This window comes from Haemorhous mexicanus, chromosome 6 (assembly GCF_027477595.1).
Source record: "Haemorhous mexicanus isolate bHaeMex1 chromosome 6, bHaeMex1.pri, whole genome shotgun sequence".
NCBI lineage: Eukaryota > Metazoa > Chordata > Aves > Passeriformes > Fringillidae > Haemorhous > Haemorhous mexicanus.
The window spans coordinates 10,639,656-10,885,449 of NC_082346.1; the positions used below are offsets into that span (position 1 = coordinate 10,639,656).

Genomic DNA, 245,794 nt, shown 5'->3' on the forward strand with positions numbered 1-245,794 from the left:
GGGCTGCCGAGGCGTCCTCACGTTATTATTATTCCCTTACTAACGCTGTCTCTGTGCGCAGGCAGGTGGGAGACGTGAGAATGATCCCGAGAGCTGGAAAAAAATAAGCGCCTGGTTCCGGATTGTGCCACCTTCTCAGCTGCACAGAGAGCGGCACTCACCATCCCTCTCCTCGCCCTCTCCCTCTCTGACACGAACATGCACATGCCCACACGCACCCATGGGTTTGTGCGGCACTTGGAGAGCCACAGGTAAAGATCCCGAACATTATTTGTCCGCCCAGAGTTCAAACCGGTCAGCTCAGTTGTGTCTCATTTATAGCCCCGAGCGAACATTTGCTTCCAGACCCCCCGGATTCTTGGCAAGCTGTGTAACAAATTTACACCCTGGCACCGCGTGATGCTAATGAGCTATAAAAGCCGGCGAGTATCAAGTATCGATCTGTAATTAATCCAAGAGATGCCAGAGACGGGGAAAGTCTTGCCTGAATATGTCTGTTTTCCTTCCCACCCTTCCTCCTCTCCATCACCACAGCACATCCCGGAAAGGACTGATTTACAGCCCCGGAGTGAAAACTATTGCAGCAATCCGAGCCTTTGCCAGGCTCTGTGGCATCAGACGCTGGCCCTTGCTGGAGGCTGAGTTCTGGATGGGATGAACAGCTTGCCCTGTTAATTCCTTCAAAAACAGTAAAGAAATATTTGTAATAAAGACCCAGAGAGTAGTAGTAGCAGCAATATTTCGCTTCTATATTAATTCCCAGAAGAGAAATGTATTTGATGTATATTTTTATGACTACATTCTCCTTTTTTTTCAGCTTTTTGGCAGCTGGGGATATAATATCTGCAATACATTAATGAGCCCGATCCAAAGATTAGTAATGTCAGCAGAAGGACTGTTATTCCTTTCAAGGGGCTTTGAACCAAGCTCTTGAAATACTTTAGAGCTATCACTGGTCATTAGAACACATCTTTCTTATTCTTTAAACACATTATCTCCAATGTATTTTAAGCTATCACAGCAGAACAGTCAGTCTCATTTCTGTTGAAGGAAAAGGCTCTTTTGTTAGGTTTTCACAGACAGGACTGAATTATATGATGACTATTTAATTTCTGGCATGTTTACCCTGTGATCAGCAAAGTAAAATAAATGTAAATCTTGCCAGAAGACTGAATAACTAAGCTATTGCAAGACTCCATGGGAAAAAAAAATCTGCCAGGAACTTCACTTGGTTAAAAAAGAATCAGAAATTTAATTAAAGATGGCTCAAAAACATTCAGAAGGACATCAAACATGTTTAAAAAAACCCAAGACATTTCTATGAGCTTGGTTCCTCTAGTGTCTTAAGGTTTAAAAAAATATGAACTCTTAAAATATAGAAGGCAAAATTTCCCTGATGATTGGGGTACTTATATTCTGATAAACTCCTGACAGAATAATGTGAGTGATTCCATTATGTCAGTAAATGTTCTGGTCTCAGAAGTTGTGCACACACTGCAGACATGCTGGCCTGCTGCCCCTCTTCTATTTATTTTCCTAAAATTCACAGGAAATTAATATACTTAAGACCTCTGTGCCTTTGTGCATCCAAAAGAGTTCAAAAGTTTTGGTGAGGGACAAAAGTTTCAACATTGGCACATAAGGAATTACTTAATTCCTTAGGAAAACAACATCAAAATGAGGACTTACAATACACAGTGGCCAGCGATTATTGGGAAAAACCAATTTTTAAGGTTTTGCAATTCCTTGCTTTGCTCAGACCACCTCAGGTCTGGCAGATAATGAGATATTTCTCATATTCACAGTTGAGCACAAGCACTGATGGACAGACCAGGAAGCTGAAGAGGACAATTTGTATGTGTTTCACTTTTTCAGTCAGATCAAGAACAAACTTTCCTAGATGAAGTCAGATCTTTAAGCACAGAACTCGTGATAGTGCTGGGATCACTCCATGGGCCTGCAACTACCATCTCTCTCCTCATCTAAAGTAATTTTAATTAAAACTGTGAGATTATTTCTTGTTTTCTCTCGATCCTATGAAGGAGAGATGCCAGGCAAAGCCGTGAGCAAAGAAAAGTGGAAAAAAAAGTTGGATTTGCAACTAAAAGCTCATCAAGAAGGTCCTCAGAAGGCTGACCAAGAGCTGCATCTTCAAACACCTCTGAGGAACAAAGCCATACACCTTTTTGGAACAATTCCATTTTCATTTATTTGGTTTACATATAATAAACTCTTGCTCTGGACAGTGAAATTTGGCCTTTCCAGCTGAGTATTTTCTGTCCCAGCAGAACAGATGACCAGTAATCAAGAAGGACTTCTTTTTCTTCACCTTGAGCAAGTCCCTTAATACCACTTTGCCTCAATTTTCCCATCTGCAAATGTTTACTTTCCTCAGCAGAACTGGCTGTTGATTTACTTTTGCCTCCTGCTGAATAACGTTCCCAAAGACAAAGTGTTATTCAGCGCTGGAATTGGTGGTGCCGACATTTCCTGCCTGGGCACAAAAAGACCAGCACTATTTTTAGTGAGGGCTTTTCTTTCCATTGTTTCTTTCTCTGTGAAGCTGGATTTTCCAGTGCTCTTTAGTGTGGTATTTTGTGTGTGCGTGTGTGTTCATTGATTGAAAATCCCGAGGGATGAGTTTTGGTTTCAATTAACTTTTATTAATAAAGATCACGCTACAGACTAATTATTGGAGCATGGCTGGGGTCAAATCTGCTGTTAGAGACTACATTTAGCATTTGGGGCTTGGAATAATGTTCCATGAATAAGTCAGCTGGACTTTTCTGGGTATTTCTCAATAAGAATTTAATGTAAAGCTGCATCATTTCTGTGAGTGGTGTAATCTAAGGAAATAGCTCAATGTGTCTGTTTCCAAAGAAACATTCTGTCTTGCACTCAGGGAATATTTCCAGCTTGGTTTTGGAAGGCCAAAATATCATCATCACCACTCAGCCTCAGGTTGTTCCTACCTTTATTCCCTTGGTATATCCCAGCTTTATCCCCCCTATAGCTTATGGATACTATTGAGCTATTTCAGGTCACCCTCATTTAGAGAAGTCTGTGTTCAGTAAGATTAACTTTGCTGCCCTCAATAGCCAGTAATGCTGGTTGTCTAAAAATGCAGTTTATGAAGATTGAAGTCTCTGCATAGATGGAAGAATTAAATCTCGGTGACTGTGGCCTAGATTTTCTGTTAATGCTTTCTGTGGGAGGAAAGAGTCAGGAGCATGACTAAAGGTGAACAATTAACACGAGAGGTGGCATAAAGGAATCAGGATTTCTGTAATTTGGGCTGTCTTCTGCTGCTGAGCCACCATTTGGTGATAGAATCACTGTTCCACTCCAATCCACCTATTTGCAAGAATCCTCCTCTTTCCCATCACACACTGGACTGAAAACTTGACCTGCCAGCCCCTGAGAGGAGGCTCTGAAGTAATGGAAATTTTGGGTTGGTTTGGCTTTTTTCAACCCAAATTTCACACCACAGAAGAAGAACCTTGGTCTCTATTAAAGAACGCAGAATATTTGAGGGGGAATTTGGACGCTGGAACTGGGGGATTTCTTCCAAGCCAAACCATTCTGTGATTCCATGATTCTGTATAAACCAGCTGCTGCCAAAGAGGTGCCACTGGAGAACCAATGCTATCAATATATAATGAGTTTAATGAGTATCAGTAGTTACTCATATCACCACAGTGTCATATTAATGGAATGAAGAGCACCACATAATTCAAAGCCAAAAAATAAAAAGTATTTTTTCCCTTTTCATGAACCCGAAAATTTTGTTTCAGCCAGTAAGTTCTTTTCTGGTCTGTGTGCTCTCTACAAATGCTGTTTTGATTTTGTTGGGTGTTTTTTTGTCATATCAAACCCTCCTCATCATTCTCCTAATTAGCACATTTTCTAACCTCCCTGAGGACAGAGGTGGATAGAGAGGATAAGGAGTTGTCACTGAGTGATAACCACATCCACTGACTTGAACACACTTTGGAGGCTTTTGGTGAAGTGTGACTCAGAGAACTTACAGACTTCTGACCAAGGACACACTTCTCTTTTTGGGGCTCAACCCTTCCTTTGAACTGGAAGAAAACAAACCAGAACAATAAAAACCACACTCAGGGTGAGGTTTGCCCTGGGACTGTGAGGTCCAGACGTTAGATAAGGATCCTGGTGCACAGAGAGGTCTGGGCAGTTACAAAGTTTTGTTTTGGTTTGGTTATTTTTGCCTTATTTTCTCCCACAAGCAGCAAAGATGAGAGAAATAAAACCACCCAGCCTAGCAACTGCGGTTATAGCCCAGAGAAATCTTCAACTACAGATCACATCAGGGATGATGAAAAGTTAGTTACAGGCAGTCAGATGAAGGGATATTTCACTGCAAAAACGTGAAAGGTCCCCCTCCCCATTTCCTCCCTCTTCTTTTATTGATTTCTCTTGCTGCCTTGCACGCAAGCCAGATCCAATTACTCTGTGATGGTTTTCATAAGGCTACTGCTCTACAGTACAGTTCTTTCAAGTAATTCCCTCTTTTTCCATGGTAAATACTCTCTCCTATGGTGATGCATGGGAATGACCCAGTAGGGCACTGGGGGGAGTTTTGACTTTGGCATTAAAATCTCATCCCAACCCATTCATGTCAAGGAAGACACCCACAAATACTTCCAGTTTAGAAAATAAATGGTGACTTGGGAACACAATTCCCTCAGGGAAAATTTCAGAGGGAGTCACAGACAACCAGAGACTGTAGCTCAGGCTCTCCTATGTATATATTCAGACACAGATATGTATATATATTTATATATTCATGGAGTTGGGGTTTTTGTACACATTTCTAGGTAGCATGTATATAATTATGCATTTGTGAACACAGAGACACTTGCAGACTTGCAGGTCTTCATCTTGTGCTCCTTTCCAAGCTGTTTCCCAACTAAAGGAGTTTTTCCAGATTACAGGCTCTAGTCAACACACTCCTTCATGTTACCACCAGGTAGATTCAATAACCTTGGCACTAACCAGCAATATTGCCAGGAAATCTGACATCATTCCAGGAACCTATCAGTCTTCTCATTCCCCCATGGATCGTTGTTATTGCTGCTCTTAATTCCTTCTAGGGTCCAACATGCAATGAAGCAATATTTCCTAATTAAATGTATTAGGAGGTGGATTTAATGAGGAAGTCTGGTGTCACCTAGTTCACATGAGCCAGGGAAACAGCAAGAACTCCAGCTGAGTGGCTGCCCCATCCCATTGCAAAGGCAAATCCCTAAGAATACCTGGCCTGGGGACAGTGGAATCATAGAATCATGGAGTGGTTTGGCTTGGAAGGGACTTCGAAGGATCATCTCGTTCCAACCCCCTGTCGTGCACAATGAGGTGCTGACACTTCATGTGCAAGCACCATGGACCTTTGGAGAAAAAACAGCCAGAAGAAAAACAAACAGCTAGATTCACTATTGTTCCAGCAGCTCCAATTAAAGCTGCAGCTCAGAGGAGCCACGCTCACCTCAGCTTGCAATATCAGCGCTCGCTTCCCGCGTTCCCTGTGGAAATTCATCCAACACGTCTCATGCCCTGAGTCTGCCCAAGTTTCATCCACAGACCTGTGTGCTGGAGCACTTCACATCCCCTAATTCCCTTCCTTCACTGGCCTACCTTCTGATGACAAAATTTCATCACTTGGGAATGCCTGATGCATCCTTTAAATTCCTTCTAATTTTTTTCCTACCTAACAAGGCTCTGTCCCAAGCATACCAGCCACCTAATTACTAACCTTGACCTTGGGGAAAAAAAAAAAAAAAGCAGAGTACATTTAATAACAACCCCAGTGAGCTGAGACGGCTTTACAATTATGTTGCATAATGTAGTCATGAGGAGAGGGTTACCAGGGAGATAATGGTAAACACCAGCCTTAATTCTGTCTTAAAAATAATTGGAGTGGTCTCCTTTTGTGGCTGGGGGAGAGGAGAAAATTGGATGAGTACATTTCCAGTTACTGCAGATGTTAGTGGAACATGCTGCACTCCACCACTGAGGGAATTATTAGCTGCCTCTGGATGCCTCTGGATGGGTATGAGTTGTCTGGCTCCCTCCCCACACACACAAGTCTGTGGAGAAGTGTCATTTCAGGGAGAAAAGATCACTGGTTCCAGCACAACTGGGGTCTCTCCATGCTGTTACTGCATCTCTTCACGGTGACCCTATCAAAATCATGTTTGTTGGAGTATTCATCAGTCCTGACACATTTTTAAATAGACAGTCTCTGTGAAGTCCTCCTGCTGTAATCCCCACGCCTCTTCTCTCTGCACCAGGCACCTCAGGAGCCCTGGGCTCACCTCTGGAGCCCCTGCACAGCTGTCAGCAGTGCCATGTCCTGCTCTGGCAGGACATGGGGAGGGCAGGGGTGTGCCAAAGCAAGAAAGCAGGGATGCTGAGCAGTTTGCTGGCACAGCATCCTCTCCTGTCCCACCCCAGCTGGTCACCACCCTCCACCCACTGATGAGCTTTCTTCTCTCATGTATGGACCAGGTGTCACTTGGCCACTCTCAGGTGAGAATAATCCCAGAAGAAGGAAAAGATAAACTTTAGAGGGCACCCTTCCCTGGAGCTCTCCTTTCTGCTTTCTAAGCCCCTTTGGGGACCTTTTCACTGATGTCACCACCCAGAAGTTTCAGCTTCTCTTCCTGGTCATCAGGAACAACAAAGAAGCCTTGGACATGCTTCCCTGCATTTTCTGCCCCAGCCACAGCCTGCAGCTGAGGCCAGGTGCCTCTCACCCTGCCTGTGCTACAGCTCTCTCCCAGATATTTTAGGCAGCGAGTCCATCAGCCTTTATTTATATTTAGAGCAGGCATTTAATTCCAGAACCACAGGGGCTGAGCACTCTCAGATTAACTTGTGGTTTCAATTCCCCTTTGACTGAGCTGTAGTCACCTAAGCACAGTGACAGGTAGGTGCAGCAGCTCCTATCACACACTCCCTATCAGCCAGCCTTCCAGCGACGGCTAAAGGTAGAATTATTCAGCATCCCCTATTAATATTTAAGTGAAGGCAGTGTTACACAGCTGCCTGTGTTTTTCAGCTTCTGTCAGCTCTGGTGCTGCTTTGCAGTGGATTTGGAGGAGCAGGGGCTGGCACAGGAGGTCCTGGCTGCTGGATCCCAGCAGTGCTGTGGGCAGCACTGGGACCTCTGGGGTATGGAGCAAGAGAATCAGGACCAGTGGGCAAACCCATGGTGGGCAAAGGGTTTCCAGTGCTCGTGACTGTCACACCTCCCATCTTCTGTGGTGTGTCAGGGGGCAGAACGAGATGGTCTTTAATGTCCCTCCCAACCCGAACCATTCTATGATTCTCTGGAGCTCAAAAACACGGACAGCTCATTTTGGCAGAGCAGCCAGGCCAACCTTTCCTGATTGCACTCGAGCCATGTGTTCCCTGCTGAAGCTTTCCAGCAGCGCAGCCAAGCTCGGCTCTGCTGGCTGCGAGACCCCAGCCCTGCCGGGCTCCGAGTGCATCCAGCACTGCCGCGCTCCCCCCTTGGCTCCTCGGCACATCTCTCTTGATGTCAAGCCACACTTGTTGGCACAAACACATCCTTTAGAGCTGCTTTCTACTACCCAATTAGAAGGCTGTCAGCAGCACAGCCATCACTCCTCCTGCAGCTTCTGACAAGCCTGGACACCGCTATGCTGCTGCTGAAGATTAAAGGAGTCTGTCCTTTGTGTTACCCAGCGGCTGTGTGCTGGCCAGAAACTAAATCCCCTTGCCAATGAATGTGCATGTGGAACAGTTAATGGGCTCTGCAAGCCTGTCTCCCTTCCTTGTGAAGATGAACACATGCACTAAAGAACTGAGTTGTTTAAAACCTGAGAGTGGGGGACTCGTGGGGGTGGAGGTGCTCTCAGTAGTTACAACCGTTCAGGAATTCTCAATTCTTTTTAACGATTCATTTAGCGGCTCCACACATCCTCTGAGACTGAGGCATGGGTGGGTGATGCTTTCACCTCCAGACTGCTGGCTCAGAGCTGCTCTGGGCTCTTTGGTGTGAAATGGGTTGAGTGACAATCCCATACATTAACTTTACCGCCCAACATAAAGATTACTGGGTAGTACAAAAGAAATGTTGCTTTAATCTCCTGCAGCAGCACAGAGGAGATCAGGATTTGTCAGGTCCTGGCGGCAGGAGTGATGGTTTGGTGGGGAACCTGGCCTCAACAGCATCCCAGGCTGCATCTGAGGCTGCACTTGGCCCATTAACTTTCAAATTCTGGCTGCATTATGATGGAATATGTAGAGCTGAAACTAAACTAAAATAACTGATCACCCTTACATCCCTCAAACTCCCCAAGAATTGGAAAAAGCATATACAGAGAACCCAAAGCCCATAAATTCATTTAGCATCAGGTAAAGTCCACCTACTTCCACTGGTGTAAATCTGGAGTAATTCCACTAAAGTATAATAAGGTCAGTGGAGTTGACTAGCATTTAACTGGCATCGTTGAAAATAATTTTTTAGCTATAAAGAATGAAAGATAAATGTTCTTTGAATTCCTGACCCCACTGTGAAAATGAAATACAAGATGTGGGAACTCTTTGAAACTGATAGAAATGTCTCTGTCTCAGATCTCCCTCCGTTAATCAAAACAAGGCACTGTAATCAGCCCTGATTCTGGGTCTATCTCTAAGGAACAAAGTGAGCTCAGAGAATTAAATCATTTAACACATAATTTCCTTCCTCATTTCAGCGCCGATTGAGCTTCTTGCACAATTTCTGCCTCTCCTGCTGCTGCAGGGCAGGACAGTCCCCAGCATCCCTGCTGACTGGGGGGATTTCTGCTTTGGGAACTTCTTCTTCAGGCTCGGAGATGTCTTCTTAGCCTTCCTGAGGTCTGATTTCCTATTTCCTTTACTACCTGCTGAGTAGGACACTTAGGAAAGACCTAAATGGGAATATTTGCCCATGATGTTATACTACCCCAGCAAAATCCTGACTGTGCAGCCACAGCTTAGATCTGGGAATAATTTAGGCTGGAAAAACCCTCTAAGACTGTTCTCCCAGCACTGCCAAGGCCACCACTAAACCATGTCCCCAAGTGCCACATCCACACAGCTTCTAAATCCCTCCAGGGACAGGAACTCCAGCCCTGCCCTGGGCAGCCTGTTCTCCAGCATCTTCTCGAGGAGTTTCTTGCTGCCTTCCCCAGGTGAAACAAAATCCAGTGGTGCTCCCCAGAGCAGAGAATGGCAGAAATGACAGGCTTTAAGCTTACTCTAAGCTCATGTTTGAGGAAAGGCTGAATTATGATCTTTTTTTTTTTAAAGACAGCACAAATGGAATCACCAGACTCTTAGAATAACATTCTCTACACTGAATTGATAAATCTTGCTTAGGGTTTTTTTAGATATTAGATTTATTTTATAGATTTGCAGTTTCAGTCAAAGAAGATTTTTATCAATTGTTCAGAGAATATTCTAAAGATATTTTTGTTGTTTTACATAATAGAAGATGTAATAATTGCATAACCAGTGGGCTGGGCTGAGGAAAAGTATTTTCCAGGTGGGATCAGTGCCCTAATATTGCACTGGCAATATGAACAATAGGATGGTTTGCAATCTCAGCAACATTTTCTGTGTTTTCTTCCCATCACCCTGTGGCTCCTTTAGAATGAAAGACCATTCCTGTAGAATTAATGGCTATTTGAGTCATTATATATCCATGGAAAATATATATCTTTACTTAGAAAGGTGGGATTGGCTTTGCTTCCAGAGGGGAGTGTCCACTGAGGTCCTACAGGTACATTCTGCACTATTGCTTTTCTTTGACGAATTGAAAGTTTTAATCAGGCTTTGTCCACTAATTGATTTTTTTCCCCTGTTTCACAACTTTCTTTTTTTTGAGAATGCACCAAAGCAATGAGCTTGAATTTCTGGCCAGACAAAAATCACCCTTCTCAGGTAAACTTGGGTGGTTGGACTTGATGATCCTAAAGGTCTTTTCCAACCTAGCTGATTCTGTCATTTTTTTATGATTCTAAAAGCACCCACTGTAGTTTTCTAACTATTTCTATTTCCAATAGATGCCCTGTTAGCTGTGCCTACAGGAAAGAAGTGCCCAGTAAAAAGGCACTGGCTCTTAACTAAAGCACTTTGCATTCCACGGCTGGGAACGAGCCATGATGCTCAATTGACAACTCACTTCCTCCCCGCTGTCGTTTGGGGAAAGTGTCAAGGAGAAAAACTGTCAGGGAGGGAAATAAGAATAAAAGCTGGGTGCTGGGCTGGCGGGGTTTCCTGCAGAGCTGCCTGTGCACAGATGGCTTCCTGCGATAGCTCCTCCTGGCCACCACGGTCCCCCGGCAGCTCGGGAGGCTTCATGGCTCAGCCTGGAGAAGAGAAGGCTCTGGGGACACCTTAGAGCCTTCCAGTGCCTAAAGGGGCTCCAGGGGTGCTGGACATTGGACAACGGCCTGGAGGGACAGGACAAGGGGGAATGGCTTCACACTGACAGAGGGCAGGGTTAGGTGGCACATTGGGCAGAAATCCTTCCCTGTCAGGGTGGAGAGGCCCTGGCACAGGTTGCCCTGGGATGCTGTGGATGCCAAGTGGGTGGTCACAGAAACAAAAATCCTGGATGCTTAGATGGCTCATTAGTAAGTCCATATCTTGCAAGCAGGATTCATGGGCTTACAGATTTACAGCAATATTGGAGATAAAGGAGAACATCTGACCAAAATCAGCAGCAGCAGCTTATCATGTGATGTCCATAGAATCCGGGAATGGTTTGGGCTGGAAAGGACCTTCAAGTCCATCTCATCCCAACCCTCTGCCATGGACAGGGACACCTTCCATAGCCTAGGTTGCTCAGGTTGCTGGTGAACATCTCACCACTATTTACCAATACTATTTCAGCTTTAATAAGTTTAGGGCGTTATGAAATTACTTCCTAGGCCAGTGTGGGCAAAATTTAGTGCCCAGCCTGGAAAAGATTAGTTGTTCTCTCAGTTACTTCTCTGGTAACTCAGCCATAGAATTTATCTTGATATTCCTTCAGCAAGTGCATGTTCTATTAACTTGAAGACAAACATGGTGGTGTGTAATGAAAAGCTCAAAAACTAATCTAAACCCAGGAAATCGACCTTGATTTTCATGGCGGGGGTGGGGGGAAGAAGCCACAGTCTTACTGGGTATGGCTCCAGCAAGGAATCCTGCATTCTTTCTGAAAGCCTGATTTTAATTCATTCCAAAGGTTTATTTTGTATGAGTATGAATGATTGCGTGGTTGATTGAGAGATGGAAGGACAGACTCACATCTACCACGGACAACCTCTCCACTCTTCCTTGGCCAATGTTTCCCTCAATCACCTTTTGCCTGTACTGGCTCAAATCTCACCCAGCTTACCAAAAACTTGGGGCAGATGGAATTTCCAGCAGATATCACTAAGCACACACTTATAATAAATCATAACACTCATTCTTTCACCTCCTTTCTCTGAAATTTTTAGTTTTCTAACAAGCTGCCTGTTTCCCTTTAATTACATAGACAAACCCCTCTTCCAACATCCACACTGGACTCTTTTACAACCACAATATTTATTGCTAACTGACCCATGGAACTTATTCAGCATATAACCCTCTTTTTTTTCCTTTTTGACCACAATCCATTTCCCCCATGTGCATGTTCTCTGGCTCCCTGTAGCTCATCCCATCCCATTAGCTCTCGGTGCTGAATAGCCTGTTCCAGGACATCAAACTTTAATTTAAACAGAAGATGATCAATAAGCTTAGCAAATTGCCTATGGCAACATCAGCAGTTTTAATCAAAGGGTTTTCTAGGTAATTTAAAGGGCATCCTCGCTCACCCCCACCATGTGGTAGGTACCTATTGCTTGCTTTGCCAAGAACAGCTCAGTTGGCTGAACACAAGGAAGAAGAGCTTCTCCACAGCTGAGCTGGGAAATGGCACAGAGCATCCATTCTGGATGCTTTTGAAAGTGTGTTTTGAAACCACAAAAGACAGGGCATCTCAGGATGGGAAATAAAAGCCTAACTCACAAGGCTTGTTAAAAAACCCTGACAAATCAGAGCCTAGAATTAATATCAGCACTAAAGAAACAGAGATGTAAAAGGAAAACACCCATACTTATCAGTCCAACCCTCCTCTGTGGTGCTGGGGCTTGGGACCACCATATTTTCACCTGAGGGAGGAGAAACAATCATTTAATCTTTCCCTAAAATCTCTGCAGTTTGATTTCCAGACATGTGGGTGGCCCTTGGCCTGACACCTAGAATCACAGAATAACAGAATGGCTTAGCTTTGAAGGGACCTTAAAGAACATGTCCTTAAAGATCACCTCATTCCAACCTCCCTGCCATGGGACACCTTCTACTACCCCAGGTTGCTCCAAGCCCAGTCCAACCTGGCCTTGAGCACTTTCTAGGATGGAGAAACCACAGCTCCTCTGGGCACGCTGTGCCAGGGCCTCACCACCCTCACAGGGAAGAATTTCTTCCTCATATTTAAACTCACCCTCTCTCATTTTAAAACCGTTCACCATTCTCCCATCACTCCATGACCTTGGGAAAAAAAAAGATCTTCTTCAGAATCCTTGAAATCTTGTGGTAGGAAGGGGAATTCTTTGGGCAGTGGGTAGCAGCAGCAAATGTGTCTGGCCTGTTTCAGACACACAAACATTATTTGGGAGCACGAGGGGCCCAAAAGGCCCTTGTGAGAGGGGATATATGGCTCTAAAGGCACTTAGCTCCTAGCTGGCTCCGGGTCGGAAATTACACAATGGATGTTGAAATGTTGGCTTGTTGAAAAGTTGTCATTCGAGTAATGGATGCTTTATTTCCTGTTTTTGCTGAAAGCTAAAGCGAAACATAATTAGCAAGCGAGAAAGCAACCTTGGCAACCAAACAAAAAAAGCACATTTTGGGTGCCTGAGCCAATTAAAATTGTTTATGTAGCTCACGAACAATATTTTCCTCCAAATCATTAAAACAGAGAATTCATCATAACACAGCCAGGCCTGGTGCTCCCAGCCCTGCTCCTGTGCCAGGCTGTCAGCTCCAAGGATGGACTGAGGGCACATTGTGATGTCCAGGATGCTTTCAGGGATCAGAGAGTGACTGGAAGGGGAATGCTCAGCTTCCATTTCATTTGGGTTTGAGATAATCCTGCACAGAGGAGAACTTTAATTTGCCTTGGAGATTGGAATGCCTATTAACTATAAATTCAAAATCTCTTTTTTCAGTCCTTTTCCTCTCTAAAATCAGAGTTGAAGAACCCCCCACTATTCTTTTTAGTACTTGAATCCACGCCCTGCTTGATTCTCACGTGGATGCCCAGAGATTGTTTCTGATGATGTAAGATCTGGATTCTCTTCTCACTGCATGAGAAAATAATCCTTTAGGAAAGAAACAGTGGATGGACAAATATTCCTGCTCTTCAGGATGATGCCCATCTGCTCCCCTTGCAACAAATCATTGTGCTTTCCATGTGAATTCTCAGCTTTCATCCTGGAGGTGAGGTCATATTATGTGAAATATTTTAGTGTGTTTTTATGAACTGGCCCATTTTAATGTTTTGCTTGCTTCTGAAGCAAAATTAAATCTGGTTGTGAAAAACCCCCTTCAATAAAAATTATACATGTCTTGAAATAAAAAGCAAAAGGGAATGGGTTGATACAGAGGAGGAACAATTTCTCTCACCAAGCAGTAAAGATTAAATGCATACACTCACCAAACTAGTGCTGTGCCAAGACATGCCTAAAGTTGTGTTTTTCTGTAAATTTGTTTTGCTTGTGACTTTTGTTTTTGCTTGCTGCCTATTTCTGGCTGTGTTTGGTGCGTGTGTGTTTATGTTACCGAGCGTCGCCCACTTTGTTCCGAGACCTTCCGAAGGAAAAAAGGGTTGGGCGTGACGTGCCCTGGGAATGTTCTCCAAACAAAGCTCTGGGTGGGTGTTCAGGCTGTTTGGACTTGCCCTTGGTGCAAAGTTGAGAGCACTTAGTGAGTGGACTCACGGATGGAAGCTGCTGGGAGCAGAAATCCTGGGCTCAGGCTCTGATCCCCACGGGGCCAGAGGGATAAAAAAGCTCTGTGTTGTTTACAGAACAGAAGTTCTGGTGCTTAAACACAGGTCATGGATCCGAAATCCTGGAATGGTTTGGGTTGGAAAGAACCTTAAAGCTCCTCTTGTCCAACCCCTTGCAATGAGCAGGGACATCTTCAACTAGACCAGGCTATTGAGAGTCCCATCCAACCTTGAGTGCTCCCAGGGATTGGGCATCTGCCACCTCTCTGGGCGACCTGTGCCAGTGCCTCACCTCCCCTCACAGGGGAAAGTCCATAAATACACAAACTTGGGTGAGGGGAGGAATGAGCAGAAACAACAAAGGCAAGATCATCCTGGCAAGAGTCACTGTAGCAGACACCAGGCACTGCTGGAGCCATCACGGCACTTTTGCAGGCACACCAGCAAAAAAAAAAATTTAACAGTGAAATTTAACAGTTTCCCTTTGTAAGAGTGCTGAGCATGAAATGAGTAACAAAATATGATGTGCATGGTTTTACCTGATCAAACAAGATACTTTTTTCCATGAAATCTATTAGCCCTGAGTGGGTTTTCTCTGACAAATGCCTCTCACTGAAACTGTCTGTGATGGGGTAGAGAAAGGAGCAGCCTGATAAGGCCATGATATCCTACAGCCCACTTGGAATGAAACAATTGCTTGCCTCAAAGGCAACAATTTGGTCAAATCATTGCTATTGTGAAGTTCTGGGTTTGGTGTTGCTGTCCTTGGGGCATTAATACACTGAGAAATTCAGACAGTTTATCAGCATCCATTAAGGAATGGGAGGAAATTAGGACAAAAGGCTGTTGTTTATTCAAGGTTGTGTTTTATTTATCCTCTGGCTTTTAAAAGCCTCCTATTTTATGTGCCTTCTGGGCACACAGGCTTTAGTTTAAAAACATCACCACTAAAACAAACAACCAAACTGACAAAAGTCGTTTTGGGGAGAGCAGCTGAGATGTAAAAGCAGCTCAGCACTCAAAGTACCCCTTGAGGTAAAAACTCTCTACTGAGGTCTGAAGGACCATGACCCCTGGATCAGACCAAATGGGGAAATCGTGACTCCTGGCAAAGCAGATGTTCCTCCTTGGGCTCTTCAGACTTTTATCTGTGAGTTCTGAGCAGCCCAGGCTCCTGCCAGGGAGGTTGGGAGGTTTTGGGGGATGTGATCACATCCCTGTGTGTCCAGACTCCAACTCATCCAGGGGCTCAATTAAGCAGTGAGGTCTTCCATGTTTAATAGAGGGGGGGAAAGCTGACAGGAAAACCAGCAACCAAAGGACAAATATTTCTATTTCTGGGGACACATGATAAGCATAAAACGTTGGGACTTTCTTGCTGATACCAACTGATTTTCCAGCCTCTTCTCTGACAGCTCAAGGCTCATGTATTGTCCTTTTTGTTACCCATGGTTAAACTCACCAAACAGCAAAGTATTGAAACATTCCAGAATGGTCTATTGACAGAAATTTTTTTGTTTTCTGCCTTATCCTTTCCTTTCCTCATCCACCAAGGATTGTCAGAAGCTCTGTGCTGAGGGCAGAGTCAGCTGAGCAGGAAGATCTATTAAAATGCTCCTCCAGTAGAATTTGTTTTCACAGATTTCATAGCTTCTCCTTCACCACCACCCCACATCCCCTGACCACCTGACCAGGGTGGGACCCTGAAATCCTTACCTGTGGTCCAGCAATATGGGAAATCCTTTCTGACCTGCCTTCCCTTTGCTCCCTGGCCATCTCTCCCAGTCGGATTTTGTATTATTACCAAATTCAATATTTCTGTTTCCTTTTGTAGCACATGCTGAGCTCTGTAACCCAGATGTAAGTACTGTGCACGCTTGTGGGTGGGTTCATGGATGGATGTATGGATGGATGTAGATCCTGCTCAATGAAATTATATTGATGCAATTCCTGATGAATGAAATTAATTCATCTTACTACTGTGGACAGGGTTAAAAGGCCACTATGGCAAGTAGTTGTGTAAGAGAACCAATGTTACACTCACCACTGCTCCTGTGGGTATTCACAAGTGCTGGGGAACACCTATTTTCCAAGGGAGGTAACCTGAATGGGAAAAAAGAGCAGGAAGGGTGTCACCCAAGGATCTTCATCATTTTTCTGCTCTAGGGCAGTTCTTCCCCCTTGACTAGCATTGCTCCCAAAGTGGAGGGTGTACTCAGGGAAGGGATGGCACCGGTCTGCAAAATTTGTGAGGAAGGCCCCCCTGCCCCTTCCTTGCACACACCAAGAGCTTTTTATGTCCTGTTGAGGAAACACAGCAATGTTTGGAGAAGCCAAACTGGAAGGCAAAGAGGAACCAGGGCTCTTTTAAAACACTTTGGCTACCAAGAAAAAAAATGTCCTACGCTGCTTTTTTTCTGGGCTCAGCAGGGAGGGAGCAGCAGCCAATTGCGTTATAGCACTGCTGATTACTTATGATTCCCTTCCTGTGAGGACAGGCCCTGATGTGTTGTTTTTTGATAACAGTGGCTCCTTTAGAGCAATAACCCTGGTACAGTTTCCTGCCTAATCGGAGAGCAATTACTGTACCTCAAAAGGGAAAACGTTGAGAAGGGCCCGGGCTGAGCTCAGAAGTGATAACAGGAACATTTTCTTGCTAAGCCGTGGTTAGACTTGAGCTCATTCAAGCATCTCCCATGGCAATACGTGACAAAAATCAAAAGGAAAGGAGAGGCTGAGGGCTGTTCTTGTCTACCATGTTCCACTAGGATCAGATCCCCTGGTGCTTGAGTGGCTGGGAAGTGTTGATGTCCTCTCTCACATCAGTTGTGAGAGGACATGGACATGGAATCTTTTTCTCTAGGCCCTTACTCAGAATTTTCTGTAGTTTTGCTGTTACTGATTTCTGACCTGTGTTAATTGATCGGGTGGCCTTGGCCTGGTGGTCACTGATGGTAGGTGATCATGTCCAGAAGGAGAAGGCTGCACTGCCATGGTTTACAGAGGTGTAATTGGTTTTAGCAAATTATTTTGCCAAACCTCTATGGGAACAAAAATCCAAGTTTTAAGGGGTTGACAGACTATTCCAGCAGAGTGGTGTAGCCAAAGACACTGGTCTTGAAAAGGGACTGGCAAGTGAAATATTTTGGGAGGGAAAAGTAGCTTCTGCTTGGACTGCTGGTATATTTCTGCTGCTCCAGTGCTTTCTTTAGGACTCACGGCCTCGGGCATTTCCACCTAAGGCTGAAGCTGTGCTTTGGAGCTCCTCTGTGGAGAAGTCCCTGGCTACAAAGGGTGTGTGCCTGTGGCAGAGAAGTGCTATCACCCTGGAGTTGAGCAGGGAGAGGAAATGACTCAGTCATCAAAAGGCCCTCCTTCCTCAGGGAACTGTCCTTAATCAGTATTATCCCGTTACAATAATACCATTTCAGAAGGACTGGGAACCAGAGCACTTGCGTAGCCATGTAAACTGCTTCCTGTATTTGCCAAACAAAACAACATTCAGCAATTAATAGAATTTAGCTATTAGTGCTGCCATGATAAAACAACAACCCTGGCTTTTCATCCTGCAAAACGTTTGGTGCAATCCCTCCCCCAGGAAAACTCCTTTTCTTTTGGCTCTGTCTTACCTCCAGCTCCAGGAGAGAATAAATAAGAATAAACAAGATTTGTGGCATTTCGCTTGGCTGAAAGTGTCATAGCTATGGAAATTGTCCTCATTACCCTTGCAAGAGCTACTGCAAAGCTTCCTCCTGGGATGCCCTGATTAGTCATTGCTTTAGTATTAAGCTGGGATACTTTGTGCTGCTTGCCAGGGATCCTGTGCAATCTCTACCTTTTGGTGCTTGATAATAGGCAGCTCCTAAAATTGGCAGCGGGGGCACGGGAATGAAGCAGTGGCTCCTTGGGAGCTCAGGAGCGTTGCAGGGCCGTAATTAACTCTGATTAGACACAGCCACAGCTGGGCAGCAGCTGGGCAACAAATGGCCCCTTTTGTTCTCCTTGGGTTTGACAGGAGAGCAGCTCACTGTGACAAGGAAGGGCCACTGTGACCTGCTCTGCCCTCGTCAGCTCTGGCCGGAGTGCGCAGGGACTCGAGGCCAACCTCCCCTGCATCCCAGAAGGGTCCAGCTGGGAAGGGACCTTAGAGATCACCCTGGGCCAGAGCAGGGACACCTCTCACTATTGTGCTCCTTATAACCTGGCCTTGGACACTTCCAGGGATGGGGCATCCACAGCTTCTCTGGGCAACCTGTGCCAGGGCCTCAACACCCTCACAGGAAAGGATTTCTTCCCAATATCCAATTTGAACTCACCCTCTCTCATTTTAAAACCATTCCCCCTTCTCCCGTCACTCCATACCCTTGCTCAAAGTCCCTCTCTGAAAAACACGAATGAAAAGCATCTTTGCATGAATTAATTTGGATGTGGGAATTTTCAAATATGTAAAGGAATCACCAGTGACACGTGAAAAACCTACTGAGTGAAACTTGAAAGATGCCTTTTTCTTTTTTTTTCTGACAACGCAAAAAATAATTAATATATCACTCAGTGAGAGATTTGACAAAAATGAATAATTCAGGATGCTCAGTTACCCAGGATGACTTCACCAGTGTGGGCTTTACTCCTGAGAATGAATTAGCTGATAACCAAACAGACTTGGCATGGTCATTTCCTCATGCTTTGCTTCTAAGCCTTTGCAAATGCACAAGGATTAGAATAAGGATAGAGCAGAGGAAGAGAATGTGGCTCTTTGCTCTTCTTGGAAATGGGGGCTACAAACTTTTAGCATCAGCCACTGGTTTCTGGTTATTGGGAATGATGAAGATTGAACACTGGGTCCTCTCATCACAAGGATTGGTCAGAAAAAGGCTTTCCTTGAAGTATTCTGTATACAAGATGTGTGCTGAACCAAAAAAAAAAAAAACCTCACTCCATGTCTGAATTCAAACTGCAGAGCAAAAAGAGAGAGAGAGGTGGTACCAACATACCCCATGTGAGACATGACAAATCACAAGAAGTGACAAAAATAAATCATTTTCATAGAACTGCCAGCAAGGGGCCAGAGCTCCTGCTGAGCCACCACCCTTTACCTGACTTTGAGTCAGAACTCAGAGGTTAAAATTCTTCTCAGAAACAGAGGTTAAAATTCTTCTCTGCCTTGGATAAGTTGGCTTGGGAATGCAGCAATGCATTTTTGGGAGCATTTGGGACTCTGCCTAAATCACTGAAATCAAACGGTTCTTTCCACTGGCTTTCTGTTAGAAAATAAAACTGATTTGGGGAGAAGGGATTGTCTTTGAAGGACTCAGGGGATATTAATTCAGCTCTAGGCTGTGCCAGAGGTTCCCAGGGTGTTCTTGGGAAGACTGCCTTGTGTGCCTCTGGAAGTTTTCCACTTGCACAGTGGAATGGTGCTGCCTCCTTCCCAGCACCTTCTGCCTGCCTCGTCCTTGGGAAGTGTTTGTGTAGGATCCATCCCAGACCTGGGTTTGCACAGCATCCATCACACAGCAGTCCCTGCTGAGGGGGGATCACAAAGGACACTGCAAGGAATGATTTGGTGGGAAGAACATCAAATAGGAAATATTATTTATAAAATGAGCGGCTCAACCAGACAAAAAACCCCAGAATATTTTGTACTGCACTAAGACTTAATTTTAAATTCTTGAGTCATTCTGGGCTCACTTGCTGGAGATAAAAAATAAGAGACCAATCAAACTGAAAGAGGAGAAATTTTGGTAAGAAGGTAGGAAGTTTTTCTCTGTGAGGTGGGAAGGGCCTGGCACATGTTACCCAGAGAAGCTGTGGCTGCCCCACCCCTGGAAGTGTCCAAGGCCAGGCTGGATGGGGCTTGGAGCAACCTGGGATAGTGGGAGATGTCCCTGCCCATGACAGGAGGTGGGAATGGGATAAGCTTTAAGGTCCCTTCCAACCCAGAGCAGTCTATGCCTCCATTAGCCATAAACCTATGTAGCACATCCCTCATTTCTAGGCTGAATTTCTATATTATCCAAAGAATCTAAATCCTTGACCTCCTTCACACAGCTTCTGAGTCAGTAATTAACAACAGCAGTGCCAGCAAGCCTGGAGGGAGGTTATTCCTAACAAGCAGCAAGCACATTTTAAGTGAACAGTGAAATTTTGGGAGAGCTGTTTGTTCAGATTCGCCTTCTTCATTAGAGTATCAGAAATAACAGCCTTATTTCTGTATCTCTCACCATTCTCCCCTACTCAGTTTCACCAGCCTAATTGGGATAGGAGCCCTTTTTCCCCTCTGAATTTCCTCTCCATGCATCCCATAGCTACATTATGGTCCATAATAAATCCTGAGCAACAGGGATCCAAGTGTGCTTAATGTCTGCAATCACCCAAGGCAGACTTGCTTTGTTTATTGTGGCAACTGATCAGGAAAATCTTCTTTCAAGATAATAACTACCTCAGAAAGACCTGAGGCACAATAAATCAAAAAAACCTTGGCAATACAAAGGGGGAAAAAAATAGTTGGCATGCTTGGGTAAAAGATACGAGCCCAGGTGGGTAACTGCTGCACTGAGCATGATCCAAAGCCAGGCTTTCCTGGGAGCAAAATTATGTTTGGCAGGATAGCAACAGAGCAAAAAAATAACATTTTTCCAGCTTTATTGGCAAAGATTACAAAGGGTCAGATCCATCATGCCTTTGTTAGACCAAGTCCATGGAGACTTTCCTTGACACAACCAGATCTATCAAAAGAGGAAGAAAACACAGTTAGCAGCCAGCACTAAGGGATTCTTGTCAGGTTCCCCCAAATTACTTGGAAAATATCTTTCCTTCAATTCTAGACTTGTCCCTGGGTATTAAACATCTGCTCAATTGTAGAAATACTTGAAAGATTACTGGGAGATAAAACTGAGAATAAAAGAAAAGGTTTTACAAGGCAGGCTGATAACGTGTACACTCATCCAGTAAAACAGATCTCCTCCCCGTGGTCTGTGACACAGCAGGGAAGGGACTCAGCTGAAATTTGTCACCTGGACCACGATCCAACTCCTCCCTTACTCCCTGAATTTCTTCATACATCTATAATCATCCATGATTTTATGATACACCAGCACAGCAGTCTGCAGAGGCTTCAGCTCTCAGGTGTTCATCTATCATACCAGCCACGCCACAAAAAAACAGCTGCTGGCCTAAAACCTCTGCAGACAAAAACCTAGTTTTAAAACTCTCCAAAAAAGTGCAAAAATTCGTGTGGAACTCAATAGGACTGTGCAAAAATCTCTTGGATGTTTATGTCCCTGAGTAGTTCCAGGTGAGAAGCACATCAATAAGCAGAACATCAGTTTCTATATTCAAAACTGAGAATTTCAGAGAATTGAGAATATTCGGAGCATTTCCATGGTGAAATATTTAAGCAAGGTAAAATATATGTTGTGGATTAGCCCAGAGTGACTGGGCCATGTCATTGGGAAGATGGGATGGCTGCTTGCCCACCAGCCATCCAAACTGGCCCCCCTGAAGGCTGTGGGTACCTGAGAGGGCAGGGGCTCCCAGAGGATGCATGGTTGCTGCTCCCACTGGATCCTAGCTGGGGAAAGCTGGAAGGAAATCAGCTCTGTGTATGGTATTCCCTTGAGGACCTTCCTCAGAGGGTAAAAAGCTTTTGAATAAGGATGGTGGGAGGATGAGAAGATATTTTTGGCTCACCCCTGAGTGCTGAAGGAAACTGCTGGAAGAGAACCTGCTCTCCTGAAGATGTAGCGGCAGAAATCCCTAGAAATTGATAAAAACGAGAGCAAGCTCCCGAACTAAAGTGATTTCAGCTTTTATTATAAGAAAAAGGAAGGCCTAAAGCAAAGGGGCCGGCAGGCCGAGCAGGAGCGTTCCCATCGAGGGTGCTGCAGCGCCGGTGCTGGGTCTGCTTGAGCAGCAATGTAGCAATGTCTCCGATGGCCCCGATGGAGCGGCACGATTCAGCGGGTCAGAAGCCCCCTTTTTATCCTGTTTTTTGTCCCTTTGGATTGGTTTCTTTTTGGATCCTTCATTTGCATGAAGGTTTAAGGCGCTTGATTGGCCCATTACAGTTCTGTCCAGGCTGGCTCGTTTCGCTTGGGTGGTGCTGCACTTTGCTTAGGTGTGTTATTGCACATTGAGTACCCTATTTCTTATAACTGCTCTTCTAACCCCTTTTACAATATAACAACCAAACTAACAGTACACGCTTGACGCTCTATCAACCGTTTTACAACAGTTTCTAACATATTTTTAACAGAAACGAGCAATTCTGCTGGCCCAGACCCACGGGCCCCAGCCGAGGCCATCCCTGCAGGATCGGCCGCTCCCCGCGGCCCTGAGGGAGCTGATAAAGCCCTTCAGGCTGGACAGGCAGGGCACGGAGGTGCTGCCGGGCTGCTCTGCAGGGCGGTGATAATGGGGGCTCGGCTGTCCCTCCTGGCCGGGCCCGGGGCGAAGGAAGGGGAAAGGCGGCGCGGTCAGGCCGAGCCCACCGCCCCGGGCCGCGCTTATCGGCGCGCCCAGAGGCACAGGCACCGCTCACAGGGGCGTGTAAAACACTCTGCGGGGCGATAGCAACGGCACCGACCGAGAAACAGCCCCCGAAAACAACTACAACCAAATTTTCAGCGCTGCTTGTTTTATTTCCTGCTCCTTTTAAAAAATTTTTCTTTAAAACCTGAAGGCACCTCTGAGGGTATCTCTGTTTTTTCGTCCACTCTCCTATCACACATCCCGTTATGTGTCACATATATTTCACACTGACAGGAGAAAAGGGAAGTATACACAATGTCCTGAGCGCTGGGAAAGCCAAATCCTTGCTCAGCAAGTGCTGATCACATCCACCTCAGCGCTGTGGGAGCTGCAGGGGGCTCAGAGCTCACCCAAAGCGCACACACGGATATAATAAATGAGGGGAGCTCTAAAATGGAAAATATGGGTGGGGGAAGACAATGGGAAAATGAAAATGGAAGTATGTGAAGGGACACAGTGGAGAGAAAAGCCAAGGAATGTGATGCTATATTTAATTAAAGTCCAAAATGTGGCTGGAACACAAAGAAGCCACATGGTTTGCTGTCACGGGAGTAATGGAGTGCATCTGCTTTCGTCATCAGCCCTGCTTATTGGAACAATAAACAGGAGGACTTTAAAACTCGGGGTTCAAATATCTAATATAGCAATCAATTAAAAATTAGTGATAATTTTTTTTTTTGCCCATATAAGGCATGTGACAATGCCAATGGGTGTGATTAGACTGGGTATCGGGCAGAAATTCTTCCCTATGAGGGTGGTGTGATCCTGGCACAGGTTACCCAGAGAAGCTGTGGGTCCCTGGAAGTGTTCAAGGCCAGACTGGATGGGACTTGGAGCAACCTGGAATAGTGGGACGTGTCCCTGTCCATGGCAGGAGTGGAACAGGATGATTTTTAAGGTCCCTTACAACCCAAACCCTTCTGTGACTCTGTGATCCTGTGACCCCGTGGTTGCATGTTAAACAAGAAGGATCAGACCCAGCACATCTTTGTGCATGAAAGACTCCACAACACTGCAAGAACAGACTCACCACGTTGTGAGGCACTGCTTAACCCAGATTTAGCCATAGGAACACCAGAGCAGTGAATCAGTTAAAAACAAGAAAGGCTGTGGAACACATACAAAAATAACACCACTACAAACACTTGTGGGAGTGAGAGACTCACAGGTGCCTGGCTGAAGGCAATCCTTGCCTCAGTGCTGGCAAAAGGTGACTGCCGATCAAAATAATTATGGAGGTGAAAGTTTATTGTCAGTGCAGAGGAAAAAAAGCTCTGCAAAAATTGTAGCAAACAGATCAGAGCCAGCTTTAGAGGGAGTGGTGAGAGAAAAGCAGTGTGGCTTCAGATCAGGATGAAGTTGCATCAATCAGATATGCAGATTTTTACAGTTTATGGGGGGGAAATAAGGAAGAATGGAGTTTAAAAGTGCTTGTTATTTTCCTTGATGCTATAAAGGCATTTTATTTGGAGGGAGCCATTAGAGAACACAGCAAAAACGATACAGCAATTCAGACAAGCACATTGGGAGGACAAATGTTGGGAACTCCTGCAGTGCTGCAGGAATTGGGGAAAATTAAGCAACTGGTTCAATCCAAGGCTGATATGAAACAAAGAACTAGGAATGTTCCAGCACTTCCATCGTGCACTTCCAATGGACATTAGGGTGGTAAATGAGTGGGAGCATGTGACAGTGGAAGATCTAAACTTCACATTATGCAAATGGCATTGCAGAATTGCCAGAGAAATGAGGTAATGTTGGTTCTCTTTGCTAACTGGCAAAATTGCTGCAGTCATCTTGAGGTTAAAATCTGTTGGGAAGACAGAGAAAGTGTTTCTGCCTTGGAAAGAACAGGGATTTTTGTATAAATATGCCTGGGGAGTTTAATTGGTGCTAAGGAGGAGGAAAGAAGTACAAAGATTTGCTTAGCCAAGAGCTTAAAACATGAAAGCATCAATGTGCTGAAAGGGAGCACTAACACTCTATAGGCTCTCACTAAGTACAGGCTGCACACATCAATTTTATCTTTAAGGGACCTGGCTGAGGGAACAGTAAAGACATTCCTGCACCCACACAGGACTGAACGGATCCCCCAGCCCCATGGCTGGACCTTCCTGCCGGGAGTAGGACTGCCAGGAATTTGTCAAAGCTCTAGACAAGGGTGTTATACAACTCCTGTGCCTGCAGGAAAAAAAAAAAAAAAAAAAAAAAGAGAGCCGGGAAAGAAGACATATTAAAGTCTCTGCCTTGGCCAAATTCCAACTCAATTAATTACAATCCTCCTTTTAACATTCCCCCTGAAGTTTCAGCAGGATAATACATCCTTCCATGCGCGCCCTGTGAGGCTGGAGGAGGCAGAGCTCACCACAGAGGCACCAATGGATACCACGAGTGCTGCACACAGCCCGGGTGTCAGCTCGGCACTGGGGAGGCCCTGGCACCCTGGAAAATGGGAAGTGTGAAGGTGATGAAACCATAGAAAACCAGCAGCAGTCAGTTTGCTGTAAAACTTCCTGCTGGACGATTTATTTTTTTGGTGAATGTTCTCATGAAACCTCGCTTCTGCCTTCTAGTGGGGAAAAGACACGAGAGCAGGGCAGGAGTGAGAATTCCTGAAGGGAAAATTAGCTTTGGGTTCCTCAACATCATTATTAACAAGACTCCAGCAGAAATCCTGTGGTTTTTACTTGTAACAAGGACTGTTGTGCTCACTTCTCACCCTGACTCCATGGATTACAAGGGTACAAACCCCTCTGGAAACTGCACTCCAAAGAGGAAGGACAAAGTGCAGCAGTCACAGCACTGAAGGGCTCCATGGATTTTTTAATTCTCTGTGGACGTCCCTGTAGTAATCTTAAGATTATGAAATGGTTTGGCCTAAAGGGGTCTTAAAGAACATCTTGTTCCAGCCTCCTGCCCTGGGCAGGGACATCTCCCACTATTCCAGCCTCCAAGCCCTGTCCAGCCTGGCCTTGGACACTTCCAGGGATGGGGCAGCCACAGCTTCTCTGGGCACCCTGCTCCAGTTTTAGCCAAAACCCTTCATAGGATGATGAACTTTACAAATAATTAAAAATTTATCAGCACTGAGTTAATAAAATGGCACTGCTTACTCATCCTTGGAATATGCAATCCAGACCTTCTCCCAAGAAAACTGAAACAAAAATTTCACCTTTCTCTAACACTTCCAAGATTATTTTTTCCTAATAGCCATCTCTGATGTGCTGTTGGCCACTAGGGATGGATACACCCGGTGGGAATAATCACGGGAAAACGCCAAATAATCGAGGATTGCCTCCTTTCCTTCATCACACTCTTCATCACCAGCAGAAGCCAGAACTGAGACCTCCCCCTGTATTTCCTTCAAAGCACCGTGACTGTCCCATGGTGTCCCTCAGATAAATTCTGGAGCTGGAGGGATGAGCTGAAAATGGAGCTTTAAAGCAGTTCTTGAACGCTCTCTAGTGGTTAAAGAGCAACTCCTGCTAATGGCACCTTCCATCACCTTCTCAATTTTAATCAATAAATGGCTCGCTGTGACTCATGCCTCTAAGAGATAAAAAGATTTTTAAATTAAGGTTCTAATTATTGTTGTAATTATAATAAGATTTTATTACAATTTATTCTTAGGCACTGGAGTGGTGTTTTTCACTTTATGCAAAGTGTAGAGAGAGTTTAACATCAGTCCTGTGCATCAAAATAACATTTACCTTTTTGAATAACCAACAATTTTCATCCAAACTGTGTAATTGCCCACTGGAAATTCATCCTATCTACAACTATGAATATTTTCCTGCCTATTTTCCCACCTATTTCAGGATTCCTGATTTCCAGAGTGGCCACTCAAGGTCTTCACAGAAGCTCTGAATGTATGTCACAGAAAAATGCTAATTTTTCATTTCACAGCAGAAAACAAAGTTGAGAAAGAACTGGGTGACCCAGTTATGGAAATCTGGCAGCTCCCAGACCAAAGGACAGATTAAAGCAAGGAATATGCCACAGACAGCGATGACAAAATCCTGGTGTTGGGTTGGAATAATTAATAGATCACAGGCCAGTGTCCACAGGAATATTTGCATGGAGCATTATTTACATACCTTTTCACAGTTTAATTGCAACCTGTCCAGCAAAAACAAACACCCTGCTTCACAGACACACGTTATTTGAATGTTTGCTTTTATTTTTGTCTGCTGTCTACTTATTTGAAGACCATGCCTTCTTGTTTGCCTGCCTTCCTCCCCACGGCTGCTTCCTTCATCATCATCAGTTTAAACAGCAGGCTGCTTTCCATGAAGATTGGGAAATCCCTCCAGTAACAATCCTTCACAAAACATCCTGGGTCTGTAAGGATTGTGTCCCCAATATTTATTCTAAATCCCGCATTTTCCATCAAGCTCTCTTGTCCTTAAACAGATGTGGGGAATAAAACAAAGCTCAGTGGTGGCTCTGTGAGCAGCTGCTGCAGAGCAGCTCCCAAACTTCATGTTTGCCAGGAAAACTTTCTGTTAGCCAGCAAATTGCACTCCCTGCTAATTTTTCATGACATTTCCCAGCCTGACAACAATTTCTCGCTTATTAAGTCATTAAAATATGGTGCCATTAATTTTACTTTCCAATTAGATAATCGTTCTGCCATTGCAATTCTCAGAGTGTAACGTGTTATTACTGCAATGTTTTAGTTACTAATGCCAGTGAATCAAAATTACACTTTTTTTTTTTTTTTTTAAACTTTAAATCTTTCATTGCTCCTCAGCAAGGTGTGCTCCAGCTTCCCCAGGGACAGCTGTTCCCAAATTTCTCATTTCCTCTGCTGCAGTGGGGTCTTACCCTGTGTGTGTTATTCACCTGGTGAATAATTCTAGAGCTCCTGAAACACATTTATGATCCATTCATCACTGGGGTGCTGGGGAATAGAATTGCCCAGTGGACTTGAAGCTTTTGGACTTCAAGTAATAAACTGTTGAAGCACAGGCAAAAATTAGGAATAAATCTGAATTTATGTAGGTGATCTCCTTACCTGTTTTCACAGGTTTTTTATGGCTTGGGGGGGTGTGCTTTGTTTGGCGATTTTTTTAGTCCATTTGGGGCTTTTTTCACAGAAGCATTTTCAATTCTTTGGTGGAAGTTTTAGTGGAAGAATTCTTTAGTTCAGCTTCCCTGGGATGGATATGGCCTTGAGGAGCACACAAATTTATTTCTCTGAGAATGCTGAGCACATAGGAAGGAAAAGGGCAGCAGTGCCAGTGGCCACTCCTGGAGCCAGCACACATGGGAAGGCAGCTGTCACACCAACAGATTTGGAAATACTTGTTTAAAGCAACCATTAATTGTTCTTTAATTCTGGGTCTGGGATCAGTCTTCCTCCAAATAGCCCACCTGAGCCTCCAGTACTGACTGGAGTGTGAGAATTGCTAGCCCTTCTTTGCTCTCCTCTGGGCTGGAGGTCTTTTATCCTGCAGGGGTAAAGGCTTTCTGCATTCCTTGTGCCAGTATTTATTGTGAGATGTAATTCTGTTCAGTGTGGGGAAGTGACATCTCTGTTAGCACTTTATCTGCTAAACAGGCTGATGGGTAGGCTCTGCCATCTCACAGATAGGGAGAAAAATACTCACATACAGCCAATATATTATCAACTTTAAAATACACCTGACTTAAATCCTCAGAACCTCCAAAAGACAGGAGACTTGGGCTTAAATATGATGGGAAGAAAATGGTAAAACATCCTGTGATTTTCTTCTCTCTTGCTCCATGGTTACCTTACAAAGATTGCTCACTGGAACTGCAAGGTACAACCTGTACCTGCCCCTTCTTAAGCTTGGTTTACTTCCAGCTCTTTCAGCCATGCTTGCTAAGAACACTTTTATTCTCCACACCAAGGATATTTTGCAGAAGAGGTTTGAAGTATTTCCTGTCCCTTTCTGACCTGGAAAAGAGATATTGGGTTAAGAAATGTAAATTATATAATACAGCCTGAGCTAAGCAGGTCAGTACAAACAAGCACAGGACTCACACTGCAGAGTGGCATCCCCTCACCTCAGCTGTTTCTGGAGGAAACTTTGCTATTTTAAAGCTCTTAATATGAGTTTTTCAACTGAGAAATAAAATTAAAGCAACAAATTGATGTGGCCACCTTCAAATTAAGCTGTGCACTTGGGTCTTCGTAAATTAAATTAGTGAGGCTCTACCTTTATTCATTGAACATCCCAAGTGACTGGGGCAAAAAGGAGGTAACAGGCAACAAGAATTTGCCACAACCAAACTGTGCCAGGCTATTTCATTTCCTTCCATAGGTGGACAGAGGAGAAACAGGGAAAAATCAGAGGAAAACCTCCTAACTTTAATAAGGTTTCTGCTACTCTCTCCCACAACTCAGAAGCAGCCTAAGAAATCAGGACCCAAATGAAAACCACAGTAAAGTGGGTGCAAAGCCAGTCTACGTAAAGAATAATTTCCAGTCATTTCCTGTCAAAAGCAAAGGAGGTATCAAGAGAGGAATTTGTCCTATATCAGCATTATGGATTCCCTAAAATAGCCAGTCATGCTTCACCTTCACTCACTTCCAGTTTTAATCCTCCTTTACCCTTCTTATGTATGTGAGGTGCAGGAAAATCCTGAGGTGCACCTTGGAGAATGCAAGGTTTGATTGGTAATTTTCAGGTGTTGTGAGCATGAATAAATTATTAATATAATTAGCAAAACCCATTGTTTTTCTAATGACTATGCCTGACCAAATCAGCTGAAGAGATGAAGGGCTCAGGCACCAATTTCCTGGGAGGCTGGATAAGGGGGCAGGCATTGGATCTGCTCATTTGTCAAGAACTATTTGGACTCCTTGATTCATAGAAAGAGCCAAAGAAATAAAGATAAGCTTATTCTATCCATAGAAATAAAGGTTAAAAGTTGGTAATAGGCACATCATGAGCCCCATGTTACCCATTCCATCTACAGTAAAACCTGGCCCTTGGCAGCACCATTGCCTTTCAGTTATTGACTTTCATGGTACATTTCAGCACTGGGTTGAATATCCTTTCAGTAAGAGTCATTTTTTTACTCCACAGTTACACAGCATGTCTCTTTGAGAACAAAAAAAAATAATATTTTCTGAGGTGATTACAAGTTTGGGATGACAACCTCTGTAGATGTTCTCCAGAATTAAAGATCTAAGACAGTCAGACTATGATCAGCCTAAATTTGACTTACAGCCTCGTGATACTCTCCTTTAAATGGCTGTGAAACACTAAAGTGGCTGAAAAAATCCCAAACCCAAACTGAACAGAGGATTGCTATTTAAGAGGATGCTTTTGTTTGGGCTGCAGCATTTGTCACAATAATTTCCTTAGCAGTAAGGAAATAAAGACAGAATTACTTGATCTAATTTACAAATACAAAAAGATGACTGAAAGAGTAAATGAGAGGGAGGACAGGCATAAACATCCTGGCAAGTGTGGTAAGCTGGGCCCATCCAAATTAGCTAAGTCAGGCAAATATAAAGCCCTGGGCAGTTTTGGGCTGCTTTTCAGAGCTCCTTTGGCATGTGTGACCAACCTCCTCCCTTCCTGTGCCAGGGCTTTGTTCATAAACTAAGGCTTGATCTGCTTTGCATGAAGTTTGTAGAGCAAAGAAGTGTCCCAGCCTTGTTCTGCAGCTGGAGACTTCAGTAAACAATTGCTTCGTGGAAGGGAAGAAGAACTGAAACAGAAATACCTTTCGTAAGGATTGCCCATCCATGGCTGTGTAGGGAAATCTATCATTTAGTAGCATTTAATCAATTTTTTTGCTGCATTGGATTGGAATTATGTTAGTTTTGACTAATCATACCATTAGATTTTATTTAACCTCCTTTGAACTCAAATACCTTCTGAATTTTTTACTGACTTTTCTCCTAAAACATCAATGTTTAACATTTCTGATAAAAACCTTGTATTTTAATCTTATTCAGACAAAAAACATACACTGAGCTTTCAATCCTTATTCAGAGAAGTTTATTTTGTCTGGGTCTTATTTTATTATGAAAGCTAGCCAGCCTGTGGGCTGAGATAGAATGGGAATTTCTCTCCTTTGAGCAAATTCCTGTGGAAAAAGGAAACCTAAATAAAAACAAAGCAATACCTTTCTAAAACAGCCTGATAAGCAGGAGGAGCCCCAGCTTTTGAAATGCGCAGACTGGGTGCCCCTCAAAACCTAACAACCACAATCCCTGTATAACAAATCCAGGAGCTGGAAATGAGGTTGGTCCTTTCCATTTTCTGTGCTCCAGAGGTGGAATGGGATCTGCTTTTCAGCTTAGGCTGTGGTTATCTCTAGAACCCGAGAGAACACTGGCAATGCTGAAATCCCATAACATTCCATGAGCTCAGGCAGGAAGGAAATTTCATCTTAGTCTAATGGAGCCCATTAAAAAAAAAAAAACAAACAAAACAAAATAAACCCCCAAAATCCCAAATAACCCAGCACAGAAAAAATGGAAGTTATTAATTATGTCAATTTCATTATATAGTTCATGATAATTCTGAGTATGACCAGGGACTAGATGTGGTGATTAAGGAGAGAGCCCTGAATGGGCCAGAGTTCCTGGTTTGGGGAAGTTGGGAACAGATCAGCAGGGTGGAAAAGCTGGTGAGCTTTGGACAAGTAGGGAACCAGAAGATGGAAGGACACAGGGATGGGATGCCAGGTTTGGGAAGACAGGAGCACATCTCTGTTTGTGTGCTTTGATTACCTGCAGGAAGGGTCAGAGCCTGGCAGAGCTGCACAGAGACACAGCTCATATCCTTGGGGCTCACAAGGCACTAACCTGGTGGTGGTTTTCTTAGTTTTTACAGAGACAGGACAACTGAGAGGCACTTTAAAAAGATTTTATTCTATTATCAGTCTCAATGACTAGTGAGACACAAGAGATGCAAAACTTAACACTATTCTATCAAAAGCTAACTTATTTCTTGGTTACAATACTTTAAAAATGTTTTTCAGCTTATTAGTTTTTGTTAAACAATGTCACTATTACTTCTGACAGTAATCACCTGTATTTTTTCTCCGCGTGGTCTTGCTACAATGCATCTTTCACAGTTCTAGTTCTCTGAAATATCTAGTCTTTTTGTAAGACTATCTTTAGAAACTTTTTGAAACTTGGTTTTAGTTTAATTTCTCTCTTAACAATGTCATCTCTATTCTATGGCCTTCTTAAGTTAGCACACTTAATCTTTATATACAGATGTACAAGAGTGTCTGAGCTTTCTGTCAGGTTTTGAGAATTCTTTACCAATCCATTTCCCACAGCCAGGACATCGCTTTTGCTTGGAAATAGTTTTAAAGGCATCGGGAAAAAAAAAAAGGTGTAATTTTTCCTTTTTCTTTTCCACTTGGAGATAGGACAAGGTGGTAAAGGAATAGTAGTACTTCCCTGTAGGATTTTCCCCAGAGGGAGTGGCAAGGCTTGGCTTGGTCAAAAGTCCCCGAGCAAAGGGGAGCAAAGAGGGCAAAAGGGAAGAAATCTGAGATGGGGAGGGTCAGGAACGTGACTTCCCACATCTTGAGCAGTTCTATGTTCTAGAGGTTCGCATTTGTGGAAGTGCTTCTGCTGGGGGGACTTTCTCTGCTCTCAGGCCTTTCCCTGGGGACTGAACAAACATGACTCCAAACCCAGCAGCTCCAGAGCTGACCTTCATTTTACAAAGCTCCCAAACACGAAATTCAGGGATACTTATCTCTGAGAAATGGAAATGCTGAGACAGACCCACATGCTGATTACAAGCTCATCATGCTGGAAGCTGCCAGGATGGAGTTTACCCACAGCTCAGCAACACTTCCTCCAAACAAAGGTCTCAGCTCTTACTGGGAATTCTGCAGGGTTTTCCTCTGCCAGGCACTGCCAGGTGATCAATACTGTTGGCACAGAGGGATGAGGAATTTGTGGTTGCTGTTTCTACAGGAATGGTGGGAAAGGGGTAGATCAACAATTCCAGCAAGACCTGCCGGAAATGATGAGCATGTTAAGCAGTAAGAAATATTCCAGGAGCTGAGATTGACTGTGTGATCTCATGCAGTAACTGCTCTCAAGAGCAGCCTTTTAACTTCCTTTATTTCTGAGACCATCAACATTTGCTACCTCATGTTTCACTTCTCCATGAAGAATAAACACCTTAAAAGGTTTTGAGTACAAACTCTATCAGAGCTTGGCTGAAACATCTGCCTAAGCTGTGCCCAGAACTTATGGAGAATTGCAATGCCAATATGAGGGAAAAGGAGAAATGAATAGGAATGGATGAGACAATTCCATATTATTTTAAACCATTGTATTTGGTGGTCAAAAAGCCTCAAGTACTTCACATGTTGACAGAAAAACTGCATTTTGCTTGGGGAAAAAAGGTCATCTCAGCCCCCATGTATGGGGCTTGGAGAAGTAAATCCATAGAAATTAAATCTTCTAAATACAATGGAATAAAGAAAATACAGTAGTATTACCAAAATCTTCTTGTTGAACAGTGAAAAGGACTTTCAACAATTGAAGATTTTGTTTTATACCTCATTTATTCAACTGAAATAATTGGGCTGGCTGATTTATGACATGTCCCATAACCTGTTATGCAAAACAAAGTGATTTGTAAAGCAAATATCTAATACAAAATGACAAAGCATTGAGCTGCCCCAGAAAATGCAGAGATACATGGAAAGCAGAAGCATAAGGAGCAATATTTACAGATGGAAAGGAGGGGGAGAATCTGCCCATCGAGTGACCAGTTTCTTGCTGGATTATCAGCTTGAATTGACTCCTGGGGAGCAAGAACCAGGATGGAAACAAGGGCAAGGATTTGGTGAGGAAGGGCCATGAGACATCTCCCTTCTGGTGATGGGAACCATCAGGTTGGCCCAGTTGTTCAAGGAACTGGGCTTTTTCCTTCTTATCAGTGTCACTGATTGTGTGGATCCACAAATAAACAGATCAAAGAAAAAAAACCCAACACTTAAACAACGGTACAAATACAGTCTTAAATTGCTTGTTTTAACCAAAATTTCCAATTTCCATGTGGAATACTGTGAACTGGATTTTCAGGGATTTCTATTCCCAAAGTCTTGCACCTATTTATTCGAAGACAAGTCAATAAATACCAAATCCTTTCCCATTCATCTCCCAGCCTTCTGAAGGCAGTGGCATTTCACTTTCCAGCTGTGCCCCAGTAGGCAGCTGGAGCATTCACCCCAAAATTCCCTTTGCCTCACAGAAACCTCGACGTTGTATTTTATTTATTAACACTGAAATAATTAATATTGAAAGAACAAATTGCTAGCATAGAAGTAAAGGTTTACTGAGTGGTGGCAGCTTTTGGTGACTGAAACGTGTAGGACTAAAATCAAACACGTTACGTGGGGATCGAAGGGATATACAGGGATATATCGGGAGACACAAAATCCCAGGCTGATAGACAGATGAAGCAACTGTTCCCGGCGACTGAGCTGCGGCTGTTAGGGCTCAGTTACAGCCGTGGTGCGGGGCCTCGCCGCCGGGCACAGAGAGGAGCTTTGGAGCTGCCGAGGGCCTCCCCACTATTGTGTCTGCCGCTGGGCCGCCCACCGCGCGCCTGAAGGACCCGCCGCGCCGCGTCTCCCCCGCGCGGGCAGCGCGGCAGCTGCCGCGGCGGGCTCAGGCGTTCTCCGCGGGAACCCGCCGGTCGGCCAGGCCCCCGCGCGCTCCCGCGCCGCCTCGCCTCTACGCGCCGGCGTGCGCGCCGCCGCTGCCTCTCTCTCTCCCTCTTTCCCTCCCTCTCTTCTCTCTCTCTCTCCCTCCCGTGGTAGCAGGAGCAGCGCGGGCGGCGGGGCTGGAGCGTGGCTGAGGCGGCCATTCCTACCGAGCGAGAGAGAGTGCAGCGTGTGTCCCCCCCCCCGGCCTCAGTCGCGCACAGGGTGAGGAGGGCGGCGCGGCCCCTCCGGACACCCCGAGCGGGGCGGGGGGGGGAGGGGAGCGTGAAGGGAAAATGACCGTTGGGCGCGAGGCGGCCGCCCCGCGCCGTCACGTGACCGCCGCCCCGCGCGCGCCGAGGGAGGGGCGGGTTTGGGGAGGGGGGCCCCTCCTGGGCGCGCGCGCCGGGGCAGGTGCGGCTCGTGCGCGCGCGGTCGCGTGCGCGCTCACGCGCGTCCCCGCCGTCCGCGCTCCCCCCCGTGACGCGCCCGCCGCTCTCTCCGCTCTCTTGTCTCTCTCCCGCTCGCCCTCCCTCCTTCACAGAGATGCCCTCGGCTACCAACAGCACCATGGCGAGCAGCACCACCGGCAGCAGCACCGGCAAAGCGGGACCGGGCAGCGAGGCTGCCCCGGCGGCGGCGGCCCCGCAGGCGGCGGCGGGTGTGAACATCACCACGGTGCAGACCGAGGCCATGAAGCAGATCCTGGGGGTCATCGACAAGAAGCTGCGCAACCTGGAGAAGAAGAAGGTGATCCCCACGTCCCCTCAGACTCCCCCGGCGCACCCCTGGTGCCCACCCGCCTTGTTCCCCGCCTTCGGCCGTCCCTGCCCCCGAGCCGGTCCGGCCTGTTTCCCTTCCGCTCCCTTGTGCCGGGCCCTCCGCCGAGCCCTCCCCGATTGTTCCCGGCGTGGCCCCCAGAGGCCGCCTGCTGGAAGGTTCCAGAAGGGCGAGCGCCGCTCCCCCGGCCTGCCCCCTTCCCCTCCCGGGGTCCCCCTGTTCCATCCCCGTCCGCCCTCCCGTCGCCCCGGGACCCGTCCCGGTTTCCCCCCGGTTCGCGGAACAGAGCCCGGAGGGGTCGCGGCTGCCGACCGCCTCTTCGCCCCCGCTGCCCGGAGCCCCCTCGGCGGCGCCGCTCCCTTCCCCTTCCCCCTCCTTCCGCCTTTTGTTCCCCGCGGCGGGGCCTTTCCCAGCCGCGCCATCCCGGGAATCGGCTCCCCATATCCCCGCTCCGTGCGGCGGCCGGAGCTCCCCGTGGCCCGCGGAGCGGGCGGGCACGGGCTGCGGTGCCCCCGGGGCCGGGCACATGGACGCGGAGCTGTAACATGGCGGCGGCCCGGCCTCCCCGGCGGAGCTCATTGTGCCGCCCGCACAAAGCCGGGGCCACCCCACCCCGCCCCAGTGTCACCGCTCGCTTTCCATCGCCCTAAGCTCAACTCTTTGGGAGCGTGAGCCCAGCTGGAAGCGGCCTTTCATGGGTTATTTTTAGAAAGAGCAGCTACTCAATCCCTGGTGCTCGGACGGTTCGAGTTGTGGCAAAAGAGGAAAAGGCTGTCGTGGTTACTCGCGGCGTGTTTTGCACCCTCTCGGTGGTGGCAGATTAAATGAGCTTCGCAGGGCTTGACAACCTCCAGAGCATGAGGTGTCCAGCAGAAAAAGAATTCATACATAGCCCCAAGACTTGCCTCAAAACACCACAGTGGCGAGCTAAAATTACCCCAAAAATTTTATATTTGTGCCAGAACCCTAAATCTCTTAATATTTTTAGAAGTGAATAAGCACACTAAGTGTTCTGTTAATTTTTTTACTGTTAGTTTTGATATTTTTCATAGTGTTCCATATTGTATAAGGTGGAAGTATTCCCAGTAAATTAGTCTGTACAGGTGGGTTGTAAAGGAGAGAAGCTGTGCTTTACCTATAAATAATACACTGTGTATCAAAAATACACTGTATAAATACAGTGTAGCTTCCCCCTTCAAAACGGGTTGTGGGATTATCCTGGTTTTTAGAAATGACATGGCAAAAAGCAGCAAGCCAGGACATTTTAGGTAAATTTTAGAATCAGAGGAGCTTTTCCTCCATGTCTATTGTGTGTAGTCAGGACAAGATGTCTGTCTTAAACTTTTCATTAATACGCAGGAATATCTGCACAGCCAATACTGATCCTCAGCTCAAGAAAGGGAGCAGATCTTTCTGTCTCTAGTTGTTCTGATACAAAAAAAAATGTTTGAAAATTAATTTCTGTACCCAGAATGCACAGAAATCCTCTGAAAATATTTTTATTATGTTAAAAGCGTGTATTTTAAAAACCAGAATTAGTAAGTGAACATTCTGACCTGTTCTGTACTTGGGAGTAATCAAGAGGATAAAACACAGTGTTACTGGTGTGAGGGTCCTTGGGAGCAGTGTTTTTATTTACGTTTAAATAATTTACACTTGTCTTAGGCATTCCATTCTGTTTGAGTAGAGTTTTAGTGTTTTACAAAGTGAGTAGGGGGACAAAGTGCCCTTTTTTTTCTGGACATGGATTTTGTGGGAAGATGTTCCATAAAAATGACTAAAAGCAGTTATCTTTTGAATACTCTGTGCTGGGCAATGTGGGCTTAAAGAACAGGCAAGGGCTGGGGCTTAAAGAGGAAAAACTCCGTTGTCTCTCACTGATGAATTAAAGTTCAGAGATTCCTAAGTCTTAATGGGCTGAAGTTCTGAAACTTCCTGGAGGAGGACTCACAAGCACTACAGAAGTTATGAGAGAAATGGGTTTTGATTTATTAAAGCAGAGGACCTCATTTGTGGGCTTGAGCCTCTCCCTTGGTGGGGGGACCAAGAGTTCTGTAGTAATGCCCTTTTGTATAGAGAGCAGTACATGCTTTGTGTCTTAAAACAAAGCTCATTGTACACATCAGGATTTCCTTATATTTTGCATCTTTGGACAAGAATATATTTTTAATTTTTCCAACCATCCAGAAAGTAAAATTTTTCTGGAAACTGCACAGCCAGGAGTGGGTGAGAAATGCAGTAAATCTCACTGGGAACTTGTGCTCAGTTGGACAGTTAATCCTTTCTTTGTCAGCAGCTGCTAACGAAGACCAGTAGACATGATTTTCAGATCTTTGTGTCACAGAATGAACACAAATAAATACTTAGACACACATTTCTGAAGGATGAAAAATTACTGCTCTGGAAGAGGTACCATCTTAGGTTTTAAATAAAAGAAGTGTACAGCTTTTAGTAGAGGAAAGGTCACTCTTCATAGAGAAATTGAATTTCTGGAGTGAAATTTGTCATGTTTACCTGCAAACGCAGAGGATTAAATAATGTGACTACCAAAATACAAATTGAAATAATATTTATAACTTCGGTCTGTACTAGTTTGAATGTTTCTGTATAAACTAAAACCACTGGATTATTAGTTACACTTTCATTTTCTTTTCCTAAATGTGATCTCATTTCAAAGCATGAGTATTTCTTTTGTTAAAAGCGACTGGAAAAATTGAATTGCTGTTTAGATATGGATGTGAAAACATGGCCTGAAAATGTCTGTGTTCCCCTCATCTCTTTGTATTTGGAAAAGATAGGAATGCTTCCTCTGGTCTTAGATGACAAGATATTTGTGTGTGCATGGAAGGGGGTAATTAAAGAGGTATTTTCTCTCCAAGACCTTAGGATGTGCAGCTCGAGTTTATGTTGACAAGCTTAGTTAATTTGAAAGTTGCCTGGACTCCTCCAGGTGTTTGTCAGGTGTCTTGGGTTAGAATCCTGCCAGCTGTCCACATTCCCTAAAAGAATATTTCACCTTCAATTTCTCCTTCTCCCTGGCTCTTCTGGTTTTTGTTTTGAGAGGAGAAAATCCTTTCCAAATTTTAAGCCAATTGAAGGTAGATCAGACTCTGGTTTTGTTTCAGGGCTGAATGAAAAAAAACCAGTTGTTTTTGCTTTCATCTTGTGTAATAGGGCATGAGCCATGTAAGAACAGTTCATCAAACAAACGTTCTGCCAAAGGGGCAAAATAATTAATGTGCTAACACGTGGACATGGGGATGGGCAGATGTTCACAGGGTAACATGTGAGCTTAAAGCTTGATGTGAGCTTGGTGTCTGGAGTTGGAAAGATGGCACATATTGCCTGTGCCTGGTAACTTAAGCTGCTGTCACTTTATCAGCTTGTCTGAGTTTCCTCCTGAGTGTAACCCTGGCTGGGGTGCAGAATGAGCAGTCCACAGGTGCTGCTGTCCTTGCTACACAAGAACTCTCACAGCACAGCAGGTGGACATTTGAAGTTGATGTGACTTGCTTCAGTAAAATGTTGGATTTCCCATGGAAAACAGGGAACCTGTAGTGAAGGCTGGGGTCAGTTTTCCATTCTGGTGGCAGGAAGTTTGAAGCTGCCCGTTGGTAGCAGCTCTCTCAATGCGTTTGTCCATGATTTGGGCCACTTGGATGTTCAGGTTTGTGAGTGGCTCCAGAACCTCTTCTTGGGAGGTTTGCTTTGAAATTAATCTTTGGAGATTTAACATGGAACAAATTGTAAAATTCATTTCATACAGTATATTATAAGCCTGAAACTTTCATTCAAACCTCTCTTACTAGGAATTTTGGATAATTTTCAAGCTTCAGGTCTGAAAACCTAAGCAGTTAATCTGTGATATCTTGCGGTGGCTGGTGCTTTGAGGTTTCAGGCTGGTATCTTGGTTTTAACTGGTTATTGTAAAATAGGGATTGTCTCACAGTGAGTTGAGTTAACTGGATGCATGATGAGTCCAAAGAGCTGTGAAACATCTTCTAGTTTCAGTTTTTCAGATGCTGCTTTGGGGTTTGGATCATGGTTTTTGTTTGAAGAAAAAGACATGAAGAATGTGTTGGGAGAGACACATTTGTGCTGTAGAATTCACTTGTAAAAGTAACTTTTTGGAACAAAAATTATGTATTGAGCAAAATCCACGTCTCTTACAGCGTAGTCAACTTCCCTGTAAATTCAGAGTGTTTATGTAGGAAATCCTGTGTGGTGGTGATTTGGAAAGAACATCTCTGCAGTCACCAAAACTTGGGGTTCCACTCTTTTGTGATTTAATTCTGGTTACTGAAGAAGCTTTTTCTGCCTCTGGGGTTAACTGATCATGAAACTGCAGTCTCAGAATTGATGTGTCCGTGTCCTTTGTTTAAAAACTAATACATTATGCAGATATTTTTTCTGAACCATCAAACTTCCCAGACTGTGGGGAGAAACCCTCCCGTGAGAATATCTACTACTGTTACTCAAAAAATCAGTTCAGTTTTAACAGAAGACCTATATAAGTGTTTTGTGTTCTGGAGTATTGGTGTTACTGCATCCTTCCATCTTCCTGGTTCCAGCTCAGGACTGAAACAGCTTTTCAGAACTGGTGGGTTTTGAGAGGTTCTGGACTTGCTTGATAAGTGTTTTACTTTTTTGAGAAAATAGAAGACTGGTTTTGGTTTGTGGGGTTTTTTGGTCGTTTCTGGGCAATTTTAGCTGCAAAGCCATAAGTGTGGAGGTGATGGTGGAGGGCAGACAAATTACAATGCAGGGATGTAAAACAGGTTAACAAACTTCTGATTTTTAACTTGGCATTTATTTGGCTTCAATAAAAACTGTATTAAACAGCTATTTTAAATTTTGGGTTACCTTAATTGCTTTTGTGCTGTCAAAAAAACATTCATTCAGTTTTTGAGATACCTGAGGAGACAAACTTGAAATGTTCTTTCCATCTTTTCTTACCTTGTGTGGTAGAGTTTGAATTACTAAAGATTTACTCCAGCTGTTGGCAGAGGTTACCTTGTCACCTTGCAGCTTGTTGTGCACACTTGTGCTGCTGTAATTGGTAGAACCATAGCATTGAAATTATCTGGTTAAATATAGAGCCTCCCTCCTGCTCCTGACCCCCTTTTTTAAGGGTTATTTTTAATCTGATGATTCCAGTGATCCAGTTTGCAGCACAGCACTGGAAGTGGTGGCTCAGTGGTCAGGCATTTCTAAAACCAGGGTAGGTTTGGAGGGTAATGCCAGGTAACTGCAGTTTTTGTTTCCACTTCAGGATGATGTTTTTGAGACAATTCAGAGGAGGTGAAGAGAATTGTCTATTAGTGCAATAAAGTAACTCAGTTTTGGATTCCTATTAAAGTAAAATTCAGGGTGTAGTTAGGCAGTGAGCACCACAATCCCAAGAGCCTGTTAGTGGTGCTTTTTCCCCAGGAAACTCCAAAATACTTCAGGTATCTCAGTGGAAAAAGCTGAAGCAGGGTGGCTTGCTGCCTGCAGGACTGGGAGCTGCTGACTCACGAGCTGTTCAATACACAATTCATGTGCTCACTTTGCCACTGGATTTTTTTTTTCCTGCTGGTTTGGTTTTTATGCTTGGAAATCTGTCTGAGGAGTGAGGGTGAAGTTGTGTAAGGAGGAGTAAGATGAAGAGAGTCTTCCCCTCTTGCAGGCACTGCAGTAGGTTCCTGAGCAGGAATTTCACTGCAGTTGTTTTACAGCTCTAATGCTGCTCTTGGATTGCTGTTAGTTGACAGTGCAGATTAAAAGGAAGGCATTTCACTTAATATTTCTGTGTAATGCAGCTTTGGATCTTAAAAGTGTCTTTGCAATGGTAGAGAAATGCTTACTTGGCAGTCCAAATCTTTGTGGTAACATTTACCTAAATGCACATTGGCTTGTCCTCTGCATTGCAGCTGACAGTGCTTTCCTCCTTCTGCTTTTACTTTCCCAACAGGAATATTTTGTAAGAAGTAAATGGGAAGACAAGTAAGTTTTCTTCTATTCCTAACAGGAGACATATTACCCTTGGCTTTTTAGTTAAATAAAAATAAGGAAAGCATTTACATTAGACCTAGGAGTATTTGACCATTCAAGAAAAACCTTGTGCATTGTTCACTATGTTACTGCAATAGCTTAATCTGAAAGGACCAACATGCATGGAAAAAGTATACAGAAAAAATTGTAGCTATTTAGGGTATCTTTGCCTCTTCCCTTCCTTATGCCCTCAGCCACAAAAGGGATTCTGTGAGTATTTCAGTGTAATTTTGCAATATATGTTGGTTTTTTTAACAAAGTCAAACAAAGTAATGTTCTGGGATACAGCGTTCCACCCATTTTGTTTTACTGTTGTTGTTTATGGGTTTGTGTTGGAAACTGGATCACAGAATTTGTTTTAATGCATTTTTGTAGACCCTGTTTAAGCTGGCTCATGTTTGCAGTCTATTTACTGAGCAGCCTCACAAACAATTGCATCAGGGTGACCAAGGGAATTGTAATCTGCAGCAGGGGAGCCGGTGACTTGAGCAAGTAGGAACTTCCTTTGAAATTTGCTTGTCTGCAAAGCCCCTTTGCTTTAGGCTTTCAGCCGTCAGAGGTGTGGGTTGACCTGGCTTTGCACTGGGGCACTGCAGTGGTTCAGTTCTTTTACCTCCCTTTCGGCTGCACAGCTCAGCCACGCTCTCCCAAATCAAGAGGCTGTCCTGTGATTGTCCAAGCGTGTCATCATCTGCTCTGAGATCAGGATGGAGAAGAGTAACCTGACCTTACTTCCTGTTGAGATAGATTTGCAGTGTGCCAAATGCTCTCCAGGGCTGCTTTTTTGATCTGTTATGAGCTGTGGCTGCTGCATTTAACAACTGTTACCATGTAGTTTCTGTCCCCAGTATGAAACTCCCAGTAATGTATTTTTGGAGCTCTGCAAGTTCTTGCTTTGACTTTGCCTAGGCCATTGCTGGCTCTGATACACTGGAAGGTGAAGTAGTTAAATGTTCTGTCTGACCTGGAGGACTTTAAAAGATCCAGCACCAAAAATGACCTCAAAAGGACCAAGCCTCATAAGGGTGATAGGGTTTCAGGAAATAATGATGGGCATCAAATACTTTGGAAGAGGAGCTTGCTTGATAAACTATTCCACAGACTTTGATCTTTCCAAAAGTCTGAGACTGAGCATAGAAGTTGAACTAACTAGAAAAAGACCAGTAAGGTATTTTAACTGAAAAATCTGAAATGAAGAGCTACAGCAACCAAACAAGGTGTCACTCAGTGCAAATGTAAACCCTGAGACAGTGGGGGCATCTTTGACATTCAAAATTAAGTGTTCTCCTCCTTCTTGTGTTCTGTTATCCTAGATTGGGAAGATAAATGTTATGGATTTGTTTTAATAAGTTTTTAAATTAGATCATGCCAAATTTCATTCAAAATGCAGTAATTTGTGATAATACAGAAATGGTCAAAACTGTACTAATTAGGTGTGTTACCCTTACAGGCTTCGCTTCCTTTTGAAGAGCCTTTGTAGTTAGCCTGTAGAATCTGGCACCGGGACACACAGGAGTTTGATTCTGGCTGATGCCACTCTTCTGTGTGGTTTCTTTTTAAGCAGATGAGAAAACTGATCCTGCTGAAGAGTAGCCTCATGATTCTTTTTTCAGTTTCTTCCTGTGGGAAAAAAAATCCTAATGCTCTTGAACAAAAACTATTTTAGAGCTATTAATATGATTTGTGTTGGTGGGCATTCTTGCACAGAGGATTAGAAACTGTTTAAAATTCTTTACAACTATCTTAAGTGATGGAGCTACAGAGAATCACAGTTCTAAATCTTAAAAGCATTGACAGTGGGGGTTTGCAGTCAGATTTTTGGTATTGTAGTGATAAAGTGGTGATAAGCTCTACCTCAGCCCTCAGTTCAGCTCTCTTGTGTTTGGGCTGAAGGACATGTGCGTTGAGAGTGCTTGTCCCCTTAGGAGGAATGTGAATTTCCTTGGAAATTCCAAGCCATGAAGATATTGTAATAGCCAAATAAACAAGATAAAAATATTTACCTCTTGAGAAAATATTTACATTTTAATTCAGAAGACAGTTTTTCTCATGTACACATTCTACAGGACAGTTATGGTCTTGTGTAACGTGGTACAGTCTGTGTAGTGTAATATTAGAGTGCATAATTTTGTTAGCACAACTAGAAAAAAGCTTTAAACTGATTTTTGCCTCTTCATAACAGCATTTTTCTTATATTTCAGAGCAAACTTGATGATTACCAGGAACGAATGAACAAGGGAGAACGTCTGAATCAAGATCAACTGGTAAAAACAACCAAAAAAATCCTAACCAGATCTCTGTTAAATTGTTTTGTTATCTTTGTGATGAGGAGTTTTTCCTGCCTCTCTCCTTTTTGGGGCTGGTTCTTAAAGTAGGTTATTGCAGAGCTTGATTCAGCAGCAGTTTGCACTTGTAAATAAAAATCAAGTACCAATTTAAATTCAGTTGTATGGTGCAGACATGCACATTGATACTTCAAGAAATTACCAGATGCTCAGTGTTGTGTGAAGTCAAATCCTTAACAATTATCTTCTCAGTCTAGGATCAGCAGTGTTTCTTGGATGATTTTTAACACTGAGAAAAAGTGAAGGGACAAAAAAGTACCCTCCAACTATTGCAGCTGTTGACACTTAAAAGAATGAGCTGCTTCCCTTGGTCCCTTGGATGATTTCATCTTCATTTCAGTGGTTCTGTGCCAGCTGAGAACTGAAATACCACAGATCTGTGTATTTTTATTTTGTAATGGCCTGTTGTTAAGATAAACCACGATAGAGACCTGATGTCATGTTCAGGAGGGAAGCTCATGGTTTTTATGAGGCCTGACTACCAGGCTTGATGAAAATAAATGTTAGTTTGGAGAAATGCATTATATGCATTATTTTGTCACAGCAGGAATGTAAATGTCTCAGCCATATCCCCCTGATTTGATTCTGATTTGATATAATTTCTCAGTAATACCAAATGGGTTGAGGAATTTGGTTTGCTTTGGTGCAGATCAGAGTATTAGGTTTAAGAAGATAGCAAAAGCAAAGATTTCTGGAGAAGGGGACATTATGCTTTGTGTATTCTGATTTTGGCTTTGACTGGAGATAACAATGCATTAATTCTCAAACTCTTGAGCAGTTCTGAGTTGCCAGATTGTTCTTCTCCCCCTTTCTTCCAGTTGTTTGTTAGTTTTTGTCAGGAACTGGCTCCAGCCAAACATGAAACCAGTCCATCATACATGTGAGCACATAAAGGCATATTTCTATATATGTTTATCATATCTAAAGAAACTGGAGGCCCCAAGGACATACACAAGTCTTTGATATCTGGGCCAGTGAAAATCTAAATTTGCCTTAACATAGTTGCAGTCCCATTCAGGGATCCTGTGTCTCACTTTAGAACTAAAAAATATGGGAATTTATTTGTTGAAAGTATATATTCAGTTCTTTTGCTGATGGTTTACATTTGTGGTCTTTCTGGCTTTTTTTAAGGATGCAGTGTCAAAGTACCAGGAAGTGACAAATAATCTGGAATTTGCTAAGGAACTGCAGAGGAGTTTTATGGCTCTGAGCCAAGATGTAAGTAAAGATAACCATTGCCATGTGGGTTATCCAAACACTTTAAACTCTTCCACTGAGGCAGTAGTCACCTCTGTTTACAGAGATAAATTGCCCTTGATTTCTTCTATGTTTGGCTGTTTTCTTCTATTTTTTTATATTAGTTGATGTCAGGTTTTGTAAAGAATTTCTGACGTACTACATAATTGTATGGAAACAAGAATAATGTAATTTTCTGACACAACACAAGTGTTGAAAATAGTGATCACAGAACCAGGTCTGTCATGCAACATTAAAGGTGGTCACTTGCTGCCATTGGTAACATTTTCTTAAGTGGATTTCATAGGGTTTTCATTTCTTGGTAATACAGTCTGAAACTACATTATTATTTTTGTAAAGGGTAAATGAACTGGATACTATGAAATAGGTAATCTTTTGAGTTGGTGTTTTATCAAGGATGCAGAATAATACTGTAATTAAGAATTAAATTCTAAAAATCTGGGAGCTCTGGAAAGAGCAGCAGCATTGGAGGAATTGGTTGAGTAGCGGATGTTAATACAGCTGACTGCTCTAAGGAGTGTAGTTAGCTTGTGAACAGGCTGGGATTATTTGAAGGGCAGCAGCATCTTTGTGTTATAAACTGCTTTCTGCATTGGCTGTGGCTGTAAATTAATTTGTAGGACTAAGCCAGCTTGTTTCTCTATTTTCTGGCATCACAGTTCATCTGTGTTTATGGAATGTTAGTAATGGAGAACGTCCTTTTCTGGATAAGTCTGTTCTGAAGTGTTTCCCTGGTCAGCTGACTGCTAAAACAAGCCAGTGAATGCAGGAGTACCAGATTTGTGCTCTGCTTTCAAACTTGGTTATAGTTTTTCCTGACTGCAGTTAGTTGATTTTAAGATATGTCTTTGATTTTTAAAAACAAAATTGGGATGTTTGAAGTGGGAAAGTTACCATCACGATAGATTTTTGGAAGAGAATATTACTTTTCCAGCTGAACTCTGGACGTTGGATACTTGGATTAAGATGAAGAGTGGAAGAAACATCCTGTAGGTTCAGAGTGGTGCTGCATTTAGACCTTGTGGAAGGTTCAGTGCAGAGCACAAGGCTGCTGCTGATGTGTCATCCTCTCCCTCCCTGCATCTGTGCTCCTCGAGCTGGGAATGCTGCAGTGGATGCACATGCTTGTTCCCTGGGGTGTCTGACTAGGGATCTCATGTCCAAGAATTTGTTGAAATCCTTTTTTGGACTTGCTGATCCTGTCTATCTCCCCAGCCTTTCATGTAAAAACATTCCATGAGTTCCCTCTTGTGGTGTGTGAAAAAGCAGTCCTTTTGTTTATCTGTTTTAAGCTGATCTCCTGGTAGTTCCAATGAATGCTTCCTACTCTGGTGGGATATGGTGAATAACTTCTCTGTTCCTGCTCTCTGTGTGGCCAGTGTGAACAATCTGGATCACTCAAGCCTTTCCAAACTGAAGAACCCAACACTCAGGCTTTTCCTTTGCCTTCCTCTGTACCTTTTCTTAGTAGTTAAAGACATTTCCAAACAGTTTTTCCCTTGGGTCCATTCCAGATCCAGAAAACAATAAAGAAGACAGCTCGTAGGGAGCAGCTGATGCGAGAGGAGGCTGAGCAGAAGCGTTTAAAGACGGTGCTGGAGCTGCAGTTCATTCTGGAGAAGCTGGGGGATGATGAAGTGCGCAGCGACCTCAAGCAAGGATCCAACGGGGTGCCAGTGCTGACAGAGGAGGAACTGACAATGCTGGATGAATTTTATAAGCTGGTTTACCCTGAACGAGACATGAACATGAGGTAGGATTGCAGCAAAGTGCTCCTCTTCCTAATTGCCAGTCAGTTAACAATGTATTTGGTATGGTAATTTAAAGACTCAGTAAGAAATTAACTCTTATTAATTAATTTTTAAGGTTGAATGAGCAGTATGAGCAAGCATCTGTTCACCTGTGGGACTTACTGGAAGGGAAGGAAAAACCAGTTTGTGGAACAACCTGTAAGTACAGTCTCTGCATGAAGAGACAGCGCACAGAATTTGTGTCTGAACTAAAACACATCTGATGTAAGAGAACTTGGGCAGTTAATTATCCGTGAGGTCTTAGAGGAACTACTTTTTCTCAGCTCTTAGCTGGACTGTAACAGTGTCTTGTGAAGTTTGTACTCAGTCTGTGGTGTATTTTTTTATACTGGCTCAGCATTACTCAGTATTGAAGCTCAGTCTATTCCTGCTATTTCAGCAGTACTCTGTTGCTGGTGGTGCTCAGTAACAGTTCTTTGTTTTCTTCAAACCTAGGTGTGAACAAGGTGACAGTGTAATACATACTCTGACATGGCCTTCCTTACTGGGATGTTCTCTCCCCCTTAGCTCCTGCAAAAAGTGTTGCAGTTTTGCCCTGTCTTCATTGATTAACTGCAGGTCAGGGTGTGACCATGCCAGCCAGACTGCTGTTTTATGGAAATCATTCCCAAATAAAAATCTAGTAATTAAATTCATAAACTTGACCTCACTGTGAAGTGCTCCACAAAGCTTCTGAAGAGTTCTGTACTCTTAAGATCCTTCTTGCCCTTCAGATTTTTCTGAATGACAGTGGGTTATTTATGGATTTATTGAATGTGACCCAGTAAGAGAAGAAATCCTGGTGCTCATGGACTGGCTTGGGGCAGCAAAATCTTCTCAGCAAAAGGGTCATAAAATGTACATGCAGTCTTTTGGAAGGAAAGAAGGATGGAAGGAGAGAGCAGATGATGAGGACTGAGGTGGTGCTGATGTTTCTCTGTTTCATTTTCCCAGATAAAGCACTGAAGGAGATTGTTGAACGCATTCTTCAGACCAGTTACTTTGACAGCACCCACAACCACCAGAATGGGCTGTGTGAGGAAGAGGAGGCAGCACCTGCACCTGCAGTAGAAGACACTGCAGCAGAGGCTGGTGAGAAGGGGAAGATGCCTTGTGACTGACACGTTTGTATTGTTCTGTCATGTCTCTGCAGTCTTCAGAGAGATTAAATTGCAAATGCAGTGTTCATCTCTAGCACTGAAACCATCCAAGATGAAAGTTCTGGCTGCCAGAGGCTTTTCCCATTTTTCAGTGGTTCCCACCAGTTTAAGCTGAGCTAGAAGGGAGCAGTTTCTGAAGCAGACAGTGTAATTACATACTTAAGAAACTTGGGAATGTTGTATCCAATTTTAAGACAACTCAGGACATTTTTCCCTTTTGTGGAGAAGGCGTAGCTGAACATAACTCTCGCTAGTGAGAATTTAATTTTTTTTTTTCTTTTCAATTCAAAGCTCTGAGAAATTTGTTACTAATAATTCTCTGTTAACACCCATGACATTTCTTCTTTATTCTGAGACACGAGATTTTCTCATCTAACTTTGTATCTTCTAGGTCTATAACATGAGGGTGATTGAGGTCTCTATTATTGTTCCGGGTTTTTTAATTTGGTTTTTTCCCACATAAATGGTTTATTTCTTTTTCTTCCAGAACCCGATCCAGCAGAAGAATTTACTGAGCCAACTGAAGTTGAATCAACTGAGGTATTATTCACTGAAACACTGTCATTTTGTATACCTTCAATGCCACTTACTTTTACTTTCATACCCTTTCTTATTTTTATTTTAGTATGTAAACAGACAATTCATGGCAGAGACTCAGTTCAGCAGTAGTGAGAAGGAACAGGTAGATGAGTGGACAGTTGAAACGGTTGAGGTAAGATCTTGTGTACTGCAGGTAAAATTGCAATCCCTGTTTCTGCTGGCTCACAATTCATGATAGGTTTTAGTATTGTATCCCTTCTCCCCCAATATCTAAAAGAATACATTTATTTAAGTAGGCTTGGACTCACTACTTGATTCTTTAATTACATACTTAGCTCAGGAGCACCTAAAATAAGAAGAAATAAAACCTATTTAGTCTGGCTAAGTTTGCCGAGAACTTGCTTTACTTCATTAGTGGCTTGCTTGGGAAAACAGGGCTTAAAAGTCTTATGCTTAAAAAGACTTTAAGGATTTCTTTTGAAGTCTTTTTTCTTTTTGGAGAACTTAGCTGCAAATGTAGAACTTGAAAGTTTATCTATCCAGCTGCTGACAGCGTGGTGTAGTTGTGCTTTCATTAAGCACGGGTCCCTGGAGAGGGAGCTGAAAACGAGTAACTCAACTAATACCTGCTCCAGATTGCTTATGTGCATCATTTGATGTTAAAATGTGCTCCTATGTATGTACGTCTCTGCTTCTCAGAACTACAGCTCTTCAAGTACCTCACTCGTTACTCCTCTGCACTTGAGTGGCTGTTCACTTGTGGTGTTTGTGGTGCACTGGTGTTGGGATCCATTCCCAGTTCAGTGATTTGCACTCAGATTTTGTTGCATGTGCAAGTCCATGATTTTATTGCACTGGAATTTGTCGTTCTCGTGTACAGGAAAAGACAAGAGTCCCCCGTTTGGTGCATTGGACCTTGAGTCGTGTCTGTCTGGTAAAAACAAGTATGAGCAGCTTCTTTTGGGTGCTGGAGAGTTAACTTTTGATTGATTTTAGCCTTCTGCAGCAGCAAATTGCAGATGGTCAGTTTTTTAGGCCTTCTTGGTGCCTTTGGCTGTTTTTAAATGTAGGAGTGGAATAAGTGTTCATCATCTTGTGAAGTGCTGAAAAAACAGTAGCTGTTTTGATAAAACTATGTCCTGTTCTGATAAACTGATCTGGCTGAATTTACATTGAGTCTGGCTGAAATTCCTGTTTTATGTATTGAAGACCACTTAGAGATTTAATAATACTGAGGATGAGTGTGAGACTTCTAAAACTAAGTAGACAGCTTTGCCATGGATATGAAGGAGTTTGGTAGTTCCTTGTCACAGTATTTCATTTACTTACTTCAGAAACTCTTAAATTATCACTGCTACTCACTGCCTACTGAATATGTTTTAAGAATTATCTTAATAAACTGAAGAAACCCTCCAAACCTATACATTAAAGTCATGCTTGGTTGGAGTGTTCTTAGAAGGCACAGGATTTTAAAATTATTGATTAATTGGCTTCAATTATACCCATTTTATATCTGTGTTTCTACCGAGTGTCCAGAGTGATTCAGTCTCTGTTGTTCTTAATATAAGGAGTATGGACGAAGGCATAATTCAGGTTGTAGTTTGGTATCAGACAGATTTCAGAAACTCATAATTTCTTAGTCAGCTGAATCTGGAATTGGCTCATCTTTGTTTTCATAGGGCAATACAGAGAATGTGTGCTTCAATTGCCCTTTCTGTCCCAGTATCTTGGACATGGTAGAAAGGAATAATTTAGAAGAAATTAAAATTGAAGCCTGTTTCTTCATAATAAAGAACTTTATTTTCTCAGCTGTAACACAAAAAGGGGAAATTGAGAATATCTGCCTGTAAAGTTATTCTTGCTGGCACCACAGTCTCCTTTCTCAGGAGGATGCAGCTGAATTGTGTTTTGGTGAGATGGTGACACAGGATGTACGCTGATAGCTGTGAATTTTGAAATCTGAAAGAGAACATTAGCTCAGAAGATCTCTGTAATTGTTCACTAAGGGGGAGGATATCATAAACTCCTCTCTCTTTCTTTCAATAACCCTCAAGTAGATATGATGCAGTCAGGATTTCTGTGGTGTATTTCTAGGTTGGGAGGTGATGATGTTCTAATTTTGGTGAAGATGTCCTTTATTGGTAATAGTATTTATCGAGATTTTTTATTGTTGTTTTCTAGGGTTTAATTTTTTTTTAACAGCTTTTTCTGTAATTAGTGCCTGAGTCTGGTTGTACACAAAGTTCTCTGTCTTAGATTGTGGAACTTTGGTTGGATGGATTTTGTGTAGAATTGAAAACTGTTCTCAGACTAACAAAATGCAAGTTCGTTCTCTTGGCTTGTGGTGTCATTAAACTTGTGGTTTTACCTTTACTTCTCTTTTTTCTCTGTCCCCTGTCAGTCTTCTTGCCTTGTGTCTGGCACTTCTGCCTGCTGACAAGGTTAACTTCATCACACAACTTGAAATTTGCTCAGTTGTTCCATCCTACTGTGGTTTACTTGCTCAGAGTACCCTGGTAGTGCTAATAAGGCTGAAGGAACGGGTCCTAAACTGTTCCTTTTGACATCAAAAAGGGAGTATTGGAAAAGATAATGTAAAATATTAAACCATCTGAAGTTACTGCTGTGCTCTTTGAGAAAAAGGACAACATTGGGTATTTTTGTCACTGTTGTGTGTTCTTGATGATTCCATTGACTCCTTTTTTTTTTTCTCTTGAAGATACTGAATTGTTGTGAATGACTTGGACTCCATAAGTTGAGTGGTAGAGCTCAAATAACTGAGAGTACTTTCAGTAACAGTTATGCAGCAGATGAGTAGCTGTTGGTTTTACCACTCAAGTTTCACCTGATGATCTGGCTTGCACTTTTTCTTCAAATTTTAAATTCTGTTATGTGCAAAAGGTCTGTATATATGCTCTAGATAATTTATTCCACTTGCAGGGCTTAATTCTTAATTTGGAAACAGTCCATAATGTGAAATTCAGGGACTGTTTGGTAGACCAGAGTTGTACTTAGTTTCCAGTGTGGACTGCCTCAGGGTGTATTTTTCATGGAAATTGTCCAATTGCTTCTCTGTGGATTGCTACCAGTGGTGATTTGGGTCTGAAGGGGATCTCAAAGAGGACTGTAGTTGTGGTTAGCTTTTAGTTTTGTTCAGATTCTCTGTTGGGGATTTGCTCAAGGAACAAGCCATTGGAGTTGGTGAGGCAACTGCATATGCAGAATGATGTGGACAAACAAGATTTGGAAATTTGGGCAGGCAGTAGGAAGGTTGGAACATGCTGTAGGTTTCTTGGAGAAATTAACAAGAAATGTGCAAGCTTTGAGGTTGGATAGTGACAGTGTGAGGCTTAAAGTTAAGACCTTTGTTATAGGGTGGTTTGTAATTGTCATGGCTGGGTACAGAAATCTGTCTTCTGTGATTCTAATAAGAAATCAGGTATTTTACATCAATATTTTGAGCTTTCAGGTGCCTGTATGCTAATTTATATCCAGTGTAGCTAAGTTTTAAGGCTTAGCTGTTTATCTGGAATGTTAGCAATATTACAAGCTGATTGAAATAGAGAAGTAATGGTAAGAGACAATGATGTTTTTAAAGGGCATTTGTTGACTTTGAAAATGGCACTTCTGGATTACAGGAGCTGCCTAAAGAGCAGGTGAGGGACTGGTTAGGGCCATCAAAGTGCAGCTCAGTCACCTTTGTCACTGTCTGTTTTCAAACTATTTGCTGATGGATGTTTGAGGTGCCCATGTCCAGCTTGGCTGGTTGCTCTGCTGTCTAATCAGGTGTTATCTGAAAGCCCATTGCAGTTTGTTCCTTTGTTGATGTTTGCCACTTTGGGGTATGTCTGGTAAATCTGAGCTTTCTTGCACTCCCTGATCTGTGCTTCTGCTTCTGGGCTTCTGGTGTCCCCTCATGGTGCTGTCTGGCAATCCTTGTTATGCAATGCTGGCTGCTGTTCCTGAGACAGTAAATCAGGGAGCTAGGGTAACAGTGGCTGTGAAAATTGAGCATTAGGAAGTCTTTTAAAAAGACAAAAAAAATCTGACTCCACTTACATTTACAAAAAAGCTATGAGAAAATAATTGCTCCCCATTTGTGCATATTTCTGAAGCTTACTCTTCCCCCACTTCCTTTAAATTTCCAAATGGTGATAAATTGCTGTCTCAAATCCTGGTCTAAAAAACTCCATATGATAATGAACAAATACTTTTTTTCATGGGGAAAAGAGTAAATGGAGAAAAAAAAGAGGCGAGTGTGAGCTCTGTAATCCTGTGAGTGCTCAGATGAGTAGCTGGCCACAGTACTGACCTGTCTAGGATGTAATACTGTCCTTCAACACCACTACAGCAATTCCATCATCCTTAACGAGTCAGGCAATAGCCAGAAATGCAAGAACTCCCGAGTCACTTGAGTGCAGTGCTGCCTGGAGCTGAAATTGCAGTTGGTTGTTGTCTCTTGTTAGGTTGTAAATTCCCTGCAGCAACAGACACAGGCGACGTCTCCTCCCGTCCCGGAACCTCACGCACTCACTGCTGTGGCTCAGGCAGACCCCCTGGTCAGGAGACAGCGAGTACAGGACCTCATGGCGCAGATGCAGGGCCCCTACAATTTCATGCAGGTATTTCTGTACTCTGAACATTCATCTGTTTAACCCACAGCAGTGTGGATTTGAGATTTGATTTTTTTTTTTTTTTTTCCTCCCCAGGACTCAATGCTGGAATTTGAGAACCAAACGCTTGATCCTGCCATTGTATCTGCACAGCCCATGAACCCAGCCCAGAGTTTGGACATGCCGCAAATGGTTTGCCCTCCAGGTTTGTAATGGTAAATCCTAAAGAGAAATACTGGGGAAGCCTGCAAGTCATCTTTTAGAAGTGTTTCAATTGCTGCTACATAATAAAAAGGTCACCACAAGTAATAGTACGATCCTCTTATAGTGTGTTTTTCTCAGAAATGTGGTTGTACTGTTTTTTAGACTTCCAGTTCTCACTTGCTTATATGTTTTGCTTAGAAATGTGGAGCAGCTAAAGCTTCTTTGGTCTTGCTTTGAATTATTTTGGGTGACTAGAAAAAATGTTCTTTGCATGGAAACAGGAGTTGGTAATTTGAATATAGCTTTGCCATGCCTAAGGCTTCATCATCTTCATGATGATCAGCTTTCACATAAGTGCTCAGAGCAGATAATAATGCCATTCTCTAAAAGGTTTGATTTTACTGTGTAATAAGTGAAATTATTTTCCTCCAGTTCATACTGAGTCAAGACTTGCCCAGCCTACCCAAGTTCCTGTGCAACCAGAAGCTACACAGGTAAAATGTTCAGTAAATTCTGTTTTAAATTTGAGTTTGATATTAGGCCTGATGGGACTTACAAAAGGGTTTATTTCCTAACTACATGAGAGACTCTTCAGAAAAAGCTGAAGGACCAATTTTGGTAAATTGATGATCTTCATTGTTGCTTACAAGCATTACTAGTTCCTAGTTTCATTCTCTACCGACATTGCAAATTTCCAGTAATGTGAAGCAGGTAGTTTGTTACTTATTTGCAACAGAAATGCCAAAACCACTTGGTTACAGGGCAGCCTGTGTCTGTCCAAGTGAGTGTCAGGGCACAAGTAGATCTCATGCATTAACTATATGGAGTTTGTGTTCTGTTTGATTATTCCCACTTGCTTGGATTGGGATTTTACCCTGGAGTTGTTGAGCAGTCAGCATGAGTTGAATGCTATTTTCAGTTGAGCTTTAAGTGGGATCTCCTAAACTTGCCTCTGCACTGTATAAATGAAGTTGTCACTTTGTGGTTAAGATGTTTTAGTTGTCTGGTGAATAAAGATTTTTTTTTATTAAGCATGTGTGACATCTCTGAGGACTCTGCTCGTCTCAGTAATGGGTCTGATCCCTGTAGGTGTTTGCAAACAACAAAAAAAAAAAATCTGGATAGATGATGGATCTCACAGTACAGGCAGTATAAATTGCTTCCTTTGGCTTGTCCAGATTAGTTCTGCAAGGTTTAAGTCACTCATTTATATAGAAACAGGAGCAAGGGGATTATTTCTTGAGTTTCCTCTGTATGTACCTCCTGAAATGCTGGTGCTCTCCACAGTTTTGTTGTCTCGTAAGATAGGAGTAGAATAATTTTTTGGGGACAGAGGGATTTTTTTTCCTCTGCACTAGTTTTTATTTTGCTGTTAGGTGACGTTTGACTTAATCCAATGGATTTTTTTTCTTATTTCCCTTACCTCAACCAGTGTTGCCAGTGATTCTCTTGAGGATCTTGCAAGCAGTACCTAAACTTACTCTTTGCTCTGGAACATTCCAGTGTAATGTGAACACCCCCATCAGTTATTATCCATTGTTTCTTTACTTCCCCAATACAGGCTTTAATGCAAATGCTCTGCTTTCCTGGCTGGACTTTTCCCTGGGCTCTCTGTGTGGGAGCAGAGCTTGTAAAATGTAAAATTCAGGCCATTGGAAGCCAGCCCTTTTCCACTTGTGTTTGAGCTTGGAGTTGTGTGGTGTTAGAATGCTGGTGGTTAAAAAGTAATTATTTTGTACTTGTTTGATGATGTGCAGGCTCACAGACTAGAGAGTACCATCCACTCCAGAGTTCTCTTATACTTTTTACAAAACTGTGTGTGAGCATCAGCTGACTTCTGGGGGCTTTGGGGTTTATTTTGTCAGGTTCCCTTGGTTTCTTCTACAAGTGAGGGATATACAGCTTCCCAACCCATGTATCAGCCTTCTCACACAGCAGAGCAACGGCCACAGAAAGAATCAATTGACCAGATTCAGGCAAGTCAGGTTTCACAGGGGTGGGAAGAACTCTTGATTGCAGGTGACGTCAAGTGTTAGTCTGTGTTTCTTAGTAAATAACATTATTTTTAGTTGATAGGGGTGCTTCAGTTCCCTTTAATTTCAAAATTCTGAGCCTGTCTGTGACCAGTGTGTCCTCCATAGCAAGACACTTAGTTGGATGCAGCATGCCAACATCAGCATGGGAGCATCAGTGTTGTTGGCTTAGGAAGTGGGATTTATTTTTTCGCAGCAGTTAGCCTGGAAACTTCTTCATTTTCCCCCCCTCTGGATTTTTCTAGTTGTTTCAAGTTAATGAGGGAGAAGATGGTTAGGTTTTTCCTCTCATTATGCTGTTGTGAATTAGGCTGTTAAGCTCAAGTACAAAACAGTCATTAGTAGAGGTGAAGCTGAGGCATTGCCCCTTTTTTTTTAAGCAAAGTTTTTGAAGTTAAATTTTTGGTACCTCAAGAGCTAAAATGTTGTTTGTTTTAATTATTAGGCTTCCATGTCCCTGAATGCAGACCAGACGCCATCCTCATCATCACTTCCCACTGCATCCCAGCCACAGGTGTTCCAGGCTGGATCCAGCAAGCCTTTGCACAGCAGTGGAATCAACGTCAATGCAGCTCCATTCCAATCCATGCAAACAGTGAGTAGGAAATCAGTCCTGGATCCCTTTGGCTTGGTGCTCATTCCTTGGGGTGGAGTCAGTCATGCAGCTACATATGATAGTCCTTGGTTATTCGTATTTCTACGACTTAGATGCTTCTTTACAGAGCCATAAAACTGAATTTCTGCTCTTGCAGGTATTCAACATGAATGCACCTGTTCCTCCTGTGAATGAGCCAGAAACCCTTAAGCAGCAAAACCAGTACCAGGCCAGTTACAACCAGAGTTTCTCCAATCAACCTCACCAAGTAGAACAATCAGATCTCCAGCAAGAACAACTCCAGACAGGTAAAATTCTTGTGGCCTTGGTAGAGCAGGTGATAAGTCTGTGACATCCTAGATGATGGGAGCAAAGCATGTCACAGGTTCCATTGCAGGCCTTTCCCCTGGGCAGTACCAAGTTTTGTTCCTCTGTCTGGGTTTGAATATCCAACAGGGAGTGAAATTCAGTGTATCTATCTCCAGTTATTAAGCCACTTGACTGAGGTTTATATGGGTTAAAAAAAAAATCCATGAACAGGATTATTCTGAAGATGCAAGTACTAGAGTGAAGTACTGGCTCTGCTGATGTAAAGGTTGCTTTAAAAAAACCAGTGCAATTTGAGGCGACATTCTGTAAAGGAAATGGTAAGCCAGAAATGAGAGCAAATATGGATTGCTTCTCAGGGTTGATGTAAGGTCACAAAGGCCTGGAATCTTGTGCTCTATGTCTGGAGCTGTTTTTCTCTCAGCACTGCCTTCACTTTCTGCTGAAGTGCTACCAAGTACTGGATGTGGAACAAGGACAAAGAGCCTCATCCTTTTTGTGTGTAACAGAATGTTTGGTTTAAAGAGAGATACTTGGGAACATAAAGAAATTCAGACTTTGCTACTTCTTTTTCCCCCTGATTCCCCTGCAGTGGTTGGTACCTACCACGGTTCCCCAGACCAGAGTCACCAAGTGGCAGGAAACCACCAGCAGCCTCCCCAGCAGAGCACTGGATTTCCCAGGAACAGCCAGCCTTACTACAACAGCCGGGGCGTGTCCCGGGGGGGATCCCGCGGGGCCCGGGGCCTCATGAATGGTTACAGGGGCCCAGCAAATGGATTCAGAGGTGAGCAGCTCTGCAAAACCCTCCCTGAACTCTGCTCGACCCTGGGGGAACACCAGCTCAGAAGAGCAGGTGTTAAACTGACCTGCTGTTGGGAGACTGGGATAGCAGCCCTGTGAGACAGCAAAACTTGTAGTAAAAATCTTACTGGTTGTAGATAAGCAACTTAAATTTTAAGTGTTTGGACTCTTACAGAACAATAGTAAGCATCTACTGCAAGTATAAGCAAACGCAGAAACATCCACCCATCAAGCAAGGGATTTAGATGCAAGTTGGTGTTTCAAAAATGCTTAGTGTTTCCACAGTGCATTTTGTAGTTCTGTGTTTCATCAGAATGAGAATAGGCTGGTTTATGTAGAAGTGCAGGAGCACAAGAGTCCAGTCTGGTTACATGTGTGGCTGTCAGTGTTTCTACAAAGAGGTTTATTTTAGAATAGGACAGAGATTTCCTTGTGAGGTGTTCTGGGATTGCTTATGGACTCAGGTACTGTCTTCCGTGTTCTCTCCCCCTCCTGTGGCTGGGGAGTAGAGAAGAAGTGTGTGTAATAAAAATACAGCTGATTGGAGTGTGAATGCAGTAATCACAGCTGGGACATTTAGATCCTACCTAGGATCATGTTTAGCTCTGAGCTGAATGTTCTGTAAATCAAACCTCAGGTTACTCTGAGAAATGCACTGAGCTCTGCCTCCTCCCAGGCCTTACAAGGTGTTCATTCTCTTTTCTTTTGATATATTAGCTCTGATGTTGGAGGCATTTGTGTGATTTGCAGGTAAACAGCCCTTCCTGAAGGGATGGGATTTTTTTAAGGTTTAGGTAAAATGCTGTTGCTGCTTTTCTTTCCATAGTAGCAGAAAGTCAAGTATTAAGTGCAGCTTTGATTTCCAAGTGAAAGATTTGTGCCCTGTTCCATAGGGGGATATGATGGCTACCGTCCTTCCTTTTCCAACACTCCAAACAGTGGCTACACACAGCCCCAGTTCAATGCTCCTCGGGATTACTCAAACTACCAGAGGGTAAGCTACCTGTGGGGAGGGAAATACCTGTCAAAAGCACTCAGAGCTGTTAGTGATATCTTCCTCTGGGACTTCTTTTATTGCTCAGGAAGTCAAACTGCTCCTGTGTAGTTTGGAAAAGTTGAACACTAAATGCATCTATTTATATTTCTTAGTTACATTGAGCAACACATCCTGTAACTGGAGAGAGCATTTGTCACTGCACATTTTATTACAGCTGCTAGGCACTAGTGGAAGTAAGAATTTATTTTTTAAAGATTATTTTTTACTAATAAAATGTTGCATGTTGAAGTTACAGGTATTTTGTCAGTGCGTATTGTTCCAAATGGTCCTTATTTTGCTGGCAATTAGTAACAGAATGCCCAGGTTTTATGTTGTAACTTCTAAAATTTTTTTGCTTCAGGATGGATATCAACAAAATTTCAAACGTGGCTCTGGACAAAGTGGACCTCGGGGAGCTCCTAGAGGTAATTTCATGAGTAGGGAATAATTGATTTGGGTCAAGTGGAAGTTTCTGAGCCAGCTTCAAAGTTCTGCACTTAAAAAGCAACCTCACTCCTTAGTCAGCACCTCACAATTAAGAATAAGCTGACTTGAATTATTGGGATCCTGTGAACTGGTGATGGAAGTTAAGTTGGCTGTTAAATGAGGAATTCTTGGAAAAGAAGCTAAAATGGCGATTGCTGTTGACATTCAGATATAGTAGAACTATTTAACTGTCTTTTATTAATAAAAGTCTTGGGAAACAAACCCGACAGACATAATGAGGCTGTAGTTAAGCTTCTAAATTCTATTTTCATCACATTTCCTCAGTCTTTTTCTTAGTACATTTTTGATTATGAGGCTGTTCTGTCTCCGTACAGACATTGATGTGAGGGCAGCTTGAGCTGTGCACTGCATCTGTGAAACCCCACTTGGTAGTTCAGTTTTGAGGGGATTCAGTTCCTGTCCCTGCCTTGGTCCTGAAAGCCCTGAGGTGTGGAGCTGAGGCCTCTGCAATTGAGTGAAACATTGGGCTGTGCTAAAGCTGACAGTTTGTTTCAGGAAGTACAACAAAGCCTGAGTTCAGACCAGAAGATTTAGGATATTTTTAAACTAACCAGATTTCCTGCAGAATTCAACCCCCTATTTGTGTTTTCTAGGTCGTGGAGGGCCCCCCAGACCAAACAGAGGGATGCCTCAGATGAACGCTCAGCAAGTGAATTAAACACGTTCACAGGATTCCGTTCAACGCCAAAAACACGCTGGCCAGTGTACAATACATGTTACCAGAAGAGTTATTATCTATTTGTTCTCCCTTACAGGAAGTTTGTTGTAAAGGGACTATTTTCATTACCCATAATGACAGGACTACAGTTGCCAGCTTTATATTCCCTGGATATTGAAAGGAACGAAACAACGTTTACTCTGCATGTTCTGTCCTAAGCATCATCTTGAGCCTTGCACATGAGATTCAGATTCCTCACCCTTGCTAAGAATAAAGCAAAAAAGGCAATTTTCAGGGTGATCCAATCTCCATGGTTAACTGAAGTGGCAGGAAAAAGCAAAGACTCACTTCTGTCATTAAAAAGTGATTTAACAAAATTCAGATAAAATCTGCAAATTCATAAAGATTTTCTGTGGTGGCAATTAAAAAAAACTTAAATGTTCCCATGAAAGGATGGAAAAGGTGAAGTGTGGCTTGATAGAACAACTGCATTTCAGCTTTTTCTTACTAAATCGAAGCACTGAACAGTTCAAGATGTGTAGTGATGCAATTGCCCTAAATAGACAGGTGGGCTTAGAGGCAGTTTGTGACAAAGAAGAGGCACCCTTAGCTGCAGCACTCCTCATCACCAGGGCCCTGATTCCTGTGGCTATGGAGTTAAGAGCGCTTGCATAACTGCTAATGTAACTGTGTAATTAATTTTTTTTTTTAGGAGACAAGGTGAAAAACAAAAAAAAAAGGCTTTGATTTGGCACTTGGACAAAATTTTGCAGCAAATCCTGAGCTATAATCTGGATGGCCACTGTATATTTGATGTGAAGTATTTAGATATCTCTTTGAAACACTTTTAAGTTTCTTTGATAGCAATGACTTTTGTAAGGATTGGTATTCTCTATCATTCCTTATGACTTGCACATTGTCTGTCACTAATACTTGACCTTGCTGTATTATCACCTAAATAACTGATGCCGGTACTGATGGAAATCCCTAATGGATAATCATAACACTTTTGGTCACATGTCCTTTTGTCTTTCCTGCAGCCTTGAAGGTTTTAAGAAATCTCAAATGCCCGCTGCTGCTGCCCTTCCAATTGCTGTCTTTTGAAAAGCACCAGTCTGTGTTTGAGTTGATTTCCCCTTTTCAGGGAAATGACAGCCAGCAGTTACAGTTCTAATGGTATAAGCAAGATAAATAAAACATGTTTATAAAAATTGTATCCTGGAACACTGGTTTTCAACGGCTGAAACAGATTCAGTGTGATGGGGTGACATTTCATAAGGTCTTTTTTTCTTTCTTTCTTTGTTTTTTTTTTTTCCCCTGATAGTCTCTTTTTCCTGACTAGATGTAAACCCTCCTGTTTTTCTGGTTTTATTCTACTAGCTGTGACTTCTGGGAAACTTTCCTTTTTGATGGACTTTTCCTTTTTTTTTTTTTTTTTTTCTCTTCATGAAGGCAGCAATGTATAAAAGAAATGGCATAAGCCTAGGAGCTGGAAAATACCAAGTCTTATTCAAGTTTTACTGCATCCTTGTGGTATAATCTTTGGAAAAATCACTTGTGCCTGCCTTTTGCGCACATGCACTCTCTCTGCAGTGGGGAGAATATTTTGATAGCTGCCTCCATAGAGGTGTTGGTAGTTCTGTTGCATTCTATAGCACGTGTGAGAAGAAAAGTGCTATATTCTCTGTTAAGTATTGCTCATCAAATAATTCCTACCTGTGGAAAGGTGAAATTGAGGAACAGCTGCGTGGTGTTTAACTGTTCTGTACAAAACTGAAGGTTGTTCTCACTCAGAGGGTAATTTCTACTTTGTATCACAACTGAACTTTCAGAACTTGCAGTCAGATACTTTTGACTTCGTTGTGAAGCAGTCTGGAACTCCATACAAATAGGTGGGATATCACTTTTCCATGTCCTTTGTGAAGAGCACAAATGAAAAATGTTTTCACTGCGGGAAGTGATAAGCTTGTGAAGACCATATTCCACACCAGGCATCCTGAAACGGGGCTGTTGTCTGGAAGCAGCAGTTTGAGTCAAGGCCTAGAACATTCCTAAACTGCAGTCCGGTGAGAAGTTGCTGTTCTGTGTCTTTTTTAGGAAGCTATTACTGAGATAATAGTCCCAACTGTTTTTTTAACTGGAAAAAAAAAAATAAAAAGACAAACCTTTTAATGTTGAACTGATGTAGGAAAAAAGTGAATTCTTTTAATTATTTTTTTTTTCATGCATCAACTTTTAAATGGTTGGTGGAACACAAGCTGCTCAGCTTTTTCCATTGCACACCAGATGTTCCTTAAGGAACTAACTGTAGTTTGTCAGTAAATGTGCACCATACTCAGAGACCTCTGAACGTATCGAAACATTCCACCTTGAGTTTGGGGGGTTGGTTTGGGGTTTTTTTCCAACTTTAATTTATTAATAAAACACGGCCTCTTTGTTGAGAGACAAGTTAGTAAACCTCCTGTATGCCAATGGCCTTTAGAGCAGCTGCCCTGCTGGTGGAGGAGAGGTGGAACAAGTCCCTGAGATGTGAGCTGGGAATCTGCATGGAGCCCTTTGATCTCCACCTGTGGTGTAATAAAGTCCTGAAACATCAGCTAGAGTCACCCTGTGCACTCAGAGCCCTCGCTGCTCCTCTGGTCTCTTCAGGGCAGCTCTCAATTTTTACTCCATGGCTTGGCTCTAATCTGAGCTCCCTCCAGACCCCAAGCACTCCTAGGTATGTTTCTTTTGGAAAAGGTCCTGTTTAGAGCAAAGACTGTTGCCAGAAGTTTATGTTGAAGCAAAGCTGTGGCAGTTTGGGGCTGGCTCTGGTGCTCAGCCTCTTCTGGATGCAGGGATGAGCTGTTTGTTCCATGGGCAGCTGGGGTGTGATCCTGTGGTGGAAGGAGGGTGTGGGTCAGGGCTGGGTCTGAGCCTGTTCAAAACCAAACTTCTCCCTTCAGCCTCTTGCTTCCTCTTGACTGCAATTCAAGGGTTTCTGAGCAAGTGATTTTTAAATCCCTGAAGTATTTCAGATCTTTGTATTGTTACTGTCTTTGGGAAACTTGAATCCTTCCTAGACATTCTCCTTATTGAAAGCTGACCCAGAAATTATGAGCTGTTGTCTTGTACCTGAGGCCAGCCTGCTCTTGAATTTTACTCCTGTGTTTCTGCTGTGTACAGGCTGTTTTCTAAGTACGGTTCATCAGTGCAGCTTAGGGATTTTGCTGTGGAGAGGGTTCTAAACTGTCACTTAACCCCTCTTTCCTAACCCAGATCCTGTCTTGTATGCAGCAGTCGCTGAATCATCAGGCAGAGTAGTTGGAAGAGGATTGTTGCCTTTTGTTACTTAACGAGGCAGTGTATCCTGCTGGGACTTAACTCTCAGAGAACCTCATGTCCTTAAAAATGTGTCTTCTCAAAATGTCCCACCAACCTTAAGTTTTTAGGAAGATTGGTTGTGTTCCAGGTCTTTGGAGAAAGGATCGAGCTTCCCTTTCTCCCACATGGCATTTGAGTACAGAGAGGTTACTGAAGAGGCTCTAACTGCAGATAAATACTGCAAAGATGATAAATTATACTGAAAAAGTTCTTAAAATTTATATAATTAAGGACAAATAGGGCAAAATCTTTGTGGTCCAGCAGAACCAGTTGGTTGGAAGAATCTTGATATTCCCCTCACCCTGCTCATGAGGCTGCAGTCACATCCTGGGAAATCCAGACATCCCTCTTGTTCATGTGAAACTGTTCTTGGGTGAAGTTTATTGCAAAGTATTGGCATGGATGCTTGAGCTGGAGCTGAGGTTTGACACTGTGTGAAGGAGGCTGGTTTAGTTCCTAAAATCTAGGCACCTGTTTCTCCAGTTTTCCATCTGCACTGAGCATGGATGGGACTAAAAGGTTTCCCTTCACTTGAGCTGGCAGCAGTGAACTTGCTGGGATGTGGTGGGAAGGTGCCGGTGGGAAGGTGCCTCACTGATGGACCAGAACATCTGGAGAGCAAGGAGGAAATGAGCCCAAACAACAAAACTCTCCTGTTGAACTTGGAGGACAACTTCGTTATTTAAATCTGACCTTAAATATATTTGTGATTATTGTCTGGAGTTTGCTGGAAGCTCCCTTCTAATGGTGTTTTTCCTGAAATGACAGAATTTGTTAAAGTGCATCTGAGCCCGCCATTGGTCTCACACTGATCTTGGCTGTCGTGGAGGCAGTGACCTAACTTCAGGGAAGGAACTTTTGACTTGACAAAAATAACGGATCTTTGAGAACATTCCCTTCTTTTTGCCAGCACACTCTCAGTCCTGGAGAGGGCCAATTGGTTAAACTGCAACATTTTCCTGTTGGCCAATACATTTTTGCAGAGGGAGGGGGGTGGGGAAGGCCCTTCAGATGTGTATTTTTGGTGTGATGTGGAGAGTGTGATGAGAAACTTCCTTTTCTAGACTGTTCATCTAAGGGCAGAGGTGCTATTCTATGAACCACTTTCAGAGGCTTTTTGAATAGAATGGTATTAAAATTTGTGGCTCTCTGGATCCAGCCTTAAGGGAGGGAAGGAAATCTGTTTTCCAAAGTCCACTTCCTAAAGGCCACTTAGACTAGCATGTAGGAGATCTACATTAGGTAAACTAGAGCCTAACTTAGCATTTGGTTCTGAATTTAACTTTTTTTTGCTCTTGCTGCAGTTTTATTAAAAGCAAGATTCTCTTTCCTTCTCTTTTTAATACTCCTAGAAACTGGCTCGGTTCCAGCCCTGCTGGCCCATTTCTACCCAAGGGACGATCAAGAGAACACCTGGAATTTTGGTCTCAAGCTAAATTTTAGGAAATATCCATTAGACTTTTATGAAATGAAAATGTACTTTCTCTTTTGAAGCTCTTGGATTTTAGAATGAATTTTAGTAATGCTTCTAGCACATAAAATAAGTGTGGAGAATTTTTAGTTTGTTGTCAGGTTTAAATTTTCTGATGGCCTTAAACATACCTGTATATATGTCTTTGCAGTTCTTTAACTCAGCGTTGGAAACAAATTGGTCCATGGCTTATGTAAACACTTGACAAATAAATCTATTTAAATGTTTTATGTCCTTCCCTTTTAAGCAAATATTTAATACCTAAAGGGATTGTCTTGCTACACTTCTGTTGCATTGGTGGTTTTGTCTCAGTGACTGGGTTTAACTGGGTTCACCTAAAAGAAAATTGTTCTACAGCCTTTATGAATATGAATTCAGTATTTTATCATATTTTTGTTATATTTTGAAATGACCCCAAATACATCCAGTGGTATTAAACACATTTTTCCTACGCTGTCACCTGGTTTTAAATACTTCATTGTTCGAATGTTCAAGTTAAAAAAAAAAAAAAGCAGTATTAAAAGCTAAGAATAAATCTATCTATGCAAATAGCTGGGCTCAACTCTGATATTGAAAGGTTAGAAGAGCTTGAGAATAAAATTTCATGTTTCTGAAACTTCACTGGAATTTCAGCTCAGGTTGATAAATCATTTTCTTGTTGCTACTCCACAGCTGTGCAGCATGGGATTTTCTAGGGAAAACTTTGCAACAGCTCTGGTGGATTTATTAAGAAGCAGAGTTAAATGTCAGCAGCTCCCTCCTCTTCCTGAAGAGCAGGATTCCTGATATTGATATTCCCTGGGGGTGGCTGAGTGTCCTGCAACAATGAATCCTAAAGATTTGTTCTTTCCTGGATGTGTTCTGTTTGCTCTCTGCACTCTTGTTTCCTTGGGAAAACTGCCCCCAAATGCCCTTATATACATACACACACACACACACACACACACACACACATATATATATATACACACACACACACACATATATATACACGCACATATATATATATATATATATATATATATACACACATATACATACATACATACATACATATACATATTTGGTTTTGTAATCTGTCCCCCAGGAGCAAAGGCCACCCAGACTCAGAGCTGGCAGGTGTGGAAATGGAACTATCTTCATAAAATAAAAAAAATTAAATTCATAAAAACTGCTCTTTGTGCCCACACACCTGGAGGCGTCATAGGCAGGATTTGTTTAGCATAAATCGTTAAAAAAAAAAATGAAGGGAAGGGAAGCGAAGCGAAGCTGTGAGCAGTAGGGGACTGCTGAGGGTCTCGCAGGGATTTTGGGAGCCGGCTGAGCACAGGAGTCCTTTCCCATGTGGAAAGCTACTTTCAATGACTCTGCTTGAGAGCTCGACACACAGAACAGTGTGTATCTGTGTTTTTATGCTCGGTTTGACAGAAATGTGTATTTAGAAACACACCTGCGGACGCGCCGCGCAGGCGGCCGGCGCGGGCAGCCCCGGGGTCCTCCCACGCCGCGCGGCGCTCGCGCCCCGCCTCACGCGGCTCCCACGTGGTGCAGCGGGAGCGGGACCGGGGAGGAGCGCCGGGGAGAGCGCCGGGAGAGAGCCGGGAGCTGCGGGGAGAGCGCCGGGAGCCGCAACTATGCAGCGCCGCAAGGTGGACAACCGCATCCGCGTCCTCATCGAGAACGGCGTGGCGGAGCGGCAGCGGAGCCTGTTCGTGGTGGTGGGCGACCGCGGGAAGGACCAGGTACCGCCATGCCGGACCCGCCAGGGCCTGCCGCAGCTCCTCAGGCCCTGCTCCGCTCTGCCGCCAGCGGGAATTAAACCCTCCCAGCGCCAGGCAGAGCAGTGGGGCCTGAGGGGAGGGAACTCGCAGGGACAGGGTTGGAAATGGTGTGTGAGACCTCCCTGATACATCTCCCGTCTGGGAAGCTCATGAACGTCCAGTGAAGCTCAGGACAGGCTGCAGTTTGTGGGTTTGGTTTGGTTTTGTTTTTTAACTGCGGCAAGGATGTTAAACTTTCTGGCCAGCTGGAGGTTTTCCCCCTCGGTTCTGCCCTGTGATGGTTTCTCTCTCGGAGTGGGCTTTGAGTTGTCTCGCAGATGAACCTGCTCGGTGAAGTTGTGTGGAGGAAGTTCAGTGCTAAACTCGTTTTTCTTCAGGGACTCTGGCCTTGTGTTTTTCGAGGGGGGAGGGGAAGAACAGCTCGGCAAACCCACGGTGGTTTAGGACAAGCCCATTCGCAAAATCACAGAATTGTTCAGGGTGGGAAGCCCTCCCAGATCGCTGAATTCAGCAAGGCCAAAGCAGCCACTAACCCACGTTCCCAAGTGCCACATCTGCCTAGCTTTTTAATCCCTGCAGGGACGGGGACTTGACAGCCCACTCAGGGCAAAAATTCAACCTAAACTTCCCCTGGCACAGCCTGAGGCCATTTTCTCCTCTCTTGTCCCTTGTTCCTGGGAGCAGAGCCCGACCTGTCTACCCCTTCCTGTCAGGGATCTGTGGAGAGCAATAAGGTCTCCCTTGAGCCCTCTCTTCTCCAGGCAGAGCCCCTTTCCCAGCTCCCTCAGCCACTCCTGGTGCTCCAGCCTCTTCCCCAGTTCCATTCCCTTCCCTGGACATGCTCCAGCTCCTCAGTGTCTTTCTTGCAGTGAGGGACCCAAAACTGAGCCCAGGGTTTTCCCTCCCCTGTGCTGAGCAGAGGGGAGCAATCCCTGCCCTGCTCCTGCTGCTGTTCTGTTCTGACTGCTGTGTAACTGACAAGTCATTTATCTCCAGTCTGTGAGCAAATACCATGAACCTATTATTAAAAAAAAAAAAAAACAAAACAAGAAACCACCAAAAACCAACAGCAACAACAACAACAAAAAAAACACCAAAAAATTGGAAAAGAATGAGTTATTCGGGTGGCAGTAGAGGAATGTTGGCATTGCTTACTGATGGGTTCTGGCATCTCCCAGCTCTGGTTGTGTTCACTGAAGCCCTGTGTGGAAAATCCATATGAGTGGGTTATCCATAAGAGACAAAACTGTTTAGCCTGGAATTATCAGTGCTGGTTCTGGCAGAGGAGGGAGCTAAGGACACAGGAAGTAAAACCTAGTGTCCTGCAGCCCTGAAGCAGGCACAGGCACAGCTTTGCATCCTGCCAAGGGATCCCTCTGTTCTCCACGGTGGAAATGCAGCTGTAAAATCAAGTTTAGAAGAACACTTTGCTTTGTGGTGTTCCCTGAGAGCTGTTTTTGAGTGCTCTGTGCCCTGGCAGGTCGTCATCCTCCACCACATGCTGTCCAAGGCCACAGTGAAGGCCAGGCCCTCTGTCCTCTGGTGCTACAAGAAGGAGCTGGGCTTCAGCAGGTGAGAGAGCCCCAGGTCCTGCTGCTCCCTGGGGAGCCAGGGCTGGAGGCTGAGGCGAGGGGTGGGAGGGGAAGCCAGGGCTGTTCCTGGAGCAGCTGGGGGAAATCTGCTCTTCCAGGAGTGAAATCTGGCTTCCATAACAGAGTTGGCACCAGCAGAAAGTACCTCTGGGTTTTCTCCTGTAGCTGACTCTGCTTCCCTGGCCAAACTCCCCTCACCTTTTTAACCTCAAAACTTGGGTTCCTCAGCTGTTTCACTTCAGTCATATTTAGGACTGAGCTCTGACTTCCAGGCTCAGCCTGAGCACGCTTTCCTCAAACTCTTTCCCAAGTAAACTCCTGTATGGTTTTTTTTCCCCTCCAGTCACAGGAAGAAGAGGATGAGGCAGCTCCAGAAGAAGATTAAGAGTGGAACTCTGAACATCAAGGATGATGATCCCTTTGAGCTGTTCATAGCAGCCACAAACATCCGCTACTGCTACTACAACGAGACCCATAAGATCCTTGGGAACACCTTTGGAATGTGTGTCCTTCAGGTCAGGAGGTCCTTGGCTCCCTAAAGGGCTCTACAATAATCACTTGAAATGTTGCAGGAATGGGGTTTGTTGCTTCTGTCACTTCAGTTTTGATGGCCTTGCTTATCCCTCACGAGTGGTGTGAGGGTGAGGTGGCCTTGTTGGTAGGAGTTGGAACAGGGCATTGCTTAGTGCAAATTTCAGTGGGAATTAAACTTTGAGAATAAAGGTTTTAGGCTTTCTGTGCCTTTCAGTAGGAGCCAGATGCACTGCTGGACTCTGGGCAACTCTGAAATTCTTTTTACTGCCCAGGATTTTGAAGCCTTGACTCCAAACCTGTTGGCCAGAACTGTGGAGACAGTGGAAGGTGGTGGAATTGTGGTGATTCTGCTGAGATCTGTGAACTCCCTGAAGCAGCTCTATACAATGACCATGGTATGTGCAGCTCAGTAGGTCTGTTCTCTACCAGCAGCTGCATTGAAGTGATGCTGGGTGGGTATTTATAGATTCTATTATGGGCTGTTATCTTCCTTCCATCATCTTTCCTGCTCCTTTATTCAGGAGTGGGAGGAGATGGGATTGGATTTATTCCACTCAGGTATTTCTGAAATGCTGCAAATGTGGGTCTTTCACCACAAAGTCAGGATCCTGTCTGGGATGTGCTGTTGGAAGTGGAGAGACAAGAGTGGGAAAGAAGGGGTCACAATCCTGTAAATGTCACTGTCATATTTTCTTTCTGTTTTCTTCCCTTTTTCCTTCAGGACGTTCACTCCCGATACAGGACCGAGGCCCACCAGGATGTGGTGGGGAGGTTCAATGAGAGGTGAGTGGCTCAGAGTGCAGAGGAGATGGGCTGGCAGCCCAGGGAAAGCCCCAGGAACAGCACTGGCTGTTCCTGATGGGAAAACATCCCACAGGTCTGCATTGGAACAGGCCTTTTTCTGGAAGCTGGACTGCAGCTCAGCTGTGGGGAGCTGTGAATTGTCTGTGTTTAGAAGAGAGTCAGCTGAACCATCAGGGAGTGCTGCTGGTGTTTTTGCTGAGTTTTCTCTGCCTGCCCAGGTTCATTCTGTCCCTGGCCTCATGCAAGACCTGCCTGGTGATCGATGACCAGCTGAACATCCTGCCCATCTCCAGCCATGCTGCCAACATCACTCCTGTGCCCCCCCAGTCCCAGGTAAGTGAGTGATCCCAGCCCTTTGCCCTGACACAAATCCCTCTGAGTTGGCCACAGGGTGTTAAAGATTTAAAAACAGGGAAATTTTTTTTATTTCCCCCTGATTTATATCAAAGGATGGCATTGCAGAGATGAAGCAGAATGTTCTGCAAAAATTATATGGGTGAAGCTTGGGGAGCTGGTTTTTCTATATTCTGCTTTTTTATTTTTTTTTTTTTTTAATTTTCTGTCCTATCACTTTTTGTGCTTGCCCATATTTATTAATTTTCCTGTACTGCTGTTCAGCCCAGTGAGGTGGAGCTTGATTGTGGTTGCATGGAGGGATTTCAAACTGATGGACAGAGGGGACAAGACCAGTAAAAATACTTTTTTGGCAGTTGGAGGGTGGGAGAGCACTTTGGAAATAAGTATATTGCAGGCTCAGGACACAGCTGGAAGCTGTGGCAGTTGTTTCAATTTCTGAGTCACATTCCAGGACGAATTCCCTGAGGATAATCCAGACATATATTTGCACTGTTAGAAGTGCATCCTTGCATCACTTCTAGTTGTAGATTGCAGTAAAGTGGAACCATTTTTAAACAGAAATCTTGAAGGATTTAAGCTGTGCTGTGTAGCCTAAGAAATAACCAACTCAGGTTCTGTCAGAGATGGTAAAAACATTTTAATAGGGTACTGATTTAAAAATAAATAAATAAAACAACCTCCTTTTATCATTAGGACAACACTGACAGCAGCACAAATGCTTATCTGTTGGCTGGAGAGGCTGGTGCCTTTGGAATTTTAAGTGACAACCAGGAAAATCAGCCTTCATTCCCTTCAATCAGCCTTCAAACCAGTCTAAAACTGGTTTTTGTGTTTGTGTCCAAGTTTATTGTTTGACTCTGAAAGTCTTGATATTATTTTGGTATTGGTGCTGCAGTAGTTCTTCTCCCTGCATGAACACTGCATGTGAGAGGTGTAAAAAAAGATCATGAATGTCCAAAGACTAAAAAATTAATTCAGTTATTCAGAACACTTCTTTAATCTGTTTTTCCTGTCAATGCCATTCTGTAATTTCTATGTACTGCAAAATCTTTCCCTTTTTTCCTTCCAAGCCTGGGGAAGTCTGGAGTGGAGAACCTCTTTATGACCATTCTTCTGAAGATGCCTGGAAGTTTAAGTGTTAAATATATGTCTGTCCATCTAAATTCTCATGGTTTTGGGGAATACATTCTTCTTGTGGCAACTTTTCCTTCCAGATCCCTTTCTCTGCCTGCCCAGAGGTGTCAGAAGACACCACAAAGGTAGGATTGTGCTGAAATGTCCTTGGCTCATCCTGTTGTGTCCCTGCAGGAGGAGAGCCTGGGGCCCCAGGACTTGGAGCTGAGGGAGCTGAAGGAGAGCCTGCAGGACACACAGCCTGTGGGAGTGCTGGTGGATGGCTGCAAAACCCTGGATCAGGTTGGTGTGGTACCTCAGGTTTAGCTTTTATATTTTTCAGATTCTTTACTGCTTTAGTGTGTAGTTCTGAGCTCCATAGTAGGGGATGATAAGCTCTCATCACTGAGCAGGGAGACAAAACAAGGTAGGTAGACAAAGGATAAATTATCCAAATTTCAGGCCCAAGATCAAAAACAATGGCAGAATGAAGAGAGAAAAACAAGAAGGATGGGACTTCATGGGCAAAAGCTGTATTGGACAATTAACTCCAATATGCAAATGGGCCAGAACTTATAAAAGTGAGAGACCTTGTGACTGGTTGTGCATTTTGTGACCATTTTGGTTCATCTTGAGTGCAACCCTGGCTGGGCTCTTGTGCTGCCCAAGGTGGATCCATTGAGGCCTTTTAATAAATCCCTACTTTATTCTTTAACTCCTTCTTGCCTCTGTTCTAGGTCAGCCTTCACAAGGCATCAGGTGTTCTGGCCAGAGCTGAGCTTCTCTGGGTGGGGCAGGTCCCAGGGTGAGAGAAACTCAAACTGTTTTCTGGGGGTTTTCTAATCCTCAGGCAAAAGCAGTTCTAAAATTCATTGAAGCCATTTCTGAGAAGACCCTGAGGAGCACTGTGGCATTAACAGCAGCCAGGGGTCGAGGGAAGTCTGCTGCTTTGGGGCTGGCCATTGCTGGAGCAGTAGCTTTTGGGTGAGTAATCCCCACCTCCAATCACACAGGCCTTATCTGCATCCCTGAGTTAAAAAAAAACCAAAAACAACAAAACACAACCAAGATAACAGGATTGGAATATATTTGTAATTTCCAATCTTAAATCCCTCATTTTTAATCTTGTATCTTTTGATACAAGAATATATCTTGACAAGATTGTATCTTTTGGTCAAATTTTTCTTAAAACTCAAAATAATCATGCATAAATCAATATTAGTGTCCATAGGAATCTGCTGTGTTTTGGTTATTAGATAAAGTCAACCTTTCCTATTAAAAACCCATCCTGTTTAGTACTTATGTGGTAAAATTTGTTAGAAAAATCGTTCAGCTCTTGTTTTGTTTTTTCTCTGCAGTTACTCCAATATCTTTGTCACATCTCCCAGCCCTGACAACCTTCACACTCTCTTTGAGTTCATATTTAAAGGCTTTGATGCCCTGCAGTATCAGGTGAGGGGAGCAGACTATTTTACAATATTTTCAAAGCATTCCTGCTTAGGAAGTTTTACACCTCATCTGTGCTTTTGGCTACATATGTTTGCTACCAGCCTTTTTTACCATGTTCTGCAAGAAAAGGAATCATGGTAGAGTTGTGTTTGTTTCTTTGTTCTTAAGCAGGGTAAACCAGTTTCTTTGTGAAGCAGATTTTAACATCAGTAAATAATTTCCCAGTTCTCAGGCCTTTGAAACTTTTATAAGAAATTTTGATTAGAATGTGAAATAACAGTGTCTGAGCCTATTTTGATGATGGTAAATTATCTTTTTCTTAGATCTTGCCTTTTTATATTGTTTAAAAATGTTATTTTCAGGAGCACCTGGACTATGAGATTGTTCAGTCCTTAAATCCAGAGTTCAACAAGGCAGTGGTCAGAGTGAATGTGTTCAAGGAGCACAGGCAGACCATCCAGGTAATTGGCATTCTTACCTTTCCAGGTTTGTTCCTGGCTGTAGTCTTTGCCAGTGTTGAAGTTGTTTTGATTTTAGGCATGTTTATTCTGTGTGATGTGGAGCTGCCCTGGTGGGTTTTGCTGTAAGGCAGATCTTCAGGAAGTGACTTCCTCAAAATACCTTCTCTCTTTCAGAGAATAACGTGTAGATTACAAAGCTCCCTTGTGGGTTTCTTCCAAAACAAAAGCAAAGGAAGGGGAAAGGAGTGATGTTTTAAGTTTTAGCTTTCATATTTTTCAGATTCTGTGCTGCTTTAGTGTGTAACTCTGAGCTTCATAGTAAGTGTTAGTAAGGTCTCTTCACAGGATAGGCAGACAAAGCAATTCCTTTTCCAGTTTGAGAACCAAGGACAGCTGTTACAGCCTCAGGCCCAAAAAGCATAAACAATGGTGAATTGAAGAGAGAAAAACAAAGAGGATGGAACTTCATAACCTAAAGCTATAATTGGACAATTGGCTCCAAGATGCTAATGGACCAGAACTTATGAAAGTGAGAGACCTCATGATCAGCTGTCCATTTTGTGACCATTTTGGTTCATCTTGGGTGTAGCCCTGTCTGGGCTCTTGTGCTGCCCGAGGTGGATCCATTGAGGCCTTTTAATAAATCCCTGCTTTATTCTTTAACTCCTTCTTGCTTCTGTTCTAGGTCAGCCTTCACAAGGCATCAGGAGCAGTGCAGGAAGAGGTTTTAGAGATTAGATTTCCTTTATTTTTCTCACCTCTGCAGATGAATTCCTGTGGAGTTGTGCTAAACAAGATGTGTGAGCCAGTCCTTGTTAGGGCAACATAAACCCTCTCCTGACTTTCTGCTTTTTCACATCTCAGTCACTGGCTTGGTGTTTGAGGAGAACAGGGACAGCAAAGAGCTTTCCAGGGCCCCAGCTTTGTGAACTCTGGTGTTTCCCTGCTGGCAGCTGCTGGCAGTGACAGTGTCTCCTCCTTTGCAGTACATCCACCCTGCTGATTCTGTGAAGCTGGGCCAGGCCGAGCTCGTGGTGATCGACGAAGCTGCTGCCATTCCTCTGCCCCTGGTGAAGAACCTGCTGGGCCCTTACCTGGTGTTCATGGCTTCCACCATTAATGGGTAAGGCTGGAGCAGCCACTCCATGCTGGGCCTTCCCAGAGCCCTGGCTGGCTGCCTGGTTCCTGTGGGGCCTGGCTCAGGCTCCCTGTGTCCTGGTTCCCAGGTACGAGGGCACTGGGCGGTCGCTGTCCCTGAAACTCATCCAGCAGCTCCGCCAGCAGAGCGCCCAGAGCCAGGTGACCCTGACAGCAGAGAACAAATCCACAGCCACTGCCAAGCTCACCTCAGGTACAGCACCTCTGGCCTGTGTGTCCCACACAACCTGTGCATGTCTTGGGGCTGCTGTGACCCTCATCCATGGCTGTCCCACCCATCCATATGCTTTGCAGCTGTGGGAAGGGGCTTGTGTGGGGAAATGACAGAACTCTGCTGGTTTTCCCTCACAAGTTTCAGATGAAAGCCTTTTAAGAGGAGAAGAATCAGCATCTGACAGTTTTCTAATCTGGGAGCCCTTCAGAGCACTGGGATCCTGTGGGATGCTTGTCTGGCTGTGGCTTCCAGCACTGAGCGTCCTTTGCAACCCCTGCAGCTCGCACGTTGCACGAGGTGTCCCTGCACGAGTCCATCAGGTACGCCCCTGGGGACCCAGTGGAGAAGTGGCTGAATGATCTCCTGTGCCTGGACTGCCTCAACATCACCAGGATCATCTCTGGCTGCCCTTTGCCAGACACCTGTGACCTGTATCCTTGCTGAAAGGTTTTCAGCCTGCCTGATGGCTGAGATAAGCTCAGCACATAGTCTTTTCCCCAAGACCTCGCTCCTGGAGTTAGGCTCTCATGGCTCTGGTGGTGGGTGCTGCCAGAACATCACCAAACCCCAGTTTTGCTGCAGAGACAACCTCAAGGAGGCGTTGCATGAGGGGAAGCCCTTGTTGGAGTTACAAAAGGTTTATCTTTACAGGTGAAGGGTGTGAAAGCTGCAAACACACCCAACATAATTTATTCTTGTAGATTAAAGTGGAGTCTAAGAAGAGAAGCCAGCTTGTGGCCCAGATATTGAAAATAAACCAACAGGAAGCTTTTTCCTGGTTCCAAAGGAAATTTTTTTCCTTAATCCCTGTGTTTAGATACTATGTAAATAGAGACACACTCTTTTGTTACCACAGAGCATCAGAAGTTTTCTTGCAGAGGCTGATGGCCCTCTATGTGGCTTCACACTACAAGGTAGGGCTTGGGCTTCTTCCATCCAGTTTCATTCCCAGTTTCAGTGTGGAATTTTCTGGGGACAGAAGTGACAGCTTGATTGACATTTCTCAACAGCTTCTGTTGCTTCTTGTTGTGTACAGAGCTGTGTTCTCCTTTCTCTGAGACCTCTGCCTCAGTCCTGGCTCTACACACTGGATTTCTAGATAGTCTGGAATATTTTTGCCTTGAGAAAATGTGGAGACTAAATTTCTAAATAAGCCTCCAAGCTTGTCAGAATTTTTTCAGTGCTGAACCTCATTTGCAGTTCTCTGTACCATGGTCTGGTGGCCTCAAGTTCATCAGGAGCAGCACCATTATGAGACTGAAAAGAGGAATAGTTCATCTCAAGGTTTTAAGACCAGGGTTGATCTGTAAATGTGAGTGGGGAAGTCCAGAAGTGCTGAGCTATTGAGTTCTAAAAATCTGAGGCTTAAAAAAAAATAGGATTTGGTACTTAGGAGGTAAGGAGCTGTAGAAAAATAGGAAGTTCAGGTTCATACATATTAGAGCATAAGGTTTCCCTTGAGGAGAACAGATGCTGTCTGGGGATGTGACAGCCATGAGCTGGCCTGGGAGCTCCTCCATCCCTCAGCATTGTATGAGTTCCAAATTTCTTAATAGCCCTAAATTTGGAAAATAGAGGGATTCTTTAGAAATCAGCTGGATTTTGAAGCTCTCCTCATGGAATAACCATTTGGGTAACACTCTCAGCCACATTTGGGGCATTTTTGGGGTTGTCCTGTGCAAGGCCAGGAATTGGACTCAATCCTGATGGGTCCCTTCCAGCTCAGGGTATTCTGTGATTCTCTGGACAGTTTTTGATCTTTCTGATGTCTTCACCCTCCAGAACTCCCCCAATGACCTCCAGATGCTCTCTGATGCCCCTGCCCATCATCTCTTTTGCCTTTTGCCTCCTGTTCCACCCACCCAGAATTCGTTACCAGAAGTTCTGGCTGTTGTTCAGGTAAGAAAATGACTCAAGTGTCAGTTTTGATCCTGGTCTAGTTGAGCAGGAGGAAGCATTTTGTGTGTGTTCATGGTTTTATGTCTTTCCTGGCAGGTGTGCATGGAGGGAGAGATCTCCCGCCAGTCCATCATGAACAGCCTCTCCAGGGGAAAGAAAGCCTCTGGTGATCTTATTCCCTGGACCATTTCAGAGCAGGTGGGTGATTTGGCTGTGCACTGGCACCCAGAGTGTATTTCATGTATTTCTTGTCTCCAGAGTGCCCAGCTGTGTCCTTTAAATGGGCTCTTTGTCCTTGTGCAGTTCCAGGATCCGGATTTTGGGGGCCTCTCCGGCGGGCGCGTGGTTCGCATCGCGGTTCACCCGGATTACCAGGGGGTAAATAAAGTACCTGGGACCAGCTGTGGTGGGGCCAGGGAGATGGCTCTGCAGGCAGAGCTCAGAACAGGGCAAACATTGCACCTCCTCCAGTTCTTAGCATTTTATGCTCAGGGCACCAGACCAGTGCTCCCTGGGCAGCACAGGAGCCACCATACACAATCCAGGGATATTTGCTGTGACATTACTAAGTGTTTGGCATTTTCTGAGTTGCCAGAGTTAAGCCCCAGGAATTACTACACAGCCCTGATACTATGTAGCCCTACCAGGGCTGATGCTGATTTCTTCTGTACTGTCCTTCTCCCTGGAGCTGCCACATGGCCAAAAAGAAGCATTTTTGCAGTGACTGAGTGATGTCTGCACTGCTGATTGTTAATGGGTTTAAGGGGACAACGTTGTTGCCCTATATTAAAAATCAGAGACCTCATTTTGCTTACAGTGTTTTGTGGCTTCTTCACAGATGGGCTATGGCAGCAGAGCTCTGACTTTGCTGCAGATGTACTATGAAGGCAAATTCCCATGTTTGGAAGAAGAAACAGTTCAAAAGCCAAAAGAAATCACAACTGTGAGCAGTGAGGTATGGTTATTGTTTTTTTTATTTTCTTTCATGGTAAGCTGCATAATTTCCCCTGTAAGTCTCCACTCTGTAGGGAGGAAATACTCAGCTTTGATTTTCATAGAGAAGAAGAGCTTTAATTTGCAGCTTTCTGTGGGGATTGCTGCTAACCCATTCCCACTTTCTTTTCCAGACTGTTGGTTTATTAGAAGAGGTTGTGACACCCCGGAAAGATTTGCCTCCTTTGCTGCTCAAACTGAGTGAGAGACAAGCTGAGCACCTGGATTATCTTGGGGTGTCTTATGGCCTGACACCCAGATTGCTGAAGTAGGATATGACTCTATTTCCCAGTTACATCTTGCCCTTCTTAAACAGATAATGAGCTTTACTTGCCCAGTTTTTCCAGGGTGTAGAAGTAAGAACAGCCTGTGGTAGGTAGGGAGCGGTTAAATTCTCATCCCTGTGACATGCAGAAACGTGAGGTGCTGCTGACTTCAGAGCTGGTGTTTTTTTTCCTGACTGATGTAAATGCCTTCCACAGCACCTTGAAAGTTTGTGCATTTTTTGACATTGCAGTCATAATTTTTCATCCCCTGAGCTGGACCCTCAGTCAGGTGGATGCTGTTCCTGCTTTCTGACAGAAAGCTCATTTGCTCTGATTGTTGGAGTGTTGCTTGCTCTTCACCAGCTGTCCTTGTACAGCAGATAAATTGCATTTAACCACAATTTATCACTTATTTAGCTCCATAATTCTCAGTGTGTTCCCTCTATTTCCCAGGTTTTGGAAGCGAGCTGGATTTGTGCCAGTTTATCTGAGGCAGACCCCTGTAAGTACCACACTGTTCCTGAGTGAAAATCCAGCTCTGCTGAAATCCCTGGGCTTGCATTCCAGTAGATTCTGTGAGAAGGGGTTTGGGGCAGGAAGGTTTGCTGAGGCTGCTTTTAAGGCTTGGTTTATGTTCATTTTTGTTCTTTGGGCCTGTAGTTAAGAGTTTTAGGGTTGTGAGTGTGGGCCTTCAAGTAGTTTGCACATAAAAATTTAGAGCTGTTGAGGGCTGTTAATGTGGTTATTGGTAAAATAGCTGAGATTTAACAAAATCTAGAAGTTCCATTAAGTGGAGGTGGTCAGTAGCAGTTGATGCATTTGTTGTTGTTGATTTAGAAGATATTTCCCTTCCTCAGCTGAGCATAGAGTGCAAAAGGTTCATGGGGGTGATGGGAAATCCACCACAGAATCACAGAGTTGTATCTTATTTGTCAGAATGACCTGACAGGGGAGCATTCCTGCATCATGCTGAAGATGCTCAATGAAGAGGACTCTGAGCAGGAACCTTGGCTCACTGCCTTCTGGAAAGGTAACGCTGATCCTGCTGACTCTGCAAGGACTCTCTGGGCTGTTTATTATTCTAGAGGTCCATTAGGCTAATTTATTTTGTTCTCTTGCCCTGTAGATTTTAGGAGGCGCTTTCTTTCCCTGCTTTCCTACCAGTTCAGCACCTTCTCTCCCTCCTTGGCACTGAATATTCTACAGAACAAAAATATCAAACAGCAGCCCCAAGCACGTGAGTACCCTGACTGGGACAGCTGTAAGTGCATGGCAGCGCATGGCTGGAGCCTGGCACCTCAATTTGCTGTTTTCTCAAGATGTTTAACAGGAGAATCCTCTGAGGAGAACTTGGTACCTGTGGGGTTTTAGTGTCTATGCTGGCTAGAGGGTTTTCCTGCTGCAGCAAGGGAACAAACCTCTTTTTACAGCAAAACCAATCTGAATTGTTAAAGGCAAAGGAAAAATACAAAATACCTGAATACACGCTAAACACTGAGGTCCTGGGTGCTCTGAAGAACATTGCCAACCTTGCTGTGTTTCTCTGCTCCCCACCAGCCCTCAGCCGTGCTGAGCTGGAGTCAGCCTTCATCCCGTATGACCTGAAGAGGCTGGAGATGTACTCCCGCAACATGGTGGACTACCACCTCATCATGGACATGGTTCCCACCATTGCCAGGATGTTCTTCCTCAGCCAGATGGGAGACATCTCCCTCTCTGCTGCACAGTCGGTGTGTGTGGGCGGGGTGGAGCAAGGATTTGGGGAGTGAGGTGGGGGATGTGTGTCTGTCTTTGCTCCATGGCTGAAATCCCTGTCTCTTCCTCAGGCCCTTTTCCTTGGGATTGGCCTGCAGCACAAATCTCTGGACCAGCTGGAAAAGGAGCTGGAACTGCCCAGCAGTCAACTGATGGGGCTCTTCAACAGGATCATCCGCAAAGTAGTGCAGGTGGGAGCAGAGGACAAACCTTGGTCATGTAGGACCATAATTCCAAAATTATCAGAAAATATGACACTGAGAGCTGGGTCAGAGCTGGGCATCCTTACCACATCCCCAGTTACTGACCATAAACTTCTTGGCAAGGTGGGGAAAATCCCAGCTGGAAAATGCGTGGCAGTGATTTAAATGCCCATGGCAGGGGGTTTGGAACTGGATGATCTTTAAGGTCCCTTCCAACCCAAACCACTTAATGATTCTGTGTAGTGATTTCCCAGATAAGAGTACTTATCTCATGGTTTTCCATGCTGAAGTGCCCTGACCAGAATGGCCAGACAATCCTTTTTGCCTGAGCTATTGCTCAGAACACTGGTGGCATCTCAGCTTTCCTTGGAATAAAATAAAATTATTTTCCAGTGTTATCTAGAGGTAGACTTGAAATCCAGTAAAATATTGGAACTGGTTCCTGGTTTTCTTTCTCTCTAAGGTTTAGGATAGCAAAGCTCCTGAAGTTTGGATTTAGGAGTTCATTGTAGAGGTGATAAATGGTGTTTCAAAAACCAAGTCTTACATGTGCTGACTTGTTTCATTTTCAGCTGTTCAACACAGTCCAGGAAAAAGCTGTGGAGGAGCAGATGGCAGCAACTAAGGATGTTGTGATGGAGCCAACGCTGAAATCTTTAAATGATGATTTGGTAATTACAAACTTTATTCCTGGTTCATATGTAAACAGTTCAGGGGAGTTCACCTGAGGGCAAAACATTAAATTTGCTTGGATAGAAAGGGTTCCACACCACATCTGGCACTGTAAGGGAGTTAAAACCTGACAGGTTTGCATTATGTGCAGCCGGAGTTGTGTTTTAAGCTGCAGTATAGGGTTTTCACAGAAAATTACAAGTTTGTGTGTACAAATAACATAAAAATGCAATTGGATAAAAGAGAGAAGCTATTCAGGACCAGCTGGTATTTGTTTTAGAGGATGTATTTGTGGGAAAAGGCATTTTCCTCTCATTACAAAGTCAGTGTTGCCCTCAGGACCTAATGCATCTTGTGCTGTCCTGTTGCAGGAGGAGGCTGCAAAGGAATTCCAAGAAAAGCACAAGCAGGAGGTGATGAAGCTGAAGGAGATGGACCTTACACAGTAAGAATTCATCTGCATGGGTGTCAAATCCAGTTTTCCCCCTGGGTGGAATGCTGGGTCTTGCTGGGATTTGTGCACAAGGCTGTAGGTGCAGTAAACCATCAGTAAATGAGAACCAATGTGTATTGTGAGCAGTGGGTAAAGCATAAAAAACCCAATCAACACAAAAAGGGCAAGCAACCAGAGCTTTTACTTAAGAGTAAGCAGACCTCTGTCTTTTCTGGACCAACAGGAGTTACAGATGCCACTGATTCTCTTCCCTTTCCCCTCCCTCTTTTTGTCTTATAAACATTGTTCTCTGTGCTGATGTCCCAGGAAAGTTGTTGGGCTTGGCTCTAAATTGGTCTCTGGTAAATCTGGCAAAAGATTCTTTGACTCTTTGGTTGTCATGTTTGAAGAAAGGACAAGAATGGCTGTGATTTGAAGTGACTTGCAAGTCAGTCACAAAAAGAAAATAATACAACCAGAATGTTTTCAAATTAATTCCATTTTGTGGCATTGATAGTGCTACCTACCTTTTTGTCATTTTGAACCGTGTTTCTTTTTTTTTTTTTTTTTTTTTTTTTTCTTTAGCCAGAAGTAGATTTTTGTTCTCCATGAGGAGAGAGAGACAAAAATCTATTTTGAATACTTTTCAATGCAGGTTTTAGAAAACTTGTGGGGCTTTGTCCAACATTGTTCAGCTCTGTGGACAAAGCCTTATCTATTCCAAACCTCCAAGAACTTGAGATGGAGAGCAGTCACTCCATTTTGCTACACAATTACTTTGCCTCTTTAAATCTGGGTTTCATTTCCAGGGTGCTTGAACACCCAGACAAGGGCCACAGGACATGAGCTTATTTGAGTAGCAATTTTTGTCTTTATTTCTTTTTTTAAAAGCAAGCTGCAGCTCTTCACTTTTTCCCAGTCTGATTTAGGAAGGCTGTCCCTTGCCAGCTTTGCCAGCCTGACTTGGTGTGTTTCCTAAATCCAATTTGGTTAGGTGCTGGCACAGTGGCTTTGTTTGCAGAGTAGTGTGTGCCTGACAGTACAAACACCTTATTTTTTTTGTTGTTTTCTTCTGTGCTAAAAATTTGACCTGACTTTCCTTCCCCTTTCCCACTTAGGTACATTATCAGGGGGGATGATGAGGAGTGGAACGAGGTGCTGAGCAAGGCAGGACAGAACGCTTCCGTCATCAGCCTTAAAAGGTAAGAGAAGTTGAAATATTCCAGAGATTTCTCCTCTTCCTGCTGGCTTTGTTAAATGTTTTCCAAAAGAGTGAAGCCTAAGGGTTAAAAGTGAACTCAGTGTCCTGGCTAGAGCATCAGTCCTCAGTTTTCCTGGGGGAACTGGGATGGGAGCAGCTGTGAGCTCCACTACCCAGTGTTTCTGTGTTGCTCTAAGGACAGTCCTCTCTCCATTAACTTAATTCTAATTTTATTGCTGATGATCTGATCCTGAATCTCACACAGAAGCTGGGACTATTCCTCCCTTAGGTCACTCATTCCACCTGACTGCCCAGTTTGCTTTGGGATCTAACACTGAGTGGGAGCACCTGGAGGTGCCAGTGGAGAAAATGCAAATTCAGGAAAGAATTCTTTCAAAAGTGAGCTTGAGCCTGGAAAATGTCTGTATTTCTAAAATTCTATAATTCTCATCCATTTTCTTTCTTCTGCCATGCCCAGCATGTAATTTTCCCATATTTTTCCTTGGGGATTTATAGCTGAGACTTCCCTGCTCACTTATTTCTCCTTCCTGAAGTGCCTCACAGCTCAAGTAATCAAGTGATCTCTCTTCTACCCTTTCATGGTTTTTTCCACGAATGCTGGAGGCTGTAAGTTTCCAAAAGCCTTCCAGGAAGGAGAGAGAGAGTCTTAGCAGTTGGCTATGAGATAAAGATCAGAGCTTGGAATTCTGTTGTGTTGGCTTGAGTCAGAATCCAGTGCAGGGACAAAACTGAATGTTTAAAACAATCAGTAGTAGTTTCTCTTCTAGGTACTCTAAAATACAGATGCCTCATTTAGGACAGATAAAGTCTTGAAAAACAAAGACAAGAGCTAAAAATCAAGATCTTCTGGGTTAGAGACTCTCAAGACACTGTAAAATCTAAGTCAGGCTCTTGTTTGTGCTTTTTCTAGCACCAAGTTTAAATTTTCTCCCTCACTCCTATTTTACAACAAAAATTTCCCTGCTGGATGGCAATCCAGTGTATTTTTAACAGGTTTTGTTCCTGTTTTCCAGTGAGAAGAAAAGAAAACTAGAAACAGCACGAGGACCCAAGCAACAGAAAAAATTTAAGAAAACTAAAGATCTAAAGCAGAAGAGGAAGAAATGACTTAAAAGCCAATCAATGAACTTGAATTAACAAGTGCTGGGTCTGTACTTAAAAGGCTTTGTTCTCCTCTAAACCAAGAGACTTATTTTGGAGGGAAGAAAAATCCTTAGAGGCATTTTGAAGTGTTTGTATTGTGGGAAGAGCAGTGTTCAAGTGTTTGTGTGAAGATTTTTATATGAAGGGTGACTGCAGAATGTGAGTGAGGAACTGGAATGATGAATGTGCTTGAGCAGCTCCAGAATTCCCATTCCAAGAGGGCAGATCTGTAAACTTCCTGCATCTTAATGGTTCTGTGGTTCATTAAACAAGAGTTTGGACAACCAAGGACAGAAATGTTACTCTGCCTTAGCACTGCAACTCACCTTGATCTCTGCTTCTGGTGGTCCTTTGGAGCTTCAGGGGGCTTTTCTGTACTTTGTATTTGGGGCTGGCTGGTCCCTGCACACTCACTCTGTCTCCCTGCTGGCCTAGAGCTGCCCCGTGGCTGTGGTGGAGAGTTTTGTGTTCAGGTTGTCAGAAATCAGCACTATTGTACCAAAACCTGCTTGTGGGATCTCCTCTTTGACCCCAGGGGCCAGTTGAACAGCCAAGCACTGAATTCCCAGCAGCTTGGCAATAACTGTGCCAGTCTGGAGCTGGGACTGGCTGTGACTCTGGTTCTGCTGCCTCTCAGACTCCAGAGGCTTCAAACCCAGGCCAAAGCTTTGCCATAGAGTATCCCAATCCCAATCCTGAGAGCCCTAGTGCAGTGCCTTGATATCCTTCTGGCTTTTTGCTGTGGAGGTTTGGAACAGAGCCCTTCCTGCAGCTGAGGGCACAGCTGTGTTGAATTTACCTGCAGATCTCACAGCTCCTTTTCCTGGCAAATCCTGAGGTAAAGACAGCTTTTCTTCTCTAGGAGGCTGATTTTAATTAAACACAGCCTGTGCCTGCCTGTGGTTTGGAAGCCTCTGTGGTGTGCCACCACAGTTGGTGGCTGTGAAACATCCCTGAGCAGGGACATGTGCAGCTGCAGCCCTCAAAGAGGGGCTGGGATCACCCAGCAGCACTGCCAGGGCTGTGGTGGCCACTGGCTGCCCTGAACTGGCTCTAAAGGTCTTGGAAAAGGAGCAGAAATGGAAGGCAAGGAGTGTGAGGCTCTGGAGAGCTGTGCCCAGGAAGTGCACAGGAGAAAAGGTAAGTGTGAATTGTGCCTGGTTTTGCTGTTATTGTTAAAAATAATGGTGTGCACCCTGAGGTGGTCTGTCCTCTTGTTTGTTCTTAGAGCCTGTTTGGAGTGCTGGCAAGGATTTGGGAGGGGCCAAGTATCCTGGAGCTGTGAGGTTTTTCCCGTCAGAAATCCATGGTGGGGATGTTTTCCCTGGCTGTCCCAAGTGGAAGGAACAGCTTTGGAGATGTTGCAGCCACAGGCTGGGGATGCATCCCCTGAAAACCAGTTCAGGAATGTTCATCTGCCTCTGACCTGTGACTTCCAGGGACCCTCCTGGTATCCTGGATATTCCAGTGCTGCTTTTTAAAGAAGAAATTCCAAACACAGTAAGTCAGTCATTCAATCTGAGCTGTTCCAATGGTGGGGTGTGAGGGGGAGGAAGGAGGAGTTGGGGAGTGATAACTAAGATATTCCCAACTGGAATTGGGGCCATGCACTTCAGACACCTTTAAGTGGGCACTAAAGGGCTGATCCCAGTGCTCCAAGCCCTGTGGTGGAGGTGAGCAGGGGGCAACAGGAAAACTACCAAAAAAAATATAGGGGGCAGGGAATGATTTCAAATTCCTGGCCTTCCTTTTCTGACAGCAGTTTGTTATTTTGGGGCCCAAGCTGGAGTGTGTGATTGTTCCCAAGGGTCACACTTCCAGACTAGGATCTGATGGGGTTGTGACAGTAGAGCCATGGAAGGGGGTGAGTTGAAAGGGACCTTAAAGCTCATCCCACAGCCAGGGGCAGAGACATTTTCCGCTATCCAGGTTGCTCTAAGCCCTGTCCAATCTGGCCTGGGACACTTCCAGGGATGGGGCAGCCACAGCTGGGTAACAGGTAACAGGTACCAGTTGGTATGTCTGACTCCATTTCCCTTCCCAGCTGGCAGCAGATGAGTGGGAACACTGCACCAAAACCTGCTGGAATTCCAGCTTCCAGCTCCACATGGAGCACTACATCAGCTGTGAACACTCACCAGAACAATTTGCCATGGACCAAGGCAACCCTCAGGACTTGTCTTGCTCATTTCTCCCTGGAAAGAGACAGGGCATGAGCACCTTTACAGCTATTGGAGAAATCCTGGAAAGGGCAGGAAATCAGGGTGATTAGAAGAGTTTTGTGCTGTCACACAACTGTTCACCTGTGTTGCTTCATGGCCCAGTGCCAGCCATGGAGCTCTGCCCCATAGAAATTCCAAGGACTGGTGTGTTAAGAGGCATTAGCATAAAGGGAGCTGCACTGGCATAGGAATTACCTTATTGGTATTTCCATCCCAGCCTGGAATTCTAGATGACACAGAGATCAGCTCAGCTGTTTTGAGCAGGGTGCTGAGAACACCAAAGGTTGTGGGTTCAATCACTAGATGGGCCATACTTAGAGCTCAACTTAATGATCCCTGTGGGTCCCTTCTATCTCACAATAACCTGTGATCTGGAAACACAGATTAAACATTTCAACTAGAATTTTACAAACGGAGATTTTGCCATTGGAAAGTGCACAACATGGATTTCTGACAGGAAAAACCTCACAGCTCCAGGATACTTGGCTCCTCCCAAATCCAGGCCAGCACTCCAACAGGCTCTAAGGAACAAACAACAGGAAAGACCATCTCAGGGTGCACACCACGAGCTGGGCACCACATTCCTCGCTGGAACGGGACTGTTCGCACATCTCTGTGACAGTTGGGAGCATCGTTCCCTACTCCTCCACTCAGGAGAAAGAGACCTTAAACAACCAGTGTGCACTCCCAACAATCCAGGGAAAACCACCTCACTCAGGAAAGAAATGTAATGCCCAGCTTTGGACAAAACAAAATAACAGGACTGGAAACATTTCTAGGCATGGATCCTCTCAGCTCTGAAAATGCAGCTCCCAGGGTTCTTCCCATGGAAGCCCCGAACTTGCCCCTGACTGGGCTCAGGGAGAAAACCCCACCCATTTCACCAGCCTGGCACTGAGCAAATTCCATGCACACTCCAGGAAAGTGGCCATGGCAGGGCAAGGAAACAGGATGATCTATAAGGTTCCTTCCAACCAGACCATTCCAGGAGTTTAAGGCTACTTAAACTTGATTTGAGCCCCTTCTCAGCTCACAACTCCTTCTCAAGCCTCATCCTCTGGGCTGCCTTTCCCAGATCTTGCTGGGAAGGGAAGTAGAGCCTCCTCTCCTCAGACACACCCACTGCCAATTGCTGTGCCCTGCCCAAAACCACTGGGTGACATGAGGAGCTGATCCCTTGTCTTGGCTGTTTTCCATAATCCAGCATTCAGGGACTCCAGAGTTGGACAATCAGGATCAATCCCAGGTTCCAGGCACTGGCACAAAGCAGCTGCCGTGCTGGATGAGCCAATTTCAGAGGCTCCTCTCCCCTCAGCTGGGAATTCATTGCTGCAAAGGGCCCGGCAGTGATTGTGGATTTATCTGTTCCTATGGATTCATCCCCAACATTCACTGCCAAGTACTGCTGGAGCATCTTCCCACAGAAAAAAGCTGTGCCCACTCCAGAGGGTCCTCAGTGGGGTCCCTGCCCAGTTTCCCACGATGGATGGGAAGCTGCTACTGACAGGCTAGATCTCAGGAGAACTTCAGTAAATTGCTGAAAGCTTCTAAAAAAACAGGGACTTCTTTCCAAGTCTAAGGCAGCTCAAATCCTATTCCTAATAATGTGGTGCAAAAATGTGTCCGTGTGCAGGAATCTCCTTTTAACCTGATTTCAGGGAACAGCTGCCTGGGATTTTAGTTAAAATTTACATCAACTTGTGCCAAATCAGACAGAAAAAAAATACCCAGAAGCTCAAGGTTGACTAAGCATGAAGAAAAAAAACACGGGAGCTCATTCCTGCACAGCCCAGACCTGACACCTTGGCTCATATGGGAAATAGATGGGAAATGCAGAACCAAGTTCAGTCCTACCTTTAAGCAATCCCCAAGGAGTTGACAACGCTCCAATGAAACCCTGGCTCAGGACAAGGCTCTCCTGCTGTGCCACTGGTCCTGATGAGCACAGGTGCTCCAGTTGGGAGGGACAGTTCCTTGGGCGGCAACATCTCCTACCAGAACTTGTGCCTTCCCCAGCTTTGGTGGCCGCTGTCTCCATCCTCCCACACCTCCTCATCTTCTCCTCGCCAGGGCTGGCTTCCTCATCCTGCAGCGCAAACACAGGGACAGTCACCAGCCTGCTGGTGCCCAGCCTGGGCAGCAGGGACGGACTGGTGGCACCCTCTGGATGTCACCCTGTGCCTGGCACCATCCCTGCTCCGCGGCCCATCCCCGTTCCTGCCTTGGCAGCTCCTTTGAACGGGATGTGAAACCACAAACGTCTGCTCTGCTGGGGTTGGGGCAGCAGAGCCTCCCCCGAGGCCGTGGGCAAAGCTCCTGCTCCCACATCCTCTGCCTCCCACAGCCCTGCTGGGGCTGGGCAGAGCAAAGGAAATGCCTCAGCTCCTGCTGGAAATCTCCTCCTGTGCCCATAAACCCAGAGAAATTGTGGCTGCTGTCCCTGGACTGAACTCAGCACTTCCTGGGTTTTCCTGTGGCTGTACTCATATTGCTGTGGCTTAAACATTTTGAACACTGACCAGTCCCTGCCCAAATATCAAAACTAAGCATTTTCAGTCACATTCCATTTATTCTCCCTTTCTCACTGTTATTTTTGTGACATTCATTATTGCTGCAGCAATAGAAATAAACAGGAGTGGAAATTTGAGAAGCAAAGGACAAAAAATGGCTTTTGTGGCATATTTTTCTTGAGACATCAATTCTATTTTTGAAACAGGACTTCAATTTCAATGGGAGCAAGAAATAAATCCTCCACTTGGAGGGCCCATTGGTCTGACCCAGCTGAGCGGGTACAGAGACCTGGGGAGCTCCCAGAGTCTGGGGAATGAGGGTGGTGCAAGGACCAGCACAGGATCCGAGCCCACCACAGCTCACCCTGGAAGCTCCAGAGGAGCCAAATCCCTCGTAAGGCCATTACCCAGGGCATCCTCCTTCAGGGAAACTGGAGTGCTTTCAGATCCTGACACCTCTGCACAGCTAAGGAAAACTCAGAACTGTCCAAAGCTGTGTCATCCCAAACCGTATTCCCTCCTGAAAACCAGAAAACAATGGATGCACCTGGGGAGCACTGGGAAGGAAAGTGCGAACAGCTCTGATTTCACACATGGATTTTACAATCCATTTTATCTCGCCTGGGACTTTCCCCACCTTCACTACTGACTGCTTCATTTTCGCCTCAGAACACTCATTCTCTCCCTCGCACACTAACTCACATTTTACTCCAAAATGTTCCTTTTGCTCCCTGCAGAATCCGCCCCGGAGCGACGCCCCAGGCCCCGCTCGGCCGAGGCGGCTCCGGTGCCCGCACTCCCGGGCCGTCCCCGTTCCCTGCTCACCTCCGAGCCCGGCGCCGCCCCCGGTGCCCCGGCCCGGCCCCGCCGCTCCCCGGGCTCCACCATTGCCGCTCCCGGCTCCGCGCCTGCGCTCCGGGCACAGCACCCCCGGTTCCTGCCGGGAGCTGCCTCGGCCAAGGGCCCCGCGCAGTCGCACGGCCAGCCCCCGTCGTTGTCCCGACCCAGCTCCGTGTCCCGGTCCCGGAGCCGGCGCAGCCGCGGGAAGCACCTGGCGGGCTCGGAGCTGCAGTACCGGGTGTGTCCACAAGGCGGCAGCACAGAGTGTGCATTGGCCACCGCACATGCGCAGAGGTTTTAGGCTGCCAATAAATCCCAATTTCAGGTGCCAATAAATCCCAATTTCAGCCCAGATCCCGGATTTCGGGCGTTCCAGCGGGAGGAGGGAGAAAGAACTCCGCATACTCAGAGCTGTTTCTAGTTCCTTCATAAAGACCAATCTTGTCTTACCTCTTCGAGCTCTTTATTGTTTCATTTATGTACACAAACGTTTTATTTGTATTTTCAAACCCTACAGATCCATATTGAGAATTTGTTACAGTCTAAAATCATGACTTATAACACAGCAGGCATGCGGGCCTATTTTTAAATCAATTTTTATATAAATTAAGATTATTTCTCAATATAGAGAAAATGAGAATCTTTGTTGTTTTAAGTATTTTACACACAAACCCCTCGAGAATTTTCTGGCATTTTTTGGGCTATAGCCTCCCTTGGGTTTCAGGAGGACCTTTCCTCATCCCTCACTCACCTGGCTCCCCCTCCACAGACTTTGAGGTGTCCCAAACGACACCACCACCCCTGGACACCCCCATCTCCCTTTTTCCTCTCCCCCAGAGATGGCACAAAACGAGTCCAAGTGCCAGCAGGTCGGTACTTCCATAAAAGCCCTTTTCACATGGGCATCCCCCTCAAAAAATGGGAACAATCAAGGGAGGGCAGGGCAGCTCCCCGAAGGGTTGGAATCTCCGCAGCTCCTGTCCCGCAGCACAGGGAGTGTCCCTGAGGGTGGTGCCTCATCTCCCCCCCCGGCTCTGCTCTGCCACGCTCCCCCTTGGTTCCTGCGCTCCAGACAATGCCAGGAGATGTCTCCTCCCTTCCCTGCGGTGCTGCTGCAGGGACACCATGGCACCAATGGCTTGGAAAATGAATCTGGACTACAACCCTGGGATCCTGAGGGTCTGATATCCAACCTCTCTTCCCGAGGGTCCAAAATCCAACACCCCTCACCGCAGCGGGGTAGTCCTCTCCTTTCAGCTGACCAGCAGCCATGGGCGGACCAGGCAGCAAGGATCTGGCTTTTTGCTTTCCTCACGGCATTCCTCAAGTCCACATTGCTGGCTCAGCCTGGGGACAGTGACAGAATACCCCAGGGACATGAGCTTGTCCTGCTCCAGGGAGCGGCTGGAGACGGGCTCAGGTCCGTGAGGGTGGAGCTGCTGTGGCACAGAGCAATGGAGGCCGGGTGGGAGGCGCAGGTGGATGAGGCCTTGTGTCACCCGGCCGCCAAGCAGATCCGCAGGACGGCAGCCAGGATGGACGGGGAGGACACCGGGATGGACCTGGACGACAGCCAGGATGGACAGGGAGGACACCAGGATGGACCTGGATGAGCCATGGTGCTCAGCACGTTGAACCCCACCATGGCGGCCACCACGGCCTTGCTGGAGCGGGTGTCAGAGCAGGACAGGGCCAGCAGCAGGGGCCTGTCACAAACCAAGTGCTCGATGGCCCAGGAGTGACAGAATGGGACCTGGAACATGGGAATATGGCATGGAGAGTGGAGCTGAGCCCTCCAGCCAGCATCCCAATGCAAATCCTCTGGGACATGGGCACGGAGTAGAGCAGGGGCCTGCAGGTGGCCACGTAGCGGTCGTAGGCCATGGCGGCCAGCACCATGGCACTCGGTGGTGGCCCAGGTAACGAAGGAGAAGAACTGGGTGACACATCTCATGAAGGAAATCACCTTCTTCTCCACCAAAACATCCCTCAGGCTCCAGGGGATGATGGTGGAGGAGCAGCAGATGTCCAGCAGGGACAAGTGGCTCAGGAAGAGGTACATGGGGGTACAGAGGCGTGGATCAATCCAGATCAACATGATGACTCCCAGATTTCCTAGGAGAGTGACCACACAGAGGGCAAGGAACAAGATGAAAAACATCACCTGCAGATCTGCTTGGGTGGTGAAGCCCAGGAGAATAAATTGAGATGCAAACATCTCATTTTCTTCAGCCATACTGAACATTTTATATATGCAGTTCAGCTGCTTTCTGTCTTTAGACTGAAGTGTTTAATGCACATAAATCCATTGATAATGATAAGAATGTTAATTTTTGTCAAGCAGTTACAAAACCTTCAGTCAATAAAAGGTAAATTCTCCTTGAAAGAGAAAAACCAGGAGTTCCTGGCACCAGTAACCCTGTTCAGCCAATGTATTTGGAAGCAGGGGCATATTAAGCCATGAAGAAGGGAAATACCATATCAAAATAAATAAATCATAAATAATTTGCAAGGCTTCCTCCTAGTTCTTCTCAATCCACTTACACATGGAATTCCATGATTTTCCTGATAATTCCTGGGAAAATGAAATTATTTCTTATCTTTTGACCATCCTCTATGCAGCCTGAGCACTTGAGGAATAAATACCTGCTCCCTGTGTCCCAGGAAGAGATTTTCTAGGTGAAAGCATTGAAAAATGGGACTGCCCTTTGTGTATTTTTTCCTCGTGTAAGAATAAGAGCTGGGATTTGTCTTAACTCACTTTGCTTTAGATGTGATGCTTGATTTGGAGGTAAAAGATAAATTCATGTTCCATCTAGCTGTTCACCAGGGAGAGATCAGCAGCTCCTAAAACCCCACTCTACAACAAATAGAATAAACCAATATGGATTTTTCTCCTGGATAATCATGGCTTGATGGAGTTGCACCAGAGAGTAAACCAAGAGTAGGCACTGCTGGCTCCTGACAAATGGATCCAAAACTGGAAATGCTCATTATTTATTGCATGAGCCTTGTTTGAAGGCTGAACTCACCCCCAGAACCTGACGTCTCTTTCAGGTGTTCCATGGTCTCCTGGAGTTACTAAGGAGGATTTAGAGCTGCTTTTCATTACCCTCATGAAGATGACAGAGGTGTTAAAAACAAGGAAGACCAAACATTTTTGGGGCTGAATTTCCCCCCGAGAGGCAGAATCCACCTGCTGCCATCAGAGAATTGACTTTGATTTCTTGCTTAACTGAAGTCCAGCCTCACATTTTCTTACTTAACCAACCAGCTTTACTTTGTGTGATGGATCAGACACCTGGAATGGGAATAAACTCAATTCAAACCCATGGGTTATATTTTATTCTTGCTGAGAAGCAGGTGGTTGGTGTGGAATAACTAATGGAGTGTTCATCCTGTCCTTCTGTGGTGAGGATCTCCATTGTGGCACCCAAATTCCATAAAATCTTTGGGCAAAGCAGTAGAAGAGCTTCCAATGAGCTGCCCTAGGATTCACCAAGATTACCCCATCCAGCCTGGCCTTAAACACTTCCAGGGATGGGGCAGCCACAGCTTTTCTGGGAAATCCATTCCAGGGTCTCACCACCCTCTCAGGGAAGGATTTATTCCCAATATTCCATCTAACTCCACCTGAAGGATTCAGACAACCTGAAGCATCAGCTGAAAATTGTCCTGAGACAAAAATAAAGTGCAGTTTAAAGCATCATTTCCAAATGTGAGAACTTCAAACACCCAATATTTTCAACAGGCTCGAGAGCTGACACTTGGAAAATAAAATGTCCAGGTGGGATCAGGCACACAGTGCCATTGTTTTATTTATTGCCTACTTCTCAGCAAGAAGTAGGCAATAAATATTGCCTACTAAATATTGCCTATTGAAGTTTCCTGAGCAAGAACAAGGCACTTTGCTACCCAAGACTTACAGGAAAAAAGGAGGTTTTATGTAAAATAAAAAGAGATCATGTTTCCAGCAATGTCCAATAGATGATGGTGACAATACAGGAAATACTGATGGATATTTTTTAACCTTTTTCCCCTTCCAGTTCTCCATTTCATACCTTAAAAGGATTTTTGTGGCTCTTTAATGTCCCTTGGGACTGACAACGTAGTACCATAGTGCACCAAAGGAGAAAAAATAAGTTGTTAATGTAAAAACAGGAATTAAATTAATTTGGAAATTGATGAAATGCAACTTTTTACAAGGAAAGGGTTTTTTTGACAACAGAAACCAGGTTGATTTGTCATCCTTGCCAGCACCAAGTTTTCATCCAGAATGTAGAGAAATAAGGAAGCTGCAATTTTGATCAGGAGTTATTTCTTGCCTAAAAATTTGACTTTTTAAATAATTATCACCCTTCATCTTTTAATTTCAGGTTTTCAGGTTTTTCCTTGCTTTGCTTTGTTATTTTTCAGTCCCTTTTCCCCACTGCCAAAGGGCAAATCTCTGGATACAAACTCCGCTGATAATATTCCTGACTTTGTTTTTGGCAAACCACCAGGGGCATAAAGAGGAAAACTAATTAGAGCTTTGTTTGAAGGCTTTGAAAGGCAGAAATTGGGGGTGGAAAAAGGACAGGGCAAAGGTGACTGGTTCAATTGAACCTAGAAATTTACCTAGTTTTAAAATATGAAGCTATTTATTAATTAATTCATTGACTTGGGTTATGGATGACATCTCATTATCTCCAAACTGTGTTAAAACTGCAAATTAATCCATTTAGAATGTTATCCTTCCATCTTTCCTAGAAAGAGCTTTTCATGGGAGCTGCCTCCCTAATCCAGCCCAGAAATCACAAAAGTCTGGAATGTGGTTTTTTTATATGTTAAACCCACATAACCTTTAGACAGGGGACCCTGACACCTTTCACACAATCCTGGAATGGTTTGGGATGGGAGGGACCTGAAGGATCATCCAGTTCCACCCTGCTGCCATGGGCAGGGCCACCTTCCACTAGCCCAGGATGCTCCAAGCCCCATACCCATAAATATAAATGGATGTAAAGGGATAACTTGCCATCCTAGGGCCACAGATCTCCTAGATGTCTGTCCTTTCTGATCCAAAATTATAAATATATATTGAAATGCAATATCAAATGTACACTTTCCCAGTTTTTATGCATAAAATGCAAAACATTATTGGGTTAAATGTGTTCACCAGCACCCACATATTACTGGATTTTCTTCTCCCTCACAAGCCTCCATGAATCCCATTTCATTTCCAGCTGAAACCAAGGTATGGATTGAGAGCCCCAGCATGAGGGAGGGAAAAAAAAGAGCCAGAATTCCCTGTCCCTGATAGCACAACAAATCAGAATAAAAGGATTAAACATAAAAATCCAATTCTTACCTCACCAGAGGATCATCAGGATCAGAAGGTGCATTGAGGAACCCTCTCCATCAGCAAAACATTCTTCAATAGAAATACAATTTAATTTTTATAGTGAACATAACTATACTTCAGGGTCAGGGGTGGGTTTGCTCCAGGTATCCATTGCAAACAGCTCAGGCTGTCCTGGATGGATCCCTGGAGCAGCCAGCTGGGATTACAGGGGGTGAGAGCTAATCCAAGCCTCCAGGTAAGGAATGAGCCCCAAATGCTTCCAGGCTACTCCTGGCCTAGCAATGGGAGGTGTGTACAGGACTCACCTGTCAGAACATGATCCAGAGTCCATTAAACCTTCTTATTCTGCTCCAAGTATTCCCAGGAATATCTCAGCTGTCCACAAAGTACAGTTTGGATCCGCAGATGGGATTGATCAGTTATCAATAACAAATCCCATGATATCTTAGGTGGAATTAGAGGGATCAAGAGACTCCAGGTAGGCTGGAAGAGGATGTGCCATGTCCGAAGGAGACCCACGCAGGGTCACAGAATCCTGGAATGGTTTGGGTTGGAAAGGGCCCTAAAGAGCATCCAGCTTGTGCTGATGTTTTGGTTGGGTGTAGCTCTGCAAACAACAACATTTTAACATCAGTGTTGGAATTTGGTGAGTTTCCATACCAAAATTTCACCACTGACTCCCATTCATTCCTGCTTTATTCCCCATCCCCCAGGCACAACTTCAAACACTCCCTCTTTTCTCAAAATAATAAATAAAACCAGGCAATCCAGTTATTTCCATGGGAAACTTTTGATACTTAGAAAAGAATGACCAAGAAGGCAAAACAGTTTGAAGAGAAGTTAAATAATTATCAGGTAATTAAGTATAAACCTTTGAACTGTTTATCACTCAATCCTTCCTCTGCCTTTGTGCATTTTCCAAGAAAAATGGCAATTTTTGCTTTCATGAGTATTTCTGCTCCATTTCTTTGACATTGACCGAAATCAGATCTGTTTTATCTTTTTCCAGGACTGTATTGCACCAAATCACCACTGACTTCCCCAAAACCCTTATTTTTCCACCTTCCAGCTTGCTTCATAAATCAGAATCAGATTTATTCCACGCCTCCTGATGTTCTCTGAGGCAAGAGTCCAAACCACCAGGACAGCTGGCGACAATGAGGCAGGTCCAAGGTTGACCTAAATTCTATATTTTTTAATATCTGGTATTTATTTTAATTCTTAATCCAGTCTATCAAACTGGTATATTATATATCGTTCACAGTGGATAAAGTTCACATAGATTAATGTTTTATACCTTTCTGAGCTCCAGCAGGCTGAAACACCCAAGAACCAATTCAATCCTGGTCAGGGCTGGATCTGTGATCAAGACAAGGTGCAGATTAGAGGAAGATGTGGACATGTTGCTAAACTGGCAGCCAGGACTTCTGCAGAGGGAACAACCTCCTTGGGCTGAGCTTAGAGTTTGTAGGTCAAGGTGTGGATGGAGCCCCCAGGTGGGGTGATTAATGCAAATTAGTTCACTCTGGGACAATTAATCACTGTCTGAAAGTGCCCAGAGCTGCCTGCCCAGGTGTGGACATCTGGGCTGCAGGGACCTCACTGTGGAGAATCCCATCCTTGAAGGAAAACTGGGCTGCCTGGTGTCCACAGAGGGACATCAGCAGCTCCAGAGCCGGAGGTGCTTTGTGTGACACTTGGGGACCCTCTGACCAGCTGGTGCCACGTGTCCATGTGATGTGGTGGCTCATCCACGTGATGGACTTGAGATCCCGGAAGCACAATGGATTTTGGAATTCCATTAAATCCCTTTTTTTTTCCCTCTTTTCTTTGTTTATGTGCTGTGCCATGAGGAGCCCTGAGGGTTTTTTCCCAGGAGAGCAGAGGGAACATATTTACAGCCCTGTCACCCACAGGCTCAGAGTTGGAGTCAGGGAAAGAGCACATCCCTCTCCACAACAGCCTGGATGTTCCCTGCTGCATTTGGGATAAACCCTTGGTTCCCACCACCACAGCAAGGGCACAGGAGAAGCTGTAAATCCAAGAGAAAGAAGTTGGATTCCTTCTTCATATCCTCATACCCTCTTTTTTGGGGCTGTGCTGGAAAACAGCCATCCAAAAGTAGGATTTTTTACAGTAAATGGTAGTAATGGCTTTTGCAAATTGGTTTTTGTTTTCCTTAGGCAGCTAAAGCAAGATAAATGGATTTATGGAAGTGTTAAGGACAATTCTTATTTAGTTATGAAGAATTGTCAGCAGAATGCAGTTGTTAACAAATCAGCCTCTGGAATTGGATTGTTTTAAAATTAATTCCCATTCAAAGTAAGTCGTATCTTAATTTCCATGGTTTTTGGATGTTTCAGCCTGCTGGAGCTCGGAAAGGTATAAAATGTGAATTTATCCATGTGATTTTTATCCAGTGTGAGTGATATATAATACAACAGTTTGAAGGACTGGATTAATAATTAAAAGCAAAGAAAAAATATTCTTAATGTGGTGTAATCTGGGATTTCACTAGCACTGGGGCTTTCTCCCACTCCAGGTTTACATTATCTCCAATGAGATTCCTCCAAGGTGCCTGCTGAAACAAATTTCTTTCAAACCAAAAGGGAATAAATATCTGATTCTTTTCTTCAGTATTAATTAACATGTGCCAGAATAAATCCATACTTTCAGGTATCCAAGCACAGAATAGCAAATTTGCCATTTCTGTTTCTTTAAGCCCTGTGTTCTTTTCTAGGCACCTCAACTGATAAATAAAAAAGTACAGAATTTATGTTTGGAAAATATATGGAATACACCAAAGTATGGCAATTAAAATGGTGATCGATTTGAGTTAAATATGACCCAAAAGCGAAACACCGGGTTTTACAATTTTGATGTATTTCTTCCCTTTGCCTCAGCAGGTAACACCTGGCCATGGGAGGAAACTACACACAGCCCAAATTCATCCTCCTGGGAATTACAGACACTCCCTGGGCGCAGGCCCCTCTTTTTGGGCTCTTTCTGTTGATTTACGCCGTCACTTTGGTGGGGAACATCGGGCTGATGGTCTTGGTTTGGGTGGCTCCCAGCCTCCACACCCCCATGTACTTCTTCCTCACCCACTTTTCCCTGGCCGACGTCTGCTATTCCACCGTCATCTCCCCCAAAATGCTCACAGATCTGTTATTTGGGGATAAAACCATTTCCTGGGCTGGCTGCGTGACACAATTCCACCTCTTCGCTCTCTTTGTCACGGCCGAGTGTCACCTCCTGGCCGCCATGGCCTATGACCGGCACGTGGCCATCTGCCACCCCCTGAGCTATGTCCTGGTGGCGTCCCCCCGCGCCTGCTGGCAGCTGGTGGCCTGGTGCTACCTCGTGGCCTCCCTCAGCGCCCTCCTCTACACCGGCTGCACGTTTGGGGGCTCCTTCTGTGGGCCCCGCCGCGTCGATCACTTCTTCTGCGACGCCAGCCCCGTGCTGAGGCTGGCCTGCTCCGACACCCGCGGCTGCGAGACCGCCATCTTCGTCCTGGCCACGGCCAACGGGCTGGGCACCAGCCTGGTCATCCTGCTCTCCTATGGCCGCATCCTGCACGCCGTCCTGGGCATGAGCTCAGCGCCCAGCAGGGCCAGAGCCTTCCGCACCTGCGCCTCCCACCTGGCGTCCGTGTCCGTGTTCTATGGCTCCCTGTTCTTCATGTACCTGCAGCCGGCGTCACGGCACGGCAGCCGGGACAAGGTGGCCTCTGTCTTCTACACTGTGGTCAGCCCCATGCTCAACCCTTTCATCTACAGCCTGAGGAACAAGGAGGTGAAGGCAGCGCTGGGGAAGTGCAGGAGGAGGGTGTTAAACCTCTGCCGGCATCAGAGAGGTGCGTCTCGTGGCATCAGGGAGTCCTGGAATGGCTTGGGTTGGAAGGGACCTTAAAGATCATCTGGTCCTGCACTCCATGGGCAGGGACACCTTCCACTATCCCAGTCACTATTCCAAACTCCATCCAGCCCTGGCCTGGAACTCTTCCAGGGATGGGGCAGCCGCAGCTTCTCTGGGCAGCCTGTGCCAGGACCTCCCCACCCTTACAGGGAAAAATTTCTTCCCAGAATCCCATCTAAACCTACTCTTAGCTTAAAGCCATTCCCTGTTGTTCTGCCACTCCATGCCCTTGTGGAAGAAAACTGCTCCTCTATAGCGAGAATAAAAAAATAAAATTTAATTATATGGATTTTTCCCTTATCCTCAAAGTTTTATATAGGTTCTTCCATAGTTCCTCACAAAACTCAATTACAATATTTATCCTGGAGAAATAGACCCCACAGTCACATATTCCTTGGAAGGACACAGGAGTGGGAGCTCAAAATTGAATTTCCCTTGTGGCCACAAGGCTGTCGGAAGAAACCACCCAGAATTATTCCAGGGTATTATTCCAATTAAACTTTCTTTCTCTCAGGAAAAGCAAATCACAGCTTTATTGGTTTATAAATTATTTTGCACTGATCAATATGTATTTTTCTTGCAAAATTATTGTTCTTATCCCTAAACTCCAATAAAATTCCTCAAATAATATTCCTAAAAAAAAATTGTTACCTGTGAGTTATATATTAGAGCCAAGCTACTGGGGCGGGAGGGAGCATTTGGGAAGAATAAGAGCATTTTAAAATTTGGTTGATAAATGAGTAAGATAAAAGGCTTTAAAAGCATTTTTTTCTGACTTAGAGGGATAAAATACTGATGCAAGTCAGGATCTCAAGATACACCTTGGAATATCAAGGGGAATGCAAAACACATATTGAAAACCTAACAGGTGCATTTCACCCAAACTTTAAGCACTTAAGCGACTTGTTTTCCATAGATGAAAAAATCTTCAACACCTGATCTATGGATAGTTGGGGGCTGTTTGGGTCTGGAGAAGGCCCTAAAAAGCCAAAACCAAAAGTTCTCCAAATTATGGCTCAATAAAGAAGGCACAGGGACGGCCTCAACACTGGGGAGAGACCAGCAGTCCTTCATCTTTTCCTGGCAGGCACTTAGAATGGAATAAAACTCCTCCTTTCTGCTCATCCTAACAAATTCCAGAGGATAAATATCCTTTGTTGGTTTTGAGGGCAAACTGAGCACAATCCTGCAACTTTCTTTCACAATTCAGATGGTCTGGATAAGCTCAGCAGACGCTCTTCTTACCCCTATTCCCCTCACCCCCAGTTTGGTTCTCCCTCACCTGTTGGCACCTTTGGGGGTGGGATGAGTTTGGACTCTGCACAGGGATAAGCCCTGGCTGCAGCAGGGAAAGGTGGAAGCAGAAAACTTTTCCCTTTGGTATTGTGTTGTAGATGTTGGGATCTGAGGAGCTACATGAGAATTCACTTCTGTTTGAAAAGTAAATGGACTGTGAGTACTCTCCTTGTTCTCTGGGAAAAAAACAGCAGGAGAAGAGATGCTTTAAGTCTGGGGGAAAGCAGGAAAGGTAGATTTGGACCTGGATGAAGAAGCTGGAATTTGTATAATTAAATGACAAAGGTATAAATGTCAAATATAGATATCAAAGTTGGGTGGGAAGGGACTTTAAAGCTCATCCCATTCCAACATCTTCCACTAGACCAAGCCCTGTCCAACCTGGCCTGTAACACTTCCAGGGATGGGGCAGCCACAGCTTCTCTGGGCAACCTGTGCCAGGGCCTCAGCACCCTCCCAGGGAAGGATTTCTTTGTTGTATCCAGAGTAAACCCACTCTCCTTCAGTTCCAGATTTTCAGGTTTAAATGAAGAATTAAGAAAGCCCACCAGCAGGTCTGAGCTGCAGGGTCCCACCATACAGGTACTCACAGCTATTTCCAGCACAAGGGATGCTGCTCCCATTCCCTGAGCAAGAAGTGATCCTGAGAGACCAACCACCCTTCAAGGGATCACCAGCTTAACAAGATCTTCTGGGCTTTGCCAAGAAAGTTTCCTAATCATCATCATGGAACTTCTCAGAGGGCTTTTCAACAACTTCTTTCATTCATCTTAACAAGCCATTAGAGACTAATTAGCAAAGGAAAACAAGGAAGAAACTTTCTTCCTTGTTAAAGAGAAAGTGAACTTTTCCAGATGCTTTGTTTGTCAGATCCAGGCCCTGGGGCCAAAAAGCTGGAGGGTCAATGTGTTGGCACAGGACTGTGTTAGGAGACCTTAAAGCTCATCCAGTGCCACCCCCTGCCATGGGCAGGGACACCTTCCACTACACCAGGCAGCTCCAAACTCCATTCAACCCTGGCCTGGAACTCTTCCAGGGATCCAGGGGCAGCCACAGCTTCTCTGGGCAGCCTATGGCAGGGCCTCCCCACCCTCACAGGGAAAAATTTCTTCCCCATATCCAATCTAAAAGCTGTAAGTGTAAAGCCATTCCCCCCTTTCCTGCCACTCCAGGCCCTTGCCCAGAGTCCCTCTGCAGCTCTCCAGGAGCCCCTTTGGGCTCTGGAAGGGCCTCTCAGGTCTGACCTCTTCAGGCTGAGCTCAGATAGGGGTTAGTGCTGGCCTTGGCAGAGCTGGGTTAACAGCTGGGCTCCATGATCTTAGAGGGCTTTTCCGACCTAAATGATTCTGGGATTCAGTAACTGTTTCTACCCACATTTGCTCCTGGTCAGCATTCCTACCACTCCTTCTCTGCTCAGTTTCACTGTAGTTCCAACAGTTTGTTTTTCCCTCCTCTCTATCTCAGTTTATTTTAGAGGGGAAATTGCACAGTTGCTCAAAACTAAGCAAAGCCTGCTTAATAACAAAACCAAAATGTGAACAAAATGCTGGGATAGGGAGCAGTGGTTGTAATTCCACCATGATCCATAGGAGATGCCAGATGAGGGCTCCCTGCTCTTTGAGCAAGCCTGGGCTTTGAGTTGTGTCACTGCCTCCCCTGTGGTGGCACACAGGAAATTCCCCTTGGAATGGATGACTTTGGAAGCAGCTCCTTCAGCAGGAGACTTGCACTGTGTCCTGGTTCAGGGCAAATTTGGGAGAGAACCCCCAAAGGGCCCCCCTAGGAAATCGGATTCTACCACCCCTCCCCCAACCGGTCCAGGAGAAAATACTTCCTTGGAGAAAAGTGGAAAAAAACTATTTATTAAACAAGAAAACTTAATATTAAACAATAAAACCCCTTGCTGCTCCAAAGGAGATGACACACCCAGAAAGTCCCCTCCCCAGATTCCAGTTCAGCTCACTCAGTCCCTTATCAGTCCCTCCGGCGCTGGAAATGCCATGGCCCAGGCCCGGCCCGGCCCACCGATGCGAGCTGCTGGTGCTCTTATGGTTGTTCAGTCCAGAGCAGGTGTGAACAGGTCCAGAGAAAGGGGAAAAACGGGAAAAAAAGTGCAGTCCAGGGAACTTCTTTGCCTCAGCTAGCTAAACTAACTAAAAAGCAAGGAAAAAAAAGAGCCCTGTCCCGCCGTCTGTTCATCCGCAGAAAACACACAGTCCAGAAGCAGGAATGTGTAGGAGTGAGTTCAGTGTCTGAAAACAAACTGCGCGCCTCCTCTCCCCCCCTCAATCCTTGGAGCAAGTCTTAAAGGTGCAAAACTTACTATTCAGCATAAACGGAATGAGACGATTGGGGATAAAAGCATCATATAGTCAACCTAGGACACTCAGGTAAGTAAACATCATCAGCTTCAGGAAGTTTGATATATATATTCTATATATTGTAGCCTGGGACAGGAAGTTTGATATATATATTCTATATATTGTAGCCTGAGGGTTTATGTCCCACTTCTTTTTATATATATAAATTTATATGTATAAATATCTTAATACATATTTCTTTATGTATTTAAATAAAGTTTGTTTATAGAATTTCTTTTTTTTTTCTTCTCATATATATAATTTTAAATATATATACATTTGTCTTTGAAATATGTAATTGGCTTCTTGGCATCACAGGGAAGTAAAAAGAACCAGTGTTAAGAAATAGAGATTCAGGGACTGGGAAACAGCTGGGGATTTGGAGAAGTGCTGCAACTGCCAACTGGGAAGAAGGGAGAACACTTTCGAAAGTCTCCTGCTGCATTTTATTTTTAGCTGGGATGTCCTGATGTCTAAACAACCAGAGAGTGTCACAATCAGGCAGATGGAGAAAAGTTTCTCTTTTTTTTTTCTTCCCTAAAAGAAGGAAATGGTCCCAAGTTGCTGTAATCAGAAGAGATGAAGAGTCCCTGGTCCTCAAGCTCTACAAGTGGTCAAGAAGGGCTTAAACTCCTGAAATTAAAATACCAGGCAGCAAACACAAATAAAAAAGGAAATACTATTTTTCAGCTGTTTCCTCCCCATCAGTCTCCAGAGCCTGGCCTTCACCTCCTGGTTCCTCAGGCTGTAGATGAAGGGGTTCAGCATGGGTGTCACCATGGTGTAGAACACAGAGGCCACCTTGTCTGGCTGCTGGGAGCTCCTGGAGCTGCGCCGGCAGTACATGGGCACCAGGGATCCGTAGAAGAGCGCCACAGAGCCCGGTGGGAGGCGCAGGTGGAGAAGGCTTTGCGCTTCCTCGTGGCCGAGCGCGTGCCCAGGGCGGTGGCCAGGATGAGGGGGTGAGGGTGTAGGAGAGGAGGATGGCCAGGCCGGTGGCGGCCAGGCTGGAGCCCGCCACGAGGAACACGCCCAGCTCTTTGGGCGCGGGGTCCGTGCAGGAGAGGGCCCCTCGCAGTAGAAGTGGTCGATGCTCTTGGGGCCGCAGAAGCTCAGCCTGAGGGCCAGGCCTGTTGCAGGGAGGCATTGGTGACCCCAGCTAGGCAGGACCCGGCCACCAGGAGCACGCAGATCCCTCGGGACACGGAGAGGGGGTAGAGCAGGGGGTGGCAGACGGCCATGTAGCGGTCGTAGGCCATGACTGCCAGCAGGTAGCTCTTGGTGGTGGCGAAGGCCACGTAGAAATAGAACTGTATGAGGCACGCGGCGTGAGAAATGACCTTGTCCTCATCCAGGAGATCCCGGAGCAGCCTGGGAGGGATGCAGGAGGAATAGCAGAGGTCAAGGAAGGACAGGCTGCTCAGGAAGAAGTACATGGGCGTGTGGAGCTGGGCAACCAGCCTGATCAACACCAGCAGCCCCACATTCCCCAGCAGGGTGACCACATAGATCACCAGGAACACCACAAACAGGACAACCTGGACATGGCCCTGCTCAGACAATCCCAAGAGGACAAAGTGAACACTGGCGGTTCCATTTCCTTTGGCTACCATCCTAATGCAGGTGCTGTGGGAAAGCCGAGATGGAGAGTCAGGATATTCCTGTTTTCTGCACAAACATGTTAAAAATGGCTGTGTTTTTATCAGCAAACACAGCCTGGAGATGCAGAAACTGCAGAATTTACTTTTTGGTTCAAAATACATTTTAAAGTAGTCAAAGTTCACTACTGAGTTTGTTTCTAATAGTTTTAGTCTGGTTTAGCCACTGATTGGGTTTGATAAATCACTTTGCACAGTGGAAGGTTTATACCACCTCCTGAAGAAGTTAAGGGAACAATTACTCATCAGATTCAAAGCATTAACCCCAGCAATTTATCCTGACTTTAGAAATCATTATGAATTTGAAAAACAAACTGAAAACAACAAAAAACATACCCAAAAAACAACCCCAAACCTCATTGGTTTAGAAGATCCAGAGAAGACAAAGCACTGGTGAGAGATGAGGAGAACTTCAAAATTTTCTTTAGGAGAGTTAGAACAAATTAAAATAAACCTAATTTCTTCTCTTCCTTCCCGTGAAACTGAAATTCAGGTTCAAACAGGAGATTTGTATTAAAACCCGTTTTAATATGGTGATACTTTTATCACTCCTGTGAGAAGTGTTAAGTGGAGAAAGAAAAGGGTTTTAAAAGTCTAGAGGCCCCAAAAATGTTGTGGTGCCATAATTAACTGGGGGGAGTAAGATGTTGATAATACATTTCAAATAAATAGAATATCCATAATTTGGGAAATAATCCAGGTAGTGCTGCTGTGCAATGACTGATCTTCAAGGCCAGGTTGGACAGGACTTGGAACAACGTAGGCTAGTGCAAGATGTCCCTGTCCCTGGATCATCACTGGAGGATTCATAAGGTCCCTTCCATCCCAAGCCGTGGATTTCATGATAAATTCCTGGGTTTCACCCCAGAGACCCTGAGCCTGGATGATTATTTGTTGTGAGAACAGGGTCCAACCTCAAGCCCTCTCCTTGCAACAGATCAACTCCCTGCAGCCTTATTTTGGCTCAAACTCACCTGTTTCCTCACATCTCAGGGCCCTTTTTGCTTGATCAGATTTTATCTCCCAGACCAGAATTTCCAGGGAGAAATAAACCCAGTGCTAGTGTGAAAGACAGGAATAATTTACCTTCACAAAAAGCATTAAAACTTGACCAAAAAATCTGCTGTTTGCAGTCCTCATTCACAGGAACACCAAGGGCTTTGTCACTGCCCAGCCCTGGAACAGGAAATTTCCCTTGGGAATGGATAACTTAGGAAGCAGCTTCTTAAAGAGGAGACCTGCACTGGTAAATAAAGACCATTAGTTAACTCAATTAGTTTCAGGAAGTTAAATGGCAGCTTGAGGGTTTATTTACCACTATATACATATAATTAAATATATGAACATTTTACTATATAAATAAAGTTAATATAGAGGTTTCATTTACATATGCAGTTCGAGATGTAAGTACTTAATAAATAAAATTATATATATTAGGAAAATATTTATATTTTATATATTATATGTAATTACATACATTTAAATGTATCTCTTAGAATATATAAATAATTTCCTGGGATCACAGGGAATTAAAAAGAACTGGTGTAAGAAATGGAGGTTCAGGGATTGAGAGACAGCCCAGGGTTTGGAGAAGTGTTGCAATTGCCAACCAGGATGAAAGGAAAACACTGCAGGAACTTTTCTGCTGCAATTAATTTTTACCTTTTCTGGTGATAATGATGAGCTGAATTTAAGACTTTTAGGTTCAGATTGACCCTTCAGTCAATTTGCCCAGAGTGTGCCTCCTAATTCTGCTGATATGAGGAACATTCATCCAAAATTTGAGTTAGGAGTGAAGGTTCAGATGTACTGGAATACATGTTTTGCAATCAGGAAGAACCTTCACAATTTCCTGGAGTTATTTGTTATTATATCCTTCTGCAAACACTTGGGAAGGACAATTTTCCCCAACTAGCAAAGAATTGTCACAAAACCACTTAAAATTTCACCCTCTCTGATTGTTAAGATACTCACGGGTCCTGGAGCTGAAGTCCACAAGCTCCATCGGTCTAGCCAAAACCAGGAAGTTTTGCCTTTCCACCCTCTAACGTGGCTGGAATATTTAAGTTTTACCCTATCCCCACGCGACCAATTACCACAGGGTCTCTGAGGCACCTGAACACACAATGAGCCTTCTCCAGAGGCCCTGGGATCCCTCCCAAGGTTTCTCAAAGGAGTTTTAGGGATGGGATGCCTGTAGTACATCAGAATTGATGCCTGCTGAGCCTGGGTGATACCATTTGGGAACACAACACTGCCAAGAGGAAACACCAAAACAAGGATTTTTCCTAAAGGCTTGTATTTGAAAGAATTTTTAAATTCTTCTCTAATTCCATATTTCTCTTCTCACCCTCGCAAAGAAGCTTTTCCTTCCCCGTTCCTCCAGCTCTCAGTCAGAGGTTCATTGCAGGAAGTCACTTGAGTGGCTGTCAGTGCTTTTCTCCAGCTGCTGGTGGATGCCCTTGCACTCAGAACACTCACTGATGGCTCATCTCCATCCTGGTAGCCACCACACCCTCCACAGCTGCTCTCCTGTCCCAGTGTCTGGGACAATTATTCCCCATGGGCAACACTCAGCATTTTCCCTTTTCCAAGCTTACCTGGTTCCCATCTGCCCATTTTTGACCAGGAAACCTCATTTTCAAAAGCCATTTTGCAATGTGTGCTCCAAAATGGGTTCAGGAGACTCACGGGGAGTAAACTGTACCAGCCAGAGAATCCTGGGATGGCAGGGGTGGGAAGGGACCTTAAAGCTCATCTCATTCCAATGCCCTGCCAGGGGCAGGGACACAGGATGACTCCTGAGGAATGTGTGCCCACCAGGAGCAAACATCAGTGCTGGACATTCCATCTCCTTCCCACATGGTCGCTCCAGCTCCTCTCATGCATGGTCAGGTGCTGTTCCCACAGAAGCTGGACACAGTTCACCCTCATTTCCCCAATCCCCACTTGCACAACAACCCAAAACCTTTTGGTTTTGAGAGCAGCAGCTCCAGCAAAAAGCCACAGCGTGTACAGTGACAGTGCCACGGCCACAGACTCAGGGTTTAATTCACTAAGGGCTCATGTTCCTGTTTAAAGGTCAGCTGATGGCCAAGGCAAGACCAGCTGGACAAAGAAATTAAAACCATTAAAGGCTTTCATAAAATATTAACAAAATGTTGAATATTTTTAAAATATTGAATATTTTCAAATAGTTTTTGTATTGCCAAACAATGGCTGTAAAGCCCCGGAGCAAAGAGAGTTGCTCTGGGGCTTATGTTTTAAATGTCTTAATGTTTTAATCAATTAAAAATTATGGGGGTTTATGTTTTAAATAAAACATTAAAAATAATCTTTAGTCCTATTTAAAGAAAAAATGTACAATCTTGTCTGCACCTAAATTAAACAACGTGCTGAGGGTGGCAGGGAGGAGCAGAAGGGTGGGAGAACAGCAGGAGATACACAAAGAGGTCCCAGTTCATGGTCTTGATCACAGAGTCACAGAACTGGTTAGGTTGGAAAAATTCTCTGGGATCATCAAGTCCACCATTCCCACAGCAGTGCCAACGTCACCACTAATCCATGTCCCCAAGTGCCACATCCACACACCTTTTGAATCCCTCCAGGGATGGGGATTCCACCACTGCCCTGGCAACCTGGACAGCCCTTCCCATGAAGGAATTTTCCCTTTCCAACCTAAACCTCCCCTGGTGCAACTTGAGGATGTTGTCTCCACATCTGTGGACGTGTGAGCTGAGGCCCTGGGGGTCCTGCCATGGGGGCTCAGCAGAGCTGAGGAAAAAGGAACAGGAGCATAAACAGCTCAGGGGGATTTAGCCAGGCAGCCTGACTAAATAATAACCAGGGAATTGTTGGCAAGATTTGGGAACAAAGGATTCACCTGAGCAACCCTGAGTGCCTGTGAGTTTTGTGTCATCAATAAATCAGCAAACTACCTTGATTCTGGCTTGACTTAATCTAGCTGAGCAGCTTCTCCTCCATGCCAAGTTGTTCTGAGTCTCTAGGAGAGTCTCATCACCCTGGATTTCACCATGGACCTGGCACAGGGTGAGATAATGCACTGATTGGGAGGTTTGGGGTTTTTTCCTATATGCAGTGTTTTAACACCAAATGTGTCACAGAATTCTGGAATGGTTTGGGTTGGAAGGGACCTCAAAGCTCAGTCAGTTCCAACCCCCTGCTGTGGGCAGGGACACCTTCCACTAGACCAGGCTGCTCCAAGCCTCACCCAAACACCAAAACTGGAGTGAAGTTATTTTCAGCTGATATTGAATCAGACAGCACAACATCTAAATCAAAGTGCAGAAGGCCCCAAAAATGTCTCCACATATTTCACAAAAATCCCAGCACATCACCCACATCTCCATTGTATCTGGCCACAATGTTAAATGTCCAAGCTCATTTTATTTTCCCAAGTCTCCTCCAAGCCTCCTTCACCTCCTGGTTCCTCAGGCTGTAGATCCAGGGGTTCAGCATGGGGGTCACAACAGTGTAGAGCACAGCAGCCCATTTGTCTCCTCCCCTGGATGTGCCTGGCCTGGGGATTAAGTACATGAAAATCAACGGCCCATAGAAGGTGCTGAGGGCAGTGAGGTGGGAGGTGCAGGTGGAGAAGGCTTTGCGCTTGCCCTCAGCTGAGCTGATACTCAGGATGGTGGAGATGATGGCCACATAGGACACCAGGACCACCAGCAGGCTGGGAACACCGAGCAAAGATGAAGAAGTCCTTAGGATGACGAGGCTGAAGGTGGTGTCAGAGGTAGAGAGGGAGATCAGCAGGGAAATGTCACAGAAGAACAGATCGATGGCGCTGGAGCTGCAGAAGAACAAGCTGGACATGCTAATGGCTTGTCCCACAGCATTGGTCAGCCCCAGGAGGTAGGAGCCGGTCACCAGCCGGGAGCAGCGCTCCGGGGACATGACAAGGGGGTAGAGCAGGGGGTGGCAAATGGCCACATATCGGTCATAGGCCATTGCAGCCAGGAGGAAACACTCAGTGACCAGAAACAGGCAAAAAGTGAACACCTGAGCCATGCACCCAGCATAGGTGATTCCCTTCTTCCCCAGCAAAACCCCAGCCAACATCCTGGGGGTGATGATGGTGGAAGTGCAGAGGTTCACAAAAGCCAGGTTGCCCAGGAAATAATACATGGGGGAATGGAGCAGGGCACTGGCTCTGATCAAGGTGATCATGCCCAAGTTCCCCAGGATGGTGACAAGGTAAGTGAGCAGGAAGAGCAGGAAGAGGGTGACCTGAGTTGCCGGGTCCTCGCTGAATCCTGCCAAGCTGAACTCAGTTGCTTGGGTGCAATTTCTTCCTGGCATTCCTTCAAAGTGTGTTGTCTGTGTGAACTCCCTGATGGAGGTTTCCTCCAGCTGGAAAACACTCTTTGCAGTGGGATCTGTTTGGAGACAATCCTACAAGAACTAATACAAGAGTTTAGGCACAGATTGGTTAGACAGTGCTGGGTGGAAGTCATGGCATGGGTAGGGAGCAGCTGTAGGTTACACAACCCTGAGGAGCTTTACCTTGGTGCTGCCTTCAATTCCCTGTGTGTCTTCAGCCTGGGACTTTGAAATCATCCAGCACAACCTGAAACACAGAGAAACCCAATAAAAGCTGTAAAAGACAGCACAGAATTGATTATTTTTCCTTGTGTTGGCATCTGCCAAGCACCTGCTTTGTCTGTCTTGTCCATAGAATCCTGTAAGGGTGTGGGTTGGATGGAATCTTGAAGACCATCTCTTTGCACCCCCTGCCATGGGCAGGGACACCTTCCACTAGACCAGACTGTTCCAAGCCCTGTCCAGTGTGGTCTTGAACACTTCCAGACAAGGGGCACCCAAAACTTCCTAACTATGAAGTCTCCCCTCCCTCCTGATTCACAGGTTTGGCTCTAAAATATTTTCCCAGCTCTTTATTCTGTTCCTGCAGTCTTCAAACAAAAACATGCAACACCCAAAGCTCAGCAATCTCCTCCTGAAAACATTTCTTTTTGGGGGAAAAAAAAAATTAAAAATCACCTTTTGGATGTGCCTTATATCAGCAATAGTAAGATCCAAAAGTGTTCCTTAGAGGAAAGCTGCCAGTCCTCATCCAGGAGCCCTCTGTGGTCAGTGAGAAGTACCCAGAGTGAGTGTTCCAACGGGGTGTCCTCACCACACACCTGCAGCAGATCACCTGGATTTGGTGCTAAGCCCAGGGTACAATAAGGAACTGGAGCCCAGGAGCCTCCAGGTAGGAGCTGAGATGAAGACTGAAGCTGTTTCTTTGTAAGAAAAAATGACAGGAGATGGGTGGCTCAGTCCTTACTCCATCCTGGCTCTCCAGGATGATCCTCCCCTACGTCTCTGCAATCTCCCTGCTTCCCTCCTGATGCTCTTCAAGGTGGATGTTAAGGTGCTCTGCAGGTGAATTTAAAAATATACCACTGTCAGCAAAGACCTTTTTCCATGTAATTTGGGGATTTAGAGGCTCTTGGATTCCCAGGAGAGTGACAAAGCCCAAAGCAGGTTGTTATTGCTTCTCTGAGCTTCTGAGTTTGGAGGTGATTACACAGAGGAGATTATCTCACCCTAATAAGCCCCAGGGCTTTGGGGACTCCCCAGAGCAACCACAGTGCAAAACCCCACCTGTTGTGTCCAATTTTTGAGCATTCCAGAGATGTTCAGCTCTACAAATGCCATGTTTGGCCTTATCACACCAGTGAGCTGAGGGGAATCTCACTGGTGGGACACAGTCCCATGGGAGCTGGTATCCATCAGCAGTTCCAGTCACCAGAGATGATCAACCACCCTTCTACCCATTCCAAATTCCTTAGACCCAAACCATGGCTCACCTATCTCATCCCTGGAAGTGTTCAAGGTCAGGTTGGATGGGGCTTGGAGCACCCTGGGCTGTGGATGGAATGGCAGGGGATGGAATGAGGTGATCCTTAAGGTTCCTTCCCAATCAAACCATTGGGGATTCCAAGATGATTCCATGATTTCTCCATGCATGTATTTTGTATTGTTTCCTCTCAAATTTAAACTCCCAAATTTAGATGATTTATTAAAGAAATAATTTTTAAATTTTTTCAGGAATAAAAAGGGAAGCATCAAACATACAAGAATCATTCCCATGTCCATCAAATCATTATTAAGTGGAAGCCTCTTCCCTCATCCCTGTCTTCTTTCCTGGAAATCCTTAGGATGCCACAGCTTCTCTGAGACATCAGCTGGGATTACCAGAGGATTTTTTCTGTCAGAAGAACAGAGGGGTTTAGAACACTTGCTCCTCTGCATCTTTATCCTTTCACCAGGTCTCCTCTAGAATGATGTTGTGGAAGAAGTTTGAAATTACTAGAAATGGATCAGCTTCACAGTTTTTCCCCTCTGTTTTTCAACTATTTCCAAATTCTTGGAATTACTCTCAAATACACCCAAGAAAATTCCTGTGAAAGGTTCAATCACAGGAACATCCTAAATAGAGAAAACTGCCTCCAGCAGCCGCTGGAATGTTCCCATTGCTGTTCTTACCTGGTCTCCAGGTGCTCCTGCCAGAGCTCCCAACAGCCATTGCCATTTCCAAACAGGAGCTATGGAAGACATTCCTGCTGTCCACGAGGGTGAAGAGGCACTTTGGGGTGTTCTTGGCTGTGCAATCAGACAAGAGAGTGTCAATGATCTCGTGGTCCCTTCCAAGCCAAAGCAGCCCCTGATTCCATGGGACGATCAGCACCTCTCTCAGTTCCAGAAACATCCTCCCACTAACCCAGGACTTTCCTTTTTCTGCACCATATCAGGGATGTGCTGCCGAGTGCCCCCGGCATGGGAGGCCTCAGCATTCCCTGGAACACCTCAGCATTGCCTGTGACACCTCAGCACTCCCTGGGATGCCCCAGAATTCCAGGCGTGCCCCAGCATTCCCGGGTTGCCCCAGCATTACCGGAATGTCTCAGCATTCCCAGGGATGTCTCAACATTCCCGGAGTGCCCCAGCATTCCCAGGGATGCCCCAGCATTCCTAGGATGCCCCAGCATTCCCGGGGTGCAGCTCCACGCCGATCCCGCGGTCCGGCGCCGTCCCGGGCTGCAGTGCCGGGCGCTCCCCACGGGGCGGCAGCACCGAGCGCTCCCAGCCCGGCCGGTCCCGCCGTCCGGGGGCGGCCGCGCCTTTAACCCGCCCTGACCCGGCGGGGTCGCGACCACCGCGGGCAAACCCCCCTGATCCCCTTGGTTTCACCCTCCAAGGCACAGGATCGCAGCATTTCCTGAGCCAAAGGGACCCAAGGGGAGCATCGAGTCCAAATCCTGGCTCCGCACAGGACCCCAAGAATTCCCCGCTGTGCCCGGGAGCCTTGTCCAGAGCCCGGCTCTTCCCCAAAACCCTGAAAACACAGCGGGGCTGGGAGAAGGATGACGACGGGGGAGTTTTGTTTATATCTCGTTATACGATCGTTCTATAGATCCGTTATGTATCGTTATCAGTAACCCTACAATCAATATGTCCCTTATATTTCGCTATACATCCCTACACATCGCTATAAATCGCTTTCACGGCGGCGGCTCCAGTGACCGACGGAAGCCCCGCCGGACCCCCCGCTCTCCTTCCCGCAGTCAGACCAGGTTTCCTTCCCGGCTCCAGCCCTGGATTCCCGCGGCAGTCTCAGGTGTCTCGTTCCATAAAGCAAATTACTCACAGCAACACAGAGCCCGCCCGAGCTGGTCCCTCCGGAGAGCACCGACCCCTCATTCTTACCCCAAACTGTGCATTCTGGCCCCTGCACATTAACTCGGATTCTACCCCAAAATGTTCATTATGGCTCCGACAGAATCCGTCCCGGAGCGACGCCCCGGGCCCCGCTCGGCCAGGGCAGCTCCGGTGTCCCCTCCCCGCAGCTCCCGCTGCTGCCGCCTTCCCGCTCCGTGTCCCGGGACGGGACAGCGATCCCTGAGCCGGGACACCGATCCCCGCGCCGGGACAGCGATCCCTGTTCCCCGGTCGGGCCTGTCTCCGTTCCCCGCTCACCTCCGAGACCGGCGCAGCCACCCCCGGCCCGGCCCCGCCGCTCCCCGGGCTCCGCTACGGCACTCCTGGGTTTGGTCCCAGAAAAAAACCTCGGGTTTTATTTCTGAGATCGGACTAGCAACACTTGCCCCGACCCCCCCGGGGACCCCCAGTATGATGTAGGACAGCCGGAACCCCGGCGGTGTCGGGCGGTGCATTGGACCGGAATGGGGGGACCCGCCGAGCGGGTCCGGCCCCGTGTGGGGGCTCCAGGGACAGCGGGGGACGCCGGCTCCGGCCCTCTGGGCTTCATTCTCCGGCACCCCGAGGGAAAGAGGGAGGGGAGGGAGAAGGGGAGAGCAGGATAAGGGAGGAAGGGCCGGAGGGGTAGAGGGAGGTACAGGATGGGACCCCGAGGCCTCCGCGCCTCACCTGGGCCCCTCCGGAGGAGCCCGGCCCGGCCGCTGCCACCCGCACCGAGCGCTGAACGAGCACAGGAGGCCGGGGCGGCTCCCGGGCGTTTAAATCCCTCGGTCCCGCCCCGCGCACCTGAGCAGGCCCCGGCCCGCCCCGTTTGGGGCTGCTCGCCCCGGGATGCGCCGGGAGCATCTGCTCGTCCTGGTCCGGCATCAGCTGTCCGTGCCTGCAGGAAGATGGGAACTGCGGCGGGAGTCTCCCATCCCCATGGATGCCCCTCTCCCTGCAAGCTCTCGCACTGACCCAGCGTGTTTTCCGCCTCCCTTTTCCCAGACAGAGAAACATTGGCTGCTCCTCTGGGCAAGGAAAAGGCTCCTGTGCTATTCCCAAAAACAGAACTCCTGGAATTAGTGCCCTGGGAGCCCAGTCTGGTCCTTCCAGTCCCTGGGGGTCATCCAGAGGGTCTTTACCAGCATGAAATGAAAATGACATCCTGGTCCAGTGCATTTCCAGCAGGACTGGGCACTCCTGGCCACGGTGACCAGTCCATGGAAGTTGGACCAGTGACAATCCAGGGGGATTTGAAGTTGGATTCTTGCAGATTTCATTGTGCAGAAGCTCCAATTCTTTTTGGCACCTCTTGTTTAAATGTTTCCCTGCTGGAAGAGGTCAATTAGTCTTTTGAATGGCCAGATTGCCAGAGGCAGGGAAAACCAACCGGCACTCCCTGCACATCTCCATCACTTCCATGTCCACCTGCAGCGAGTGGCTGAAGGACAGGAGCCAGCCCAGGACAGGCTCAGAGATGAGGTTTCCAACCCAAACCATTCCATGATGATTCCACCATCTCTCCCTGCATTAATTTTGCATTGTTTCCTCTCAAATTTAGATGATTTGTTAAAGGAAAATAAAATCTAAAATTATTGCACGAATAAAAAGGGGAGTTGTAAAACATACAAGAATCATTCCCATGTCCATTAAATAATTTTTAAATTGGAAGCTTACTCCCTCATCTCTGTCCTTGTTTTGCTTTCCTGGAAATCCTTAGGATCCTACAGTTTCTCGGTGAATTTCACTCCCCAAAAGGGGATGGAAAACTCCTGATGCATTAGGGAAAGGATATTTTTTTTTTATTCCAAGGAATGACAAGCAGAGAGATGGCCTTGGACACCAGGGATGAACACCCTCACCATTCCCTCTCTCCAAACCCTGCGCAGATGGGGCTGGGAATGCCGGAAGGAGCCGGGTGTGCCTCTAATTGCCCAGCGTGCCTTTAATTCCGGCCTAAGCCAGCTCAGCCTTTGAGCCTGTCCCAGCGCGGGGACAGGCCAGGACAGGTCTGTGCACATCCCAGCACCCAGGTGCATCAGTCCCCGGCCTGCTCCACACCCTCCAGGCCGCTGTCTGGCCATTCCAGACCATTGCAGCAGGATCTCTGCCTCCTCTCCCACGCCCACAGTTGGCCCGCAGTGACGGGGTCCTGTGGCTAATTGGAGGCAAATGTGGCAGCCACGTCTGGCTGAGCAGCTCCCTGCAGGTGGCGGCGAGATGTGACCTACTTGTCACTGGAATCACGCCCCTGCTCGAAGAGCCCTGAGCTCTTCTGACAGCTGGAGCCAGCTGACCCCGGGAAGGAGCAGAACCGGGGGAGCTGTGGCTGCTGCCAGCTGGAAGCGCTGCCAGGACAGGTCTGGCACCCCAGAGCAGCTGGAGGGAGAAGGGACCTGCGGGGGGGCACTGGGTGAGGGGCAGGAGGAAGGTGTGACCTTTCCATTTGGCCCTGGTGCTATTCCCTTGGGAGTTTTTAACTTCCAGAGCTGGGTTTCTGTTTGCCTGTGCCCCTGGGAATCGCAGGGCTATCTCTGGTGTGTGGTTTCTGGGCAGGGCTTTGTGTGGGTGCCCAGGCTGTGGATGGAGAGAGGTACAAAGGGACGCAGGAACCTTTCTCCTGCCTGAGCTAAGCACGGAGAGAGGATCAGCAGGTGAGTCCTGTGCCTGGAATAGCAGGAATAGGGACAGCACTGAGATGACTCCAGCTCTGGGTCGTGTCACTCCTTCTTCCTTGCTCTGCTGCAATTTTATCACAAGATTCCTTTTTAGTGCCCTTCTTTTTCTTGAGCAAATAACGCCAAGTGCACCATTCTGTGGATTGATGGATCCCTCAGGCTCCAACCCTGTCCTTCGGACAAGCAGATCCAGCTTTGGAGCCCACTCCTGTGCCACAAGCAGTGTGACAGCAGCCTGCTGGCCCATTCCCCGGGGAGTGTCCTGCCTCCTCCCCGTGTGACCCCTGGCTGTGCCTGTGGCAGGTGCAGGAAGCAGTGACAGCCTGCCCAGGCAGCTTTTGGCGAGGGCAAAGGGCCTGTGAGTGGTGCTGCTGCATTAGCCAGGGCCTGCCTGCTGTGCAAAGCCTTATTAGAGAGCAAAAGGGGCTTTATTTAAGGCTGGAAGTCATCGAGCCTGTTCAGGCAGATGTTTATTTCCTCTGCTCCCCTGGAATGATGTCATTGTGGCCAGTAAAGTTCTGTGCTTCCCCAAAGCTGGGCAAACTGCTCTGGTACTTTCTCAGGCTCCCTGGGCAGCGCTCTATAAAATACAGGCAGTGTACAACTGGTTTCACAAGGAATTTCTGTTTAGCCTACTCATTAAAGTGCTCCAAAGGGAATCTGAGGTGTTTGTATTCCATGATTCTTGAGAACCAGTCACTGTTTATGCTGGCAGGTTTCCAAATAAGGAGAAAAAACGGATACTTCTGGGTCAAATTCTTGCTCTTAAGCTTTTATAGTCCTTACCTCTTGGATGAGTCCTGTGCTCTGACATCAATCCTCCCACACAGCACCAACCAGAGCCCTTCTGGCCTTTGGGATCTGAGGTGACATGGAAGGATCACCTGTTTATTTAATACCTCTGGCCTAAGACTTACTTTAACCCTCACTGTTTTTCCTGCTGCAGAGAAGAATCCTGGAATTAGGGGTTTCTTGGACACTACCATTTCCTGCTCTCTGCTGGAAAGCAGGTAATCTTATTCCAGCTGGAGAAAAATGCAAGTTAAACTTTTTAACTTCACAAAAATGTCTGAGCCTAGGAAGGGGAAATTAATGCCTCTGTATCCCTAAAATTAGACATATTTTAGGGATATGTACACCAAAAACCAATTTAAGATGCTTCAACTGCAACAGCCTTTTCCACATAAGTGTCTAAATCTTTTTTTTCCTACTGTTAGAGGAACAGAATAAATAACAGCACCTGTGTATTTTAAAATTACGTTGTTAATAAAATCCTGGTACATTTACATAAATGACAACATTAATGTACAATTAAACAAAGCATTGTAATATTACAGCAACAAAAGAGGACCTACATATTTGTACAGATAGCTGGAGCAGCTACTTGAAAATACTTTCCAAAATAAAGCCTTCTGTGGCATTTCTCAGTGATAATTTTGACCCCCCCCGTATGGCTTTCTGTAATAAATAGGGTTATTGGAGCTGGTGGTGTTCAGCAGATGTGTACCTAAAGCACAAAGGGAGTGTGCCCTGACCAACCTGTCAGCTGACTAAAAATCCTTATCCATGCATGCAATTTGCCTCTGTGTAAATCCTTTAGGAACAAGGCCATGTCAGATTTTGATGGATTTGCTGGGAGATGCTGGTGGTTCCTTCTCCTTCCCTTTATCTAAACTGTGTCTCTGCTGGGCTTTGGAGCCTGGGCCCAGCTGAGTCTCCTCCTTCCACTGTGTTTAGATACAATGGGAATAAATTGTTGAATTTCTAATAAGGAATAAATAGTTCTCCACTGAAAACTTGGTTTCCTCTTGTTCACCCGTCTACAACAAATGGAAGTCTCCTGGCAAATGATTTGTGGTGGGTGCTTAGCACAGCTCAGTGGGAATAGCTAGAGGTCCTTCCTTAATCCCAACCAGCTCCAGAGAGAGAGCAAACCACTGAGCTGGATGTTCTTTGGAGGCCAGGGGAGGCTTTTATTGCTTTTATTGCAACTGGGCAGTTTTTCAGCTATTGCCAGCTCCTGCTACACCTGAGCCTTCTAAAAAGTGTCTTTTGTGAAGTCAGGTCTCACAGGTAATGCTCAGAAACAGGCTTTTAAGGTGAAGAAAGTGACTGACTGACACTATCAGACCTTGACAGCAAAAGGGTAAACAGTCTTTTTCTTTCTCCTCAAAACAGATCCAGATTAACAACTGGCACAGTGAAACTGTATTTCAAAACACTCAAACCCCCAACTCTCCCCTCCCCTCCCTGCCCCAGCTCAGCTCCTCATTCATATTAGGCTTAAAGAGTGAGTAATTTCAGTGTTAGTATTAGTTTCTACTCAGCTTTGAACATACAAAACCTCTCTCTCAAGGTGCAAACAGTTTTGGGGGAAGTTTCTGTCGGTCTGTTGCGATGCACAGACGCTGGTACTACTGAGGGGAAGTATTTGTGTGCAGACAGATGGCTCGTGGGATGGGCTTTAGGGTCAGGAAACTCCTTCTAGGCAGCCTTTTTACAGGGAAAACATCTGTGTAGATGAACCTAAGCCCATGTATTAGTGCTGGGCTTAGCTGAATTGCCTCTTTCTCCACAGCCCGGCGCCGTGCTCGTGGAAAGGGCAGCGCCAGTGGCTGCGGTTGGGGCTCTCCCCTGCACCCCAGCTGGTGTCTGGGCCGTGGCAGTGTGGTCGGTGTGACAGTGTTGTTCCTGTGGCAGCAGCAGCAGCACAGAGAAGCCAGCTCCCCTCCCTCGGCACGGGGGGTGCCCGTTCCAGGCTCCAGGGCACTCTCAGGAAGGTGCAGAAGGCAGCCAGCCCCTGCAGCGCGGTTTGCCAGCCGGACCGGGGCTGCCTCACACCCTGGAGGTGACGTACACCGAGTGCAGGCGCCCGGCCAGGGCTGCCTGCAGGTCCCTCAGAGGGTCCAGGCCCTGCACTTTGCTGTTCCTGCTGTAGATGAGCTGCTTGAACGAGTCCTGCTCCAGCAGGGAGCTCATGTGCTTGAGGAAGAAGCCCTCGCAGAAAGAGGCCAGTTCTGGTGCATTGTGAATCTGGGGAAGACAGCAGCATTATTAACCCCTTCTGTACGTCACAGACCTAAATGACATCCCTGAGCCTCTCATTCCTAATGCTTTTCTCCCTTCTGTCTCTTAGAAAACTTTGAAAGACAGGAGTAAAAGTGGAAAAGCACTGAAGGCAGGACTTTGTCTGATCTTTTCTCCTGGTGCTTTTTGCAGGGGGGCATCCAGGCTTTTTTAATTCCTTCCCCTGCTGGCCTGCTGTTGGCAGGGCTGCTGGCCTGCACTCCAGCCCCTTCCCTTCCTGCAGCAGAGCAGCTGGCTGATGAGGTGGCCAAGGTACCTGTTTGGCTGAGCCACAGCACACAACAACGCTGCTGTGCTGGCAGATGGTGAGCAGGGCTCGGGGCAATCAGGACACGGGTCACAGGACGGGAGCCTCATCCCATCAAGGAGGGGCTGAACACAGGAGAACAGCATGCTGCACTCCTGAACCACCACGAGGTGATTTCTGCCTGGGACCTGGCTCCTTTTGCTTCAGGATCAGTAATAAGAACAATGAAACTCAAATTCAATATTAAGAAGCTCTGTGCACACACAGCCTCTTCCTGGGAATTCTGTGGAAATAATAATTTAAGGAAAAGTACATACTGGCCAGTAGGGAATGCTGTTTCCCCTTTTTACCACTGCACACTGTTAAATTTTTGGTCTGAAAGAAACCAGCCCAATGTGAGAGAAACTAAAAAGCATCAGTGGGACACTGTACACACAGTGAGGAAAAAAATCATTACCACCCCTCTGTGCAGTTTTTTTCTTGTCTTTAAGGGATCTGATCCTGCAAAATTCCAGAAAGGGCAGAGTATTTCTCTGGTTTAGGTTATTTGCTACAGAGGTGCGTATCTGTCACACAACAGACTTTATGCTCCTTTTGGAGCTGAAAAGAATATTTTCTAGCAGCAGGGGTGCTAGGAAAGGGTTCACTCTGTAGTTGCTGTGGTGTGATCAATTGCCCCTGCTGCTCCCAGGATTTGAATCCCTCAGGATTTGCTGATGTTGCTGTATCAGCCTGCTAAGACAGCTTTCCCCTACTCTGCAGGGATCCCCCATCCATTTCATCCATGATTGCTCCAGACAAGAAAACACACCGGGGCTGTGCAGGACTTTCCAGCCTGGAGCTGGGAATCATCTCCCTCGTGTTGTGGCTGGGAGGAGTTCCCTGCAGGGAGGGTGCCCACCTGGGGTTTTTAGTTACCAGCAGCACCACTTAGGCTGCTCACTGGGGTTCTCAAACCAGGGGGGTTGGACCTACCTTTGCATATTTATAGATGTTGACAGAGTTGTCCATGCTGATGGTCTGGGCACAGAGGATTTCACAGTGTCTCTGGAGGCCATCCAGCTGGAACAGGCTGGCAGCCGACAGCAGCTATGGGGACAAGAGAGAGGCTATTTGAGATCATGAGGCTTGAAAGGCCTGGGGAAGGCAAACAGGACGGATGATTTCCTCTCTGAAGAGTCTCTGACTTGCTGTTTTAATGGCCAAGTCCTCATCAAACAGCAAAAAGGCCGCTTCATGCTGAAGTGACAGACTGACACATTTCCCCTCTGAGCACAAGCTCCTCCCACAAGCATATTTGCTCTCCTTTCTGTCAGCTCGACACAGAAACACCAAGCAGCGATGTTTTGAAACTTTAAAGCTCATTTCCAAGCGTTAAATATGCTCCTGGACTGAATGGGAGCCTGCTGTTAGCTCCTGGATTTTGCCTTTCAACTCTGTTTTATGCCCCAGCGCACTTGGCAAGACTTGGAAGAAAAAGCTCTCTCACCTCTAAGATATCAGCGGTGGGAATTTCCATGGATTCTGTCCCTCCATAGTATAAATACTGCATCAGCATCTGGAATGGGAAGAAGTCCAGGCATGAAGTTATCAGGGCAGTCACAAGGGGCTGTTGATGGCTGTGCTCCCCTTCCTGAGCAGACGAGAATCGCGTCCTGTGCCGGCTCTCACCTCCACTGGTGGCTTTTTTCTCACTCCCTAGCATAGCAAATCTGCTGCTTTTGAACAGTCTTTTTTCTCTTGGGCCCTGAAAAGGGCCCTGCTGGGGACTTTGGGCTGAGGGTGACAGCGTGTCTCTGAGCAACATCACTGTCCTTGTCTGGGATCCGAGCCGCTGAAGCCTGGCAGGCCGGTCATGTGCGGAGCTGCCAGCGAGCCCAGCGTGAGCATCCCGGGGACCTCCCAGCCACTCACCTCCCCTGCTGGGCTTCTAATCAGCTTCCAGCCCCTCTCCAGGCCTGGAGGAAAAGGCATTAATTGTCTGCAGGGAGAGCAAGAGGCAGCTCCTGCTCTTTGATCTGCATGTGCCCACTCCCAGCCCAGGCAGTGTCAGGGGAGGGAATGGATTTGCTGTTGGATCACAGAAGTGTCCTGGGTGCTGTGTGGGGCTTGCAAGCTCTGCTTGCCATTCCTAACAGGGCGGGGAACAAAACTAAGCTGCTCCTTGAGAGATTGCCTTATTTGTTTGACAGAGTTACATGAGAGCAAAGCTCTTGCCAGCAGAGCCCTGAGCAGGACCCACATCTCTGGTGGCTCAGCATCCTCCACCCTACCTGAGCCTGCCTCTCCTTAACCCCTCTGACTGTATTTACCATCAAATAGTTAAATACTTCACTGCTTCAATTCTTTCTGATCTGTCTCTCTCCCTCCAGAAGCACAAGTTTATCTTTAGAAACCTTTTGATGTACAAATGCTGTTAAGGAAGCTTGTTTCAATACTCAGTTACATTTTCTTCTCTGTTGTGGCTTGAAGCTGCAAAATTTGGATGTCACCTGTCCAACACAAAACTTGTACAGCCCCTTACAAGCAGAACAAAGATGTTCTCATGGTCAGCTTACTTCCCTCTAGTGAGATAACAGCACTGCTGACCAACAGACCATGTCTGTTTGCTTATAAAAAGAGAAAAAAACCTCAACCCTTTAGTGAAACAGCTACATGACCTATTCTGCACTTCACATCTCCCTGTTCCTCCACTAAATATGGAAATGTCATAAAAGCAAAGCAAAATTCTCAGTTCTGAGCCTTTCTGGACAGGGATACCATTGATTTCTTATCATCTAATTTGAATGAATATGAAGCCTGGCAATGCACCTGCTACAAACAAGTTACTTTTTCCTTAGCAAAGCATGAAAATGCTGTGTTAAAAGTATAAAACTACTTTTCATTAGAAGACTAGTTTCTCCTGCTTTATGGAGGAGTCAGCTGCCTAGGAAGACAATAAGAATATAGACTGGAAGAGTCTGTTTTAAGGCTAGAATTTTGGAAAAAGGGTATTTCAGAAAACTCCTAAAATTCAGATCTGTTGAAAGGTACTCCACTTCTACCTGCAATATTATCTAATTATGGTATTACTTATTATCTACTTATGATATTACTACTTGGTTTTGTCTTACCTTCCAAGTAGTTGAGAAGACGAAAAAGAATAAAGAAAGAGTTGGATTAAGTCCCATACCTTGAAAATGTTGTATTTCATATCACTGATTTCTACAGTCTTGCTGCCGTGGCTGTCGTGCTCTGTTTTATTGGTCATTAGTGTCTTGAACCTGGGATTGGGTTTAAACAGATTTAATTGAGAAGATCTGATTTAACTGCATTAGTGTGCCACCCTCTCATCACACACAGCAAGGGGAAAACAAAGATCCCTCCTTGTTCTTTGCAAACTGAAAATCGAAACATTTCCTTTAATTTAATGATGATTTGTTCAGGGACAATTTAAAAGTGTAAATTGCCTGGATCTGATCTAATGCCACCCTGGGATAGGTGGAAAACCCTGTTTCTATGCCAAGAACAGAGAAAAAAACTGCAAACTGCAAGTGCACCAGGCCAGTGTGAGATTCCAGGAAAGCTGGAGCAAGTGCAGTTCTCCCTGCAAACTCTGGGAGAAGGAATGGGAAGGCAGGGAATGGCCAGATATGTACACCACATCTACCACACAAGATTTCAGGGATAATCATGGCTGGATTCATTATGTCCCTGGTTAATGACTCACCTGTTAGATGCAGTAACCAGCAGGACTTTGTGTGCATAAAAGAGCTTTCCTTCCACTAAGAAAGTTACATCAGACATTTCTTTATTGTTCAGAAAGTGAGGATCTGTTGGGTAAAAGGCCCAAAAAATGGTGAATTTTTTTTAAACGGTGCATGTTCCTCAGAAAAGAAATCCAAACAAACAAATAAAAAAACCCCAACCCAGCAGCAACCGAAAGCAGCTCACTGCTGAGGTGAGCACCTTACCCAGCCGAGCTGGCAGAGTCTTTCGGATCTCGGGGATGCTGGGAATGGGGCTGCTGCCATAGCAGTGGGTGAAGATGGATGCCAGCTGCTGGTTGATGGAATCATTCTGTGAGGAGGATGGAACAGGGATCAGCAGGGTCCAAATGTTCTGTAAGGGCTCACCTGGGGCTTGCAGCAACTGCACCCTACAGGAGTTACCTCCCCACAGAGGGACAAACTTTAAATTAAGGCAGAATTACAATACCAGTGGAGTTATGGAGGTATGAAGAGCTGCAGGGCTTCCCCCAGGCGTGTGTTTGTCTGGAGGCTCTTTATGACTTTAGATAAATGCTTCCAGGGCCATTTCCATGCCATAACTCCAAGGGACTTTGCCCAGCCATCCCCCTGTGCCTGTTGTGCACAACAACAACGAAACCTCAGAAGACTCAGCTCTGGCACAGTTATAAAACTCTGACTTACTTTGCTGGTTTTGAGGATGTCAAACATGAGCTGCAGCCCCTCAGTGACTAGCTCCTCATTGTAGTCCTCCTCTTTAATGGTGACAAACTCCCTCAGCAGGGTCTGCACCACGGAGTAGCGGGACTGGGAGAAGGTTGTCCGCAGGGATTCGATCCACACGTGGAGCTTCCAGGGCACTCCTGCAGCCACAGGAAAAAGGGACAGTGAAAAATTATTTCCTGAAGTGCCTGTGAGGAAATTATCCTGCTCCTATTACTAACACTTGGCAGCACTGAAGTAGCTCTACCTACATCCTAACAGCAGATAGATTTTTATCTTGATATTAAAGGTGACTGAACTGGGTCACTGACAGATTAAGTGACAAAGGATTGGCACCAGGATCACAAATTGGAAATTTCTGCTGATTTTTAAGGACCGGAGACTCCCTGTTTTGTTCTGAGCTTCATGGTTAGTCAGAACCACAAGACAAATTTGAACTGAAGTTGTAAGAATACATAGTGCCACACAACTGTGGTGTGAGGTCTTTTCTCCTAGTTACACACAAGCTTCAAAGCTTTTCTCTCTCCTGCCTTGAGATCAGTTTTGTTCCTTCACCTTAAACCATTGATAAACAGTGAATTTTAGGTGTAAGTATCTGACAGGGAGAGATGCCCCTTCCTTTTCATATATGTGAACAGAGGATCCAGCCAAGGGTGAGGAACATCCCAGAGCAGCAAGAATTTGAAAAAAAAAAAGACCCACTTTGCAGAGCCTTAAAAACTTCAAATTTAGATTAAACAGCTTTGCAGTTGTTGCTCTTCTAAGTGAGAGGGGCAGAAAAGGAAGGTTTTTATGCCTTTTGTGCAAAATGCCCAGAAGGAAGGGCTCACCCAGTGCCCTGAGCTCCATGGTGATGTCCACGTAGCCGTGCTCGGCGCTGTAGTACATGGCCTCCTGCAGAGCCTTCATCCGCGTCTTGCACAGCCGCACCTGCCCCTCGCTGGAGCTGCCCTGGCTGGAGGTGTCACTCTCCACTCCCTCGGCCAGAATCTCCTCCAGGGACAGCACATCCCCCTTGGCCTGCTGGGGCTGGCTCAGGAGCTTGCGCAGGACGTTCCTGAGCAGGGATGAGAGGTTTCACTTACTGACAAAGGAAATTTCAACAACTCAGACAGGACTGTGGGGATTTGGGATCCGGCTCAGTAAACAATAATTTCCTTCCCAAAGACAGCTGGCACTGTGGAGCAGCATGGAAACCACTTGTCCTTCCCTACCCCACATCCTAGAAACTGGTGCCCCTCAGCAAGGGCAGAAACATGGCCTATACTCCTCAAATAGTGGGTTTGTTTGGAATTTCACACGGCAGTTGCAAGAAACAGACTTTCTTGTTTGTGTCTTGTTTGGGGAGTTTGCATCACGGGTGTCCCTCAGCCAGCTGGGGACAGCTGCTCCAGACATTCCCCAGCCCAGCAGGGCCACCCAGCACTCCCTGTGCTGCTGCACTGCCACCAGCCGGTGCTCTCCATGCACCCACACCACTCCCTGGGGCTAATCCAGCTTATTTAAGGACCCAGCTTTAGGATCACCCCATCCTATCCTATGGCAGAACAAGCCTTGGATCTCACTAATGTTTTTTCTAGGAACACAGAGATTTCTGGAGGAGCTTGCAAGTAATATCTTATTTCTGAACAACCACCCTGAAAAAACAGGGTTGGAGAGCCCAGGCTGGCTGGTTTAATGATTCACCTCTTGGTTGGCCCCCCAAAAACCAGAGATGCAGACACCCAGGCTCTGCTGTAAGTTATTCTTGCCACCTCAACCTGATTAGATTCCATCTCAGAAGATGAACCAGGATCTCACAATCCTGATCTCATAACCTATCCTTAGGTGGGACTTGGTCTGCTGATGTGGGGCTTAAAACCAGCTCACTCTCAGTGCTGCAGAGCCAGACCAGCACGTGTAAGGACAAGAAACAGCAAACAAAGATCTTTGTTCTTTGTTGTCAGGAGACTCTTAACCCCATCTGCCGAACTGCACATGCAGGGGTTTGGGTCACAAAGTCACACAGGACACACAGCAACACCTAGAGTGCAAAAAGCCCTGCTCTGAGCAGGAGCAGAGCACTACCTGTGGCCGTGTGCTGCCGAGTGGCTGAAGCAGTTCATGTCCTCGTGGAGTGACGATGACATCCCGTTGACCTCCAGCATGCTCAGCAGTGGATCAGCGCCCCTGCTGAGCAGCAGGCTGACCAGCTCGTAATTCCCTGGGGAAAAAGGACAGGAACATCAGGAAGGTCCCTCTGTGGAAGCACAAAACACAGGACTGGCCACAGGCAGGACTCCCTGGCTCCGTTCCCATTAGAGGGAGTAGGGAGTGGTGGCAGGACATCCAGCACTGGGTGTCACTGGGAGAGGAAGAGGCCTTTTTTATCCCTTCCATAAAGCTTGGAACAGAGCAAGCCAGCCACTCCTCTTCATAAAAGCACAAAGATAACAGAGAAAGAAACAAAAGGAAAAAAACTAAAACCACTTTGAGGTGAGAAGTGTTGACAAACAAGGCCAGCACAGACTCATTCTCAGAATGCTCAGCTCCTGACAGCCCACTAAAAGAAATGCAGAATTTTTACCTGCATTTAATAAACTAATAAACCAAATTTCTTTATATAACAGTTATTTTCCCCCAGGCTGAATGGAAACTTGTTAATTTTTCACATCTGGGTGTTGCTTAGGCCCACAGACATGCCCAGACTAGACAGTTTATGTTCCTTGACAGTGCTTTGTGAAGGAGTTGGTGCCATCAGCTCTGCTGTGGGGGCTCTGGGGAGGAGTCAATGAGTGAGATAAGTTGGAAAACAGATACTTGGAGTCCATCAGGCCAGTGGCAGTAAGAGATGGAGAGTGCTGAGGCCACAGGGAGCTCACCTGCAGCTGAGGCCAGCTGGAGGGGGGTCTCAGCATAGTTGTCCTCCCCAGTGTTCACGGCAGAGCCCTCCACGTGGGCACCAGCATCCAGGAGCAGCTGCAAGGGCACAGGAAAGACAGGGAGTTGGGAAAAGAGCAATACAGAAGGACCAAGCAGCCAGGGGTGGGTGTTACAAAGGAGAACCAGTGGGTTCAGAGTGAGGAGGGCCCATCTGGAGAGCACCACCTCCTTTTTAATCTCCTTTACGGTCTGGCTGTGTAATTGGAATCTCCAGCTCCAAAGGGCCCTGCAATCAGAGCAGGAAGACCATCCTAGCTCCATGCTGTGCACAGGAAGCAGGGTTCCCCCAGGGAATTACCAGGCTGGTCATACCTCTGGAGCCTGTGTAGGGAGGCCTGGCAGCTGCAGGGACTGTCAGAACCTGCTTTCACTGAGCTGCTGTGAGAGAAAGAGCCCCCTCCCAGGTGAAGGGGGGAAGGTGACTGGGTGATGGGGATGTTTTATGGCCAGGTAGGGCTGGCAGAAGGCTCTGGAGCACCCAGAGCAGGGCTGGCAGGGACAGGCAGGGAGGATCAGCCCTGTGTGTGTGCATCCATCAGGATATTCCATGCTTTCACGATTGTGGGCACTGCAGTACACAACAGGAGCTTTGATTCACTTGGCTTCATCTCCTGGGAGAATCAAACTCGTATCTCACACATAAATTAAGGCTGTCCAACCTCTGGAATACCAAAGGCTGCCTGGGCAGTTTGCCAGGTGGAATCTAATCTTTATAATTATGTACAAATGTACACAAACAAAAGATGAGTGTGTGCAGCCTCCATTTACTTAGATTTTTTTTTTTGTTTTTAATTTTTTTCCTTCCCTTTGAGCAGGAGGTAAATTAAATTCAACAGCAATTGATTGTCTGCCGTGATCAGTGTTTCATTCCCCTGGAAGTTTGGGTAGCATTTCTGGGGCTCCACCCCATCCTGCTGCCCCCTGTGACAATTCCACAGAAAAGGGAGCAGGGAGGATGCCACAGGCTCAAATCCCACAACAGCTTAAGTCTTGTCCATGCAATTCTCAAGGATTATGAAGGAAGTTACGGATGATTTGCTGCCATTAGAGCAGACATCAGCACACACTGGATTTTTGCATGTAAATTTATAAACCAAATAATATCTACTGTTATAAAGCTCCTGATCAAACAGCCAACCTGCAACCACTCCACTGAAGCACTAGATTATTTAAAACTAAAGAAATGATTGTGCAGCATTGTTTTGGGAGCAGCGAGCTTTGGAGCAACACTGAAACCAAAGAAAAGCACAGAAACACGCTGTGTTTTGTTATCAAGGCCTTGCTAGGAATTATGTCACCAATTTTCATTCTCCTTGTTTTAAACAGCAGCAAGTTTTTTCACTGGTCTTTAGGAGGCTCAGGAAGGCTGGGAGTGAGGGCTCCCAGGGCTGCATTTCAGTGCCCTGTGCCTCCTGGAGGGATTCCTGGCTGGAATCTTACCTGGACCACCGAGATGTGCCCGTGCAGCACGGCGAAGGTGAGCGCAGTCCAGTGCCGGCTGTCGGGATGCACCGAGGGGTATCGTGGAGAGGCACTGGGCACCTGGAGCAGGGAAGCAGCACTCATTACCCGCTGCAGCCTGCCTGCCTCCCTCTCTCCCCTGCCTTCTACAGAGCCAGCTTCTTCCTCTGTGAGTGACAGGCCCACGGAATGGGGACTTGGGCCACTTAGAGAACACTGTGACCACCACTTGCTCTGCCCCATCCCCTGGGACTTTTAATGGGCTCCCTGGTTTCTCCCTGTGGCAGCTCCTTCCCTCCCCTGCCCATTAGACCTGCCAGTGCCAATCCAAACTGGAGCCACTGAGTGCTCCAAGAGGTCTGGAAGGTTTTCTCCCCCCTCCCAAATCCCTGAAGTGACGGCTTCTGGGAGAAATGCCTTGCTTGAAGCTTCCAGGACTGAAGCCTTCAGTTGCTAGGAGAGATTTCAGAACTCCTGTTAGTTTACATCTGGATAGTTATGGGCAGAGGGTTACTCACTGGGATATCTAAATTTGCTCCAGCATCTATAAGCATTTGGACCATGGCTTCATCTCCAGCAGCACAGGCGTACATAAGGGGGGTCATACCCTTCAGAAAGGAAACAAAAAATAAAACCAAAACCAAAGTTATCTTTCTATCCCTATCAACAGTGACACTGTCATGGACACAGTGAGTTTGAATCTTAACCTACAAAGTGTGTGTAGGGACAGCATACATGTATTTATAAAGCATTTTTAATTTCTATGCAGAGTGGGCACAACTGATACTGGAAAATACCTGGACAAAACATCACCGGACAAGGCTGAAAGAACACAAAAAGGATCACTGAAAACCCTCACCCTGTATTGTCCACAACTCTCCAGCTTTCCCAAGGCTGCCAACAAAGAAATGCCATTTCTTGGCTCATTTGTAGCCAAATGAACTGAAGGCAGAAAGCAACACAAAAATACAGACGATGAATTTATTTGGCAACTTCTCCCCATTGCTAAAATCCTATTTGCCTCAATATTTCAGCATTTCAATCCCATAAATCTCCCTCCCTCTACTTAACCAGCAAACCATGACGGCTCAGAGATGAATTATGAGAAAAATGAACCTTACTTATGGAGCTCATTCCTGAAGTAGCCAAGGACAGAAAGGAAATGGCCTGGTAAAATCCATTGCTGCTCACATCCCACAGCTTTCCTGCCCCCTCCCCTTAATTATTGCAGGCATTTGAATTTTTTACAGGCAGCATCTCTGCAGCTCAGAGTGCAATAACAGAGCTTCTTCCTTAAAGGGAGCTGCACTGTAAAATGGAATTACATCTCTCACACAGGAGTTCTGCTCTTGAGGGGGGAGGAAAGGTGTCTTTTCAAAGCAGCCACAACACCCAGCTTCTTCCTCTGGGGCACTTCCATTGGTGAGGATATTTCTGGGTGAGATATTCTGGCTTCTGTGGGGTTTGGGAGGCTCCACACTTATTACAGACAAATAAACTGAGAATTCAAAACACAGGTCTGCAGGCACAAACCCCAGCCAGGGCTCTAAAACTTGTATGGACTTACACTGTCCTTTTTTTAATTTTTAAAGTTAGTTTTGCACTTCCTGCTTGCTCCTTGCAAAGGGAAGAAGAGATTGTTCTCCTAAACATCTCCAATTCCCTGAAACCAGAATGCTTGGTCCCCATCAGAACTGAATACAGGGTCCTGCTCCAAACTCACATTTCTGAGGGGATGTTCTGAGTTCTTTTCCACAGATTTCCATGTACACAGATGGGCAAGTGGGTCTGAACATCCTGGACATGCTCACACCCTGGGAGTGGTCAAAATCCCAATCTGGATCTAAAGCCTTTGTATTAATTATCCAGCAGCTCTGTCATGCCTAAGTCAGTTTTCCCAAGTTTGGGCATCTGGCTTTGTCTTACTCTTTTCCAAAAGAAGCAAAACAAGCTGGTGGCAAAGTCCAGCTTTGGTTTCCTGTTCCAGCTATTCCCAGAACTTGGATTTAACTCTGCCTGGGGTGGGCAGTGCCATGCAGGCACTTGCTTGGACACAAAGCTGAGTTGCTCCAGAGTCAAGTGGGGAATTTCCAAGCAACAATGTCTCCAGAGGGGGCCTGTCCTGCCCTTTTTGTTGGTGCCAAAACACTCTCTGAGGTCCAAAGAGACAGAGCTGCCCCTCTCACAGCAGGGCTGGCAAGAGGATCCCACCCACAGGATGAGACATCAGTGACAGCAGAAACTCCTCAGACTTCCCAAGGAGCTGCACACAGGAGTCTCTGTGCTGACAAATGCCAGACAGCTCCCAGTTTGCTGGCTGGATGAGAGGTAGGGGACATCCTGCAGCAAGAAGTGACAGTCCTGGCACCAGTGTCTGAGGTGCTGGGGCACAGTGGCTCACAATGCAAATCACAAAATAATCTTTGAGAGAATGAGAGACCTCTGGGCTACAGGAACTGCAAAAACTTATTTAAAAAATATAAAGAGGAAGTGGAAAACCTTCATAATATAAATCTGCCACTTCAGTCACTTTACTAAAGTGAATATCTGTGATGAGATACCCACCCCAGTGACCACAAAGCTCCTGGTACTGGATTTGTAAATAAGGCAACTACACACCCAGATATGTCCAGGAGCAGCTTCTGCTATTTGTGTATACATTCACACTTCCCTTAAAACTGCAGGATGGTGGGAAGTGCTATGGAAGATGTGCCAGGTTCAGAGCTGGGTCTGAAATGTTACTGCAGTAAAATGCTGACAGTGAGAAAACCTCTCTACCTGAACATAAACCCTTCCCACTGCTCAATATCCTCCTGTTCCAGAGATGTGACAGCTCATTCTCCTCGCTGTGACAGCTGTAACGAGTGTTTATTTAGGAGAGGTGGCTTTTTTCCCCCCTTTTTTAAAATTAAAAGCTAATTCCATGCATTGAATGATATCCCAGGAGAGACTCTGCTGTTACTTGATGGGACTGACAGCATGAGTAGAGACTCCCAGGACTACCAAATCCCTGTGGTTCAGTGTAGCTGAGCAGGGAACAGTTAAAAATGGATAAACAGACACATCAGCATGATGGACTATGAGCAAATCTAACACTGACTGACACCAGGCCACTGGGGTGGGGCTCTCAGTTCTGTGTCTTGTATTCCAAACTGCTCTGAGCCCGAAAGCCACGAGACAAAAACACCTTTTGGTCACTCCTCACTAACCCAGCTGGGAATTGGGCTGCTGAGCCAGAGGAGAGTGTCACTGGAAAAGAAACCACTTTGCTTTGACATCCTCTCAGCACGTATCAGACTTTCCATTCACTGCCCCTGTGTTAACCTGCCTGCCATCAGTGCCTGAGACAGCCCATCCAAAGAAGAACAGACATTCCAGCTGATAAGCAATCCACTCCGGCCTCTAATGGGATTTTTTTTGGAGGGGTGGCATGAGAATGGGGTGGGGAGTATTTTTCTGTGTTTTAAAGGATGCATTTTCAGCCTAAACCACGAGCTAGAATTAGAAAACCCTTGGAGAGACAACAAACACGACCTGATATTGATTTGCCACGTGGAAAGGAAGGAAGGAGCTGCTGATGCAGGGGATTTTGGGGTGGTGAGGGTTTGTTCTGTGGCACACCTGATCATCCATGGTGTTCACCCCGTCGGGGCCCAGTGCCTCGATGGCCTGGTTGATCAGATCCGTCCTCCCGCAGTTCAGCATGCGGAAGCCCAGATCCTGCTGGAATTTCTCAGTAGCAGCTTTAGCATCCAGTCTCCTGAAGGAGCTGAAGCAGCATTCAGGTCTGTGAAAGACAAAAGAATTCCTGGATGGTACCCATACCATAAAAAAAAAAAAAATGGATCCCTAGTCTTTTCTGGGCAAAAAAATATCAATTTTTTTTTAAAAGTATGAAATAAAAATTAAATTTAGGCAGGGGAACATCCTCAATGCTTTTCCAGCAACTCACTTGAAAGAAGTGCTTTAACATTTCTGTGAGGATCTACTAAGTCCTTATCCTTTAGATGACTATCAGGACTTTTATGTCATCTGGAAGGAGCCCAGGAATTACTGTAAATCCTCTGGCTGGCTGCTCAGACTCTTCTGAATTCCAGACCTGGAAGTGTGTCTCCTTCACTGAAGGATCGCTTCCCAAGTGGAGGCTGGCACTGGGAGCTCAGCCCTTTGATGTTATTTTGGGGTGAATGCCTTCCACAGTAACCTCCTGTTTTCCAGCACAGGCTCTTGAGCAAACTCTCAGTGAGTGAGATATCAGCCTGCCAAGTTCCTCTGATAAATGAGATGCTTTCAGCACAGCCATCCTCCTCTGGAGAGCCTGGACAGCCTGCCAGAGGAACAGGCCACTCATCACCTCACACAGAAGATTCAGGATGAATCTCTCATAAAATTTTACCATAATCTTGTTCTAACTTGTATCACAATCTACAGTGTTACCCAGAATAAGATGTATTTACTTTACATAATAGTAAGAAGAAAAAGAAGAATTATGTAAAAAAAAAAAAAAAAAATTACTCCACTTGAAATCCAGGGAACCTCAGAAAAACAAAGGTTTTTGAAGGGATGGAACTTGCTTTTGCATATTGTTCCTATCCCACAGCAAGTCAGGAAAAAATAAATAGATAAACAATTAAACAAACCAGTTTCTAGACCTTTTTTCCCCTTGAACATATGGATACAAAATGACTGCTTTAAAGGATCAAATAATGCAATCTGGAAATAACTTTTTTTTTTTAAGATCTTTCATTCAAGCTGTCTTTTAAAGCAAGGAATAATCTTGTAATTAAGTCTGAGGCACAGAAAAACCCTGAACCCAAATACTTGCATTTCATATTTAACTTTAAGAAAGACAAAAAAATCTTTCAGCCCCAGCTGCAGAGTTTGGCCAAAGCTCCTTTATCTCTGGAAGTACCAGAAGGTTAAACATGTATCGCCTGAGCAGCACTGCGAGATCTGGCTTCTGGGAAATGTAGTGAAAGTGTGACCCTGAGATTAGCTCTGTGGTTACAGCATGGTGCTAATTCTTAAGAGTTGGACTTGATGATCCCTGTGGGTCCCTTCCAGCTAGGAATATTCTGTGCCTGAGCACTGGCAGCTCCCACCTGTGGCCCAGGCTGCGGCATTTCCAGCACTGGAGGGACTGATAAGAGACAGAGTGAGCTGAGCTACAGCCCACAGAGGGGACTTTCTGAGTTTGTCACCTCTTTTGGAGCAGCAAGAGGTTTTGTTGTTTAATATTGTCCATTTTTGTGCTGGTGATTGGCCAGCACTGAACCCACCACACTAACTGGCGCATTGGCCTGGAAATCTCAACTTGGCAAGCCAAAACCAGTACAGGAAAGTTTTAAGAAGCTCCAAGGACCAGAGGAGCCTTCCAAAGCTTTGCCCACATACTTGAGCTGGCGTGGCTCGCAGTCCAGCCCCGGGAGGAGCAGCCTGGCCGTCTGCCGGATGTCGTCGCTGTCCACGGTCAGGCTGCGGCGGTGCTCGGCGTAGGTGATGGCCACGCGCATCCACTCCATCAGCGGCGGCAGCAGCATGAAGGGGCTGTGAAGGGAGGGGAGAAATCCATTAGGGAACAAGGGCTGGGGCTGGAGGACACTTTGTGGGTTCCTGGGTGAGCAAGGGGGAGCCTGGCATGGATAAATCCCACCTGAGGAAGGAAACTGGACTGGAAGGTCACGGCCATGGGAAGGAGCGGCTCAGCCTCGGTCACCCGAACAGTTTATGTAATAGCTGTGTCTGCTATTCTAAATAATCCATAGGCACAGGATTATTTATGATTTATTATTATTTTTATGCTTCTCTGCTAGGAACACTGCAAATATCCTTGACTGTTTGCAACTTCAAACCTTGCTAATTCAGTTCTTGTCTCTGTTAATCTTTACATTACTGCTATCCCCACGGCTTTTTGCATTTTGCCTTTCTTATGCAGAGCTCAGTTTTGCCCACCTGACCCTCAGTTTTGTCCCCCTGAGTCTCCAGACCACAGAACTGGTGGAACAATGAGGTTTTACTCAATATGAAGGGCTGCAAGGCAATAAAGGAATATAAATAAGGTAATAACAGCAGCACCAGCTCATGATTAGCCCCCCCTTACTCCTGCTGTAAGAATGAACACAGCACTGAGATCACACATTAATGTACAGTTACCATAATACCCTCATACACAACACATCTCATCCACCCTCTCAATATACAGCCAGACTGATCTATTTTGCTTGATTTTTCCCCAAGGATACCTGCCACCCCAGTGGAAGGCTTGGAAGTGCCAGCTGTAATGAAAACACCTCTCCCATTCCCAGAAACGACTTCATTAACGCTGTGGAAAAAGGAAAAAAAAAAAAAAAAGAAAAAAAACAACAACAACAAAGAAACCCCACAAAAAACAAAACCCTGTTCCATTTAACCATTCAAAAGAAAAGAACTGAGGAGAGAAAGGATAATTCCTTTACAAAGTTCAGAGAGGAAAAAAAAATATATGAGGAAATATGAACTGATTTGGGCATTAATGAAAGCAGCTGAAGCCATGAAAGGCATTTTCAAAGCCGTGCTTGTGTACATGTGTGAGGGCAGGAAGAGGGAGCTGCACCAATCCCGTTAGAAATCATTTGTTCATAATGAGATTTACAAGCAGAAGTCCCTTTATCACGACTTTGAACACCCTTCAGGCTGGAATAACTCCATTTTGTAAAAATATGTGCTGTTCCAATTTTCCCAGTTGCAAGGTGTACCCTGAAACCCTGCCACTATCACTCCACAGACACACCCACTCTTTTTCCCTTTTCTCCTTTTCTTCTGAGTTGTGAAACAGCTTCTACAAAACCAGAGGTGTTTGAAGCACCAGATCCTGGATTGCCCAGGGCCAGGGTGTTTCTAACAGGACATTGACTTTCTCCTCTTACCAGTTCACTTTTCTGCCAAAGAATCAGAATATCAGGGTTGCTGATATTGCTACAATCACCACTTTGAAAACCATCCAGCAGCTCATCCTTCCCAAGATTTTCTGAAAGAGATGGGATGAATCATTCCAGCTCATCCAATTCAGAGCTGATTGACCTCCTTAAGGGAAGAGCAGGAATTGTCCACAGGCATTTGGGAGATGCCTTTAAGCAAATTCTCTGCTCCAGAGAATTTCAACTCTTATCCGGCCTGGAAAAGAGCCATTCACACTTTTTGAATGCAGGTACTTAAGAGAGGAGCCAAAATAATTATTTATCTTTTCTATGTACTCTGCAGAGCCTCTAGCATGGAATTCAAAGTTCCACAGAGGTGGTGAGGGCAGAGAGGTAGGCCAGGGAGCCTAAAAGCATCACAACTAAATACAGAATTAAATTATATTTAGATTGGGAATGCTCAGGAGCACTGGAAAAGCTCATCTTACAAGAGATTCCATCTTCCACCTTCTGCGGTAAACAAAGATTTAGGCCACATCCCAGCTTCCCTGACACTCCCATGGTGGGAACACTGCAGGGCAGGAACCCTGATCAAACCCTGGTGACTGACTCAAGGCCCTGGGCAGCCAGAACCTGTGGTCAGCCAGCAGCAAATGCCACGGAGTCTGCACCAGAAATAACACCTATCCTGAAGGAATTTCCACTCTACAAAAAAATCCACATGTGCCAGGGTTATAAATGGCTTCCACACAAGCAGACCTTGGATGTGGAAAACTTGCTTTGGGAGGAATAGCAAGAAGAAAGACTTTTTTTTTTTTCCCTTCTGTTTCTTTTTTTAATCTCAACAGATTTTTTTCTCAAAGACTTTAAAAGTGACAGCTTCGACTGCCTGGTTCTCCTTGTGTCCAAAGGAGAGCAGACATTGGAATGCAAAAAGCAGTGTCAGGAAGTCTCATCCTTCTGTCCTGATTTTCCAAACCCCACCATTGGCATTGCTGTGCAAATTGGATAAATCATTCTTTATTATTCATTATTCTATCGAGGGTCACTATAATGGCTTCAATTGCTATTTTGCTGAAAAAAAAACTTTGTTTCTCTGCAAAATTTCCAGCTTGAGGATGGGCTTTTTACTCTTTCCCCCGGCTTTTATCCAATTATTTCTTTTCTCCCAAACTGGCCACACTCTGGGAACAGCTTTATCTTCCTTTGCTCACTGACACTCCACCAGATAAGCAGCATTATCCCAGGACTGAAGCAGAAAGAAGAGGTGTGGTTCAGCTGAATCAAACACCAACACTGGGTCAGGTCACACTAAGAAAATAAATGAAATTCCTAATTTCCTAGAAAATAAAATGCTGTTCTCAACCCTGTGGCCCTTAACCTGGGCATCCATCTGCCCCCAAGGAATCACTGATCATTTCACAGTCTGCAGCAAGGGAAGGGGGGAACCTTAGTGGAAAATTAACTGGGAGATGCTGCAAGCTAAAGAATTAATTTCTGTCTCTGTGCTCCTGCCTGTGCCATGTTCTGCCTGGTGCCATTTTCCTCTGGTCTTCCTGACATTTAGAAGTGTTTGGCAGCTCATTAAATTCCACACATGAAGTGATCCAGCCTTGGGAAGCTGTCATATTCCAGCAGCAGCTCGCTGGGGACACAGACCCTCAGTTTTCTTGGAAGCACAATGCCACCATGGCTTCTTCCGTTTTTTTTTGCCATGAACTTGTCTTGGAGTGATGCCAGCATGAACTGGGAATGTGCACAGGACTGGGAAGTGGAATAGAAACTGCTCCTCCTCTGTACACCTTGTGAAGGATCACACTGATGTCTGACACTGTCATGGGCTGTCAATATTCCACCCATAAGTTCCCTGAAATTCCCTCCATCTGGAATTGGACAGCCACTCCACTCCCGAGGGGATCACCTTGGAGTTGGGTGAGAGTGCTCTGAGAAAGAGCAGACTTTATTATGGGCTTTCCCCCTTCCTTTGAGTTAAACCACATTGTTTTATTTAGACATAGCCGAGGAAGCCAAGCAGCATTTGGCAGAGAATTTACAGCAAGTTTTAGGATAACTTTTTCCTGGAAAAGGTACTTTCATTAGAATGGCTTTGGACATGAGGGGCATGTGGAGAGCACATGCAGCATCTCGAGGAGAAGCTGTGGGATCACAGACTTTCAGGGATATCCATCACAAAGAAATCTTTCCCAAAGTGGGCTCTTCTGGGGATTTCTAGGAGCAATGGGATTAAAATATCTTGGGCAAAGGGAAGTTAATTGTATGCAAACAGGAGAGCACTCCAGAGGAGTGAGAAAATCACATCATCCTTCCTGTGCTTTGGGCACCTGCTAACTCAGGTGAAGACAGTGGGGTTTCCCACAAAAAACAGCCATTCTATCACATTCCTTCCCCCTGGCTGTGCCCCCAGGAGGATCCAGTGACAAGCCTGCTGAAAAATCACAGAGTCACAGAATGGTTTGGGGTGGAGAAAGCTCATCTTGTACCAAACCCCTGCCATGGGCAGGGACATCTTCCACTAGCCCAGGCTGCTCAAAGTCCCTTCCAACCTGGAGGGAAAAAGGAGGAATAAAGCATTTCCCTGTTGCCCCACCTCTTCTCTGCTATTTTTCATTGCCTTCTGCTCTGCCACAGCAAAACAAAGCAGGAGCCAACAGTGACAGCAACAGCAAGAAAGAAAAACCTTGTTCTTCTAAACAAGACTCTCCTTCTTCTAAAGTGGGAAAGAAAATCCTGTCCTAATGGAAGCAGGTGGGAATGGCAAAATTCACCTCCCTCCTGGCAGCCTGAGCAGGGCCTGAGCCACACAGGCACAGTCTCCATCCTGCCTGTGCCCAGGCCTTCTAAATGGTCTGAGTGAACTAAAGCACGTGGAAATCTCACAATATTTATGGTCAGAGTGGGGTAGCCCATGGTAACCCCCCATGTTTGACTTACAGGAACTATACAGAGGCTCCTGCAGAGAAGAATCCCAAATCTTTAAAGATCAGTGTGGGGTTTTGCAAGGGACTCAAAAATAAAAAGGAAAGGTTTTCAGTGCAGTGAGCTAATGTTTGAATTTATTGCGGCAATCAAATTCTATGGCTCAAAGTCACTCAGATGGAAAAAGGCCAAGGATGGCAACAGAGTCAAAAAGAAGTCAGAGTGAAGTCTCATTACTTGGAGAAGGGAAAACTTTCTGAGGCAAGACAGAGTATCCAAAACTCAAACCATGGCACACTGATGTGGAAAACAGTGGCATATTCACAGTTTGGATTCTCAAACACTAAAACCCCTCTTCAAGCAGCAGGGAGAAAAAATAAAAATGTACTTCAGAGTATGTAATTATATGTGAATAAAATAACAACAGAGATGTTAATCGAGAAGAAACACAAAATTGTTGCTCCAAAATACAACCAGCTTCAGACAGGAGCTATTCCTCACAGACTCAAAAGTATTTTACAAAATTTCAAGAACTTCCCACATTTATAGGAGAAAAAATAGGAATTACCATGCTGGGCCCTATTCTAGGATCATCTCAACATGTGCAGCATCTTTCAAGGCAGACAGTCCAGATCCTTACAGAAAAGGAAGAAGAAATTTAACCACATCCAACTGACCCCAAAAAGTGTTCTTCTGACTTCCCTTAAAACAATGACTGGCTCACATCTCAGAAGATAAGAGTTCTCAGATTTTAGTGGATCATTATCAAGTTACTAAGGCATTGGCTTGGCTATGCCATGAGTTTAGAGAGCTATCCTGCAGTCAGACACTAATGGAATGAAAGCCATCTGGTTATTATTATATTTATTAGGATCCTTTCTCCACTGAATCTGCCTTCAGAGTTTCCTTTTTATATAGAGAATATAAAATGGTACAAGAGTAGTTTAAATCAAGAACTGGCAGCTCTGATCTTTCTTCCCACAGACAGAAATAACACCTTTTCCATCCTTTGCAAACCACACTTAAAAATAAGATGCAGCATCAGACAGGTTTTACTTCATGTTGCTACAAATCAAAGGAAAAATTAAATTTGAGTTCACAAAAAAAAAAAAAAAACAACAACAACAAAAAAAAAAAAACCAAAAAAACCCATGAAATAATCACTGGGAACTCACTATGAAACTTAAAAAGAGTTCTCAAGTCCATGGTTTATTTATTGTAATCACATTTTACAAACCTTACTTTACCAACAGGGAAAAGATTTCATTTTCAGGCTGGAAACAAGCACTGGTGCTGTGGTGGAATGTGCCATGTGTCTCATTAGAAAAACATATTTGCAACATCTGCAAAGCTGAAGCAGAAGGAAGGTTTCTAGAGAGGCAGAAAATAATGAAAACCAACTTTGAATGTATACAGTTGTTGTTAAGAGGCAGATAAATAAACATGATAGTTTAACTATGACAACATGGTCACAGTTATGGGGTCAAGGATGTGATAGATTTCCATCTGTCCCCCCAGCCCCACACAGGGCTGTTGGAGCCCTCATGGACATGGAAGAAATGCAGAGGAAGGAAAACCACCAATCCTGCTCCTGCTGCTGCTCCCAACTCCTCAGTGCCCTAAAACTCTCCATAAGGTGAAAACTACAGCAAACAATTTGGGGGGTGAACTATTCTTCCATGGGTCTGGACCTAACTGTAGTCCTGACCTCAATTAGCATGGAGTGAGTCCAGTGGAGGCCATGGAGATGCTCCCAGGTGTGGAACACCCCATCACTGCAGCCAGCCTGGGAGAGCTGGCATTGCTCAGCCTGGATGAGGAGAAGGCTCCAGGGAAACCTCAGGGAGCACCTAAAGGGGCTCCTGGAGAGCTGGAGAGGGACTTGGGACAAGGGCCTGGACTGACAGGACAAGAGGGAATGGCTTCCCACTGCCAGAGGGCAGGGACAGATGGGATATTGGGAAGGAATTGTTCCCTGTGAGGGTGGGGAGGCCCTGGAAGAGACTCCCAGATAAACTGTGGCTGCCCTATCCCTGGAAGTGTCCAAGGCCAGGATGGACAGGGCTTGGAGCAACCTGGGATAGTGGGAGGTGTCCCTGCCCATGGCATTGGGGTGGGACAAGATCACTTTTAAAGCTCCTTTTAACCCAAACCATTCCATTATCCTGATTCTATGATTATTCGAACAGTGGCTCTGGCCAGGCCATCTACATCAGATCCAAGCCTTTCCCAACTCTTACAAAAAAGTGACTGCCCTTGTTTGCAAGCACAAAACACCTTCCAGACAAGATCCAACCAGTGCAACATGTGGAGTCCTGGTAGCCAGGACCCACCCTGAGGAATCTGACCCAGGAAAACCTGGCCATGCCCAACAATTCCAGCAGCAAAGGAAAAAAGTGGTACATTTTGGAGCAGGACAGGAGCACAATTTACATGCATGAAAGGAATGAGCCTGTAGCAGCACGTTAGGTGATAGTCAGAGATAAACATGGGCAGAGAGCCAGAGTGGGGTGTCTGCTATTCTTGGAACAGTCTTGATCCTGTGGGCAGAAAAACCAAGTGGTAACTCCTACAGTGCACTCCAGCAGCTACGCTGGCAAACTAACAAAAACAAAACCAAACCAAACCAAAAACAAAACAAAAAAATATCCCATGCTATCTGCAAGCAAATTTACCAGGGGTCAGCTGGTTCTTCACTACCCACAGCCCAGAATCCTTCTTCCCCCATTTTTTTTTGCCCATTACACGTAATTCCCAACAGCAGGAGCAGGATTGAGACAGCAGCCCTTTTAGTTATGACTGCAATCTGATTTGCCAATGTGCATATGTTAAAAGCATATGCTGGCTCTGGAGCCAAACCCAATCTGCCAGATTCAATCACTGAACTGGTTTTCAGGGCCCAATTGTAAAATCCTGACATGGAGCGTTGCCACGCTCATGAGAACTGCCCGGAGCTCCCCAGTTAAAGCTGTGTGAGTAAAGAGCCAGGAAGAGAAATGGGTTTTTTTCTGCAGTTCTGGAATACTGAGAGCTGTTCAATTAATTATAGCTGGAAAAGTTTGTTCCATTAAACAAAGACAATTCTTACCAAAGCAAAGGGGTTTTCACAATAAACAGGGAAAGGTTTCCCATTTACATCCCAGCACAAGCCAAAACCTAATTAGTGTTTCAAATAAGACATTTTAAAACACAGAATACTGGTATCTAGAGGCAAAACACTTCAAGGTTAAAAAGATGATTCTAAGATGTTTCTTTTCCTTTCAGGACTAAGAAAAAGTTGAAGAGACTCCTGTTTTTCTATAGGCTTGACTGATATGGCATTCCTGTGCCATGTCACACTCCTGTGAGCAGGGACACTGTGTGTCATCAGTCATCCCACTGCTGATGTCAGTGCTTTCTTCATGAAAATCCAAGGAATCTTTTGGTTTTTCACTTTCCTGGAATCTGAGATGTTCCAGAAATTAATTTAGCATGAAGGCACTAAGAACACACCAACACATGCAGGTTTGCAGCTCTCTTAGGTGAAATAATGCAATGTGTGCTCTAAAATCAGGTACCCACTCCACCCAATAATGTAATTTAAGAGTCCATTTGCTTAAATAAAGGGCATTCAAAGCCCAGGGGGTGTAGCATTTGTGAATGAATGGACAGCACTTCTCTAATAGTGCCATGTAAGACACAAAATCTGCCATTAATCAAAGCTCAGAAGGAGAAGTAACATCACTGATCAAATAGATGCCAGTGCAGCATTTTTAAAGTTTTTAAGTTATTATTTTGCAGGAAGACATCACTCTCTCCTAATGGCAAACTGCTCAATGAACACATTTCACCTAAATCTTCAAGAAGCTTCTGCTCTGCTCCTTAGTTCTTGTCTTAAAACACTGAAGACTTGCTGTGCAGAATGAAGAGAAAATTCCAGTGGTGAATGAATTTGTTTCTGCTTTTTACTGGAAAGCATAGAGTTCCATGTTTGCATTTTGCCTTTAAAAACTGAATAAATATTGCCATGTAAAGTTACAGATATGAGAAATGCAAGCAACAGAAGTGTCCTGAATTTAAAGTAAACAACTATTGCAATGAAGTCTTTCTATGCCAGACAAGAAAGCATCTTGTTCTTCCACTTTGTGTTTAAGACTGTGAAATCTCCTAATTTCAAACTCTTTTTATGGTTCTATCTCTGGGATTTTTATGATCCTATCAATGGGCACTGGGAATGGCAGACACTGGGAATGGCAGACACAACAGCTTAACTCTGGGATTCTGGTAGGTGGATTTAATTGGCCAAGCTCAAATTCTTTCAGTTTTCAAATATCCTAAATTTAGAGCATGCATGCACTACATTTCAACATTTGGAGCTTCTCAGCAGATGCCACAAATTCCAGCTATTAAGTCTGCTTTTAGTGCCAGCAGTGCTGCCGAGCAGCCTCTTGCTTTGCCTGCTACAGTGTATGACCTTCTACTGAATCTCAAATGAGAGTAATTAAAATGATTCAAATACCTCAATATATGGATGCAGGAGATCTTTCAGCAGGTCACAGCTTGGCCTAACCAAGAGCAATGCTGACAGGACACATGGAAAAAAAGCTCTTAGCCTAACACCCTCAGGATGCTGTGGCCAAAAACCAGCACAAACAGGAGGCCAGAGGCATAACCAATGCCCTCCTACAAAGCAACTTGTCAAATTACCAAAGTTTTATATCTATTTCTCATGGACTGTGAACTACAGAGTTGCAGATTTGATGCCCAGATGGCAAATGCCTGAGTAAGACACCAGCAATGTTTGTTTACACCCTAACACCTGCAGCACAGGGAGATGAAAAAACCCAACTGTCACTCAAGTCTCCATATCAACTTATCTGCTACCCCATCTCTCTCTCTCTAAAAAGCCACACTTAAATAGTCTCCTATTAATAGATTAGATAAACATTCTATTAGGAATAAGAGAATGAAGTTTTCTAATGCTCAGATAAAACCTGTTCTTGCAACAGGCCCAGCCTGGTTCATGTTGACCACAGCAGAGGGAGCAGCTCTGGGCTTCCTACATGAACACAGAGGAATTTCAAGCTCCAGCTGCTCTCTCAGCTAATGATCAGCATGAAAAACCAATAATTTTTGTTTCAAATGCCAAATGGCAAGGCATTTTTTTTTTCTTTTCAGCTCCATTAAAATACTGCTGCCAAAAGGCAAATCCCAAACCACAGAAGCATCGATGACTGATATGATAAAAATGACAAAGCTAAACATGAGCCTATTCTAACACCATTGCACTCAATGTGCACAATCCTTTTTCAGCTTGTTGAGGAAAATATCAGCAGTACCTGTTGCTTTAATAAATTGTTCTTTCAGCATCCAATGCTCTGCATTTCAAGCGCAAAGAAAGAGTAATCAATGAAAAGTTTACAACACATGGGACACACCTTTCTTCCCAGGGTTTCTACCTCAAAAGAACCATGAAGGAACAAAATTATTTGAGAAACAAACTGGCTTTCATTTTATTTTCTTTGCAGCAGGTACCTCTGAGCCCTGACTGTGAATGAAGCTGTACAGAGCCCAAATTTTGTCACTCTGCTGGGGCAAACTGTGCTCCAAGATTAAGCCACTTATCTTTAGGTATCTTGAGTGTCTGAGCACAGACAGTTGAGCAGTCCAGAAGTAGCCCTAAAGTGTGTTAATTAAACTATTGTAACTTCTTGTACAAGGAAGAATGGGATGCCCAGATGGAAAGTCACTTAAGGCACATATGTTTCTATGATATTCCACTGCACCAGCTCTTCAGAGAGATCCTTCCTGAAGAATTTGGCAGCCCCAACAGGGAACTGAGCACTGGCTACCTGGCACAGTGCAGGGCTGACAGAGGGAACTCTTAATCACTCAGTCTGGCTGCTGGGAGCAGGATAATTACAAGCAGCTAAGTTCTGAGCAGGTTATGTTAGCCCTGTTATAATTTCATGCTAACAGGCTCCTATTCCTCTCAGACCATCTTCTGGGACTGCATCACAAACAACTCATCCTTTCCCACTTAAAATGTCCCCAGTTCTGCAGCACCTGTCCAAGAAGAGCCCCCCGTTTCTCCAGAAGGATCTTTTCCATCTCCAAACAAAGCCAAAGGGGTGAGGAATTGTTAACCGAATTCCTTCCAGCAGCAGGGTTTTCCAGCAAGCCTAGGAATAAAACCTTCCAGCTTCTGCCTGCCCCTTCTCTTCTCTAGACATTATGATAGACTTTCCAATCCCTGGAAGAGAGACCTGCAGGTACAAACTCTCCAGTGGAACTCGAGCTGCCAGGGGCTTGACTCCAGGCTGCAAATGCCCCTTCCAGCAGCATCACCAGCAAAGCACAGCCTGGTCCCTCCTCTCTCAGCAAACATGTTAGACCTGCACCCACGGGATCAACACCAGGTGCTTCAGCCCCAGAAGAGTCTAAGCCCACGGCTGAATGAGCTCAGACATGCAGCTCATTTGAATAGGATTTGTCTTGCAGAGCAGAGGTGCTTTTTGAAACACTCAGTTCAGCAGTTGCTGTAAAAACCTTGTGATTAAAATGGTGCAGTTTAGCTCTGTAAGTGACCAAGAGGTCAGGGCAGCACAGGGATGGGATGGGGAAGTGCAAACTGCCTTGGAAAAGGAAAGCCAGCAGAGACTCACCGACCTAGGGGGTTACCCCAGGGAAAGCTTAGGTCTAATCTCTACAAGGTCAGAGAGAGAATGATAGCTGCTATTATCACAAATTACACCCAGAAATATTTATTCTGCAGTGGGGCTTGGCTCTTAGCAATGTGTTACAAAGATGTCAGGAACAATAACAGAAAAACCCCCAACAACCTGCCAGCCCTGGCTGCTGCACAGCAAAGGCTCAGGATTGTATTTATTTAGTGTGGCCTTTGTTAAAAAGCACCAGATAACTCCTTCCTCAGGAAACAGGCAAGTTCTGCAAGGGAAGGGCTGCAATTTAGTCCAATAGGAAACAATATAAACTTCAATTGGCAACAGCAATTACTGAAAAAGGAGAAACTTGCTGGCTTGTTACCATCACCATTCTTTGCAACATGCACAGAATTTTTCATCCCCAGAATTACTGATTTTTCGTTGTATTATTTACCAGAGCACTGTGCTGCTATCAGGAGGCTGTCCTTAAAGAAAGATGGACACAGGAAAGACAGACCTGCAAGAGTCAAGCAGTGAGGTGCAGACTCTCAGTCAGTCCTCCATTATTCCCATAGGCACTATCTAAAAGGTGGGAAAAGAAGCCAGAAGACCTTGCCTAACTCATTCCTGTGTTTCTGGAATGTTCTAACAGCTTTGTTTTAGGTTTCCCTGGATTATTTTCTTTTCAATCTTGATGCTGGTTTGCCTCTCATTACAAGGAGCAAACAACAAACAATGCACAACCCAGGCTACCCACAGGCACTGGAGATTCCTGGGGGCACCAGCCCCGAGATTCCAGGCAGCTGAGTTGCCAGGCTCTCATCTTCTTGCACCTTCTTTTTTATCTGAGCAGATGGAAACTCAAGAGCAGGAGCCAAGAGCTCAACGTGGGCATCTCTGCCTTAGTTACAGTAATTACTGGAGCTGTAATTGCAGGGTGGTAACACACACAAACACACACACAGTGCCTGTTGTCTCTTCACTGCTGAACAGCATAGCCAGAGATCATCTCTCCATTTCTCAACACTTTTACCAACAGGGACTTTCACCAGAAGTGACCTTGGTCAGTGACGGCCTTGGTGGGGATTTCCACCCAGCACTGGGGTAAAACCACTGTAAGAGCAGAAAATTATGGTTTTCAAACGTTTTCTAACTGACAGGACAAAGATGTCAGACGCCTCACACTTCTCCAGGTAGGTGGTGAGGATCAACCACTGCCTACTGAAGAACCAGTTCCAGGGAACAAGGTATTGATTCCTGTTGAGTGGGAAATCACCAAGTGGAGAGATGTTAAACACTCTGAGGGCAAATACTGAAATTAGAACCACAGCAGCACAGGACAGCTGGGGTTGGAGGAACTTCTGGAGATCATTCAGTCCAAAGCCCTTGCTCAAAACCAGGATCAGCTGAGCACATTGCCCAGGACCACATGAAATGGGTGATTTTTCAGGTGTCCTGTCCCACCTGTACCATGATACTTGGGACTTCTCAAAACATGAAAAACAGCAGCCAAGTCTTAAGACAGCCCAAAAATCTGACTTTTCCCCCCACAGCTTCCCACAGCCTTCATCATCAAACTTCTGTTTCACTGTACTCTCTTTTGTACCTGTATTATTTCCCCTGTCTCTCCATGGAGTCTGCTCTGTGCTGCTCCAGTTCATACACAGGGAGAGGCTTCTCCTCCCACTTTTACAGAGAATTTAAATAATCTGTGTTTGTATCACACCCCTGCTCTGAAACAGAAAGATCAGAAGATGCAGGGACTCCTTTGGAAGCACTACAATAACACTACAAACTGCTTACAGCCAGCAACGTGGAAGAAAGGCTGGTCTGTCCCAGGTGTGAGGTATGTAGAGTTGGAAAAAAACCCAAAAAACTGAGCAGTGCATGTTTATACAAACAACATAAAAGAGAGGGGGGAAAGTATCTAATTGAGAGTAGAGTGCATTGCCAGCTTCAGCAGTTGCACTTGGATGGATTCGATCCTCAGGGTTTGCAATGAATTCCCTTCCCCACTGCCAAGGTCATCTCTCACATTCCAGTTCTGCAATCCTTGAACTATAAAGAAATGAACAATTGAAAAAAAAGCTCAAAATGCCTCAACAGCTTAAAAATACAGCTTAAAAATACCTCAATAGGTGATGCCAGGCACAGGCAGGAATATTCCAGGAATGGAAGCATAACTGGTGTCTGTCACCTACTGACTTTAGCCAGACTTGTTTTAATTCCCTTCCATTTAATATTCCATAAACACTTCATCCTCTGTCTCTCTGCAGCCTTTCAGTTAAAACACCAGGAGCACATGTGCAGGAGTCTCACTTCCATGGGCTCCGACTCTGTCAAAATGTCATTTGCTTTTCATTTTGATCTAAAAGTTACTGCTGAATATGTGCTGAGATGTTCCATAAACAGCAGAAAGTGAAAGCTGCTCATCATAAATGTGCTAAAGCTACTCACTTCTCTTTTTAAAAGGATAGATGTTCTCAGATCTCAAAATTGTGCAATTTATTCAATGTTTTGAACTATTTAGTATGAACTCAGCAAACAAATGATCCAGCCTAAGGTCAGGAACAGCACTGCCACTGAACAGTTAATTTCAGTCAATAGATACATGTGGGTTGCAGCTTACTGGCCTCTGAAATAGGGTTATTCATGTCATCTCCTTGTGAATGAGCACCTCAAAATCACAATTAAGGCTGACATTAACTGGTCAAAGTCTGAAAAATGCATGGTAGCAGCCTCCCTGTGTTGGTGAAGGAAGTTGATCTTATCTGTTTATAACCTTTTTATTCTACTAATAAATCTAGCAGACTAGGCTTTCATGGATAGCAAAAAGCTTTTTTTTTCTCCTTTAAAAAGGGGGCACATTTATATGTGCCCTTTGGAGAAGCAATGCCCTCATGGCACAGTTCACTGTAAGGCTTCCTTCTCTTTCCCTATATTTAATCACTATATTCCTATCGAAACAGCTCTGGGGGAAAGAATAAAATCAATGGACTGTGGCATGGGGATGAGGCTGGAATGTGTGGACACATCTTTCTGTTGACTTCAGGGATACTCTGAGTGGATTTAAGTACTGTCAAATTCTGCAGGATCACAGCATTTTGCTCTCTCAAGGCAAATGACTGGATCAGGGTCTGCTTTTATCATTCCTGTACACCTATTTTTGAGTGGTGAGGCAGCTGCAGACAGAACGGAAAGATACTCAGAGCTCTCAGACAAGAGACCTCAGAACTTGTTTTACTGCAGACCTTTTCAAAGGAACTAAGTGTATCAAGTTCTGCTCCTGATACTGCGTGGAAACAATAGGGTATGGCTGTAAAATAAAAGAATTCAGACATAAATACATTAAAATGGAATTAGGAAAGACTAGGCCACAGATAAATCTAAAAGACAGGCAATGATGTAGCTATGGCACTTAATAAAATTCCATAAACCTGCAGTTAAAAGGAGCAGAGGGGAAAAAAGCCTCATGACAGATCAGTGAGAGTCTGGAAAGATCCATCTGGAGAAGAGATTTGTCCTGAAAAACCTCAACCAGCTCTGAAAGCAGGGATTCCTCTCAGTGATGTTGAGGATGCAGCTCAAGCAAACACAGGTCTCAGCAGCAGGCTCTGCAGGTTATTCCTGATTTTCCTTCCTTTCCTGCCAGCTGGATGCCCATGCTATGCCAAGCAAGACTTTTTGGAGACAATTCCCACTAATAACTGGGCTATTAATATTCTCTTTAATCTGAATTAGAATCTTTGCATAAATGTGATCCATGTGACTGAATCACTCCTGTCTCAAGCAATTCCAGAAGGAACATTTAGTGATGGCAGGCATTTTTTTGAACACAGGGAAAGAACCCAGTGAACCATGAGGGAAGGAGCTGCAGGCTCTAATTATTTCTAATGATGCACCTAGAAATCACCTAGTAAAAAGGAACTAGGTAAGATCAAAATCATGTGTTTTTAAAACATGGAATTTAGGAAATATGATGAGACCTAAGGTTACTAGGGATTAAAAGCCAGCCATGCCACAGGGGCTCTTTTTTTGCATTGACCACTGCAAATCAATCAAACAATCCTGCTTTGGCAGGATTTTGACACTCTACCAGGAAGAATTAATTTAGACCCAGCTCTGGTTTCTGTTCCAGCCAAAGTAAGTCTAAATTGCACACATGACAAAAACTATCAAGTGTCCCAGCCAATGATGATTTAAATCAATAGTTCAGATGCTGGAAGAATAGAGTATTTTAGCAAAGAGCACTGAAAAACAGCATGAAAGGGCTGCAATCTTTCCTTTTGTAGCATTGATATATCTTCCTTCAGAATCAGATGCATTTTTCACCCTTTCCCAATAAATAACTTTGCTGGGAATACTCCACAGAGAAAACCCAAGTAGGTGGCTCAGCTCCTTCCTCTTCTGCCCAGCTAGCAGAGGAGTCCTTTTTTCTGCCTGACCCTCCTGAAAAATATCATTTCCATGTTTATCCTTTGGCTTTGGATCATGAGAGGTAACAGATGTAATGGGAAGACTCCTGGTGGAAGCAGAAAACTAATCCAGGTCACTTTTGAGCCTGATAGGTAAGAGCAGCCACTGAACTGAAGGCAGGATAAGCAGCAGCCTTCCTGAAGGATTTTATGTGACAAGAGAGAAACTGAGTGAGGCCAGGTTTGTTTACCAGAAGCAAATCTGGAGCCTGCACATGGCAAACCCAACAAGCTTTCTCTTTTCTTAAGAGGTGGCCCCTGGTCTTCTTCCAGTTTTCCAGCTTAAGAGCTGTGAACTTCCTTTAAACTGATAAGCCCCAAAATTTCACTGCTGGCAGCTGACAAATCCTCCATCAGCTCTGGAATTTCCCCAGCATTTTGCTGGATTTCCACTGACAGGCTCAAGATGGGTACAGTCTCTCGGCTTCTGCAGATGTAAATTGTTTTATACTCTCTCCCTGATGTCTGGGATAAAATAATGCACCAGCAAACTCAGACAACATGTAAAACTTGGCACTGCTGCAGCATGGACAGCTTGGAAAGGCCTGACATGACTGGATCGACAGGCAGTGATGGACAAGCCTGGAATGAGCTCCACAATGTTCTACAGACCAACAGTACCAACAGCAGACAAAAATTTAGAGGGTTTTTTTTTAATAGGGCAGCTGGAAGGGGAAGAAGCCCAGCTTACCCAAACCCACAGATAATCAGCTACACAAGGAAGCAGGATCCAACTTTTTTGCCTGTTCTTAGGTATTAGATCATGCTGATTTTTCAACAGTAAGTGCCGCTGGCAGATGATAACCAAAAAGAGACAGGATGAGGGCAGTCGGCGGTGTCTATTCCCATCTTTAAGGTTGGACCACTATGCTGGCCAAGTAATTAACCCAGGGCAGAGTAGTCCATTCAGCAGTAAAATGAGCCTAAATATTGACCTCGATTTGGGCTCTGTGGGAGCTGACAAATACTCCCCAAGATAAGCATCACTGCGAGAGCATTCCTGCCTTGACACACCATTAAAATAAAACAAAAGCTTTATATCCCACTTGGGGAGAAGTGAAAAAGGAGAAAGGAACTTCGTTTACCTTTGAATGGCTCTTCTCAAGTCACAGTATCCCAAACAATCCCAGCAAACATGCTCTGGGACATGAGCTCAGGCTGCAAGAGTACTCCCAAGCTCAGCCTGTCTGACATAAGCAATGGGAGAAATCCCAGAGCAGGAACAGAGTGAAGAAAGCAGAAATGCCACGTGCCTGGTCCAAAAGCACATAGTTTGACCCCTAACACAACACAGACTAGGATCTCAGAGAAAATAAAAGTATCTTATTGCCCAGCAGAGGCCTTTTTTGCAGCAGCAGCACAGACAGAACTCTGCTGACACGGAAAAGCTCCGAGCCTCTGGGCAAGCAGGTGTATCCTCACGGAGCTAGTGCTCACCTCAGGGTCTAATTCCCTTGCCAAAATATTGCACAAGTGGCACTCTGTGTTTGCAAAATGCTTCCTCAGGTGTCCTGTTCGACCCCAAACAGCAGATGGTTTACTGTCTGTGCAGCAAACGAGGTCTTTCAGGGGTTCTAAGTGGGCCATGGCTTGGTTGCACAGCCAGCAGCTGCATTCATTTTGGAAATGCTTCATGTTTTGCCTGAGATACCTGAGCGCTTTCTAATTCTGCCTCCTCTCATCCCCCTGCTTCAACACCTTCACCTGAAGGTGCCAGAAGCAAACATCCCCAACCCACAAACTCTGCAGAGTTTCAGCCTATTGGGTGTCCCAAAGCATCCACATACTCCAGAGAGCTGTATAGGTGACTCCATCCATCCCACTGCTGCAGCCCTCTCCAGCTTCCTCACCTCAGGTCTTTTGCCAAGGTGTTTAGCATGGATAAAAACCCACTTGTGTGGGTTGAAACTGGCTCTGTTCATCGGGGTGCCTCAAATTTGCAAGTGTGTCTCTTTTCATACCCTCTGCAGTTTGCTGCAGGGTAAGTGCAGAAGCTCAGCCAGGCTTTTGAAAGCCCTTCACTGCACGTGACAGCCTCCATTAGGCATCGTTTCAGAACTGAGTCCTAGGCCAGCCTTCATGCTGAAGTGAAGACCTTCCAGACCCTACAGTGTTATGATTTTCACAGCATTCTGCATGGCAGTGTGACACACAGAAAGCCAAACTGCACAGCAGATTGTCAGGTCTGTGGATAAACTACTGCAGTTCTTTCCACTGAATCAGCATGCCTCACAGATCTTCCCCAAAACAGGTCTTACCAAGCCTGCAGCTCAAACAGCCACCCCTCTCTTTGCTGCATTTCAGATCAATAGATGTACGGATTTAGGCAGGAGCGTGGGGACTGAAGCACGAACAAAGGCAGAGCAGGTCAGTGTTACTGTCCCTGCTCGTGAGCAGGATTTTTCCAGCAGAAAGCGAGCTGGGACTGCAGAGCACGGAACACGAGTGTTCCAGAAAGTGAGCACACATACACAAAAGAGCAGTGCCCAGTTTGCAGCTGATTTAGCACAGCTCAGGGAAGAATAAAAGAACTGGGCTGCACAGCCTTGCCAAGTCACATTAGGTGAATCAGTGCCCTCGTCTCTCACGCCACGAGTCCGGCACCTCGCACGCAGCCTCGGCTGCCTCTCTCCTCCTCAGCCAGGAGAGAGCAAAGCACCTCCTCTGCAAAGTGCTGCCAGCAGGATTCATCCCCTGCCTGTGCTAGATATGTGCCCAGAGCTCAGGACAGCGAGACACAAACATCCTGCACCAAACAGAACGTAGGGTTGGATAGGCAGTATGAATTTCATTTCCAGCTTCTATAAATTTTCAAAGCCAGTCAAGTGCTCAGGTTGTTTTCTTTTTTTTTTTTCCTTCATGTCAGTTTTTGCTCCATTTTAATATATCCTCTTTAATTTCCTTTACAGCTAAGTACTGGTCAGAAAAAACGGCAGAAATTTCCCTTACCCCAGCTGTTGTAGGATCTAGTGTGGATTTCAAAACAGAACAGAGCTGCAGCCTCCAGGAAAACTCCAGTGAACCATGTGAAGAGCATTGTTTGGGAGCAATTGGAGAGATAACTGCTCTCCTGATTTAACTCATTTATTATCCCCACTGTACAAAACAAGTAGCTACAGTAACATCATTACACTGAGAGCAATGAAAAGAACACAAAACAGAAAGCCTAATCTACATTTCTGATATTAGCTGTTCAGCAGCCTCAGCTGTACCACTGTGGGAACCAGTGGCACGACTTTACACAATCTGGCTTCATAAAAACTTTTCTTTGCACAGTGTGCAAAATAAACGGCCTTGCACTAGGTAGGGGTAACCTAGATTAAGGTTAGTGAGCACAAAAAACTGAGCCACCAAAAGGCTGACGTGTGCAGCCATGCTTCTCTCTACTCTTACTTTATTCAACTTAATTCCTCCTGATTCTTCCTATCTGTACATCTCTTCCCTCTCTTTGTAGAGTTCTGCTATTTTTGAAAAGATTTCAGGGGAGGATCAAACAGAAAGGCAACTTTTTTTTACTTCTGTAATTAATTATTTGTGTGTTACTATGATTTCATACAGATTTCAGAAGCTGGGCTGAGTAAAGCCCAAGGTGGGGAGAAGAAACCATGTTATTTATAAAACTGCAGAGATGTTCTCCTTTCCCTCTCACCTGTCCAACAAGCATTTCTTGCTTTTTTGTTTTATGAGTATGGTCTCAGCACATCAGTACACCAGGAAACTTCCCAACCACAAGCTGCTTTTAGGAAGGGCCAGGATAGAGCCTTCTCCAGCCTGATGTCCAGCAGGTCAAAAAGACATCCAAAAAAGCAAGCTAGAATAAATAATGCGTACCCAGAAAACAGAACTTCCCACTTAAGATTTCTGAAATGAACAGAAACTTGGACGTGCACTTGGAAGTGGGGAAACAAGTCTGGAGTGGCCTGGGTCTCCCTACAGAATGCAACTGGGGAGCAGGAGCTGCCTGACCTGTCCAGGAACTCAGCTCTGAGGGCTCCTCAGCTCTCCTGTGCCACCAGCCTGTCAGGCAGCCTGCCAAGGGCCTGGGCAGGAAGGAAAACAGGGAGGCTTCCAAGAGCAAAAACATCCCACTGGAAAATTTCTGACTGCTCTAATAATGGCCCTACTTTGAGAGCTGGTCATGGAGCTGGCAGAAGGCAGGGAGACCCACTGCCTTCCCTGGTTAGCTCCTGGCTTCCTGTAGAAATTTCTTTCTCCTCCAGACACACAGCACCAACTGAAGTAACCCTCAAGTAGGATGTTCATAAATCCCCTGAACCCTCCCCGCAGCAAAGAGCATGGCTTTTCCCCAGAATGATGACAATTGTTAATTGGCACCATTCAGGAGGTAACATTTTCTTTGGGAAGGCCTTTCCTGCTTTAAGCAACCACATGTACTTTTGGCAAGGTCTCCAGACAAGCCCTGTTGGCAGCACACAGCCTTGTGCCTCACTCGGAAAGACCGCACGAAAAACCAGCTCACTTTCCAGCTCCAATTCCAAGGCTTCGCACACTTGGCAGGGCTGACAAGCTAATGTGGCCTGGCTGCAGGAATAACTGATGCCTTCTAGGTAGCATCCCACAGACCTGTCCTGGAAATCCAACAGAAGGAGCCCTTTCAGCCTGCTCCGTGCCCGCTCGCAGCTCACCGACCTACCGCTCATTGCTCAGCGTCATCCTCGGAGGATCCAGGTTGGGATTCTCCATGGACTCCATCTGGGGACAGCGTAGGAAGTAGTAGAGGGTGTGGAGGGCATCAGGGGACCAGGAGATGGGCTGCTGCTGCCGGGTTTGCCGCACAGGGCTCATGCCAGGCCGGATGGTGTTCAGGCACTGCATGTGGTGCATGGCTCGCGAGACCAAATCGCCTGCGTGCACACACAGGGAGAAAACACAAAATCATCTCTTTATTAGGCACCCACAGTGCTTTTAATCATGCTTCTTGAACAAATCAAAGCTCTCATGGTTCAGAGGAAAGTTTGCTGTGTGCACAGAACCTCCTCCACAAAGGCAGAGGGTGTCCTGTCCTTCAGGCTGCCGCTCGGCAACATTTTCTTTCAAATACCAAGTTATCAGTTAGAACACATGAAGTGCAACACCTCTCAGTTACCACACATTCTTTACAGTGAGTTGGCAGGTTTACTGCTGGTGTTCTCCTCTTTCCACCCACAAATATAAAAATTTTTTTGCCAGCCTACAAAAACTACTGATGTCTTTGTACAGTGTCCTCTGCCCAACCTGGCAGTGACAGTTTCAAAAGGCAAAGTCAGTAGCACCAATACTTCACTCTCCTTTTTTTAGGAGGCTGCTCCCATTTCTTCCAATTGGGTCATGCTGTTCTACCCTCCTGCCCAGGCACTTGAGACAAATTAGTGACATTATGTTCAAGACAGAAACCCCTTCTTTGAGGGGTCTGCTGCTCCCATTCTCACTCCAGCTGCAGGTTTCTCCAGAACAGCCAGGACCAGACTCTCTTATTAAAAAGCCAATCTTTATCATGCTGGCTGTCTCAAGCTGTGCCAGAAATCTGTCCCTCAGCATTATAAGAACCTCAATCCAGGAGGTCTCTGGGCTTCTCATTCCTCCTGGTTTTTGAACTCAAGCCAAGCTGCCTCTGTGTCGGAGCACGGTAGACCTGAGGAGGCTGCGACTAAGGTGACCTGGATCACACAGCTGCACTCAGAATTTTAGGACTGCAGATTTTTAAAAAAGTTCTCAGAGCAATGACCCCAAAGCTGGTATTTTTGCAATAAGCTTGCCTTAGGCACAACCCTGTTTAATCTTATTGTGTTGTGGTGCATTACAAACTCCAAAAAGCTTTAAAAGCTTCATCTTTGAGTAATGCGACTACCAATGAGTGAGCTAAATTATTACTATACTTAGCTAGGATCTGTTTTTTCCTTGGGAGAATCTCTGCTGCTTTATGCTTCACAGTCCCCTCAAACTCTCACAGGAAACATTGCTCTATTGTGTCCAAAAGTTACAATTCTGGGAAAGGATGGAACTGAAATAGTCACCCCATCACAAAGCTGGCTCCTGGGAAAGCAACCTGATTTAGTCGTGCCACATACGCATTAGCAACACCTCCCTCTGAAATTCTTGGGAAGTTATTATTTGTTCATTTATATCTAAAAGCAATACACTAAATTAGTTAGTCAGAAGCCCTGGGGTTCTACTGTTACACAGGAGAGAGCCCCACAAAGCTACTGTATGTCTAAACATGACATTTTTAGTGGTTCAGACCAACAGGGTATTAAAAATCTCAGCTTGCAGTCTAAAGCCCTGCCACTGCTTTGTTGTACAGCACATTCAGCTTTAAGGACCCACTTCAGAATAATAAAAAAATCCTTCTAACAACTCTGCCTTTCCACTTCAGGAGCTCCAGGATCCTCACGTTTTATGAGAGCATCACGGATCCTCCAGCGCTGGTGCTAACACAGAAGTCTGCACAGTTTATAGCAGAAATGCATCTGGAATTCAAATTTTCAACTCAGAATAACGTTCCTTCTCCTTTGCACACTCACTCTATTTTTCTGGCAATGGGCAGCAACATTTAAAAAAAATTAAAAAAAAAAAAAAAAAAAAAAAAGGCAACTGTATCAGGAGAGCCATTCACTGGATGTACTGACCAAGTTGGCCAGGCGGGGATGGGGGAAGAGGGAGAGAGGAAGCTGTATTCAATCCCAGGCCCTTGCTACAAATGTTCTCTTGTGTTCCAGGATAAATAGAGGTGTGTTGAAGGAATTTGAAAACCTCAAACTAAGGCAGGTTGCAAAATAAATGGTGAAACACACAAACTCCTTACTGGCCCTGGCATTCATTAGCATTCAGATGGTGCAGGCTAAGAAAGTGATGCCAGCAGAAACGTTGCAAGGGGGAAAGTAGACCAGGAAAACACAAATCATTTTTGTTTACTTTAAAGGGGCTTTGTGAGTACTTTAGGAATGGAACATTTCATTTGGTCAGCTTTAAAAAAAAAGGTGGGGGTTGAACAAGTTTTTGTTACCAGAGTGCTCTCAGACTTTCTTTTTCCTTCACTTTTTGTTTTTTAAGTAACCAAAAAGCTTTTCCTTGAATATCCCAGACATGTCCACTGCAGAAACACTAACTAAAAGAACCCTCTTTGCTGTCGTTGGGAGGTTTGCTGTGCTTCACAAATGCACAGGAGAGCCTCCAGAGGCATCTAAGAAAGAGCATCAAACTTCAGCTGGTAGTAACTTCTCTACCAAAAAAAAAAAAAAAACCAACCAAAAAATCAAAAGAAGCACATCTCACACCTCTCCAGGTGAATTAGACATTAAGCAGATTAATGAAACCAGCTGATTTGCATAAACAGCACCACCAGACAATTACATCTCACCCAACATTAAATGCTGCTCATGCTGCCAACAGCGGCAGCTCTCCTGCTGCCCCTCAGCAGTGGAGGAGGGATGGGCTCTCGTGCCCTGCTGGAAGAACCCCATGGTGGATTACAGGATTCCATCCCAGACTTACTCAGTTCTGAGATGCTCCCGACGCATGTGGCCAGCAGGGACTGCTCCAGGGTCCGCAGCTCCAGCTGCGCGTAGGCGTCGGCCCGGCCATCGCTGCACACGGAGCCGTCGTGGTAGGGGCTGAAGTAGGCAGGGAGGGACAGCACACCTGGGACAGAGCACACAGCACACCTCTTACAAATCAGCCCACACTTTGTGTGGAAAAGCAAATCCCTCCAGGAGGGAGACAGAACTCGCACCTTTCCCCAGGAATTTTTGAACAGTTCAAAGGAAATCAAACAGCACTGTGAACACCGTTGGGAAGGCTGAAACAAGCTCCAGGGAGTAAGGCTGGATGTTCCTACAGCCTTTAAGAGCTGGAAACAAATTGCAGTCGAGATAAAACTACATGAAAAGCTTTGGTTAAATCTCTGCTCTTGTTTATACAACAACAGGGCCGCGCACACACGGCTCGCTGCTGAACAGCTGTATGCAGATCCCCAGATAGAAGGGCCTGATCTGGAGAGATGTGGAATATAGCCTGGAGTCCACCTCATCCCTGCAACCCTGCAAACAAAACCAGGGGCTGTGCCAGCCCTTTGAACCTGCCATGCAGTTTCAGGTGCTCAGACTGTGGTTTCTGCATGTGCACAGCTCTGGATGCGCCAAGCGACGCCCAGCAGGTCTGAGGCTGCCTGAATTTTCATCTCTGTAAATGACCCCTGTGTGAGAGAGAGAGAGATTAGGACGGTAATTACACTGCACACACGTGTTTACCACACACATCTCCTCTCCATCAAATGCACAGCAACTGACTGCTCTGTGTGGCACAGAGAAAGGGGGAATGTGATCTCTGAAGTGGATGTGAGGCAGGGAGCAGGGTGTGTGATAGAGGCTGGGCTGGGCGAGTGACCTGCCCTGTCCAATGGCACCCTGGGGTAGATCTGGTGCCACTGCATCCACAGGGCAGGTGGACTCCAAAAAAGCACCTGCAGTCATTCAGCCATTGTTCCTGCGCCCGCACTATGGCCCCATTTTTAATTACAGATCCACCCCACAATTCCAGCAGCACCTCCTGGCCCATATTTTCCCTGATTCCAGACAAGGGCGCTCAGAACAGCCACAACTGCCTCTACTCTTAGCCTGCTACATCCTGTATTTCTGCTTTTTAACTTTGATCTACAGCAAAAGAGTTCAGCTCGGACCCACGTTTCCTTCTGCCCTCACCTCCCAACCCTGGCTCAGGCTGGGAAGTGGAGATCCTTTACTCTAGAGGCAGTGACCTCCTGTCACATAGGTGCTGGGTATTGTTGCCTAACAAAACCCTGCAGCTCATTGTGCAAGACCCTTTGTTTCTTTGTCTTGATGTTTTCTTTTGAGATTTTATGCTGGATTGATCTCTCCTACCCTTTTCACATCCTGCTTCGTGGATAAGCCAAGGGCTGTATCAAAAACTTCCTGGACATGATGAGAATAAGGGAATGATTTATCCTCTTGTGCTTCTTCACTGTACATCACTGTTGGTTAATGGAGAATGCTCTGCCAATGCCCTCTTAACCTGAATAATTAGGAAGTTGAAGCTTTAAGAACTACCAGAAGCCATGCATGCAAACTAGGAGAGCTTTGCTTTAAATACACTATACAGAGCCTAAGACACTTCCTTTTCCATGCCAAAGCTATGAAAGGATGTTTGAGAGACATATGGATTGAATTTATGGCAGAGGGAGAATGAAAACAGCCTGATTTGTCAAAACTTTCAAATAGAGGCACATAATTCTACAGAGGCGAAAACAGAAACTGGCAGCTCCACTGCTGATCCCAGCAGAGGGAAAGGAGTGAGGCACATTTTCTCTGCCAGCCCCTATCAGTTAGTTCTGTTTTCTAACAAGGAATTAAAAATAGAGATTTGCAGAACGCTTTGGCTTGCAAAAGGCAACATCATTTTCTCAGTTTTCCAGTTCACAGTTTGTCAGGTGATGCTTGGAAACAGGGAGTATTTATTTACCTTTGGAAAAATGACTCATCCAAGATAGCTGTGGACAAGATTTATGCTGTCACCTGCCTTGGCACAGCTGAGGAACATCCTTTAGGCACCAGAGAGGACTACGGAACTCTGCAAGACTTTGGCCATGTGCCAAAGCCCAGTGATGCCACTGGGGATTTTCCCTGGGAGAGGGGGATGAATGACACAGAGATTCCAAGGTTCCCCGCGTCTGGCAGGTCTCCGCAGGTACAAGCAGGCCAGGGAATGAGGACACATCTCCCAACACTGAGTTTGGGACAGTGGGAAGCAAAACAGAAATGTACCCCACAACTATTCTATCTTGCAGCACCCTAATCTGGGTTCCCTCTGTGATCCACTCCCAGTAACTCTGTAGAGCTGGAAAAGCATCATTGTTGCTCCTCAGATCAGAAATTCAGGCACAAGGACATCTGCAGTCAAGCTTTGCCCAGTGATGTTTTAAGTAGGAACAGGACTTTAATACCAATTAAAAACCCCCTTTTTTGATAACAGGCTAGTGCCTTGTGCTGATTATTTGTATCCCAAACTATGGTTCTTGCTCTTCTGCTTCCCAAATCATGGAATTTTCAGTCAAAAGGTGTTAGAATGGCATAAACCATGGGCAGTTTCTGTCTGGAATTCCCATTCCTGCATTTTCATAGTGGCAACACTGATTTTAATAATGACTAGCAAGATAAGCAAAACTGCAACTGAAATAAATCAGTCCAGGTCAGAACACTCTCAGTTTGATACTCACCTTTATTTCCAGACTTTCCAAACTGTGTTTTTCCCACAAAACAATGTGAAACAACACATATTTACTGTGCAGGAATGAACCACTTAGGCAGTATTTTTAATTAAGATTTTAAGTAAGGGATCCAGGCCCTGGTGGAGGTTAAGGAGAGGCTGTGAATTCAAGTGTGGCTTAGCTCAAACCTCAGGAGCAGCAAGAGCTCACAAGTCACCTCCGGAATGGCCTGATTCTCAATTAAAGCATGGTTGGCTAACAATTTTTTTCCTGATCTTTCCATAGCTTTTGAAACAGCAGCTGGAAATAAAGCCATATTTATTCTGCCTCAGTTAAATATGAAACCTGCTCACGAGCACTTGCTGCCAACGCTCTTAAAAGGCAGTCACGACTGGGTGAATTCCAGTTAAGCAGTTCCTTAAACTCAAATTATTCTGCTTGCCTAAAGAGTTTCAAATTGTTGTCCGTAATCTGATGCTTTTTAATAGCAACTGAAAATGTTTCCAGTCTGAGCAAGATCCAGGGAAAAGTCTGTTCACACTCCTGGACATCTTTCTGCTTTAAGAGGTGCAGCAGCTCTGTGGAGAGCTTTGGCTCTAACGTGATGGCTCCCCCGAGCAGGGCTGGGCAACGCTCTTGTGTGGTTTCCAGCACGTGCTGGAACACCTCTGCTCTGGAGATAGGCTGGGAGAATTGGGACTGTTCAACCTGGAGAGGGGAAGAGTCCAACGAGAACCCTAGGGGCTCCAAGAGAGCTGGAGAGGGGCTTTGGAGAAGAGCATGGAGTGACAGCATAAAGGGGAATGGCTTTAAACTGAAGGAGGGTGGGTTTAGATGGGATGTTGGGACAGAATTTTTTACTATAAGGGTGGGAAGGCCCTGGCACTGTTTCCCAGAGAAGCCGTGGCTGCCTCATCCCTGGGAGTGCTCAAGGCCAGGTTTGACAGGATTTGGAGCAATCTGGTCTAGGGCAAGGTGCTCCTGCCCATGGCAGGGGGTTTGGAACTAAATTATCTTTAAAAGCCCCTTCCAAGCCAAACCGCTGCCTGATTCTACGATTCCCCAAGCTTGATTGGGCAGTCAATCCAGTTCCTCAAGCATGACAACTCCTGTAAGGAACACCAGGTCCATTTCTGAATGCCCTCATAATTCAGAGTCTGGCATGAAATTCTGTTCTTTTGCTCTCAAGATACAGGCAAATGCAGAACTTTCCCTGAATTTTGCTCTGAGATTGGAATGTTTGACTTTCCAACTACCCACAGCCCCTTCACACCTCACACTATTTGAACACCACAGTCGTGCAAAGGGACTTGCCATCATTTTTACCTTGTTGTAATGGTTTTCTCTGGGCTTTCTCCAGTCTGGACCCTTGATGTTGGCAGACAGCTTCCTGGAGATTAGCTCATCAGCCATTTGATGGCTTTCAAACACCTCTATGATGTCTAGAGGTTAAGATGGGGCCACTCACAAGTGGCAAAGGGCCAAGGAGTCTTGGCTGGAAAGCACTCGAATTCTGCTGTCTGGGATTCCTCATGGAAATTGCCCAGGGTACTGATTTTCTTATTTCAGAAATGCACTGGCCCTGCTCATGACAGATTAGGCAAAGAATCAGGAATATAATTAGGATAGGGATATACACCATAAACTACTGACATGGAAAAACTGTTTTTTTAAAAAATAAACCTAGCAAAATGCATGGGACAATACAATGTGCCATTTATACCTAAACACTTCCATGAAACAAATCAGAACAGTAGGAAAAAAAGAACCCATTTGGTCAAACCAACCAGAAAGCCCTTGGAAAATTCAAAATCATCTCTATACATTATGAATTGCTGCTAAAAGCCCCATGTGTGAAACCAGGAGCGCTGCGAGTATGCTTGAAAAATGCATTAGGAAACCAAGCAAGAATCTCTACAGCAGCGTGCTTTTGCAATGTTTGGCTTGGGATAAATTCTGCAAGAAACATTCCAGGGGGTGAGAATGATGTCTGATCCCTGTGAACTGAAATTCTGGAAGGCCCAAGTTTTGAAGGCAGACGGTGACGACCTGACTATGCTGGAGTTGCCAAATCCCACCAATACCGAGGGAGCCAGGGGAAAGCTCAGCCAAGTGCAAGTGCAGTTCCCACGTTGGAACGCGGCTATGACATCGGGACAGCTGTCACCTTGCACAAAGTCCTGCCATTCCTCATGGCCAGGAGCATTCAAGGCTCTCCTTGTTCTCACTTCCCTGATCTCCCACACCACACAATGCCCCGCAGTTCCCTCTTGCCAATCAGTTCCCAGTGTGGAGCACCAGCAGGAATTAATGCCAGTTCCTGGAGTTCTGTTTTCTCCTTGCTGACCTACCGCGGCTAGGAAAGCTCAACCCCTCTTTATTTTATGAAATGAGATGGGATCATTTTGACAGAACATAAACAAATCCCTCCACAAACAGCTTCCTGATGGAGCTCCCTCAAAATTTAAACACATCAGGCTCTCTAATCAACTGCAGCCATGCTATAGATGGTGAGAGAGGTTTGTGATCAGGGAACAATTCACCTAATTGTTCATATATAGGAAAAGAGTGTGGCTTCTGCTAAAAAGCAGGCAGGCATCTCTCCCAGTTTGTCAGCAGTAAGAAAAATCAAACACAGTTTCCTATATCTGCATCCACATTAAACAGTAATTCTGTAATTGGAAACAGGAGGAGAAGCAGAGGAGGGAGAAGCTTCAAGTGGAGGAGATTTTAAAATTTGCTGCAAGTACTACGCTGGATCTCTCCATCAAAGAGCTGATGTCCTAAGGGGACACTTCTGGACACCTCAGAGTCACACAGCCCTCAGTCTTGGTCCTACTGCTCAAAGAGACAACATTCTTTCCAAATTAATAAAATACAGTTTTCCCGCACTTCAGGGATGTTATCAGGGAATGATCTGCCTTCATACTCACAGTCTTTCAATAGCTCAGTGTCAACAGGCATTGCTTAAGTAAAGTACCAAAATAACCCAGGAGAGACTTATAAAGCACTCTCAAAATTCACCACCCCTTTCTCCTGGGGTGCAGGTCACTGCAGCAACTGGAAGTCTAAAAAGCAGGGAAAGCCACGGAGCACACGGCCAGGGAAAGGGCAGGAGCCTGTGGACTATCACTAAAAATGCCTCCCTAGTCCTAGGAAACTCCCTGTGCCTGTCTTCATCCCACATATTTTGCTTCCCTTTTGCTATGAAAATGGTGGAATTGGACAAAGGTAGGAAGGATCTGTATTCCATTTGAATCCAGCTGTGATATATGGGCTTGCAAATGACTATAAAAGTAGGAGAAAGGCCTTGGTTTAATACCAAGTCAGAATTTACTGAGTCACTAATCCCACTTCCATATCCCTGTGGTCTTTTGGACAACCACTAACCTGGCCTGGCCCCAAGCACTTAATTGAACATAAGCACAAGGGAACATATCCTGAGCTTGCATTGTCCTAACTGCCAAAAACCAGAGCACAATGACTGTCCTCATTCCCATTTCCGAGACGGAGGAACACGGGCAAAAGGAAGAGAAGCAACCACACAACTCCTGCACCAGAACCAGCACTTGGCAAAGCCCAAACCTCCCAGTTCAAATTCCCAGTATGAAACTGGGCAGCACAGACCATTGCTCCCACAACCCGGATGCAGAGATTGCAAATAAATGGAATTACTATGTGGCTTTAAGTCTAAGTTTGTAGACTTATGCTTCCTGTTTTATATGTCCTAATAAAAGGCCTTTGGGGATATAATCTGTAAATATAAACTGTAAATGCTTCCTACTATTATTACTTCCTACAACTACTTCTGAAGAGAAGCATGTGCACTCAGTCACAAGTACATCTCTAAAACTCGGTTGATCCTTTTAGGATTTTGTACATGTGATTTTCCAGGCATTGGCTCTTCTATGCAGGGCCCAAGGGCAGGCAAAGACCTGTGCTACACTGTAATATCAGTGTTAAAAATCCACCAATTATCAATAAATCCATGCTTCCAGGACTCTTATTTTCAGGATCCAATACGGCACACTAAAGAGAAAACCCCATACAGGGTTAGAAATAGCAATGAAAAAACAAAGTTTTATGAGGAGTGGTATAAATAGATTATGAACACTGTGAAAGAAATAGAAAACCAGAATCCTGTGCCAAAAAATTACTGTGGTCCAAGAGGCTGAAGACTTAGAATTCTCTACTTGTGTAAACCCCAACCAGTTTGATTAATCTCAGTCTCAGTCTGCTTATCTGGAAAATGAGGATATTGCTTCATTCCTGGTAAGGGTGGTGTGACAGCAGCAGTGTTCTTGCTTCATTTCTCATCCTCAACTAACTCCTTCATGCTGCTCAACATTTAGCAGTGTCCCCATTTCCCATATGTGTCAATAACACATTTTTTGCCCCTTACCAACAGCCCTTTTTTCATTTACAAAGCCCTTTTTACCTTCAATAAAGCTCCCCAAGATGCAGCTACTTGCGAGATGAAAGGACAGATATTGGGACAATATTTAATTGCACCTCACTGGAGCTTATGATATCAGAAGAGAACCTTAACTCAACTCTGAGAGGGTTAAGGAAAGCAAAATTATTTTAGCCCTGTAGAGATGTGAATGTGTGTACAATACTGGACAGCTGTTCTGACAAATAGAGCAGAAGTACCATAAGAAATTATAATGAAACTATATATATATATATATATTTTTTTTTTATATATGGAAGCTAAAAAAAATAAGCCTTTTTTTTGAAACAGGGAGAGAGGTATGACAGGTAAGCAGTGGTAAGAGTCCTTTAGTGGCACTGCTCTAGGGGTCAGAAAGCTTAGGAAGAAGAGGGTTCTATCTCCATTCCCCTGAAATTCTTTAGAAGTCTCCAATTTAGGTGTTTTTACAGTAAAACCAGTTTCATTTGGTGTAAGCACTGGGACTGCAGCAACTGCAGGCACCAGCTCGAGTCCTCATACCCTCCACAATACCCTCTTCTAATCCATTCCTTATTGTTCACTGTCCTTCCTGTAATCCGGCCTTTGAATCATGCCCAGTTCCCCAGATGTGCTCTGAGTAAGCTCTTTGTACATCCCATAATGACCTCTCTTTACTTGCCTTCAATTCTTCTATTTATACATCCCATGATCTGTATGCTTGCCAAACAAAGAGGATAGTAAATTTATATCCTCAGCCACTCCCAGTTCCTTTTCTTAGGGAATGTCAAGATGGAGAATCTGACCAGGGAAGTACCTCCAGAATAATCCAGTGCAATCCCTTCTAACGTATTCCAGAGCAATTTTTTGAAAGAAATTACCCCTGCATGGCTGCTTCTTTATACAGGTGAGTCCTTGGCCTGATAAAATCTACCCTCCTTACCCTCTCTTGGCTGTTGCAAGCCATTAAAATCAGATTTCAGAAACCATGGTCACTTAATAATAAACATCAAGACTACAATTACATTAGTTAATGACCTAAAATATCAGAGTGTCATAAGAGCAGATTACTCTCAGTTTATTTTTAAAAAGCCATGAGGAAATAGGAACCCAGAAGTAACCAACTCACTGCTCCTAAAGGAAGTTTTTAGGCAACTCAGGGCCTGTCTCCTTTAGCTGTCAGCAGCAGCTTAGGTTTTGTCAGGGAGAAATATGCATCTGTCACTCAATATGAAATTGAAATTTTATCTAAGAGAAACACAGTGCAGTGCTGAGCCTGTGAAGCCTGACCTCAGGAGGGCAAGGCTTGGAGGCTCCCCAGGATGAGCACATTCCTACCCTGCCTGCAGACAAAAATGATTCAGCTTCCGAGTCACCGGCCAGACAGCACAAAACTGGGGGCGGGTGCATGGTGAGCAGTTCAGGAGAAAAGAGCCAGCACCACTGTAGATTTGATACCTCCAGTTTAATCTTCAGTATTATTTCAGCACAGTAAATTGCTCACAGCAGCGTTTACGTGCATGAGTAATTCCTGAATCACAAGCTTTGTCATTTTTTACCCCAGCTCTGCCCACAGCCCCATATTAGTGCAAGCTTTTGGGACAAGACAAACACAAAAAGCTTCACCATCCTGATAACAATGTTTGTGTTTGACAAGCACCATTAGGCAGGGTTTGCTCTCCAAGAGTATTTTGATAGCACTAAAGACCAGCAGCAATTCTAGCCCAGGACAGAAGCTATGATTCTCCTAATTTTCATTCCCTCAAACAAACACTTGGAAGTATTTGGCAGTTTTCCCCCTCAATACAGCTGATTAGTCCCTTACTAATGACAGTATTTTGCAACTTTCTGCTTCCTCACATCAAAGCATCCTGGAGATCTTGTCAACAATGACCAATTGTTTATACACTCAGAAGTGAAGCTGAGGAATTCCACTTACTCACCAACTGCTCAGCTTTGCCCTCGATCTGAAAGATCTGCAAGGCTTGAGCCCATTGTGTGTGGCACTCAAGGACCATCTCATACCATCCACATTCATGCCTGGCTTCCTTCCATGAGGTCCTGCTCTGGTTTCAGCACCTATTTTACTCCCTGCTTCTGCATCCGAATTCCTCTTTCTTGTCCCCCATCACCTCTTCATTGTCATCACACTTGCACTCAAGAGTCCAACCTTTTCAAGGCTCCACATCAGTCCCAAATGAGAGCAGATCCAAAATCTATTTTTGAAAGTGCCCTTCAGGGGTGGCAACACTGCAAGAATTTGGCAATATTTGTAAAGCTGGCAGGCAAAAGAAAAAAAAAACCCAAACCCAACTGTACTACAAGGCTCTGGCCTGTCTCACTATTGCACAAGTGCCAAGTGAATTTCAAAGTCTAAGTCTCTTGGTTGTAGCCATTTATAGTTTGTATAAAAAGCATAACTTGTACACTTCCATTAGAGCCCTAAATATAACTGCCCTGAGCAAGTACTTGCTGCTCAAACAGGACCTCTTTGAATTTTGTTTCCAAAAGAATGTTGCTGCCACTATATTATTTATAGACATTTACATTAATATCTGAATACTTGGTCAGGAAACCACTCTGATTAATGGATCCCCAACATTGTTTTATAACTGAAGAAAACCAGTATTTTTATTTTAAAACAGCAAATTTTTTGCATAAGCATAAAAAGCAGCATTTCTCAGGATGGCCACAGTCCTTTGAAGAATTTGGAAACACAACCACATGTTCTGGGTTTTTAACAGAGCATCTGTGTAGGGGATGAAAATTAGAATCCCAATCTTGTATTTTATTTTAAAAATACACTTTGATATCTCTATCACACCCGCGCAGCAGATCCATAATGGATTCAAACATTCAGCCCAATTGATTTTGACAGCCTGCTGCTGTCTCAGGGCTTTCCTGCACGGGACTTCCATCTACCCCATTTCATAGCATGCAATTATTTTCCTGACACTTGGAACATTGTTATTTGTAGAGGTGAAATGAAGGGAAAAAAGAAAACCAAACATTTTTCATCATTTCAGGCAAAATGATGGAAAAACTGGGAAAATTGCCTCACAGCAGAAGAAAGTGAAATAAAAATGAAAGAAGTTTTTAGAGCAAGATCCTTTAACTGACAAAAACTACACAGCTGGAAAAAAACTTCTTTATTTTAATGAACAATCACAGCATCACCTTTGTCCATAAAACTTCTGTAGTCATTAAGGTACAAAATAAAACCTCTGTTTTCTATTTTGTGGGTTCTCTGTTGTTTTAAATTATGATTTTCTCTTTGAGGGCAATGTGGAACATCTCCACTGCTGCGAGGCAGAGATGCACAGCATGGAAGGACTTGAAAAGCAAAGGTCCATCCCACACAAATAACCCCATCCCACAGAAGTAATCACTTTTTGGATCCAGCTGTTTGTCTGCAACCACTATATCGCAGCATATTGTGGGAGCTCAGCACATCACTCCTGATGTCCAGAGCTACCGAGAGAACCCTTGGGGGGCTCGGGAGTCTTGGAATGTTGCCAAAAGCACTTGGTGGCTTGATTTTGATCCATCTAGAGATGTGCCACCGATGTATGAGGAAATGGAACATGCGAGAACCACTCAGGTGTAAATGGTGAAGGGAAGATATTATTATAGGGTGAATTACAAATTTTGGGGTTTCGGTACAGGGGGGTTGTAGAGACAAGATGGAGGAATCAGGGTGTGCCACCAGGCTTTTCCTTCTTCTTCCTGTCTTCCATCTTCTGGGGTGGTGTTGGCACTTGTGGATTGGTCTGGGATGAGGGTGTACTTAGTGACGAAGATGATAGGTATTGGGAAAAAAATGTAAATATGATATACGTAGTTTTTGTTATAAAAGATGCGGCCGCCTTAGGGGTGGGCAGAGTGCCTTTGGCTGCCGTGTTGGTCAGATCCTTCAGGCAGGGAAAAGGACTTTTTAGATAAGAGATAATAAACAAACTGAAGACCGAAAAAACCTGGCGTCCAGTCTCATCCTTTGAAGCCCAGCGTGCAAGAACCATCCTAAGCGTGTCTGGGGGCAGAGACAGACAGCCGATCCCCCAGAGCATATTAATAGCTTTGATTATTGCCAAGGGAAAAAAAGTCTTAGAAGGCTTTTTAGATTTGTCATGGAGTAAAGCAAAAGGCAGAACCATGGCAGAGGCAGATTTGGGGAGGCTAAACTGTCTAAGAATGCTTTTTTCAGTTCTTTTCACCAAATTATTGAAGTGACAGCTCAAATAAGAGACTGTTCTGTTACAAAGGGACAAGCTGGTAAAGACTAAACCTGGGCTGCCCTGCAGCTCCACTTATGGTGGGAACAGACTGGAAGAGGAGATAGGGAACATCAGCTGGAACTGACACAGAAACTTATTTGGAGTTCAAACTGTACTTCAGAACAATCTCTACCCCCAAAAGTAATACAATAATAACAACAAGGAAGGGAAAGGAGCACACAGAAGACTCAGAGAGGCTGGAAATAGATACATGGAAGAAGAAGGGTAGAAAAGGAACAGGAAAAAAAAACCCCAAACCCCTAAACATTCCCTGATGGAAGAAACCAGTGAAAAAATGGGAAACAGTCCGATAAATAAGAGCCAATTCTGCACCATTACCTTGGAAATATTTTATTTTTCCTCAAAATTCCTGGGGAACGTGTGACACTCTCTATCCTTTAACCCCCAGCATCATTTGTCTCCCTTCCCCTCATCCCATTCCCTATGAAGTGGCACAACAAACAAAGGGTGATTGAGCAGAGCTGGACATGCCTTGGCCCTGTGCTGATGGAACTTGATACCCACTGTAGCTGTGTGGGCAAAGTCATTCAGCTTCCAGTGCCCCTTCCCAGGCTAATTTCAAGATCACCATAATAAGATAAAAAAAGAAATGTCTCAATTTTTTAACACCCTTCTTTGAAAGCTGAAGCTACTTGGGTTTGATTTGGTTGGTTTTTTTTTTGTTGTTTTGTTTTGGTTTTTTTTTTGCTGTTTTGTACTTCTTCAGGGGAGAATAATCAGACAAACAGAAAAATGTAGCAATCTCCTCACTACCTATTTTCAAGATGATCTTCACCTTCCTGCCCTGTTCTTCCTAATAAATCACTGATTTACTGTTAGGGCCCTGCAGGCTCAACCATTGCTTCTTCATCTCAGTGGGAGCCAAATGATGATTGAGATGCCAATATATTAGGCTGGCCTGATTCAAAGCAGGGTAAGGAACAAAGCATTTGTGCAGAGCAAAGATAAATGAATATAAATCAAGTGCTAAGACATTTTCTGTGATGGATTAGCACCTTTCTTTGACCCAATAATGTCAAGGGGTCTCCATGTTGACAGGAACTAATGTGGAAATCTGTGCTGTGCAAAGCCAGGAGGAATCCTGATCTGCAGCTGCACTGCTCCTCTGTTTGCATTTTATTCTCACTCAGGTGTGAGCAATCCATCTCTTCCACCTCCCCTTGGGAAATGTCACTACAGTGCCCACCAAAACCATCTCTAGAGTATAAAAGATTTCTTCTATTCTGACTTTCTGTCTGTAATCCCGTTCTTATCAGTAAACCAGCAGTTCATAGATGGTACCTAGGCAAGGACTGGATGGAAAAGCTTTCTCAGTATCTCACAGAATGGTCTGGCTTGGAAGGGATCATCTCAAGGAATCATCTCATTCCAAACCCCTGCTGTGTTCATCTTCCACTGTCCCAGGTTGCTCCAAGCCCTGTTCAACGTGGCCTGGAAAAATTCCAGGGACAAGGCAGCTACAGCTTCTTTGGGAAGCTGTGCCAAGGCCTCAGCACCTTCACAGGGAAGAATTTCTTCCCAATATCCCATTTAACCCAGTCCCCTGTCGGTGTGAATCCATTCCCCCCTGTCCTGTCACTTCAAGCCCTCTCTCCTTCTTTCTTGTAGCTCCCTCCAGGTACTGGGAGCTGCAATTAGGTCACCTCAAGCCTTCTCCCTGGTTTCTGGTGATATTGCCAAAGCACAAAACTATACAAAGCGAGCAGCAAAAAAAAAAAAAAAAAAAAAAAAAAAAAAAAAAAAAAAAAGCACGTGTTTGGATCAAATCTGGCAGCTGCGATTTTGCCAAAAACAGATGTGAGGGAAAAAACATTAGTGTACACAGAGAAAACTTCAGTGGGAGTCAAGGCCAAACCTCTTAGGTCTGGCCATGTGCAGTAGCTGGAGCAGTACTGTATTGTTTTAAAGAGTGGTTAAAGTGCACTGCATCACTGGCTGGTGGCAAAGCTGCAGGGTTTGAGAGCAGGAAACACATCCAAGCTCTGCAGCTATTGCAGCCTCCACCACTGGCATTTTCCAGATGCAAAAGTCATGTATGACTTGTCCAAACCAAGAAAAGAGTTAAGTTTGTCCTGTGCCTGTGACATGAGCCTGGACACTTGGCTCTGTGAAAACAAGGGTTCTGTGCCTGGGCTGCTCTCCCAGGTCGCTCTGGATCTGGGAGCAGACAGCCTGGGAAGCTCAAATCCCACAGGTGAGTGGCACTTGTTTAACCTGCTGGAGACTGAGTCACCTCTCACCCTCTCTGATGAAAGACCATTGATATTATGTGCTCCAGGCTGGATTCCACCCTCGTGTCTCCACATTACACTGATAAGAGGCAATATCTCAGACACCCAGGGCATTAAAAATGAGCTGAAGATGCTCTCATTACCACCTACATTGTTTTAAATTTCCAGTGAACTACATTCTAAGTGAGAGCAGCCCTGCTCTTCTTTGTCCCAAGCTTTGTGTTCCTGGCCTCTGCTTTTGTCAATATTCTCCCTCAGCAGGATCAGCTTTGGCTGCATCAATTCCTTGCCTCAGTGTAAGCACTGTATAAACACATAAATGCAAGTGCAGGCATAAAAGAGCAGTGGAGAAATGATTGGGTGCAAAAAGGGATGGGTGAGACTGCAGCAGCCCCGATTTAGTTCAGCTAAAACCGGCACAAAATCACACCCTGCCAGTGCCACTACATCTTGTGGAAATAACAGAAACTGCTGAAATGCTGAAAAGAATCATAAATTAAATAAAACCTCTTAAATATAATCTCTTCTGCTTTCAGAGAAAATAGTAAAAGAATTACTTTGAGAAGTCAATAGAAAAACTTATCCACAGTTTTGGCATTCTGAAGCAAACGGAATTTGCCAAGTGCAAGAAGTTGTTTATAAGAAAAGAAACAGAGAACTGGAAGTGGTTCCAGAAAATTTATTATGACCCACCTGACTGTAGCCAAGAATATTACATCAGCCCAGATAGCCTGAGAACTGGAACAATACTGCTCTCAAATTAGCAAGTTGCTGGTACCACAGGCAGGGAGAAATGGTTTTGCAGGAGGTCTGGGTTCTCTCCTCAGCTCTGATGGGCAAGGCTGCTTCTAAACTCACTCCCTGTGACCAGAAACAAAGGATCTCTTCTCTTTATTCCCGAGTTTGGTTGGGTGGGGAAATGGTGTTTGTTTTTACAACATCTTAAGATTCTTGGGGCAGTGAGCATCTCTTAACTAAGGCCTCTAGAACCCGCTGTACTCCACATGAGCCTTCTTGATTCATGCTGAAAGAGGAATGACTACAAGGTAACTCCAGCCCAAAAGCCACAGAGCCCCGGTGCCGATCGTGAGTTAGAATTAAGTGTAGTGCCAGCAAGCCAAGGAATTCTGTGGTGCCAAGTTCAAAAAAGGAAAGCACAGCACAGGCAAAGAGGTAAGATGACATTTAAGTAATTCAAAGATCATAATTAGAGAACACCTCTGCAATATTTAGACAATTTCCCTCCAAAATAAAACACAGCACTGAGCAGTTAGAACATGACAGCTCATCCAAGAACTTTCTCTTCCTCTCCCACTGCAATCAAAGCCTGAGTGTTCCCCACTGCAGCTGCAGGGTGATTTCTCTCATTTAACAGCACTGATAAATTACCTATTTTATGAGTGTCTAAGAAGCCAAGACTCATAAACTCTCTGATGGAGCTGGCATGACATCATTAATTCTGAAGCAGCATTATAGATGCCTTTTATCTTGAAGCATCTAAAAGAACTTTCTTATACATTAAATAAGGTGGTTCATCAGCAGTGCTTCCTGGAAAGAGGCTTTCTCTCCTTCTCTTTCTCTCCCCTCACACTGGAGCATTCTGAGGAAAAAGGGTCTGAAATGAGGTTCTGCTTCTGAACATTCACTTCTTACAATGGTGAATCCTCTTTAACAGCTCCAGTAATCTCCTATTAATCTCTCACCACACTCTGGGGCAAAAATATAATCATCTTTAATCCTTTTGGGCTGGGGGAAGTTCCAGGATACAGCCCTGAACCAAAAGCACTTAGTGCCTGAGCTAAAGCTTTCAGTACATCATCCCAGGATGAAGAGGCTCCCTCCAAGTTATCAGCACATCCTGACCCAAAACCTCCATGAATACCATGGGCATCCCCAGATGGAAAAATGACACTTAAGCATTGACTCCAGTAAGAACCACATTGCATCCAACCACAGAGAGCTCAGCTCTTACAAGCTTGGTCACATCATCCATAAGGTCCATGTTAGGTCTAAATCATACCATAGTTCATATTTTATGTGATTTTTTTTTAATCTATAAAATACATAAACCACATAAGCAAATAGCTAATGAAAAGCAGAATGCAGGAAATTTTACAGGGCAAAGGGAGGTCATCTGTTTCAAAGAGGTTATGTTGTCATTTTTGCTTCTGCTGCCAAATGTCTTCTCCACTAATAAAAGAGCATTTGTTGCATCAGGTTTCATTCCCAATTTCACTTTCTGTATTTTGTCATGAAAAAGGAAATGCACTTTAGATACATCAGCATTTCTCTTCTCCTCATCACTGAGGAGGAAAATCACAGAGGTTGGTGGTTATTTGTTAGTTTTTTTGTTTGTTTTTATCCACACCTGCCTGAAATCTCAGGCGTGGATTTCAAACTATCACAAAAAGCTGTAAAGGAGCATTTGCGCCCACTACACAAACACAGTATTTTGTCAAAATTAGGTTAAGATTTAGGCTTCACTAAAGACATCATCATCACCACTCTCGCTTCAAACATGGTTAAAAAGCTGAGGTTTGGGTCTAACTGGAGCCTTCAGGAACTATTTCCATCTCTGCACTTCTTAGATAGGAAGGAAAAGGTCTCTGAATTTATTTTCATGTAAGAGACTGAAAAAACAAACTGACAATTCCTCTTTTCTTCTGGGATGCAATGAATAGACCCAAAAGACCCAAACCACTCTTTGCAGAAACACTGATTTATGGATCTGAATCGCCTTGGCCCTTCCTCCTTTTAAAGCAGTTTGATGTTTCAAACAATACCTGGTACAAAGCAAAGATCCATATCACTGTCATTGTTTTTCAGCAGGAGAAACAGAGGCACAGCCATCAAAGCCCTTGGAAACCCAGTGCCCTGGAAGTCAGGGAAAAGGGTGGGAGAACAGAAGGGGTTATCAATAATTCTTTTCCTGTTTGCACATCTTTGGTGACCACATGGCACCTGGTGCCATGTCCAGGTGAAATCCATCTCCCCCAAGCAGATTTCAGAAATATCCTCCATGGAACCTGCCTGACAGCCTAAAAGTTCAAGGCACTTCCATATGGATATGGTTTATTCAGTGTCTTCAGCTGGGAGGTACAACAGAAAAATAAATCATTTCAATGCTAGCCTACATCTGTATTGTTTTGGTTACCCTCTGGCTTGTTTGTTTTATGTGCCCTTTCTCCTGAGGGATAGTGCCAACAAGAGATGCACCTCTACTTAAAAACAATGGAAGAGTCCAGAAGGAATGGACACATTCACTCTGCCACTCTCCTATTTTCTCCCTTTGTTAAACAAGCACCCCTGTTTTGCTTCACTGCTCCTGTGCACCAGGCTAACGGCTTCCAAGCTTTTTCCACAACAATATCCAAAGCCCTGTTCCAGCACAGTGTTCTGGATGGTTTTTCCAGTGCACACACATATTCCCCCAGCTGACTTCTTTCATTTCCAAGTTATTGTACCATTAGAATGACAAGATGAGATTTATTGCAGGGCAGACATATCTTAAATAACCCAGAGAGGCGCTGACATTCCCAGCTCTGGATGGGGCCTGTGCAAACCCCTCTCTCCTGCTGGAAGGACAAGCTGAGATCAGATTGATATGGAGGTTTTCAGCAGGGAATGACTAAAAATCTAAAAAAAAAAAAAAACAAACTAAAAAAACTGGGGGAGGGAAGGTATTTTGAAGAAAAACTTCTCTATTCTCAGAAGAGAAGAACAGCTATTTTGAGGCAGCATTAAAAACCCTAAGCCTGTGCTGAAACAGGGGTTGGAGTGGGAAAAGCCTTTGGAGGCTGAAAAGGCAACAGTAGGTTTAGTACACAGCTCCTGGGACCCAGCAGCAGAAATACTGAACTTATTCCAGTCTGCCACTAAATCATGTGGCTAAGGCATTTCCCTCAGCTTTCTCATCTGTTTAACAGTTACCAACCCTGCACAGGGAATGCCTCAGAGATGCTGGAAAACGCTCCGAGATGCGAGGAAGGAAGTGGCAGGGCAAGACAAAAGCTCTCAGTCTGCACAGGGGAAAAGCTCTTAACTGAACACTAAATTCCTGATCCACTGAGAGCAAAGCTGAGCATTAGTCTGCTGCTTTATATAAAACATAATGCTGTATCTATCAGCCTCAAAGCAAGGCAACTTCAGAATTCTGGGTTTCCTCCAAAGAACTCTTGGGGGGGAAAAAACCCTCAACCAACACAGAGCAAGAGAACTCTCAGTGCACACAGTCACAACAATATCAGCAGCTGCTTCAAGACAAGTATTAACCTGAAAAGCAAGCACTTTCTTGTCTATGGCAAGGCAGGTGTTGCTGCAATTACAGATTTCTGGTACTTGCAATTAAATCCTTAATTGTCAACCAGTGCAGGGACAAGGCAGAACTGGGGAAGAACCCAGAAGTTCTGTCCAGATCTACCAAAGGGGCTGCTCATTGCCTCTGCATTTGTGGCAACATCTGTGTAGTGATAAAAATACATTTTTTTTACATTTCCAAACCAAATTACACAGAAAAGAAGCTGTTTTACAACAAATTATGAGATAAGGCTAAATCTCTCTCCGCTCTCTCCCCAGCCTTTAAAAGCCTGAAAGGAGATGAAAGGCAAGACAGGGCACGCCAGGGGGAGCAGGCAAATGACTTCAAGATCACCAGTCACACACAGAGAAAATTCCCTTTACTGGCACTGTCTGACCAGAGAGGGGGAAAAAATCAATTAAAAAAGAAGATCAATCGCTTGTGGTGAGACTAAAAGACACCCAGCTTCACCAGCCATCTTCACTTTGAGCTACACACAAAGCTTCACTTTGTCTGAAACTTGGAGCCTTGGAGCAAGAGATGAGCACGAGGCTTGCTCTGTCACAAGGTAGAGCACAGAAGGATGTTGTTTTTCGGGGATTATGTCCCCCAATTAGGACATTTTACTCTGTGCCTTCTTTTCCATGCCTGGGAACTGAGGAATAACACAGGAATTTTTATTCAATATTCAATTTTATTTATTGATAGGCAAGGCTCATTTCTGCAGCACAGCTTCTCTCTGAGCAAAGCTCTGTTTCAGTTTGACACAGAGGCTGAAGAGAGGACAGTTTGCCATAATTCTGCAATGAGTAATGAACCCACAGGGCTTCCATCTGCAGCATGTGATCCATGGAACTTCCCAGAGGAGGAAAAGGCCTATCCCTGCAGCCCAGCCTGGCTAGATCTATCAGCAGCTACTCCCAACCCATGTGCTCCAGCATCTCCCTCTTGCATGGAACCAATCCATGCTGAAATTGCACTTATCACCCTCAGCTTTTCTCCTGACTTCAATTGTCATCTTTAAAACAAAGTTATTTCTTTCCTTGCAGTTTTCCACATTCCCTGACTGTTTCTGAGCAACTCCAACTCCATCTGACATTAATAACATTGCCCCTGTGAGGACCTGCTGCTCCATCCCTTGGGGCTGAACTGCAGACACGTTTGTGACAGGCAGAGCCAAAAAAAAAAAAAAAAAGGGCTTATTTCATCACATAAGAGACTGGTTTTTACTTTAATTCCAGACCAATCCCTTCCAAAAATAAAAGGCAAGTAAATGGTCAGTTCAGCTTCTCTGCTGCCTTTCCCAAGGTCATGACCAAGGGCTGGCAGGCTCACAGCCAGGCTGTGAAAGGGATGAATTTCCCCTTCCTGATCTCTTAAAAAGTGTAACATCTTGGCTCACCCTCATGCCTCTTTAATCTCTTTGCTGTATTCATACATTCTCCTCTCCAACTAGAATGCAATTGCTGCTCCACTGTCTTTTTTTATTTTTTTCCAATAAACATTCCTTGTTCATTTTATTATTTAACATCATCTGATCCTGCACTCTGGAAGCAGAGTGATTTTGGAGGGCCCATAAATCACATCACAAACTAGACTGAAATAACTTTTATTTTTATTATTATTATTACTGTTATGTTTTACAGCCTATTATTGCAAGCAGCTTATCCTGCCACATATAAAGTCTAGATGAATTATCAAACAAACAAAAAACCTCAACAGCCAAAAAGAAAACAATAGAAGACCCAGGTACCACCTGTAGCTCATACTACTGGAAGTAAGGGCTGAGGACATTGCAAGAAGACAGCTCTTGCTAGAATTTCTACACTGTCACCTTCATTGGAGTATTTTCTGCTTTGTGCTGGCCAAGGAAATACAAATCATCTTCTCCCACAGTATTTCACCAACTACAGTATGCAGGTCTGCATGGTTCAGAACCACTATGGCAGAAACCAGAAGTGAAAAAGGTTTTCTGGCAATCTCTCTACATTCTGAAAAATAAACTGTATTAAGACAGTGGTTCCCTTCCAGTTTAAGGCAACAAAAGTCAAACTGTGAGTCTGCAATACCAAATTAAAGGGCTAAAATAAGGTATTATAGATAAGCAAGAATTGGGGAGCAAAAATCCTCACACCAAGAAAGCACTTGGTATCTTTGGCTCATTAGATCACATACTGAAGCCTCATGGAAAGGGATGGAAAAGGCTTATTCACACTCAATTCTCTTGCAGTTGTTGTAGTTTACAAGTGACATTTCTCTGCTTCTCTGCATTTGTGTTCAGGACAGAGCCCTGCCAACAATGAAGTGGTTTAAATGACTATGCAGGGTTTCACTGAAAAAAATGAAATTTCAATGGCAATCGACACTGGGCCACCAGAATATCCAGGCTTTAGCCCTGTCCTGGAGACTCCTAGCAGATGCCTGGATCCCCTTACAGGTATCCAGTGGGATACAGCACAGTGTAATAAGCAATCAGCCTCAGAAGTTCCTGTCCCCTTGGGTAAGGACCACTGTCCATGTCCAGAACATCTCCAGAAAAGCATCCAGTGCAATGCCTCCCTCAGGGCCATGGCTGCACTGGAAACTCTCCCTGATGGATGCCAGGTGGCTGACTGAAGAGAGGGAGCAGGGTCCTATCCCCACAGGGACACACAGTCTCCAAGGTAAGAGCCCATGGCAGCTCTTCATGGTAATTCCTGTGAGAAACCACCCTTCCCTGCTGCATGGGAATGACTGAGGGTAAAGCTGTTAGGCTTGGAGATGAGAGCAGCCAGGCTTAAGTCACTAATGTCACATCAGCACCAGCCTTGTGGCTTCTGAAGCTGGCCCTGTGTAGAGAAGGCTCAGGAAGGTGCAGAACCTGCAGGAGGCTTGTATTAACAACTAGATTTGGGTTAGTAGCTGAGGAAAAGCAGGAACAGCACAGGGTTAGGGTGTAATTGGATCCTGGCTTGGGGAGGAAAGACAAGGCTGTGCTCTGTGTGTAAACACACATGGAGGAAAAGCAAAAGGAAAGCCAAAAAAACCTTGTCAGAGCTGACCACACTTGATTTCCACAGCTGAGGTTTCCAGCCACCGTTTTTTATTACAAAAGAAACAAAATAAATACGAGCAGAGCAGAGGATTTCTGTGAGCACGATGGGTGTGGGAGCAGGACACATATGACATAAGTTGGTGGCACAGCAGGGCTGTGAATCATATGGTAATCAGAGAAGCTCCTGCCCAAACAATGCACACAATGTTGGGCCACAGGTTGTGTAGGCAGCAGCCCCGAGCTCATGGACTGAGAGCTGGAAAAGCCCCCAAAAGAGTCTGAACAGCAAAAAAAATAAGTGGGAGAACCTGGGCTCTGGAATGGTCACACTTTATCTGTCTCCCCAAACACAAGAAGCTCAAATCTACAGAGAAAACTCTGGCTCCTACTTCACCCCACCATCCCTCTCTGTTGAAGACTTGCCTCAGGACCTCGTAATAATGAATTAAATACAAAATATTTACTCAGATGCTTTTGAGCACCACCAAGCTGTTATTTACTACATTAAACTGCTGAACACCCTGAATACAATTACCTGCCCATTACTAAAATAGTTTTCTGACTAATTTTCAGCAAGATAAAAAAGGCAGCAAGAACTCCTGAGTCAAGCAGGAGCTGCTGAGCCAACCCGGAATCCATCTCTGACTGGGATCTGGAAAAGCAGTACTCAGGAGAAAGACTAAGGCATGAAAGTCACCTAAAAATAACAATTCAGAGAAGAGAAATATAGTAACACAACAAAATGCAAAGAATATGCAAGCTTACCCAGCAAATGCCAGAGCAGGAGACCAAAATAAATCACAGCTGAAGCAAATCTAGTGAAAACCACAGGCATAATAAAAACCAGACAGTAAAACACAACGGAGATGGATCACTAGCTCCGAGTTTTCTCTGGTAATGTTCCCAGTAAGGCCCAGAAAATAAATGTCATGGTGGAAACGATAAGAACTTCTGAGTTACAGAGCCCTTCTGAGTTACAAGGCTGTACAGATGCATGAGACTGAGAAGGAAACAGCAGAGTCTCTGATTTCTACAAGGCTGTGTTTTTGCAGTTTCTCTGGAATAACATCTGTGTGCACTGAGGGAAGGTAGGAAGGAAATATGCTCCTTAAAAACACGCTCCACTTCTTCTTCCAAGCAAAACCAGGTACACACTCCAGCTCTGTTAGCCCCACTATAAGGCCACTGTGATCACAGCCCCCTGGGGCTCCAGGCTCTCTTATTTTACATTCAACAGTCATGGGAGACCTACAGGAAAAGGCAGGTCCAGAAGGCTACAAAAGCAAACAAATCCCAAATTATGCTCTTCACAGCAGCTCTGCCTTTCCCTAGGAGAGGTTGTGGGACAAACTGGAGTTGGATCAACTGCACTGACCACACTTTGTCAGGACAAACACTGCCAGGTTGAGAGATACTCATCTGCCAGGGCTCTCAGGGAACAGGCAGCACCAATTTCTATTGAGAGCAGTCGATTCTGCTGAACTGAAAAACCCTAATTCCATAATTCCCTGTACATGCAGCCCCCTTCTCCTCAGGCCATCTCCATCCACCTTTTTTTACTTTCTTCTCCCATGGTTGTCAAAGCTGTTTAGCAGGGTTCATGTCAGACAGAAAGCTCTTTCAGACAGAAAATTCAGTGTTGTGCACTGTGAGTCTTAATATATAGAAACAGTGCTCAGAGGTGGGCTTTGGATTTGGGAGAAGGCTTATGATGGGCTGGTTCTGCTTTGAGTGCATAATAGCTCATCATCTGAAGAGAATCACAGAATCATTAGGGTTGCAAAAAACCTCGAAGATCTCCATTAAGATGAAATACCCCTGTGCCCACTGAACCATTTCATGAAGTGCCACATCTACTCCTTCACATTCCTGCTCCACTACAACAATGGAGCACACTGGACTATTAAACATTGTTCCTAAACTATCCCAAATGGAACCATGGACATATATAAGTAGCCCTATTAATTGCCAGACAGCCAATGCTGAGGAGACTCCCACATGTAACAAAGGTACCAGAGATTTCTCCTTTGGATGCTGTGACGCCAGGGACTTGCACAATTTATGGCCAACAATCCGTGTGAGCAAGAGGAGCCTGAGACTCAGATTCTATTCTGGCAGATGAAAGGCTTTGCAAAAAAGCCCAGGCAAGAGCTGAGCTATGCAGGCCACGCCAGTATCTGCAGACATGGTTATTAAAGCTCCAGCAGCCTCCAGATCTCTTACCTTAAAGCAACAACAGTGAGAATGTGCCAGGCAATTTGGGAATTGTCACTGGCCAGACAAAACCAGGGTGAGTTAAGGTTGAAAGTGCAACCTTTCCTCTCAATACCAGGAGAATCCCCCACCTCGCAGTTCAGCAACAGGATCCTTCATCCACTGGGCATTCAGCCAGTGCTGTGCTCCGAGGGCAGGTACTGCCAGGATAATACATCAGACTTGCTTTTGGTGGCCTGTGTTCGTTTCTGCCTCACTTACACATTAAAACTTGGGAAAACCTTGGTGAAACCAAGTGAATTTCCCAGTAAACCATCTGCTCATCCTGCAGAGACTGAGAGTCTGGGTTGGATTCGTGGGAGGAAATGGTGAGAGGCTTGCAAAGCCAGCCTTGCATAACCTCGCTGACATCAAAGGCCTGCCAGGGGTTTAAATCAGATCAAAATTTGACTGTGCAGCATTTGCACTAGAAACAATCAAAACTCAGATATCCTCAGAAGCAATTTTTGATTCGTGCTTACATTTTAACCAACAACTTTTCTCTGCAATTCCAGTTTCTTTTTTTTTTCTAAAGCAGACCAATTTAAGATAAGATTATTCATATTTAGCAGATCAGATTATTCATATTTAGCCAATGCAGGGAACACCAGAATATTAAACATCTGACATGTTCAGTGAAGCATTTCTATAGAGAATTAAGACTAGATAAGAAGGGTATGAGGAAAGAGGATAAAGTGCAATCAGCAGGAGGGAGGAAAACCCAACCTACTACTTGCTGGGCTTTTTGAGAGTCAAATAACTGGCCTGACTGAAACCACAAATACCTGTTCACTGAGTTACGTTTTGCATCCTGAATAATACATACACCTCTCCTGCACATTGAAAATAAAACTCACCGGAGCTGTCATGGTTACTGTGCAGAGGGAGAGTGTCAGGATTAAGTGACATCCTTAGGTTACACCTGGAAAACGTGCAGAGGTGTAGCTTGTAAAGGAAATAGTTTTGTATTTTAGCTGCTGTCCCTATTCAAGAAGAGAAGAAGAGCACGGAGTGCATCTAGAGGATGTTTCAGTGTCTGCAGAGGGAGAGAGGTCCCAGCAGAGTGAGCCAACCTAACCCAAGCATCTCAACAGCTCCCAACCTCTGGATTCACAGGACAGATTGCATAAAGCACGTACTGAAAAGAAATTCACAGCATGTGTGTAAAGGTAAAGACATATTATTACAAAATAGAAATATATGTACTTTAGTGGAGCTGAAGTGACTGATACCCACAGGATTTAAAGTATAGTTTACTTGGGGTCACTTTCTACACTGACAGAAGCTCAAAAATGCCTTTGTTCTTAGTCAACTGGCTAAGACAAATTTATTCAGATGGAGCAGATATGAACAGCAACAAGGATTAATTACAACATAATTAATTAATGGTAACGTCTGGATTAAATGATATACCAGTGGAAAGATTAAAAAAACCCCGAAGTGTGATACAGATCCTTGGTAACCAGATCCATTTATTACCATCAGCACCCAGAGGCAGCATTGCTGTTTCTCTCTCTGCCATATAAAGTTATAATTAATTATGCAGTGCAGCCGTCGACACCTGAGATCGATTCCCAATTCTGCTCTTCCAGGACCAGACTCCATGAGAGGAGAGAACTTTGGTGACACCTGATACTGCCCCAGCATCTGCTACCTTGGCACAGTGTGTGCTGGAACACTGTGATCCCCTCCCTGACACAGCACAGACACAGGAAAAACGGAGGGGAAAAGGGTGCATTTAATTAAAAAAAAAATGCCGCACTTCAGAGTCGATCACCTGTATTCAGAGTCGACCTGTATTTCATGGGTGAAACCAGAAAGGCACAAGGAGCTCACAGACTCATGGCAAACTCTGACTGTGCCCTACTTTTAGCTTCCTCTTTGGATTGCAAAGTTCCTGGAGTTTGCCAGACAAACGTGAGCAGGTTGTGCTGCACAGGACTGACATGAGGCACTTTATGCAGTGGGAGATCCAGCCTTCACCTCAGACAGTCCCCAAAAGGAGGAATAAGAAAAGGGCTGTAAGATTAAACCAGCCCAAACTGATAATGAACTGCAGGTTTGTTTTGAACTGAGCTCACTTTTAAATGGTGTCCCCTCAACAAAGTGACTCAGGGGATGGGTTTGGAATCAGGGATGGTTTGAATTGCTACGTTCTGGATTTCATTATTCCCCTCTGGGCAAGTGGATGCATTTCAGAGCCTAAGCCTTCATTTGGAGAAATCCTGCTATAGCTGGAAAAGCAGGAATCAAACCAACCAGGATGGGATACATACTCTGAGTCAGCATTCAAATTCCTGTTCCACTGCAGCATTTACTGAGTCTAGAAAGGACAAGAGGAAATAAAAAAGAGACAAGAGGCTTTCCTTACACTGCCAGCAGCACACAACCATGTGTGTGCTACAGGAAACAGTCTTGGGCTCCACTTTTCAGAAAGTTTCCTTTCTACATGAAGCAGCTCATTGTATGAAATCACAATTCTATTCCTGTTCCTGGTTTATTCTGTGCCTCACCTTCCTACCAGCTGGTGGCTGCAACTGCTGCTATCTCATCTGCTAGGGAGAGGTGAGTATTTTGCCTTTTGACAGGAGACTTGTTGCTGCAAGTCTGATATATTTAACATTCTTTCTACCTGGTTCATTTACTAACACACAATAATTAGCTTCCAGAAACAATTGGCAGGGCTCAAAGGACTCCTCCACTGAGATTTGTAACCAGAGTTTTGAGTCTGAGCAAACACAAAGGGAAGGAAAAAAAAGAAGAAAGGCAGAGTGTGTGTTCATGATGAGACTTGAAGCAAAAGCATCAGCCCAGTGCTGAGCCCCAGGTGATAATACTGAAGGAATGCACAGAAGCAGAAGGTTAAATCTGCAGCACCAGTGGACTCAAATGTGATTGCAATTATGGGGAAGATGTGCTTCTACTCCTCATAGCTCTTCTTTCTCTTGGCTCACACCCAGCAAGAGTCATAGAGATTTCATGGGCAACTCATATTTGAGACCAAAAATTAATGGAGATACTGACCACACACATAGCATACATTAAAGTAATTTGATTTAAAGCACAGCGCTTTTCTTTCTCCAGCTACCTGCCTAACTGAGAAATACTCAGGAGACAGCAATTAGAAAACTTCTTGATCCTTAAGGACTAAAAGTAAATAGACCTATGCCATAGAATCATAGAATTCTAGAATGGTTTGGCTCGGAAGGAACCTTACATATCACCATAGTTCCATCCCCTGCCCTGGGTAGAGACACCCTCCACTACACCAGGCTACTCAGAGACCAATCCAACCCAGGCCTGAACACTTCCAGGTGTAGGGATGTGTGTCATTTAAAAGAAAGGGGGGAAAGTATCTGTTTTGGGAGGGGTGAACACTGAAAGAACATTCTCAAGCACTCAAAGGTAGAGATGGGAACGTGAGGTGGTGAGACAACCCCCAGGTTGTACAGTAAAAGGCCAAACTAAAACAAGAACTCTGGCTCAAAGGGATCACCACTGGGGCAGGTTCAAAGGAGAGATTTCAAAAAGTTCAGGCAAGGACAGATCCTGCTCAGGTAGAGCTGTTAGTGGAGCTTGACTTGGAAGACAAAAGTTAAGATGATTCCAAGGTTCAAAGAACAGATTAAGAAGCAAGAGATCTTGGTCTTCCCCCACCTCAGACATGGTTTCATCTCCCACTCCATCACAACCTGCTGAATTGTCAGAACTCCTTTCACACAGCATCTCACAGTGAAAACAGCAAATGGCCCTTGAGAAGCAAGAAATTCAGGATCTGGCTTTGCCTTTGTCTGGCACTTCATGTTTTCATTTGTGAAGTAGAGGCAATAAACATCTCTGTTACTTCAAAGCACTGCAGTGCTTTGAGCTCCTCCTCACAGAGAAAACAGTAGGTACAGTTATGATCTGCTATGTGATCACTTCAGGAACAGCACACGCTTTGCTCTCTCAGATTTACAGCTCCTTTACAGACCATTCATTTTATTTTTTGTGTTACAACTGAAGGAGCTGCTGACTAACTTGCTGAATATAGAAATGCTACTGTACTCCTTGAAGTATTCCTTCCTGCATCACTTTCCCCACCCCCAGACATATGTTAGTAGTTAGAATCAGCTTGCTGAAGCTTCAAATTTGACAGAGAAAGGGGAAAAATGGGAATAGGATATGTCTGTTCAGAACAAAACAGGATACCTAAAAAGACTGCCCTTGTCTCTCTAGCTACATACATACACACACACATTTTTTCCCTCTATATGAAATTTTTAGTTAAGGCCAAGGAACTTCTAACCAGCTGAAGCAATAAATATTTCAAACTATGTAAACCTCTCCCTGAATAAAAAAAATTACTAAACAATGAAAGAACTCAGATTTTGGTGATGCACACACACTGTGCATTCATATGGATCACATGGAGTTATCCCTTAGAATACCCCAAGTTGGAAGGGACGCACAAGGATCATCCAAGTCCAGGTCCTGATGACAACATCGGCACAGGAACTATTGTAGTTTATCCCGTGTCTGGTTGATGCAGTAGGGTCATCTCTGGAAGGCTGAGCCCTGTACCTGAAGCAGAACAGCATTTCCTAGCAGAATTTCTGAGGAAAAACACAGAGAAGTAGCAAACGGAAAGGGACAACGTTACCAGTGGGTTTGCCAATGTCCAAAAGACAACAGAAAAAGTTTTCCTGCATCTTACTTCTCTCCTGCCAGAGAGATAAGAGGGCAGAAGGTCAGGGGTCAGGTAGAGGAAAGAGCCACTGACCACCCCAAGCCAAGGCCAGGGACGTAGAGAGCCGAGGAGGCAAAGGAGAACAAAGTGTGGCTGGTGGTGGACATGTCACCCAGGCAGGGAATTCCATCTAGGAAGAGCTCATTCCAGCTGTCATCACTATGCCAGAGGAAAACACCCCAGTACCCCAAGCAGCAGAGGGCACAGCCAGCCCTGTGTGTCCGTACCCATTCCCTGGGAGCCGTAAGCCGATGGGAAGCGATGCTGCAGCAGTGCCCACGGTGAAAGCGGCTCCTATCTCAGCCCTGCCCCAGCAGCAGAACCCCCAGCAGGGCTGGCACCCGGCCCACAGGGCACTTACTCAGCCAATTCAATTTATGTTATCGTGGAGTCACAGCACAGGACCCCCATGACAGCCCAGCTGCCCTTCCTTATCATGGTGATTCTCCTTGGAGCAGTGTCAGTGACGGGGTGCAGGGTGGCACAGAGCAGATAAGGGAAGCTAGGACAGGCTGGATAAGTCAGGCACTCTGCTCCCACTTCCAGAACTGGGCCTGGGAATAGAATTGTCACCTTGGCTTTAATATGCTTTCCCTGTGGGAAGCAGCGAGGCTGAAGTGAAGGGTTGAACAAACCCAAAAATACTACAGGCTTTTCAAATTTTCAGTTTTCGGTTTTTAAGTTAACCAAAATTACATCAGTCCTCTGGAAGCTTTGTCATGGCACGTGTATTTTTATTTTGAAAGAATAGAGCAAATACATTCAGCTCCAGCTCACAAGTTTTCCCACATTTAGTGAAGTGCTTGGCAGCACTTAAAATGATAAAAATGCTGCTGTACGTGTTCTTGTGTTGGAAATACCCAGCACAGGAACAGCAGGGAATTCCTGGAGTTTCAGCAACACTAAATCTCGCTGTTTTCATTCCACCAGGACTGCTTCCTAAACACCCAGCCATCTCCAAGTTAATGCCCCAAAACAGAAGTATCCAAAGAAAATAACCTGAAAATGTTGAAATCACACAGACATATCTCCCTGGATTTTACACCCTCCATCTGAGATGGCCTGAAGCTTCATGTTGTAAATACAATGTCCTGCTAACCACAAATCATGACCACAATGTTAAGAGTTGTTCTGCCATGGCTGAGGCTTGGTCTGGCAGAAAGCTGTAGATAAGCCATGAAATGCTGACATGGGAAAGGGAATGGAAATGAAATTCCATTCCTGGACTATTACAGGTTGGGAACAAAACCCTGGAAGGTTCATCAGCACAGGCAATGGAGCTTGGCAGATTTCATGTGCTTATCACAGATTAAGAAAAAAAAAATAAAATTGCGTTAACCCTTCAGAGTTTCTCCCCCCAGCAATTTAAATGCTTCTAGTTAAACAACTCACTTTGGTATTTCCCATGCAATATGATTACAGCTTCATAGCTGTTGTTTCTCACATGTGGTTTCCAATGTGCTGTTTTGTTTACAAAGGACAATTTGATCCAGCTTTCAGATCAAACCCAGTGTGTGGCAAGTTAAAAGCCATGACTGTTTAGGTTGACTTCTTCCTTACTCTACAGAACAGAGCTCAGGATTTGCCTGGTCTAAATAAAGTGCCCAGAGTGGCCTGATTTTAGGACTGCAGCTTATTTAGCTGGAAGGAATACTGATTTTTTGCTGATACTGTTTTCTAGAAAAAAGGCTCAGCTGACTGCTGAGCGCTGCAGAGATGCTCATGATAACTGTAAACAAGTTAATCACTGGGAGTGCAGTAATTGCAACAGCACAGCACTAAATATGGGTTAATATACCCTGCTAGGACTCCAGGATGAATCTGCCTGCAAGGAACTCCAGGGCACCCCAGCTGTCCTTTCTCAAATATTCAGGTCAACTCTATGTACTGCAGCATAGGAACACCTGGAATCTGAGAGAAACAAAAAATATTTAAGAAGGGGGAAGGATGTTCAGAATTAATTAGGAAGTTAACGGAAGTAGAAAACCTCCAGGAAAATTAGGTTTTCTCTGTAGTTTTTGAAGCTTCTAATAGCTTTTCTGATAATTACAGATCAGAAGGAGACTGGGACAGCATTTTTGGGCTTGTGAACAGTAGCCCATACATGGAAAATGAGTTAAGGAGCTGTATTCCACTCTTGGCTACTCCAGGGTAGAGAGGAACAGACAAGGGAGGAATATCCAGGGCTGTGGCCCTTCAGGACTGACTTCTGAATCAGTCTAGATCCAGATTACTCTACAGATTTTATGACAGAAAGGGAAAGCTTGCTTGTGAGCTCCTACAGCACCTCTCTGATTTGAGCTCCGGGGCATTACTGATGTATCAATCGTCTCTCTAATTACAGTAATTGGAACAGACAAAATTCACTGGGTTTCATCTTCATCTCAGCTCAGGATTTGTCTTCTGTTGAGACTTTTATGCTTCCAACATTGGGGCTTTCACTGTTGGAAACATAAAAGTCTTGCTTTCCTGCAAGTCTGCTTGACAGAGCAAGACATCCACTGTCAGGAAATCCTTTGGTATTCAACTTGAAGTTCTCCTTTGCATCCTCTTTCCTCTGCCAATTACCTCTCCAGAGCGCACTAAGCAAATCCTTCACATTTACATCTTTCAAATAATATGGCATAATTAACTCCAGGGGAACAGCTTTCACCAAACTACCAGTATTTATCTCTTTTAATCTTATGCTATTAATTTAACCCCTCCAGCCAGTCCCTGAGTTGTTTGGGTTGCTCCCCTGTGAGCTCCTGCCAATTTGTGAGCTTTTTTCTGGTGACTCAATTGCATAAATCTCACAGCAATGTGGTAGGTGTGGTCTGTGCTGAGCCACAGGCAGAGATCTCCACGGTTAAGGTCCATTCTGAACCATGAAGGAAGAGAGCACATTAAAATATTTTGGAAGTGGAAGCTAATTCCCACATGTCTCTCTGAGAAGGGAAGTGTTTGGCCTTTTCTACACATTAGAAACAACAAAACATTTTACCTCTGGCCACAAAGGGAGAGTCAGCATGAAAACAGTGCCTGAAATTCAGCATTTCACCATTAGTCTTTGACTTTAGACCATTTCCATTGGTCTATAAAAGGAACTGAAGGAGCTCCAGAGAAAAAATATTCAGAAAGACATGAATTTATCCCCACTTGTCTTGTAATTCTGTTTCTGGCACTCTGGTCATGCATTATTGTATCGGCTCTGCTGCCGAGTACCATTGTGCTTCCCAGAGTTCTGTTTTGATACTTGACTTGCCTCCCTCGTTCTCATCCATCTGAAACTGGAGTCTGAACCTCCAGCCCTTGGAGCCCAATCCCCTTCTGCTTTGAAGCTAAATGTCAAAATACTCAACATCAAAGCACAAGCCTGAGAATGCACCACACCTCTGAAAAGCCACAAGTGCCTCTCCAAAACTACAAGTCAGAGGTGTAGATTTGTAAAGAGGACTGAACATAGAGTAGTTCAGTGCAGGATCCCTCCATCTGGCAGGGGGAAAGCCCTGTAACATTATGAAGTGTTGGCACCATTCAACTCGTGCTTCATACGTTTCAGCAGCGCTGAACTGTTGTTGGTCTTGACAGACTGAGCAATGCCAAGTCCTCAAGGAGTGCTGCAAGGAAACTGCTGCATGCCTGGCTGGAGAAGGAGCAGCTGTAGACTGACACCAGAGACTAAAGAGAACATGTTTCAGCTTGATTTTTGTTTTTTAAAGCCATTTCTACACCTTCTACAAGCAGCTTGTTTCCCTTGTGCTCTCACTCACGCTCTGAGAATGGCTCTTTTTTGTGCCTGGGTTTTTTTTGGGCCATGACTACTTCTGTTATCTGTCTTTTCTAAAAAGTTTGGCAGAACTTTCTAAAAAACAATACAAATATCACAGTCTGTCTCACCACGTTAGTGGCAGCTGCAGATGATTCTGGTTTAATTTACCTTTGATCTGCTAAATGGAGGTATGCACATCTATGCTTGATAACTAATTTCATTCAAATTCAGTATCTGAATAACCTGAAGCAGTCCATAAGGCATGGGTGCACTTCACATCCCCTGCCTGTACAAATTTGGGAGCTCACACAAGATTTAAGGCTTCCAAAGCCAGCACTTCTCTAGTCACACTCCCTTCCAAAACTCCTTGAAGGTGGGGAGACACCGAAGTGTGGACTTACACAGTGCTGACTCTGTTCTCCGAACAGTTTTGCACTGACTGTGGAAAAAGCCTGGACCTTCCTCCAGCACTACACATGGAAAGCTGTAAGAAAAGAAAATAAATGGGAGGAGGTGCTTGAGAGATCCTACAAGAAAATATCTCCCAGAAAGGCAGACTCTCCTGATGACATAGCATTGCTAACCCAGGCAAAAACAAGACGCTTGTACAGACATGTAAATTAGAGCACAAGTGATAAATAATTTCAATTCTGCTTCCTCCCAGGTATTCACTAGGCCTGTACCCAGAGAAAAACTTTTGAGGGGAGATTTCATTTCTCCTGGAACCTAACCTTTCCCAGGGGACTCTGCTTCACAAACTTGAATACAATACCTCTATTCATTAACCTCTCATACTTGCTTTCCTAGAGGGGTCCATTCCTTGCTCAGCCCTTTCCTCCAATTCCCCCTCCTCTTCCCTGCACTGTCATTCCATGAGCCATGTTCCTTCCATTCTGTGATCCCTGCAGGACAGATTTGATGTGTTTGGCATAGAGAGCCAATGTCTGTTTAGATTAAAACTATGTTGTAATTTCTAGGGAAAATATACAAAGCCACAGCCGAGTGTGTCGGGAGAAAGCCATTCCCAGTTTTGGAAGCTGCAGGATATCCCTCCTGGGAGCAGCTCAGCCTCGTGTTTATTACTTTAACCAAAAAGAGGGGAAATGGCTGAGGTTTTGCTGGGTTCCACAAAGGGGCCAGGGCTCATCCCCCCCAGCTACACCAGGTGAGCATTTTACACACATTTTACACTCTCATTTCTACTTAATGGCTCTTCCATCCTTTCAAATAACCCTCTCCACTCAGGCAAGCATATGATTTATGGGAGCCCAGCAGAAAGGAATGGATTATAGGGCAAATGAATGAATCAAACAAACCCAAGAGGGGAGATCATATCATCAGCTGCGTGGGACTCACTTTTTGAAATGGCATTTCTACGGCTTAGATCTTTGTGCCTGGTCACACTGATGTTTAAAAGAGCCAGGATCCAGACAGATACTGAATTGTTTAAAAAAACCTCCAAAACCATGGAATTTTTCAGTGTGGATCTGCCCCCACTGACATCTTTCATCAGTGTTGTCTCCATCCAAATTAGCTGCCCTGATGCAGAAACTTCTGTGACAGCCTCTACAAAACTTGGGACAGAAGAACTTCGGGAGCATTTCCCTCTCAAATACACCCATGCCACCAGGCAACCCTAACACGACACTTCTCTTGGAAAATATCCAGGGCTGTGAAGTTCTATTTGTTCAATTTTTTCCCTTTTAGTCATAGTATCAGCCTGAACCTCTAAGCTGGTTTGTACCCTAAGCACAGCCTGGAGAGGTTGGAATACCTGGAGACTCCAACAAGAACAGCAGACTTTACCCCAGATTTGCATTCCAGCAGCTCTCCGATAAAAGCTTTGCCTCTCCACCAGCCCAAAAAAGATCTTTCAATATCACATCCTATTAGGTTTGTGTCTCAGCAGTAAAAAAAATCCCAGCACAAGCACTTTCTCATCCTACTCTTTATTTTCCCAGTAAACCTTTGTGGTTTTTTCCCCTACAGCTTATGATGAAGCAAATAATTCACACACACACACACACACACACACATACACACAAAGCCAACGGTTGGTTTGGATTTGCAAAATCTTATACTGCATATTTTGGTTTTATGTGATCAAAATCATAGATGGAATTAATTCAGGTCTAACTTTATTTGAAAATTAAAGGCAGTTTTGCCTGAGAGTGGAACTGAGGGTGGTGGTTTAAATATAGTTTAATTTGTGACTATTTTTGAACACTGAATGTATAGGGGAGAGAATGGAAATACTATCAATTTACTTATTGAGCTATGCATACAACTTCAGGCCTACTATCAAATTGTTTTTACAACATGAAAAACTGGTTTGTTTTGATTGAAAGTTTCTTCAGCTTTCACATTAAATGCAGGCAAATTTAAAATTTTAATTCACAGTGACATTAAAATCTTTGCCTTTTAAGTCTAAAATGGAAATGTTTTAAACTTTCCAAACTTTAATCCTACTTATTAGGCCAATGCTCCGAACTTGATGAATACCCATTTTGAGCTAAAATTAAATTGCACTTTTGGGGAATGAACTATTTGATTAATAATTCCTAGTGTTCCCTCAGTATTTATTTCTTCCCTCCTGCCAAAGGAGGGTCACCAGAGGGAATGAAGAGCTTTAGCTGAGAATTAGTTTAAGATAATTATTCTACATCTTTCAGGCTCTTTCTACATACAGGAGAACAAATATTGTGGAAACAGAAGTTGTTTTGTGTGTATGACCTAAGAATGTATTTTGCAGAACGAGTGAGTGGGATATTATTTGGATAATGCCTACAGAGCTAAATTCATTAAATAGGATTTTTTATTAGTACTAGGAGAAATACTCTCTTTGAGCAATGCCTTGTGTTCATCTTACCTAAATACTTCCCAAGACTCATCTTGCTGCCCAAACACTGAAGTTGTTTTTACTTTACCCAGCCTTGTGAGATTCAGCACTTTGCTATCAATCAGATTTACTGCTAGCTACCAGCACTGAGATGACAAAACCTGCTTCTATTCCTGACTAATATAATTGATTGGACCCTGCTCTGCACTTTATGCCATGTGGAAAAATAAGTGGCAAAGAGTATTTTTCTCCTTTCTCTCTGCACAAAGCCTGACATTTCATTTCATCCAAGCCTTTTATTGGTTCTCACATCTGGATTATATAAATTTAAAGCACAGTTTTCAATATCTCAGATGCTTAAGGTTACCATATTTGACAAATCCTGTTCGCTAGGCTGTCAAATTAAATTAACATGGGCAATGGAGAGGGAACAAAAGAATAAAGAGGCTGAGTTTGATTCCCTTGTGTTCTCAAAGTGAGACAAAATTAACCCCTCCAAAGGGGAAGCACCAGACCTGCCAGAGTGGTAACAGGCAATGTGACAGAAATCCAGGAATTTTGTTGGCTGGCATCCCAAGGATCAAGTGGCCTTTTTTGTGCCATTAACTCAAGTTTTCCAGCAAACACACCAGGTAGGATCCATCTCCAATTCAGTCATAAACTCATTAGTGGACCACAAAGACTAATTGGTCCCATATATTTTTAACATCCCAAGGGATTCTTTTCATATCACTCCTTTAAAGATTCTTCCTCTGCAGCTGAACACACAGAATCTTTTTTATTTTGTGCTCCAGGGTGGGTTTGGGGGGGACACCACACTTCAGCAGCCAATTCCTGTGGGGGGCACTTCCCAACAGCCAAGAAAAAGGCACACAAAGCCCAGAAAATTATAAGGATAGAAGGAAAAGTCAGGGCACTGCTCTGCTTAATTCCTAACAGATGCTTAAATCCAGTGTAGTGCTGCTCAGACTTCCAGGTGAGACTAACTCAGAACAGCAATCCTGAACAGGACCTTTATCTGCTTTCATCCACTAGGAAAAAATCTTGGATCCTAGGCTGTGTCAAGATGGCACTTGAAGGTCTCTGCAGAGGGCAAGAGGGAGAATTCTTTCCTGAGAATTACCTATGGGCTCTGCAATTGCCTCTGTATTTCTGAGATAAGCTCAGGTAGCCACAGCCCAGAGCTGAAACCTGGAGGTCTCATCTTCACTCTGCTCTTCCCATTTCTGTCCCTGCTGGTTTCCTGCATCCCTCTCAGGTATGGATGGACAGACTCCACACACTCTTCTTCATTCACAGCTATTATGGCATTTCTTCCTACTATCTGCATGGAATTTTGGGGCAAGCAACTGTTTAACTAATGGTTAAGGTCTATACAAAATAATTAACTTCAGTAACAACTTCCTATCTTAAATATCTTTGTGTTCACTTTACATACATTACACAGACCCCCTATTGAGCAGCCCCATTACACTGAGCAGGACTCACTTTTTAGGAAATTAAGAAAACCACATGGCTTTGTTATCATCATTCTTGCCCCTGTCGTGCTGCAGGGCAATGATGATTGCTCCTTCCAGCTTCCAATTTGGAATGTGCTTTTGCTTATCTCAACTATCTGCTGACAGCAAACACCAATGTGATCATCTAAATGTACACATTGGTACTTTTTTTTTTAAACCACCACTTTATGGCAAAACCAAGGGACTGACAGGCAGTAAAAAAGGAGAGGAAACATAGCAGCAGTGATGCTGTTCTGAGGCACAGTAAAGCAATACACATCTGTCATGAGATAAGGGATCACAAGTGTAAATCTTTTCTGCATGTACATAGCATGTACATGTAAATATATATTTGACAGTGATCATGATGTCAGTGTGGTACCCAGGCTGTCTGGAAATCCTGAGAAGAACTGGCAGCTCTTCCCATGATCAAAACCACCTCTCAGCTGAGCTCACTTAACACTAGAGCCACTCCTTGGGGATATTTTTAGGTCTGTAATAGTGACATGAACTGATGAATCACACTTTCTGTCCTCTTGACTCATCAAGTTTCCGCTTTTAGAAATTATCCCTCACACTCCCACTGCCCCCAGAGTTGTGTACTACCCCCAGTCATGTGAAATCTCCAAACCAATACTCAAAGTGGTTTAGACACCTATTTTCTCCCTAAGATGACAAGGTTCAGACAGCACATGACTGGGCCTGTGGTTCAAAACTGAACCAGCTATGGGTGAAATCAGAGGCACAACCTCATCACAGGGACATGGCAGCTCCCAGAAGTTGTTCTATAACAAATATTTAGCAAGGGCTTTTTATGGGCAAAAGGCAACACTCCAAGGAAGAGACGAAAATGAAAATGAAGCTGCAATAATCCAATTCTGAGTATTTGCAGGTGTGAGAAGGTAGAAAGAAATTGGTGAAGAAAGATGCTTGAAGGAAAGACAACAGAACCTGAGCAAGTCTTGAGAGTAGAAAGAGGATTTAGGGCAGGTCACTGTGGTCAGTTCAGTGGAAGAGCACTCAGCTTGCACAAATTAAGTGTTTGGAGTCATATTGGGGGAATCCACTGATGAAGGCTTTCAGCTGTGGAAAAGTGAGGTTGAAATGGAGGAGGAAGAGAAGCACAGCTATGTTTGGAGGAGGACAACCTCAGAAACACAACAGGCACAATGGAAGCATTAGGAGCGAGGTCCTGTGACAAAAAGAGAATTTGGACAGTGCTCCCTTTGTGCTTCCTTAGATTCCCAGCTCAACTTAGCACAGGCAACATTTTGAGGCCAAGGTATCAGATCAGATTCTCCTTTCCCAGTGGGAGTCTAAAGTTACAAACTGACTTCAAAAAGAGGCAAGACCCTGCTTATTTCCTTACCAGTGGTTTCTGAAGCAGCTCCTTATCTCTGCAGGAGGGAGCGGCATTCTGAGCTCAGCAGCCCCTGCCCTGGCTGATACTTCAGATGCCAAAGCTGAAGGACGTGGCTGTCGAGTTCAGCTCTACACCTGCCTCAGCAGCCTGCTTTGAACCTTTCCCAATCAGCTTTTGTGTCCAGATGCACTGCCCCAAACCTTACAGAGCCCCAGCGACCCACCTGACAGAGCAACACGTGCAATGAAGCAGCAGGGAGTTGTTCGGCATTTATTTCTCAGAAGGATTAATTCTATGCAAGAATCAGAGCTGGGAACAGAAACCCCCTCAGCTGATCGACTGGTGTCTGCAATTGCTGAGGTCGTAAAACTCCAGTGAATGAGGCAGATCACTCAGGACAGACAGAATCACAAGTTCCTCCTATGCTCTGCTAGAATGGATAAGGTTACACAAGGCTTCCTGGGAACATTAAACCCCAATATAATGTTCATTTATCTGGCCAGATCTGCAGTTCTTTGGGGGACATTACATTCACTTGGCAAAGGAGAATCTCCATCTCCACTACACCCAGAGGAACATAAAATAAGAACAACAGCACATGGCAACACTCATCCTTCTTTAGAAGGAAAGATTTAAAAAATGAGATGGTTTAATGGACTAGTTATTCTAGAAAAAATTATTTTTTCATTAAAATCAGTTTTATCACAGATCCCTCACAGAGGAGTTCAAAACAATTTGAAAGAGCAAAAGCATAGAAAGCAATATGAATATTCAGCAAGGGACTGACCAACACAAGAGATTTAGAAAGTTTTGGAACTTCAGAATGACAACAACCTCAACTGCTGGTCCTGGAAATGATTACATTTAAATTTGGGAAATGATGGGGGAAAAAAACCCCACAACATCCCAAACCAAGAGCAACCTGCACTCCTACCCCTGAGCATCAATACAAAGCAGGGCCACATGTCACCACAGCTACTCCTGCATGTTCTCTTCCACACAATTATTGGTTCTACTGTCACAGGATCAAAGGGAGAAGGCAAGATTCCTTCTTGTGTGGCTCGCAATGCCAAATGCTGCACATATGGCAAAGTACAGCAAATAAAAATCTGATCCCATCACCTTCACTCTGGAATCAAAAGGGTTTTTTCCAAGATCTGCTTTTTGTGGTTTGTCCCAGTCTAAAGGGAAAACCAGAAAAATGCACATTCTGCAGAAAAAAGAAAAAAAAATTAAGTCCTATGTGATAGGGATTGAACCAGGAGGAGGAAGGTCAAAAATGCAGAGGAACAATAGAAAATATTCCAGCTTTTGAAATTATCCACATACCAGCTCTTTATCTTACAGTGCCCAGATATCATGAAAACTAAGTTGCAACATTGTCAGGCATTCCCCATTTCTCCAAGACATTTATCATTTAGACTTTTTTTTATGGCTTCCCTGGAAGGTCAAGACAAATTTTCTCTCATCACCTCCAAGGCCCAGGTTGGTAATGAAACACCTACCCAACAAAATAATTGCTGCATTATGGGCTGTAATGCTCCATTGGAATAGAGGGACATGAAATAGCTCTATCCTTCAGGGAGCAGGGCTTCTACTCACAACACCAAGAGTTTTCACATTTCTCTCATTTTTTTCCTTCCTGTTCTGTAATATCATGAATTTCTGGCCAGAGGTTATGCAGAAAGAGATCAAAATAACTTTGCCACTTTCTATCCCTTTTACTGAGCAGACCTGCAAACTGAAAATTAAGAAGTCTAGTAACTGTTCTAGTAACTGTAAGGAAGAAGACACATTAAGGAAAATTAATTATATAAAATAATAGTAATTTTCTGAATGTAAAACTCAGTACTAGTAAACAATACCTCTAACAGAGGGCTAATCAGAATTATCCATCTGAATTTCCAGCTCTCTTCCCAGTGTCAGAGCACAGCCTCTGTTCTTGCTTCCAGTGTTGTGACACTAATTTCAATTTTCATTAAAAAGCCTGCAGTTTGGCCTTCAGATTTGCATTTGTTCCTTTTACATTAACAATGAACCATATTAACATGAAAAAGCAGCTTCAGAAAATGCACTTGTGAGCCACAAGAGGCTGTTTATTATTGTTACCCCAATTCTGTACCTGAACAAAAGCAGGTAAAGCACAAGGATTTGCACCATGGCCATAAGATATTTTTGCATACTTTATACACCACACTGGGGTTTGTACATTTTGCATTTCAGTGGTTGGCTCATATTTGATAGCACGATTTAGATTTTTTTTTAACCAATTTTTACCACAACATATGTGCTCAGGCCAGTTAAAGTGAGTGCCTGGCAAAGGAAATTATGAAGAGCTGGGAAGAGAGGATTTACTGGGAAAGATGTTCCATGCAAACTCCTGTTTGTGGAACACCTCACCACAGGCACAGCTGCAGGACTGGAGGTCCTTGCAATAAACAGGGAAATGTTTAAGAGAGACAGATGCACAAACCAGCTACAAAGCAGAGTAACCTGATTAAGCTCTTTTTAGCAGCTACTGTAATAAAGAACCTTGATCTGCAGCACACAAAGCAAAGTGAGTTTCTGGAACAGTCCCCCTAAAAATGTACAAACATGGGCTGAGCGTGGCTTCACTCCTCTCAGTGGGAACAATTTCCAAGGGCAGCTGCACCAGGCTGGGTCTGCTCACAGGTCTGGGATAGCTCTTACAGGGATATTGCTCTCTTAAAAACAGAAAACTAATTTATTTATTCTACTTTCCCCTACTTAGGAGTGGGAGAGTGATATAGAGTGTTTTATAACTTGTTACTATATGCTTTTTGTAGTATTTATTCCCACCATAAACCTGGTCCAGAAAAATCAGTATTTCCACCAATTTAAGGTTTGGTTCTGCAGTGCATATTACCCCAGGTTACCTGTAGGGACTACTTCGAGGAATAAAGGGTAACAGTCTGCTTTATGAACACCTTGACTTCAAACAGAGCTACTCCTGATGTATATCAGAGTGAATGGAAAGGGGATCAGAATGAGATGGGATCTTGCATAAAACTTCTAAGAGAAAAGGAAGAAGCGTGTCCATTCACTCCTTCATGCAGCACCAGTCAGGAAGATGAGATTAGTCCACAGGAGATGAGAGGATAAAGCATTTGTTTTCATGCTGGAAATTGCTGTTTCCTGTTGGTTAAGTGTGTCACCAACTCAAGGGGAAGCGCTCACCCAGAACTCTGACCTGGGCTGCAGCTTCCTCCTGCTCCTGACTCAAAGCAAGGTGTTTCAAGACTTGTTCCACACCCTCTGATAAGGCTGCAGGGAAGTTTCATGTTTATCTCATCCTTCTCGAGGAAATACCCAAGATGTAACAGCTGCTCAGGACTGCAGGTGATGCATTGGCAAGGGGTGAGTCAGTGGTACAAAGGACAGGATATTTGCCTGTCAAATTCCACCCATTCCAGTGTTTCCACATGCAGAGCTATCATCACACAGGGCAGCTGACATCCAGCAACACAGAAACCAAGATCTCACCTGGAGGTACTAAATGAAGTCTTAAAAAGATCCAAATTATTCTGTAAATTTCAGCTAGGTGTTATCAGAATTAAATCACCGAGGTCACATCACACGGGTGCTGTCAAAAAGTGAAATCCTATTTTCTTTTTCCCTTAAGGAGCAGATTCACACCCTCAGCCTTGCAGAGTTTTGTGTCTCAGAATCCAAGCCAATAGAAAAATTGCTTTTATAGTTTGGAAAGCCAGTTTTCCATTAAGTCAGCAAACTGATCCAGTTTGCCCACAGTCAGAGCTGCCAGAGCAAACACAAACAGAGGGAGCACATGGCTGGCCTGGGGAGAATAGGATCTCATTTCACTGGCAGCCCAAACTGGGGCTGAACTCCACATAACACAAACCTGCACCCTGAATTGTCTCCGACTGACTCACAGGACACTGAAGGATCTCTGGACAACTACAAAAGCTGCTGTGCATGAGGCTGATTCCTCTTCTCTCCCATATGAGAAAATGGAACAGATGTTAAGGATTTTGCTGCAACAGTTTTCATATGTAAGTGGTGACAGAGGTTGGCACAAAGCTCTGGATAAACAGAGGAACAACAGATCCAGAGAGCAATTGTGAGACTTTCCTGATGAAAATGTGTCCACATGCTGTGGACTCAGGAAAAACAAGATTTACCAAATTACTAATTATTACTATTAGGGCTATGCAAGCTCTTAGCAGTTTTCAGTGCAAAGCCAAGGCTCCAGAGTTGCTGCTCTATTGCTAATTTGGGGCTTTCTCCAATTCTCAAGCACAAATGTTAAATGAGCAGAAAAATACTCTTTAGAAGAAGAACAACAAAAAAGGCAAAACATCCATCTTTTTATTTTTCATAGTAAGGACAATTTAAACACTGCAGGCTAAAAAGAGAAAACAACCAAAAGTAAACAACCAAAACTTAACCAAAAGTAATGTTTTTTGTTTTGATCTGTATTAAAAAACGAACCAGGCTCGCAACTTTTGAATAGCCAGGCCAGGATTTTAGAACATTGAAGATGTTAAAAGAGCCAAGCCTTGATCCTGCAAATAAGAACTCTTCAGCATTCCAGGACTATCATCAATATCAAAACAATATATAATGTATTTTGTGCTAGAAGGGTCCTTCTGATTTAGTCAAAAGGCTCCAGTAATTTATATTAAGTTCCTTTTGTTAGTGCTCTTTTCTTCTGTGGTTAATATCTTGAATATTTAAAGAATGCCAATTATAAGTATTAAAACTTTTATACCATCATCTATTAATGTCTTTTTTATTAATTTTGGTATTTGAATCTTATGCCAGGTCTGAGGAGAAAATCTGGAATTTAGAAATTCACAGTGTAATTACCTTATTTCTGCCATTCAGGTCTTTACTGCATGTCCTGGAAACTCACCTGGTCAAACAGAAGCTGCCCAGCTCGAGTTAGGGGGTAGCTTAAATTCAGGTTGGCCTCTTCAAAACTGAGCAAAAAGGTTAAGCTGCTCAAGATGAAGTCCCCAAGCAACACCAACACCAGCACACTCTAAACCAGGGCACTTTGCAAGGGAGGAAAGAATCCCAAATGGCAGCAGATGCTTTTTGCTCAGATGTATAATTCTGCTGCAGAATATTGAAGTTCTTTTTCAAACTCAAGTTTCTAAAGATGAAAAGAACTGTTAAGATTAGAAACAACCCAGTCAATCTGACAAGAGAGTCAGATTTGGGGTCTAATTCTAGAGGACAACATCCTTTAGCACACAGGCACATTTTACACAGGCTTTTTAAATGGCTTTCACATTTATTTTGCCTCTCCATCACTGACAACACAATACAAAACTGCCTGAACTTAAAATATGCATTTCATTTCCACTACAATGGATTTATCTTTCCAGCAGATGTTGTGCGGAATATCCAGTGATTGCAAGAGTTTTTGATCTAAAGTGATGACTAAAATGTGTACCAATGACCCCCTTTCTTTGGGGAGATTGGTTTTTTGCAAATCTAGTTCCTATAATCTGTGGAACAGCCTTAAAATCCAGGCACCAAGATGAAGTGTCCACAGCACTATATTCTAAAGTAATACTGATTAAAGAATGTTGTTTCTGATCTCTAGGCCAAGACTTCTCAGCAGATCAGGTTTCCTTATTTTGAGGAATGGCTTCTTTGGAAATCTGGAGCAATATTCCTCCTGGAAAACAAAGAAGGCAGTTGTTTGAAAAGCAGAAGCTGACCTGGATTATCAGTGTCAGGGCAAGAACTTCAGCTGCTTCATGTAATTTTTAGTAAGCAGGCCAGGGAAAGTGCAGAGTGATCGTGACAATAAGTGCACAAACACTCCTCTAAATTCTTGTCTCCTTGACTTTGAAAGCCTCTGCTGCAGGAGTGGAATATTTGGAAGTGTCATGGAGGTATTTGTGTAAGCAAAGTCCACAGTAATATGGTCTCTTATTAATACTGTGCCTTACATCCACTGTTCTAAGAGTTTTGGTCAATCCCATATCCAGGACTGTTATTTCACTCACCATAATTTTTCTTCCAAACCCTCCAACCTATTTTCCTAACCAAGTGATGGTTCTTTGACTTCTCTAACACTCACTCTGGTCTCTACCATGACAGTGTCCAGGAAGTGTAGTGTCTGTTCTCCATATTTATATAAAAATTAAAAATAACTTAAAAGACTTGAGCAGTGTGTCTCTTCTTGCTAACTTTCAGGTTTTCTGAGGGCTTCTAATTGCTTTTGCTGGCAGTGATTTGATGCTTCTGTGATAACTTATCTTTGTCCAATGTTTGTTTAACAAGCCTTCTCCAACAGACTGCACATGTGAAGAAATAAATTTTTAAAAAATTGTGAAACAAATTACACTCTTGTTTTGCAAGTTCAAACCTACTTAAAAAAAATCAGACTGAAATCAGCTATAAGCATAGAGACCAGAATTAAATTAATTCCCATCAAAAATCTTACATCTGGATTTCAATTAAGCTCAGAGTTAATTGTTAACTGTCTTAACTCCTGACCCATCAAAGAGTTAAAAAATAAAAATAATTTTAAAAAAGAGATTAGGCTTTGATGCCAGTCTGGAAGTTGCTGAGCTATTAATCAGTGGTTATCAGTTTGCCTTAGATGACTAAAACTCATTAATATAAACGAGAAGCCTGAAAGGATCACATTAGTGTGTTATCAGTTTCATCATTTACAACCCTGGAACAGCTAAAAGAGTTAAGCTATCACACACTGCACTGAAGGATAATTTGGCATCATTAATTTTGTTCTGCCATTTGCCAAACCTAATTAGGAATGATAGGGGCTTGGAAATCTGAATTCATAGCCTTCACCTACATCTCTTTATTTTTTCCCCAAGAGTCCTGGCATTTAATGAATGAAAAGCACCAAAACCATTCAAAGGTTTTAATAACTTGAATTTTGGTGAATAAATTTCACATTATTTTTGATTTCAGAGATATATCCATCATAAAAGAACAGTGCGTGGCAATTATTTCCAAATTTTTGTTCATTCTTAAAGGGGCTTTTACACTTTTGGCACACAAGGAATGCGATGAAATGGAAACAGTTTCTTCTTTGCTAGTTAAAAATTAAAAAAATAATTTTTGTGTATATGGCCAATAATGAGTAAAATGCACTCTCAGCCTCATTCCCACTGCCTTTGAGTAAAAGCTCAGTATTTCAACAGTTTATTAATAAAATAATAAAAAGTAATGCATAAACATTAAATATTACTCATCAGATCCAACCTACCTCTTATTTCAGACTTGCAAATACTTAGCTAGGCCAGGGAGAGCAATTCTTAACTAAATTCATGTGTGGAAAATGCCTGTTCCTGGTCACTATAATTCACCTAAATGTGTAGTGAAAGCTAAAAGAAGGAAGGTGTTGCAATGGCAGAGGTAGATAAATGTGCTGGACCAAGATTATGGTTATTTATTTCCACTCCAGATCTACATTCAAGATGAACTGAATTAGCTCCTCTGTAGCTGCATCCCTTGGAGTCGAGAGGCTCTGCTAATTTCAAGGAATCATTCCCAATGAGACAAGAGCAAATCATACCTGAGCTTTCTAAAGAGATGTCATTCACTGCACAGAAGGAAAGCATTCATCTTTCACATTTTGGCACTTGCCAGATAATCCCTTTAGCCTTTGGGTTGATGCACTTTATAGAAATTCAAAATAACCATCCACCAGACTTATTTCATAGCACAGCCTTTTATGACGCTCTTCAAAGAGCATTCTTATTCCAAAGAGATAAGGGAGTTCTTTTGTCACATTGACAGAGACACTTTATTATCCTTTAATGGAAACTTCATCATCTGTGGCAGTTTTGAACCTTAAGGAGGTTGTGCTATTAAGACACAACAGACATGCTACTTTTAACCATTAAATGTTAACATTCAAGAAAAGTATTTTCCACTTTCCTTGAAATATTGTGATGCTATACAAGACATTTGCTATTTTCTTGAATCACAAGAACACCCAAATTACAGTCCTCTTCCCAAAACTCCTTTTTTTTTGTTTTTGTTTATTTTTTGTTTGTTTTTTATTTGTTTTTTTTAATAAATGTTTTTGAAAGCAACTTTTAAAGACAGGGATAAATAAGGGCTTCTCACAATTCTGTGTCCTGAAATTCTGTACCATTAGCTCACTTCACAAACTGAGAAATAACCTTCTGCAAGCCAATAAAGGATTAAGTCCATGAAAATATATTTCAGAATATCTAAACCTCTTTTGGTACAACTTGAGGCCCTTTCCCCTTGTCCCTGTTCCTGGGAGCAGAGCCTGACCTGGCTGCCTGCATCCTCCTGTTGGGGAATTGTGCAGAGCCAGAAGGTCCCCCCTGAGCCCCCTTTTCTCCAGGCTGGGCCCCCCCAGCCTCTCCAGACCCTTTCCCAGCTCCATTCCCTTCTCTGGACTCACTCCAGCCCCTCAATGTCCTTCCTGAATGGAGGGGCCCAGAACTGAGCACAGCATGATTCCTTTTACATTGGCACAGATTATTCCTCAGGTGAAGAAAGTTCCCATTTTCTCCCTTACACAGAATACAAGATGTTAAGGAGCAACAAATTCTTTCCCAGGAATTCACCAACACTGGAGCTTTGTTAGCCACAGCTCCTTGGATTTACATAATCCCAGAGTTTGAAGAACGTGAAAAATCATCCACCACCAGGGTGGTGTATGTGAAAGCATTTCAGGGGAATAATTTTGCAACCTGCTGACATTGCGTAAACACACGAGTCTTGGGGGAACCTTTTCAAAAACTTGTGGTGAATTTTCACTCTGGCCAAGTAATGCAGCTCACACCAAACCACCCCAAGGGGGGGTTAACAAACATCCTTCATTGTTCTGTTTGATACAAACCCATGCTCAGTAAACAGCAGGTACAGGATGTTCCTTGTAGCAGTAGGAACTGCACAAGTAGGAAAGAATAAAACCAGTAACATTCCCACGGTAGCAATAAGTTCATTTTGCTTCTTTGTTTTAGGAGCAAGGACAAATTTTACGTAACTGAGATTCTGGAAGACTCACAAAATATTTTATTTTCATTAATACAACTGGCTGAAGGGGAGTTGTTCCCAGACCTTCAGAGTATTTGCTGTTTGACAAGGAAAAGTTCAACTTCATCTCCCACTGAGTTCCTGGGATGCCTCTGCTCAAAACCTGCATTTTTACATGCAGCAGGTATTAGGGATGCCTTTCCAAGGATGAAAACAAACCTGACCAAACCTGCTTTGAACCCAGTCATGCCTAATAACTACACATGCACTTCAAACCACAGTGCTGCCACCAGGGGTTAATGAAGAGGCTGAGAGAGAAGTGCTAATTACCAGGGGTCAGAATGGTATCCACACCCATTATTACTTTATACAGTACAGCAATTCCTTATTTCTACTATTTCCAACACTGGACACTAACCCGTTTCTTCAAGAATGGGAAAAAATCAGTGCAAGGTGTCTAGTGCAAGGTGCCTCTGCCCATGGCACAGGGTTAAAGATGGTCTTTAAGGCCCCTTCCAACCCAAACCATCATAAGAATCTAAGATGATTTTATTTTTTTTCTTTCCCCCCCTGCACTTGCACAGTAGATTTAACAGAATCCAGACTTCTTGGCCCACATTGCTACAACTCCCATTACTTCAGATGCTCCAAGTCTTGCAGAAATGCAACAGGCAACATGAAATGTAGAAGTAAACAGGTTTTGACATACAGAGGGCAAGTAGGGAGCATGTAAGCAGAAAACCAAATAAAGATGGGAAACTGCAAAGCAAGAGGTTTCAAGAGAAGCAGACTGTTTCCAACACAGCCAAGCAAGTGGAGTAGTGTAGTGTCAGTGACTTCCCGAAGCTCCAACAGCTCCGCCAAATACCTTAGCTCAGCATGGATTCAAGTCAAGAGATGGCATTTCAAAATTGCTCACATGATGTCTCCAATTCTACTCTGATACCATAAATATAAGTCTGTTTGGAGTATAAATCCACTCTGGAAATGTACCTGATGATAAAAGATGACAGCATCTATTTTAAATGCAATTATTATTTGAAAGGTGCTTGTTAGCGCTAAATGATTCCTCTTTGATAGAGCTCAGTAGCTGCAACGCAGACTGGTATTCCACTGGAATTCCACGCTCCCAGGAGTGAGCAGTTCCCTAAACTGCTAATTAACGTGATAACACCAGGGCTCCTCTCAGATACACTGTAATTGAACTTAGGGTACAGAAAGAACAAGCTCTGCCATCTGTATCTGTGCAGAGGGAAGTGCTTGATCTGGACTGGGATGGGGATTTGTCTCTCTTTAGCCAAAGGGAACCGTCTCACAGGGGATTGCTTACTGAGAACTTGAACTCAGTGTGTTTGTGCTGATGGTTTGTCAGCCCCTGGTGTGCTTCGGAAATCTGCCAAGCTTTGTTTGCAAATTTTCTACATCTTTTTAAAAAGCATTTGTGCCACTGTTCCCTCCCCCCCTGCCAAGCACTTCTGAATAATTAAAACGTTTTTACAAATTTTGTAATTAAAAGACCTCCTGGAGTTACTATAGTAACGGGGCCTTTAGAAATCAATTCAATAAAACAAAAAAATGGGGTTGATTGGTTGGCTTTGATCTTCTCTCTTTGTTCATTGGCATTAAGAATATTCTGAAATATCATATTTTTCTCCCCCTCAACTATAATAGCAGAGCTATTATATTCCAGGATGTACAGTGTGTAAGCTTTAGTAATCATCATCAAGCCATGGCATAAGTGGGGATGACTTTCTGGGTGCCCTTTTCTTTCTGGGACCAGCCCTGACAAACACAGAGCAACTCCATTTATTCTAAGACAGCCTTATCAAATGTTTACCACTGCTTATTTTGCATTGAAACCAACACCTGGAAAAACTCTCAGCCACTGTACTCATTTTAGTGAATATTCCTCCAAAAATACAACCCAGTTCAAGTTACAAGAACAGAACTCAAGAGTTGATGAATTTCAAAGCAGGATCCAACTGGATGGTGCAGTTAACTTGCTTTAGTGCAAGTGTTCTGTTCAGTTTTACTTCCACCAGCACCTGACCCCTCAGGTTTCTGTTTCAGGAGTGTTTCCACTTTGAAAAATCATTTTAAAGCAATGATGAGCTCTTAACAGTTCTGCTCCTTCTCACAGAGCCAGATCATTGCTCTTAGGGCACACATCATGCCTTTTGCACTTTTCTGTTCTTTTACTTCAGTTTCTGGCCAATGAAAAAAATCACACCAGAAATTTTCACTAGGCAAAACATTCAACAGGGAGACACCAATTAAAAGACCACAAAAGACTGGATCTGGGGGCATGAGGAAGATGAGATCCTATCTACCAAGTGCTCTCCTGGTGCAGCTGAACAGAGGGGCTGCTTGCTTTGGGATCCCAACCCCTCATCAGCACAAACACAGCTTGGTGCAGCTGCCACCCATGCTGGAAGGGCAGGATTTGCACTCCAGAGCCTTTCCTGGGCAAGGACAAGCTCAGTTCTCAGAGACAAGTCTGGCTTCTGTTGCAAGCAGCCACCTCCAACACGGTTTCAGTTTGCAGTGATGAAAATGAAACTTTTCCCCCATAAGGGACAATTAGCTTTTATTAAGATATTTATATTATTTATGGTGATCTGTTTGGAAAATACTTTCATGAACATCTCATTGCCTTGCAGAAGATGAAACTACAAATCCAAATGTCATAATCCTACCCACAGATATGGAATGCTCTGCCTTATCTCTGGTGCCACCTCTCTCCTGGGATGCTGTCATGGCCCCACTTGGTCCTCACCCATCATCTGTGCCCAACTCCAAACCAACACCATTCCAGGGACTCCCTGCAGTCCCATTTTCCCAACTCTGCTGCTGTAACTCTGCTGGAAACTCCCGTTTTCCTTGGAAGAACATTTGGGTGCCCAGGTAACCGGGCAGGCTGGGGAGGAGGTGGAGAGATCCACACTCAAGTCCTGTCCTGCCTTGTGGTAGGTAGGAACACCAGAAGGTGTTAGACCAGCTCTGCAAGGCACATCAGGATGAATCCACCCCACAGCTTACGCAGAACCAGCAAAACCAACACTTCAAAATTATTTTCCTCCAGAGGAAGAGACATTTTAGAACAAATTTAGCAACAAGGAAATTCAGCTGCACATAAATCAATAACATTTCCAGAGGTTTAACATGACTTATATAAAAGCTGTTCTTTATGTCTAATTTAGAACTGTTGTTACAAGTCTATTCAGCCAGATAAATTTATGGTCACACTCATTTATGGAACAAGCCTACCTCTTCACACAGAATTTGCTTTTACCTTAAATAACCAAGTTTACTGAGTAACTAATTTTTATTGGTCTGAAGGGCCATTGTTTAAAACAGGTTTCTTTTTAGATAAGAGATAGGAGCCCAGATGCTCATTTCAGATACATGACTGGAGCTCAGATGAACACCAGATCCATTTGGTAAAGTCAGAGCCTGATCTGAAAGCAATAAATCACAACTTTTTGTTTTGTATTTAAGCTATGCTAGTGAACTTCCTCAGGCCTTTGGAATTCTCTATTTGTAATTAAAAAAAGAAATCATATTCTTGGCTGATTAATGACAGAAGCTGCTTTTATCTGTGCTAAACCAGTTCTTATTTAGTGTAACACTGAATTGAGTTGCAGTTCTAAAAGAAGCCATCAAAACAATGAGGGATTGATTATTTTTTTGGTGAAGTTTTATGAAATAGACAGTAATGAACTCTCTATACAGCTTCCATAAAGAAAAATGCAGTAGCAGATGCATCCCCCTTCACCTTCAGCATCTACCAGAAGGATGTAAAAGAAAGAAGAATTCCTTCTGGGAAGAACCAAATGGAAACAGACTGATTTCACTTTCAACATGGAAAGGAGTTTTGTAATCAAATCATACGTGATGCACTGAGAGTTGGCTCAATGCAAGAAGGCAGTTCCCATTCCCAGCTTGCTGCAGGAACATCTCTCTCCAGCAAAATTCCCTGCAAAACCTCCAACCAGAATAATTCCTTAAAATGAACAGTCAACACTCCATGGCCTAAGGATAGCACAACCTTTTGTTCCTTAAGTCTCAAGCAGACCACCCTCTGCTAACTTCACAATATAAAGGAATTTCAGGAAGGCAGCATCCCATTTCTTGTCTGGGGATAGAACAGGATGCTGAAGATGCTTTGCTGTGTTGTGTCCCCCCTCCACTGTCTGTGGGCTGTAAATTCAAGCAGTCCTGGGATTGCTCTGAAAACTCCTGAATTCTGCTGCAGCCTCACAGCACGTTCAGGACACCTCTGCTTCAATTCCTGAAGAACTGGTACAAGTCCCGAATTAACAGCACTTCTGGCCATTAGGTAGCACCACAATATCAACTCAGATTCAAGGATTCTTTCCAGTTTTGCCACTTTTGGGTGTCATTTTAAACAAATCACTTCTGCATACATTTCTTATTTTCCTTTTTGTTTTAAACTTGCAATACCTCCTGCCTTAATAAGCACTACAAAGCTTATCTAGTACTTGAAAAACTCCAACAAGAAATACTTCATAAAAAATCCAAGTTATTTATTATAATAGTAAGGTTTATAGGTTTCTTTATTTAAGGCTTGCCTTGCAGTGTTTTGTAAGCAGGGTGTGAGGTAGAAGCAGCACACAACTTCTTGTGTGTCATCTTCTCCACCTCTATGCTGCCTACAATGCTTGGAAATCTACACAAACACCCAGAGAACCCACACAGCTTTTCCATATTGCTGAAAGGGGAAGAGAGGCTTTCCTCATGTGCCTGGTATGCCCTAATTCCGCCCAGCTGGAGAATATTTTAAAAAAAGAACCAAGACAGCCTCTGACGTACCCAGCAGAGTCATCATCAACGCCAGCCAAACTGAATCCAAAAATAGAAGACTCAGCTTTAGAGAGAGAAAGAGAAAGAGACCTTCCCATGATTTGCAACAAGGAAACCACCTTGGCTTATCAGAAAGCAGAAGTTGCTGGGCTGAGCCAGCGTTTGTCACCAGGCAGATAACGTGGAGGCTGCTGCTGGGGAGCTGCCCCAACATGTTCTGTAATGAGGTTTCACAGTGTTCTGCTCTCCTACAGCATGGAAATGTTATCCAAATGTGGCTGGCTGTACACAGGGTATTCCTCAGAATACTCCATCATGATACACTGACTTTCAATCTGACAGAATGCCACAGCTGAGCTGAATGGAAATCCCCAGAGTTATTTGGCTACTCAGATTTTCACTGCTCTTCCTCATGGCTGTCCCAGCCTACCAGGCTGCAGAGAAAACATCAGATGAGCAGGCAGTTCAGAGCAGTTGTGGAATTTATTGCAAGCATCAGTGATTTTTACTACAGTAAGGCCTTGCAGTTATTTTCACTGAAGGCTTGATGCTCGTGGTATAAAATCACTGCTAAAGATTCCCATCATCAACTGGTGCTGTCCCAAGTGCAACTTGTCCTCTGGAATCTTAAGCCCTAAACTTTCACACCAGGAGAACACAAAAACTCAAAACCTGCACCAGCCAGGACATCTAGAATTCAATCCCAACTTTAAGACTGACTTAAAAGGTGGTCTCGCACAGTTAATTGAGTTTTCAGTGCCACATCAATATAATGGGTAGGATGCCGTACTAATTAGCATCAATATTCAACTTAAATGAAGTCAGGCCTTGCTGAAAAAATAAAAAGGTACTCAAAGTACAAGAAAAATCTATCCCATACATGTCCTTATTTTCATAAAGGGATCTGCTTTCCTTTTCCTTTTTCCCCCAAAGGGATTAGTTTTCCTTTTCCCACAGAACAACCCCAGCAGTGAACACAGATCCCATTTTTTAAACTTTGTCATGTTTATTCACCCAAATCTTCCATCCACTGCCACATTCCCTAGAAATAACGAGGACAAACCTGGAGAGGTTTGCAAATATTTCAAATATTTTTGACTGCATCCAGGCCAATTAACATAAAAGCAGGAATAATATTTGATCCCTCAGGAAAGCAGGGGACACCCCTAGTCCTCCACTGACCTACATGCTCTTCACAGGATTCTACTATAGAAGTAACTACAGTAACTGCAGTGTACTACTATTACAGTAAATCCATTCAGTGCTGAGTTCCCTGCTGCTAGGTCATAATTCTCATTCTTGGTCATCCTTCCCTTTTTTTTTTTTTTTGAGAGGAGAATGAAGGAAGAATTCTGAGCAATTTGTTTTGCAATCTCCACCTCCTGCTTGGTTTCCAAACCACAGTATTCACACACAGCTCTTCCACAACCGTATTATTTATGTATCTGTGTCTTCTTCCCACCAGAAAATTACCTTTGCTTTAAGTGTATGAGGGTTTTTTGTGGGCAGTAAGTGTAAATTTAAAGTTAAGCTGCTGTTAATAGACTGTTACTGGTACCAGTGAAACAGGTTTCTCACTATGCATCACAACAAGCCTTCCTATTGAAAATGTTTAAAGCACACTGCCAATTTCTTGGGTTTGTTATTTATGATAAAAATGTAAAGATGAACCCCCTCAAAGTCAGAGCTAAGCACCCAAATTCATGAGCTGTTGTGATTAAGAGCAGCTGAGCGGCAAAGAAAAAAAAAATTACAACAGAATGAAAGAGAAAAGTGCCAAACCAGATCAAAGAAGTGAGTGAAGAAGCCTGGAAAGACCTATTTAGCTCAGAATCTGAACAGCTTTTTAGACAAATAACAAGAGATCCCACTGCCTTCAGAACACAAGAGACCTTCATCCTAACACTGCATTTCTGCTATGAGGGTATTTCACAATTATCAGTATTCCCAAGAATGGGAGCAGGGGGGTATTTGTAGCATAGGACCTTTGGAACCAGTTGGGTGTATATCCACATCTGGGGAGCAACGCTCCTGTACAACTTGTCCCAGCTCTGACCCCAAATCTCTCCAGTTACTCACTTGCATTTGCAACTCAAATGCTTTAATCTCCTGTTAATCTAGTCTCAGATTAATTTATTCTGAGACAAAAGCTATAAAAGAGGACTTTCCTTCCCCTTTTGCAATCTCAAACTCCAGTTCCACCGTCTACGGTCACGTTTTTGGGAATGCTTTTTGATATTTGTGCTTGTAGCAAAGACATCAGATACAACTGCTGTAAGATCAGAAACATGTAAGTACATGGTGTGCTGCATAAAACTTTACAAATTCCCTCCTAATACTTTGAGAGGGAATGAACCAGCAGCAGGGCTCCGTTCTGCAATGAGCAAAGTTTAATTACAAGCTTTCAGCACAGTGCAGAGGCGGTTTCTCCAGAATCCTGGGACCGGGAGAAGCTCACTCCTGTCTGGATTTACAAGCAGAGTACCTGTACAAACCAGCAGCCCAAACATCCCACCAGCTAAGTCCCAGGACACAGATGAGGAGTTACATGGGGAACTTGCATGGGGTTGTATTGCTTTATAAAAAGGGTTTTACTAGCACACGTTTCAGACGACTTGAGAGCTCAGTAGTGGCTTCCTGAATAATGTGGCTGGCTCAAACTCACTCCAATAAAACTTTTACACCGGCCCAAACTGCCACCTAGTATTTTAACATCACACATTATGCAGGGAAGCTGTTTTAGAGAGCTTTAAATACTCTGTATTTGCTCTACTTCCTTGCGTCTCCAGCCACTCCATAGCTGCCAGGAGCAAATGGCACCCAGCTGCACAGTTAGAGGCACAAATACAACACTTCTCAGGTCCCTCGAAGGGATCTGGTTATTAAACAAAGATGAGAAGCACTGACAGGCTCTGTCTGGTCAGGAAAAGCCCATTTCTCACCCGGTGTTTAATACAGGGCTCGCCTGTGACAGATGCACAGCCCGAACCTGATTTCAGGGATGCTCTCCTGAATTAGCAGAGCTGCATCCATCGGGACAGAGGCAAACCTGGCTCTGAGCCACCTCCAGCTTCTGAAACCTCGTGTGTGCGAGGAATCAAAGGGCTGGTCACATCCCCCGAGTGGAATGAATTAGTTCCTGACAAAAGATAACATTTTCCTGGAGAACGCTACTCCCTGAATGAGAAAGTGCTGAAAGGGGCTGCATTTCTGTAACGTGAGTGCGCGTTTAAGAGTCCCCTCCGGATAATCCGCATGTAAATGAGGCAACATTTAGCTGCAAGTATCTCTCGAAACTTAAACTGGCTGCACATTCGGAAAGTTAAGTAAAAACAGAACCACGGGAGAGAACCCCTAATTACCACATAGCAAGGGGACTGATTAAAACCATCAGGGCAGGGATCCTGTGTTTCATTAAATAAATATACCAAGTTGGGCTTTATTGTTATTTTAGCTGATGAAGGAAAAATAAAGTCTACCTCTGCATGCATGAAATTACCTAAATTCAAAGTCTCACTGGCAATAAGGGTAGTGCAGGATTTTCCCTCCACCCGGGGTTTGTATTTAAGTAGCCCACTATAGTTACTCAGATTAATATGAAATGAAGTTAACCTCTGGCATTTTTAGCATCTACACAGAGCCATTTCTTTGGATTTCACATGGCAGGGTGTAACTAATAAATGCAACATTAAAATACTATTTTATTTTTTTCAGCTGAAAGCAGAGAGGAATCAGAGCATTTTGGTTAAGGGACAACACCACCATCTCATTCTGTAGCACATGGGGGGTTTTTGCTGCTTTCTGGCGACTGCATTAAGTATTCAAAACTGATTGCCAAGAGCTTGAGCAAACAGCCTTGGTGAGGTCATTTCTGGGTAGCAATTTCACAGGGGGTTTACTTCAATTAGAGCAAGACAAACATGAATTTGTGTGCAGTTCCCTCTTGCTACAACCAAACCCAATTTAGTTCTACTGCCCCAGACAGGAGAACACCATTTTCTGGGATATACCAATATTTGCAGTCTATACCTCATTAGTCAGCATTATCTCTGCTGACATTTTCCAGAGGTTTAATTATGTAAAAAAAGAAGTCTTTACTCTTTTTCCATCTTCCATTCCTCTAAGGAAAGCCTGCATCCAGGAGTGGCACTGCTGGCTGATGGGATCCAGCCTCTTCAAGGAAGGGTTCGGCACAAGCTCAACTTTTCCACAGAAGAGAAAGTTACAACTCTTATCAGTTATTTGTACTAATTACTTCAAAAGCTTGAGATTTAGGAGCTTGTTCAAGAGCTGAACAAGTTAAGACAGAATAACTTTCAGTGTCACAGTCTCCATCCCCCTCTCTCCCCCAAAGTTTATAACCTTAGAAGCAAAATAAATGAAAGTTGGAAGACAAGCTATACTGAAACTTGCCCAGTCACCATCATTGCTATTTTAATTGAAATAGAATCCTCTTCAACTGTTTGCTTTTATATTATTGGTCTGTAATTTTTGGTGGTGACGTTATGTTTTTAAGGGTTATGTAAAACTACAACATAATCCCGTAACTGTTTTCCTGGGCAAGCAGTGTTTAGAGCCACATTTTTCCAAAGAAATGTTGAATGAGCCTTTGCTTGTTTGTGAAAGCTCCACAATGCAGTGGGTAGAGAAACCAAAACATTTGCTTCTCACTTCTCCAGTTGCACAGAGTGCCTCAATTCTCCAGGTACATGGAGGCTGCATTCATGCAAGTGACTGCAAATTTAGAAAGAGCAGCCAGTGATGAAGAATTACAAAAGAGAGTGTGCTGTAACCTTCTTTCCCATCTTCTAAGCTTAAAATCATCATGCAGGTTGTGCCTTCAACTCTGGTTGGGGGGACAGGAAACGAAAGGAGAAAGAAAACAAGCACTAAAACCTGAGACTAGATCTCAGGCAGAAACAGACTCACAGCCAGACTTCAAACCCTTGGGTTTGAAAGTGTCTGGGCAGTGAAAACATTGATATTCTCACACACTGCAACAGCTGTAACTCAGGTGAGTTTACAAAAAAACCCATAATATTCAATTGCCACACAGAAGACTTTAAGGATTTTTGTTGGTTTGATTTTGCTGGGTGTTTCAGGGAGTTTTTTGGTGGTTTGGAGATGCAGTGGCTTTTTAATTTTTGTTTCATTTCGGTTTTTTTAAACATCAGAAATAGTTTTGACTGTACCAGTGGGTACAAAGGAACTCAAGAACCCTGCTTGTGGCAGCAAGCATCCTAGTCACAGATGAAGTAATTTCTCTATGGAAACTCCAAAGGGCTCTCCGAGTTTCATGCTCTGACAGAATGAAAATTCCACAAACTTTCCTTTTTCCACCTCAAAAAGTCACAGCCTCGAACATATAATTCAGCAGCACTTTCCAACCTGAAAGGTCTGCACTCAAGGTGAGGCAGAGATGAGAGCAAGCCACACAATACAATGCACTGATAATGATCAGAGAACAGCAGATCCTGAGGTCCAGCTTGCTCAATCCCTTCACGAGCACCCTCAGCAGGTTGGTGGGGAACACAGTTTTAGGCTCCCCACTTCAAGTGGGGTTGAATAAACTGCAGAGAGACCAGATGGTCTCTGCCTGGAAATCGTGAGGGTACAGGAGCTGGGCTTGTAGAGTCTGGCTTTGAGGACACTAAAGGCCAATTTAAAAAGCACCTACAACTATCTGAAGGGTGGCTACAAAATGTGTGGAGTCAAATTCTTCTCAGAAGCAGCACATGATGGGCACTGGCACAAACAGTGACTTAAGAGCCTCATGCTGGACATCAGGAGAAACTTCTTCACTAAAATAAGTGAGCAGGTTGCTCAGTGAGGCTGTGGGATCTACCACAGAGGTGTTTCCAAGATTTAGAGATGCAAAGCCATCACTCAGCTGATCTAGTTCTGGCAGGAGTCCAACCAGAAGTGGAAATGGACTGAACAACCTCCAGGAGCAAATCCTAACCAGCATTTCAATGATTCTAAGGTGCACTGCAGTTGAGATTTCTAGCTTGTGAAGTGTTGATTTCTATTCCTCCTCCCACCCTTTCTCAGCTTCAATTCATCAGCTCACAATACTTTCACAATGAATCACAAATACTTGAAAAATCCCCCAAAAACAGAAATAAACCCCAAAACACATTGAACTGCTAGTCCATGCAACTTCCCTGATGCTGAATGTAACAGAGCACATATCCATGACATTATTGGGAAAAAAAGCCTACGAGATATTTCTATTTGAAACACCTCACTCCTTTATTAAATACTGCTTTTGTCTTAGCTTTCCTAAGCTGAGGAAAAGAGAGGGGCAAAGGAAGCACATAATTCCCCACCAATAAAAATAAACCTAATATTCCTTCAACATTTAGAGCAGATCCAACACTTCAGCAGTACTTAAAGCCTTCAACAACATTGCCTGCACTGCCTAAATGCTGTTACCAAAGAGTGGCTGATGACTTGCATTAGGAAGTTGAGCCCAAAAAAGCCAATTGAAAAAAAAAAAAAAATCAGTGAACAGCTGTGTGATTGCTGCACAACAGTTGTGGGAAAAGCAGTGCAGCAAGGTCAGGTTCTGATCCATTACATCACTGGGAATCAAGACAGGCTCTGTTGCAGAAGGAAGCCATTAAAGATGTGAAATAAGCACTAGAGATGTGAAATAAGCTCAAAGTCCAGTCCACAACCTGCAGGACGGGCAGCAGAACACACTCATTAGCATAGGCACATGAATGCCATTATTCAAACAAAATTAATACTACTCTGCTCTCAGCCCCAGCTACTCACTGTGCCAAGCCATGCGTATTTTAAGAGGAGGCACAACTCAGACCCCAAGAGATCTCATTCTGGTTCACCTCATGCTTTACTAACCTTTCTATCCAATTAAGGCTGCCAGTTTTATGAACTCCTATATATTAATGACCACACAAACCTGACTGTACCCTCCCCATAAAATGAAAATGCTGCTTGAGTACCCTCCTTAAAGGCTGAATAGAAGCTTGGTCCCATGCTTATGATTCCATTTTGGCTTGCAGGAGCAGACAATTGTATTATTAGACAATTAAAGAGCAGGTGTCTGACCAAATCTACTGATCCCTTCCCCTGTCTCAAAACTAATCTAGGTTTTAATGGTTGATCCATTTACCCCCACTCCTCAAAAAAACCCAACTCTGTAACAAGTTAACGTGATTATAACGTAGTAAGCTCTTCTCATACCATTAGGACTACACAGGGGACATAGAAGAAAGACATCCCCAAGGAACTTGGGGTTTTAACTACAGAATAAGTCCTGCTGTAAAATAAGCACTGGGATTTTTGAGGGGAGAGGAGATGCAGAAGCTGGTTAATGCACTGAAAGACTTTTAGGAAAGTGAAGTCTTTTGTGTTAGCAAAACTGAACAAAGGGAAGAAGCCACTATCCCGGGACAAAAATTTACACAAGCAGAGAGTTCAGAGCAGTTCTTTGTGCAGGTATTTATACAGCCACCTCCTGTTCCTAAAAATGAGTAAATGGAGAGCCAATACTTCAACAGGAATCTGTTTTGGTTTTACTCCCTATTATAACTATTTGATGCTCTTAACCTATAGATCTGAATAGACAACATATGTCTTAGGATCCCTGGCATTTCAAAATGTACAAGAGATGCAATAATTTTTTTTTAATAATAAATGAAGGTCAAGCTAAGTGACTAATGAGTTCTTTAATGTGTTATGCTGATTTTGTTCCAAAATAAGCAGCTGCTTTATATGACCTGCCTCATTTCAACAGCAAATCACAAAAAAAGTAGAAGAAATCACTCCCACACGAGTCTGCTAAAGCTCGTGCTGTTCATCACAGAACAAGCCCAGAGAATAACCTGCTGTCCCTGAACATCAGAAAAGTGTCCTCAGATGAACTGTCCACACAACAAATACTTCCAGCTATTCCCTGAGCAAACTCCTCAGTAACAGCTGAGAACAAAAAGCAAGGTTAGGAGAGCAGTTGATTATTAATGCAGATCCATATTCAGACCCAGAAGTCAAATTAGAATGTGTCTATCAAGCCCTAATTAAGACGAATCAAATACAACTTCTTTGTCTCTTCTAGAAATCACTCTGGGTGACAAAGTCAGCTGAAGCCAGCCCATGCAAGCTCCATGAATATTTTAAAGCAAGCAAGAAATATTGTCTCTTCCCCCCCCCCCCCCCCCCCAAATGGCTCGAGGGACCTGACAACAAAAGATCTCGTACCTCTAAGCAAAATACAGATTGAAAATACAAGTGACAGTAGCTTCTCACCATTGTGGAGCATCAGAAAGAGATGTAGCCCACAACAGATTGTTCCAATCAGCCTTACTCAACCGCTGAGCACTCCTTTGTTATGCACTCTCATCAGAGAAATACTTGGCAGTGTTCACATGTAAATCACCAGCAGCTTTTTGGATCACTTCTTTTAATGTAGAATCAGCTCAAACTTTTCAGAATTGGGATGTTTCCCTAGAATGCTCTTTCAGGAACACAATGCGCTGCTGAGGGCTCAGGCAGATGGCTTGGCTGAGACAGTCTGCCATTTGAACACTGTCTCCCATCAGATTTAAATAAAATCAAAAAGGAAAAGCAGCAAATCTTTCTGACATTATATTGCACATAAAAAGGCAGCAGTTATTGGAAGATCCAGGGTCATGAAATAAACTGCCTCAGTCACTGATCCCAGGCCCAGGGTCAAACCCTACCCAAGTTTTTAATTTCTAACAAGATTAATTGGTAGTTCCAGTCTCATTCTTGACAAATACATCACCAGTGCATCCAGCAATATTTGGCAGTGTAACACACAGACCTCACCTTACTCCTGTTCACAGTTCCATTCTTCCAAGCAGCTGGAGAGGCACTACATACACAAGCCAAACTGGAAAATGCCCGGCAAACAAGCCACCCTCTTATACAGCTTCCTTCAGTCAGAATTAAAAACCACAGATGGGCCTTGGAGAGAAAGTTCTAAAGCAGGTTTTTACCACAAGAAGTTTGCTGAGCTCCTGTTCTGTCTGTCCAGAATGCCTCCCAAGCACAATGCTCAGTGTGGATTTGCTGTAAATTTTAGTCAAGGAGCATCTCCTTTACTAAAATTAAATTAGGAACTGCTGGAGAAATTATCCTCTCCCCCATCTGTAAAGGAAGCATAAGCTGACCAGTCCTACACTACACTTCAGACACACTGGAAGCTCTGCAGACTGTGCCGTTCATTACACACAGATTATTGTGCTTATCTCTCATAGGCAGATGATAAAACTGTTTGCTCTCCAAAGCAAATCACTCCAGCATTGCCTATTTTAACCTACAGCTCAAGGAAAATGCATTAACTCTGACCCTGTGATCTACCCAGGGTTAGAAAGCAACTCCACTAACCAAGCACCTTCTGCACCCCTGTCACTTGATGGGCCATACACACACAGCCCCTCATAGCAACACTCTGTAGTGCAGAGAACCCAGGCCTTGATCCCTGAAAATAGAACTAAACTCCCAAAATGAGTCCCTGGGAAGGAGAGGCAGGGGCTCCTCTTCTGCCTGATGTGCCCCAAGCTCCATGTGGTTACTCCTCTCTCCTCTGCTTTCAGCCCAGCATGACCAATTAAGCAAGGGCTGAATCAGGCCCCTCGTACATCAATGGATCATTTGAAGTTCTGCATGTTACTTTACATGGAAAAAATTCCAGCTTTTAAAAAAATGAGCGTATAAAACATACCAGGACATTTAAAGCGCGCGGGCACACACAAGGCAGCTTTGCTTCTCCCTGCCTGGTGAGCAGAACAGATAGCCTGTTCTCTGAAACTCCCTTTTAACTGCAAACCTTATACAGGCTGTGTGTATTTTGGAGCCTTTCCCATCCTACCATGATTTCCTGTCTGAGTCTGCAGCCCATGGCAACAGCAGAAAATTGGAGTGCGGGCTTTGCAGATGGTGCAAGGCCAAATGCCCCGTGCCAGCTCGGTATCTTCTGCCATAACTTAAGAATTATCTAAGTCTTGGCTGTGTGGTAAGGGTTACCTGCATGCTAATAAATTATATTCATTTTCATTTATAAGTTGTGCTTGCCTTAGGGGAGCTCTGGCCTTCTGCAGTGAACATGAAAAACCACAATCACACAGCCTTGCATATACATCATCACATTATAACAGGAGAATTTTGAATATTCTGAACTGCTGTGGAGGTACAAGAAAATTCAGAGTTTAATCACTCAATTCCAGCAGGTCACAGGTCACCTCAACTGTTTGAAAACAAAGCAAGACAGCCCCCTCCCCAAATTTATAAATGTGCAGTGCATACATCATCCCACAAAATAACCTGTGGTGAAAGCTGCATTTCCACATGTCTGCTTCAAAAACATGAGCCACAGAATTACACACACAGGGAAGAAGTGCCAGAAACAATTCCAAGGTTGCTTTCCATGGAGAAATGTTGAGCATGAATCTTCCTTGAGTGGCTTTAATAAGAGACTCAGCATCTGGCATTGACCTTAGAGAACGGAGCTGGAGGATGGACACACTTTTCCAAATTGTATTAACATCAACAAAATAATGAGATTAACAAAAACCTACCAGTCACCTACATTGCACTCACCAGCACAGCTACAAAACTACCTCAGGGCACAGATGCTTTAAATCCCCCAATCCAGGTTTTCCATGGAAGAAATGGTCGCCAAAACTTCTCCCACCTCAAGGTGTAAATCCCTTAAGTTTATTACAAAGCACTAAAACAAAACCACCTCAGACAAACATGTGGCCTCAATCCAAGCAATTTTGAAACCAAGCAACTGCTTTAGAAAGGATCCAGTCTTTTCTGCTAAGCAAAAATTGATCAAATATCTATTAAAACAAGTGGAAATTATTCCTTAGGCTGCAGCAAGGTTAAACTTCGAGGTAATCAGTACTTCCTGGCTGGACTCTGAGCTTCTTGCAGCAGCAAGTTATTGACAACAACTCTGACAAATCTCCTGATCTTACTTCAGGTTTGAACAAAACTGACATCCATTCAAGCCAAAGTTTCAACATATGCTGACAAAGCATAACAGAAATTTTCATAACACTTCCTGGGGTGGGGGGAGGGGAAGCTTTAAAAGTCTTTATATATTGACAATAGAATGAGGTAGTTTATTAAAAACAACAATAAAGATTATGAATTGGTTACTACCATTATAGCTTTTCACCTTCTTCCCTGCCTTCTAAGTCCAACTGTCCCTAGAGTCCACACATCCACAGACACATTATAAAATTCATATAACAGCTTAAAAGTACCAGAAACCACACTAAGATAGTAATAAAACTGTATCAATGCAGCTTGAGAGACATTTTTATGATCTCTAGACTAAACAAAGTCGCCAGTGCAAGCTGAGCACAAAACAGGGTGGGGGGCTAGAATGAAGATAACATTCAACAAAAGAGCAGAAATTCAATGTGCAGTTCAAGAGAACTTATTTCCACCCCCTCAGAGGAAATACATTTCATTATATGTTATCTCTCATATTATTACAACAAACACCCATCCCTACGGTTTTAGTTAGGCCTGTGGTGTTATCTCAGGAAATTGCACAAAAACCGGGAAAAGAAATAAAAGGAACCTCACAACTACTTGTAAGAGGAATCAGAGATAAAGATGAGTGAACCGCCTAAAAGCAGCTCGAAACCCTGGGTTTTGCTTTCACCTGATATGAGTCCATGCTGCCTGGAGTACTGAGTCGTCAACTAAACAAAATAAACAAGAAACTGACTTCTACTAAATGCTAGTAAAACATCAAAAACCAAATAGTCTGAAGAATAAATATGAGGCAAAACTGGCCCAATTCCCTACTTTAACTGCCTGCCAATATTCAACTCTTGTCCTTCGGCGCCAATAGTAGTGTGCTTGATTCACAAACAATAAAATATAAATATTAGAAGAAAAGCTATTCACTGTCATCTTGGAATTAATCAGGAAAACATCCAGAGCTATATAGGATCAAAAAATAATAGATAATTATGCCTCTGCATGCTTATCTTTTTAATGTATAAGTCCCAGCATAAACAGAGTTATATTTTTTCCTTTATTCTCCAGGTCCCAGGCAACAGACTCCAGATTGGGATAGAAATTAAAGTGACAGAAGTATCCAGCATGGACTGTGATGTTATAAACACTGAAGAATGGAACAAGCAGATTATGTCTTCTGTAGTGTTCCTTTCCTCTCATCCCCAAAATATCATAAACAATTTTTACTTTGATCTTGCACAGCCCCACAGCAAATTTATCAGTTGTTATAAATCTACATCCACAAACTGAAAAGCTGCTCTGAAATGTTTATTTGGCTTCAGTTCTTTGTCTGTACCCCAGGATTCTAGCACAAACACTCTTCATCATCTCAAGCATTTTAGTGTTACTACACAAAAACTACAGGAATTGTTTAAGTACATTCCCCCCCAGTTTTTTTTTTTTTTTTTGCTTATGTCAAGGCTTTTTAATTTTTGGACAGGGAGGGCCAAATGCAGCCTCATGACAGATTGCTCTGGCATTTTGCTCAATTCAGACTTGAAGCAGGTCAAGCACAACATGATGTGAACATCAAACAGGTTTTAAGAAAGAGATGATCCAGGTGTAATAATTAAACAACCAGAACAAGACTGACAAGTGCTCAGGTGTACAACTGACCTCTGAGTGTCTGGGTCAAAGCCACACCAAGAGCACCAAACTGTCCCTGAGACCCAATTTAATGATGCTCCCAGGTTGCAGCCCAGCACCTCGGGCTCTGCTGAGGGGCAATTTCAGAGAACTGCTTCACATAAAATCACAGCACAGACCAACCCAAACCACTGCCCCACGGAGGAGCTCCTCAACAGCATCAGCCCAACCAGGAATCACAGCATTAGGGAACAGGTTCTGAGCAGATGAGGAGGAGGAAATTTACAACTCTAAGGGGCTTTCACCTGCAAGTACCACATAACAAATAGATTTTAGAAGACAAGGATTTTATAACTCAGAATTCCATTCAACTGCAATCCTCAGCGTCCCCTCCTGAAGAGCGCAGCAGTCACATCATCCCCTTTCCTCAGAAGTTACTACCATGCTATTAATTCCATCCCACATGTCCCAAGCTCACAGAAGCACAGCCACTACCCTGGCAGGCTGCAGACAGACACCTGAATTAGGGCTTGACAAAACCACCTCTGCCTTGCCAAGCTCAGCAGGTCACCTGCTGTATCCCAACCCTTCCCAAGGAGCAGGCTGAGCTCACAGATCCTGCCTGGCTTGGGTCACAAGTCCAAAGGCAAGTCTGGATGTGTTGGAGGTGAAAGGAACAAACCTTTCCTCTTTCTATTGTTGCTTTCTTGGGACAAGTCCTGTGATGCAAACAAGGCAACTCCACTTCAAAGGCTCTCCTCACTCATGTGGTTGGAAGGGTCATCCTTCAGGTCTCTTCCAACCTGGTATTCAATAAAAAATCCACAACTTGGAACCCTTAAATTGACTCATGCTCTCAACAAGGTCCACCAGTTTTATATATATAAATATATATATATATATATATAAAAATATATTTGTTCTTTGTTTTTTTAAATGTACCTGCTCCTCTGTACAGAAAAGAATCAAGAATTCTGTTGAAGTACTTTGGCCCCAATTTGTAAATGAAGAAAGCACGATGCCACCACTGTCCTGGATGCACTGCTGCCTCAGGCTTGTTTGGATTTATTGGAATGTCATGTTAGGCACTAAGAATCAAAATATCACATAAGTCAATCCCAATAAAACAAGGGAGCACCAGAAATTCAATTGCTTTTATCCTTTTGTTCATCAGCCTGAATTCTCATAGTTCAACATGAGCAAATGGACATTTTCTCTGCTGTCTACTGGTGGGGCAAAACTTCATCAGGGAGAGAGAGGTTTTCCTTAATGTCCAGCTTGCAAAATCCTGAGCCTCCAACAACAGGAAATGTTTATTAATAAGGACCACATACACTGACTGTAAAGCTCAGCCCTGACCAAATGCAAAGTAAGAGTTCAAATGTAAACGGATAATTATTTTCATCTTGCTTCCAAACATTCAGAAGAATTAAGACAGCTGAGAGATTAACTGGGCACTGCAGAGTATCCAGTGGGTTTATTGTGTTTACAAGCCTCTGTTTCTCTTCTGTTTAATTCTGCTGGCACAACTGACAAATTGCTCAAGAAAAAGTGAAATGTAAAATGCACTAACCTTTAAGAAAGGACAACAAGCTAATTTAGTGTTTCCAGTACTTTTACTTATGTTTCCTGCAACAGGACTTCATAAACTGAAACATTTCCTTTGAGTTGTTGCAGACCCATCCATTACAACGCAAGCTGGGGAGAGGGGCAGAAAAACCAAACAGATGAAGAAAGCTCTAAATGGACCATTAACTGCAGTAATTGAATCACATGATGTATATCAGCAGAAACAAATTATTACAACATGAAAACACTGCAATAACATTACTACCCAAATAAGATTTTTCAGTGTAAAAAGATGTTTCATCTCAACCCCATTAACAGAACAAAATGTATCCAAAATTCACCACTACTCTTTGTCACTACTGCAGTTAGTTTTGGAATAGCTCCAAATTAGGGAGGATTAAGATGTCAAAACAACCAAAATATGTATATGACATCCATGCTCTGGATGAGCACTGATCTCAAGGAAGAGGAAGAGATCCTTAATCCTACAGATCAGTTATGGAAGTTGATTGACAATCAGCAACCCTCCCTTGATCAGGTGAGTTGCTGTTTCAAAACACATAAGAAATTAGATGGGGTACATGAGAAAAAAAACCCCATTCTGGTGGCTTAGCTCAGCAAAATCAGCTGCAAGATCTCTACTTTCATCCAGGATCAGAAGAATGTACATTAAACACATTGCATTTTATCACTAATAATATGAACATTTAGAGCTCATTCCTCATTTTCTGCTGACACACACATACACAAAATAACATGTAACAGCACCCCAGATACTGCACACGCGTTCACTGCTAATCTTTGAGCTAAACCAGCTTTATTTTTCACCTGGAAAATCAATTAATCAATGAACCAAACACCAGAACTCTGTTATCACTTAGGGATAAAATTCTGTTCTGACCCAAACAATATTAGCTCAGTTCAAACTTCAGCAGTAACAAGAGATTTCAGCTTTGACAAAAGAGGTCACAGAGTTTTCTCTCCAAGAGAAACAACTCCTCTGTTTCACAGGGTTAAGTTGCCAGCAACACTGATTCCAATAAAATCTAAACATCAGCAGCATTTCCTGCTGGTAGTAACAGACAGAGGGATTTCAGCACTTGCTCTTTAACCAATCTTACTGAAAAGACACAGATTTTATTGCCATGAGGTAATATCAGCAATATGAAGGATTAATTTAAGACAGAATCATTACATCATTAATTTTCCTTCGCTGTAACTAAATATATATATATATATATATATATATATATATATATATAGACACACAGTAAAGTGGAAAAATAGGCAGGATAGCCTTACTTGCTCTGTCGTTTAACATAAGATGCACAATTAAAAACACAAACATCTGCAGATATGCACCTGGTGGTTTGTTTTTTGTAGGAGAGGAGAGCATGTGTGCACAAGCATTAATATTTAGGCTTAAAGAATTTGTCCCTGTGGGTTTGTGGATAGAAATCCAAGCTCTTGGCTGTGTAGGAGTAGAAGCACACAAGGTAGGCTGGGGGTCCAGAGCTGAATGAAGCCAAAGTTGGAATAGGATCATAGCTACAACTAGCTCACCCAACATGGAAATGTGTACATAAGTTACCAAATTCCTGCCCAGGAATCCCCAAAATTGCTTCAAACTCCTGCTTCAGACAAAGTAACACAGAAGACAGAGTTACTTGATTATTTTTTTCTGAAACAATTTACAAGCCACCTTGTAAACTGTACCTGCTGTACCACCATATGAATCCTCTATTTCCCCTCAAATTCATTTATAGATTGTATTTGCAGCTCTTTTCCCCAAAATGCCCCCCTTCCACCATGCAGTGCTTTCCTGAAGACTTGTGGAGCTGATAGCTTATTAAAATTGATGAGGCTCTTGATGAGCACACCAGTTAGTTCGGCTCAGATAACAAAAGGACATTCTGCTTATTGAAATATAATTATTTCCCCCCCATGCTGCATTTCAATACAGTACCATGACTATGCAGAAATAAAAAAGTTACTTCGGACCATGTGACAGGTATAAAAAGGAATTTTCATCACAGTGTAGCTCTAAAAAATCCTCTGTTAAAATCAGCTATAATTTTTAACTTGTAGTGTGAAATAGAAAAAGGACACAGGGTTGGTGACAGTAAATGCTAAGCCCATGTTTGATGTTCGGTAAGATTTGTCCGTATTTAGTATTAGAGAGAAGAAAATTCATGCCTTGTTTAATTTTATAAAGTCCAAACTACTCCCTCATACTGTGAGGAAAGGTTACACATTCCCCTCCTCAACCCTTCCTAAGAAAAATACCTCAAAACACAAGAAAAATTCTTTCAGACCCTATTTTTCTTCATCCTCAGGTGAGCAAACCACAAGACTCATTTGTGTATTAGTTTGTCCAGGGAGAACTTCAAGTGTTTGGGCTAAGAGGTACATGAAGAAACAGCATTATCAGGTTAAATTCCAGCCCTTCCCCCTCTCCTTTTTTTTTTTTTTCCTCTGGCAAAACATCTGTCAACACTTCTATTTCCAGAGCACCAGGATGTGCTGATGCATTAAACAGCACAGCAGGTGGACTGGCAGACAGAAGAGTGCCTGACCATAACCAGAGAGTTCACTACAACCCAAGTGCTGTAATTAACAGGGCAATGATATCCAAATGTATTTGCAGTGCTGACAGCTCAGAGTCTAAAGAGCCATGCACCAAACACAGGCAGATCAAGTAAAAGAATCACATTCCCAAGGTAAGCTCAGATTTCAACTTCTCTCTCCAGCATTTTAAATTAATAGACCCTAATATTCCTAATTAGCGTGTCTCAAAATCTCTGTGAAACCACTGGGTGCATTTTCCACCACTGCATATACAGATCTCCATGTAAATAAAAATAAAAAAATAAAAACTGAAGTCCAATTTACACTCGCTTTACCTTTCATTAGCTACATTGTTCAGTAGCTGCTTATCTTTTTTGTTGCTTTTGTTTCATTTTCTTTCCAGCAGTGCATTGCTTTTGCAACATCTCACCTGAACTCTGCCTAAGACCACCTTACCCTTGGAGGCATTAACACACCCGGAGCCTGGCAGAACTCAGGGCCACAGGCTCAGGTCATTCCTCCTCCTTCCAAGGCAGAGCCACCAAGTCTCAAGCACAGAGTCAGAACTCACACTGAGGGCAGAGAACAGTTCACAGAAGCAGCAAAATTGTTGATTAAAGAACAGTTTCACAGAAAGGGCAAATAAACAAGCAAGCCACAGATTATTATTTATTTTAAAATAATATTTAAATTCCCCCTTAAGCATTCACAGAGTTTTAAACTTTACCCTTCACACAGCAGGTGTTGATTAAAACACATTTGTTGTAATACACAATATTGCTCTTTCAGCCTCCAAAGCTTCAAGTGACTGGACTGTGGTCTTTGATGGGAGATTAGTCACTGAAGAAATACAGGTCTAAACCTCAGTCTCATGAGAATTTAGGAAGATTTATGTATTTACTTACTGTTTCTTTGACTCCAAAGCAGCAGGCTGTCCTGATCTAATAATGAAAATGGTATTCAATAGATCATAATGCCAGAAATGTCCATTATGATAATCCCGTGCAATCTTCTGCATAGGACAGCGCCATGGATTTCATCCAGGGATTACAATGCTTGACTGGAGCTAGAACTGAACCTCTAAGTGCTTTTTATCTCTGCCATCAAACTCAGGGCTATAAAACAAAACCCAACACACACACACACTCCCCAAGTTTGCAATTTACCAGTGCTCCACTAAATACTTTTACTAGGAAAGAAACAAAAGTGACAGTAAAGCAAGTTTCCCTGCTCCTTAAACACGAATAAATCCAGTTATTTCAGTGCCAGATCTACTTCAGATTTAAATTAATGTAAAAGACAAGATCATTTGAGAGCACTGAGCAGAATGATATGAATACTACTCATTTACAATTCCTACAGGGAGAAGAATAGAGAAGTTATTTCAAGCTTTTTGCATCCATATAAAACCATTTGTGGCCTTCCAACTGCAAGTAAAGCCATTTAGAGAATTCACTGACTTGTGTCAGGTAAAACACTAGTGACAGACTGTCACAGGAAATCACAGGATGCCTTCATGTGCGGTTTTATTCAATTTCCAGACTTAAAAAATGCATTCAATTATTGACAGGATTGATCTGAAAGGCAGGAACAACAAAAGAGGCAACAGAAGCCAATCCTTCTGTGGCCACTGACTGCTTGGCTTTCCACTGTGCAGGAGCGTTATCATAACTGACCATTTGGTGCTCTGCATATTTATAAGCGTTTCCCTGCACACTCACCCTTCTTCCCATTCAACACCAGCAACCATTCACTCACTGCAGTTTTTCAGGGAAATTTCTCTTAAGAAACAGATTAATGGAAAAAAAAAAAAGCTGAGTGAGGGTCTAAACTCTTCACTTTAGACACAGAACCTGTGTGGCAGAAGCACCGAGCAGAGAAGAGCTGAAATGTACATTTTGGTTCGCAGAACCAAAATATTTTACTCTAGGTTCCTTAAATAAGGAACAAGGGAAGGGAAACAAGTCTTTTTCTCAGAGCTGGTGGCAAACAACCACTCCCATGAAAAACGAAGAATGACAAGTGTTTTGGCAGACACATCCTCATACCTCTCTAATCACCCAAGCGCTTTTAGTCAGAAGTGTAGAGGTCTGCGTTTGACTTTGAAACTTACAGTTATGCCTTTAAGCAGAGCCAAGAGAACATCCAAAAGGCTCTTCGCATTTATTTCACAAGTGTTTAGTAATGCTGACCCAATGGGGACAACTCCCTGCAGTCACCTACTCGTGATCTGAAGTGATCTGAACAACAGAATTGCCTGGGTATGGAAAAACTGCAGGAAATCAATGCATCCAGGGAGGAGAAGGTGAGTCAGCCCATCTCTGGCAATTTCATAGGGTTTTTTCCGCCTCAAATTAAAACAGCTCCTTTACTTCTCTCGCTATGAGATTCCCTTTTGAAAAGCCCCTTGGTTTTATAGAGTTAAATCACAAACGCATTAAGCATGGAATAGTCGACCGTAACAGAGGCCAGCAAAAGTAATGAAACCGTGGGTGGTACACAAAATACTTTTCTGAACTGGACGTTTCTCTGAATTTTCCATGGGAAAAATATGGTATTCCTCAGTGTGACTATGCAAAACAAACAGTGCAGATCCTTAACACAACTGTCACGGCTTAAGCCTTCCAAAATGCTCCTCGCTCCCGTAAGAAGATGCCAACATTCCTCTATCTGCTTAAGTGTTCGGAAACTTTGCTTTCCAAACAAATGGCAGCGGTAAGTACCTCAACACTGTGTTATTCTCATCACTGAGACACCGTCCCACGCTCACACACGCGCTCTTGTTTATGGCAGGAAAGGACACCACAGGTTTCTGCTGAGTTACAAGGAATTCCAAAGTATACAAGTTCAAAGTTTTTGCTCATAAAGTGAATTTTACTACCGCAAAGGAAAACAAAAAAATGTTGTTTTCCCTCTCCAGGCTGTACATGGTAACAGCATATTTAGGATGAAACTACAAGATACTCGCTGTAAGATAAATTTTGTATAAAAGAGATACAGTGGCACTTTCTTGACAGCAGCTTGTAAAGCACATTTCATTTTAGGATTACAGAGAACATATTTGCACGCCAGTTAGAGGGAAAATGCTCCAAACAGCAGCTGGTGGAAAGTCAGATGTTTGTTAGGACAACAGGGCTTGGTTTCCCACAGCCTTTTATAACCTGGTACATCTTAAGGACAGAGCAGAATCATTCTTGCCTGGCAGGACCGTCATGCCTGCTTTACGCACACACAAACCATGAGCAAGATGTAATCCAGATGCAAAGAAAACCCAGAAAAACCCCAAGTCCACAGAGAGCGAGGACTTTACAGTAAAGCTTGCTGGTATGAAGACAACAGACCGCAAAAGCTGGATCTTACCATTAGCGTTCTTCCCACAGATGAGGTGCTCGTAAGGTTGCAACACTCCCCAAAGCTCCGCATCGTTGTTGATAACCATCTCCAGGATTTCAGCCGAGATCTCCCCTCCACCATCGGGGCTCTGACTCGCCAAAACCCTAGCTTTAATCTCTTCCACCAGGTTCTCCATGCAAGCAGTTAAGGAGATGGCCGCGTACTCGTGGATCCTCACCGAGATCCTCGTGTCCACCATCCACCTGAAAAACCTGCCCACCGAGAAGGTGAGGCCGCAGCGGGCGGATTTGCCTTTCCTGAGCCCATCGCCGGCGCTCATGCTGTACAGGGAGAGCGCCTTGACGGTGGCCAGCACGCAGCTCTCGGCCAGGGCCCAGCTCTGGATGAGTTTGATGGCGCTCTGCACCTCGAAGCGGGTGCACTTAGAGTGCATCACGCTGAGGCGCTGAGCCTCCCGCGACACCCTGATCAGGGCGCGCCGCAGCAGCTGCGAGAGCCGCCTGACAGCCTCCTGCGAAAAGCTCCTGCCCTGGCCCTCTCCCTTCCCTTTGCGCAGGATTCTACCGATGTCTTCATCAGTCCAAGGGTACTCCTCGAGATCCGGCAGCTTAGGGCACTTGGAGAAGATATCTGCGACCTCGGGGTCTTCCGGCAGCACGGTGTTCACGGTGTCCCAGCTGTTATTCCTACTGTTCATGGAGCCCGAGTAGTACCACCAGTTGCCTCTGTGCTGAGAAGAGGTGAAAGCTTGCGAGTTGGACTTGGAAGAAGAGAGACTAAGGGACCTGCAGGAATCCCCTGCCCCATAACCAGAGTCCAAAGTTAAATCCTCCAGGGTCTTCAGAGTCGAGCTGTATATCCCAGCCATAGGAAAGACGGGTTAAGCCAAGCGGCACGACAAGCGCGAAAGGTGAGGCAGGGGCAGATCTCTAGCGAGACCCGAGCGGCGCGGGAGGATTGGTAGCGCAGCGGGCAGGAGCCCTCCCCGAGGGCCCGGCTACCTCCATCCCGGCGGGAGGCTGCGCTCAGCCATGTCCCGCTCGGGCCGGGGCGGCGGAGGGCGCGGAGGCTGCAGCGGGCCGGGCCGGGCCGGGCGCTCGGCGGCGGCTCCAGCGCAACTTCTCCGCCGCGGCTCCGCCGCGCGCTCCGCACCGCCGCATGCAAATGAGGCACGCGGCAAGCACCAATAGGTGGCGGCGGGGGAACGGCCGGGCCAATCATACGCGAGAGGGGCGGGGTGGGAGGCGGAGCGAGGGAGGGCGAGGGGAGCGGCCCGTGCGGGGGTCGGCCCTCGGCCCGGGGATGGTGCGGGCGGCCCCGGGGCCCGGAGCCCCCGGCGGGAGCCTTTGAGGCACCGCGGGTCCCCCCAAACCGGGCTCGGGCCGGGAGACGCGCGCGGAGCGGAGCAGCCCAGCGCGTCCCCGTCCCGCCGGAGGGCGCGGGACGAGCGCGCCCCCGCGCGGCCGAAGCGGGGAGCGGCAGGCAGAGCCGCGGGTCTCGCTGTGTTTCGGATTCGGGTCCTGAAATCCCTGGATTTTAACTTAAAAACGCGCTTTGCGCATCTTCCTACAAGACGCAGACCCCAAAAGATTCCGAACCCGCTGCCATTTACGGCCCCGATTCAGGAAAACGCGATAAAGCAAGAGAGAATGCGTGTCCTTGATAATGCTGCCACTGTGACAAAGTCTGTAAAAACTCAAAAACACAGCTCAAAGGATGACATTTTTATCTGTTTGTTCACACGGATTTTGAATCTTGCTTTCTATTGCTGCCATATACTCACTGTTTGTAGGATATTTATGAAAGGGCATGAGTAAAGCCGAGAGTACATTCAAAACTTCTCAAAAAGGACATTTTCACTATAAAAAGTACTGTCAAGGCAGATCTTACACAGTCCTTAACTACAGACTGAAAAAAAAACCCAAAAAACATTTTCCACAGTAATGTTCCTTACAAGATACAGCTTCCTACTATGATCAGCTTCAATACCCGGATTTCCAAAGTTCAAAATGAAAAATTGTCTTTGCACCATGAGGACAAACTTTTCAGCAGGGCCTGTTTCAATAGGACAAAGGAGATGTTTTCGAACCGACAAAGGGATGGTTTAGATGATACAAAAAAGAGATTTCCTGCTTCTAAACGACAATGCCTTACAGGACATTCCTTTGTCTTTTTGTACTGCAGTATACACATTACTTAGTGTCAATAAAAATGCATCATAACTATTAGGCATTAATTAAATACATGAAAAATCATCTCTTTTACTTATGCACTTCTGCTCACAGGACCAAGCAGCTTCTGTTCATACTAGAAGACAAAATATTTAACAAGGCATCCTAACTTCCACTAGCTGAACGCCAAAATTGATTTTTTTTTAAAACATAAGATCATCTTTCTTATACTGAAGCCCAACTATAATGCAGCTCTCAGCTTTTTCATAGCTTCTCCCCATGAAATCATGAACACAAATGAAAAGTTGTCTAATAAAACCAGACCTAATTCTCTCAAAGTAATTCCAATTTATTTGGAAATCTTAACACCTCAGCACCTCATTTGTGCTCCACTGTCAGCTCAGAAATTGGTATTTTTACTGCACAACTGATGCTTTGTTCAGGTGTTATTTTACAGATCAAAGCTAACTCTGCTATTTTGGTGTATTTTTAGGCTATATTTTAAGAGCTGACAATACAAAACTGACAGTAAACATAGTAAATAGGTCCCTAAATGTGAGACAAGGCAGGACTGATTAAGTCTCATGTGTTCAATCAATACACCTCTTTATAAAAAATTATCCTATTTTTTCTTACATCTGTATTTATTCCCCAATCTTAGGCTGCCATGGACTACTGCAGGCCTCTTAAACAAGATTTTGAGGGGGTGACCATGTGGTGCCTCCTCAAAACCAGGGTATTTATCTTATTGCCTGTTAGTTCCTCCAAGATCATGCACAGAAGACTTGTGTCTTCACAAGGATCACTGCAAGAATGGGAATGGGGCAAAAAAAGGCAACAGAGTTGGCCTCACCAAAAATCCTTCATGCTTTGGTTTGTCATGCCTCTTTGCAAAAGCTTCCTCTAAAACTCCTCCTGTTCTATCTCCTAGGATTCATTTCAGTCACAAAAGCAAGGCTAAATGGACACAGAGAATTGCTACACAGTTGGCAAATAGGAACTTGACATTATTTAGGAAAAATGCAGCTGTGCAAGCACTCAAAACTTCTACAAATCACTTCTGTTCCCTCCCTTTATCACACTTCTCCCATACTCCCACACAGTTTGTTATTCCTGCCATTCCATGTCATTTAACAACACCAAAAATTATCTGGTTTAACAAGCAGTGTCTGCTTTCCCCACTTCCTTCAGACAGTGTTTTCTCATTGTAGTATTTATTTATAAAAGAAAAACCTTTGCCAGATAAATCCTCTCTCCTCCTGCTGCAAAGGTATCACCAGCCTTTTCCACAGGGGAAAAAACCCTAGAACAGAAGCACCCCCAAATGTGGAAAGGATTTTCCTTACTGAAGATTTAAACCTCAAACTCCAAGATGTTGAACCCAATAAAAACAAGTCATACATTAAAACACCCATAAAAACAACTCAACATTCCTTGATTTATAAGGCACAATAAATACTCAGCTTTTTTAGGTTTTTGTTTACATATGTTTCAAGTGGAGCCATCAGGAATCCCAAGTTATTTTCACACAATAAAAATCAACTTTCCACAGACAGATTTTCTCACAATCATTTCTCTCTAAAATTAGTGTTGAAGTAGAAAGCACCAGAAGACTTCCAGGAACATAAACAAAACAGATAAAACATGTAACATTGGAAGTTCCATAATAAACAAAACCATGGGATTCTGGAAGCTCCATTTTCCTTCATGCAAAGGGCTCAGATATGAGCTTTTCTAGCTCTGATAAACTACAGGGTTTAAAAATTTGAATTTAAAGTACACTAGAATTAATTAGAAATAAAAAGCCTTTACATTCTCTGATACACCAAAAGCAACTGAAAAAATAGGAAACCTATTTAAAAAACAAACACTTGTTTTAAGGAACTACAGCAGTCAAAGCAAATGTAAAATCCCCATAAACTTAATCTCTACCATAGACTCAAAATCAATACTTTTTAAAGCAACCAATACTGAGATTGGCCTGTTCAAGTCACCAAGTCCAGTGAATTTCTAGGAAACAATATTCATATACATGCTATTGAGCAGCATAAACATCCCTTACCTCTAGGTCCAGTGTAAGCTTATTTTACTCACTTGAAGAAAAGAAGACTTAAGAATTTCCAACAGGAAAAGAAAAAAAAATAATTAACAACAAAACTAGCCTTAACAGAACCCTCAAAGAAGTTGCTTGATTGGTGCTACAAACCTCTCAGAGCAGTACTAAGAAGAGAGGAGCCCTTTCCAAACCTTATTTAAAGCACTTATGGGAGGGAGTGTTAATGAGCCCAAATGCTCAACAGCTGGCTGGGCTTCCTTGGATGTTGCTGAAAATTTCCTTCTCAAGCTGCTGTCTCTGTTTTGAACACGTGCTAATGGCATTTTCCTTGTGTAGCTACTTCATTAATCTGAATTTTATCTGCAAGGTTCAGAACTATTTTTGTTAATAAAGAAAGATAGCTGCTGTCTGATACCTGAAAATCAGTGTGAGCCCAGACAGCAGGAGATGTGGGGGAGCAGAGATGAAGCGTGACTAGAGCAGGTGAATCACATATCAAGTCTAAATTAAATGGGAAAAAAAAAAGTGTTAAGGGAATTGATTTTGCATATTTTCAAAGCACCACTGATGGAGAGAAAATGTACATGTGGTGTGTTTTCTACCATGCAGCAAAATCCCCATCCAGCCCTCAACTTACTGTCTAACTGGAGCTGCTGGTCCAGTATTTGGAGTGACCAAATACTCCCTGCTGACCTCACCACTGCCAGGTCCTTGTATCTTCCCAGCTGGAGAGAAAATTTATTCAATGTGTAATAACTCGTAGTCTCCCCCCATTCATTTAGTGCAAAATGGCCTTTGCCAAGGTTACAATACTTGTCTTTCAGAATGTCTTGATTGGTAATTTAGGTAAATCTACTTGATAGCACTAATTAAAATTTAAAAAGAGAACATAGAATCTCATGAATGTAGAATTTTCGGAATAATACTGTCCCTTGTGTAAACTTTTCAGATGGTTAGAAGTCACTGAAATCAATGTGTGCTGAACAAATCTTCAGGCTATTAATAATAAATGGACATCTCACCTTCTCCCTGTCTTGGTTTTATCTGTGATTTAGCATAGCCTAAAACTACATTTTGCTATTAACAATTTCTACCAAGAGAAACACTCTTGCTTAACAAATCTTGCCTCATTTTTTCCCTACTCTACTATTTAGTCTAATAAAAGACATTTCTTGTCCTTACATAACTTGCCTCACTCGTATCCTTAGGCTGTCAATTAAAACATAATTTCTATTTAAATAAGATCAGGAACTTAAATTTGCTTAGCATAAGAAATCAGCCCAGATCAGCATTACTGTTATTTATAATGACAGATAAGGCAGAGCTTCTCAAAATTAATACTGTCAAGGAAGAAGGGGTCATGTCTATCATGACTAATAGTGACTGTTAAGCAAGACCATTTAAAAAACTTTAATTGCCGAAGATTTTATATTACAGCCTGCTTCTGACACACATTTTCAGGTATGAAAAGCACAAGAAGCACTGACAATCTATTAAGAATATCTTTTCTACACTCAAGAGCTGCCTTTTGTAGTAGATATAATTGGAGTGATAAGGAACTAGGAGTGAAATCTCCATGCACAAGTGTATCAGATGCCCAAATGACCAAACACGTGGTTTTCTGCTGCTGCTGCTGCTGTATAGAGAACTTCTTCAGAGATCCTTCAAAGCAAACGGGTCAGGTAAAAACTGGTCAGCATCACCTTTATCCTTGGCAAAGGGGTGGAACAAATAAGCCTGGAAAGTATTAAGGACAAAAAGGTGATTTAGGATCAGAGAGTTTGGATTGGAAAGGACCTTCCACTTACTTCCTTACACCCCTACCATGGGGAGGGACAGCTCCCACTAGACCAGGTTGCTCCAAGCCCCATCCAACCTGGCCTTTGAAGCCTTCCAGGGATGGGGATTCCACAACGTGTCTGGGCAACCTGTGCCTGTGTGTCAGCATCCCCACAGGGAAGAATAAATTCCCAATACTTGATGCAGGATACAGTTGTCCTTCTGGATTGCAAGTGTGTGTTGTTGGGTTTTGTTGAGCTTCTCATCAACCAACACCCCCAAGTCTTTTCCAGGCTGCTCTCAATCCATTCTCTATCGATTTAGAAAGACAAAATGATGCCTGACCAATCTGTCAGCCTTCCAAGATGATATCAGTGGTATGATGGATGACGGAAGGGCAGTTGGTATTATTTTCACCACAGCAAGGTTTTTGTCACTCACTCCTGCAACATCCTCATTGACAAATTGATAATTTTTTTTTTGCCTGGATAAATAGCTCCTTTCAATCTAAGTGGAAAACAACTTTGGATAAAAAGACCTGTTGGAAAACAAGTTGGATGTGAGCTGGGAATACATCCCTGTGGCAATGAAAGCCAGCATCCCAGGAAAAACACTGCCAGCAGGGGGAGGAGGTGATCCTTCCCTTTGCTCAGCACTGATGAGACTCAGATGGAGTCAGAGTCCAGCTCTGGGTTTTCCAGTACAAAAGAGGTGCAGACAAACTGGAGTTAGTCTGTCAAAGGGACACAAAGATGATTAAGGGACTGGAGTTTCTGTCATTTGAGAGGCTGAGAGACTGGGAGTGTTCATTGTGGAGAACGTGGGACATTGTGTATAAATACCTGAAGAATAAAAAAATGAAAAAGACAGGTGGGCTCTTCTTAGTGGTGTCCAGGGAAAGAAAAAGGAGCAGTAGGCTCAAACTGAAATACAAAATATTCCATTTAAACTTTAACCCCCTCACCTTTTACTGTGAGGGTGGTAAAATACTGGAACAGGTGAAACAGGTGAAAATCTGGAACAGATTTCCCTGGGAGGTTGCAGAATCTCCATAATCAGAGATATTCAAAACCCAACTGGACACAATCCTGGACAAGCTGCTTTAGCTGACCCTGCTTTGTGATCAGAGGTGCCTTCCAACCACCACAAGGATTCCACAAATCCTGCTCTTTCCACTGCAAAGGGTAGAGGACCCATTTCCAACACAACTTTCCCTTTCCAAAGTCTGCCTACATTTGGAATGATTCTCCTCACAAACTTTCAGCACTGCAGCTGAATCCTCTGATCTTTAAACATTTCTGGTTCATTTTGTTTTTAATCTCTCTCAATTCAGCACACATTGTATACATTAAGGCATCTTTAAATCAAACATTTTCTAAGAATTAAAGTATTACTGAAGATGCTTCCCACACTTTTAGGAAAGAGCCTCCCTCTCCAGCAGCTGTTTCACTTGCAATGCATTTGTACCATGGGTGTTTTCTGAAAAAACTTTGAAGCAGGAAAAGTAAACTAATCTCAGAAACAACCAGTGACATTTTATCTAATTTAAAATGTAATCCTCAACAAGCATTGCACATTTCTGTCCTGAAATTTGGAGTGTGTGAAGACAAGAGTTGATATAAAAATTATTTTTAAAATTTTAAGTGCAACCAGACAAACGAGCAAGTGTTACATTAAGCCTTATTTGGAAAGATTATGGAACTACAAAAATTATGGATCTGTGCTGGATTATTTTGCCCAATAAAATGATTGTGATGACAAAGCATGGAGAAAACTGTCAGAATAAGAAAGATCAGACTAGAATGCATTAAATTCCTGGATAAAAACGTGGTACAGTATCAGACTGTCTCAATCACTATCAGAAATTTTATCGGCGAGGGTTGGTGGGGAGAATTATATTTTACCTGGAATCAGATCAAATGAAGGAAGTAAAAGAGTATTAACTTCATCACATGACAATATTAAAGATGAAGGGTGTACTGAAACTTACTGAGGCCTCTTTTCCCATTCCTCCTCTTCTCATTTCACTCCTACTATTAATTACAATTTTACAGTGCCTGCATTTTCTTCCTAATGTAGGACTCAAACAACCAGAACATTCTGAGAGCCATCAGGCATTACCAAATAACTGCAGACAATGATGATGTTCTTCAGCACTTAACAGCTTCTAATTTATAACATCCAGCTATAAAGTTACAGCAGAATAAACTTCCCCAGTCAGCCAGATCCTTAGCTCTGATCTAACACCAGGCCTGCCAAGTCTGTGTATGATAGCTACCAGTGTAAAACAACTCTTTGGAGGCCCTTGAAATAATCTCAGTTATCTGGTCACGGGATCCACTGCTATATCATGTCTGTGTGGAAACCTGCTGCAGTCCTGTGTGCCAAAACACACATTTGGAAGAACTTCATGTCAAAATTGCACTTATTACTACAGCCATTCACTGGCTGTAATATCAGCCTGTCTCATGAGGCACTTGATAGAGCCAATTATGTGTATCAATTGCAACGGATGTGTGTCATGTTTCCTGAAACAATGTTCATATCCTCAGCTCTCCCCTATTGGCCAGGGACACAGTATTGACAAGAACATTATCAAGACTCTATCACTGTAATTGCAAAGCCAACAGAAATAATAGCCAAAGAGAAGAAATTAGAGCTAAATAGTGTATTTTTCATAACCCTGAACAGTCAGGAAGTTACCAGGAAGCCAAATAAAGTATTACCCTCTAAGAGTGCTGTGAAGTGGATGTCCCAAAGCTTATCAGGCCACGCTGAGATCAGTGGTTATTTAAAATGGCAAACAGCACTGAAAAGAATTGAAGAGAAATTATTGAGAACATTCAAGGTCAAAACCCCGCCTGCCTTGCCTGGGATCATTCAGAACCATCGGACAACAGCCGCAGTGTTTGTTCTGGTACTGAAATACGCCAATGTAGCAACAGCTTCCTAGCTACTACTCCACCATCATCTACAGCGGCTGCGCCTAAATTCTGCTTCCCTCTGGTCGCGCTTAAACCTTTATTTTCCCAAGGAACCCCGAACTCGGTAGGATTAGCAGCTTTGCCGTCTAACCCGCTGCCTCCCTCTTGAGGCCGCAATGCCGCATTTGAACTGCGGCAGGTTGTCCGTCGGGAGCTCCAGGAGGAGCAGAATGCGGGATGCTGAGGGGAACGATGAAGGCACAGCCGTGTGAACAAGGGCTGCCTGTCACTCCTCGTGCGATGGGCGTGTGTGTGAGCTCTGACGAGGCGCTGCCTACAGGTGATCCTGTCCCCACGATGTGACACTGTCACAAGGTCCTTGCCTCACAGAGGGACCAGCATGTGCAGGACCTCGCACACGAGGATGTCCAGAGGAACATCCTGACTGTGTGGTAGCAAAGCTGCCGACTTTCTAGTTATAAAACTCAAAAGAGAAATCTGCTTTCTTTCCTCATCCTTAGCCTAAAGCCTCTGGAAGGGGGGAGCACCCCTTCTCTCCACTGGCAAGACAGACTCAGCACCGTTGCAGAGACTTTTCCACAAAGGGAAGAGAGTGCAGTGTGTTAGTAAAACTTTGCCACTGCTTTTTTCCACTCAATTGAGGAGCAGATCAAAAACTCTGCCGGGCTTCAGGTGCCTCACTTTGAGTTGGTATACATCCTGTAAAGTTCAAACAAGTTTGTGGGGGAAAAAAACCCCAACAATAAATCATTAAATTATTTCCAGCAACAAAATAATTCCTAAAAAAAGCCAAACATGAGAATAAGGGGGAAACCCACAACAAAATATCTTTAATTGCAGAATTCTCTTTTTTGCTCAGAACTTCTTACCTTTTTACTTCGTGACCCCTAAACTTCTTATCTCTGATTTCTCTGGTAAACGCAAGAGTTTTTCACCCTTTTCACTAAACACCAGAAAACTTTGCCTACCGGCAAAGAAACCTACTGTAGAATGCTGCAAATGTTTCAGTTTGAGGTATATTTCATATTGTTTAAATACCTCAGAACCAATTGCATATAATTCTAATTTAGTAAATAAATGAGTGGTTGCCCAAAATTAGGCTGAAATTTTAATAGTTATATTTAAAATTTCTAAGTCCTATGTGAAAAATGTGATATAACTCCCTCAGCATGACCATTAATATTGGCTTTTTTTAAAGAAAAACAAGCCAGAAACCCAAGCTTTGTACCACTAGTAGGCCACTAAAACAGGAAAGTTTGACACAGAGGAAAAATCTTTCTCTCTCAAAGAATCCGTAAAAGAGTTTCAAAGAAATCTCTTTACTCTGTATAATATTATAACACTATTCTAGTATTCACTACTAAATTATAATACCCTTATAAAAAACTTTAGAAAACTATTTCAGTGAGAAGATTTAATCCCAGTATGTTGAGAGCAGGAATTTGTAGCTAGACATTTATTGCCAAATGAGTGTAGTAATTAATGGGAACTTTCTAAGTGCATATGTTGGTCAGAAAGTAGCTTCCATAATGCACTGGTCACACTTTTCCAGCAAGTCCCTTCCCAGTTTTTATGTGAATGAACCATCTTTTGCCATCTCACCCATCTTGTGAAGATGCAGAATGTGTATCCCACCATGGTTTTGCTACAGCAGAAGAGCAAGTGTAATTCCAACCTCAAGAAGTAAAATCCTGTGGAAAAAACATTAGGGAAGCAATCCCATACCAAGGTTTCAAACCTAATTGTCACCTCGGTACAGGCACACGTTGTTAATTAGCTCTGTTGGCTCAGAAACCACCTTGTCAACGTGCAGCCTGAAAAAACATAACAGCATCCACCTCCTCGGATCCCTGATTCCAGTTATGACACAGGGTTGCTTGTTATCACATAACCCAGGAATATTTTTCCAACAAGGAGATGGTTGACAGGCCAATTTGTGATTGCCACTCAGGATGAAACACATGCTGGAAGCAATGGGGAGATAATGACCCTTTTTTTCCCTTGCCTGCATCATTGGGAAGGAATTCCCGGGACACATCACCTGTGATGGAAGTGTCACAGTGCTCTGTAGTGCTCTGTGCATGGCACAGCCAGAACTGATCCCCAGAAAACATAGGAACAGTCTGGATGATTCAGTAAAAGTGGGGCTGGTGCCAGGAGCCATCAGCACTCAATAAAATGGTGAGTCAGAATGTATCAGAATCGGACTAAAGGATTTAATTTAATGAAGAATGGAGGGTGGATATTGTAGGATTAGTCATTATGGATCACAGCAAAAGCTCCCTGTTCAAAAGTATCAAAATAGAGGGGGATGGACCCAGGTCTGCCTCCAGTCCACAGGGGAATACTTAAAAATAATTCTCAAGTACAATGGGATAGGAAATATTGGTTGCAATCCCTAGGAGTGGTGAGGAAGAAAAGGAGGAAACCAACATGGTGAAAGAAGACAGTGAAAAGCCTCAAGAATTTTCTCAAGAAAATCAAGATATCTCAGTCTTCCATATCTTGAAAACTATTTTCACTTTAAGGAATATGTATGGATAAAAACACCAAACAGAAGAGGGATCAGCACATTGTGAAAACAAGTAAAGAACCTCTCTACCATACTAACAGCAAAAGAAAGGGAAAAAACAATGAACTTTCTCAAATAATATGATAACCAGAGGACTACTGAAAAAGAGTTGTTTTCACTCGGGAGGGATCAAAAGTAGTTGGTGGTCAAAACTAGGCCAAATTTCCACATGTAATATGATGCAGTGCTCTTTGTTGTAGCTGTAAAAATTTATCAAATATTTTTAGACCAAAAGTATTGAAAAAAAGTAAGTGAAAAATGTATATTCCTCTTAAAATTGTTTGGAAGTCCACGTTACAGGTGAAGACCCAATTGTGCTGTTCAACCACTGCCCTCAATCCAAGGAAAATAGGAAACGCAACCAAAGCTGGGTAGGAATGCTGACAGATCCCTGTAGATCTGTGCAGGAGGGTTTAGTGTACTTGTGAGTGGTTGGGAAGCTATGATCTGTATTTCATTTTTATCCCTACATCAGAGGTTTCTTGGCAGTGTAAAGGGCTTGTAAACCTCTTGTAAATATCTTAGAAATGTCCAGCCAGGGTGCAGGTAGCAATTAGGAGCTGGAAAGAAACATGTCAATTAACCTGGTAGCATCAACCTCCAGGGAAAAAAGAAACCCAAAACACACTAACAATTTGTTACAGTTTCCATGTTAGGTCAAAATAATTATTTTAGTAACTTTTGTAAAGATGAACATTCTAGAAACACAGTTCTTCAAACACATAAAAAGCTGGCAGTCTTTAGCATGTTTAAAAATGGACTAAATGTCTAAGTAAAGACACTGTAATTATGGAATTGATATATATATTTTTTGAGCTTCCATAACTCCAACTTACCTATTTGAGGCAATGAATTTTCTGTGAACAGAAAAATGAGGTCAAATGTACAGAAGAGGACTTGGGCTTAAAGAGCAGGAAAAAATTCCACCCTTTGTTTTCCATGTACCTACCTGTACTCAAAACAGCCAGGGGCTTGTCCAGGATTTTAATTCAGGAGCAGGTCCCTGGCAGTTTCTAAATGTTAAACAAATCAATGGCCATCTCTGCAACCCATAATGACCTAGAACTAATTGCTTTTAGGAAATGACTGGAGCAACAACTCAAATGCTGATAGCTGGGGCAAAGGGCACCAGCAAACTGCTGGCCAGATGGCAGGCACTGGGCTGCAAGATTTATTTTATATTTATCTAATATCCCACTACCCCCAGGATTTTTTTGTAGCCTTTCATGTTGTCAGAATGAAGATCTTTAAGCAGGTGGTTTACTTTTTGCCACTCTTCAATCCTTAGATGCCTCCTGTTATGATGGAAAACAGACTGAGAATGGCAGCTACTTCAAGCGGAAAAAAAAAAAAGCTAAAATATTCACATCAAAATAAAAACTGATTTTCAAAGGTACTGAAACTCCTATCAATTCCAGCAATACTAATTGGTGTGCTGGTGTCCTAGGATTAATTATTCCCTGTGCTCTATTTGCTACCATCTCAAGGGACAAACCTAAATGGTGATTATTGTTCTTGAACAGGGCACCCCAAGAGACAGCTACATCCATCTTCTAGAATAAAGCAGATTTTTCAAACTGCCTTTATTTCACAATTCATTGAAATGATCTTTAAAAAATAAGTTCTGTTTAGCGTCTATTAATCAGGTAGAAACACTGAACATTAATCAATCTAAATATATTCAAGCGTGTGTGTGTGTGTATTTTCAGGGCCAAAAAAAGTAAAAGAGAAAACATTTTAAACTATATTTGGATTATAAACACCTAGAAAATGCTATTTCAATGGGATCTTGGAGACTATCTCTACACTGGAATTTGCAGCAATTCCATGGGAAGCTGACCCAACCAGTCAGCAGAGTGGATTACTACCCATGTGGAGTGCCTGCTGATGCCCTGGCGCACAAATGCCACGTGTGCCTGCCACCACTGTCACCTGGTAAGAGCCTTTGATGTCCCTCTGCTTACAGGGTGTCCCATCTTTCCCAACTCACTGAAACAGAAAGGGCTCAATCCAGCATTCCTCAGGACACCTAAACACCACAGGCTGCCTGACTCAAACCTGTCAGCTCTGCCTTGGTGAATAGATCAAATCTGGAGAATTTCTACCTCCTATTGCTTTCAAAAACAGTGACATTTCCTCTCTCAGTACCTCACAAATCCACTTGTTTGCCTTTCCTTGTTTTCCAGCATCCATATTTGCTGTGGTTTCCACAAATTCATCTGGTTTGTTGTCATTCCACTGGCTGCTGTGTTTGTTGTTGTTGGTTTTTCTCCATAAGCTCCCTGTGATGGTATTTTATTTTCCAGTCAGCACCATGATCCCATATGGAAATTCAGAAATCATCACTGTAAAAAACAAATTTTAACATTGTTTAGTACCAAACTAACTGAAATTTGAGGTATGAGCCATGCTGAAATCCATCACCACTGATGTTAATGAATTATATCAATAATCTCTATGTGTCAGCCTAGAGCCCTACTGATGTATTTACCTACACACATCTCTCCAGACTTTTCAAAGGCATGTACTGATTTTTCCTGGCAATGAAATAATAGCCTGATTTTCCAGTCCTGCTGAGCAGACGGTTTAAATTGCCTTTAATTTTCTGCAGCTTCAAGCTCCGTTCATTTAGGATTCCCTTCTTTCTGTGGAATTGGAACACATGAAATGACACCTATAGTATCAAGGTATCTCTTGGATCAAACATCTATATTTATACATGCAAACATCCAGCATGCTAATTAAGCACTTGACTAATTTAAAGAACATGTGACTAAGTCATACCAAGGGCTGACCCATTTAAAAGCTTAAGAGCTTCTGATTGTAACAACAGAACAAAATACGGCTGTGTTTAGCTTTAAATATTTTCTTATGCAGAATGAAGCTTTTATGGGCAAAATCTGGTTCCAAAATGGAGGTTTTATGAACTGCCACTGGGTAGATGCTTCAGACAATGCTAATTAACACAGAGAACAAATGGAGAAAAACATTCATGTGGGCACTCGAACTTGAACATGAACTTGTCATTGTTTGAGAGGAAATGAAGTTTTTTTGGGATGGTGTGGTCACGCCAATCGGTGTTCAGATTTTAATATTGGCACCTGGTTTGTCCACTGAGGGCATGGATATGCCTCTGAGAACACAGGGGGTTAAAAGCTGTGAACGCCCAGGGGAAACTCTCTTTGGGTTCCAGTCCTGGAACAGAGCAAACCTTCCCCTGCCCAGCTCCTAGCTGGGCAGGGGGGAGGGGAGCCATGCGGCCGGAGGGAGGTAGGCCAGGCCTGGGCCGAAGGGTGGAGGAGCATTGCACTGCGAGGGCTTCGGGCAGCCATCCCCCATTCCCCCCCCCGGAGGGAGAGAGAGAGAGCAGCCTGTGCCTGTGATAGCGCGGCTGGAGTGAAGGAGAAGGGGGGGGTGCCCAGCAGGGCAGCCAGCCGTGGGAGTTCATGAACCAAACCAGCAGAGCCTGGGACTTTTAACCCTTCTTGTGGACGATGGAAACCTTGCAAATGCTGATTCCTCCTGGAGTTGATGAGATTGAGAGAAGTTGAGAAGAATCCTAGGTGGGAGGAGATGATGGAGTGGCCTTTGGCTGGACTTTTCTTGGATAGCCATGGCAGAAACACTTGAGTTCCTGTGACACAGAGACTGCATCTAGGGGGAGGCAATGGCTCAGAGCCAGGAGAGTGCGGTGACGTGAAAGTGTGTGAACAGAGACGACGGGTGAGGAGGGTGGTGGTGGTGCCCTCTGTCTTCGATGAAGAAGAAGAGGAAGATGATCTCTGTTAAGAGACCCCTCAGCCCCAGGGGGTGAAATTTGGGGGGGGGACAGGTGTCCCAAAGAAGAGAGACTGTGCCCTTTTTGGAACTGGACAAAGCATCCTTAAAGGGAAAAACCCTAGAAGCAGCTCTGGTCCATGTGCAGTGGTGAGAGCACTGGACATGGCAGGAAGAGGTCACGATGGCAAAATGTTCTCCGGGCGGTGCCACACGTGACACGGAAACACGAGAAGTTTCGACTGTTTCCTGGGTGAAGTCTGTGGTGCAAGAGGGACTCCTCTCTTCTCGAGGAATTGAGAATTGATTAACTAAAGGGTGGTGATGGTCTGAGAGTGGGTGATCTAAGGGGTGGTAATGGAATTAGAAATTTGGTGGGGGAGGAGGAGAAAATTTGGAAGGTTTTCATCCTGTGTTCTGTGTGTTTCTCTTGTAGTTTTAGGTTAATAAAGTTTTTTCCTTTCAATCTTAAGCTGGAGCCTGCTCTGCTCTGTCTCTGATCACCTCTCACAGTACATACCAGGAAAAGAGGTATTCTCATGGAAGCACTGGCATTGCACCAGGCTCAAACCATGACAAAGCTTTAATGGGCAAAATCTGGTTCCAAAATGGAGGTTTTATGAACTGCCACTGGGTAGATGCTTCAGACAATGCTAATTAACACAGAGAACAAATGGAGAAAAACATTCATGTGGGCACTCGAACTTGAAAGGAAATCAAGTCTGCCTTAACAAAAAGAAAAGTGTGTGTCTATGATGTGAAATCATTTCAATGGTGCAGTTTTGAGGAGTAAAAATACAGAACTGAGGTATCCAGGATGCTAAAGATGTTTGAAAACCCCACAACCTGAAAAGTGCTGCATTTCTTACCCTACTTTTGTTCCTTCCCTGATCTCAAGAAGTAGATTGCAGCTGTCTTTGCGGCACTAAATATGAAACACAAATGCTTCATAACGATGATCATGAGTAGTTTATGAAAAGCAATACATTATTAGAAACAACAAATATAGATTAATTAAATTATATTTTTGGTAAAAAAGGACTAGGTCTAGGACCACTGGCAGTTACTAACTCCATACAAACCTCAAAGATTGAAGACAGCTGCTCCAAAATCACTTAAGTCATTCTTTTCTATGGAGAATGAGAGAAGCAAAGAAAAACATGTTTGAAACATATAAATTATTAATATTATAACACTTCTCTATATTTGAGGCTAATCTTTTTTTCCTAGTAATTTAAATTGAGACTTTGCCCTAATAACTACAGCAGAGGAGGGTGAAAAATTACAAAACACAAAGCAAAATTTCCTATCTTCCTTTCCCTGATTTTCTTCTAGGTGATTTTTTCGCATTTTCTGTGCATCTCAGTATCTCACTCTGTCCAATGACACTCAAATGTGCTATTTCCCATAAAAGCCAGACTTCCTGCCTGCTTACCTTGTTGTCCCCTCAATGATCCCTTAAAGCCCACTTCTTCTGAAGATGTATTTCAGTGTTTTTCATGTTTTCCACTAGATCTGATGGCTGAAAACACAAAATTAAAAAGGCTATGGACAATGCAAGTTACTGAGTGACAAACTTATCATCAAAGCTACAAAATGTGTTCAGACCTATCTTACAGATACAGATGTCACTGACATGTTTTAGGAAAAATCCTTTCCTTAGGATTTCCCTCCTGAGAAGCTGAGAGGCCTCAGGAACAAACTGTAAACAATTCTTATCTGCTGCTGTGAAATGCAACAGGTGGAATCTGTGATTGGTCCCATCTGGTTGTTTCCAATAAAGGGCCAATCACAGATCACCTGTCCAGACTGTCTCGGTCAGAGACAAGCCTTTGTTATTCATTCCTTTTCTATTCTTAGCTTAGCCTTCTGATGAAATCCCTTCTTCTGTTCTTTTAGTATAGTTTTAATATATTATCTATCATAAAATAATAAATCAAGCCTTCTGATACATGGAGTCAACTTTCTCATCTCTTCCCTCATCCTGGGACCCTTGTGGACAATACTACAATACAGAGATCCCCAGTTGTCGTGGTTTGAGAGGAAATGAGTTTTTTTTTTTGGGATGGTGTGGTCAGACCAATGGGTGTTCAGATTTTAATATTGGCACCTGGTTTGTCCACTGAGGGCATGGATACGCCTCTGAGAACACAGTGGGTTAAAAGCTGTGAACTCCCAGGGGAAATTCACTTTGGTTCCAGTCCTGGAAGAGAGTGAACGTCCCCCCTGCCCAGCTCCAAGCTGGGCGGGGGGGGGGGGGGGGGGGAGGGGAGACCATGCGGCCGGAGGGAGGTAGGCCAGACCTGGGACAGAAGAGAGATTCGAAGGGTGGAGGAGCACTGCGAGGCTTCGGGAAGCCACCCCCATTTCCCCCACCATTCCCCCCCCCCTCCTCCCGGAGGGAGAGAGAGAGAGAGAGAACCTGTGCCTGTGATAGCGCGGCTGGAGTGAAGGAGAAGGGGGGCGGTGCACAGCAGGGCAGCCAGCCGAGGGAGTTCTGGACAGGCAGAGCCTGGGACTTTTAACCCTTCTTGTGGATGATGGAAACCTTGCAAATGCTGATTCCTCCTGGAGTTAGTGAAAAGCATTGAGAGAGGCTCAGAAGAATCCTAGGTGGGAGGAGATGATGGAGTGGCCTTTGGCTGGACTTTTCTTGGATAGCTATGGACAGAACCCTTGAGTTCCTGTGACACAGAGACTGCATTCTAGGGGGAGGCAATGGCTCAGAGCCAGGAGAGTGCGGTGATGTGAAAGTGTGTGAACAGAGACGACGGGTGAGGAGGGTGGTGGTGGTGCCCTCCATCTTCAGAGAAGAAGAAGAGGAAGATGATCTCTGTTAAGAGACCCCTCAGCCCCAGGGGGTGAAATTTGGGGGGGGACAGGTGTCCCAAAGAAGAGAGACTGTGCTCTTTTTGGAACTGGACAAAGTATCCTTAAAGGGAAAAACCCTAGAAGCAGCTCTGGCCCATGTGCAGTGGTGAGAGCACTGGACATGGAAGGAAGAGGTCACGATGGCAAAATGTTCTCTGGGCGGTGCCACACGTGACATGGAAACACGAGAAGTTTCGACTGTTTCCTGGGTGAAGTCTGTGGTGCAAGAGGGACTCCTCTCTTCTCGAGGAATTGAGAATTGATTAACTAAAGGGTGGTGCTGGACTGAGAGTGGGTGATCTAAGGGGTGGTAATGGAATTAGAAATTTGGTGGGGGGAGGAGGAGAAAATTTGGAAGGTTTTCATCCTGTGTTCTGTGTGTTTCTCTTGTAGTTTTAGGTTAATAAAGTTTTTTTTATTTCAGTCTTAAGTTGGAGCCTGCTCTGCTCTGTCTCTGATCACCTCTCACAGTACATACCAGGGAAGAGGTATCCTCCTGGGGGCACTGGCATTGCACCAGGCTCAAACCTTGACACCAGTTTATCATTACCCATCTCTTGTTCCATCTCTTCTGCTCACCACAGACCGTGTGTCCAACACCTCAGCACGTGTCACTCAGGGGTTGGCTGACCTTTCACAGCATGAACTTCACAGCTGTGTAATTGCCAGCTGGAGATACAAAATTGCCCTGGCTGTGTGTTGGGGATCAGCGCAAACAAAATGTTCTGTTTATTGCATTAAAACTGACATTAATCTGTTGTTTCTATTCATAAACCTCTGCTTTTTTTTCTAAAACAGAATAGCAACGTACTTCTGTCTGTGGCTGCCATAAGTACCCCTCAATCCTCTGCCATGTTATTATTCTTTGCTGTTCTTTCCATGCTGTTTCTGTGCCCTGATGTTTACACCAGGCATGACAGCAGAAGGATGAGTGGAAAAGGTTTCTGAGGTACTGCAAATCTATAAACATGAGATATTGATAAGGGCCAATAAAAGTTTCAGGTCTTGAGAATAGATTCATTATATTACTTCATAACTGGTCCACATGCAGTAGCTGAATTTGTTTTGTGACTGAAAATATACTCAGCCATATAAATTATACTTTCATTATGTGAGCCTGAACAAGAGCTTTGATGTTTTTCTGACCTTACTCCTTGTGGCTCAGAGTACAAAACATGTCCAAGCCTCACCTCCAGATGCATGATTTGGATCCTCTGGAAGATACAAGTTTGAGCATCTTGAGCAGAAGGGTCAATAAGCCTCCCAATCCTGTGATAAGTGTTCTCATCAATAATCAGTTTAATTATGAAGTCAGCACACTCTCTCTTGTGCTTCTCTTTCTTGATCTCTTAATTTAAAAATCATCTTGTCCTCCATGCTCTGTGCTGGAGTTAAATGCTCTGGCTCTGCAGCAGAGGCACTCAGAGTGTACAGATGTTGTTGTAGGGAGCTTGGGAACATTTGCAACTCTGATTTACTCACAGAGGAAGTAGGGACCAAGACAGCCAGAGAGGGCTGCTAGATGTAGGATGAAAGCTTGGGGTGCTTGTGGAACTTATTTAGCAAAGCAAGAGGCACTGTTGACCTGCTACTCAACTAATTCTAAATCCTTCCCTGGGTGTAAATCACTGAGCTATGTATAAACTCTATGTACAGCTCAGTTGTGAGTGACACTGACCTTGTAGTTTGTGTTTAAACTCTAAATACAACAAAACACAAATGCTAAACACTCTGTCTCTTAATCTCCCCAAATCTTAATTAAGGGCAAAGTGTGGTTTGGATCATGCCTCAGAAAGTCATGTGGCAGCAGAGAACCAGTCTCCCCAGGTAAATAAAGATGATTAATGTGGAATTGTTTGAAGTTTGCTTACTTAATGCAGATATATAACAGGAGGCAAATAAAGTGCTGCAGGAAACAAATATCATCAAGATAGGAGAGGGGGGGAAAAGGAAAAAAATGAAGACACCCAAAGCCAGATACCTGTGGAATTCAAATCAGCATTCACTGCTTTTTTTTTTTCCTGAAAAGACATTTTCTGAGACAAAATTAGAGCAAGGTGAGAGACAAAAGTATTTGTGTCACACTGAGCTTTGCCTGTGACCTTTCTTATGAAATGCAGTCTTGGTTTTAATTAAGCCAAAGTGCAAACATTGTTTGCAATAGGTGCCACTGGTGTTGCCGTTTTCTCTCTCCTGAGTTTTGGTTTGAGGTTTACATATTTCCTTAGCCAATATTTAATCTCTTGTTTGTTTGTTATGCAGGCATACATGTGTAATACATTTTTTTTCCTTTTTGT

At 44.2% G+C, this 245,794-nt stretch overlaps 6 protein-coding genes and 1 pseudogene across 9 annotated transcripts; 3 read left to right on the forward strand and 4 right to left on the reverse strand.

Moving 5' to 3' along the window:
- Nucleotides 1-34,274: 34,274 nt before the first annotated feature.
- CAPRIN1 (cell cycle associated protein 1) lies at nt 34,275-60,135 on the forward strand. 4 transcript variants are annotated; one of them, XM_059848450.1, is made up of 19 exons: nt 34,277-34,462; nt 34,782-34,987; nt 43,252-43,314; nt 44,527-44,613; nt 46,167-46,405; nt 46,519-46,601; nt 47,397-47,534; nt 48,090-48,142; nt 48,228-48,314; nt 52,609-52,764; nt 52,852-52,960; nt 53,392-53,453; nt 54,825-54,935; nt 55,438-55,587; nt 55,745-55,895; nt 56,507-56,701; nt 57,612-57,712; nt 58,116-58,179; nt 58,855-60,135. In XM_059848450.1, exons 2-19 carry the CDS (start codon nt 34,784-34,786, stop codon nt 58,917-58,919), a joined length of 2,118 nt encoding a protein of 705 aa, XP_059704433.1. In that variant the 5' UTR covers nt 34,277-34,462; nt 34,782-34,783; the 3' UTR covers nt 58,920-60,135. The 4 variants fall into 4 exon arrangements, with proteins under 4 accessions (XP_059704435.1, XP_059704433.1, XP_059704436.1 ...); XM_059848452.1 differs by lacking the exon at nt 48,228-48,314 and having other exon boundaries at nt 34,275-34,462; XM_059848453.1 differs by lacking the exon at nt 54,825-54,935 and having other exon boundaries at nt 34,279-34,462.
- A 5,166-nt stretch (nt 60,136-65,301) lies between these two features.
- On the forward strand, nt 65,302-82,099 carry NAT10 (N-acetyltransferase 10). The gene is made up of 28 exons (XM_059848454.1): nt 65,302-65,495; nt 67,015-67,106; nt 67,470-67,641; nt 67,933-68,055; nt 68,382-68,443; nt 68,683-68,797; nt 70,130-70,237; nt 70,785-70,918; nt 71,293-71,386; nt 71,746-71,844; nt 72,831-72,967; nt 73,071-73,195; nt 73,497-73,647; nt 74,034-74,130; nt 74,999-75,115; nt 75,212-75,313; nt 75,419-75,493; nt 75,954-76,070; nt 76,243-76,376; nt 76,828-76,876; nt 77,311-77,404; nt 77,501-77,611; nt 77,932-78,104; nt 78,201-78,320; nt 78,905-79,003; nt 79,376-79,449; nt 80,556-80,639; nt 81,673-82,099. Exons 1-28 carry the CDS (start codon nt 65,388-65,390, stop codon nt 81,764-81,766), a joined length of 3,060 nt encoding a protein of 1,019 aa, XP_059704437.1. The 5' UTR covers nt 65,302-65,387; the 3' UTR covers nt 81,767-82,099.
- Nucleotides 82,100-88,302: 6,203 nt separating this feature from the next.
- Nucleotides 88,303-89,610, reverse strand: LOC132328285 (olfactory receptor 5G9-like; annotated as a pseudogene).
- A 6,027-nt stretch (nt 89,611-95,637) lies between these two features.
- Nucleotides 95,638-96,633, forward strand: LOC132328286 (olfactory receptor 8A1-like). The gene has a single exon (XM_059848129.1). The coding sequence runs from the start codon at nt 95,638-95,640 to the stop codon at nt 96,631-96,633; it is 996 nt and encodes a 331-aa protein (XP_059704112.1).
- A 3,066-nt stretch (nt 96,634-99,699) lies between these two features.
- On the reverse strand, nt 99,700-101,908 carry LOC132328535 (olfactory receptor 5M5-like). The gene is given in 5 exon segments (XM_059848455.1): nt 99,700-101,179; nt 101,182-101,254; nt 101,257-101,366; nt 101,369-101,422; nt 101,425-101,908. Coding segments are annotated over 5 exon segments (966 nt in total). The 3' UTR covers nt 99,700-100,934.
- A 4,432-nt stretch (nt 101,909-106,340) lies between these two features.
- On the reverse strand, nt 106,341-111,439 carry LOC132328536 (olfactory receptor 5G3-like). Its single transcript, XM_059848456.1, has 4 exons — nt 111,377-111,439; nt 109,475-109,591; nt 107,486-107,549; nt 106,341-107,383 (listed from the first exon to the last, which is right to left on the reverse strand). Exon 4 carries the CDS (start codon nt 107,279-107,281, stop codon nt 106,355-106,357), a length of 927 nt encoding a protein of 308 aa, XP_059704439.1. The 5' UTR covers nt 107,282-107,383; nt 107,486-107,549; nt 109,475-109,591; nt 111,377-111,439; the 3' UTR covers nt 106,341-106,354.
- Nucleotides 111,440-114,610: 3,171 nt separating this feature from the next.
- ABTB2 (ankyrin repeat and BTB domain containing 2) lies at nt 114,611-226,437 on the reverse strand. Its single transcript, XM_059848457.1, has 17 exons — nt 225,333-226,437; nt 153,979-154,125; nt 151,142-151,352; nt 130,930-131,082; nt 129,157-129,322; nt 126,054-126,143; nt 125,515-125,616; nt 124,014-124,110; nt 123,220-123,355; nt 121,983-122,209; nt 121,114-121,292; nt 120,655-120,760; nt 120,411-120,513; nt 119,874-119,964; nt 118,191-118,259; nt 117,677-117,790; nt 114,611-116,400 (listed from the first exon to the last, which is right to left on the reverse strand). The coding sequence occupies exons 1-17, from the start codon at nt 226,192-226,194 to the stop codon at nt 116,203-116,205; spliced, it is 3,051 nt and encodes a 1,016-aa protein (XP_059704440.1). The 5' UTR covers nt 226,195-226,437; the 3' UTR covers nt 114,611-116,202.
- Nucleotides 226,438-245,794: the final 19,357 nt, after the last annotated feature.

Coding starts and splice junctions, on each gene's coding strand:
- NAT10 (XM_059848454.1), top strand. CDS start 65,388: ATGCAGCGCCGCAAGGTGGACAACCGCATCCGCGTCCTCATCGAGAAC. Junction 67,642..67,932: donor TTGGAATGTGTGTCCTTCAG/GTCAGGAGGTCC, acceptor TTTACTGCCCAG/GATTTTGAAGCCTTGACTCC. Junction 76,877..77,310: donor TTTATCTGAGGCAGACCCCT/GTAAGTACCACA, acceptor CTTATTTGTCAG/AATGACCTGACAGGGGAGCA.
- LOC132328286 (XM_059848129.1), top strand. CDS start 95,638: ATGGGAGGAAACTACACACAGCCCAAATTCATCCTCCTGGGAATTACA.
- ABTB2 (XM_059848457.1), bottom strand. CDS start 226,194: ATGGCTGGGATATACAGCTCGACTCTGAAGACCCTGGAGGATTTAACT. Junction 125,617..126,053: donor GAGCAAATTTAGATATCCCA/GTGAGTAACCCT, acceptor TCCCTGCTCCAG/GTGCCCAGTGCCTCTCCACG. Junction 117,791..118,190: donor CCACCGCTGATATCTTAGAG/GTGAGAGAGCTT, acceptor TTGTCCCCATAG/CTGCTGTCGGCTGCCAGCCT.
- CAPRIN1 (XM_059848450.1), top strand. CDS start 34,784: ATGCCCTCGGCTACCAACAGCACCATGGCGAGCAGCACCACCGGCAGC. Junction 48,143..48,227: donor CTGAAGTTGAATCAACTGAG/GTATTATTCACT, acceptor TTTTTATTTTAG/TATGTAAACAGACAATTCAT. Junction 48,315..52,608: donor GGACAGTTGAAACGGTTGAG/GTAAGATCTTGT, acceptor GTCTCTTGTTAG/GTTGTAAATTCCCTGCAGCA.
- LOC132328536 (XM_059848456.1), bottom strand. CDS start 107,281: ATGCCAGGAAGAAATTGCACCCAAGCAACTGAGTTCAGCTTGGCAGGA.